This window comes from Topomyia yanbarensis, chromosome 2 (genome assembly GCF_030247195.1).
Source record: "Topomyia yanbarensis strain Yona2022 chromosome 2, ASM3024719v1, whole genome shotgun sequence".
Classification (NCBI taxonomy): Eukaryota; Metazoa; Arthropoda; class Insecta; order Diptera; family Culicidae; genus Topomyia; species Topomyia yanbarensis.
Window position 1 is genome coordinate 138,378,993 of NC_080671.1, and position 288,358 is coordinate 138,667,350.

The window sequence follows — 288,358 nt, forward strand, 5'->3', positions numbered from 1 at the left end:
TATCTCCATTCCAATACTAAGGTTATATCCTTTAAAAAGAGATATAAATTGTAATTTTCTGATTGCAATTTCTAAAGTTATAGCATTTAATATATTTTTCCTCTTTAACAAAAGCACAAAAATTTCAAACGTAGTGGGCGGGGGTCTAGAATTGTCCAAATTATGTGAAATTTGGCATCTGAGCTTACTTTGACATTTGTCTCAATATGAGAGGGCGGGGCCTTTGAGAATTAAAAAAAATTTGCAATGCCCTAGTGTGTACCCATGTTACCCCAATTCTTACCACAACTCAAGTGGGTAGTTAAACCTGGTTTTGCTTCTCGAAAAGAGGCTGAAGGCGGCTTTTCCAAAGTAGCAATTCTTATGTAAAAAAATCGGGAAAGCAATCGAAGTTAGTTAGAATGACCGCACGAAATGTGTATACCCGTTTTACCCTAATTCTTCACATAATGTATGTGTGAATCTATACCATACTCATCATTTCAGAAAGAGGCTGAAAGTTGCTCACTAAAGTAGTTATTCTTATGTAAAGCAGTTCAAGGAGTCTATTGAACATATTTGGAATGACCGCATAAAACATGTTTACTCGTTTTACCCCAATTCTTTCCTTTATACAAGTTTGAAATTATACTTTCTCCAAAAAAACAACTCAATTTTGGGCCTCGAAAGTAGAGGACTCCCTTAATTTTGCACATGTGGTGCCCGGTGAACTTGTCGTTGTAAAGTGTTCAAAGCCTGTCATTAAAAAAAATAAAATTTAGGAAAACCTATACAATTGAGGCTTTGTAAAAATTCCGATGAAGAAACAATGCAAATCTTTGTACAACATACACCACAAAGCCGAAACGATGTATTTAAATGGACGATGAGACCTATGTAAAACTTCAGTTTGCTTCTTCATCTCGTACAGATCAGAAGTCAAAAATACTCTACGAGTGAAACTGTTTATTGTTCACTTCATCGGTACATTCAAAAATGGTTCGAGGTGAGCATTGAAAATTGATGAAGATTGTAATGTTTGTGTGAGAATGATGCATTTGTGCCATTAGAGAAATTTAGGTACGTGTTACGTTAATAAATACCTGTCACTGTATCACTTATTTCAACGTTCACTGCAGCAGTTATACTACACTAGACTCAACTCCAGCAGCAAAGTACCAAACATTTAAAGTGCTTGATTGCTTCACGTATGCGAAATACATACATTCCCTCACGCTACAAGTCGCGAGCCTGTCTGGACCGGTCAGCGCATCGGCATCGCTAAAAAGACCAATCCCAATTACAGGGCGACCCGTTGATTACTCTCATTATCAAGATGAATTCCGGAGCTTTTCATTATTTATCTCGGCGAGAAAGGCTTCGCGTACGCGAGCGTATTCGATGAACGAACAGAAAAAAAAATCAGCAACCACAAACCGCCCATTTTCCTGCGCTGGCTTATGCGGCTTAGCCACCTTGCGCATCCACATCCTGTAATGATGATCCGTTTAACGTTTATACACCACATTTGCGGATTTTTTTCTCGCAGTCTCTCCTTCAGTTGCGTGCACCAGCAAGCAAAGTCGTGAGGTAGTTTGAGGCAGTTTTTCTACACTACAGTCCGAGTGTTTCCCAAAGATATCTATCATTTCACCGCTTATCGCAAATGTATGTAAAACCTGGCATAAGGTTTTCTAAAGTTATTTTGAATAGCAACAACAAAAAAAACCGGAAGAGTTCAAAGTGACCGTCCGGTCGAGATCGAGCGAAACTTTGTAGATAAATTGTTGCGCGCGCCTCTCAAAAATTCGGGACTAGTTGATCCTGGCGAGAGGAAGAGGGAATTAAATTGGTACTAATCCAGCTGAAGATTAGCGAAAAAGCCTTTCGTGACCGACGGCCGTTTCGTTCCGGACCAGAGCTCCCAAACCATAAACCTGGGTTCAATTTGCCTAATTAGGAGTTGAGCTTCCACTTGAGGGTATGTGAGAAACAGCTCTTCATCTTCTGCGCCGAAGCAGAATAGATCCATAATAACAGTCACACGTGATGGGATCCTAAACGTTTCGTACGTAATTGGATTAAACCGGCGTCTTATTACACAGCGGCGACGGCGGTTACTTCAGACTTGACGGGCTGATTTAGGATTTCGATTACGTTTGATTAACATGTTACCGTTTGCCAGCGCAGCTGCTTTACAGCTTAATAAATGGGATCATCTCGCACGGAAACAAAAACAACCGGCCTGGTATTAAAATGCATCCGAATGTATAATCCCAAACTGAAAATTCATGGCATTTTGGGGTTTATTAGCGCGAATGAAGATGCAATAAAATCCGACGAAATTAATGCCCTTATTTGCATCTTGCTCCTCAATTGAAGGTCTGCAAGAACACATAGTAGGCTGGAATGGTATCATAAATAAAGCAATCGAGAATAAACATTAGAGGGTTTGAAATGGTACCGACCAGGTACCGACTTTGATAAAAATTTGGTGCAACTAGTTGCGGGGTTTATTAACCGTCGAAGGCTAATGTGATGGGAAGAGACAAAAAAGATTACGCCCAAATATGTAATTCTAGTTATATAGTGTCTTTGGGAATGTTTCTTCATTTTTTTGGGCGATCTTTCGATATTTTTGATCTTAGGAAGGTTCTGAAAGTTCCACAGATTGTAGTTAAACATTCTAGTAATTTATGTATGGGATCATCCATAAATGACGTAGCATTTTTTAGTGATTTTTAACACCCCCCTCCCCTATCGTAGCATTTCGTCACAAACCCCTAAATACCCCCTGGCAATTACGTAGCTTAACGGTAAACCTCCCCCCCCCCCCCTTGACCACGTAAAAATAAAAAAAAAACGATGTTAGTTAGATGAAACGGGTAAAGCTACGTTGCATGACATGACCCCCTACCCCCCTGTCGTCACACATCATCACAAAATACAAAACTCCCCCTCCCCCATATAATGCTACGTCATTTATGGATGATCCCTACTGCAAAAATGAAAAAAATGGATATAGTTTAAATAAAGAAACAAATGCTCTGTCTCAACTGATTCACGTATTGTATTTAAAAAATGTGGTAGTGCTTGAAAAATAGAACAGCTAAATGTGTTTATCATAAAAATCAAAAAGTTTTATCTCGATATGGATTGGAAGGAATATCTATTATGCAGAGGTTAAAATATTCGCTCATTCTCACGACAAGCAGTTCATCGAACAGCTTTTTCATCCTTAGTAGGCACGGACCCAACTTTTCACCTTTCAAGAAATTGCGAGAATTTGCTGACAATGCAGTATGGAAGCGTGATAATTTCGCAGCTTCGAACCTCGTGATAAAATAAGTTCAAGAGAATATTATTTATTAATATATTACATTATAGAATTTATGTCCCCACATTATTGCAGTATTTTCATTCTAAGGATCTGTATCTACTCATTTTTGTGATTTTTCGCGAAACCATTAGCTATTCAGCAGTTCTACATTAGGCGCGAAAATATCATCTCATATTATACCGCGAAAAGATGAGATCCAATGCTGTCTTGTCGAGAAAAGTTGGAGAGCAAACAATGTTCCATTGTATGTTTGCTTTTTTATTGCTGGTCAAAGTAGGTGAAATATCGCCTTATTCTGTTCACGATTGGGAAAATTGTAAACTCTGCTATTATGTATAGAGCATTGAGTCAAAGAGTTTTTTGCATTGATTGGTTCGGAACTTTAAGCTATAGCTGGTTTCATTTAGTATTTGTCAAAGAACAAAATACAGTGAACAGTTAAAGTGCAACAGTCTCTAAACATTGGAAGCCTCTGAAAATACAGGGTCTAATTTGTTTTTTATTTTAGCTGACTTTTTCTTCCGTTTAGTGGGAGAAGCCTGAATCATATTTTTTGACAAATTCTTCGCTACAACATTATTAATTTCATTCGTAACCAAAAGCTCTTTCGATACAATCGAGTGTGTTGTTGTAACATTACCTTGAGTTAGGAGATATCGGTGAAGGTGTTTATCCCAGCAGGGGTTGGAGTATAAATATTATAAACATTATAAACGTTAAATTGTGCCAGACAGTGCAGTGTAGTGCGGTTCTAAACAGTTTTCTTACCTGAAAGACGGCTTTGTTTAGACGAGCTATACCAGCTCTCTACTGTGTGAAGGTCACGCGGGTGACGGATAAAAGAAACGAAGGATCAATTCACCTACCAGCTCGTCAGGAACCAACTGGTGAAGTGTTTCGTTTTTTTACTTTTCTTATCGATATTTTTTTATTTTTTTATTCTTTTTATCGTTTTTGATTTTTTTTAAATAAGTTAAATAGTGCGGTCGAGCGTGTTGCTCCCACAACAAAATGGAACAAACAGAAGGATCACCCTCCGAAGACGAATCTTATGGGGATGAGGAACGTGTATCTGATTCGGAGACAGATAATGTTATGGTCGATCCACTTCCCCCCAATGTCTCACAGCCCCCCCCCCCCCCCCAGTCAAGGTTTACCAGGATGGATCCGCTGGTCCTTGGGTGGTATACTTTCGGCCAAAAAATATACCGTTAAACAGTATAACTGTTGCACGGGAGCTGACAACACGTTACTCGGTCGTAACCGAGATTAAAAAGATGGGTGGGTAATGTCTGCGACATAACCGGAGAGATGTAGAATACATAAGGAACACGTTCTTCAAATATGTTGATACTCATTAGGATTTTCGGACAAAAGCTGATTTGGGCGAGGAATATTTCAAATTATTCTTTACAAAAATGATGGTGGTCCTGAAAAGGACCGGTTTTGTTGGCGTTGTTGGCCTTGGTGAGGGAGATGGCTAACGATGAAATTAATTGTTAGCATGAGGAAGTCGCGTAGTACTGGCCAATGGAAGAACAGATAATAATTGATTCCTGAAAATCAATTTTTCTTTATTCATGTAAATTATACATACTTACAAATCTAACAGAAGATTCCTGATCATATTTCTGTATCATTAGTGCGAACATTGTGTAATTTGGTTAAGTACAATGAAAGTTACAAACTTTCCAAACTCGACCTTCTGTTCCTTCAGAAATATTGAAATGGGGTGTCTATATTAAACCGTTAGTCGTGGTCACAATAAAAAAAGATGGGTGGGTAATGTCTGTCACATAACCGGAGCGTCGTGATTTCAATTCGAGACGTTAATTTAAATCTAATAATATTCAACAGAATCACGTTTGAATGGGAAATTTTCAAATAATTCTCTATGGTAATAATGGTGATTCTGAAAAGAACCTTTGGTATCGGCGTTGGTGTTGATGGTGATGCGCTGGATCGTTGGATATTTTTGGCATGATAGTTACGTGCCTGGCGAACTGTTTTGTAGCCTCGAACAAAACGACAAGACTGGCTTCTTCGGGTACCATTACGGCTGAACTTTATAAGCTTAGCTCGACTTTGAAATCCGGCACAATCTCACGAATCAGACACTGGTAGGGCCATTTTGTTTGCTACTAGCACGGAGCTGCACAAAAAAATCATTTAATGCAGTTAGTTCACGGGGGCTGCCAAAAAGCTTGAATAGAAGCATGCGACTTCAACGTTTCTCTTAAACACATGCAACAACACATTCGTTTTGGTAATACTTATAACAGTAGAAAGGAATGGAAAAGCAGTGCACGAAACGAGCGAGAGGATAATTTAAATTTTTGTTCCGTGTGCAAGCTACTTCTTTCCACCCAACGTATTATGTTGCTTGTTGAAAATTTGCTACACACCTTAAAATGAAAGTTTCAGTTTAACTCTCACTAGAACACAATTGATTGGTCCTGAAAAGAACCGTTGCTTTTATTGTAATTTACGCCCACTCCCACAAACCGACCAAGTAGGCACTGGCTTCATTACGGCTGAGTTTTGTAAGCGTAGCTCGACTTTGAAGTAATACACAACCTTACGAACCAGGCGCTGGAATGTTAGCCAGCGGATTAGTTGCTCCGTTGCCCTTTAGTTGGGGCGAAATACTAGCATGGCGACAGTTCCTGATCGGTAGTTGGTTGCGATGGGCCACCAGTAGCTGGGGCACTTTTGCGGACCGTCATCATCGCCAACTGCTTTCCTCCGGTGGACTGGCTGCTTGCTAGTGCTTGAACGAATACGAATGATGAGAAAAACCGACCGACCAATATTCATATATGAAAACACGAGAAAGCACTACTATCGCTCTCCCGCTCGTTTTCGTGCCATTCCTGTGCCTTTCCTTTCCGTTCGGCTACCAATACTAGCATAACCAAAACGAATATTCTGTCTTTCCATCGCCTTCAATCTAGTGGCCAGTGCTAGCAAACTTGCATGTTCAGTTTTTCAATAACAACATTCCAACAATATTTTCAAAGAATGTTGCAGATTTGAAAAGAAGGAAGGAGAAGATTTTCACAAATTTAAATTCTTTCGTGTTATTTGTTAGCGCTGATAAAGGCTATTTAGTTTAATCAACGGAGGCTTCCAAAAAGTTCGAATAAAAGCATGCGACTAGTGTACTTTGAACGTTCTATATTTTATCAATACTAGAGAGGATCAATAAAATAATTCAAATTGTAATAGCGACATGCAATTGTGGCAACACTGGTCATGAGATGGTGGGGGAACACGCACATTCCTTTTAGTTATGATGGTATTAGCAGCAGAAAGGAATGGAAAAGCAGTGCACGAAAACGAGCGAGAGAGGATAATTTAAATTCTCTTTCTTTCCACACATCGTATTTCTTATATTGCTTTCTGAAAATTATTTGTTATACACCATAAAATGTAAATTACAGTTTAACTCTTATTAGAACACAATTAATTGGTCCTGTAAAGAACCGTTTATTGTTTTATTGCGGGAGCATAATTCAGATGCACTCCCCGCGGACACGGTGAGCTAGAACGCACTATTTTGCATTCTCGAACAAACCGACCAAGTAGGCATCGTTGGCTTCTCGGGGCATCATTACGACTGAGCTTTGTAAGCGTAGCTCGACTTTGCAGTCCTGCACAATCTCACGACCCAGACGCTGGAACGATAGCCTACTCTGTTGCCCTTTAGTTGGGGCGAAATTCTTGCAGGGCGACAGTTCCTGATCGGGTTGCGATGAGTCACCAGTAGCTGGGGCACTTTTTCCGCCGTCGTCATCGCCAACTGCTTTTCTTCGGACTGCCTGCTTGCTAGTGCTTGAACGAATATGAATGATGAGAAAAACCGACCGACAGATATTTATATAATCGCGCTAATATGCACTACTATCGCTTTCTCGCTCGTTCTCGTGCCGTGCATGAGCCGTTCCTTTCCGTCCGGCTTCTAATGGCCTAACCAAAGGAATATGCCGTCTTTCCCCCACCAAGTGCTCTCGTCAAGCAACCCAATGCGAATAACCATACGAACAAACATGTAGTGGACCTATATATAAACTTTTCATTATTTTATTGTTCGGTTGGTCTACCATAACGACGGCTCTGTGCGGGATGGGCTGAAAATTTTCACTTTTCCGAGTCGTTTTCGAAAGATTTTTCAAAACACATTTTTTTTGTTATTAGTACATGTTATACATACTTCAAATTTTAATACAGCATAGAGGAACATATTTGCAACAAATTGGCCTAAAAATCAAATCATTCTGTTAAGTATGATAAAAGTTATTAACGTTCAAAATCTGACGCGGCGCCGCAGCCGATATTTTGAAACGGGACCCCTATATTGAAACCTTAAATGTATTCTACATTAAAAGGCTAAGTCAGATAAACTGCGCGTAGTCGTTACTGACTTGAAACAGGCCAATGGTATCGTTAGCAATAGCTTCTTTACGCTGGAGTATCGCGTCTACATTCCTTCTCGTGATGTAGAGATCGACGGTGATGCGGGTCTAACTGTCGATGATCTGATGAATGATGGGGTTGGCCGCTTTAAGGACCCTAACCTTCAATCAGTTAAGATTTTGGAGTGCAAGCAATTGCACTCAAAGTCCATCAAAGATGGGAATTACTACCCATCAGACTCCTTTCGCGTAACCTTCGCCAGATCTGCATTTCCGAGCTACGTTGAAGTGGGAGGAGCTCGTCTGCCGGTGCGTCTGTTTGTACCGCGGGTCATGAATTGTTCCAATTGCAAGCAGCTAGGTCACACGGCCACCTACTGTAGCAACAAGCAACGGTGCGGTAAATGTGGGGAACGCCATGCGGATCATACTTGCAGTACGCTGAGAAGTATGTTTACTGTGGGAAGAATCCGCATGAACTTTTGACATGCCCAACGTACAAACTTCGCGCGGATAAACTGAAGCGATCCGCCAAAGATCGCTCCAGACGCTCTTACGCAGAAATGCTTAAAAGAGCTGATCCACTTATGAGCTGTTCCACTTATGAACCGGGACTTTATTCGTACGATGTCAAGCCTCATGTCCAACCATTACACGTTTGATGCGCATCCCAAGCAACACTTGCAACATGTAATGGCCGCGGTTTGTTGCATAACCATAAACTTTTACTAGTGCGCTTTTTCAGTTGCTAAATCAGTTGAATAATGGTTTATGTACGCTTCTTTTCCACAAGTTTTGTTGTAGAAACTGCTAATCAACAAACGGTGCTGCTCGGGATCTACGTCGTATAGGGCTTGCTGACAGTAACCATTGTGTTTGTGAGAACGGCTATCACGACATCGAGCATGTTGTTTGGCTGTGCACAGAGTACCGTGTTGTCAGGTCACAACTAATAGATTCCCTTCGGGCCCGAGGTAGATCGCCCTATGTGCCAGTCCGGGACGTCCCCTACATTTTTCTTATCTACATCTTTTTGAAAACTATTGATGTCCAAGTTTAATACATTTTCCCCTCTCATTCACAGTAGAACCTCGTCAACCTCTCCCTGTATCTACAATATGGCATTGCTTCACGAGTCTACGATGCATACCTTTCTTGATAACCGTCCATCCAGAACATCATGACACACGTCACAAGAACATCATGACAGCATCGGAGAGCCACTAATCATCCAAAATATCGACCCTCGCCCCTGCGATTACAGGATGGAAACCACTACAATAAAGTGTGCATATCCCCCAAAATCATCAACCAGCCAACGAGAATGTCAATTTTACAATAACACGTGCGATGCACCTTAAAAAAATGAATTATCGGCCTCGTTAAGCTACCGCATTTGGGCCTAAGTAAACTTAGTTATAAAAAACATTATTAATTTGTTTATTTCAAAAATAGTAAAAAAAATGGAAATGGAGAAAATTTACAAAAATAACAAAGTTAGATAATCATATTGAGGAAAAGAAAATAATTAAAATAGGATAAAAAATCATTAAAGTGAAAAAATGGGAGATATTGAATAAATAATAAATCAATGTTAAAAATGGAACACATGATCAAAACGGAAAAAAATCTAAAAGTGAAAAAAGTATACCTATAAAATAATAAAAAACAGAATAGTGTATAAAATGGAAAAAGAGAAGCAATTAAAATGAAGAAATTTGGTAAAAAGAACGAAAATCAGCATATGAAAAAAAAAACTAAAGATATGATAGTGCAGAAGAAATGAAAGAAAATTGTATAAATACATGAAAAAATGAAAAACGTAATATAACTCTGAATGGAAACAATTAGGGATAGGAAAGATGAAGAAAATAGTAAATTCTTAAGGAAATGACAAAAACAGTAAAATATAAAATTGATGATATTGGAAAAGGAATTGATGATATTGGAAAAGGTGAAATTCCAGAGAAAGAAGGGTAAAGCAAAACAAACAGATAAAACAGAAACAAATAAATCAGAAGCAGTAAAAAAAATTAAAATAAGAAAATATGGAAGAAATCACAAGGAATTCTACTATGAGCAACTATGTGACAAAAGGAAGAAAATAAGGTGAATTAACAAAATAAGAAAACTGACAAAAAGCTAGTCAAATAAAAACATGGAGAAAAAAAAACAGAAAGAAAATAGAATGCTGGTTACAATTGAAAAAGGAACAAAAGAAAATTTGAAATAATGCAAAAAGTGAAAAATATAGATAAAAATAAAATCTATAGAATTCCTCCAAAAAATGCTAGAAACGGGAATCAAGTAATGAAAAAGACCAATGACAAATTTAAAAAAGTAAAAAAAAAAACGAAATGGAAGATGTCAACAGATAAATAAAAGATTAATATAGCAACAATGAGACAATCGGAGAAAAATGGAAAAGCGTATCGAAAAAGGATTAAATTGAAAAAGCTAGAAATATAGATGAAAATAAAAAAAAATTGATAAACCATAAAACACCATGGACTAAATTAAAAAAAAAGTTTGCGGTTGGATCGAACGAAATGCAGGCTTTGAAAGCACCATGATTGTTTAGGAATTGAGGATTCGTTTTTCAATTTTTGGGGTTGTTTAAACAATTTTGGTTATATTTCGAGAAACAACTCTCGAATTTGGCAAGCACTTAATTCGATAATTTTTAATTGACACTTTCGACATTCATCTAGTTGTTTAGAACCTAAAAATGTTAATTAGTTTAAAAAATCGGAATTTTGGCCAAAATCAAAGTTAAGCATTTCGAGATCGTTCTCTTAAATTATCGAAAAAATTGTTCTCTAAATGGTATACATAAGGCAAAGTTATATTTTTTTAGTAAAAGACTAATCGAAAACATACATTTTAAATCGTAGGAAATTGTAACGACATGTGATAAATGTTGTATACTAGTACTTTATATATCTATTTTTTTGTCTTTTAAACATATGTATTTTTGAGCACCAATCGACTACAGTTAAAACCAAGTACGAGTACACAAAATTAAGTTGTTAAAGTCTGCTTGACTTAGAATCCGAGCAAATAAAACCATATGTTTCTCGTAATTGACGTGTAGTACCATTCTTTCCAAATAAACATCGTACACATTGTTCGCTCTGGTTCTGTGCTCATATTAAACCCAAATTTGTGTACGAAATCGAACACACTATTTCGTACTAAAACACGTACACATGTTCACCTGCACATCCGAACCCCATGTACGTACACTGTTTGCGTACACACAAGTTCGTGACATCAGTTTTCTCGTTCTCACTCTCATCATCACTAGCGTTGACTCTTTTTGCCTTGTGCGAATGGTTCTCGTGTACGCGCCCGGTGTACGCACACGGATGTTTACACTAGAGTTTGTACATCGTTCGCTTGGGTTTAATGTTCGAGGCGAACCTGCACATCAAGACGAAACATGTTTGAGGTTGAACGCGTGTACGAAAATTTTGTACACAGGTACAAACTTGTCGATGTTCGTGGGAAGTCTGTGTAGTATAACCAATGTAATTTAACCCTCCGGAAGTCGTGCTTATGGCCCACTGAACGAGCAGCCGCTGGTGCCCGTGCCCTAAGACGATTTCGCTAGATTTTCAGAGCAGCGTGCAATCAGTGCACTAGTGCGACTTCCGGAAGGTTAATCAAAATAACTTTCGTAAAACAAATCGCAAAATTACTACGACGGCGTACCGATGAGCTATAAGCTCTCTATGAAATTTCCTTTATCATCTCTCGTTCAATGGAATGGTCTACCTCGGCGGCCATTTATTTCCAACATCGATCCAATTGTGCAGCGTACTGAGTCATCTTTAGAGTTTCCTTAAACCCTCTGCAGCTTAAAGGGTTACACCACTGCAGAATTTAAAAAAAATCGAATTTTCTTTCATTGGTCTAAAATGTTACAAAAAGTTGCGAAAGCTAAACTAAAGCGATCCTAGATAGTGAACCAAAAGGTACACCCTTCTGAGCTAGAGAAAGTCTGTACTTTTATTACAACTTTGTAAGTATATTTCATATTGATCAAATCCTAAATTCAATCAATACTGAACATGTTCCAACATGACTCATTCTCCTCACCCACCACATTTTCCAACTACCCCTTTGGTGAACCGCTAACTCAGTCAGGTAGGTCCGTGCTTTAGAAATATCTACAGAATAATTTGATCACAAAAATCAGAAATATACGATTACGAAACAAAATTAAAAATATCTCGAAAACTTCATTATCGATTTTTTTGTTTTAAGCATTTTGTTTTGAAATGACAATTAGAATCATATTCAGTAAGAAAATTGGATTTTTGACATTGAATAGTATGAATTATACACCCAAAACTCAGCCGCAATACTTTTACGGTAATAAGAAAAAAATGCTCTAATAGCAAGACGTTTATTACTAAAACGGTCGCAACAAAAAATTCCCCAAACGGCAATATCAACACATTCAAATCTTCTCTGCGTCGCACTCATGTTTCATTAATTCATATACAATAAATAATAACGCGTCGGATTGTCTAGAAGTGTGTAGCACTTCGCTTGTCATTGTATTGCGCCTCAAGCGAAGTAAACACAATGTGGATAAAGACGAGTTTCGATTTTCTCTACACGACGCATACCGTATTTGAAGATCGACTCACACTCGGCTAGCTTCAAAGCACAGTCAGAAAAAATCGACTTGCAATAGTGGTGGGGTATCTCAGTCGGTGGTAAATTGAAATTTCTATCACGGACGTCAACAGCAAGGTAGTGACTGCTCAAAATATGCACAGTCCTTCCCGTCATGTACGGGAAGCAAGACCTACGGTTTGGATCCACGCATCCGAACCGAGGGTCCAGATCCAGACACTTGTCTGGATCTAAGCACCAAGTCTGGGCCTGGTTCAGGTCCAGACCTGGTAAGGGGATGGGCTGGATCCAGGGACTGACCCGGATCCGGGAACTGGTCCGGATCCGGGTGCTGGTCCGGATCCGGGAACTGGTCCGGATCCGATAACTGGTCCGGATCCGGGCGATGGTCCGGATCCGAGAACTGGTCCGGATCCGGAAGGACCAGGTTTGGGAACTGGTCCGGATCCAAGAACTGGTCCGGATCGAGAACTGTGTCGGATCCGCAAACTACCTATAATTTTTATTTCACTATCCAACCTACCCAGTAAAAAAATCCGTAATTCCGGCTGGTTTCTGCCAATATTGGGGCAGATTCCAGCCTGAATTTGGGAAGAAATCCTCCTGAATGCTGGTTGGTTTGACCCGATACTAACACTATGTTAGAAATCGAACTAATTATCCTACATACAAACAAAGCCGAGGTTGACACATACTGAAAAAGTGTTTGGTTGTGTGATACACATACAGGAACAGCAACCGAAATTCGTCATTCCACCGTTTACTACCTTTGTGGGAATATGAGTTTAATACCGCAATGCGAAATAGCGTGGTCTGTTACCGAAAAGACAATAGAATCTTACCCAAAAGTAACAGAAACATACCCGTCGGATTTTGGGTGTAAAAATTCTTTAAAAGTTTTTGTCAGGCAAACTTTCTTAGTAATATATCCAAAACTATGCTGTAATACCTTTACGGAAATAAGAAAAAGCTCTAATAGCTTTAATGCTAAAAACGAACAAAAAATTCTTAACCGGAAATATTAACACTTTCAAACCTTCTCTGTGTCTCACTCATGTAGAATATGAGATCCTTCGCGGTTCATCAATTCATATGCAATACACATAAACGCTTCGGAGCTTCCTAAAGTGTGTAGTATTTGGCTTGTCCAGACCTACGGTTTGGATCTGTGTATCCAAACCCGCGGTTCGGACCGAGACGCTTGTCTGGATTTAAACCTATATTAGGGGCTTGCTCAGATGTCGGTCTGGTAAGGGGTTGGCTTATGTCCGGATCCTGAAACTGGTCTTGATCCAGACTAAACTAGTTCGGATCCGTTGAATAGGTTGGATCCGTGATTTATCCCAGTTTTTGGATCTGGTCATTAAGCGGAACCAGGCATCTCGAATCGAAAGCGAACGATCGGTAAAAAGCATCGCATCGATTTTCAAAATTTGTGCAATCCGACCTATCTAGATGAAAATCCGAAATTCCGGCTGGTTCCTGCTTGCATTGCGACGAAAACCAACCATAATTCCGGCCAGTTTGGCTCGGTACCAATACAGTCACAGGAATCGATCGACATGCGAGCAGAGCCAAGGTTGATATATACAGGTACAGCTACTGAAGCTCGCCCTTCCACCGTTTAGTATCGTTCCGGTAATATAGATTTAATACCGCAATGCACAATTTTTTTTTTTTTTTATTCATTTCGTTTATTTGATAGGCACAAATGCGTTAGCTTGGCGGTGTCAAATTCTTTTGTTTTTACATTTTGTATATTTTAAAACTAGGAGGTTACAATGTTGAAATATTTTTTTAAAAAAGAAAAATTTTACAGCTATCTTAAGACTAGAAATAAGATTCTATATACAAGAGAGGGGGCGAAAGATTTTTTTTATGAAAAATTTTTAAAACAAGGAATTCAATAGTAATAATTTTTAGGAAATATTTACAGTTATCTTAAAACTAACAATATAGTTTGGTACACAAAAGGGGGAACAAATATTTATGAGAAAATTCGCAGGTGTTTTAAGACTAGGGATACAATTCTATTTACAAGATGGGGGGCAATAGTTTTAACAAAGAGGTAAAATTACAACTATCTTAAAACTAGGAATACACAATACAAATTTGAACTTTTTTAGCGGAGACTTATGCTTGGTCAAGATATTCAGAGGGGGGCTGTAGAAGCAATTGTATCAAGGACAGGGGAGAGAAAGCGTAGATGGTGACCGGGAGAGAAGAGCAAAACTTGCAACTTTCGCTCAAACGGGAGATCAGCGAAAGATTACCGCCTCAGTCTAGTAGGTCGGATTGGCGGATGGTATTCTTCGGACCCGCGGGGAATCCTTCAAAAGTCATCGGACCTTGAGTCGCTCTCGCTTCAGTTTCCGTAGTGGTAAGTGCGACGGCGGTTACATAGTTGCAGTCTGGAGCTGATCGGTCCCACAAGGCAAGAGAAAGCTTCTAAAACGAGAAATAAAAAGAGAGGGGCTAAATTGGGATATTTGTCGTTTTTATGAAAGTATAAATAAGGGACATATAGGGGAAATCACGATTTGCCAGTATATCTCGGACTGGGACATTGGGTGGTCTACCTCGGGCCCGAAGGGAATCCTTTAACTGAGACCTGGCGTCCAAGTACCCGGCGCATACCCAGACAACGTGCTCGATGTCGTGATAGCCCTCGTCACAAGCGCACAGACTACTCTCCGCAAGCCCAATACGCCGCAGATGCGCATCCAAGGTGTAGTGGTTGGACATAAGTCGGGACATTACACGAATAAAATCCCGACCCACATCCATCCCCCTGAACCAAGGCTTCGTTGATACCTTTGGGATAATGGAATGTAGCCATCGTCCAAGTTCACCATTGCTCCACGAGGTTTGCCAACTGTTGAGTGTCCTCTGACGACAAATACTAAAAAATTCGTTGAAGCAGATTGGTCTTTCGTATATGTCACCATTTAATGCGCCCACCTTTGCTAATGAGTCGGCCTTTTCATTGCCCGGGATAGAGCAATGAGAGGGGACCCAAACAAAGGTAATTTGATAAGATTTTTCAGACAACGTACACAAGGACTCCCGTATCTTCCCCAGGAAATATGGGAATTGCTTTTTGGGCTTCATCGCACGAAGAGCCTCGATGGAGCTGAGGCTGTCCGAAATGATGAAGTAGTGATCTGTGGGCAGAGTGTCGATGATCCCAAGGGTGTACTGAATTGCAGCTAACTCTGCGACGTAAACTGAAGCGGGATCATTGAGCTTGAATGAAGCGGTGATAGTATTGTTGAAGATACCGAAGCCAGTGGACCCATCGAGATTTGATCCGTCAGTGTAGAACATTTTGTCACAGTCGACTTCTCGGAATTTATTATAAAATATATTGGGGATCACTTGCGGGCGTATATGGTCCGGGATTCCACGAATCTCTTCCTTCATGGATGTGTCGAAGAATACAGTAGAATCAGAAGTATCTAGGAAACGAACACGGCTGGGAGTATATGAAGAAGGATTAATGCTCTGTGCCATGTAGTCGAAGTACAAGGCCATAAATCGGGTTTGAGAATTAAGCTCGACGAGCCTCTCAAAGTTTTCAATCACCAACGGGTTCAGAATGTCGCATCGGATGAGCAATCGATATGAGAGTTCCCAAAATCGATTTTTTAGCGGTAGAACGCCCGCCAGCACTTCGAGACTCATCGTATGGGTCGAGTGCATGCAACCCAAGGCAATGCGCAAGCAACGATACTGGATTCTCTCCAGTTTGATGAAGTGTATGTTCGCAGCGGAGCGGAAACAGAAACACCCGTACTCCATCACCGACAATATCGTTGTTTGGTATAACCTGATCAGGTCTCCTGGGTGAGCACCCCACCATGTTCCAGTTATTGTTCGGAGAAAATTGATCCTTTGTTGGCATTTCTGTTTCAGATACCTAATGTGACATCCCCAGGTACCTTTAGAGTCGAACCAGACCCCGAGATATTTAAATGTGAAAACCTGGTTGATCGTTGCACCCATTAATAGAAGCTGGAGTTGCGCCGGCTCACGCTTCCTAGAAAAAACAACCAACTCAGTTTTCTCCGTGGAGAACTCAATACCCAGCTGAAGAGCCCAAGCAGACAAATTGTCCAAGGTATTTTGTAATGGTCCTTGCAAGTCGGCAGCTTTGGGCCCTGTAACAGAGACCACCCCGTCGTCTGCAAGTTGCCTTAGCGTGCATGAAGTGGCAAGACAATCGTCAATGTCATTCACGTAGAAATTGTAGAGCAGGGGACTTAGACATGAGCCCTGGGGAAGACCCATGTAGCTAAATCGCGATGTTGTTAAATCGCCATGCGAAAAGTGCATGTGCTTTTCAGACAACAGGTTTAGCAAAAAGTTATTTAAAATTGGCGAAAGACCATGCTGGTGCAGCTTCTCTGACAGAATGTTGATAGAAACTGAGTCAAAAGCCCCCTTAATATCCAAGAAGACTGATGCCATCTGCTCTTTGTTAGCATAGGCCATTTGGATTTCTGTAGAAAGCAACGCAAGGCAATCGTTCGTCCCTTTGCCTTTGCGGAAGCCAAATTGTGTATCTGACAGTAAGCCATTTGCTTCAACCCAATTGTCGAGGCGAAACAAGATCATTTTCTCGAACAACTTCCGAATACAGGACAGCATTGCAATCGGCCGATATGAGTTGTGGTCGGAGGCTGGTTTTCCTGGTTTTTGGATGGCGATGACCTTCACTTGCCTCCAGTCATGAGGGACAATGTTACCCTCAAGAAACTTGTTAAATAAATTCAACAAGCGCCTTTTTGCAGTGTCAGGTAGATTCTTCAGCAAGTTGAATTTGATTCTGTCTAACCCTGGGGCGTTATTGTTGCATGATAAGAGAGCAAGTGAGAACTCCACCATCGAAAACGGTTTTTCGTTCGCGGTATCGTGAGGAGACGCGGCGCGGTACGTTTTCTGTACCGGGACAGAGTCCGGACAGATCTTCTTGGCGAAAGCAAATATCCAACGGTTTGAATATTCCACGTTCTCGTTGGTACTATAACGGTTACGCATACGTCGAGCCGTACCCCAAAGAGTGCTCATCGCTGTTTCTCTCGTTAACCCGTCGACGAACCGGCGCCAATAACTACGTTTTTTGGCTTTCATTAGACTCTTCATTCGCCTTTCTAACGACGCGTACTGTAGATAGCTAGCGGGTAACCCGTCTTCCCGGAAGGCCTTATATGCAGTGGACTTTTCCGCGTACAGCTCTGAGCACTCTTTATCCCACCACAGGGTGGGAGACCGTCCATGGGTATTCGCGCTGGGTACTGGTTTAGTCTGAGCTTGATTCGCACTGTCGAGAATCAAGCCAGCCAAAAACCTGTACTCTTCCTCCGGAGGAAGTTCTTGAGTGGATTCGATTTTAACGGATATCGCGGTCGCGTAACTCTTCCAATCAATGTTCCGTGTGAGGTCATACGATACATTGATTGTTTCCGATGATCTTGAACCGTTAGCAATTGAAATCACGATAGGCAAATGGTCGCTACCGTGGGGATCAGGGATCACCTTCCACATGCAATCTAACTGTAGCGAAGTCGAGCATAGAGATAAATCCAACGCGCTTGCGCGTGCTGGTGGTGTAGGAATCCGCGTCATTTCTCCCGTGTTTAAGATGGTCATGTTGAAATTGTCGCAAAGATCTTGGATTAATGTTGATCTATTATCATCATGAAGACAGCCCCATACCGTACCGTGCGAGTTAAAGTCTCCCAGAACTAGCCGCGGTGCCGGTAAGGATTCCGTGATATTACAAAGCGTTCGGTGCCCTACCGAGGCTCTAGGAGGAATGTAGATGGAAGCAATGCAAAGGTCTTTACCTTTGATTAAGACTTGACAAGCGACAATTTCAATGCCTGGTGTCGAAGGGAGGTTAATTCGGTTGAAAGAATAGCACTTTTTGATCCCCAAAAGTACTCCTCCATAGGGGTTTTCTCGATCCAGACGGATTATATTAAAGTCGTGGAAGTTGAGATTTATATCGGAAGTTAACCAAGTTTCACATAATGCGAAAGCATCACATTTTAAACTATTTAGTAAAAATTTAAAGGAATCGATTTTCGGGAGGATACTTCTGCTGTTCCACTGTAGAACAGTGATCGAATCGGTGACCTCGTTCGATGACTTAGCCATCGAAGGATACGATCGCTGCAAGGAGGGGCCATTTAGTAGTCAACTGCTTCAAAAATGTTTGCACTATAGGGAGAAAACGTATCAGAAGGCTTTTAAGAGGATCAGTAACATTGAAAGCTGTGAAAATTAAGTCCACTATGTCAGAAAATTTCATTAGTCCGCTACTGGACTGAGTATCTGTTTGAAAAAAGGGGACACTTGGGGTTTTTGGTGTCCCTGGAAGTGGTGGGTACTCCTTGTTAGAATTAATATTTCCAAGTCCTGGAGCAAATTGCTTCGGCTTTTGTGCATCACTTCCGTTGGATTTATTGATTGTAGTTGGCGCACTCTGAGTGGACGACACCTTGGCACCCTTACGAGGCAATCTAGGGGAAGCTTGATTTTTCCTCTTCCTGGACTCCCCTGGGTTAACCAATGATGTTCCCTCTTGTGGGTCGTCAGATTCTTGCTCAACGCCAGCCAAAAGAGCAAAGGAATTTTCGGAAGGGACAGATGGCGAAGCATTCTTTAGCATTTCTGCATAAGAGTGCCTCGAGCGATCCTTAAGGGAGCGCTTAATTTTATCCCCGCGCTGCTTGTACGCCGGGCATGACTTAAGAGCATGCGGAGGGCCCCCGCAGTAAATACACTTCTCAGTTTCTCCACCGCAAGCGTCATCCTCATGCTCTCCCTCGCATTTGCTGCACCGTTTTTTATTGCCACAATAAGTGGCTGTGTGGCCCAGTTGCTTGCAATTGCTGCAGTTCATTACCCGCGGTACAAATAGGCGAACAGGTAGGCGAACCTTATCCAGGAGGACATAGTTGGGAAGAGCAGATCCGGAGAAAGTCACCCGAATCGAGTCTGACGGAGAATAAGTTGTCTTATCATCTTCAGTTTTTGCGGAATACAATTGCTTGCATTCCAGAATTTTCACCTTTTGAAGTGAAGGGTCCTTAAAGCAGCCAACCCCGTACTTCAACAGGTCTTCGCACTTTAGACCCGGTTCGGCGACGACCCCATCGATCTCCACAACTCTACAAGGCACATACACTTTGAATTGCTTCGTAAAACGCTCGCTGCGAGCAATCTGGTTTGCCTGGTCGAGGTCATTTACTATAACGCGTATCTTATTAGCTCGAACACGTGTTATCTGAGCCACGGATGGGTAGTTGGCAGTCAGCTCCCGTGAGATTTCTAGAATATTGGGCGATTTCGTGTTGGGCCGGAAATACACCACCCAGGGTCCAGTCGAACTGGCTGGGTATGTTTTAATACGGGGAGGACTGGGGGAATCAGGGGAGGGAGTAATTTCGGGTTTATCCGGTATATCCATGGGAATATCATTCCCATCCAATGTTACTTCGCCCTCGGCCATTTAGGCACGAGGATAACACGTGGTGTAATCGAGAGATGAAACTTATATTCAGGGGAAAGGGCAGAAGTAGAGATCGATCGGGGAAAGGGAAATGAAAGGAAAAAAAAAATACTTAGCTTATATAGCGGCGATTCCGGCTATTCTGGTATTCACTTCACCAGCCTGGGCACCGGCGAACAAAGACTGCCTCGAACAATGGTTGACCTTCACTGACAATTTATTCTTGTTCACTTTATGCACAGCACCAGAAAACGAACTGCTTCGATCGAGAGCTCGGAGAGTTATGAGCAATGCACAATTGCATGGTCTATTACCAATATGGTAATAGAATCTTATCCAATAGTAATAGAAACTTACCCGTAGGATTTTGGGTGTAGCTTCTCCATTAATAAATTTAAAAAAAAATTTGGTTTTCAAGTGGTAAATCTTTGATTGTTGATTAGTCACCATAGAGAAACGTGAACAACTTATAAAATTGACAGAATTCCACGAATTATTTGTTTTGTTCGAGAAAAATTTCCTCCATCTCGCAAACTATCTCATTTTGGAAGATTTTAGTTAAAAGCGGTTTGATTTAAAACGATGATAATAATAAAATTATAGTGCCAATTTGAATTAAATTTAACATGTTGAAATTATCGTTAGAAAAACATTGTTACAGATAGTTGCTCCGTAATGTAATTATATTCAAAATGTTTCCGTTTTTCTCCAGTTTACTGTGACGCAAGATAAAGAATTAAAACAATGGGAGGATATGAAGAAGAAAATTAAGCCTGTTTATAATAACCCTGCCATTTCTAGTTTTCCGATTGGTTAAATGAGAAAGGCACAATGCACCACTAGGTAGATTGTAAGGGGCGATCCATAAATGACGTAGCATTTTTTGAGTGATTTTTAACACCCCCCTCCCTCATCGTAGCATTTCGTCACAAACCTCTAAATACCCCCCCCCCCCCCCTGGTAAGCTACGTAAGGTTGACGGTAATTCTCCCCCCCCCCCTTGTCAACGTAAAATTTAAAAAAAGATAAAAAACGATGTTAGTTATTCCCCTTTAAAAAAGCTACGTAGAATGACATGACCCCCTGCCCTCCTGTCGTCACACATCATCACAAAATACAATTCTCTCCCCTTCCCCCTTATAATGCTACGTCATTTATGGATGATCCCTAACAGGTTTTTTTTTTAATTTTTGTCATTTACGATTATTAAAATAAAAGAACTTTAACAATAAAAAATATCAGGAATAATAAGATAAAACAAATTTAATGCATATATTTATATTAATACTCACAATCAATAACAATAATAAACAAAATGTATAAAACTTTTTGAAGCATAGATTTTCCGAAAATGAATTGAAACCTTCGCGATGTTAATCTCTCTGACTTTCACTGCATGACGTTAATTGTTGATATACGGCTTTGAACTACCAGGCCCATTCGACTTATACATGTTCAAGTTTCAAGTGGTCATATTTTCCTCAATTTAAATCGAAATCGTTTAAACCTTTGATAAGTGTCATATTACTTCATAAAGAAACAAATAATTGTGAGTTTTTTAAATATTCAAAATCAAAAACAAAATGCGAGCGTTTTTCTTTGCTACTATAAAAAATATACGTTATACGACTTTGAATATGCACCCTTCATTCGTTGATCACATGCCAAACGAGCAACATCATGACTAGAACGTCCGGATGGTATGCTATGGATTTTCGGCAGTTTTTTTGGGTGGCAGTACCACGTGCGGGGGGGGGGGGGGGGGCTTTTAAGAGATTCAGCAAGAAAAAAACACACTTTTCTTGCGGACTAAAAATTTTTGTGCATAATGCACTGTATCATTTCAATAACAATCTGTAATTCTTTCATGCAAAAATTTCGACAAGCGACTCGGTGATTATTTCTTTTTGTACAACGTCTCTGAAAAGCACGATTTGCGGTGTTAATTACCATTCAAAAAATATTTAACCGATTCGTTTCAAATTTTGCAAACACATTCTGTGTAAAAATACCTAACCCCTACGTTGAGGTTTTGAGATAATTTTTCAATAAAGGGTGCTCGGCAAACAGGTTCCCTAACAAAGGCGACAGAATACCACCCTGAAGACAACCGCAAATACTCAACTTCCGTTTCTCAGCCTTTCGCAGTAACGAGCAAACAATGCGGTTACTATGCATTGCGTTTATCAATAAGCCTATCAAAAACTAAGCAGGTCAGAATATATTTCCTATCAATTCTGGAAAATATCATGAAATCCAAGTTATTTTCACAAAACACGAAAATTGATAGATACATATATTCATAATTTATTGGTTCTATTAGAAGTTTAAAGCCTTCTTCCACATTCAATACTCCCGCTTTGTTCCAATAAATCATCATTTCTCAATCGATAAACCATTTCGCGGCCCCCACTTCCGCATTCGTACCCTGAGGAATAGCTCACACGTTCGCTTCGATATCGCGTGAAAAATCTCACCCACCCCCATCCCCGAGAGCATCTCCATCAGCACCATCTCTCACACACATCTCCCATCTTTCTGTGGCACGATACGGATCCCACAACGCACGGCACAGTCCCGATTTCCTCTGTTCCGACAAATTTCACTCCAGACTTTTGCCACTTGGGGTGTCGTCCCGTCCCGTTTCCTAAAATGGAAATTTTGTCCCTTCTTTCCGCCCACGCACATTGGAAAGCAACTTCCGCGAAATGTCGCGCGCATATCGGCACCATCGTTCAAAATTGGAAGCGAGAAAATTTCACCCCTCGTGGCGACAAACGTGACACCGGTTTTCGCGCTCATTGGTCGGCACATCGTCATCCTGCCACCAACAACGATTCGGCGGTGTCGCCGCCACCGCCACTGCTGCTGCCGCATGACAAACAAAGTGCGAAGGGAAAAAAAGAGTATCGTACCGCACACACATGAGATCCGGTTCTGCAGGAGCAGCCGATATTCGAATAAATGCACGAAATTTATGTTTTGATTAATTTGCATACATAAATTAATATATCGTAATAAGTCATTTAGGGTTTTTGGCGACGTTGGACTCGAAGGGGTGCGCTGCATCTCGTTCCGATAAAAACATTTCCACTCAGCTGGCACCTTTGGGAAATTTGGTGTGAGTCGAGAACGAAAATGGGAAAATTTCGTGTCGCTGATGTTAGCCTGAAGCATATATTATGCTTGTTTTTTTATGAATTTTACTGGTGGTGTCACTGGTGAACATTCGTTCCCGAATGATGACAGTCTTGGTTGTTCGATAGCAGTGTTTCCAGTGGTCGACTATGGATCTTCAACTCGTTATGAGAAATTTTTTCAAGGGATTGAAAAATGAAGAATGATTTTCTTTCATATCAGCGTAATAGAATTACTGGATGCTAAAATGGATGAAGGTGAAGAACAAAACCCATGTACCTCACTACATGGAGCGGATAATTTTGTCGAAAGGGTAATTTCACCGAATGGGTCAGTTCACCGGAGGTTTTTCCCTGAACTTTTAATTTGGGCATACGTTCTGAATCTGAAAATCCACAGCCTTCCCCACTCTATATTTGAATCACTAGTAGAAAAGATTCTCAGTATCAAAAGGATCGTAGTACTAGAGTTTCAATAGTCGTGTACGCTTAGAATCAGTTTGTTGAAATAGAAGACATAATTCTGCGAAGAGATCATTTTCTCATTCCAATGTTCGTGCAGTAATGAAAACACAAAAAATGTTCTACAGTGATTAATCAATCACTTTAAAATCAATTGGACGTATTGACAAGAGGACGACATGGTATCATAGTTCAATAAAGATTATGATGATGATGGTTCCATTTCACACCCCTGCAAAGGTGTGAACTGGAAAATTTATCAAACAGATAATTATTATTTTGAAAACATGCCAAACCAGTAAACAAATACCTGTTTTAATCCACCTAGTGGTGAAATTGTGTTTTTCTCATTTCTCCAAACCAGTGGCGGCGCGAAGGGGGGGGGGGGCGAAGGGGCAGCCGCCCCGAGCGGCAAAATTTGGGCGCGGCAAATACTTCTCAACATTGTTTTATTGTTTTATAATTTATAATTATCTATTAGTGATTATCATTGTCTATTAATCGCGATAAACGTTAAGTTCGTGTGAAACGTTTGAATTTGTATTGTTTTGGCGATTGTAAAAGATTAAGAGTGTTAACGATCAGAAGTACGACGGATCTGACGGAACAAAATAATATATATCTGAATCTGAACCTCAAACGTAACGATTGTAGCAAATGCAAGCGAAAATTGTTTTAAAAAAATCCTTTATCAATAACTTAACTATTTTTGAGAAAAAAACTATAATGTCCTGAAGTTAACAAAAGAAAGAATAAAGGTGGAAGTGCAGTTTATGTCTCACAAATAAGGAACCAGAAAAACTGGATTCTTACTGCTGTAATTGAAAGTAATTTTGATGTCTATTTTTTTCTTATGTATCTTATGGCAAATATATCCCACATGCTATACGGCTTTTTATTTAATTTCAATAACGTTTCCAAACTTTTGGGAAATTCCAACATTTACAATTGCAATTGGTTTTTGACAACGGCGAAAACTTTTCACTAACCGCTTTAACACTCTTGTTACCTACCGTACCAATCAGTCCAATACCACCATGCCCTTTGCTGTATCAATATGTCGTCTCTAGCTCACTCCGTTAATTGCCGTTTGTGCCCAGCTTCGCAGAGCACGAGGACTCCTCAGGTTCCCTCCAACGTGGTCGACCTACCTTGCTAGTTGTGGCTACTTGTGTCAGTCGGATTAGTTTCGGGAACCATTTTTACAATCGAAACCATCAATATAGAGTACCAACAGATCACTAAAGTTTGAAGACATGTAAAAAATAACTTCTCTGCAGATTTGTTTTTCGAGGTTAGGTGCTTGATGCCGAGGGCCGGAGCATTTTTTCAGGAGATATTATGATGAACTGACAGCATCTAAATGTCGGTTTACATAGTTGAGATCGACGGTGTTGTTACCGTTTCGATTAGGTGATGCGTGGGGTGAAGCGGTTGGTTGTTTCAAGGACCGCTTTCTCCAGTGAGTGAAGATTTTGAATGGTAATCGCACAGGACGGGACAAAATTCTATGTCCCTTCAAACTCGTATCCTTTAGCAGTATTGCTGTGTTGGATTTGTTCTTCACAAGGTTCGTACTGCATGTCATGTTTTGCACTAAATAAAGGCAAATAGGCAATTGTAGTAATAAAACCGCGAGTGGCAAGTATGCAGAGAATCAAAATCCAATCAAAGCCGTTCTAAGCGCTTTTTACAGAAATACTAAAGAAAGCCACGTCACACCACGACAAATCGTTATGCTCTCTTGGCTCGGGAAGAGTATGACTCTGATGATCCCCATCGTGAGACATCTGTTACTGCTCCTAAAAACTGTAGTCGTACGAGATTTGTTGTAAAGGTAAAACATTTGTCATGAGCGACCGAATATAACAGCTACAGGAAGCGCTGACACAAAGCCGAAGCAAACAGCTCCAGGTCTTGGAAAATTGAGAGCTTCCAGCGTTTCAAGAAACAAAAAAAAAGTGGGTTATCTTCTCGCTGATAAACGATCTAGCTTTCTTCATGGTCCATGAATCAAATATGATCATGATCAAATATTTGTTCCTTTTTTGTTGCTATGCAACTATGAAAACGAGCGTTTAGTTTGCAACAATTTTCGCTATTTTCAATTGGAAGTCATTGCAGTTCGTTTTTTAATCTTCTATCAACTTTAGATTTGATTTCAATGCTATTAATTGTGAATGAATCTAGTCCCATTCAGATAGGGCCGTTGCGTACTCTTTTGACACTGTTTGTGAAATTTCAGTTTAGTGCCCCATTTTCAATTCGACTCACGAACAGTAATTTAGCGTGCATAGCTCATTTATCCTACTTATTTTAATATTTATCCTTACTTATTTTATACAGCAGATTTCAGCTTGGCGCCCTTGGCGGGGGTCCAACCTGACCAACCAAACACTACAGGTCTGCACAGCCCATTGGCCAATCAGATCAATGAACATTTTGTAGCTGGGTTGCTTCGTACCGTCTCGTACTTTGTTCAACCGAAAACCCGAGCCTAAAGTACCTGCCAGAATACATTTCTGAATTTCTATGCTGGTGGGCGGCTCATCGGCGGTCACCATGCTGACCATACAATCCTCCGGTAAAATCTTTTCCCTTTAAGTCTTCCAAATCACCCAGTGGATTGCTCTACCCAATTACCTCCTCTGTCACATGGCACTTAATCTTTATTATTCTTCAACCATATGATTTCCTTCTAATCCTCAATTAGATTCGGTGTTGGGAATCTGTCGTAAACTGTGCGCGTCCACGGGCTGATTAGCGCACTACAATCAGCGTCTACTGATTCGCCATTTAGATGTTTGTCATAATACTGTTTCTACCTGTCGGTCATTTAAAACATATCTCCCGTGACACATAGCCTTCGCGAGAACGATTCGCCGTCTCGTAAATCTTCCTTGTCTTATTACCGTCGTATAGCTCTATCGCCTCGTTATCTGGATCTACCGTCTTTTTCGTCCGAATACTGAGTTTTTTCTGATCCGTGCTTGTTTGTATCGTTTCTCGTTCACCCTCGTATGGTGCTGCATCATTCTCGCCTTTGCCGTATTCTTATCTTCATCTCAGTAGTGCTACCTGTGATGTTTCATAAGTTGCTACAGCCATCAAGAGTAGTCACACCGACCTATTCTTACGTTGGTAGTGCCGTCTCCAGCTTCTACACGTATTTCCGCAGCACCATCGTAGCTGCCAGATGTTGAGCCTCGGTGTCCATGCTCACGAGTGTTGTACTACCATTTCTGTGGTTGTGAAGATCACGCATCGTTGGCCGTTGTCGTTCGTAACGGAGTGCAGACTGTCTGGTTCGTTCACCGGTTTGTACCTGCTGACCTATCTGTGCGTTTATGTCGCCGTAAATCAGCCTAACTTCGCATCGTGAGCAGCTGTCAAAGAAACGCTCCAGATTCGCCTAAAATGCATCTTTGTCATTCGCTGGTCTCGCTTTGTGTGGGCAGTGATAATGGAAAATACGGTAGTTGAAGAAACGGGCTTTTGCTTGTCACTACATACATTCTTTTGCTGTTACTTGAGCAAGCGTGGGCGAATCTTGTCTAGCACTATAAAACCCAGCTTGTTTGTTGTGCCGCCGCTCTGGTAGAATGTGACTGTTCGATACTAGCTTTTTCACATCTTCTGTCCTGCCGAGTAAAGTTTCTGCAATGCTACGACCCCGAAGTTACGAGTTTACAGTTCATCGTGCAAAATTCAGTCGATCCCTTGGAAGCCAAGCGACTTACAGCTCCAAATTTCCAATAGCACTCTTTTTTTTCGTAGCATGACTTAATTGGTCTGATCCGTACGCAAAGCTGTGTTTCCGGACGGCTTGTTACACCTGCACAAAACTCTTATCTGGTCGGAGGCTTCTCATTTCGCTACTGAAGGTGACGATAGCCAACAGATTATCTGTTGTGTGTCCAACAAAAAGAAAACAGGCTGACAGGTTACCCGGGTACCCGTAAGTTTGTAGCTATGTCAATTTTTAATCGATTTAGAACACTTTTGGATGTTTTGAATTCAGGAAATCATCCACTTTTAGAATCAGTGAAATTGAACACGACGTATATATCTGGTTAATCCCGCTAATCCGGAAGGATATTCCAGTACAGAGAAACAATTTGTAACCTTGGAATTAATTCGGAGGGTTCTTATCGTTGTGGGATCATATGACGATTTGACCTCGGAACGGTCACTCACGTTTGCGGGTACCTGCTCCGGAAAGAGCGTTGTGTACCTCCAGAAATCCGAATAACCGTGAACCAGATGCATTTTTACAGATTCTAAAAGTGGTTGAGTTCTGGAATTCAAAACATCCAAATGTGTCTATACTGGAGAAAAATGCCATAGCTACGAGTATTTCGGTTTTGGGGGTACTCAGGTACCCTGCCGGGCTGCTACGGGTTAAATAAATCCAAAAGCCCTTCCTCAAACCCCCGATCACTGTATCATTAGTTTTTTTTTTCCACAAAAGCAATGCTTGGTATTATTCTAAGATGTCACTAAGTTGCAATTTCCTGTTTGGGAAAGAGTACTGGAATTTCATGAATTAAAATCTGCAAAGGAATTCGCTGTCGGACACATAACGGTTAAGTGCGACCTTGTGAACAAAGTTATAACCTCACTTTGCTCACCGTGATTAATACGCAACGCTGCCGCAAAGCTACTTGGTTAAGTTTGAATACGTTTTATTCTGTTGATTCCAAAGGGATAAAAACACGTGTATTCATTTCATTATTGAAAGTTAATTAAAAAAAAAAATTTTTAGGTGCAATATATGCACCACCGCGGAAAACTGTATTGATGAGATAGTTTGGTTAGTCAGAAATATGTAAGAGGGCGGCAAATTTAACTTTTAGCTTTAGTTGGATATAATTGTTGAAATGTCAATTCCATTCTTATTATTCTTTGCACCTATATACAATGGCTCATCAGCCACGAGCTTGATGAGGTATGTGTCGACTTTGAAACACTTGAAACACTAAAATATACCTACTTAATTAGCTTAATCAGCTTTAGCTCTATGTTATCTTCCTGCTTATTATGTCATGAGGGAATGTGAAGGAGGTGAAAAACTAGAACCGAACTGCACCCTAACTTATTTTGGTATGGGCGAAGGCGATGGGAATGAGTGATGAGGGGGGGGGGGTGTGTGTTGGGGAGATATGATTGGGTGATAGTCTGAGGAGTGCGTGATGGGGAGAAATCTGGGAGGGTTTGGCGGAGGGTTGTGGTGTGCGGGTATGCGGTTTATATAAGATTTGAGGGGAAGGAAGTAACTCCTCGCAGCACACCCTAGCTACGCCTCTGGTAAAATTCAGAAAACCAATTATAGTATATGTATGATTATTTGTGACGATAGCCTGTTAATAGTCAAAATACTAGTTTGGCCTGGATTATGATGACGATTTGTAGTGGCAAAAAAGTGTCAAATGAACTAAGTCCAAAAAAGTCAGTTCTCGTAAAAAACTTTTTTTTTGGATTGCATCAAATCTCAACGTTTCATGCATTATAGAGCCTTTTAGAATCAATATTGATTTCAAGTATCAGTTTATATGGAAAACTGCTGTGTGGCCGCACGCTTTAACAAGTATGACAAACGACCCTATAACCCAAACTTCTCGTATTCGGACAAAGGTTCCGTACGATTTCTGTGATTTTTTACATTATAAAAACTGCATAATATGTATGATTTGCAGCACGGCGCAGAAAAAATATAAAAAATGGAGGAATTTGGGGATAAAATGACCCAGTACCCCACTTTCCAGCATTTTTAGAGAAGCAAATATTTATGAATTTTCCGATTTTTTTTATTATTGAGGTTTTAACCGTAGGGTCATTTGCCTCTTTTCGGGTTTGAGAAATCTCTTTTGGAAAAATCTCTAGCCGCATGTGGGGGGTTGGGAATCGAACCCAGGTGAGCTGCGTATAAGGCAAACCTCTATAATCAATATAAAAAAAAATAAAATTCTCACAATCTTCGCGCACTTCTCGAGAGCAATGCCCCTCGTTACGGAGGTGTAACATATCATTTAATTCGAATCGCTTTTCTTCGGCCCACTGGACGTCAAAACTCAAAAAATTCACTGCATGATAGTGTTGATTTCGCTCCTGGGCTGTTATCTCTTCTTTCTGAAAATTAATTAACAATTTTGGTTAAAAACACAGCTCTTTTATAAAATAAATAAATTTACTAATTCTCCATAACTAACCAATCGTTGATCTTTCAAATGGAAATGATAGATTAAAAGTCGAATCACTTGCGAATGTCCAAACAAAACGAATTGAAACATCAGTGCTACGGTAAACATGTGCTCCAATAGAAGCTCCAATAATCTCTAGAACAATGCATTTGCGAGAAATGTGTTAACATAAAAAGATAATATAAGCAACCCGATTTTTCAAGAGCCACCCTACCTCAAAACTTAAACAAATATCATAACAAATTAACCATTATAGATAGCCTTGTTTATTCAGCAAACTTGCTTCAATTTATTTGTGTTATTATACATACTTCACACATCTAAACAGTTGATACTTTGAACACCTTAACCACAAAGACCAAGCTTTCGATATCTACTGAAAATTTAGTGCAAAGTTTTGTAATGACGTTGAAAAATAATCGAAAGAGAATGAGGCTCACAATGTTACTAAGATTCTATTGAAAATTTTCTCCAGAACTAGTCTTATTATGCATACATGCGCATTCCTCTGTACTTGACTTTTAAGGTGCACAGACTCTGGGTCTTACAAAAAAACTTAATTCCGTCAGACACTACTTACACTGTTACCATAGTTATACATAGATAATACATTTCTATACTAATTGTAACCATTAAATAGAACACATATAGTGTAAAATATATTTAACGCTTAAATGCATAACGCTGTTTTAAAACAACATTGCGAAATCCACCTCAATCTCAAATTACCACAGTAATGCATTGAAACTATTAGACATTTTTCACAAAATATGAAATTTGCGCCTTTAAGGGTTAATGTGACAATTTATATCACATTTGAAGTCAAATGTGATATAAATTGATGCAAAAAAGTATCTATTGTACATTTTAAAAAGACATTTATGTACAACAAGAATGTTGCCAAAAACGGAATCCATTTGTTGCCAAAAACGGAACGTGCCAAAAACGGAATCTTAGTAGTTTGATGCGTGATCCACGAAAAAAAGTTTGAGTTTGGCAGGCCGTATGTTTCGGATCATTGGCTTGCTGGAATAAAAAATCACTTTCTAATTTTTGGATAGGATATCAACGTATTTGTCTGCAATTATTATCCCATTGATTTGAATCAATTCTCCAACTCCTGACCAGGAAAAATATCTCTGAACTTTTCTGCTATTTTTCTATACGAGAGACCGTCCTCGAAATCTTTCAAAACGAGATTTCGCACTTGCAAAGAAATTTTCAGATTTTTGTGCTTGTTTGAAAAATTTTAGTCAACATTTTCAATGCTCAATGCAACGACGACTTAAAAAGTATGACGTTTGTATTGGTTACATCCAGCGGATTCGGAAAACCTATGGATTAATCAATTCGATGTTGTCTTTGTTAAACGGGAGTTTGTTTTCCAGTGTGTGCAATTTTTTTTTGCCAGCTTCCGTTATATACTGTTTCAAAAATACAACGATTATAACTAATCAGTGAATGCTAAGCCCTAATATGCTCAGGAATTCAGATATAAATAAAATTTGTATTTTTTCCTCCGAATACACATATATTATAAAAAGCAACGTTTTGAAAATATAACAATTTTCCTACTAATTTATGACCTGTGCACTTTATTTTTGCCAGTGCTGTAGGACCGCATGAAACATGTGTATCCACTTTACCCCAATTCTACTCAGGTGTGAAGTTAAAATTGGCTCATTATTTCAGAAAGAGGCTGAATGCGGCTGATCAATTGTATCAATTCTTATACAAAACTTTTTGGATTTTAGTGTCTAACTAGGACCACTAGGACTTATCTAACTGGCATTAACTTGGTGTTAGGTACCGACGAAGAGAATCCGAAACACTAACAAACTATACTTTATGTTAGGTCTTGTGTCCTTATGCACAAAGAATTAATCTTATCAAAAAAAAATGTGTGAGGAATTTGGGGTAAAATGGGTGCACATGTTTTACCCTGTCATTCTAACTATTTTCAATCGATTCCTTGGACTAATTAACATAGAAAAATTACTTCTGACCAGTTGATTTAGTCTCTTTCTAAAATGTTAAATACGGTGTAAATCCACACTTGAATTATGTGAAGAATCGGGGTAAAACGGATATACATGTTTTGTGTGGTCATTTTTCAATCGAATTTTCGGAATTTTTCTTCACAAGAATTATTACTTTTCATCAGCCATATTTAGCTTCTTTCTGAGAAGCCAGGTTAAACTTCACACTTGAGATATGGGCAGAGTTAGGGTAAATAGGGGGCACACGTTTCAATCGATTCCCCAGGAATTTTTGCATAAGCAACAATACTTTTGATCAGCCGCATTCAGCCTCCTTCTGAAATGTAGAGTCGGGATCAACTGAATGCTTGAGTTATGGGAGGAATTGGGGTAAAACGGGTACAAACGTCCCGGGTGGTCAGTCTAACTATATTCAAAAGATAACCTTGACTTTTATACATAAGAATCATTACTATTTTTGAACAGCCGTATATAATCCTTTACCGAAATTTAAAGCCAGAGTTAACTTCAAACTTTAGTATTGCGAAGAATTGGGGTATAATGGGGGTTTTGTGAGGTTATTCTAATTATCTTTAATCGATTCTCTGGACTTTTATACCAAAGAAATATTAATTTTGGTCAGCTGCATTCAACTTTTTCCGAGTTATACATTCAGTTTTGAATATAAACTAAAACTAAAAGGGAAATTGGGGCTAAACGAGGATGATAGCGTACTGTGCGGTCGCTTTAAATATCAGCAATGTATTTTGCAGACTTTTTAGAATAAAGAACACCTTTCCGTCATCAAGCCTTTTCAAAAAAAAAAATCGCGTTTTGGGTAGATATTTTTCCACTGTGAAATGGTCAGACTTAATTGGTTTTTTGTCCCTGAGGGAGTGAAATCAACAAACATACCTGCCTTGAATTGGTCGGCTCAACACTTGGGTTTGTCAAGAGGATTCAGCAGTGGAACAGAAGGTAAAACGTATTCAACTTGAGCTTGAGCTTGTGTGACTGGCTGCTACTCCGCTAGTTTACAAAATAAAAATAAAAAACTGAACTTCAATATTCAAGCACCATTTCTGATGTAAAATTGCGTGCTGAATCCAAAAATGAGGTTAAAAAAATTACAGTAGAACAGTTTTCGAGTTACAGTAAAAAAATGAATTTTATCTTTAAAATTAAACGTACGTTTAGTAAAATCCAAATATCTTCGGTTATACTGCATCGATATGAAATATTATTATGTTGAATTAAAGATAATTGAATGCACTTTCGATTGTTAGAACATTTTGTTTTAGTGCGACCACTGGTTCAGACGTTATTTACGAATTTACTTTTTCTTAATTTTTTGTCATTTTTTGAAGAAAAATGAGCATGTGGTCAATATTTTCGGCAAGATATAGGAATCCTAAAAATTATATTTTCATGGGAAATTAAAGCCTGCTAATAACCAATGAAAATAAGCACTTGTTAGTTTGAATCCGATGAAAATTGCGAAAATTATTCAATTTTTTGTAAAATGGCAATTTTTGTGTTTCTCTGGGTCAACTTATTGAACCGTCTCGATTCCAATTTTTTCTAGTGCTTGTTTAATAATATATGAGAGACTCTCTGTCAGAATTCTGTTAAACAAGTAAATGGAAGAATTTTGAAAGAATTTTGACAAACTCATTTATCCAAATGATTAAAGACTTCTGAAATCAATAATAAATTCAGGCTCAGTGGAGTAATGTCATCAAAAATTTGGCATTAAAAAATACGCATAATATTTACATGTATCATACAGAATCGTACTAACATCAACTAATGGACCGGGCACCAACGACATTACTTCCCTTCCGAAGGAAGGCGTGACCTCAGATTTTTTCACCTCAGAGAAATCTCAACGACCTCGGTTGGCAGAAGGTAAAACGCATGTGGATTAAGAAACCCTTTCCAAGATTCATTTCCTGTACGAAATGGCCAGCAAATTCACTAGATCTTAACCCGATACCCGATTATGTATGGAGTATGTTGGAAGCCAGAGTCTGTTATAAAGAATATGACAGCTTAGAAGCTTTAAAAATCCAGGCTTACCTATAGTACAGTCCTCTTGCTACAGACTAAATGTGACTGCATCAGCTGTCTATATGCGTACTCACATATTATTTGACATCTTACTTTCAGACCCAACCCGAAGACTATTGGCAACAAAGTAAACTCTTTACCGTTTAATATGGAACTAAAATTTTATGGCCTATAGATGATCCATATTATGTACACTAAGGTTTTTTTTTGCACGGTTTTTTACACGGCTTTTTTACACGGTTTTCGCAATTAGCACGGTTTTTTTTGCACGGTTTTCGCAATTAACACGGTTTTTCGCAAAAATATTCTAAGTCCTTTTAAAGGCAAATGACTTAGACGATTTTTAATCAAGTTTTTTTGCGCGGATTTTGCTTTTATTCAAAGACTAAAGATTTTTGTAAAAGTGGAAAAGGGTTCCTTCTAGCATGTCAATAATTTGGTTGCTTTTGGAACAGTATTAACGAGTAGACGCCGTGTCTGAGGCCATTTTGAAAACCAAGATGGCGACTTCCGCTTCAAAGAAATTCTCTAAACCCCATCAAAATGGGTATTTTTGGAACGGGATTGATGAGTGGACGTCAGATATCGATGTTTAAGGCCATTTTGAAAACCAAGATGGCGACTTCCGGTTCAGCGGAATTCTCTAAAACTATCAATATGGGTATTTTTGAAACGGGATTGATGAGTGGACGTCAGATATAGATATTTAAGGCTATTTTGAAAACCATGATGGCGACTTCCGGTTCAAAAAATTTTTCTAAACCTCATCAACATGGGATGAGTGGACGTCAGATATCGACGTCTGTGGCCATTTTGAAAACCAAGTAAGTAACTTCATTTGATTCATTTGATTCATTTGATTCATTTGATTCATTTTATTCATTTTATTCATTTTATTCATTTTATTCATTTTATTCATTTGATTCATTTGATTCATTGGATTCATTTGATTCATTTGATTCATTTGATTCATTTGATTCATTTGATTCATTTGATTCATTTGATTCATTTGATTCATTTGATTCATTTGATTCATTTGATTCATTTAATTCATTTAATTCATTTAATTCATTTGATTCATTTGATTCATTTGATTCATTTGATTCATTTCATGATAATTTATTTTATTCAATTTGTTAGTTTTATAACTATTTTTTAATATTTCCTAATTTTCCATTTAATGAGCTAATCTAATTTGATTTATGTATTTTATTAATTTTATTTATATTAATCTTTCTATTCATTTTATGAATTTGAAAGCCGTTTTTTCGTTTTTCACTCCTTTTTTTATTTTGTTCGTTTTATTGATTTTTGATAGTTTATTTAGTTTATTCGAGGTTTTATTCGTGCAGACATGAAACTGTTGTGTGCCTACTTCGCGTAAATTCTGCAAACTAATAAATGCTCCACCAGTGATATGTGTAAGAAATGTCTCGTTTCACTGCTAGGTGGATTAAGTTGGTTTTTCATTTCTAAGCGCTGTTGGAACGGTTCCAGTGGTGGTGGTTTTCGTAATAACTTTCGCCATTTTCAAATATTTGTTACGTTTTGCTTGAATTTCTTTAGTGTTTATGCATAAAAGTAAGATTTCAGTCATAATTTAGACCCAAGAATTTGACTTAACCAGACCGGGCTAAATCCAATCCATTAGAATTGATAAAATAATTATTATTTGGCTTAAGAAACAATGGTTTATGGGCCAGACATCGCCCTAATCCCATTTCGAAAACTCTTAGGTTTTTGCCTTTCTCATATAGAAAGGTTATGCAATCACTCTGAAAAACGTCAACCTAATCCCGGCCCGGAGGGCCGAGTGTCATATCCCATTCGACTCAGTTCGTCGAGATCGGAAAAAGTCTGTATGTGTAAGTGTATGTGTGTATGTATGTATGTGTATGTGTGTGTATGTGTGTGTGTATGTGTGTGTATGTATGTGCGTATGTGTCAAATAATGTCACTCATTTTTCTCAGAGATGGCTGGACCGATTTGCCCAAACTTAGTCTCAAATGAAAGGTGCAACCTTCCCATCGGCTGCTATTGAATTTTGGATCGATCGGAATTCTGGTTCCGGAATTACGGGTTTCAGAGTGCGGCCACACAGAAATTTCTCATATAAACTATAGGAAAAATTAAAAATAGAATTTTAATTTTTGATGCTAAATGTGTTCAAGGTGCATGAAACGTCGAGATTTGATGCAAACTGGAAAAAAAATTTGACGACGGTTCACTTTTTTTGGATTTTGGCACATTTTTGCCTTTCTCATATAGAAAGGTTATGCAATCACTCTGAAAAACGTCAACCTAATCCCGGCCAAATTTTTTTTCGACTCGCATAAGGTTTCTGGATTTTAACAGGGGCGTAGTTGATGGTTTACGGAGAGGGGTTACACCCCCCCTCTACTGTTCACCCCCCCCCCCTTTAAAAATCTCTTTAAATCACCCCTCAGACCACCATCCCATCCAGCCCTCATATCCCTCCCTTTCAACCCCATCATCTTTAAACCACCACTATATCACAAAGCATACCAATTTAAGCTGGGGAGTCGTTCGTTCATGGGACTTTCGCCCTCCCCCGCATGACATTGATCTAATGCTGATTAGGCTAATGGAGTATGATATTTGTTTCGGCGTTATTATATAGCTCTTCGAGTTCTTCTGATTTTTTGTTGTACTGTTCAGAGAATATGTAGCAGAAAATTAATTTGTGATATTTTTATCAGTTTGTTCAACTGCCTAGTTATATAACTTTCGGGGAGTTATTATGGTATTTCCATAGTCTAGAGGAAGACTGGCTCTTTTTGCTATTCGCTTGAGAGTGCCACCAACAGCATCACAGGGTCCTTTTCCATGGGATGCTGCAACAAAATGCCATTTTGCGCTTAACTCATAATTTGACTGGAATCTACACAAGCTCGCGAAGTTTTTCTTATTTGTATATTGTGCTGCTGCTCCATCAGACATAAAATAAATTTTAGAAAAGTTTGTCAATTGTTTCATAAAATTCATCATTTTTGAGATGAACAACTGAACTGCAGTCTTCAAGTCTTCCAGTCTTCATTCAAGTTTGTTATGAATATATACCAAATTCGTTACTGATACTTTTTGCATGTATCAGGCAGCAGCTGGGAAAATGGATTCTGAGATGAGTATGACTTTCATTGGTTTGGTTTTCGATAAAAATACACTGAAGAACAAAAATTAAGTTTGGACAAGGAAAAGTTTTTTTCAAATAACTTTTTTTCATTGAAAGTGCCCAACTTGAATTTTTGACACTAGGTAGGGAACATAATTATCAATCTTGGTACTAAATTTCATCCAAATCAAAAATGTTTTTTTTGTAAATTGACTTTGAATTTTTAAAATCGATTTTTTTAGTGTAGGAGTCAATGAAGATTTTTTTCAATATTTTTATTAGAAAATTTTCACTAATTTTGTGAAAATTACTCCTACAACATTTTTTTGTGGGATTTGTCATTTTTAGACTATAGCCATTTGAAAAAAAATTGGTAAAATTTGAAAAAATTGGCCCTTTTAAAAAGACAGTCTAGATCATTTTTGGAAAAACAAAGTATGCAAAGTGGCTGTGACAAAGTTCTCATGTACAGAAAGTTTCATTAAAATCTGAGAGGGTGCTGCCAACATTTGTTCGAGTTGGCGCGAAATTCGTCTAAATCCAACCATTGCTACGCAAAATTATATAATTCGTGGGAACCGACTACCGATACATAACTTACTCAGACATCATTTCATTATAGGTTTAATAACTTCATCTAACTAAACTGTTTTGACTTGCAGTTTCGACAAAGTTGAGGCATTTAAATTATCTTTTTTATTTTGCAGTAATAATTTGATGCATACAGAACCATGTAGTGGTGAAAATGCGAGTTAGTGGATTTTTTCCATATAGATTATCGAAATTTCTCATATAAACTTCAAGTCCGTCAGTCCGACAGGCAGATTTGTTCGATTTGTTTTTAATTTAGAAGACACTCCTGGTGGATCTAGGAATCGACTTAGGGGTGAGACGATTGAGTATTTGGAAATTATATTTTTTTAGAGCTATCTAATGTCCATATATGTTGAACATAGTGTATTGTTTAAGCAATTCCTAAATTAGTATATTTTCGAATGGGAAGCAGCGCAATAGTTCCCTGACAGTCTAGCTCATTTGTCTACCGTAATCAATCTCCAACAATTTAAAAACTCTCCATACATTTAAAAGTTTGCAACAAAAGCTTGTATCACAGCCGCGCTGTATCCCCCGACAGCCAGCTACCGCATTGTCGTCGTCCTTGTCGTCATTGCTTTATGCGGCGGCGGCGATGTCCTGTCCCACAGGAGCCCACTGCTGCTGCTGCTGCTGCCAGTATGCTCACCCCACCGACTCTTTTTCGGGTGACGGCCACCCGTCTCTGACTCGGTCGGTCGGTATTCGAAACAAGACAAACGACAACATTTCAATCAATGTTTGTTTAGGCAAATTAGTGCGAAAGGCGTCAGGGCGTGTGTTGTTGGCTTTCTAATTTGCATACGAGAGCGTCAATCTGGCCACCCTCCCAAAATGGGAGGGAGTTGGAAGCCATCAGAGTTTATGAAATATAAATTTGTTTTTCCGACCTTTGCCTTTGCGGTCTGAGCGCCGCCGCTCTGTGCAGGATACTAGCGGCTTCCTTTGCTGAAAGGATCGGTTCGAGCAAATTGGAATATACATTTTATTAAAATTTTATACCATTTCATTCGGAGCTTAGATTTTTTTATTTCGTTCAGTCTGTCATCCGGGTTGATGCATGGGCAAACAACTCGGTGAATCCGAGTGTCAACTGGAGCACCGCACGCTGGCTGGTTTTGACTGCTGGTGACATATGAAATATTAGTCTGCTGCGAAAATCATTCACAATATGGATAGGCTCTGTGGTTTGTTTTAATATGCAAATTGGAGAGGATTTGAGGATTACCGCACAGCATACTGAAGGTAGCAGTAACCGTATGTTCGGAAATGGCTCGAATGCTAATGAAAATCGAAGTGAAACGTAATTGGGTCTCAATTTTCTCCGGTCCGGAAACTGTGCTTTATGGGATTGTAAATTTTAAAATGTCATGGGTAGTCTTGAGCAGAGCAGTTATTTTACTTCAATAACACAATGTTCATTCGTGAATTAGGGTAATTTGGGGAGAGATGCCGCACATTTCTAAAAATCGATCATGCATCAAAGTAAACTATTCAATATTTGATGAAATCATTTTCAACAATTGTGACAAGTTTCTAAAATACTGTGAAATGGTTTTTGTCATGAAAAAAAAAATTCATCAAATGTCCACGAACATTTACAAAAAAAGGTCATTGCGGGAGAGATGCCGCATGTCCGCACCTTGTTCACAAACTGAAAAATAGTAAACAAAAGTATTTTTAGCTCTCGCTGATGTTTTTGTGATTAGCTGTCTTCAGCTGAGTTTCATGAAGTTTGATTACACCTATTAATCGGCTAGCACCTTTACTTTTCTTAAGGAAGTACTACCATTTTTTGAAACATTTTTTATTGAACATTTTAAAAATATTTTTCATTCGTTACCTTGTGTAACAGTTAGGTCCGAGTAACTTTATCAAGGGTACTAGCTGCTTATTTGTGTTGGTAGGGGTTCCTTAAAAGCAGTTTTTGGCTGTTTCTCCCAACAATGAATTTATATAATTTAGGTTTGTTCTTGAAAGATTCATTGTGAAAAAGCATCAATTCGTTGAAATTTTCGTTTTTATCTCAATATTGACTTCATTACAAATGAATGCGATGCTGAAAATTAGTGCCTGAAATTTTAAAAAATAAACCGAAGTAACTAATACTTAGATACATATCGCCCGTTTAAATATATAGATAAAATAGACTCATAATCCTATATGTCACTGTGTTAGGTCCGTTTATTAACCTTATTAAGAACCTATACATGACGCAAATGATCATCAAATGACATTCCGAGGTGAAAAAATATATTTTAGCTATATATCTTTCGCCATCGAGTGCGGCATCCCACCCGCAATTTTTATGCGGCATCTCTCCTAATTGTCATAGAGAGATACCGCACGACGACATTTTCCTTTGAAATTATAGATGACCGTGTTCATAATCAGAATGCTTTCTAAAAGGTTCCAAATTGATTTACCAAAAAAAAAATCGAACAATTTAAAAAACGAAATTTTTATGCGGTACTGAAAAATTTTCAGCTCCGTGATCCAACTACACGGGTACAAATCCGTTCCTCTAAATGAGAAAACTGACTCATGATTTTCGGAATATAGTGTTTTTTCATGTTATGAAAATACACCATGAATTATGTGCATCATATCATGAACTATTTGTTTGTAACGCAGTATATGCGTTACTCTTGTTTTGTCGACGAGTATAATTTCAGGCGTTTTAATGACGGTTATGATTCCAGGTATCATGAACTAAATTTCTGAAAACAAACTTTTTTATTGAAATTGAAAATAAGTTAAATGATAGTCATTTCAATCATAATTCTACTAAAATTGGTAAAATTAAAAACCTCTCTTTTACTATTTTTAGGACAACTATGGTGAGTGCGAATCTTACTGCCAATATTCCCCCAACGAACAGCTTTTGAGATCAACTTTAACTCCTGCACTACCAGAATAAGTTTGACATAATCCGAATGTTGTTGCTATTTTTGCTCCGGTGACTGGTTCAGAAACTTATGGTTTATATTTTTTACTTCTAAATAATACAAAACACCATGAAGTCTCGCAATTTTTAAACCAAATATGTCATTTTTCTGTAAATTACGGCTCCGAATTCACGATGATTTGCCCATGTTCAAATCATGCTTACTAGTGAGCTTCTTCAAAACAGGATAATAATGATCGTTATATTAGATAGTCAAAAAAATTAAGGTTCATTGTAATATTAAATGAACATGGAATTTCTAATGCCCTGAACAACTTTTTTCAACCAATTTCGCCGTTTTGTTCGACTACCTTACTAAGTTCTCAAAATAAATGTTCGACTACTGTAAATGATGAAATTCATGATCAAAGTATTGCCTTCAGTGCATTTTGAAGTTATTTATGGAGATTTTTTTTCGAGTGTATTGTAATGAACGAAACAAACGATAATCTGATGGCACTGTATCCGCGCTATAGGCAGGATACAACAGTTCTTCTCAACCAAAGTCCTTCAATTTGTTTCAGGTAGTAATTGAAAAAATGATTACCCATAAATAACTGCAAAATGAACTCTTAAATCATTTTTCCCAGAAACACTAAAATTTTTTAGACAGGGCATATTTTTTTTTTGTCTAATAGAAGCAAAAATCTAGTCGAACAAAATGGTGATTGTATGTTGAATGAGGTTTTCCAGAAATTGAAACATCTGTGTTCGTTTAGTATGAGAAAATCCTTGAAACTTTTTTGACTACCTAATAGTATAACTGCGCATCAAAATCAACTTAGTAGTCTGGAATGCACGACCACAACTCGTTTCAATTACATTCTCTTATATTTTTGTTTAGAAACCAATTGTAGTTATTAGACTCCGTCTGCATTTGTTCAATTTGACTCATTCAATATGATGTCGTGAAGGAAAACAGGTAAATGATTGCCCCTAAATAACGGCAACCAGGCTCTCGCGTGGCAAAAATTGACGGTATGTGTTACACATGTAGCAGCCATGATTAGTAATCATGGGAGTGCTTGTTATAGTTCATGATGGGCGTCTTTTTCATCATGGTATGATGAACCATTATCATGATTTCTAAAGATGACAAAATTTTTGGTTTCATGATTTATAATTCATGAAAACGGAAAAGGATTTGTTTCCGTGTAGACACACATAATCATTAATTAAATTTTCGTGAGTGAATAATAAGAACTATTTTACATATTCAGTGTTGTAATTCTTCAAAAGACAAACTCACAATATCATATTACCTTATAAAAGTGACCCTATACACGAGATATAGAAAGTGCGGCATCTCACCCGACGCAGTATCTCTCCCGAAATTACCCTAGCAGGGTCGGCAAATTGAATGTTACAATACAGCTTGCTGTTTTCTCATTAATAGATAATAAGATAATACGAAGTTTTGCTGCCTTGTCAAGGCTGTTTTGGTTGTAAACTTATAAACAAACGCGGAAACTAATTTTCGGTAAATCTTTCTAAAGCGACGCAGAGAACCGAAATTCTCCAGCCTATTTCGGGCAAAGCCATCAATATAAAGTAGTTTTATAAAGTTTTCAATCAAAGTTTTGCTGATTTGTCTGCAATATCATTCGAAATCACGTGACGTGACGGTGCTGCTGTCGCTGCCGCTGACGGTGACGGACGGAGTATTTTTCATGAGACTTTGTGAAACCAGTGGACACTAGGTATTTGAACGCGACTAACGGACGATTGTTCCGGATTACTGTCTGTGTAAATCGATTTACAGAGCTGACGATTTATTATACCTGTTTGATTCTCACTCATTTCGTGTAAATTCCAGCCACAAATCTTGAGCTGTGTACTCATGAAATCAGTTGAAGCTATGCGTTTGAAGGCGACGGAGAGAGCATTTATTCAGGAGACTGTATATTAGGCTGCCAACGCACAGTGGTGCACAATGCAAATTTAGAAGGAATTTCGAGGCTTTTCTAAAACTAAAAGGCAAACACGAAATTATTGCGACACCGAAAATGTCTTTCCAATTTTCTTATGTTGTTTAAAATCAAACCAAAATTTTAGGGTAGTTTTATACATATATTTGCTTCAAAAATCAAAAGAAAAGTTAATCGAAGGAGCCTTGAGTGTAAAATTGAACGCATTTTCGCTTGATGCCCTCCATCAAAGTCTTTACAGTGTCATCCGGTACAAGTTTCTCAGTTTTTGTTTCATTTTCTTAACATGTCCTTCTCATCTTTGACTGTCTTCTTGCGCTTCCGAAGTTCCCGCTTCATCATTGCCCAGTACTGCTCCACCGGGCGCAGCTCCGGACAGTTTGGCGGATTCATGTCCTTTGGAATAAAATGGACAGAATTGGCCTCATACCACTCCAGGACACTATTAGAATAGTGGCATGATGCCAAATCTGGCCGAAGTAGCGGAGCTTCGTCGTGCTGCTGCAAGAATGGCAAAAAGCGCTTCTCGAGGCACTTAGATTTGTAGATCTCGCCATTTACTGTGCCCTTTGTCACGAAAGGCTCACTCCTCAGTCCGCAAGAGCAGATGGCCTGCCAAATGAGATATTTGGAGGCGTACTTCGACATTGTCTTTTTCTTAAATTTGTCGTCCACATAGAACTTGCTCTTGCCGGTGAAAAACTCCAACCCCGGAATTTGCTTAATATCGGCTCTTATATACGTTTCGTCGTCCATCACACAGCAGCCATATTTTGCCAGCATCTTCTCGTAGAGCTTCCGCGCCCGAGTTTTAGCCGTCGATTGTTGCCGCTGATCGCGGTTTGGGAAGTTCTGTACCTTGTATGTATGTAGTCCAGCTCTCTTCTTTGCATTCTGGACGTAGCTCTGCGACATGCCGATCTTTTTAGCCAAATCACGGCTTGAGACGTTGGGATTTGCTTTAATCATCCGCTTCACCTTTCCCTCCGTCTTTTTGTTCTCCGGTCCCGGTTTTCTTCCAGCTCCTTTGCCGTGGTCCAACGTCAACCGCTCCTGGAACCGCTTCAACACTCTGGAGACGGTTGAATGGTGAATGTTCAACATTTTCCCAACTACCGGTGCGACAGGTCAGGAAATTCCAGGTGTTTGGAAAGAATTTGTTCTCTCGACTCGCGTTGGTTCACCTCCATTTTCGTTGAATCGAAAAACACGACTTCGAGTTTGACAGCATGTAAACAATTCACATTAATGGGAAAGTGTGCAAAATTTTGTTGATTTTTACCCAATGGTAAAAAAGTTATGCTCTGTTGAATGTGTCGCAATAATTTCGTGTTCGCCCTTTAAATCACTTCGCTTTACTAAGCCTTTGGAAAAGTTGTTGGAGTTTGTGAGCCTATTATTTTTGTTAAAACAATAGTTAACAGTTGTTCTAATTTTACCAAGAGCAAAAATTTAAGTTTTTAATCATTCTAGATGGAGCCATACGACCTTCAATGAAGTTGTAGAACGATAAATTTTAGAAAAGTTCGTTGGAGACGTGTAAGCTCTATCTATCATACTTTTCATTTTACAACAAGTTTAGAACCAAATGTTGTGCTCCGATAGGGGTCAATTAAATTTATAGTTTATTTCATACTCAAGCAGCCAACTTCCAATTATACCTTCCATTTGAGACTAGGTTGGTGAAAATTGGTTATCATCAGTTTTAGTTGTGGCTTTAGTTCTGGAATATATCTGGAACCCGGGACTTCCGGAATTATCGATAGTGTGTTATTTATTCCAAAAAACATTGATTCACCATCATTGATCTAGGTCTGCGAATCGAAGTTATTTGATCTTCATTTCAATAAATTTTTGACCTTTGAGGTATTACGATTACACTGGTTTATAAATTCGTATGTGACCGCAATAACCAACCTGTAACTCCGGAACCAAAAGTCAGAGCTGAATGAAATTCAATAGCAGTCAACGGAAGTATTATAACTTTCATTTGAAATCAAGTTTGTAAAAATTTGTTAAGAGTTCGTTGGAAAATAGGTGGTAGGATGTATTGGAGGCTGCGGCGGTGATCACGAATCTGTTGGGAATATGTGATGACATCATCACAGTTCCTCGATGGCGGAGTGGTTAACGCACCCAACTAGAGACTGGGAGATCACAGGTTCGATTCCTGCTTGAGGACATATTATTTTTCAGTGTTTCCAATAAAGATGAATTTTCACCGTTTCTTCATTCTCACCGTTCCGGTCATTCTTTCTCTGTCTGTTTTCCAGTTGACACGTTCATAAAAATCCTTGAAAAAGGAAAAAACAAAGACTCACTCCAAATAAGGAATACATCACTTATTGTCAATAAGTCTGAACGGTACTGACAGGGTCGTAGCGTGGTCATCTGGCCGTTGATGTAGACTCAGTGTTTACATTGCATTGATTTTTCAGTTCAACTTTCAAATAATAAAATACTAGGAAATGGCACTTATTTCCAGGCTTATTTTATAAAACGGATCAAAATTGTAGTGCCCCTCTAAGTTTGGCGCCCTGGTCGTGGGTTGTATGAGAATTGCTGGTATTAAAATAACCTACTCGGCCAAATACAGTAGGATTCCGTTTTTGGCAACAATTTTTTTTTCAGATGCCAAAACCGGAACAGTGCCAAAAATGGAACCTTTTTTTTAAACTTTAGATTTTCAATTTACGATTAAATGGAATGAGATGAAAGAAAAAATAAGCAAATTCAATTTTATTCGTGTTTTTATCAAATTCAGACGTCGTACGGTGGGATAGAATGCTACTTTCGACGCTCAAAACCTCTAGCACCTTGTATATATCCTGGAGGATAAGTCTTTAGAAAAGTATCTTAGATGGGAATGATAATTATTTTGATAACTTTGGTTTTGATCTAGATAGGTAGAAACTGATCTAGATCAGTTCTATCAAAAAACCTTCTTCGGCAAAGTTGTTTATTTGATATTTTTAACACGTTTACTGAAGACATTTATACTTTATAGCTTATGTAGATGGCGCTACATGACATTTAAAAAAATACTTGTGAAAATGAATTATAACATTTTTTTATGAAAAATATATCTATAAATAAATGTTTTATTCCTAAATCTTCGCAAAAAATGCAATAATAAAAAAAGCTTCAAAGTGTGATAAATGTTATCATGACATTCGCTCCTGGGATTGTTATCTTTTCTTTCGTGAATAGAGTAAGGTGTGACAAAAGTGCGCACCTAACAGTTTTCGTAAAATAACTATTGGTAGAAAAGCACTAGAAAATCGGCATGATTGCAAATTAAAACGTAATACTAGATATCTCTTGGTTTTGCTTGTAATCCGAGAAACAGTTATTTTCTTATGAATACTCAAATGCGCACTTTTGCCCCATGGTCGGGGCAAGAGTGCGCATAGCACGGGGCAAAAGTGCGCACAGCTTAAATAGCCGATTTATTTCCGCCCATAAATTAAACTAATCAATTTTAGGATATCCATCCCCTCTTACTCTTCCTTCATAACCAAAAAAGTACCCCTCCCTCTGCCTCGGTTGATGTTGTTCAGTTTTTCATTATGTTGAAAAAAATTGGATGTTTCATCTTTTAGACAATGTGGTTCATGATTAAACTGTCACCCCTAGTAACATCATTATTTGTCATAGTTGGGTAGATCACTACAAGAATTCTTGCGAATATGCTATATATATATTGGAAATACATCTTTATTTACATATTCATAGTTTTTTGGTTCTTTTTTAATTACTCTGAGCTTTCGGCACTCTATATTTTTCTTTGGAACCAGTTATGCTGATGCTTTTGTTCCTAAACCGCTCATATCAGTCGTAATTTGACCGGTGAGCTCGCAGTTATTGAAGATGCTGGTCCCTTCTTTAAATCATGGAAGAATTAGTACAATTTTTATATAAAAAGCTTCACTCGCATCTTTGGTATGGGGCGGATATGCTATGCACACTTTTACCCCACTGTCAGTTTTTTACCTTATTCAATTGTTACGAAAATTACTGAATTTTTTTATCAAATCAAATAAATCTCGCAACGAACCATATGTTGAAGATTTTTAGGGTACTGTAGTTTTATAGATCCTGATTTATTCAAACAGCCAATTTATGATTCCCAAAATTGAAAAAATAATATCAAATCAGCGAAAAATGGTCCTTCCCCCTTAATTTCAAGCCACTATATTCAAACCCTTCATGCTTATATGTGAGATTAGTTGACTTAATGATACACTAAATCCATACAGAGTTGCCAGGTTCTAGCGCTTGTGTGCTTCTAAAAGTCCTATGCGTACTTTTGCCCCACGCGCACTTTTACCCCACCTTACTCTATTAATGAACAATTTTGTTAAAAAACATAGCTCTTTTAAAAAAATACATAAATTTTGTTCTCTATAACTAACCAATCGTCGATCTTCCAATTGGAATTGATAGATTGAAAATCAAATTGCAATGTTTGAAGATAGTTAGATTTAAAGAAAACCTGTATAATTCACTTGCAACTATCCAAACAAAAGGAATTGAAACATCAGTGCTACTGTGAAAATGTGCTCCAAAAAATTTCCAAAAATCTCTAGAACAATGCATTTGCGAGAAATTAACACATCAAAAGATAATATAAGCAAGCCTATTTTTCAAGAGCCACCCTAGCTTAAATCTTTAAAAAATCATATCAGATTAACCATTATAGATAGCCTTGTTTATTTAGCAAACTTGCTTCAATTCATTATTGTTATTTTGTTGTAGGGCATTCCGCAGGTAAAATTCACGCATCTAAACAGTCGATACTTTGAACACCTCAACCACAAAGACCACCCTAATTCCATTCATTTGAAACAAATCGCCAAAAGAACTAACAAATGTTCCAAAGCTATACCAAATTATTTGGGGGCCATCAGTTTTGTATTCCCAAATACGTCTTTGGGACGCACCATGGTCAGCTTGCGATATGTACTGAAAATTTAGTGCCAAGTTTTGTATTTACGTCGTAATAATCCAAAGAGAAAGAGGCTCGCAATGTTACTAAGGTTCTATTGAAATTTTTTTCCAGAACTAGTCTTGTTATGCAGTGTAGCGCATTCCTCTTCACTTGACTCTTAAAGTGCTCTGGGTCTTACTATACAAATTGATTCTGTTAGACACTAGTTATACTGTTACCAGTTATATTATACATAAATAATACATTTCTAAACTTATTGTGATCATTAAACACAACACGCACAGTGTACAATATAGTTAACCCTTAAATGCATAACACTTTTTCAAAACAACATTGCGAAAAACATCTCAAAATTATCACAGTAATGAATTGAAACTGTAAGATAATTTTAACAAAATTAAAAAAAATGATTTGAGGGTTAATATGACTTCCATGTTTGGAAATAAAGTCAAATGTGATGTCAATTGAATAAAAAAATATTTATTGCACAGTTTTAAAAGACTTATTATGTACAACAAGAATGTTGCCAAAAACGGAACCCATTTGTCGCCAAAATGGGAGTGTGCCAAAATGGGAGCATGCCAAAAACGGAACGTGCCAAAAACGGAATCTTACTGTATTGTTACTTATAAAATACACTCAGGTTTTTTACGCGGGGATACAGGTCGCGTAAATGAAAACCGCGTAAATTTCAAAATCTGCGTAAATGAAAACCGCATAAATTTCAAAATCCGTGTAAATGAAGACCATGTAAATTTAAGAATTCGCGTTAATGGGAACCTCGTTAATGGATACCGCGTAAATTAAAAAATCAGCGTAAATGAAAAACCGCGTAAATGTCAAAATCCGCGTAAATGAAAACAGTGTAAATTTAAAAATCCGCGTAAAAACGCGCAAAAAAATACCGCGCAAAAAAACCGCGTAAAAAACCTGAGTGTACTTTTGTGACTCCATTCATGTTCATCTCGCACAAATTTCATTTGGACGTCCAAATTTTTGAATGGCCTAGCCTTCTCTGAGAAGAAAAATTTGTCTTTCATTCCCAAGGGGCGAAAATCGCTAGCTTTTTCTAAGTGAACTACGATCTGAAATGATAGTGATATCAACTTGATTGAATAACAGTCAAAGGAAAATATGGTTGTTAATACTCGAAATCATAAAAATAATAATGATTTTCTCATGGAATATATTTATATTTTTTTAGTTATTTTAAACATTACTCATTGACCTCAGACATCGAACTGGTTCGTTGGATCCACGGAGACGTGTCTAAAATGCCCTACACCCATTTAATAATAGAAGTGTTTGAAAAGAGAAGCCAGCACATTATTTTGAGTATCGTAAGAGCACATTGGGTACACTTATTCTACCATGTTATGAGAACATCTGTAAAGCATTCTTACAGCATTTGCATCCGTTTCTCAAACGACAAAGATCCTCCGCTAACGAACCGCATTGTCAAGATCAACCTCAACAAACAATCATATCGCAGTTCACCGTGCGAAACAACCAATTTCACATCTAACCAATCCACCACATATCACTTTCAACAGGCTTCGTCTGCCGTGAGCGCTCACCACTCCAGGACTTTTCACTCCCTCTCCAGGTTTATAGGTATTCAACGACTTTTGCGCAAGCTGTAAATAGTCCTAGAATGAATCACTTCCTTTCCACATCCGAACCGTCATCGTCGTCATCATCGTCGCTCAAAGTGACGAAGTATGCTCTTTCCCTTATGAACACGAAAAAAAAATCCCCCTTCTTATGTTACTGCTCCGGATGCTCCCGGCTGGAAAGAGACGGACGGTCGATTAGTGACCGCAAGTACCACGAAGGCTAGAGCGAGCGAGCGTGCAACCATTACGTGCGAGATACATAACTTTCTGTATTCCTCGGCTGTCACCATCATCCAGTACGCTGGGACCGTCATTGACACTCGTTGTATAGTGTGTTGAAAACATATTATTGAGGTTTGTCAGCTGGGGCGCACTCACCCATACACGGATAAGCCGCTGTTTCTAGTGGGATGGGTTTACCACTTCCAGTGAGTGACCAGGTTGGTGGAAACGCTCAGAACTCGTAACGAATGAGTGACCGAAAGAGAGTTTGAAAACAAAATGGTAGCGACTGCGGATCATCTAGTGCACAGTCGAGGTTCTCGTGAGCTGCCGCACATGTGTGCGCGATACGATCTGTGTTTGCATTTCTGTTTTGTGCCGTCTTTCGCACATATACAAGCGCCGTGAGCAACTGGTTGCCGTCGAGAGGCGTGGCTTACGATTGGAACTGGTTCTTGTTTTGCTGGGGATTGCTTCATTACCGCTGCATTCGCCGTTGGGCTAGTGCTTCGGCGGAGTCACAAAACCGGCTCAGTTCCCTTTTGATTCTCTGTTTCGTTGCGTGTGCTTCGACTGTATTGGTCGTGTATGTTGTTGCTGTGTCAGAAAGGAGGGTAGCCAATGTGTAGCCGGATCAGTTGGAAGGCAGCTCAAACGATAGTTGAGGTTTAGTTTCGTACTGTTCGCCTGAAGGCTCGTACATCGTATTGTCTCGTGTCGTGTCGAAAGAGAGTGAAAGATATTTTTCACCGGGTTGTTTTTTCTTCATCGCTCAAGTTTTTTCCTCTGCTCTGCAAGTGGCAAGTTCCTTTGCCGTCGTGCATTCGTGTTGCGTGTTTGAAGTCAGGACAGCGAAGGCAATCCTAGTGCGCTCGGTGCTGTTTTTCCGTTTGACCGTCGGTACTTTGTGCAGAACTGAACTAAATTTGATCGGAGCTTTTCAAAGTGACATGGTGAACGATTCTCGGTAGAACCAGAACAGATCGGTTGGTTTGAAGAACCTACCGGACATCTGCGGTTGATTTTGAGTTTGCATTTTGCTGTGCCCGGTGGTTTTTGAAAAAGTTGTCAAAATTGAGAGAATAAAACGAAAACGTGAATCCTCTAGTGAGTTAAGTGGAAGTAGTAGCAGCAGTACGGCAGCATCGGTAGCGATAGCGGCAGCGACAGCAGCAGCGGAAGCCCACCGGAAGCAGCTTGCTCAGCACGAAAGGATGCTGCTTGATACACAGAACAATAACACTAGCACCGGTGGCAGTGTCAGTATGGCGGCCAACAGTCGCAGTGTGGCCGCATCGGCAGCGGCCCTACAAGCGGCGGCTGCGGCAGCTCTGAGCGCGGCTAAGGGCGCTACGGATTTCTCGATCGCGGCAATTATGGCACTGCGGGAGGGCTCCGCAAGCCGGAGCCCTCTGGAAGCAGTTTTCGTAAGTGGCAAGTTTGTTTTCGATTTCCTATTACAAAGGGTTTCCTATTACAAAGTTGCGTAAGGAATAGATTTAAGCGGTGACGGTTCGGGCTTGGAAAATCGGTATGGACTTAGTTTCCTGGGTGGATGTCAACTTTGGATACAGCGATACTTGGTGCTGGATCCTGTGCGTTGCATCGTAGGTTGAAGAATGTAATATTTCTTTATTGTTCCTATTTAGAAGTCCATAGTTTCACATAATTTCACCACATACTCATAAGAGCTGTGTAAAAAGTAAATCGAGCTGTATTAAAATACCCCAAACTCAGTAATGTATGTATTTGTACAGATTTTTTATGCTCCTTTTTCTTTGGCTTCAAAATGATAGTGGAAAATACTTTATTGAATTTATTACGAGATAACTGACCTACTTTACTTTTCTTCGATCTAATCACAGTCTGCACAGTTTTTGGTGTATTTGTGTCCTAATTCCATATATTTGAAACCATTCCCTTGACTACCGCTTCTATAAAGTTTTTGCTTGGCAATAGTCTGCTAAATAGTCGGATTTCAGAGCAGTGCGCAAGTTTACACCATTTAGAGTGAAATGTCAACATAATTTCAGCAGCGGCTTAAAGTAGTGGCAGCATGCTTGATCGGACCAAAACAGTCTTGATCTTCTACTGTAGTATGAACTGTATAATCCGTTTTTGCAAGCATTACGTGTTATTGCGGAAAATATGACAAAAAATTTTTTTAGGATCTTGCCATACTATTTTTTTTAGATGTTATGTCGCGTGTTTATTTTTACTAGTTCTTCATTGGTCAGTCTGAAGAACAACATACTTTAAAATGGACAAACATTTTGATGAAACCATCACATTTCCTTAAAACTTGTTCGTAGAGAAGTGTCATCCCCTTTCTTGCTATTAGATTTTGTTTCATGAAGCGATTGTGGTGTTCACTGGCATTGTAAGAATGGAAGCCTGTTCATAAAAGCATCAATCACGCAGTGGAGTAACTTGCACATTATCTCTTGGCCGAATCACTCATAGAAACACTGGGATAGGATTTTGTGAACTTTGCCAACTATATTCTAACCTATTGTTTCTGTTACCACTTTACCCTGAAATATTTTCATCACATTACGATTAATCTTTTTAAAAAGATTTAAAAGGGTTCAGTTCTAAAATCTTTAGAGCAGTTGGTTTTGTTGTGACTAAAACGTTCAGTATAATTAGGTATAGGTCGCTCTCGCACGTATCTTTATTGCTACACGGAAAAATAAAACAACACATTGAATAAGTTATTTTAACTTACTTTTTAGTTGTGCGTGGCTTTCGCACTTATTAGTGTTGTCATAAACAAAACGAGATATTTCGGCGGTTCGATTGAAATATTTCCAATGCAAGTGCAATATTTCAGGAATAATAATATCTTAATCGCATCCAGATTATCTGAATCTTTAGGATAGCTAATCAATAGTATTCTAGCAATGATTGAGATAAAAAATCCATTCGAACGTTAACAAGATACATATGATAAATTTGTAGTTTTTGAGAAAGGTAAACTGTTTTTGATTTCTCAGTTTATTTTAATTACAATTTGGATCAACATTAAGACATTACTGCATAGTTTTTTGTCTGTGGTTTTGGTCACCTTTTCACCCTGAGAATGGTTTATCTAAGTTTCTCTTTTGGAGTCATGCCAAACTTTCAGGATATTTTCTCAAACTGAGTTCTTCGTTCTACGTATCTGACGTGGGACTACGCCTATGTTTTTGATATGCAAGGAAAAGACGTTAGGTATATAACGCTTTTATTCCAATTCACGATAAAATTATACATTTATGCGCGTATTGCTGTGGCATATTTCTTGGGAAAGATTCTAGTAGATGAAGCTATAGATGTTTGATATTATGACGTTGAACCTGAGTAGTTTAACACGAAATCAAGAGACCGTGCATTCCCATAGAGAACTTTGTGTTATTTCCGCGAAGACATTTCTCGATCTCCTGTCTGCTTTATGCTGCAAATCATATATGTTTTATAGTAATTCTAATGTGAAAAATCTCAGCAATCAAACGGAAGTTTTGCCCTCTTTGTCCGAATACGAGAAGTTGGCGCTCTAGGGCATTTTGTTATTCATACCAAATATCACTATCTCTCTTATTCCTCAATAAGTTTCTATAAAATGAACCACGTGAAACATTCTCAGGAACAAAATCATTTTTTTATTAAATTCACTAATGGGTATTTTCCTGAAATGAAACATCTACCATTTGATTATTGAGCGTTTTTTGCACTAGAAGTAGTATATTAAATATAATTTATTGTTAAATGGAGTTGATATGTGCTATTTAATGATAAAATGTGGGTTTGAGACTAAGTGCCAAAAGATCTGGTGTTCCTGAAATTTCCGTTTAACGAAGCTTGTTCTTATTTTGTTTTTGAGAGCACGTTCAACGGGGGACATTTTATAAAAATTGATTGAGTAATAATAGAGATAGATGCACAAGAAAATGATAAAGTTTGATATAAACCATAAAATGCCCTAAAATTCCAACTTCTCGTATTATGACAAAGGTTCTGTTTGATTTTTGACGTTTTTACGAATTTACGAATATTAGAATTACAGTACATTATGTATGATTTCAAACATAAAGTGAAAATGTGATAAAAATAGAGGATTTTACGTTCTTTCAGGCGCCCTTGGCGGAATTTCAGCCTTGCGGTATTTGTCTAACCAATCGAACTGGAAAGTAATGCGCCAAAACACTAAAGTTCTGTTAAATTTTAAACATCAGCTCGATGCAGTTTTGTCTCTAATATCATTCCAAGTCAGGTTTTTAAAGGCTGCGAATGGAATTTTTTTTTCGGAAGACTTTGGGAAATAAGTTGACGCTAGGTACTTGAAGGTGACGGATCTTTCTGCAAGACTGGATGTGTACATCAGTTTATTTTGCTGACGATTTATTAAGGAATTCAACCCGCCTTTATCACATAACAATTCGAAGACTTCATTTGAATATTTGTTCCTTCATCAACCGTTCGGTATATTCAGCCTTATTCTGCATTACGATGGAATTTTTCGGACGAATGTGGTTCAATAAACTCTGACTTCCGTTTACTTCTGCTGTCGTTATTTAGAATACAAATTACATTCGCACGAAAACGCGATTCGTCATAATGCAGAATAAGGCTGATATACTTCCGATGCTTGGAAAAAATGAAAATACAGAAAAACCCGATTTTCAAAAAAAATTATCCCACGTTCGTTTGTGTTTGACTGTCGCCCATTTCATGTAAATTCCAGCCACAAATCTGTATATTCATGAAATCACTTGACGCTAGGTATTTGGAGGCGATGGAGGGAGTATCCATTCAAGAGACTATATTACTATGCCAATAGTTTGTATGGAAGGAAAATAACTATCGAATTTTATTACTAGACACTTGCACTTTGAAATTATTAGCACCTTGGAAAAAGTCTCTATGCAAAATTTTAGCTCAATCAGATATTATTATAAACATAATGCAGTTTTTTAAAACGTTTCGATGCACGTTTTATGTACATTTTTAGAGTGATCTGCTCCTAGTATCCGACACTGACTTCTCGTTTGAATCATACACATTGAACTCTGATCCTTCTGGATTATAGACAATTCGCTAAATACTCTAAAAATTTCGAAAGGACTGCACCCAGATAAGCTCAAAATTTTTGTTATTCTAACTAAAGCAAACAAATTACGTCGCTGGCGACAAGCCTTTTGTGAAGGACTACCATGTCTACATGCCCGCTTACAACGTTGAGATCGACGGTGCAGTCAACGATTCGAGTTTATCATGCGCATATGCTATGCTGACTTCGGTAGATACCAGTACCGTGTACAACTTCCCTGAAGAGTGTAATAGGCTGCGACTTCTGGCTCAAAAGTTATTCTTTATACAATGCTTAAGTGGCTGATACTTCAATCAAGTTAACCGTGATATGCTAGCAATAAACCGAATTGGCCAGCTACAGTGTAGACGGCTTAAAATATTGAGCTATATTAGTGATCTAAAAGAACTACAAAGTTTTTTAAATTATAATATTTTCAAAGTTTTTCGACCTATTTCTTCTGATCAATTTTCAGTGCCAGTTTTACCCCCTCTTACCCTCGGAGTAGGAATCTAACATTTGACCGAAGTTAATCACACATGTGTACAAACAAATGTTGGATTTTTCATCAAAATCGGAGAATATCAGTACGAAGTGACAAAAGCTACAACAGCCATACAGGTTCATGCGGGTTCACGGTAATGTAATCCGTTGTTCGAAATACGTTCACGGCGACGTTTGGCAATTTTTTTGATTTTGTAATGGCAAATGCTATTACAGTAAAGACCCGATTTTAGCAGCTCTCGATTTTGTCAAACTCCAGTAAATGCATTCATGAGAATATTTTTCTTATCTTAAAGATACAAAAAATACAAAAATAAGAATATCAATATATACCAAATAATCAGCAATTTTTACATGAAGTTTATGCTAAATAATCAGAATCTTTTTTTTATTGAAAACAAAGAAAAAAGTCCCGATTTTGTTAATATCTTCGTTTTGTCAGCCTAATATTCGCTAAGGGGTTAATAAAAATGAGTCCTTACTGTATTAGTGCGGATAATTGTTTATTGTTTTGTGAACTTCAGTCACGGTTTCCGTAATGCCATTACCAAATCGATTTTCTGTACATGAATTAGTTCACAACATTATGAACGTCATTCATAAACCAAAGGTCGATTCGCGGTTTTGCATAGATTTAGAAACATTTCGGAGTCCGACTATACGACGTTATTCATGATTTATTACATCTTGATCATGGTTTTCGTGGTTGTGAATAACTTCAGAAAATCAAAACAGTCTGAATATTTTGCCGTGAACTATTTCACGAAGCTCGGAATATAATTCTTAAATCCTTTCAATTCTCGTAAATTAACTAGTCGTGGTTTAAAACACGAGCTCGTGAAACAGTTCACATAATCATCAAAAAATATTTGTGTATTTGTGAACTGGACCAGGATTCTTAGTGCATTAATCATAACTCATCATTTATACTCGTGATATAATTCACAAAATTATGAAATATTATTCATTGATATGTAAACTTGAAATATTATTCATTGATATGTAAACTTGTCCTTCCAATGCTCAATACAATTGTCGTTATTGTCTAGAATATTTACAATAGTCCAATTGCGTGGAAAACGTAGCCAAAAACAGTCTAAATTGATAAATTTTTTCAGTTTTCAATAATATTGCAACGTAACGAAGATATATGCAAAATTCATTTCCGTCGTTAACGTAAACTGTGCCTGGCAGCACTGCTCCATCGGAATCCGATCAGAGCACTTGCAATATCGTCAGTTTTAGAGCTGATCCTTGTAACTGTATATACTCAAATGAAAAGCAATAGTCACTTATATTAGCATTACTTGTTTTTATGAGCAAATCCTGCCTCGAACAAAAGTTATAGCTGTTTAAAAACGTTGTTGTTCACAAACAACATGAGCATGAACGGGTTAAGGGGAGCTACCCCAGGATTCCGCGGAAAATCAAGCAATATTTGAGAATTTTTTGTCGGAAAATGAAAAGGCATACGAATTTCTGCTTTTCATCTCTTATTCGTTATTTATCGATAATTGGAAAATGATTTTTTTTCGAAAATTTAAAAAGCCATTTTTAAAATGGCGGATCTCATCGGCCTCTCCGCGTGAAACATCGTCCTACTTTGTCAAGTGCAGGTCCTCTCGTAGTTAACTGAAATGAGAAATGTATATAATTTATTAAAATATATAAAATTTCCTATGCCTTGCAACTAATTTCAATAAATGTTGATGAAAAAATAAAGATTTCATAGACGTTAAATTAATTAAATTGAATGAAGGAAATAGAACAAGACTTATTGTTGACGTTAGAAGAAAAAACATGGTTTCGAGAAAAACGCCATTTTGACGCCGCCATTTTGGATTTTCGATAAAATAAAATCATTTTTTAGCTATCGATAAATAAGGAATAAATCGGAATGGAATGAACCACTTGCTGTTGCGGTAGCAGGAGCGAATCAAGAAAAAAATTTCGGAGGAGGTCCAAAATTTCAACTTTGAAATGTTCATTGCACAATACGTAATATGTAATACCCTCATTTAATTTAAATCAGTTTTGGTAATCGAATCTGGTTTGGAATGATTTTTAACTAAGAATGAATTTAAAATAGAATTTTTTTTGAAAGTTCTCAAGAAGTTAAAAATTTTCGGGGGTCCGGACACCCAAGACCCTTCTCCTGGATCCGCTACTGTGCGGAAGCAAAAAATCAATCTCCGAAAAAATATTATTAACAACGTTGAGTTTGTCCTGAAAAGAACCGATTAGGTTAAATTATTACGTATTTTCAGCCCTTTATGTTTCGTGAGATATTTTTGGTGTTTGGAGGCTCGCCATCCTGTACAAATGGCTGTGATACACACTACACTGATGGATCATACGAAATCGGTACCGACTGTTGAACAATTCGTCTAAAAAACACGTAACGAAGGACAAACCGTTCTCAGTGGGAAGTCACCTTAAATGGCATTGAAGGCACATACAAAGCAAACGTAACATTACAGCACGAAGCTTCCAAGCGTTCAACTGGAACAGATCTCGCTGTAAACTTGAGTGCTTTTTGATGTTACTTCTACCTAACTCCATGGTCTCACCTGATTGCAGGCCCCTTCGATTCAAAAGACAGTTCTGCTACACGAACGGACCATTGCCCGCTGCCACTGATTCCGTGTAATGGGCATCCTTGAGAAGTGTTTTTTCCAAGCTTGCTTGGACGCCATTGCCATTTGCTGAATTCGCAAACTGGTTTGTTTGTTTATTGTAATCTAGCTAAAGTGGTTTTATTAGTACTTTACCTGGAAATGATGTTTATTATGTTATCAGTGTTATTTAATGTAAGCTTCATGGTTATCATGAGCCAACCACATTAATCATGCCAGTATTGCGTTAACCTCAGATGCGGATTTCTTCGCCGAACAATTTCGCTTCACTACCCTCGTGGAGTACATTGTAATAGGCTTCCTTCAAATTGGCATTGGTTTTATTGTTTAGCACTTTTTTATTATATTAGAAAATTAAACCATTCATGTACAGTGTCTGAATAAAATTGTAAATCACTCACTCATCCAAATCTGATTTATTATTAAAATATGCAACCACCTTCTGTTCGCAGCAACGCACCCTTCCTATCTGATTCAAACTACATACATACTTGCAATCAGTTTCCGCCTGTCAGCCCTTTTCCAGCAAGGTGTAGGGGGTTGTATCGGTTGTAACCGGACACACAGAAGATGATCCGCTGAGTACGGGTTCACAGAATAACAAATAATAAATTAACCGCAACAAAGTTGCTGTTTCCAAGTTCCAAGTTCCAGTGTAAATTTTCTTTAGCGAATAGTTTTCACCTGTTTCTGTGAACACGCGCACCGATGTAAGCGGCTTCTTTGTACCGGTGGCTACCAACCGTCCTAAACTCCACCCACACCCACAACACTGTAGGGTGGGTGCCTCAACGTTGATGTATTGCCGAAGGCAGAGTTTTCCCCGTTTACGCCTGCGCCTACTGCCTGCCAGCAGAGATAAGAGCTTCTCGGTGTAAGCAAGACTGACTGACTGACTGACTCACTGGCTGCATGAGTGCGTGCTCGTGCGTGTCACCTTGATAATGCACGCAAAGAATGGCGAACGTAAGTGCCCTTTGTAACGATGAATGGAATCTCTCAACGGGTAACACGTTGTTTCGTTGAGGATGTGATTCTGATATTTATGGAGTTGGATGGGATGAAAACATTACGGAAGTAAGGTTGATTTAGTAATAAAAGGCTTTTAACCTTCCGGCAGTCGCGCTAGTGCACTGAGTGCACGCTGCTCTGAAAATTTAGCGAAATCGTTTAAGGCCACTAGCGTCTGCTCGTACAGTGGGCCGTAAGCGCGACTTCCGCTGCAGAGAATTTTAGTTTATCCATTTAATTTCCATACAAGTTTCCATATCATATTGAAACATTTTGCCAATATTTCTCTAAATTTTCAAGTCTTCGATACAACATCGCTTTCTTCGCTGAGTAAAGCAGCTCATAGTTCTGTTGGCGCCTTAACTCAGTAGCCTTCATTCGGATTGTCGAAAACCGCAGGGAAGCTGGCCGCAATTTTGACACTGTATATTCAAACAGTGTATCGCTGTTGCCATCGCACAATTTGCCAATCTCGATCGAGGCAGGCCAGAGCGATAGTTGACTCCGGCATGGCGTACTTCGTCTACCATAACACACAGCTTCAGCGTCGGCGTTTACTACGCAGCCTGCCGCATGTTAACGCAATCAGAAGAAAAACTGAAACGAATTCTAAGTCACCATCATTAGGGAGTCTTTATTGGGGCACTGTCGTGACGCCATCGGACTACTGTCAGACCAACTGAAAAAAACTGGCAGCGCCATCGAAGAAGTTGATTGAGATATAAATTGGTCAGCTTGGTGGTGCACAGGACATTTCAGAGCACACTAGCGATTGCATAAGCCAATGCTGCATAACGGCTACTGATTCTTCGCGGTCGATGGTGTGAGGTAGCGGACAAGCTCTTGCTGACTAGGTGGGTAATTGAATTGTGTGTTCAGCGCTCAAAACGGACGCGATGACGACGACGACGAAGGCGAAGGCGACTACGCTCGGGACATTACAGTTACTCGTGCCATTAATGGTGGCGATAATCTATATTAAATTAATTTATACAGTTTGATATACACAATTCCCGGCGAGCGGCGGCGAACCGAAGCGGGTGACAAACGCGTGAACTTACCAGTCGGATTAGCACTCTCGAGCCGGGTGACCGATGGGGTCCAACAGATCGGACTAGATTCACCACCACCGTCCGTTTGGCTCATAAATGTTAATCAGGTGTGGTTTATATCGCTTCTCTTTTTTGACGGGAAAAACAGTAAATTTTTACTAAATCAACTCAACACCGGCCAATGAAACCGGTTGGAATCAAGACGGGTGCAGAGACCAAAAAAAAAACCGGCTTGCTAATCAAGAAACAATGAGACATTGCCAGCTTTGAGAGGGCAGTTTGTTTTGTCTGTCCAGTCTTTTTTTTTTTCGCTTCTTCGGAACGCCTTCCGAGCGTGAAGATGAAAATGATAACTAATTAAGACCAATCGTAGACGGGTCTGAATCTCTGCTGATGGATGAAGGCGGAATGGCGGATTCCTTGAAAAATGAGCATGGCTAGTGGCAGTTGGTAACTGTGCCTTGAGCCATACGGTGTTGTACGCTCGTAGGTTGCATGGGAATTGTACGCTCGGAAGATATTGTTCTGTCTGTGTGAAGAATATTATTAGAAAAAATTAAATTTCGCCGCATCATTCACTAAACAAGAGCATAGATACTTCTCTAATATAAAGTTAGCTTTGAAATATTCTATCTGGTCTGACATATTTTTTGTGACATTTTGATATTCATTTTATAATGGGGTAGGCATAGCGTAGTTGGTAAATCGATTGCCTTCTACTCAGCTAACCTGGTTTCCAACCCCGATTCCTAACCCCGCTCATAGGATTAAAGATTTTTCCAAAGACCCTAAGCATAAAATCTCTATAATCAAAATTAAAAGAAATTTTCATTTTTAAGGACACTACAACTGTTCTAAAAAGATTAGTGGAAACACTACTTTACTCTTCTAAATTGCAGAACTTTCGTCGACAAATCTCGCAGTAATTTGTTCCAACTTTTGAGAAATAAATGGGCTTGTAAATCTCCGCTATTTACAAATAATGCTCAATTATAACAATAAGTGGTAACAAGTTTTGAATTTTGAGTGTCTGCTCTCAATTTGAACCAAAAAAGACTAACTTGTTTACAGTTTTAATGGGATTTTTGGAAAACTTACAGGGAGAAAAAAGAAAAGATAATTTCTTTCTCTAAAATTTTGTCGAATACTGTAAACCAATCTAACTTTGTCGAAAAGAGTTGTTAAACGTCTAACGAAGTGATGTCCGAGCTATTTTTGCATTGGACTTGCCCGAATGTGGTGGTTAATCAGTTGACGATTCTTCCGAACTTTTTTGCGAAAAATGGTTGGGTTTGGCAAAATAGTATCTTTGGAAGAATTTTAGTACTTAATATGAATTATGTTATAGATGTAAACATTTGGTATATAAAAGAGGGCACTATCAGTAGCTTTTCAAAGAAAAGAGATTTAATATGGCCATCTTCAGAAGAAATAATGCAAATTGCCTGTGCTACAACTCTGCCGAAAACTTATAATTTTTATCTCTCTCAGATGAAAAGAGTTCTCTCTAATCGTGGAAATGCAGATTTACAACTTTCTAACCAAAACGTTAACTCATGTTAGACAGTAGAATTCCTCCAACCATGCATTCAAAACGAATCATCGGGAGCGTAAATGCATCTGTTTTTTTCGCTCTCGAACTGTAAGCGAAAACTTCGAAATGATTCGAGTGAAGTGTATATCGTCATAGCATATATACATAGGTGATTTTAGTGAATAGATGTTTATCGGCTCTAATCTAGGAATCTGAAGGCTAGATTTTTTTTTCTAGAAGTTTCAGGTCATAAGTTATTTATAGCAGCGGAAAAGAGAATGAAACAAAACAAAACGCAGCGCAGCAATGATAAGATTGCGCGCGAAGGCTGGGGCAATGTGGGTTGTATTTCGATTATGGAGGTTTTAACCTTAGGGCCATTCGCCGCTTTTTGGGTTAGAATCCCAAATAACGAACTACTTCTTATAAACCACTTCTTAAAAAACGAACAGTACAGTATAAAGTAGACTGTAACTAGCAAAAGTTGGTTATTTTCGGAAGGGGTTGACCAACAAATGATGAAAATAGATGTTTACAGCCATTTTAAAAACAAGGCGATTCAATAATATGAAAATTTTCGGAATGGGGTTGACGAGTAGATGACAGAAATCGCTATCTGAAGCCATTTTGCAATCCAAGATAGTGATTTCCGGTTAAAATAAATTCTCTAAGATCTCAACAATATGGGTATTTTTTTTTATTCATTTCGTTTATTTGATAGGCACAAATGCGTTAGGTTGGCGGTGCCAAATTCTTTTGTTTTTACATTTTGGATATCTTAAAACTAGGTGGTTACAATGTTGGAATATTTTTTTTCACAAAAGAAAAGAAAATTTACAGCTATCTGAAGACTAGAAATAAGATTCAATATACATGAGAGGGCCAAAAAAATTTTTTATGAAAAATTTAAAACAAGGGATTCAGTTTGATATACAAGAGGGGGAGTAATAGTATTTTACGAAATATTTTACACTTATCTTAAAACTAACAATATAGTTTAGTACACAAAAGGGGGAACAAATATTTATGAGAAATTTCACAGATATCTTAAAACTAGGGATACAATTCTATTTACAAGATGGAGGACAAGATTTTCAATAAAGAGTAAAAATTATAGCTATCTTAAAACTAAGAATACAGAACACTAATTTGATTTTTTTAACGAAAACTTATGCTTGGTCAAGATATTCAGAGGGTGGTTTATTTCCACATCAGTGTAGCAGCAGTTGTATCAAGGACAGGGGAGAGAAGGCGTATGGTGACAGGGAAAGAAGACCAAAACTTGCAACTTTCGCTCAAACGGGGGGGGGGGGGGGGGGGGGGGGGGGTCAGCGAAACAAATTTTCGCCTCAGTCTAGTAAGTCGTCGAGTATCGGATTGGCGGATGGTATTTTTCGGACCCGCGGGGAATCCTTCAAAAGTCATCGGACCTCGAGTCGCTCTCGCTTCAGTTTCCTTCTATGCAGGCGTAGTGGTAAGGGCGACGGCGGTTACATAGTGGCACTCTGGAGCTGATCGGTTCCACAAGGCAGGAGGAAACTCTAAAAACGAGAAATAAAAAGAGAGGGGCTAAATTGGGATATTTATCGTTTTTATGAAAGTATAAATAAGGGACATATAGGGGAAATCACGAGTTGCCTGCATATCTCAGACTGGTACATTGGGTGGTCTACCTCGGGCCCGAAGGGAATCCTTTAACTGAGACCTAATATGGGTATTTGCGGAATGGGGATGTCCAGTAGATAACGAAAATCGATGTCTGAAACCACCATTGGTATTTTCGGAATGGGATAATTATAAAGCAGGGGGAACCGGGGCTATTAAGACAGTGTGGGTAATTCGGACCCCCTCGATTTCTCAGAAAATAGAAAGACTTTCTGACTACCGTACATATTCTACCGCTAATCTGAAACAGAGCTGAATTTGATTCTATGTTCTTTGTAGAAAGGAGACACAACGTGTTTCCTTTTTTTTGCCATTCTCAAAACAAAAATCATTATCATGGAAAAAAACGTGATTAAAGCAACAGATAAAGATGAAAAAATAAATGGTAAGTGTCTTGGAAGTTTGAGGCTTCTACTTTATGGAATGATTTTTGTTTGGGTGGAAACACATAAATTTTCGAGACGCTCAACACTTTTGTGCGAAATGAGCGTACGGGGCTATTCGGACCCCCTACTGCATCAACCACCGTTCAGCGGCTTGCGGCTACGCACACGCCATAGCAAAGATAATACATGGACCACCAATCGACAGCTGTGACTTACCAGATTAAGTTATTGTAAAGCAATTTTTTTTTCTTCTTAAGGAGTGTCTCATATAAATATTCCATAGGTAAACTTAATTCAATTGTAAAAAATTAAAGAACAATGACGGTCTGAATTGCCCCGTAGGGAGGCCAGAATTACCTTCTTAAATCGTCGTCTAGCGCTGCCATGGAGTGGTGCAAATGAACCTTTTATGGCACCAAATGTAACTCAGGTTTCAAACTAACAAAACCTTTAATCGGGTAATTTTTTTTCACATCTATCCACCTAAAAGGGCGATTTGCCCAAGTAGGTCCGAATAGCCCTAGGTTCCCCTATATATTGATATAGTGATTAGCGAAGATATGGTTATAGAAAAGGAATCCGTCGTCTACTCGTCAAGCCCATTTCAAAAATACTCTTATGGTTAGGGCTATACAGAATTTCGCTCAACTGGAAGTCGAAATCTGCCATTCCGTAATGGCGCCAAACTACCATTTCTAACAACTACTCGTACCCCTTGTTAGGGTTACCAAGAATATTGCTCAACCGGAACTCGCCATCTTGGTTTTCAGAATGGTTTCAAATATCCATTTTCATAATCTACTCGTGAAGCCCGTCCCAAAATACCCATATTGTTAGAACTACCGAGAATATTGCTCAACCAGAAGTTTTTTTATTCAGTTCGTTTATTTGATAGGCACAAATGCGTTAGCTTGGCGGTGCCATTTTTTTGTTTTTTTTACATTTTAAATACTTAAAACTAGGAGGTTACAATGTTCAGACATTTTTTTTATATTGAAAGGAAGAATTCTACAACTATCTTAAGACTGGAAATACAGTTGTATATACAAGAGTGGGGGCAAACGATTTTTTCATGAAAAATTTTAAAACAAGGAATCCAGTTTGATATTCAAAATTATTTTACAGTTTAAACTAAATTTACAGTTTGGTATATAAAAGGGGGAACAAATATTCATGAGAAATTTCACAGATATCTTAAAACTAGAGATTCAATTCTATTTACAGCCAGAAGTTGTTATTTTGGAATCCGAAATAGCACCAAAAAGTCATTTTCTTCATCTACTTGTTATGCCCATTCCAAAAATACCTATATTGGGATTATCGAGAATATTACTCAAGCGGATGCCGTTATCTTGGATTTTAAAATGGCGAACCCTTTTGCATCATCTACTTGTCAAGCATGTTCCAAAAAAACCTCTATTGTAAGGGTTTAAGAGAATATTTCTTGTCCGAAAATCGCCATCTTGGATTTCAAAAACACCTGAAACACCCATTTTAATCATTTACTTGTCTAGCTCATTCCAAAATATCCATATTGTCCATATTGTAGGGTTATCGAGAAGTAGTCATCTTGGATTTTTAAAAGGATACAAATATCGATTTTCATCATCTACTACCCTTCAAAAATACCCATATTGTTTGGGATCATAGAGGCTATTGTGCAACCGGTAATCGCCCATTTGGATTTTGAAATGGCGCCAAACATTCATTTTCATCATCTACTCGTGAAGAGGGATTCCGTCAGAAACCGGCCGACCTCAAAATATGACCATCGTCGATTCGAACGAAACTTTGAATTTGTGTTCGGTTTATGAATCTCCATGATTTTCTCTGACAATTGCAATATTTTAATACAAGAGCAATTTTTCAAAAGGGCGTAGACATTTCTACATGCTTTAATTATTTTTTTGATCAATTACTGTATTTTATACAACAAAACTTTCGGAGAACGACTTAGAGGGGATGAATATTTCTGTACGAAAAAAACATACACTGAAAAAAAAATGTGTCATTTTTCACAAAAACAAAATTTTTTGTTAAAAATTTAAATTGCCGAAAAACCCATTTTTTCTAATGGGACATATTTTGTCAACAAAAACCTAAAGAGATAATTTTTTTCAAACGATAACTTTATATATGTTTTTAAATTTCATACTAATTGAAATACAAAACTGTAATTTTATTACAGAATGTAATTCTAAGTAGAGGTGTGCGCCGCACCGACGATTGCATGCATCGGCGCGCCGCCGATTTTTACCTGAAATTGGCGGCGCGGCGCACGCCTATAATTCTAAGTATCATTTTAAATCAAAACGCATTTAACAAAAATCTTCCAAAATGTGATAGTTTTCGAGATATTTGGAATTTTGTTCCCAAAAAAACAATTAATTCTACTGATTATGCCCTTTTTAAAAGTTATTCGCGTTACCCCATCATGAAATGTCAAAAATCTAAAGTCTATCGTATTAAAGACGCAAAAGAAACTTTTTCAGTGTATTTACATTATGGAGAAGGTTTCAATAAAAAAGTATTCCTAACAACAACTTTTGACATATTTTAATAATTCATACTATTTGCAGTTAAAAATACAATTTTCTTTTTGAATATGATTCTAAACACCATTTTAAATCAAAATGCTCATAACGTAAATTTTCTGAAATGTAGTAGTTCTCGAGATATTTTAAATTTTGTTTTAACATCACGCTTATTTTATTTTTTACGACCTTTTCATAAGTTAATCGCGTTTCTCCATCAACAAGAATAAGTTTTTTCAAAAGATCCAAAACATTTCCTGTAACTTCTTCTTTGACATCAAGGCGATATTGTAAACCATTTGAAAGCTACACGAAAACAAGAAAATTCGTAAAAATAGGCGCAACCCTCGCAGTGCTAGAAACTGCTTCATTTTTACCTTCTAATGCTCAATAAAATAACAGTAGCGTAAACTCTAGTCGAAGAGTGTTGTGTTTCTGCGTGTAAACTCTAGTCGAAGACAGCCTAAATTGATAAATTTTATTCAGTTTTCAGTAATCGTACAAAATTAGAAAGATATATCAACGCTCCATTCTTGTCGTCAACGTAAACTGTCTCTGGCAGCACTACGCCAGCTGAACCCAATCAGACCAATTGCAATAGCTTCAGTTCTATGGGTAATGCTTATAACTCGCACTCAATCAGAGCCAAGAAGATCAAATTGGAAAATTCAGATTCTTCGAGACCTTTTATTCCACGAAGAAAAGTTTTTCTGTCGTAAAAAAATGAAATGCAACATCTTGGACTTGTTCATCTGACGATAGTTTCTCTCTGTTCCAAAAAGAAATATTCATAGTAATTACAAGCCAGGGCAGGTGAATATTGGTCGATGATTTCATTAGTTCGTTTCTTATTTCGTTACATTCAGCCTTTGATGCTGCACGGGTGTGAACGAAGGCATTGTCGTGATGGAACAGTATTTTCTACTTCATAAAACCACGATGTTTCTCCTTAAATGCGGAATCTAATGGTCAATTAGCTTCGTGTAGTACTCCCCGTTCATGGTCTTTCTGTCTTCCAGATTATCAACCATGGTAATACCTTTGCTATCACAGAAAATGAGAACCATAAAATTCCCCATCGTTGGGACTGTTTTGGCTATTTATCGGACCACTTTTCTCTTCTTAAAGGAAATTACAATAAAAAATTGTTGCAATGTGTGTAAATCGGTTATTCTTTTTAATTAACCCATTAGGGGAAGATGGGGTAAAACGCACCCCCTAAGGAAATATGATCATAACTAAACTATAGAACATCAATTGGGAGAATTTAATTAATGATATCGTGTAGCCAACATTTTCCTCTGTAATCAAAACCATAACGCTTTGCAAAATATTCAAAAACATGAAAATAATTCAATTTTTCAAAATCATTAAAAATAACCTTTCGAAAAATAAGCGGGGCAAAAAGCACCTGTGCGGGGGCAAGATGCACCACAACAACGGGGCATAATGCACTACAACAACGGGGCAGAATGCACCGCAACAACGGGGCAGAATGCTCGGTGAACAAGCAAGTAGTTTTGTTTTCTAACGAGATTTCACAAAAGTGTGCCATTAAATAGCCTTAGGTTATGCAATTGGTATGTTTTCAGAACGATTTTTCTGTTTTCGATTCAAAACCAGCAAAATCAGAGAAGAGGGCATTTTGCCCCCGATGGAGCAGAGATATAAATTTAGCAAAAAGTGAATTATTTAGTAGATTTTTCATATGTAGTGCGATAGAATAATGAACAACGGTATAAATAGATCTGGAATGCTCTAATATAATAGTAAAACAGTATTTCTAAGAGCGAAAAATCCTTGTTGCACGAGCAACAATAATTACATGAGAAAAGCACGTTTTTGTTTTTTGTTTATTTCTCGAGCTGCTATTGATGTACGGTTATCAAACTTTGACAGTGTATGTTTACTATGGCGGACTTCCGACTGGTGTTACCGTTTTCTAGAAATTTTCAGCTGTTTTCGATATAATCAAGGGGTGCATTTTGCCTCGGGGGTGCGTTTTACCCCATCTTCCCCTATTGCCCAACTTATTTTTCACACGCAGCACAAATTGAGTTTTCCGATTGGAAAAAATGATGTGGTCATTCCAGTGAAATTAATTTCCTACTAAGAATAGCTGATATAATAAGGAACAACCAGTGAAAATTTCAGATTGATCGATTAATTAATTCCTGAGATCTCGTGGTCGCCGCGAATGAACTTTTCAACAAAATACAATTCCGAGATAATCGAGTTTTATTGTCGGTGCAGCGAGTCAACGGTCTAGCGTATCAAACACTACGCATCGCCTACGAGTGGTCAATGGGTAGCGGTCTATGAATCACTGTAACTCAAGTTTTAGTATTCCGATCTTAATGAAATTTTGAGAAAATTGTCCTCAGCGTATGTAGTTTGTGAATATCTAATTTACAAAAATTCGATTTTTTTCATCATGACAAAAATGTGTAACCCCTTAAGGAAAAATTGAATGAAAACAAAACATAAACACCGGTTTAACCACTCTAACTTCTCTAAACGTATTCTGTAAGAGTATATGAACAATATTAACTCATTGATAATGTCTGTTCTGCGTTATTCCTTAAGTAATAGGAGTTATTCTATATATAGTAGGTTGGGCAATAATGGGTTAAAAATCAAATCATATTTCTTTTGCCAGTTCAACTCATACAGAATGAAGAAAAATATTCACTCAAGCTTCCTTCTTAGCGAATGGGAAAGGCAGGGCCTTTTATTTGACTCCTTTTATCAAGTTTTCTTTCACAGCCTCCTTGGTCACTTTCCTCGCCGCTGAACGCCAGTTTACTTTCAATTGTATTTCGCTGACAATTGTTTTTCACATCTACTTAAGGTGAAGATGTGTGGAAGCCAGGAACGCACGCTTGTTGCTAGGCACCGACTCGCTTGTTTACATTGAGAAAAAATGGACTTTAAAGTGAAAATTCAAACGCACAAATTAGAGTTCCCGGACATTTTCCTTCGATCATCTGCACAGTGGCAGAAAATTTGAAGGTTTGTTTGTAAACGATTAAAGTTTTGCGGGTGTTTTGTGCAGTGGTGTGTGATTAAAGTGCATTTGAAAAAGTGCAATAAAAATGGGAAGAAGAAAAATAAGAGTGCTTCGAAAAGAAACCCCAAGTGAAGAGGGGTGATATTTTCGCAAAAAATAAGAACTGCAGAGAGCATTTGAAATCTACCTTGATGTAGGTTTCGTCATTCTGTACCACACAATAAAACTTCATCAGCATCTTCATGTACAGCTACTGTGATCGTTCTCTGTCCAACTTGTTTTGCTTACCATCACGATTTGGAGTCACCACCTTCTTGCAAATCGACAGTCTGGCTCGCTTTTTAGCTCGATACACGGCTGTAGGCGGCATTTCCAGCTTGCGTGCGACATCTCGGAAGGAGAGATTGGGGGTCCGTCCGTTTCCGCCGGTCACATTTTCCGTCGTTTTTACGGCCAACGGCTTTCGATTCCCTCCGATTCAGTTTTCCTGGTTGTCGACAAACGTTGCCATTTAGACAACTGAGTAGCAAATGACAAAATGAAAGAATACGCATGATGCTAAACACATACATCTTTAAAATGAGGAGTGTGCAGGTTCTTTTTAATGCACGATGAAAAGAAATGCGTCAAGTTGAAGCTGATCAATTTTTGATCGTAACAGCCTTTAAATAATAAAAACCTTATAATCGCGCGTTACTGGAAATGATCCATACTTGACTAGGTGCTAAACATATCAACTTAAAAATACTAGTGCTTGTAGTTACTTACACAGGTGAACTATGAGATGCGATCGTCTTAAACAGTAAATATAAAGAACATTTAGAGGGACTTTGGATATAAGGTCTTCTGACATATGAACAAAAGCTGAAAGTTTCATCGACGGTGAATATTAAGATATCTTCTTGAACAAAGAGGTGCCCATTCCTGGAAAACTGCCGCTTATACTGATGAACCAAACGCATGCGTTTTAAAATGACCCGTGGCGATAGTTCACATCGTTTATTCACAGTAATTACTGGGATCGATGGATAAATAATTGCTGGTTCTTATTTTAAAATCGAGTACTGAAATGGTCGACACTCTCACCACGAGTCCCCGCATCAAGCTTCCGAGCGGATAAACCGCGTTAACTTCAACGCCAAAACCGGAATCCGTCGCTGCTGTTCCGGATTTTCCCACTTCCCGGGCGAATCCACTGCTGCTGTTCGATTTTTGCTACTCCCGAACGAGCGTGCCGGTTGGTAGCTGGATCCTCAATTATTTCGCCATTAGGCTCTTTCCACTTCCTGATGAGGTGTAATCCATCAGGAGGAAGCAACCGGCGACCGGTCGCAGTCTGTTACACACGTTTTATCCTGGGTTCGCATCAGCTGGTGGATCCTACGCCGCGCGCTGGATCCGGTGGCCTGTAGATACTCCAGGAAGGTTACAGGCTACAATTACGCAGGGACATTAGAGAACTTCTCGGCGGCTAATGGCTGACGGTCCGACGATGACGGAGGATCTTGGATGTGAACTGTTTTTATTCAAATTAGCCCGCGCATTCGGTCAGGATCTTCAGGAAAGTGGCGAGCCACACGCCAGATGGCGGATTTGATTAACCTCAATTTGGTAGGAAACCGCAAAAGCACTTTAATTTTTGTTTGTTAAGGGATCATCATCAGTTGCCGGCAGGCAGGATCGAATGTTGTTGGTGATGCCTCCTGACCGCAGTGTGCCGTGCTGTGCCACGCCGATGCCGGCTGGGCAGGGTTTCGAGCGGCGCGATGTTAACGATGTTTACATAACCTTAATTTTGTTTGACGTTTGGAGGTTTGCTTTCGCGTTAGCATGTGTGGAAGAATTGAGTTGGGTTTTTTTTTGCTGTTTAGTTCACTGCGTTCTCTGCATTCGCTTCACGCGCGCAATTCATTTTAATTGTTTCACGCCTAATTTACATGCTAATTTAATTAATTCCTCCAGTCAGAGCGAAGCGCTCGGCAGTCGAGAACGATGGCCGACCCAGCCGCAACCCGTTCACTTGGAGTCCATCCGAAGTGGAAATTGGAATAAATTTATAAACGCAGTTGTTTGATTTATTAAATATACGGTAATGGCGGCGCTTCGCCTGGAGTAATTAATGGCTGGTGTTATTTTGTGAAACCCCAGAATCCGGGTGAAAAACGGCGGTTTGTGCGTACCGAGTGTAGATAAGCAAATCATTTGCCACTGATAAGCCCTGTAATCTAATTGGTCGCGCCATTATCCTCATTTTGTTTTCTCTTTTTCTCTCTCTCTCCGTTCTCACCCGTAGGACCCCCAAGTTCGGTCGATCGACTCTCCGAAGTGGACGATGAGGTGGATGTCGATGTGGAGGAGTGCTCGGACTCGGAGGAAGCTTCCCGGTCCGGCCAGGAGCGGAACTCTCACTCGAGGGCAACGGCGACGCCGAACAGTGTGTCGGACGAGGAAAGGCTGACCCCGGAACCGGCATCGGTAAGTTTCGAATTTAGTTCGCATATCTAGGGTCCAGAAGGTGAAGTCACTTCTCTAACGGCTCTTAGTGCTGACAGAGACCGGCGGATAATAATATAGAAAAAATAAGTAAAATATCTGTTTTGGTATCAAAACCTCGACCAAAAATCTAATTAATAATGAAAGCTTGCTAAAACTGAAGGTATTTGAGCTGTTATCCCTCCCTAAGGGAAAAAACTGCATGCACCTATTAGTATTCGTAAATTGCATCAAATTGTTCTGGTATTGATGGAACTTTACAAACGGAGCACTTTATAGTCATTCCGTCGATTGACGTAATCGACGAAATAGGGTGACACCTTCCCAGTTAAAAAAGGTTCTTTCAGATTTGTTCAAAAGTACCTCAAAGTTTGCGATTTTCTTGTTGGATAATGAAATGACAGGAACATCCAGTTTTGATTGTCAAATGTTTCTATAATTTCTGAATACGTTGATATTCTTATCATACCGAAGTTCAAAATGGCGTCTGCAAAATGGCGGCTAGCGTCGACCTTTGCACGCGAAATATCGTATCCGAACTTCCAATCCGCAGTTTCTTGTGGTGAACTGGTATGAAAAAATGATTACCAATTTTTAAATTAATTTTTGCTAAACATTGAAAAAGGTAATAGTATTTCGTTCGGTGCAGTGACTTCAAAATTAACGAACAATCGAATTTGAGCCATTGGTACTATTTTATTTGCATTACTTGTTGAGTTTTATTCATTTAAAATCAACTGATTTTGACAGCTCACTTATACACACATAATTTTTTCTGCTGAATCTCAGCTTTAATGCAACTTTTGCCAAAATCTCAACAGCTGAGATCGCAGCAAACATCTTTTTTTGCTGATATCTCAGTAAAAGTGACATTTGATAGCTGAGACTCGGAAAATATTGCACTGAAAATTAGTAAACAAATAACACTTTGCTGAGATATCAGTTTCCAGATTTGCTGAAATAGTCGAGCTGAATTGAGTGCGTACACACCTTTCTCCAAGAGAAACCGGTAACCAAATTCGTAAATAAAACCAAACTTTTCCTCCTCTCTTACAGAAACGGCCCACCATAGTCGGAACATGCAATTCCGACGATCTGCGGCCGGTTCAGTGCCACCTGGAAACCAAGGAGCTGTGGGACAAGTTTAACGAGCTCGGCACCGAAATGATCATCACCAAAACGGGACGGTAAGTGTTCGGATTAGATACAGCAAAAAAAAACTAGTCACAAAACTCGCCGATGCGTAAAGCCGCTCGTGTCAGAAATCGATCCTTATCGGGACGCGCACAGTTTCGAGTGTCTAGAATCGGGACATTAGAAAGGGATTAGATGAAATTTATCTTGTTTCTTCGCACTCACTTTCTTTCGGGGCTGGATCTGGCCCATAAATTACCGGCCGGATCCGAGGGGTGACCGGGGCGACCGAACCTAAGAAGGAGCGGATAATGAGAACGCAGATAAATATCTAGACAAAATACAACCATTACCGAGGGATTATAAATTAGAAGACATTAGTCAGTGTATAATTTTCGTTAAATTACGAAGGCAGTTCCCTTCACAGCTTTCGCTAATGCTATGACTGTTTTTCACTCGCCAACATTCTCTTTCTCTCTCTCGATCAGCGAAAATCTCCTCGGAGGTCTTGCGACACTGAACCGGGGTAGCTTCCCACGTGATTCAGCGGAAAATTGAGCCATCACGAGTCGATCGATGTCGATCATATTGGCCTGGTCGAGGGAGATACCGAAATAAAAAAAAGGTTCGAAGAAGTTGGCAGCTATTATTGAATATAGCTGTCATCGATTCAGCCAGGCTGAGGCGGTAGCCATCACTTGCCGGCGTAGATTATTTTTTTTGCTGCAACGTGCCCCCCTTTACTGAACAATTAACGACCGATTGCACACGATCCATTGATCGTTGGGTTTTAATAGAAACTTACACGCGGCCGAGGCTTCTTTTCCCCCTACTCGGGTCGGGTATTATGTTTTCAATCAAACGTTGCTGCTGTTGCGTTGCCTCGAACCTGCTAATAAACCGAGAAAGGATGACGAGAAGGAGGTGATTCGATTGGCTTGGTTTTTGTCTTCCTTATAGCCACTCTCGGTCGGCGTCATCGTCTTGCCGGGTTTAATCTTGAGGGTAATAGCGATTAATTTCCTGCACCAATGTTGGATAGTTTTTTTTTATCTTCTCAGTTCCAGTGGTCTGGTCGAAGGTGTGTATGCTAAAATTGGGCAATTAGGTGTGGATGTTTTGCGGTTTGTAAGGTGATGGAAAAAATAAGTTCGTTGCTTATTACGGTACAATTTTTGCCACTTTTAGTTTCATCCGATCTTATTAGTTTGAAAATGTTTTTGATATAAACAACATGAACTAGAGCATAAGTTTTGCTTCGCGTTATACGCATGCAGAGCTAATTGATTATATTTTGTATCGCAGTAGGCTTTCCTTTTTAGTTGTGTGCTACAAGGAAGCAAACTAAGATCGTTACTATTCTCAATTTAAATCAACAAGTCTGTTCGATGTTAATTATCTGAACATCATTTATATTCGCTAATACTCTAATCCAGTAGTATCGTCTCGTATTACGGACCCTACCGAAACTCCCTGGGATGTTGTGGGCCCCCACGATTTAACATCGAGTTTGTATTCGATCAATTTATTATTTTCAGCCTGTTACTACTTCCGAAAAACACATTTGACACATTCTTTCGTGACGTTACAACGATTTGACGATTCTTCATTCCATAAATATGTTATAACTTTATCAAATGAACGCCTACATCAGAACTTATTACAGATTCGGAAAGTACACAAAATTTAACTAAAGATTCAATAAACATAAACTGAATATACTGGAAGAGGATTGTTTTATAACTGATAATGTAACGTGACGTTACAACGCGTCACAGATGAGAACTTTCAACGTATTTCCATAAAAGTCAAAATATCTGCTCTATAAGATTTTTAACAAGAACGAATCTTCTATGATATATTTCTAAATAGCGGACGAATAACTAGGTGTCATTAAATATATTTTTTATTGTTTTGTTTCTTATTAAGCATCTTTTAACTTTCGTGACGTTACAACGCTCCTTTCTCAGAAAAGCGATATCTCGTTGCGTTGTAACGTCACGAAAATCTTCAACTTTTCTATAACTCTGTAAGTTACGCTGGTGCTATTGTTTTGAGTAAAATTTTAAACATTTATCACATTTAGCCATTTTAATAAAAATTTACTCGAATAACAATATGGGGTTGTCGAAAAATCACGCTACAGTTTATTTTTTTATTTGTAGCAGAAATAATTGATCAAGCCAAGAATTTTTCTCTCATATCTGTTGTGGATGAATTTGAGTGATTTGACATATTTATTTATTTGACACGGCTCAATATGGTAGTTTAACGGAGCCAGAATAGCAGCTTTTATCACATATTTCACAAACAAAAATAAACTGGCAGTATTGCTTTGTTTAATTTGGTAAGGAATCAAGTTCCCGATCCGAGTTTATAGTATGATATTTGTATTGTTGGGCTTAAGCAAGTGGATTTATATGACAAAGCGAGCACAATTTAAGCGCCAGACAATCGACAGTGCTTAGTATACTGAAATATTGTATAAATTATAGTTGCAAATATTCAGAGAAAAAGAGCACGCCACATCGCCGTGATGTTGCGAAAGAATATGTTACATCCAATCGTCAATTCGACGGATTTTTAAAAGTCTGCAAACACCAATAAACACTCCCTCATCTATCTTTTTAAGGCTCATTTGAGATGAGCCAAAGCCTTTTTATCCGACTCTAAGCAATGGAGACGATTTAGTGTGGTCACCCAGATAGGTCCCTGTAGACCCAATTATGTTTTTACAACCTCCCGTAAATTCGAATAGATACCCGTCAATATTGGATTTAATACCTCAGGCATTTCGATAATGTAGCTGCTTCGATGATGTATTTGGGCGTGTAACGGAAGAATTGGTTAGTTACTAACTGACGGCATGTGCGACTACAACGGAGGTTGCGGAGAACCTTAAAACGGGCGTCTCATCGATGATGGCGAAGTGTGGAATGGTTGATTACTGGGGGAAAAGAAATATTCAGGGAACGCATCATTATTCATGGCTAAATACTAACCCGACAACAAAGTTCGGAAATTCCCTCACAACCTTCCATCGCGTGCCCTGGACTACGTTGCTGTTAGCGTGATTGCATCGGAACGTATCATGTAACCAGCGTCTATGAGAGTACAGCGTAGGTGGACTTTTAAAGAAATATAATGTGACGTTGTTCAATCGTTTATTAAAAATAACTCCTCCAGTGCATTCAAGTGTTGTATATCAAATCTTATATAAAATTTTGTTTATTTTCTAAATCTATAATTAGGTTTGATGAAGGAGTTCATTTGAAAAAGTTATAACAGATTTATAGAATGAAGGTTGGTCAAATCGTTGTATATAACTGTGTCGAATGTGTCGATGGTATATAACCCCTTAAGCACTTAAGGATATATATTCTGAATTTATGAATATCACGCTAGTATAATTTCCTGTTTACGAAACAACTTGAATGCGTTTAAATAAACCATACGTAGGAAAATTTAATACTATATCTGATAAATCATTCAAGCGTCTGATAAAAGTTGAATTGCGTGACGTTACAACGCAAAGTGTATCTTGTTCTAACTTTAGTTCCACATATCCAATAAAAGAAATTGTAGGATTTTTAGAAAAGTATTTTTGAATACAAAGAGAATCCGGAATATAAATTTGGACAAAATTTTAGTTTTTTAATAAAATTAAAAAATGGGCATTTTTCGTGACGTTACAACGCAGAAACAATCAAAACTTCTATTAGTTCAAAAAGTATTAGTGGTCAAATCAAGAAAAAAATCTTTCTAGTTTTACTGTTGTACACTCAATAACGAACAAATCCCTTTAAACAGATAAAAATTTCAATAATAGTTTCATGAAATAGAACTTTTCTTAGAAGTCAATAATTCAGGAGCCATTTTCCGTGAAATTCAACTTACTTTTCTATATATTTTTCAACTATTTGTCGAAAAGTCAATGGTTGGATTACATAACATTTCAATGATTTAAACACTACCGAATCTAGGAAAAAATATTGTAATACCAAAACAAGACAAAACAAAAACGTCATTCTGGTGTACAAGCCCGCGGAATGTGTCATTTTCTTCGTGGATCCCCAACAGCTGCTTCACGGTCCTCTAAAGGTCCGAGGACCCTAGGCTGAGACCCGCTACTCCAATCTGTCGTTCTTTATCCCAAAGCATTAAGTATGTAGTTCTTTCTATTCTAAACTATCTATTGACCCTGTTTCTAAACCTAACTCAAAGTACAACATGACCAAAACCTAAAAATCGATAGGATAGCGTATAGTAGAAAGTTCTGTCAAACTATGTCGGACATCTTTTTTTTCCCCGTACATCGATCGGAGCAACAACGAATGACAACCCATTTAGTGTGTGTTTTATTGTTTTTTTTTTCTCTCGAATGCCGTACTCGGCGGTGCGGTACCGAAAATTTATGACCACCGGCAAACCGGACGGAAATATTCGACCATCCTCGCACATCCGTTCTTCGAGTTCAGAAATTTATTTTCAATTTTAAAATTTAATACCTTGTTCCCGGGGCTTGAGTTTCAATTATTTGTTTTGGAGTCTCACCCGAGTGCCACTGCAAAATCGAAGGTTTTTTTTTCGTCGTCCTCCGGTGGGAATTTGGGCACATGTGCAATGTCCGCAGCGACAGAATCGATCCCCTTCGGTTCGTCTGCATCGGAACGATGCGGAAAAATGGCGACCGCCAAAGCTGTCAAAGCGTACAGTCAGTTCCCTTCGTCTCGATGCACCACAATTCACGACCTGTTCATAAATCCAGCATGTCGTTTGTCAGTTTAAATTACGTCGTCCATCGTTTTGATGCATTTTATTGCCCCGAACCCCGCCGACGTCGCTGGTATACCGTATACGAAACACAAATCGGTTTCCCGGTTCCGCATGGTGGGAACGTTGGATGGTGTCGCATTCAACAAGGATACAATTATGAGTTGCTTCTGACTTCGGGCATCGATTGTGAGAAAGCGAAAGGGTTTAGGCCCTCCTACCCCTATTGATCAACGATGGCCGTGCGTGACCTGCTTTGATCGGAAACTGTCACCGCAGCAAACGTTCTGAAAAATGTAAATGCCGCCATAATTGCTGCCACTTACCGAAAATTAAACCCTTCCCGTCAAGGAACACAACTTAGACTGGGAAACGTTTTACCGCAACCGAAAGGGGATTCGAAACGGCGCAGATGATGGTATTCTCAAGCGCTAAGAAACGCCCTATTTTACACAACAAACTGTCAAAAATTGAATGGAAAATTAAAAACAGCCCTGTCTCTGTTGTCTAGCCCTGTCGGAGGGCAAACTGAAACGACTGCGGTTGGTTGACTGCTGCTTCTTCCGAGAATTGATTGCGAGACTTCTGCGCTCGTCTTTCTCAATTTTGCCCCCTTCTTTCACGCGATAGCTACCTGGTCCGAACCGGCCTAGTGTAACAGGGAAGGAAGTTTGTACGTACAAGAGCATAAATAAATCATGTTTTCCCTTCGGTTTGGCCTATGCGTAGATTTGAGACCATTCTTGCGGTTTTGTGACTTTTCTTCTGAAGACACTTTGAGAAAGAGCTTTTAATTAACGACTTTTGAAAGAAGTCACACCCGGAGATCAGGGATGAGAACAAAAAAAAAGACACACATACAATGGTGCTACAATTTGGCTATGTAAACAAACAGCTGTCAGAATCGATACTCGACGCGGATGAAAGGGACCTTTCCTAATTAAACGGCTGTAATAAAGTGGAAAATTGGGAACACGTTGATGCGCGGCAGCTGCGCGGTACGATCGATGGTCTGCCGTCGTAAATGTGTTCGTGTCGTGCAGGAATAGGGTCCCAGTAATAAGTGTCATTTTTCGAAGGATGAGTGTTTTGGCGCTTCGATACTAATGGAGATTTATGGGCTTTATCGCTGGAAGTAGTGTAAATATATTAACGACCCCTCGCAACTCATTTATTCCCAGTCAGTAATTTCCGATAGCCACTGGATTATTATTCAAATATAGATTAAATATTTCGAATACGGTTTCGAAGTCTATAAGCCGGTTTATTCCAACTGAAAAAGACATGAGATCAAGTTGCTCACTAGCGTTACCTATTGACGTGTAGCTAAAGCTCAATTTAATTTCGTTGCCACGGCTGGATTCTGTTCGGGTTGGGCCAAGTTGATTGAAGGTAACCGGAATTCTAATTCTATCAAAAATCTTCTCGTCCATTGGGAAGCTTGTTCTGGGTTAAATTGTTTTAATTGCATAGTAACTCTTCTAGTTCGGAAACAGAGAAACGCGGAACGGAAGCTTGCCTGTAACACAACATCTGAGAATTCTTCAGAAATTCCAATCGATGTTTGCGGAAGGGAACTCATCACATGATTCGTTAGATGACAGAATTAGGAACCAAAATCTTTTACGAGAGTCGAGAAAATTGATTTCTTTATATTGAAACCACTGAGAACTGCCATACAGGTAGAGTTTTCAATGTACGTAAGAAATAAAACTGTCGTTTTGAAATGCCACCAGCAAGTAGCAACTTGCCACTAGGCAGCGCTACGGTCGGCCAGCAAACGCTATACGGGCGTTGCATGCAAACTTGGATACAATGGTAATTCATGCATGCGAGCCTGTATGCGGTGGTGATTTTCAACGTATTTTCATTTCAATATTTACACATCTTTTTCTGGAAAGTTTGTTCTAGCTCATATGTCTGTTCTATGTGTTGAAACTTCTGTTTTCAGAGACCGTAATATCAGAATACAAAGTCTCATAGAAATGGGTCAGTATGGAAAATTCAACTATTCATATTATCCATAATATTATTTCTGGCATAAAACTCGTTGTGAAACTTCTACCATACATTGTATCTTTGAATATAGGGGTGATGTTTCATTATTTCGGTTAGAAATAGGACGTTTATAATTCTAGTTCTGCCAAATGCAATGATATATTTTTTCACGATTTGATCCAAAAATTACAGAAATATTATACGATTTGGTACTACCTCAAAGATGATTTAGGATATTTTGGAAGATTACATTGTTGATTGGATACCAGCAGCTTGGAATCATTTGTAGAACAGTGCATGCGGAGAATTTCTGTAGAGGATTTGGGATGATTTCAGAAGAGTTCAGATTATTTGAGAAGATATCAGAAGTTTCCAGAAGAATTCAAATTCTTCTAGAAGATCTTTGAAGATTTTAGGGGACTGTCGAACATTTCGAAGATTGAGACGATTGACGGAAACTTCAGAACGCTTCAGAATATTTCAGACGACTTTAGCAGATTTCAAATGGGTTTACATGATTTTAGAAAATTTCAGATATCATAGTTTCTGGAGATACCTAAAAATTGGGAAATTTTTTTTTCATCAGCTTTCATAAGCTATCAGAAAAATCGCATGATTTCAAATGATTTTAGATGATCTGCGAAGATGTCAACTGACTTCAGGAAAATTTAAAGGAATTCTGAAAACTTCAGAGAATATGAGAAGACATCTAAAGATTTAAGAAGACTTATGATGATTTCGAAAGATACCTGAAAGTCAAAGAAGACACCAGCAGAATTCAGAAAAAAACTAGAACAACTTCGGAGACTGAAATTTCAGAAGATTTAAGGAGCATTCCGATGATTTCAGAAGATTTTAGATGGTTTCTGAAGGTTTCTGATGATATGAGAAGATATCAGAAGATTTAAACAGATTTTGTAAGATTTCAATGGATATCGAAGGATTCTTTGAAGGAAGGAAGCTTTGAGAAGGTAGATTTCAATACAATTCGCAAGAATTCAACCGAATTTTGAAGAAGATTTCTGAAGATTTTGTCGATTTCGAAGATTTTGTGGAGGTCTGAGAATGTTTCAGAGGATTCACAAATATTTCAAATGATATCTGAAGAGTGTCAATTTTTCTAGAGTTCAAAAGGTATCCGAGAACTTTAGAATACTCCAGATCACATCAGAAGATGCCACATGATTTTAGAAGATTTTAGAGTATTTTGCAAGATAATTTTAATAGATTTCAAAACATTTCGGAAGATTTCAAGCAATTTCAGTATATTTGAGAAATTTTCAATAATTTTTTATGTTTTCAGAGACATCAGAAAATGCTATAACATTCCAAAAGATTTCAAAGAAGTACTGATAATCTGAGAAAATTTCATTAAATTTTATTTTTTTTTCCAATTATTTCAGAGTATTTAAGAAGATTTCAAAAGATTTTAGAAGATATTAAATGGTTTCAGCAGATTTCAGAATACAAATATTTTAAAACAATTCACAAGATTTCACAAATTTTCAGAAAATTACAGATAATTTCAGAAGATTTTAGAATATTTTGGAGATTTAAACTATATTCCAAAGAAAATTGCAGTAGATCTCTGAAAATTGAAGCAGATCTCAGTAATGTTCAGAAAATTCCAGAAGTTTTCACAGATTTCTGAAAATTTCTAGGATATTTCAAAAGAATTCAAAAGATTTCGGAAGGTTTCAGAAGATTTCAGGAAAATTCAGGAAAATTCAGAAGATTTCAAAAAATTTCAGAAGGTTTCAGAAGGTTTCAGAAGATCCCAGGAGATTTCAGAAAATTTCAGTATATTTTACAAGATTTCAGAAGATTTCGGAAGGTTTTAGAAGATTTTAGAAGATTTCAGAAGATTTCAGAAGATTTCAGAAGATTTCAGAAGATTTCAGAAGATTTCAGAAGATTTCAGAAGATTTCAGAAGATTTCAGAAGATTTCAGAAGATTTCAGAAGATTTCAGAAGATTTCAGAAGATTTCAGAAGATTTCAGAAGATTTCAGAAGATTTCAGAGAATTTCAGAAGATTTCAGAAGATTTCAGAAGATTTCAGAAGATTTCAGAAGATTTCAGAAGATTTCAGAAGATTTCAGAAGATTGCAGAAGATTTCAGAAGATTTCAGAAGATTTCAGAAGATTTCAGAAGATTTCAGAAGATTTCAGAAGATTTCAGAAGATTTCAGAAGATTTCAGAAGATTTCAGAAGATTTCAGAAGATTTCAGAAGATTTCAGAATATTTTGGAGATTTAAAAAAAATTCCAAAGAAAATTGCAGTAGATCTCTGAAAATTGAAGCAGATCTCAGTAATGTTCAAAAAATTCCAGAAGCTTTCACAGATTTCTGAAAATTTCCTGGATATTTCAAAAGAATTCAAAAGATTTCGGAAGGTTTTAGAAGATTTCAGGAAAATTCAGAAGATTTTAGTGAATTTCAGAAGGTTTCAGAAGGTATCAGAAGATTTCAGAAAATTTCAGTATATTTTACAAGATTTCAGAAGATTTCGGAAGATTTTAGAAAATTTTAGAAGATTTCAGAAGATTGCAGAAGATTTCAGAAGATTTCCGAAGATTTCAGAAGATTTCAGAAGATTTCAGAAGATTTCAGAAGATTTCAGAAGATTTCAGAAGATTTCAGAAGATTTCAGAAGATTTCAGAAGATTTCAGAAGATTTCAGAAGATTTCAGAAGATTTCAGAAGATTTCAGAAGATTTCAGAAGATTTCAGAAGATTTCAGAAGATTTCAGAAGATTTCAGAAGATTTCAGAAGATTTCAGAAGATTTCAGAAGATTTCAGAAGATTTCAGAAGATTTCAGAAGATTTCAGAAGATTTCAGAAGATTTCAGAAGATTTCAGAAGATTTCAGAAGATTTCAGAAGATTTCAGAAGATTTCAGAAGATTTCAGAAAATTTCAGAAGATTTCAGAAGATTTCAGAAGATTTTAGAAGATTTCAAAAGATTTCAAAAGATTTCAGAAGATTTCAGAAGATTTCAAAAGATTTTAGAAGATATTAAATGGTTTCAGCAGATTTCAGAATACAAATATTTTAAAACAATTCACAAGATTTCACAAATTTTCAGAAAATTACAGATAATTTCAGAAGATTTTAGAATATTTTGGAGATTTAAACTATATTCCAAAGAAAATTGCAGTAGATCTCTGAAAATTGAAGCAGATCTCAGTAATGTTCAGAAAATTCCAGAAGCTTTCACAGATTTCTGAAAATTTCTAGGATATTTCAAAAGAATTCAAAAGATTTCGGAAGGTTTCAGAAGATTTCAGGAAAATTCAGGAAAATTCAGAAGATTTCAAAAAATTTCAGAAGATTTCAGAAGGTTTCAGAAGATCCCAGGAGATTTCAGAAAATTTCAGTATATTTTACCAGATTTCAGAAGATTTCGGAAGGTTTTAGAAGATTTTAGAAGATTTCAGAAAATTTCAGAAGATTTCAGAAGATTTCAGAAGATTTCAGAAGATTTCAGAAGATTTCAGAAGATTTCAGAACATTTCAGAGGATTCCAGAAGATTTCAGAAGATTTCAGAAGATTTCAGAAGATTTCAGAAGATTGCAGAAGATTTCAGAAGATTTCCGAAGATTTCAGAAGATTTCAGAAGATTTCAGAAGATTTCAGAAGATTTCAGAAGATTTCAGAAGATTTCAGAAGATTTCAGAAGATTTCAGAAGATTTCAGAAGATTTCAGAAGATTTCAGAAGATTTCAGAAGATTTCAGAAGATTTCAGAAGATTTCAGAAGATTTCAGAAGATTTCAGAAGATTTCAGAAGATTTCAGAAGATTTCAGAAGATTTCAGAAGATTTCAGAAGATTTCAGAAGATTTCAGAAGATTTCAGAAGATTTCAGAAGATTTCAGAAGATTTCAGAAGATTTCAGAAAATTTCAGAAGATTTCAGAAGATTTCAGAAGATTTTAGAAGATTTCAAAAGATTTCAAAAGATTTCAGAAGATTTCAGAAGATTTCAAAAGATTTTAGAAGATATTAAATGGTTTCAGCAGATTTCAGAATACAAATATTTTAAAACAATTCACAAGATTTCACAAATTTTCAGAAAATTACAGATAATTTCAGAAGATTTTAGAATATTTTGGAGATTTGAACTATATTCCAAAGAAAATTGCAGTAGATCTCTGAAAATTGAAGCAGATCTCAGTAATGTTCAGAAAATTCCAGAAGTTTTCACAGATTTCTGAAAATTTCTAGGATATTTCAAAAGAATTCAAAAGATTTCGGAAGGTTTCAGAAGATTTCAGGAAAATTCAGGAAAATTCAGAAGATTTCAAAAAATTTCAGAAGGTTTCAGAAGGTTTCAGAAGATCCCAGGAGATTTCAGAAAATTTCAGTATATTTTACCAGATTTCAGAAGATTTCGGAAGGTTTTAGAAGATTTTAGAAGATTTCAGAAAATTTCAGAAGATTTCAGAAGATTTCAGAAGATTTCAGAAGATTTCAGAAGATTTCAGAAGATTTCAGAAGATTTCAGAAGATTTCAGAAGATTTCAGAAGATTTCAGAAGATTTCAGAAGATTTCAGAAGATTTCAGAAGATTTCAGAAGATTTCAGAAGATTTCAGAAGATTTCAGAAGATTTCAGAAGATTTCAGAAGATTTCAGAAGATTTCAGAAGATTTCAGAAGATTTCAGAAGATTTCAGAAGATTTCAGAAGATTTCAGAAGATTTCAGAAGATTTCAGAAGATTTCAGAAGATTTCAGAAGATTTCAGAAGATTTCAGAAGATTTCAGAAGATTTCAGAAGATTTCAGAAGATTTCAGAAGATTTCAGAAGATTTCAGAAGATTTCAGAAGATTTCAGAAGATTTCAGAAGATTTCAGAAGATTTCAGAAGATTTCAGAAGATTTCAGAAGATTTCAGAAGATTTCAGAAGATTTCAGAAGATTTCAGAAGATTTCAGAAGATTTTAGAAGATTTCAAAAGTTTTCAGAAGATTTCAGAAGATTTCAGAAGATTTCAGAAGATTTCAGAAGATTTCAGAAGATTTCAGAAAATTTCAGAAAATTGCAAAAGATTTCAGAAGATTTCAGAAGATTTCAGAAGATTTCAGAAAATTACAGAAGATTTCAGAAGATTCCATGAAATTTTAGAAGATGTCCGAAGGTTTCAGAAAATCTCAGAAAATTTCAGAAGATTTAAGAAGTCTTTGGAAGATTTCAGAAGATTTCAGAAGATTTCAGAAGATTTCAGAAGATTTCAGAAGATTTCAGAAGATTTCAGAAGATTTCAGAAGATTTCAGAAGTTTTCAGAAAATTTCAGAAGATTTCAGAAGATTTCAGAATATTCCAGAAGCTTTCAGAAGATTTCAGAGGATTTTATTAGATTTAAAATATTTCGGAAAGTTTCAAAAGATTTCAGGTGTCAATATATTTCAGATCGTTTCAGAAGATTAAAGAAGATTAAAATGAACTTCAAGGGCAATGGTAATAGTTCAATGAAAATCCAGAGATGAACAGCAGCATTTCATTGATGCTCGACAGGTTTTCAGTGGTGATCTTACGTGACTTCTTGTGGTAAAGAGGGACATGTCTGTCTTTGCCGGGAGACATGTTGGTAGACTTGAGCAATTCGTAGTAATGTTGCCTAAGATCGACTCCTGCCAGCACTTTCTTCTTCAAATAACAGAAAGTATTTCTAAAGCCATCTCAGTGAAAAATCAAATCTGCAAAAGTTGTATAAACAAACCCATTTTTTAAGAATCACCCAAATTTTTTGGGTAAATTTCTTTTGAATTGAAAAATACATGTCATAGAACTCCAGTGTCTTCGTCAAAGTTTTTTAAAATATGATTTTCGTCAAATTTCTGGAAGACGGAGTAGCCGGAAAGTTAGATTTTACTCTCGCTTCATTTTTATTCAATACGATTTTGATTAGCACCTCAGCATTTCATTTTCATACGAGGAATGTGTTCGGTACTAGAAACCCTAACTATAAAATCGTATGAAAGAACTGATAAACTGGGTAACATTATATATTAAGCAGGGTAAAACTGATAAAAAATTGGGTTTACTGAGCTGCGGGATCATTAATCGCAAATTTAATAAACACTGTTATGTTATTAGTCTTGCTGTTAGCAAGAGCAACTAAAATGTGGCGACTGGTTGCATCTTTATGTTGGGATCAATGTTTTGATTTCATCTCTTTTTTTGTTGTAGCAAACTTGTCCGCATACGTCTTTAGATTACTCGTGAGAACGTTGTCTTATAGAGTAGTGATTGAACTCTCATTTTGTTGGAGTTTGTTATAAATTATTAAGAGAGAGAAAGTTAACAAAAATCAGGGAAGAATAAGCAATTAACTGCCATCGATTGAAGAGCGCCTATTACATCTTTTCCATAAAATCAATAATATAAGTGCTTTAAGAATTGCGCTTCATGCTTCTCATTTCGAGTTGAATAAAGGACCTTTTCGAAAGTACCATAAATTTTTGCTATTCGCATGGCTTTGATGCGTCAAATGCAACAACTTTCATTGAAACTATTTCCCAAAGTATAATAAAATGATCCTCATTCTGAAATCTAATTGTTTGAAGCCAAATATCTCTTTAAAAAGTTGAATATATGTTTCGTGTTCTACTCGTCAGTAATTGACACAAAATTGGGGCTGCTTAGCCGATAAATACAAAGTGAAACCCAATCAGTGCTAGTTAGACGCTAAAACCATACAGTTCACACAACATATGTGAGCGCCTAAAGTAATAAGCTTGCCCCGAGTTATGTCGCGGGTAGCCAATCTCAGAAGTTCTATTTAGAATCAATAAAACTTAAAATTACTTACATATTCTACCATTGGGAGCACAACTTTCTAATAAATTTCATTTTTATTCATCGGTAAATCTAAAATACGTAACATTGACATTCAAAGAGTCTATTCAATGAACCGACTTAAACTGAAACTAAGACATACCAAGTGACGAACCCCAAAACAATTCAAAACATCAATATCACTAGCACTGTATAACTACTACCGAACGCTTCAAACCTATCTCAATGTTAATATTTACGATCTCCGCACACGATCGACCGGTTAGCTCGAGTGTGAAAACAGCATCCGAGTTAGATCGAACCTCAATTCTGGAATAAACATCAAGCGAGTAAAGTGGACAACAGCTACCCCCTGTGGATCGGAGTTGGACCAGAATCACCCACGGGAACAGAGAGAAAGAGAGAGAGAGATACAAATACGAAGAAGGCAACATGCCAGCTCTGAATGGCTTTCGTGCTGTTATGGCCACCAACCTCACCAGGCAAGCGCAAATGGTTTTACGGAATGTAGCTGGTGCGCTGGCCAGGCCGAACTTGTTTGTATGTTTAAGGGCAATAAAGCCTGTCCCTTTATGTTGCATTCGAGGTGATCCGACCGGCAGGGGTTCCTCGTCGTTCTTTGGTGGTGTGACAACACCAGCTCCGGTTGGTCTCCGAAGTTGCGTGACGTTTGCTGTTCCTCTGGCGGCGGGCACCTAGCAGCACTGGCATAGTTGCTGCCCAGCCAGCCAGCCAGCCCAAAAGAAGGTATTGACAGTTTCATAGGCCGTCGCTGGTGATAAAGATAATTTATGATTTCTTCGCCCTCGATAGCTGGTGTTCCCGCAGTTATTGTCAGCACTCTTATTTGCGAGAAAAGACCGAACAAGCATCCAGCAAAGGATCGATTCAAACCAGTTCATGTCTATTGATTGACGTTTGGTCATCGACAGCCCAAAAAAAAAACAAATCGTTTCCTACTTCAGTTCGCCTAACTCTCGGGGATTATGGGATGTACAAATTAATCAACCACAACGGCGACCCGGTTTTGCGCTGCGTGGCCGTTCACCGAAAGTGGAAGCTGATCCCCAATCGTATTGCCATTTGCATAATTTACTACTTGTGAATCGATAATGTGAAATTTTATTCCGACGTCTGTCATAATCCTCTAATATCGAACTCGACAGACGTTGTTGTTAGAGCGGCAACGGAAAGGTGGAGCTGAAACAGAAGATTTTACTCCTAACTTACCGGTCAGCAACACCGATGAATCATAACTCAATCAACTGGTCAGTTCGCGAGTATCTTTCTCTCTCTCTATCTTTCGGTTTGGCTGTCGCAAGGTTGTAGGTTAAAATTTCAACATTTGTTAGCATTGATTTCGGTTGTGAAATTTAAGAATTCGGTACTCAGCACGCTCGCGTTAATTCGTAGGCTGATTGATTGGGCATTAGGTTACAAGCCACACGGAATGTCCGAATGGCGAACGATTTGGGTGGCTTTCAGCTGTCACGGGGCGGTATCAAATCGCCAAGCAAGCATGATTTAGCTGATTGAGGTATGATTTAACATCTGTAATCTGTTGTTTGATTGAGTTTGCATTCAATCATGGATTAATTTTATTTGTCTGTGAATTCTGATAGATTAGATGGTCACGGGGCGAAAATTATGAGATTCTCAATCAAAATTAATACACAACATAGTGCAGAACTCCATATCTCAATAACACGAGCTTCAAAATCAACCCTCAAATAAAAAGTGTGCCTTTCCAACTGAATCATATAAGACAAAAAAAATCTTTGGGCCAGAAATGAGAATTGCAAGACAAATTCTTCGCACTTTTTATCTGCAGCACCGCTCTGAACTCGACGCAGCCCACCCAAGGCGAGATTTTTCAATTAAACCAACTGTCAGAACGCGGCTCACCGCAGCTCAAAACGACACTGACAGCAATGAGACGGGCTCAGTCTGTGCGATGGTGCAAACATTCACTCAATCCAATGCAACGGCATCGCTCCCACGGTCGCGTCCCGGTAGACATTCGGCGAAAAGACCACATCTGAACAATTGTTTACCATCACAAAACAATCATTTTCACCGGTCGGGAAAATTGAATTAAATTGAATAAGTCAAAGTGTCAAATCGATAAGTGCTTAATTTGAGGTTAGGTTGTGAGAATCGGGCCCATTGTTTCTTTGCTTCGGTTTTCTTGGCGAAACATTAGAAAGGTGAGAAAAATGGGTGCCCTCGTCAGCTGGTGCAGGTCACATTCAGTCCTCCTAAATGTGCGGCTTACGAACGGTAACCTGACAGTTGTTGCCATTATGTTTCTATTCTTTCCGACGACGGAGCCTTTCTGGTGAATACTAATCTGTCAATCATTCTCACCCAACGTCGCGCGCATACCGGAGGCGCCTTTCCGCTGAATAAAGCAGCAAATTATATTAGCTTCTTTGCAATTAAATACCAATCATCGGAAATCCGACGACGGCTGTTATAGTGGGACCTCAAACAAACAAAAAAAAACCGAGCCATCATAAATTAGATCTATTCAGGGTGATTGTCTCGCGTTTAGGATTAGTCTGGCTTTTGTCCTTCAACGCAACCGAAAACCGTACGGATCGATATCAAATTTTACGATCTAATCCAACTGATTTTACTGGCACTGAGCCAAGCGATATCAGTTTACCGAGCCGGTCAGAATTTACGGTTCGCGCGCGGTTCGTAGCAAGAGACGTGGACGCGATCGCTGGCTCAGGACCAGGCGCGCGCTTTATCTCGATTTAATTAATTGTGATTATTTTGTCCGTTTTTCACAAACGCCACCCGCCTTCGCCACCGCGGAGTGTGTTCCGCCTCCGGTCGCGGAGTTTAGGGTTTCCAATTTCAGCAGCATGTTGAAGAAGCGTTGACATTATGCTAATTGAAATGTTGGACAAGACAATCGCTGCTGCTGCTGCTGCCTCGATTTGAGCTGTCCCGCCGTAATAGGTTCTAACGAGTTGGTTAGGTTGGAAAGTGTCTATTTTTATGCAGTAAGTCAGCGAATTGAACGCTATGAATGGTGAGCTGGGATTTTTTGTCGTTAGATGGATTTTAGAAAGCGATCTCCTGTACACTTATCGCACGCGCATTTTCCTCGATTGTACGCAGCTAGCGAGTGGTGGTGCGTGCCCCGATGTCGATGATCTCTTCTAGTTTCTAAGCTGATCATAATTTTAACTAATCCCTCTTGGTTCCCGCTTCTCTCCAATACATCAATCATTCCATACTATGCATCCTTCAACATCTAAGAATTATGACCGTCCATAGCAAGTTTTATGGACGTCTGTAAGTTAAGGGCAAACATATTGTTTTGTCAATAACATTATCCAGTCCCATATTTAGTCCGTTTCGATTTTTGCCTGAAAAAACTTAAAAAAATGCAAAATTACCTCTTCCACTACCCTGTGATCGACGTTAATGATTTCGATGCTGTCCGCAAAGCCAAGAAGCATGTGAGATCTTGTTCCGTTGGACCTCCCTATCGCTCTTTAGAGTACTATGTTGGACAACTTAATTTTCATTCATCCAGCAACATACATACGAATCATGGTTGGAACAACATTCTAGCATTATATACCCAACTCCTTTATGTTTCACTGAATCGTACGATGCCTTCAAATTCACAAACAGGTTATTTTTCTGAAATAGAATTTGTCGTAGGACATCTGAACCGTTATTGATTCGATACGGGCGCAGTTTGCTAAACAGAACATGGGAGAGTACCGTTCAAGTTGTATTGAGGCTCATTACACCTTGATTGTTATTAAGCTCGTGATTATGTCCCATGTTGTCCGAAGATGTTCCTTCTTAGTCCTAGAGTACGCCGTCGATTGATACTTACAGCCGTTCGCTGGTTTGGCCGGGATTCCGCCCTAGCAAACAGTCTTAACCGTTTTCAGTTTTCTACTAGTTTGATATCCTGATGTTTAATTTAATTTTAATCTATTTGTGTCTTCATTATTCGATTATCAGCCACTTCTATGGATCTGTATACCATTTTGTAAAGCTTTTACGAGTCAGTCGAGCAGTGTATCTCTACTTCTGCTCGTACCATCGTGTTTCTTCAGTCGGCTCCAACAGGTTTCTGGCGATCGCAATAGTAAGTTTCCGTGTTTTTTCCGCTTGTCATATCCTGTAGCTTTGTTCTTTGATGTTATTGGTAATGATAATATATATTTCACGATATACACTGTTTATAGCCGATCCTAACATAAATAACAGAATTGGTTATTCTTTGCTCCTTTGGATGGAGTAGAATCCTGTTCAAATACCCATTTTAGTTTGCCAATTTTTGCTGAAGCTTACTCGGTTGTGTAGACCCTCACGGATTCAACAATAAAATTCTTACACGAAGATTTTCTCTTTCAAACAAACAATAAAACGTTCAGACTAATTCCTACCATCAATTCCGTCTTTACGCGTGGCCGCACTGAGTTAGAACCAGGGAACCCTGAATCTTAGGGGCTCCACACTCAGGATTTATTTGAAAATATACTAGAACTAGCTACCAACGCTAGTGGTTCAAAGTGAACCACAAAGAAGGTTCGTTCCTTATTTTTGGTCACGTAAAAAGATGGGTAGATAATGTTATATACACAATTGTATCGGTGACTAGAATATTTGAATGTATCCATTTGGGCAGTCCTATTGAGTGAATATCCCATTAATAAAATTGACACCTATCATCGCTTCAAATCACTTGCTATTTCAATGATCCTATGTTTGAGTAGTCCGGGCAAACGAGAGCACCATAGGTTTGCTTGCAAGGGGCCGCCGCTTCCGACGGCTTACCCGCATGATCCTCAGCGGCTATACACCGCTTCGGATCCTTGATCACGGTTATGCGGCAAGGCCGCATCACTCTTGCTTCCCCGCATGCACTTGAGCACCCAGACACCAATGGTTCAGTATGTGTAAATACATTCAACAAATAATGTTTACGGTACTCTTTCCTCGGCGCTTTGGCCAAACCTTTACCGCATAATGTTACAGTAGCGGTGCAAATGGGATCAAAGAAGCCGTACAAAAATCGTAACTTTTGTATGGTACAACGCCAGCGGTCGTGATCGAATGGGAAAGCAAAAAGTTACCTAGTTTTTGCGTCAAATTCAGTTTGGCGCAGCTGTAGAGAAAGGCAAATGAATACCATGTTTTGCTACGAAAATACAACGTGCATTATAAATTGAAACAAACATTTGTGTTCTCCATTTTTAAAATACAAAACTTTTCGAGCGACTTAGTGGAATGGCACAATTAACCCTTTTAAGACACGTGTCTTCTATTATTAGTAAAGCAAAGCCTTGGTATTCCGTTGCAGAACTTGACTTTCTATATCGACAGACTTCGCAGTCGACTCTAAGTGTACAGGACAATTGCAGGGCTAGCGGTACGGTCCCACTGATCAATAAGAATCCTTCCTGACTGGGGCTGGGGCATACGACAAGAAGACCTATAGGACCAGTGTCATGTTTATAGTAGAATGAAACAAAATACGGTCAATTCTCCAAGCAATAAAACAGTACGAGGTTCGTCAAATCGAGCTGTACAAAAATATTCTAAGACGAGGAGTCTTGGAAGCTTGCCATGAGCATGATGACCGTACACTTCGTAGTTGAGTGAGACGAGGAGCTCTGGAAGCTTCGATGGATAAACTTTAGTGTCTTTTTGAAACATTTGGGTGCATTGTCTTCGGCATACCGTCCTAGTCATCTTCTGCTGGACACCTTTCTGATATCGCTACCTCTTCTTTGGATTGTTAACTGTGAATAAATCGGGCAAATGCAGCAATCACAGTTTTGTTAAAATAAAAAAAATAGCTCATGATTTAAAAAAGGAAAAATACACAATTTATTATCCAGGCTCATCAATCGTGTGGTAAGAATTACAAAACATCATGGCATAAAAATGGCTGTTAGCTGCTACAAACCGCTATACCACTGCTAACTAATACCGGCCGCAATATCAGAGGCCTCAAGTTAGATTAAAATGAAGGCAAACTCTCGGGGCCAAACTAACACAGATGTTTTAAATCTAATGACATTCGGCCAAATGCCCATTCGGGCTAATGACCCATTCGACCTAATGACCTATTCGGCCTAATAACTCCGTCGGTCCAATGACCCACTCGGTCTAATGGCAGTCGGCTTCATGACCCATTTTATAATCCTGTGTTAAACTCTGTATACGAATTATCTTTTTTGTGCGCATTGTTTGAAGAACAACGAACATTACGGACAAACCTGCTCAGAAACCGCTGAGGAAGTCTACGGAAATAAATTCTAAATATTTTGGCTGTTGTTGAAATAATAATGAATGACAACTGCAAAAGCTTCGTCGAATACCTCAAAATCAGCAGCCAGCACAATCACGCTAGCTATTACGAAGGACGGAAAGCAGGAAGGCATCAACCACGATAGCACGGACGTGTATAGTAGCAAAAGAGCCATGAACGATCCCCAAGACGCAATTGGCTCTACGCGCAATGGCAAGTCTTGCGTGTGGGATCTGACAGACTGTCAGAGATCATCGTTTTTATTAGTTTCATTTTTTGAATTTGTAAATTTATAAAAGACCCACGATTCCGTTGAACTTACGCATTGAACCGAGTCAAATAAACGAACTATATGGAAACGGGTAATTGTATGAGAAATACGTAATAAACCGTTTGGTCGACAGATCCGAAATAATCTTGGCGAACAAAATATCCATGCAAAAGTAGACTGTTTGGAGTCTGATACAAATACAACTTCACTAGATATTTCAAAAACGTCACGAATCTATCAATCTCGTTTTTCATAATTAAAATTGGTATATCCTTCGTTCTGATATAAAAAAGGAGGTTTCTAGCCAAGAAGACTTTAGTTTATTTCAGAGTAACGCTCGGTGAAATGTAGAAGTAAATCCGAGTCATCTTGTAGCCAGATAGGTCTGCTACGCAAATATCGCCATATTTGTCCAACAGGTCGCTTTGCTTTGCTGTGAATTTGGTATCCAACAAACTTGAGTGCAGTCGATACAGGCAAACCTTCCCTTTTCCAGGAGCGACAATTCCAAAAGCACCTCAAATCGGTCATGAATCGACCAAAGGGCCGAAGTCGCAATGATTTCGAATCGAGAAAAATAGCTTTGAAAATTCTCTTCAGGAAATTAAATCGTATTTTAACAGTGTTTGCATACTGCGCTTTCAAATGTATTGAAACACTTTAAAACAACACTAGTTTTCGGAAGCATAACTAAAATGGTTTATATAATAACGTTTTCGTTGATAAAATTGAAAAAAAATATTTCGCCGAGTGTTGTTATGAAATGTTGATTAGGCCATTTTTGAATCGCCCTCTTGTTTTGACGACTCTTACCCAGTCAAAAAGGGCAAGTTGCTGGCTAACGGGGGGCTATTTGCCAACTCGGATGCGCTAATTGCCCTTTCAATTTGCCAACAATTTGCTGGCAATTAGGGGGCTATTTCAAATGCAACATTTGGGCGATTCGCCGCCGTCATTTTTTTGCGCCCAACCCGCCCTTAAATCGACCCCAAATCGCCCAGGGAATGCGCCATTTAATCGCCCTTAATTGCCTAATATGTAAAATTACTAATAATACTTATTTTCGGATTCACTATCTACTCACACAAACTTAACAGTATACTAGGTAATCGCCAACAAACTATAGGAAGAAGCAAAGGTGAAATTGGTATTGCACGCCAAAACTTATCACAATCTGACGTTCATGAAGACTTTAGGTCAGAGATCTTGTTCTACTATATATACACACGATTCCCACACAATTTCCCACATTCGTTGGCTAAATGAAGTGCACTAGACAAACAAAGTACAAGTGAAAACACACCAACTGTTCAAAAAACAATTTTAAGCTTAAACCAAACATGAACCGCCATGTTTGAAAAACGCGAAAAACAACCAAGTCCATTTCAGCCGTCAGAAAATTTGTCTAAGTGTTGAAACTGCCTTTAAATCGCATTCGCAAATTGCATTTGTTCCGAGGGGCAATTAGCACAGGCGAGTTGAGTCAAACGTCAAACTTTTTAAATCGCCTGACCATGTTCGTCCGCATTTTTTGACAGGGTAATTTCGCGCTGCAGTGTCGCCATAAAACAAAAATCAAATGTGGTTTTCGCCGTGCTCGCCGGAGGGGGAAATTTGTTATTCCCCCGGGGCGTAACAAGCATTTGGTTTTTGTTTAAGGAGATTCTACTTACGGACCTTGTAAACAATGATGCTGTCAATTTCGCCCGTATACACTACCTTAGAAATGCAGAGGCGTAACCCGCCTGGCGGTTTGTTTACAGTTGAAAGTCGGATCCGTCGTTTTGTTTTTTATTGATTTTCATGAAGTGTGAAACATTTATAAATCAGTTTTTATATTTATTATGAAGTATTTTTACTCCTCTTTAAGATATTATTCAAATCTCCGTTTGTGTACATTTGTTATTTAGGCCCATTTGTCAGTTCACGATCGAAATATCTACGCTGGTAACATAGACAAAAGGAAGCTTTCGCTTGAGTGTCAATTTTGCGTAGCTGGATCGTAGTAGGCAGCGATTGGTAGTATTCAGTCGTTTGCTGTTTCGCAGATCCTCTGCGTAGCTAGTCTCCTTCTCGCAGCCAGGTTCACTAAGCACAGTTCTCCTGCATGTACTGCTAAAAAAATTGAAATTGAATAACCACTGATCCGGTAGTGGGTCGTTTATACAGGTTATGATTTGACCCATTATGCCCTATATTATATGAAATTTCATACGCAGAACTATCTATCGTTTAACGCGTATTTATTGTAGAATTTCGACATATAGCTGCTTTATTACTGCACTAATGGGAACATTACACCTCGTATTTCTTTGTGAAACAACACAACTGCCATTTTTTTTGTCATTTTTATTTATATTTTTTATTCGTGCATAGTTGGCGCAAATAGCGGCTGAAAAGTAAGCAATATATTTAATTTCATTTTATTATTAGGATTAGGATTCCAATATGTGATAAAACGTTTCCACAGGTGTAAAAAAATATTGTCTGTCAGAAAGTCAGTAGAAATATGCGAAACAACTTAAAATTTAGGCGAAAATTTTTGCTTGAGATATTTTAATTTTCAAAACCATTTTAAGCGGTGATTTTGTTTTTCTTTGCTAAATTTTTTGATGGAATTGAAGATATCACTGCAATTAGCGCATTTTAGAAAACCTTGGGTTATAAGGAACCATTCAAAATTACGTAACGCGTTTAGGGAGGGAGGGGGTACGACAAGTTGTTTCATGTTGTGACATATGGGGGAGGGGGAGTAAGCTAGATTGTTACGTAACATGTTTTGACTGAGCTAAAAAAATATTTTGAAGAATATGTTACGTGAAAGGGTAGGAGGGGATAGAGAAATTTGTGACAATTTGTTACATGGGGGAGGAGGGAGTCAATTTTGGACAATTTTTGCGTTACGTAATTTGTGAACGGTCCCTTAATGTGTTAACATCAAAACTCGGAACAATGTCATCTGTAGAAACGTTTCAACAATGAAAGGGAAACAAAACGAGCATTATAAGCGAGTGGAAGTGCACTTATCTTTTGGTTTCATTATTTTTGTTGAATTGACGAAGGGCATTTTCATATCAAAAACAAAGATGTAATTCTACGTCAAAAAGCGATAAGTAAACGCAGCATATTATGGCGCTCTCTTGCCATTTTCCAGTAATAATGTTTGTGATGTAAATTATATGTGGCCTACTGTGTAGCGTACAATTTATAAATTTCTACTCCCAAATATTTTAACTTTATTTCAGTGTGGTAAAATCAACAGTAACAATCTCACCATATCAAGAAAATCTTTGACTTTTCTAGCGCCAAACCTTTCTGCCTTTCTCATATAAAGAAAGGCTATGCAATCACTGTAAAAATCGACATTTTAACCGAGGTCCATTTAAACTCACACAATTTTCTCAGAGATGGCTGAACCGATTTTCGCAAACTTAGTTTCATCTGAAAGGTATAACGCTCCCATAAGCTGCTATTGAATTTTTAGTTGATCCGACTTCCGGTTCCGGAGTTATGGGTTGAAGAGTGCGGTCACACAACAAATTCCCATATAAACTGGTACCACCATGTTGTTCAAATGATGTAAAATATATTAAAATTGATGTAACATTACTCTAGTTTGCGGGTCTGGATCACTAATGATCAATCAAAGCAGCTTTGACCACATTGGCCACCTATGACGGTTCATGAGGCCCTCGGGGAACCCGCCAAGTTCCTAAGCTAATATCACACCCATTCCACAACGAATTCTCTACCGATTTTTACGAACTTAATTTCAAATGAAAGATACAGTAATGCCATTGACTGCTGCTGAATTTCATTCGGTTCTGACTCTTGCTTCCGGAGTTACAGGGGTGTTAGTAAGGATACACTGGAATTTCCCATATTAATCGGTACAATCGTAATACCTCAGAGGCTAAAAACTATTGAAAAGGTCACCAAATTACTTCTAATCGTAGATCTAGATCACACAATCAAACATTCTTTGAATATATTGTCCACTATCGACGATTCCGGAAGTCCGGAATTCCGGGCATATTCCACAATTAAAGTCACATCGGTTCTTCGGTGATGACTGAACCGATTTTCTCAAACCCAGTCTCAAATGGAAGGCAAAATATGCAGTTGAGTATTGCGTCGCCGCACCAAGATTCAAATGAAAGCTATAATATTCCCATAGGTTGCTATTGAATTTAATTTTCAACCGACATCTTGTTCCGGATGACGAGTTGAAGGTTACAAAACAAAATTTGTTGATTTGTCCACATCGGTTTCTCGGAATTTTCTGAACCGATTTTGACAAACTTGATTTTAAATAAAAGGTCCATCAGCTGCTGTTGAATTTTGTGTGGATCCGAGTTCTGGTTCCTGAATTACAGGGTGATACGTACGATCACGCAGCAAATCCCGATTCTAGCGAATTCTGCGATGAATGTAAAAAGGTGAATTTTTTTCCAAAATGTAAACACAACTATTGAATCTGTGGATCTAGGTCGCCAACAGTTATTCAAAGTCTCTTTGGCCACACTGGCCACCAACGACGGATCCGGAAGCATCCAAATTCAGAATAACGGTTGTATTGGTTTCTCGAAAATGGCTAGACCGATTTGATCAACTTAGTCTCAAATGAAAGGTGTTGCGTCCCCGGAAACTGATATTTAATTCCATCTCCATCCAACTTCCGGCTCCGGAGTTACGGGTTGTGGAGTGCGATCACATAGAAAACTCCGATTCAAACCGATACCTCGATGAATGCAAAAAGGTGCTCTTATATATACTTACCAAGTGTAATAAGAATGAAATGACATTTCCATAACGTTATATTGTGCGAACCAGCTATTAAATCATAGTTTCAAGAAATGGGAAAGGCACAATTGCACCTCTAGGTGGATTAAAACAGGTTTTTTTTATCTGGAATCATTAGTTGAACTAACTAAGCGAAACACATAATATCGTAAATGAATTATAATAATCGCAGTAGATATTAGGCTCACATGTGGCAACGAAACTCCACCGATTATTTCGAACTACGCCTAAAGAAACAAACAAGAACCGCTAAAAGTTTCACCTATCAATACCGCCTCGTGTGCCATCAATCCATTAGTAGGTACTATTAGTCGCAAATTTCTGATAAAAGTTTTCCCCCCTGAGCCACCAACAATACATGATTCAGCACTAATCAGCAGCGCCATAAGTTCTAAGCTTTCGCGCCCGTCAAAAAATCACCCAAATCATTAGCAACATTTTCCCGACATTATTTACGACCGGTTTCACTCATTTCCATACCATGCATAAAACAAACTTTTTTTTCCATCACTTCCCGATCGTTTTCAACGAGTCTTTGACTAAACCCCCGTCTCAACCACCCACCCACCCGTATCCATTCACCACCTCAAACAAGTTCACAATTAGAACATTATCGTTATTTATCGCACATAATCACCTCGGCGATAAAATTGTCAGCGCGCTCAAAAGAAGTTCACAAATGTGCAAAAAAGGCATTATTTTACTCAACGAGTAAATACACGAATGACTAAATTCAACAGCAATCAAATGCGACTGCTGCCAATCGGAGCTGGTACGGGGAGCTACGGGTAAGGTAACCAACATACAACCAGCGACAAACATGCAATTCGATCATTAGCAGTGTCGAGGGGATCTTTTCTTGGTGCACTGGCCGCTACAGTTCGAATGTTCGTGTATGTCCCTCGGAGGGCATCAATCTAGCAGGTGTCACACTGTTACAAAAACGTTTCCATGGAAACTTCGCACATTTCAAGCGCATTCTAACAGGTCAAATCCAGAAATTTAGGTTAGATTACTTCTTCACGCCCCGTTTGCTTTGTGCACCGATCTCAGCATATCTGAAAATTCCCGGGCGTCGACCGTTCGTCAGTTGGCGAGAACTAATTACGTGGGAACGACCCGGCAGCGATCCTTCATCGCCGGAAACCATTCGGGGCCCATTTCAACACGTCATAAACCGAAAAATACCAATCAGTCGAACCGCTTTACCTACATCACACTTTTCGTGTTTTGCCCCTTCATGGGTGGTGTTGCTGAAGGTGGCCAATCAACGGTTTTCCGAGGCATCTAATTTTGTCTAATTTCGTTCCGATGATACGGGAAACGATTTGCTTCGAATGCTTCGAAGTGAGAGATATGGCCGAGAGTTGCGTGTGGCCAAAAGCAAATTGCTGACGACACTTGCCGGTCCCGGTGTTGGAACCTGCCCGAAGCAACCCAAAGAAATGATAAATTCGTACCGATTTCCCGCTGTCTGTTCCGTGCTAAGATTTTCGAGCTAAAGCCAAAGCTTCGAATGTAACAACGGCAAAGAAAAAAAAAACCAAACTTATAATTCCAACATTTTTACGGCTGTCCGTTCATTCTTCCACATCCAACTCGAACTCGGCAGGTTCTCGCTCTTTTGTCTGCAGCCTGACTGCGGGCGGCAGGTTTTCGGTTCCCATCGGGAGACCGAGAGGAGTCGTCTTCCGTGTGCTTAAAGAACAGAGCAAAGAGGTGACAATATTTATCCGCTGCTGGCCAAAAAAAAAACAGCCTGGCCCACACCGCAGGCTGGTATGTGCTTGAATTCCCGCTGGGTGTCCAAGGTGTTTGTTGTAGCAATAAAAATCGTTCCACAAATGGTTTTGGCTTTTGTGCCCCAGGGGGAAATCGAACCGAAGCCCGAAGGAAAACAGATAAATAATAATTAATTGAAAAATTCCAAATCCTTCCGATAATAAGATTACACCCGGATACTGTTTTCTCGACTGTGCTTAGACTCTCGCGTAAGCCACCATCGGCGATCCGGCGCGTAGAATGTGCGCGGGTTGGACCGGAGGGGAAGGGCGGCAAACAAATGACTGCAGTTACTCTTGTATTTGTATGTTTATATTGAAACGTCAAAATAATCATTTTTCTTACGGCATTGCTTCGACGCAGGCTTTTCGAGCTGTAGAAGGATCTCAGCAGCACAGTGTCGTCTTGTGCGATTGTTTGTGACGAGGGGGAAGCTCAGAACTCCACAAATCGAGGGAGGGCTTCAAGAGAGCAGGGTCGGTATGTTGTGCCTTTTTGTAACCCGGTGTTGAGATGCGGGATGGAACCAGACTTAAGTACGTGTTTATTTATGGTGAGAATACACCTCTTCACTTGATTGTGTAATTAATCTAATCCGGTTCGGTTGTCGCGTTGAAGTTGCTGAGCTCTTGCTGTGGTGGCGACGGGGAAAGTTGTTGGTGACACACGGTCGTCACTTGCTTTGGGAGCACAAGGGAGGAAGGGCGTGTCATTTGGAATTGGAATAGTTAGTGAAAGTGTGTTAAATTTGTGTAGGTTGGTGATATTGAAGTTATTGAATTTGTTATGATTTACAAATAAGCAAATAATTATTGTCATGATCTTTTCCTGGTGGCTCGGGTCATTAGTACCATTGTGAATAGCTGAACTGTATGATTATCGAGTTTTTCGTGTAAGTTTGGTAACCGCAGCTACGAACCACTTGCTTGATCAATGATAAATTTGTACACAATTTTAGTGATCTAATGTAGATCGTATATTTTACCGATAATTAGAACAGTCGAAATTTTTAATGTATCTCCCGATATGGTTGAACTGTATTTTCAATTAGCTGGGATGGGATTCTGTTTATTACCTATTAGTAATGGGATTCCATCGATTAATAGAGTGCTGTAATGCGGTTGCTCTTTGTCGTTTAAGCTCCTGGAAACGTCGGTTGAACCTGGAAGGTTTCGGCCGAGGACGCGGGCAGGGAGATATACTTTAAGTAGTTCATTCAGGACAAGGGAAAACTTTCCCACTGCACCATTAACCCCAACTCTTCGAACATTCCATTGAAATTATTATGCTGTGAGAAATATACAACACCTACACAGATAATTGTGGCAATTTTGAATTTTTCTAGACCGTTGCAACTTATTTTTGTTTTGGTGTTATTCGATTGGAAACCGCTATTAGCACACCACCACCTGTTTTTCCTGATGTAAAATTGCTAAAATCGTTGCAATATACCGTTTATTTCAAACCGAATAATTGCACCAAGTTTATTTTGTTGCTCAGCTATGTTTTAATTAGAACAATAACGTCATGATCTGCATCAGATACAGCCACGAACAACTCGTCAATTTTTGTAATCCTCTTACATTCTGGTGGTATATTCCTAGTTCCGGGAGAAAACATCGTGGTGTCATCAGGGTCGGTAGCGGAATTAAACTGTGTTGTTCATCTGCTGGCTGGAAACGGAAATTTCTTTGAGAGGGCGCAGTATCGAGTTTAACATGGGGGCATTATCTGTAGAAACAATCGTGGTGTCATTAGGATCTGGATAGCTGCTCGCTATAGGAGTGACGATGCGGCAGCGAATCTATATTGCTTATCCGTTGACTGGAAACAGAAATTTCTTTGAGGGGTGCAGTGTCCAATGGAGCTTCCAGAGGACATATACCTGGAAAATTTGCCACGTCTTAAAAAGACTGGGTATTTATCAGATATTTTTTTCGACCATGAGATGGCTAGTTATAAGAAATGATTTAATGACAATCATGAAATTTTATTTATTCTAAATTGAAGTCTGTATCGGAAATAAGTCATCTACTTATATAACAACTAACGTTTGATCTTTTATTGTATGAGATTGAAGTTGAGCATTATGAAATTTCGAAATTTCGAATTTTTGATGGAACATTTTTCATTAACTTCCGGAAAGTGTTTCATCAAATTTCCTATTCCCAGTTGCTTTACCAGTCTTTTTGTATACCCACTTGACAAACTAACAGCAACGTTAGATGGGGACAAGCTGGGGGCAAATTGTTGATTGGTGATCTCTCATCGAAATCAATACCCTTTGCTGCAAGACAGTTGAGCATTGTTTTTATGTAGTTACTCGATGCTAAATCCGGACGAAATAGTTGAGGGGTACTACACAGAAAAAAGTAATTTTAAATTTATTTTCATGCACATATTTGGAGCATGAAAATAAATGTAAAATTAAGTTCCACCATAAATACACATGACTTGTCGTGCTTTCTTCAACGAATTTTATTATAATTTTACACGTTGATTGAAAATTACAGTGTCATTAAACGTAAAACTTAACTTTTATGTATTTTTAATTCAATATTCCTGTAAAATAAATGACATGTAATTTCACACGAATGAAAGTGTAAAATTATATGCTTTTCGACGCTCCAATTGAATGCATTGTTTTTGACTTAATTTTCAATCAAATTTTCGATTCAAGCTTTGTATGTTTACATTCATTTTTATTAACAGATCTTGGAAATTTCACTATTTTTTGTGTGTATGCTTCTCATATAAAAGCAGACACCCAGATCGATTGATCTCCTCATTTACACTTCCGGTAGTGAAAACAGTTCTCTAGAGTTCAATCCGTAGGAGCATATCGCTTGCCATACCTGCACTTGTCGACCAAATTTCTCCAGTTGCATCGACTTTGCATGGCGTACATTCTGCCCTATGAAGCTAGTACAGTATTATGGGTCTGAAAAGGTCTTTGAGTCATCATTCACATATCTGTGCGCTGGTTTTGGCGATTTTCTGCTTTCACAGATCTTCATTTTATATATAAAGGGCGAACACGAAATTATTGCGACACCGAAAATGTCATGCCAATTTTCTTATCATGTTTAAAATCAAACCAAAATTTTAGGGTAGTTTTATACATATATTTAATTCAAAAATCAAAAGAAAAGTTAATTGATGGAGCCTTGAGTGTAAAATTGAACGCATTTTCGCTTGATGCCCTCCATCAAAGTCTTTACAGTGTCATCCGGTACCAGTTTCTCAGTTTTTTTTCCATTTTCTTAACATGTCCTTCTCGTCTTTGACTGTCTTCTTGCTCTTCCGAAGTACCCGCTTCATCATTGCCCAGTACTGCTCCACCGGGCGCAGCTCCGGACAGTTTGGCGGATTCATGTCCTTTGGAACAAAATGGACAGAATTGGTCTCATACCACTCCAGGACACTTTTAGAATAGTGGCATTATGTCAAATCGGGCCAATACAACGGAGCTTCGTCGTGCTGCTGCAAGAACGGCAAAAGGCGCTTCTCGAGGCACTCAGTCCGCAAGAGCAGATGGCCTGCCAAAGGATATATTTGGAGGCGAACTTCGACATTTTCTTCTTCTTAAATTTGTCGTCCACATAGAACTTGATCTTGCCGGTGAAAAACTCCAACCCCGGAATTTGATTAAATTCGGCTTTTATATACGTTTCGTCGTCCATCACACAGCAGCCATATTTTGTCAGCATCTTCTCGTAGTGCCCGAGTTTTAGCCGTCGATTGTTGCCGCTCATCGCGGTTTGGGAAGTTCTGTAACTTGTATGTATGTAGTCCAGCTCTCTTCTTTGCATTCTGGACGTAGATCTGCGACATGCCGATCTTTTTAGCCAAATCACGGCTTGAGACGTTGGGATTTGCTTTAATCATCCGCTTCACCTTTCCCTCCGTCTTTTTGTTCTCCGGTCCCGGTTTTCTTCCAGCTCCTTTGCCGTGGTCCAACGTCAACCGCTCCTGGAACCGCTTCAACACTCTGGAGACGGTTGAATGGTGAATGTTCAACATTTTTCCCAACTTCCGGTGCGACAGGTCAGGAAATTCCAGGTGTTTGGAAAGAATTTGTTCTCTCGACTCGCGTTGGTTCACCTCCATTTTCGTTGAATCGAAAAACACGACTTCGAGTTTGGCAGCATGTAAACAATACACATCAATGAGAAAGTGTGCAAAATTTGGTTGATTTTTACGCAATGGTAAACAAGTTATGCCCTGTTGAATGTGTCGCAATAATTTCTTCGTCTTCGCCCTTTAATTCGTTTGAAATATTTACAATATGTACTTGCACCTAGGAATCTGCCTTTCGTGGGTGCTTTGTATGGTTTACTCAATGTTAGTTCCGCTATATTTGAACTATTCAGTCAAGTGGAAGGAAATAGATCTTTCGAACTAAATCCTCTTTATTAGAATACTGTTAGGAATACCCGGGAAAAAGTTTCTCCAAATGTCAGATATGACGGATTCTACTTTTCTATATTGTTACATACATTTTGTAATTGGTGTACGGAGTATGCTGTGGCAACTTATGTAGCCTTATCTCTATATAACAATTTTCCATATACACGGGAATCTTAACTGTCACTTTAAATCGCGTGTTTCAGGTTGCTTTGTAAAACGTATCTTCCTGCTTGGCCTAACCTGTTTAGTAATATCAGTACTGCACTGCGCAGGTGATGATACTGAAGATAGGCGACTTCCGCAAGTTTAAGCTCTATCGTCATATTTAGAAAATATTCCACCGCACGATGATTTGGTCGTATGGAACGAAATCTTATATCCAAAACCGCGGTGTTGAGTCAAAGCAGTGCTTTTTCGTAGCTTCACTCATAACGGCAAGACTAAGTACAATGTCGTTCTATTTTCTAATTTTTTTAGTCTATACATGACTCATACTACATATTAAAATTCTACCACACATACTATTCAGCTAAGCTCAACAACACTGATACACCATCATGCGCCGTTAGGACCCATGCACAACTGATTCAAACTGGGTAGTTTTTTTTTATTTCTTCTTCCTGCGGTTTGACTGATGATTTTCAAAAATCTCCATACAAACTTCACGCATGTTGGTTCGGCAGCTAGACTTGGATACGAACTTGCAACAGACACTCCAGGTGAGGCTACGAATCGACTCCGGAGTGAACCGATGGGGCTAATTTTTTGTATTGTCACTCTAATCAACATGCTTCTTATTTTAATAAGCAAAAGTCGGATGAAAATACGAAAATACATGCACAACTTTATACCGGCGACAGTTTGTCTTCTTACCGCACTGTATCAACATGCTTCTCATTTGACTAGCGAGCGGTGAATGAATCACAAAAATACACGCGAGCTACCAATAACTTCACAATATTCCATTAGGTCTCTTAGATGCTCCATGTTGACGGCTCTACCTAAAATGGACTAGAAAATTTCGGTTTGTTTTCGAAATTTTGTCTGAAATTCAGTATTTGCGTTGTTTATAGAATATACATACTTCGAAATTTTATACAGCATTAGTGCATATTTTTCCGACTGATTTGTGCAAACATTGTATAATTCCGTTCAATGAAATTTACTAATAATAAATACAGCCAGGGGTGCGATTCGACTTCGTCTCATCAGAAACCGACACTAACTTATTGCCCGAATAGATGAGCGCCGGCTTGATGCTCAAGCCGGCGAACTCTATTCCGGCAATAAATTAGTGTCAGTTTCTGACGAGACGAACTCGAAACTCACCCATGACTTTATTAAATTTGAATTTGTGCCTTTCACCAAAAATGTTCGCCTTTTGGAGAAAGATTGGCACTTTTAATCCGAGTGGATAGTAAGATAGGATGGGTTCTATTACTAGAGATTTGTCGTCTTTTCATAAGCTTACAAAACAGTAGCTTAAAATCACTGCGTTTGTTCGAATGAAATCCTCGTACACAGATAATTTCGGATGCGCGGATTAAAGGGTGTACGGAATAAAATGGCATAAAAAGAAAACGTTCGTCAAAATGCGCCATCGTTTTCAAACTTTCAAAGCATAATATAAAGCATTCATTCAATTTCATAGCAATATCGAAATGCACGTACCTTCCTCTGCTTACTGTCTTGTATAACGTATGGGTTAACTTGTTTTTGTGCAGAGATAATTTTTTCCTCATTTCTGCTTTCGATTTCACTTCTTTAGGATCCTTCTGGAGATCCTGTTTCATGATGGGCCGCTATGGTTCAGTTGGCAGTAACTACGATGTGTTGGAAGGATTAAGATCTTTTGGTACGAAATTGAACCAATGTGTGATCTCAGAAGTGAAATAAAATGCTTTTAGTGGCATTTTTTCCAGTACACCTGCCCATTGACTGTTATCACGAATGGAGTGCTGCGCTCTCCACACGAGCAAATTACCTGTTTAATCATGTATTTTTAGTACACTTAGATTACACGGATTACGCAGCCAATTATTGGTGTACTGGGCGAAGTGTTATGATTCTTCCGACTATTAAAAATCCTTCTGGATGAGTGACTTATGAGACCAGCACTCCTGACCGTCTGACCCATCAAACCACGATCAAGCGATAATTCACGCGCAATAAAATTAAACACTCATCATTATTCTGAATATACTCACAACAGTAGGTCTAACCGGCTTCTTATCCAATCCAGCTTACTCGCTTTGAACGCCACCTCCTTTCATTCCTATATCCGATTCCTTCATTTTGTCGAAATAAATTCGATTGCTCGGGCTTGAATTTATATCTCATTCGGGCACTTTGTGATTTTCTTCCGCGTCAAGGAAAAAAAATCTCTGATACAACGACTGTGATCAAAATATCAAAGATCCGCCCTTACTAACCCTTCTTGATAACCAGTCTAAAACAAAGAAATGACATTGGTAGCGACGACCCTTTTTCAAAGACATACCGCGTATAAGTACCTACAAATGAAGTTGCGATCGACGGCGTGGTCATCGAGACGAGTGTGGTTCGCGCGAATTTGCTGAAGCTCGTGGTTGACTGTTTTAAGAACTCCATACTTCAGTCAGTGAAGATTGTAAACAATTGTATACGGGTAACCTTTTTTGGGTCGGCTTTACCTAACTTGTCAAGGTTCTCGGATCGGAAATCGAATTAATGACAATTAAGTGGGCCATACAACCACATCCAATACTTGTTGGGGTATGCGGTAAAAATTGGAGTGATAATCTTAGAAAATCAAGTAAAAATGTTAAAAAATTAAACTTTTGAATGTCCTTAATCTATTATAGTACACAAGAAACGTTCTCTATTTTTAAGACAACCAAACTTACAACAGCGTTATACTGAGCATGAACTTCAGCATCTTCAAAATCTTCAAATGATAGCGACTAAGAAAGCAGCAGTGGATGACTCGACGCACTCAGGGTTTGACATTGAGCTAATTTCACCCAAAATTAAAAAAAAATACAGTTGTAGCACTTTAATTCCGTACACCCTTTACATGCGCAAAACTTCGAGTGGGCAATTACCCACTAGAGTGGTTCGCGGATGTATGGGAAAACTTCAAAATGATTTAAACTAGCTAGTACAGCACTTTTTCAGTTCCTTTTGTGATCCCAAATGCAAAATTTTGTAGCGATTGGTTGCTTCCCGGGTTTGCGTATTGCGTTCAAAGTTTGTATGGGATTTTATGTGGGGAAATCAATTATTTTGCATTTACGTTAATAAAGATCACTACTTCACTGAATATAAAAAACCAGCTTAGTTCAAATAGTTCAAACCTTGGTTAACAACTTTGCCGAAGACCGTAACTAGCTACGAGTTTTCAAAAAATAGTTATAACGATTTTAAAACTTATGGTAAAATCCAAATGCAGAAATTGATTACTTTTTCCAACACTGCTGGTGTACCACCGATATCGACATTAAAAACTTAAATAAATGAGAATATATTCATCGCAGAGACTTGGTACCCTTTGAATGAAATGTTCAGAATGAATTGCTGAATAACATAGACGTAGTCAGAAAATGAAAAGAAGAGGGGTTGTGGCTTGTATACTCCCCAGTCCCTTTTTTAGATTGTTTTGAATAAGACAAAGAATCATTACGTCCTTGTAAATGTCAACGACTGAACTTTCTTAATATTTTGATAGACCCAAATATGAATCATACTACAATCTTTGTTGTGGGAAATAACATTTATAATGTTTAGAACTTACACCTACAAATTTATGTGTTGTTTTTGCTTGGGGCAAAAACTAACTCAGGTCTGGAAATCGCGTTGGGTTCTGAAGTATATTTCTGGTTCGTTAACATCACCTCTGTTTTGCGTGAACCTAACTCAATTTCATCAAAAAACACTTGTTTGAAGTAACTATCCAGGTTTTGTTCCTAGATTCTCAAACGAAAACTTCAGTAGAAACAATTCCGAGACTTCAAAGAATCTAAGGGTACGCATTTTTTTTAAATTCTGACTCTGAACGGCTAAGAAATAGGGTTTTAAAATATGTAAAACTTATAAACCGCTGTCCCATTTTAAATGAGATAACAGTAGAGCCCTTCAATAGTAGCACTCAAACAGGTAAGATTAATTTTTAATTCGGCGGTATAAACCTGCGTTGAAGATGTGCTCCTTATGTTATACTAAACTATCTAAAAAGGGAACTGGGGAGTACACAAGCCCCCCTCCTCTTCTTTTCATTTTCTGACTACGTCTATATTATTCAGCAATTCATTCTGAACATTTCATTCAAAGGTACCAAGTCTCTGCGATGAGTATATCCTCATTTATTCAAGTTTGAAGTATCGGTGTCGGTGTACTGACAGTGTTGGAAGAAATAATTAATTACTGCATTTGGATTGAACCATAAGTTTTAAAATCGTTATAACTATTTTTTGAAAACTCGTAGCTAGTTACGGTCTTCGACAAAGTTGTTAACCAAGGTTTGAATTATAGTTTTATAAAGCTGTTTTTTTCATATTGAGTGAAATAGAGATCTTTATTAACGTAAATGCAAAATAATTGATTTCCCCATATAAAATCCCACACAAACTTTGAGCGCAATGCGCAAACCCGGGAAGCAACCGACCGCTTCCAAACTTTGCACAGGTATTTGGGACCACAAAAGGAACTCAAAAAGTGCTGTGCTGAAAATGTCATTTGCGAGCCACTCTATTACCCACTCGGATATTTTCAAGTGGGTAGTACTACCCATACTACCCACCTCATCCACTGGCCTTGAAGATTGGTTTTTACCAATTTTTCCTCCTTAAAGAGGAATATAGCATAAAGTTATTAATGTTAAAAACTGCTTGAAATTTGGGTAAGTGACTCTAATGAGCTCTAAGTTAAGTGTTATTCTGATAGATTCGGTATATCTTCAAAACCTAAAAAATTCAAAAAAAGAAAACACGGTATTCCAAATTGTTCCGCTACTTGGTTCTTAGAAGAAAGCATTCTTGATGCCTATAAACTCAAATAGGGCTACTGAAAATTATATAATTATCCTCCATTTAGTAGACGGAATTGTTATAAACCATCTTTCCATGTAACACCATGGAAGCACCTGGATTTTAGCCATAACCAGTTTGAGGTTTGCTATATCATCTCTAGTCATTTCTGTAAATTACTTACATAAGTGTTTATCCTGTTTTCAACACACCTTTTGCGTCCTTGGAATGTCTATAAACAACTATAATTACAACAGCTGTGAACTATTATTACACTACGGTCCTGAAAATTCGTCCCAAAGATTTCGTCCTTATACCTGCCCGCTTGCTTGCTTACCTTTCTACCGATCAAACGGCTGGGATGAGGGTGCTAATTTTCCCGGCCACACTCAATCAATCATACAACCTCGCGGAACTCATGTTTTCAGTCATACCCAATATAGCTAACATGTAATGTGCGAAAAGTGAATTTCCAAACACCCATACATGACCCTCCGCCGCCCGGGGCGAGAAAAGTACTAGCAGAAGCAACCACCTGACCGGGCTCTCTTTTAGGCCCACATACACACCTTGTAAAAATGCATGTAAAATTGCAATGCAGCAGCAAAACTGTGTACTGTGACTGCGGCTGCATTTACATTTATTGCCCGATGGCCATCGTAGCAGGCCAGGAGGCCGATAACGATCTTCACCACCATCATCATAATCGTCGTCGTAGTCTTCGTCGTTGGACGCTTGGCTTTTATCGCTTCGCAGGTAGCCCCGAAAGGGGTCCCGTTTTGCCCGATGGAAAACGGAATTAAGTCAAGGGAGAAGAAACATTTTAATATGAATCTATTTTTTATAGGATATCGAGTGTAAGAGGCAAGGGGGAAGAGGCTTGATCCGTAACCGGCTGGTTGCTTGCAGTAGTGGCAACTGGTTGCTAGGTATAGCTCTATACACACACACACACACACACACACACACACGTAGCAAAGTGTGCATCATAACTCCTTGAGGTGTGTTTTACGACCCATCAATGGATAGCGTTGTGCGATAAGAGAACGGATCTCGAACGTGCCAGATAACGTAATGATACGATTTAGAGCCGATCGTTGAGTTGGGCTGTTGTGCTGCGTCTATTCCATGAATGAACTCGAGTCGAAATGCTCTGGAGGTGGGCTCTGTTGTGGCAACCTCCATTCAGCAGCCACTTAATGATAGTGATTTGCATATTTATCGCCCTCGATTGTGCCACGGACAGTATTCAGCTACTTTTGCCGCGCGCGCAAACTCTGCTAGACGAAAGGCCGGAGCCGTATCCGAACAACAGCCAGTGGCGTGCGTGGGTGGTCCTTTCACATGTGAAATTCCCGGTGTATTGTATCGGGACATGTCCCTAGGATTCGACCCTCGTTAGCTGAGAAGAAAAATCGCTTCCGAGCCACATAGAAATGTAACAGTGCCGTCGCTCACATCTGCTGTGTGTGTGGTTCGAAAAGAAAAACCAAAGAAACGGGGCCTTCATTTCGACAACAGCAACATGTTTGTTAATTCTGTCCGCGGAAAAAAAAGAAAAGGCAAAACCCAACATGTGAAATGGGAAACGAACAAGGCATGAAAAGAGACGCCCTCGACTCTGGCGAAAAGGTCACACGTCATTTAGAAAATTTATGATGGTAAATAGATTCCCGACTTGGTGGGCCTCCGGTGGATTCCACCCATTCCAGCATCAGACGATCACGGACGGGTCCGCAAGTAAGCCCGGAAGACGATGAATAGCGCATCTAATGACCGCTAACTTGAGGAAGATAAGTCGTCTGGCCTCCGCGGAGATGGCGAGCGAACTGGTTGACACGGGAGCGAATTGTTGCGGTTTTCTTTGTGAACGTTCATTGCTTTTATTGCTTTCCCCGTTAAGCAAAATCGCTCGATTTGAACGCCGCTGCATCTAAACAAGACATTTCCACAATAATGGCGTCAGCATTTTTATCGACCTATTTCCGAGCAGACCGTTGGTGGACCTACAACCGGCACTAGTTGAAAAAATGTTAATCGAATACAGAACCGATCCGGGGGTACGCACTTACCCAGAAGACAATGAGAACCACATTCAGAGTGAGATTTTTTTTCCCAAAAACTGTCTGTTTTCATTGCCTGTCCTTTGTCCGGTTTTATGTTGGATCAAAATTCACTCAGTTCCGGTTGATGTTATCGGGCGGGAATTGAATCAAATTAGCAGGACCGAATGAATGGTGAACTTTGTTTCGCGTCTGTCTAGTAAGGGTAAAAGTGGAAATTGAAATAATCAAGTAGCCTCTTGGGAAAACAAGCAGCACTGTAAAAGCCTACTTGATTATGGCGTCAGTTAGGTCGTTTGTCTGCAAGGGAAAAAAATTTCGGATACCGGTCATCGTTAGGAAGAAAATGAAGGCGATGACATTTAAAATTTTCAATTGGCTCCATGTGGTAAGTGACCAGCACCGGAGAGCACTGATTATCGGAGTGCAATAATCTAAATCAGCCTACCATCATCCAGCTCGATGAAATCCACCTGATTAAAGAGATGTGATCGAGCTGTAAATTAAAACATCTTGATCGTTAGTTGCTTGAAACCTAGCAAATTAGTTCATTTTCAGAGTTTTTCTTTTTTACGCAAGTCCGTTTATCTGTGACACCAATCCAACCCAACCAAACCGTTCAAAATGAAATCTTAAAAACCAAACATTCACCCCGCCAATCCGTGCGTCTTCGGATTCGTTTCAATATCAACAAGCGGAATCTGGATCTCCGGTTCACACGTCGGAAGGTGCGAACCAGTGGTTAATTCTTTTATCGCTTTATTGAACGGATCGAAAAGCCAAGCGATGACGACAACAACGAGGACGTCGACGCGGCGGTCGTCCGAAAATCCCATCCCATAAAGCGATAAAGTGATGATTTCGCTTCAAGTTCGATCAAAAGCTGCTGCTGTTGCTGCTGTCGATGATGAGGATCCGATCCGGTTCTCGGGATCTAAAGAAGGAAGAACTTAAACGATTGCCCCGCAACCGTCGCCGTCGTCGTCATCGTCGTCGTCATGCGTTGACCAGCAAAGCTTTGCTGGAAGGTTCGAAATAAGTCGAAATTCGTTCGCTGAATCGCTTATGATCGATCGTAAAAAATCAATTCAAGTTCAGATCTCGTTTTTTTTTCCAATCCGGAATGACGGCGATCAGAAAGTTCAGGTTCACACCGTTTAGTTTGATGGTGGTGGTGTTAGTGTTGGTGCAAAGTGCGATCGTAGATGGTCTTTCCACACGCGTCTTTGAAAAAAAAAGGAAAGGGTCTCCTCGGGTGAGGTCGCATAAATTGTGGAGAATTTTTATTACGCACAATTGAATAGATTACGCTGACATGCAGCGATCCGGTAATAAATGCAATTTTTTATCGGGAGACAAACATGTTTCTTGTCCGGAAGTGTCTGATGCTGATTAATGAGGCAGATATGAATTATGTGTGAATATAAAATTAACTACAAATTGATGCTACATACTTTGGTATTACTCGTTGGGGAACTCAAATATTATTGGAATTTAATGAAACTGAATATTTGTAGCCAGTTATTGGCCCTCGCATTGAAAGGAGCTGGAGAACGGTTTTTCTAAGGGTTTAGCCGGTTGTACTGGTTGAAGAGTAGTTCGTGCCCAATTTTCTGTATTTGTTTTTGTTTGGATCGTCGTCTTTGTCTTGTGTCATACCGCGCCGGGTTTGTCGTGGTGTGCTGATTGTTCACAGTACTGACGCGTTGCAGACTGATTGTCATAAGTACACAGTGTGGTTTGACAATAGGTAGATCCAGACTTCAGGTTAACAAAGTAAGGAATGAAGTATTTTAACCATATTCTCATCACTCGAACACCAAGGAGATCGCATGTTAAAAAACCCGTTTTAATCCACCTAGTGGTGCAATTGTGCCTTTCTCATTTATCCAAACTACGATTCCATGGCTAGTTATGTTTAATATAATGGTGGAAATGTCTATTAAATATTCAGTGCGATTTACACATACGTTCAATAAATCGACAGCTACGAACTTGAGTCTCTGTATGTCGACGCTGAAACCCTTGAAACCAGCGGTGAATCCAGGAGGAGGGTTCGGGGATTTGGACCCCGCCAAACATTTTCAACTTGTTAAGAAATTTTAAATTAGTTTCTCAACTCAAAATCATTTCAAACCAAATTTTGCACTGGTTTTTCAGACCCACTAGGAAAATTTATTCAAGGGGAATTAGAAAACTTGATTCGCGTAGAGGGGTACTTGATGAGGGAAGGGTGGTTTAGGGAAGGGTGGTGAGCAAGGTTGTATAATTTTCATACGCCTGAATGCGAATTGAACTCTTCAGCCGAATGGCTTTCGGTGCTAGATTTATCGGAAGGCAATACTTGAAAGAACCGTCGTACAGAAAACGAGAGCCGAAATCAAGCTCGAGAGAGTGAGAGCGTCGGGAGTGAGAGAATAAACTAACTCACAGCACAGGTTCATTCATATGTCATTCTCCTCAGAACATTTTCGTGTAGGCTGTGAGTCCACACTCGCACGAATTTTCGGAGTCCAGAATTATGAGAATGAAATTGGCAATAATTGAATGAATCGCATTCGCGTGAATGCCCTTCGTGAACGCCATTTCGATGCCGGTGCTGTTGCTGTTCTTGTGCGCGTTGGTTATAAGTATCTACCTAATTGATTCTATTGGAAAACGAACATCGGAATACTGCTAGTGGCTGGTGGCTATAAAGTGTTCTGACTCGCTTCCCTGAGTAGGAAGGAACTGATTTTAATGGACTGCTGCCGTCTCCGGGAATCAAAATACTGCGTGAAAAATTACCCGATATATTAAATGAAAGCGCGCACGTCTGTCGTGAAATGGAGCGCAGTGCTCAAGGCATTCCAATAACATAAATCATTAATTAATTTGGCGGAAAAACATCGCATGTGAATCAATGGTTTGTAAATTAAGGGGTTATACCACTGTAGAGGGCGAAAAAAGAGGTATATTTCGGGAATTTTTCTTGGTGAAATAAATAGATGAATTGAAATCTTGTTAAATGGTATTTATAACATAACAAATTTAATCGAGTAATTTGGAGAAATCTATTTCGAAAATACAGTATGATTCCGTTTGTTTTTGGCATGCTCCCTTTTTGGCACACTCCGATTTTGGTAACAATTGGGTTTCATTTTTGGTAACATTCTTGTTGTACTTAATAAATCTTTTAAAAATTTACAATAGATATTTTTGTATCAATTGATATCACATTTGACTTTATTTCCAAACATTGGAGTCATCATAACTCTTAACTCTCTTTTTCAAATTTTGTGAAAATTGTCTCATTGCTTCAATACATTATTGTGATAATTTTGAGATGGTTTTCGTAATGTAGTTTTAAAACAGCGTTATGTATTTAAGGGTTAACTAAATTTTACACTATACGTGTTGTATTTAATGATTACAATAAATATATAAATGTAATATTTATGTATAACATAACTGGTAGCAGTGTAACTAGTGTCTGACGGAATCAAATTTTATAATAGGATCCATAGTCTTTGCAATTTAAGAGTCAAATACAGAGGAATGCGCATGCATGCATAATAAGACTAGCTCTGGAGAAAATTTTCAATAGTACCTTAGTAACATTACGAGCCTCTTTCTCTTTCGATTATTACGACTTCACTACAAAACTTGGCACTAATTTTTCAGTACATATCGAAAGCTGACCATAGTGCGTCCCGAAGCCCTATTTAGGAATACAAAACTGATGGACCCCAAATAGTTTGTTTTAGCTTTATGATGTCTTTGGCAAATTTGTTAGTTTTTTTTGGCGAATGTTTCAAATGAATGGAATTAGGGTGGTCCTTGTGGTTAGGGTGTCCAAAGTATCGACTGTTTAGATGTGTGAATTTTACCTGCGCAATGCCTCCTGAGCGAAATCAACACTACCATGCAGAGTTAAAAATAATCGAAACTCTTTTTTGACGGTTGAAAATGAATAGAAAAAAATATTCATTGAACTATCCATCTTATTCATTCAGTTGAATATCGTACAATGTATTCATTTCACTAATTATCTAGGACAATGTTTTCAAATGCCGGTAAAGCATATGAAACAACAATCATCATTGCTTACATTGTGCCAGGGCCTACTTTGATGCGTTTGATTCGTTGCTGCACGGTCGCTTCGTGTAATAATCGGAGACGAATGAAAATCTGCATGGATGGATGGGCGGTTTGTTCGATTGACGTTTTCAGCTGCGTCATTCAGTGGCGGATTCAGCGGGAAGGGTCCTGGGGGTCCGGACCCCTCCCGAAATTTTTTAACTTGTTGAGAAGTTTTAAAATAATTTTTATTTTACTTCGTTCTTTCGAAATTTCGGACCCCCTCCGAATTTTTTTTCTGGATCCGCCCCTGGCGTCACTGAATATTGAAAATGAATGCGGCTGAATATGATTAATTTTCATTCAATGAATTTGAATATTTTTAACTCTGCTACCATTCATTGCATCGTTTAAGTTTTGACGTCCAGTGAGCCGAATAAAAGCGATTCGGATTAAATGATATGTTACACCTCCATAACAAGGGGCATTGCACCCGAGAAGTGCACAAAGATTGTGAGTATTCTACTTTTTTATTTTGACTTTAGAGGTTTTAACCTTAGGGCCATTCGCCTCTTTTCGGGTTAGACAAATGTTTTTGGGAAAATCTCTAACCTTCTGTGCGGGGTTGGGAATCGAACTCAGGTAAGCTGCACACAAGGCAATTGATTTACTGATTGCTCTATGCCCGTTATCTCGAGAATTCTACTGGGTGACCACTGAATTTGAGAAAAACATGAATATAATTGAATTTGCTTATTTTTTAGTTCATCTCATTCCATTTTACATAATATTAAACATCCTTGAAACATTTTAGAAGTCTTAAATTGAAAATCCAAACTCTAAAAATAAGGCTCCATTTTTGGCACGGTTTCGGTTTTGGTAACTGAAAAAAATAAAATTGTTGCCAAAAACAAAATCCCACTGTACTGTGTGAAAGTTTCAAAACGATAAAAAATCATTTGCTCTAGTTACATTTCGAACAGCTCAAAAAGTGGTTTCAAGAAAAACGCGGTTTAAGTTTTCAGTACACTCGAAGAGACGTTACGGCAGAATTGAATATTTGAACATTTATATACTGCATTCGTCTTCTATTTATTGGGATATCATTAGATATAAAACATGCAAAAGCACATTTTAGGCGATTATTTTTTTTTAATCTACAGTGGTGTAATAAATAACAAAAAACCTATTTTAATCCACCTAGCGGTGCAATTGTGCCTTTCTCAATCATGAATCACGAGAATGTGTGCGTTGTTTATATTCATTAAAAGCTTTTGAATGCATATATTACATTTAATTATTGTACATCACATGACAACTATATACAGGAAAATAAATCATTATTCGAGTTCTAAAATTTTGAAGAAGAAAAAACAGCCACGATAATATTGAACTGAAAAAAGGTGCGAAATCGGCAAAGTCCCAAACAGTCGATTTTTCCAAAAAAAAAAAAAAAATCGGGATAACATAAAATCTCGACGTTTCATGCATTTTAAAGATGTTTGGCATCAAAAATACGCATTTGATTTCTGAAATTTCATGGGGTCCCCCCTTTGAAAAAAAAAATTGAGCTCTGGTTTATATAGGAATTTTTTGTGACCGGACGATTTAGTCTATATTTCCGGCCCCATATAAGCGATCCGCACGAAATTTTATAAACATCTGTGGGTATATTATAGCTATCATTTGGGACTAAGTTTGTGAAAATCGGCCCAACCATTTCCGGGAAACTGATGTGAGTTCGTAAATTTTGAAAGATGGCCGCTTTTCCTGGGCACTTCCGGAACCGTATATGGTGGTCAATGTAGTGAACGAAAGTTTGGTTGGCCGTCAGTGACCTAGAACAGCAAATTTAAATTGTTTGAGAGACATTTTAGCGAAATTTTTACCTTTTTTGCTTTCATCGGAGTATCGGTTTGAATCACAATTTGCAATGTGATCGCACGCCACAACCTATAACTCCGGAACCGGAAGTCGGATCGGGATGACCAATGTGGCCAAATAGACTTTGAATGGATGTTAGTGACCTAATACTACAAATCGAAGCAGTTGTGGTCATATTTTCGAAAAAATTTCACCTTTATGCATTCATTGCAGAATTTATTAAAATCGACATTTTCTACGTGTTCGTACTCATCACCCTGTAATTCCGGAACCGGAAGTCGGATCCATTAGAAATTCAATAGCAGCCTATGGGAACGTTGCACCTTTCATTTGAGACTAAGTTTGTCAAAATCGGTTCAGCCATCTCTGAGAAAAATGAGTGACATTTTTGGTAACATACACACACACATACGCACATACACACATACATACATACATACACACAGACATTTGCCGAACTCGACGAACTGAATCGAATGGTATATGTCACTCGGCCCTCCGGGCCTCCGTTAAAAAGTCGGTTTTCAGAGCAATTGCAATACCTTTCTATTGAGAAAGGCAAAAATTTCACCTTTTTACATTCATCGCAGAATTCGTTAGAATCGAGATTTGCTGCGTGATTGTACGTATCACCCTGTAATTCAGGAACCAGAACTCGGATCCACACAAAATTCAACAGCAGCTGATGGACCTTCCATTTAAAATCAAGTTTGTCAAAATCGGTTCAGAAAATTCCGAGAAACCGATGTGGACAAATCAACAAATTTTGTTTTATAACCATACTCTTCAACTCGTAATTCGGGATAAGATGTCGGTTGAAAATCAAATTCAATAGCAACCTATGGGAATAGTATACCTTTCATTTGAATCTTAGTTTGTAAAAATCGGTTCAGCCATCTCCAAAAAACCGATGTGGACATTTTGTTAACAAATCAACACATACACACATACATACATACATACATACATACATACATACATACATACATACATACACACATACATACACACAGATATTTTGCGATCTCGGCGAACTGAGTCGAATGTTATATGAGACTCGGCCCTCCGGGCCTCGGTTAGAAAGTCGGTTTTTGGAGCAATTGCCTAACCTGTCTATAAGAGAAAGGCAAAAGAATAGTATTTAATTAGCTTAATCGGCTTAAGCTCAATGTTATCTTCATGTGATTATATTTTGAAATGTTGGTGGAATGGGTTTAAAAATGGAGGGAATGGGGGGTTAGTAGAGTGGGAGTGGAGGATGCGTCAGAAATCCTTCATCTTATTTCGGTATACGGGGTGGATGAAGGAGGGTGAGGGTGGTCCAAGGGGAGGGGAGTGATGAAGGAGGGAGATGTAAGGGCAAGGCGGGGGGGGGACGGAGTGGCTCTGATGCAATACCCAGCTGCATATTTTGCCTTCCATTTGAGACTTGGTTTGAGAAAATCGGTTCAGTCATCACCGAAGAACCAATGTGACTTTAATTGTGGAATATGCCCGGAATTCCGGACTTCCGGAATCGTCGATAGTGGACAATATATTCAAAGAATGTTTGATTGGCAATCAGTGATCTAGATCTGCGATTAGAAGTAATTTGGTGACCATTTCAATAGTTTTCAGCCTCTGAGGTATTACGATTGTACCGATTTATATGGGAAATTCCAGTGTATCCTTACTAACACCCCTGTAACTCCGGAAGCAAGAGTCAGAACCGAGTGAAATTCAGCAGCAGTCAATGGCATTACTGTATCTTTCATTTGAAATCAAGTTTGTAAAAATCGGTAGAGAATTCGTTGGGGAATGGGTGTGATATTAGCTTAGGAACTTGGCGGGTTCCCCGGGGGCGTCATGAACTGTCATAGGTGGCCAATGTGGTCAAAGCTGCTTTGATTGATCATTAGTGATCCAGACCCGCAAACTAGAGTAATGTTACATCAATTTTAATATATTTTACATCATTTGAACATCGTGGTGGTTCCAGTTTATATGGGAATTTGCTGTGTGACCGCACTCTTCAACCCGTAACTCCGGAATCGGAAGTCGGATCAACTAAAAATTCAATAGCAGCTTATGGGAGCGTTATACCTTTCATATGAAACTAAGTTTGCGAAAATCGGTTCAGCCATCTCTGAGAAAATTGTGTGAGTTTAAATGACACACACACACACATACACACACACATACATACACACACACACACACAGACATTTGCCGATCTCGACGAACTGAATCGAATAGTGTATGACACTCGGCCCTCCGGGCCTCCGTTAAAAAGTCGATTTTTACAGTGATAGCATAGCCTTTCTTTATATGAGAAAGGCAAAACCTGTTTTAATCCGCCTAGAGGTGCAATTGTGCCTTTCTCATTTCCCCAAACTATGATTTAATAGCTGGTTCGTACAATATAACATTATGGTAATGTCTTTCATTCTTATTACACTTGGTAAGTATATATAAGAGCACCTTTTTGCATTCATCGCGGTATCGGTTTGAATCGGAGTTTTCTATGTGATCGCACTCCACAACCCGTAACTCCGGAGCCGGAAGTCGGATGGAGATGGAATTTAATATCAGTTTCCGGGGACGCAACACCTTTCATTTGAGTTGATCAAATCGGTCTAGCCATTTTCGAGAAACCAATATAACCGTTATTCTGAATTTGGATGCTTCCGGATCCGTCGATGGTGGCCAGTGTGGCCAAAGAGACTTAAAATGACTGTTGGTGACCTAGATCTACAAATTCAACAGTTGTGTTTACATTTTGGAAAAAATTTCACCTTTTTACATTCATCGCAGAATTCGTAAAAATCTGGATTTGCTGCGTGATCGTACGTATCACCCTGTAATTCAGGAACCAGAACTCGGATCCACACAAAATTCAACAGCAGCTGATGGACCTTTCATTTAAAATCAAGTTTGTCAAATCGGTTCAGAAAATTCCGAGAAACCGATGTGGACAAATCAACAAATTTTGTTTTGTAACCATACTCTTCAACTCGTAATCCGGATCAAGATGTCGGTTGAAAATGAAAATATTAATATTGACAAGAAAAACACTACAGAATAACTGCAGTGTTTTCCAGGATGCTTTTGAATACTGGCTGTGTAAGGGTTAGAATAGAATTTATAATATTTCAAATTATTCGGTTCATCAAAGTCAATACATTCTAAAATACGGTTCTTCTACCTTGTAGAACCCGTATTGCAACGTAGAATTTATAAGTTAGTGTTGAACAGAGCTGCATACAATAATTACCTAAAATTTGCGTGAGAAAATTGAAAATAACACCATCTACAAAAATTCTTACTGACGATGGCGGTAATGTGTATATTTTCACATTCAATTTCTGTTTCCGACTCTGCACTTGCGAGGATAGTTTGCATTGGACCTGTAGACTCACTTTCCGAATAACCCTGTCTTTAGCAATACACTATGTCAAATATTTGAAAAATAAAAAGTTTTGATGAACATTGTCAGTTTAAAAACACTATAGTATCGTACAGTCACAAGCTTGCAGAGAATAAAAAATATTTCCTTATCATATTGTTATGGATCGCAAAATGGCGATAATTTCATTCCTATCACTTATATCCATTTTGACTCTTCATGCAATGGCTCGTGATTATGGTTAGTGGGTAATGCTTGATCAAATTATAATGAGAGGACTGCCCAGAGCTGTGGGCGGTGGACCTGCTGCAATGGTTGGTAGTAATACACACACACACACCATTGGATGCACGATAATTTCTTTCCAAATCACTGTGCATCTGCACACGTTGGAACGCTATGCATCTGGTAGCCTTTTTATCTACTGACTCTTTATCCGGCAGCCAAACACAACACACATTCTTACAAAAAAAAAATTCTCGCGAGTGGCGAAAATCGCATTCGCATGAAAATGCTGCCTCCAGATTCAGTAAGCGTGGCATTCGGAAGCATTTGCTTCATCCATCAAACGAAATGCTGTGTGAATACTTCTAAGCTAGATTGTGCCAGCCTTTACTCAACAACGCCACTCATCAGCAGTACCGTCTTTACGCATGGGCACACTGGGCCCAGGCCAGGGGCCCTGGGATTTTAGGGGCCCCGCGATGAGAATAGTCGCATATAATCATACTAGCTGTCTGCACTGCTGGCGCCATGAAAACTTTATACGAAAAGAGCGACTCAATCTTTTTTTTTTCGAAAAAAAATTCGATAAGCATTCTTGGATCAATACACCGATTGCAAGTAAAACATTCTTGAGTCGTTGATTTCAGTTTTGGCTAAACCGGATCAATGTCAAACGCAAAGATAAATTAGAAGCCACTACAACATACACTCAACCAACCAAAGAATCGTTATTTCTTATTCTGCAGTAGGAAACGCGAGATTCGAAATTGATTCTATGTAATCTGAAGTGGATTAGCCAACACAATATTGATTGGTTTCAAAGCCTTCTAACTAGCGAAGTAGAATGTTTATTGAAAAACAAGATGTGACTTTTCTGCAGCCGCATTATGTCCAGTTTCATCACATCAGAAGCGTGGTACTGATCACGTTAAATATGTTAAGGATATTACTTTCGTAAGCCCCGTAGTTTAAAAAAATATAAATTTTTATGAAATACATTTGTTTAAAAGTTGAATTTTATTGGCATATTTTTACTTGGTTTTCGTAGATTGTCATAGTATTATATCAGCCCTATTATAATGCATGAACAAACGGAACAGACCAGCACCGTCTTTACGCATGGGCACACTGGGCCAGGGCCAGGATGAATATGAAAACATTCTGTACACTAGATTTCAAAGAATAGTCGCACTAAATCGTTCATAAATTCTTAGTGTATGGGTACTATTAGATCGGTAGCAGCTGGAAGTCGCACATTGCACCGTATTTCATGTTTAAAGAGCATCACAGCGGCAGGAAATGAGGCACTGCATAACTATTGAATCAATTCAAACGTCAATCCAACAATTCGATTCATGTTTCAATTTATTTTTAACAATAACAATGGAATTTTTGGTACAACACGTATACAAAGTTTGAAAGGCAACGGATCTTGGCCAACTAATTAGAAAACCTTGTTTGGCAAGCAATCTGCGGATGTGACAAAATATTAATTATTTTTGTCACATCTGAATCTGTCAACGGACAAATCCACTTGGAAGCTTTCAAACGTGGCTTCATGAGATCTAATGAAGATTCGATACTTTTTGGCCGGATTTGGTATGTTTCACTGTACTCGGTAAGTCTTAGACGAACATAGGACGAACATTTTTTTTTGCTCTACACTCTGCCCTATCAAAACAATTTAAAGCCGTCATGAAGATAAACGCTCGGAAATGCCAAAAAGAAGGTAAAATGCCCTTGTGAAAGTGATTAGACGTATCAACCATAGCCTTACCCTATATTTGATTTATTCTAATCCCGGGCGAGAATTTGAGGATATGCGCTGCAGTCATGCAGGAAAGACTGTTTAACATTGCTGATATTGAAATGAATTGTGCCGGTCTTATTGATCCGAGTAACTTTTTATCTTTCGATTTGAAAACAACTTCAAACAAACATTACTTGCCAACTAAGGTATAAAACACTTCTAATATCGCATAGTGAACATGTTAATAGCTGTCTTCGAAACACCTATTTGTTGAATTGGAATACTGTTATTATTACTTAAATCGCACCAGTTCACTTTTTGCGTATCTCCGAAGCGGTCGCTATAACGAATCGCCAAAACGTCCGTTGTAATATATAACCAAAAGTCTGCCTCACCAACACATTGTGCAAAATGAGATAATATTTCAAAAAACCGTTATTTCTATTCCGGCAGAAACGAACAGGAATTCCTGCGAACAAAATAAATGGATCTCAAGATCGCGCATAGACTCAAAATATCATCAATCATTTTTCAAGGTCACTAAGCTTGGCCAATATTTATTAAAAGAAAAATGTGTCGGTAGTCAACTCTGTTTAGTTTCGTCATATCAGGAACATCAACGTATAGGGTATAGCGTAGTTGGTAAATCGATTGCCTTGTACGCAGCTCACCTGGGTTCGATTCCTAACCCCACACATAGGGTTAGAGATTTTTCCAAAAGAGATTTCTCTAATCCGAAAAGAGGCGAATGACCCTAAGGCTAAAACCTCTAAATCAAAATAAAAAAAACATCACATCAGAAATAACACCAAATGAAACTCTGTAAATGAACCAGGCACGTAGTCAGAGGGGTGGCTAGAGACGAAATTTTTCAGAAATAAATTTATGGAAAAAAACATATTTTCGGTGACTCTGCACAAAGTTGTATCTTGTTTGATTTGAACAAATTAATGGAGGAAAATGGCTATTTCGAACCACCAAAAATACCAATCACGATACCTACTCAGCATGCTGAGAGTGAGAAAAAAAGTTCCTTTCATATTGTGTGACTCGTCGGAAGGACAAAAGAAACTGTGGTGATCAGTCGAGATGAGTGAGTCGCAGAAGCAAGAAGTGGTGCTTCAGCCAAATACGAAGGCTATTGGTTTCCGGCCTTTTCGCATAAGATGCATAAGGTGATGTGAAACATTTTCTGAAGGTGAAAATGGAGATTCTGCTCACGGAAGTCGCCTTTAACGAGATCTATCATGGCATTCAGTACTGATACCGTTCAACAAATTAGCCCCTGGCTACGGGCCTGGAATGAACATGTGTAAACTATAGCAAGTATTACAGGAATTATAAAACGGAGTTCACTTCGTTTATGGTTCCACATTATGGAGTATGTACGATGAAATTTCTGCTTCAATGGACAATGTTTCAATAATGGGCGTTTAACCTACCCTACTCCAACATTCCTTCTTCTGGATGTTGGCTCTTAATTCCTAAATGACATCTTCCAACTATGAAAGTCCGATAATCCATCATCTGGAAAGACTAGTGCGAAGTTGGTAAGTCCGTTAGACTATACGGGAGTTCGAATTCCCACCATCGAATATTGTGTGTTAGGCCATTTACCCCACTCGGTCAGATCGGTCACAAAAACAAAAAACTTTTTAAGATGTACTCAGATTAGGTGGCATGGAGTAGAAATAGTTCCGAGATACTGGGAAGCATTTTTGAGACTGGCCATACTGGACAGCTGCTTATGCCGATTCGATTAAAGGGGCCCCTCAGCTCAATAGTGCCCAGGGGCCCCGCGTAGTCTTAAGACGGCCCTGCTCATCAGGCATTGTATTCATCGCATGAACAGATAGCTGGGGATGAATAAACTATTATGAGATTCGACGTGTGCATCATCACAGCACAAAGCGAAACGGGAAAAAATCGACGTTCACTCAGCAATCAACAAGCTTGAGTTGATCAGAATTCAGCCTCATTCCGAGATGTTGAGTCAGGTTCAATTATAAGCTTGAGTTCTGGGATGAACGGGGGCAAACGTATTGAAACGTGTCGTGCAGTCAATCCTTCTATGCTCTATAGATTCCTTGATTTTTTTGTACATGAGACAAACTATCTTTGGATGACAATCCACTTTTTCTTATTTAGGCATACGGCCATTGTTGAAAACATACACATGGGGTAATTGGGGCAAAATGAGCAAGATATCGCTTCATCAGCCATTTCCTACATAAGAAGCACACAAAGTTGCGATTTTGATATTTTTCCCACTGTGCAATGGATTAAGAGGAACATAACACGAACAGACGCGGTGCCCAATAGAGTCAAGAACATAAAAAGAAAACCAGCCAATGTCATCTGCCACTATCAGCTGAATGCAAAGTACAAACATGTTCGGGGCACTGCATGCTTACCCCGAAAAAAGAAACAGACCATCAAAAAGCATAATTTATTGGAAACGATAAAGTTTCTATTAATGAACTTCCCCTTTCCGTATGAGCGGCCGCGGACACCGGTTCGCGGCCGCGCCCGCCGTCCGATAAATTACAACCGGGACCTTAAAATTATCACGATAATTTAATCGTCTTCGAGCATTTGGTGTCTTCTCCTGGCTCAAGGTGTAATAAATTCCTGCTTCACTCGTGTTCACGTTCACACATACACGCACACATAGTCGCCGGCAGCTTGCTGGTGGCAGTGTTATTTATATCGAAAATTCGTGTTTTGCTCCCACTTTTCAGGGGAAGGTTTTCTTGGGCACCGCGTACCGGTGAAGGTGAAGGAAAACATGCCTCGTAATCGTTTGTTTCAATGTTAATTAAGAGCTTAACGCGAACGGAGAGCATCGCGCCGATAGAGCGATGGGACACACTGCACTGTCTCGTCCAGTTTTCAACTAACGAAAAACCGAAATTAATTTAATCGAAAAGTGAACGAGCGCAATCGGAAATTAATTTGCATAATTAGAACCGTTGGGCGCTAATGAAATTGTCTGTAGGGCGGCGGAGAGCAGATGGCGTTTCAATTGTGTTTTGAAACGATTTTATGAATAGATCATCAATCAACTTGTTGAGGCATCATGATCGGGGTAAATCGATTTTTGAGACAATGCACGCAAAGTTCTGTTGGATAATAAAAGCTCGATGCCGAATGGTCTAAGAGATGAGACTGGTTCGCGCTTTTAGTTCCGTCCCGGTTTGGTGACACTGTACTTCATCCATCTTAAAATGAGGCATGCTGTTAAAAAATTGTTTGAATGGTCGTAATTTACAGTGAAAAGATTAGTCATCTAACCATCAAATATGTGCGGCCCCAGGATGCTTCCTTGTGACACGCTTGGCATCGTGAAACTTAGCTAATCTGTCAGCTTCTAATTTGTGATCTTCGGAAAAACTTTTCGTACTACAGTAAATCCTACCCAATTAAGGACATTATACATGCGAGCCACAACATAGCTCCTACGCCGCACACACCCCTTTTCCCTGCCTAACCATGTATATCACATGAGCAAATATAAAAATACGTTTTTCAATACACTAACCTTGCCGGTTTACCACGAAACTGCTACTTTCATTTTCCTATACAGTCAACTCGAGTATTTGACGGAATTCCATCTGTAGCTCTTATTTTGTGCGAAAATATCATCCCTCTTCACTTGGGGTTTCTTTTCGAAACACTTTTATTTTTATTCTTCTCACTTTCAGAACACTTTTTCAAATGCAATTTAATCACACACCACTGAAAAAACACCCGCGAAACTTTAATCGTTTACTAACTAAACTTCAAATTATCTGCCAATGTGCAGATGACCGAAGGAAAACGTCCGAAAACTCTCATTTGTGCGTTTGAATTTTCACATCCAACTCTATTTTTTCTCAATGTAAACAAGCGCGTCGGTGCCTAGCAACAAGCGTGCGTTCCTGGCTTCCACATATCTTCACCTTAAGCATTCCCCTAGAAAGAATCATATTCATATTCGCTGAGGTCCAACCCGAGCCCGATCAAAACGATTTGCCCATTTATAGATTGCTTTCATTCGGCGAACGGGCCGACGTTGTCCTGACAACTTCGAAACATTTCAAATAAACCCTAACACTCCGTCCTCACCTACTGCGTTGCGCACCGGACGATAATGCTCACGATGATGACGAACTGGCATTCGTTGGAACCCTCTTCGCCACCCCCGAGCAAATGCTCAAATATTTGTTATTCTTCAACGGGCACAATTTGCCACCCAGTACCGTCTCCTAAAGAGGCAAAATGTTGATGGAATTTAATTAATTTATTATTTATTATCGCTAGTTTATGATTCTTGCTGGCAACGCCATCGACGCGCAACTCGTCGCTGTTTTGCATACATACATATCTGAACAAAAAAGATCTTCTACCTCGTGTGGAACTGCATCAGCGTTAGAGGCAGCAGCAGCAACAGCAACGTCGGGATGCAAAAGTGTTAAATTTATGATTATTTAAGGTGCAATTTTTCCGTTCCTCTTGCGTCCATGGTTCGTGTGCTGGCTGTCTGGCGCAGTGCAGAAGCGATACGGCAGTGATTATTTATGTTTTCTCCCGTTTGTAGCGTGATTGGCTCGGTAATATGTTGCGGTTCTGACGTTTCTCCTCCACCAGCTGGCGCCACATTCGCGTAAATAGTCTCGTGAAATGTTTCATCGAAAAAAAAAATGGTCGCGAAACGTTTCACAATTTGACAACCGGCTCAACGCAGTAGACCGCGGCAAATGTTTCCTCTTCACAAGCTACAAATCGTTATGCTTCTTCTACTGGTTTTTAAAGATTATGGCACCATAAAACGAAGCACCCTAACAAGCTCCGCTTGGAACGAAACGATCAATGACCCACGAAAAACATTGTTGCTACACTTTTATGGACCCCGGTTTCGGTTGGTTGCCCCAAGTTAGAACCACTCGCTTTTGGGAGCGGGAAGAGGATTTCAACTAATAGGAAGAAATTTTAATTTTGCACCTCATTCACCACAACTTGGTATCGACATTTTACCCTTGATCCATCCGCTAAGGTGGCAGCACCGTAGCGGAAATCATAATGACTCCAACACCAGTACCGGTCAGTTGTGACAGATGGTTTTAATTTCCCGCCGATCTGTTAGTATTACAAAACGGCGCTCAATTTCCTTCTCGTTTATAAATTGTTATTGCAGCACTCAGCCCGGAGCTGAATTACATCCTGATTGAAATGTTTCACATTGTGGCTTCGAGGTCCAGTGCTTTTTTTGCGCTACCATTGCACAACATTTATTTTTTAATATTACCGTGTGGGTCTATAAATGGCCAGCAACTAAACGAGATCAATAATTTGCTTTAATAATAATCATTAAACCATTCATTTCAATATGAATTTTCGAGCTGCTGGGAGGTTGTAGTAGACAAGGATGAGCACCTCCATGGGGCAAGCGTTGACAACGTGCTTGCTTTGGACGATGTTTTTGTTTTTTTTTGTAGGTACCTACATATTTATCCAAGCATGCTGACGATGTCTTTAATTGTTTCCATTCGTCGTAATTGCCCGTTGTGAAATAGGAAATGTGCAACGGAGAGAAAACTGGCCAGCAGACCCAACAAATGTATGCAGAAATGAAATTGAAAATTACCGTCGGCCAATTTTCTTCGATGTTTTCCGACACTTGCTATTGTTTGGTCATGTTCGTGTGTGGTGCCACCGGGCAAACTTTGCTTGTTGAGTTTATCTGACGATCGGCTGTCACACGTGTCGAAAAACGAAACTCGTTTTTTTTTTTTTTTTATTCACATCGTTTATTTGATAAGGCACGTTGCGTTAGCTTAAAGGTGCCAATTTTGTTTTGTTTTACATTTTAAATTGCTTAAAACTAGGGGATTACATATTGATTTTTTAAAAATGAAACTAATGCGATTTTATAGCTATCTTATATATCTACACAAGGGGATAATATTGTTTTCGTAAGATTAGGGGGGTCATTTAGTTTTTGTGGCAATATGGTTTGACATTTTTATCAGTGAGATTATTGGAGCAAATAATGTTTAATTAAGGGGAACAATTTTTTACGACTAACTTAAAACTAGGAATAACTAGAGGGCATGATTAAATTTTGTAAAGATTCGTAATTATAGTTATTTTTGTGGGTAGTAGAGTTGGGCAATTTCAATGAGATTATATAATATAATAGTTAAAACTAGAAGAGACAAGAAGAGCTAAATGCTTCGTGATGATATTGGGGGGGGGGGGGGGGGGGGTAGGGGTGTTACTTCTGGGTATAAGAGTCAGGGGAGGGAGGGTAGACAAAGATGGCAGGGAGAGAAAATTATTTCAGTTTCAGGCATCGTGAGATCAACGGATGGATTACAAACTCGGGTGGCCTTCATCAGGGGAATCATGTACTGGGACGCCGGGTGGTCCTCCTCAAGATGGCAGGGGTTTTTCCAGACGATTTCGTAGTACGGCTCAGATGTGGATCGGCTACATTTCGAGTTAAGCGTGTTATGTTCGTGCCGTAGGTCCCGTGTTTGTTGGCTCATTCGATACAGATGGTTTGATACAGGTGGAAGAGCGTTCTGAGAATGATAAGGAGATAACAAGGGGCAGTTAGACTTGTATATTGATGGTTTTCACAAAGGTGTATATAAGGGACATATAGAGAACATCGCGGCTTGCCAGCACATCTCGAACCGGGACGTTGGTTGGTCTTCCTCGGGCCCGCAGGGTATCCATTAGCCGAGACCTAGCGGAACTGTACTCGGTGCACGCCCAGACAATGTGCTCGATGTCGTGATAGCCGTCGCCACAAGCGCAGACACCACTATCCACGAGCCCAATACGCTGGAGATGTGCATCCAGCGTGTAATGGTTTGCCATGAGTCGGGACATCACACGAATGAAGTCACGACCCACATCCATCCCCTTGAACCAAGGTTTCGTCGATACCTTAGGGATTATCGAATGTAGCCACCTTCCCAGCTCCCCACTGCTCCACGAAGTTTGCCAACTTTCGAGGGTTCTCTGATGAGTAATACTGAAAAATTCGCTGAAGCAAATTGGTCTTTCGTAAACGTCTCCTTCTAAGGCACCCACCTTAGCTAAGGAGTCTGCCTTCTCATTGCCCGGAATGGAGCAATGAGAAGGGACCCATACCAAGGTAATCTGGAAAGAGTTGTCAGATAAAGCACTCAGTAGCTCCCGTATTTTCCCCAAAAAATACGAGGAGTGCTTGCCTTGTTTCATCGAGCGAATAGCGTCAATGGAACTGAGGCTATCCGAAACGATGAAGTAATGGTCTGCGGGTAATGTTTCAATGACTCCAAGGGTATACTGAATGGCAGCTAGTTCTGCGGCGTAAACTGAAGCAGGGTCACTGAGTTTGTAGGAGGCGGTGAACTTTTGATTGAAAATACCGAAGCCAGTGGATCCTTCGAGGTTTGATCCGTCAGTATAGAACATCTTAGAACAGTCGACTTCTCGGAATTTATTATAAAAAATGTTTGGAACCACTTGTGGGCGTATGTGGTCCGGAATTCCACTAATCTCGTCTTTCATGGATGTGTCGAAGAAAACAGTAGATTCAGAAGTATTTATGAAATGCACACGGTTGGGATTGTAAGAAGAAGGGTTAATATTCTGCGCCATGTAGTCAAAGTACAAGGACATGAAACGGGTCTGAGAATTGAGCTCAACAAGCCTTTCGAAATTTTCAATCACGACCGGGTTCAAGATATCGCATCGAATGAGCAATCGATATGAGAGTTCCCAAAATCGATTTTTCAACGGGAGAACGCCCGACAGCACTTCGAGACTCATCGTATGGGTCGACTGCATGCACCCTAAGGCGATACGCAAACAACGATACTGAATTCTTTCGAGTTTGATGAAATGTATGTTCGCGGCGGAGCGAAAGCAGAAGCATCCGTATTCCATTACCGACAGTATCGTTGTTTGATACAACCTAATTAGGTCTCCTGGGTGGGCACCCCACCATGTTCCGGTTATTGTACGAAGAAAGTTGATCCTTTGCTGGCATTTCTGTTTCAGATACCGAATATGGCATCCCCAAGTACCTTTCGAGTCGAACCAGACCCCTAGATATTTTACTGTGAAGACCTGAGCGATAGTTTGACCCATTAATAGAAGCTGTAGTTGTGCTGGTTCACGCTTCCTTGAAAATACAACTAGCTCAGTTTTCTCCGTGGAGAATTCGATACCCAGCTTAATAGCCCAAGCAGACAAATTGTCCAGGGTATTCTGTAATGGTCCTTGTAGATCGACAGCTTTGGGTCCCGTAACAGACACCACGCCATCGTCTGCAAGTTGCCTTAACGTGCAGGAATTGTCAAGACATTCATCAATGTCGTTGACATAGAAATTGTATAAAAGGGGGCTTAGACATGAGCCCTGGGGAAGGCCCATGTAGCTAAATCGTGATGTCGATAAGTCACCACGCGAAAAATGCATGTGCTTTTCCGACAACAAGTTTAGTAAAAAGTTGTTTAAAGTCGCTGAAAGACCATGCTGGTGCAGCTTCTCTGAAAGAATGTTGATCGAAACTGAATCAAAAGCCCCCTTAATATCTAGGAACACTGATGCCATCTGCTCTTTGCTAGCATAGGCCATTTGAATTTCAGTTGAGAGCAACGCAAGACAATCGTTCGTCCCTTTGCCTTTGCGAAAGCCAAATTGTGTATCTGACAGTAAGCCATTTGCTTCGACCCAATTGTCGAGGCGGGATAGGATCATTTTCTCGAACAACTTCCGGATACAGGATAGCATTGCGATCGGACGGTACGAATTGTGGTCGGAGGCTGGTTTTCCTGGTTTTTGGATGGCTATGACCTTCACTTGTCTCCAATCGAGTGGGACAATGTTAGCCTCGAGAAACTTATTAAATAAGTTCAACAAGCGTCTCTTGGCAGAGTCAGGCAGATTCTTCAACAAGTTGAATTTGATTCTGTCTGGCCCCGGAGCTTTATTGTTACACGACAAGAGAGCAAGTGAGAACTCCACCATCGAAAAAGGTGTTTCGTTCGCGCTATCGTGAGGAGACGCGGCCCGGTAAATCTTCTGTGCCGGGGCGGAATCCGGACAAACCTTCTTGGCGAAATTGAATATCCAACGGTTTGAATATTCCACGCTCTCATTAGTACTGTTTCGATTTCGCATACGTCGGGCTGTTCCCCAAAGAGTGCTCATCGATGTTTCTCTCGTTAATCCGTTGACGAACCGGCGCCAATAACCGCGTTTTTTGGCTTTCATCAAACTCTTCATTCGCTTGTCTAACGTCGCGTACTGTCGAAAACTAGCGGGTAACCCGTCGTTCCGGAAGGTCTTAAACGCGGCGGCCTTCTCTGCGTACACGTCTGAGCACTCTTTATCCCACCAGGGATTGGGAGAACGTTTTTGTATGTTCGCGCCGGGTACTGGCCTAGTCTGAGCTTGATTCGCGCTGTCGAGAATCAAGCCAGCCAAAAAGCTGTACTCTTCCTCCGGAGGAAGTTCTTGGGTAGATTCGATGTTGTCGGATATCGCGGCAGCATAGCTCTTCCAATCGATATTTCGTGTGAGGTCATACGAAATATTGATTGATTTCAATGGCCTTGAACCGTTATTGATTGAGACTACAATCGGCAGATGGTCGCTGCCGTGGGGATCAGGAATTACCTTCCACGTGCAATTTAACCGCAGCGATGTTGAGCAAAGGGACAAGTCTAAGGCGCTCGGGCGCGCTGGAGGAGCAGGAATCCGTGTCATTTCACCCGTGTTTAAAATTGTCAAATTGAAGTTATCGCAAAGATCCTGAATTAAGGAAGACCGGTTATCATCATAGAGGCAACCCCATGCTGTACCGTGAGAGTTAAAGTCTCCTAAAACTAGTCGCGGTGCTGGCAGAGATTCTAAGATGTCTTGTAGCCGTCGGTGCCCAACCGCGGTATTGGGAGGAATATATATGGAAGCTATGCAAAGGCTTTTGCCTTTGGTTGTTACTTGACAAGCGACAACTTCAATACCTGTTATCGAGGGAAGGTTAATTCTGTAGAAGGAATAGCACTTTTTGATCCCCAAAAGCACTCCTCCATAGGGGGTGTCTCGATCCAGGCGAATAATATTAAAGTCGTGGAAGTTGAGATCTATGTCGGAAGTTAACCAAGTTTCACATAATGCAAATGCATCACAACTCAAATTATTTATTAAAATTTTGAAGGAATCGATTTTCGGGATGATACTTCTGCAATTCCACTGTAGAACAGTGATCAAATCCGTGACCTCGTTCGATGAGTTAGCCATCGAAGGATACAATCGCTGAGAGGAGGGGCCATTTAGCAGTCAACTGCTTCAAAAATGTTCTCACTGTAGGGAGAAAAGCTAACATAAGACTTTTAATAGGATCAGTAATATTGAAAGTTTTTATTATCCAGTCCACTATGTCCGAGAGTTTTATAATTCCAGTGCTGTGATTACTCTCGAACTGAAACAAAGGAACACTTGGGATTTTTGATGTTCCTGGAAGTGCTGGGAACTCCTTCTCTGAGCTTAATCCTCCGAGACCAGGAGCTAATTGCTTCGGTTTGGTTGCAACACTTCCAATAGATGTGACTTTCGGAGCCCCCTCAAGGGACACCTTCTGGCCTTTACAAGGAACTTTACGAGAGGAAGTGTTCCTCCTCTTCCTATAAATTCTAGGCACCCTAGTAGATGTTCCCTCTTGTGGGTTACCAGCCTCGCCCTCGTCAGGAGGCAAGTGAGTATAGATGTTTGCTGAGGATGGTGGCGTAGCATTCTTTAACATTTCTGCGAAAGAATGTTTGGATCGTCCCGCAAGGGAACGTTTCAGTTTATCCCCGCGTAGTTTGTACGCGGGACATGCCGAGATATCATGCAGACTCTCCGCACAGTAAGGACACTTTTCGGCTTGCTTACTGCACGAATCATCCAGATGATTCTCCCCGCATTTTCCACAGCGGGCCTTATTACTACAATGGGTGGCTGTGTGGCCCAATTGTTTACACTTTGTGCAATTCATGACCCGCGGCACAAACAGACGCACAGGCAGACGAACCTTGTGCAAGAGGACGAAATTTGGCAAAGCGGTACCAGCGAAGGTCACCCGATAAGAGTTTGATTGGGGGTACGTTTTTGAACCATCCCCCGCAACTACTACTGAGTGCAAACGTTTGCACTCAAGTATTTTAACTGGCTGAAGTAAGCGGTCTCTGAATCGGCCAACCCCGTACTTCAGCAGATCCTCGCACGTCAAACTCTCATCGGTTACGACGCCTTCGGATTGTACTCTTACAGCCGGAATATACACGTTATAATCCCGCGTAAAGTGCTCACAGCAAGCAATATCGTTTGCCTGCTTTGAGTTGGCTAGCAACACCCTTATCTTGTCCGAGCGGACCTTTGAAATTTCGGTCACAGCCGAGAACCGTTCCGTCAGGTCTCTAGAAATCTGAAGAAGATTCAGTGATTTAGTCTTGGGCCGAAAGAAGACCACAAATGGACCAGTTGAGAGTTCTGGATAGCATTTGGGCCGGGGAGGAGCCTTAGAAGTTGAACCCGATTCAACTTCCATTTGACCATCCGGAGAGGGAACCATAGAAAACGTCAACGCACGGGGTCAGCGCCCGCGCAGACGGAAGAAAGCAATAAATGTGTTACAAAAGACAAAAACCACTTAGCTTTAAACTGGTGTCCAACGACGAACCGATCCAGCTTATACAGCTGGCTATTGTTTAATCCTCACACGCGAACAAAAGACTGAGGACCGAACCGAACTGGCAAAATAACCTTGAATGCGGATTAAAACTATTCTTTATCGCCTCACACAGCACTACGGACTAGAAAAAACAACCTCTGACTCGATGGAGAGCTCGAAAACGAATGAACGAAACTCGTTTGTTCATTTTGGCGGTACCTTTTTACTACACTTTGGGAGGTCTTTGCGAGAGTGAGAGTCATAACCAATAACCTACTAAATTCATCACGCAACCTGTTGCGAACATGAATAATTCAGAATTACTCTGCTAATTTATCGAAGGTTTTTTTTGTACGACAAATTCCGTAACTTTCACCACGTAATAAACCACATTGCAACGGTGTGGTGCGCAATTACATAATACCATGCCAAAGCAAGCTACGAACCGGCAATTCTTCAGAGGAGCTAATAAAAAAGTGCATCTTTGTGTACAATTGTAACATTTTTTTCCTTTCGGCAGAAATCTAGCAACGGTAGAACGTTCTACACATAATCATTACCACCATTACAATCATATTACGGTTTCTCATGGGAGAAGTGCACTCGGTGTTCCTTGCTTTATTACACCTGATATTGAGAAATTGCAACACGATTTCACGGCGGATTTCTTACCCCACTCTCACCTGGTCTTAAGCCCGACAGAAAACAACCCCTCCCTCTCAATCCCCACGGTAATTGAACCTCAAATGAGTAGCTAAAGTGATAATGAATCTAAACCTGATTTGCAATTCAAATCGGGCGCTCTGTACACTGTACTAGTGTAGATTAAGCAAAAACGCAACCCATTGCGTCGAACATTCGCCAACGACGTAGGGAGTGTCCGCTTTACCCGGCATTCTTCCCCTTTGCGCAACCAATTTGCACATGATTTTTCTCTCTTCGCCAGAATGACCGCACGTACACATACACACACAAACACATAAATACACGCTGCAAGCGTCATTAGATCAGTAAACCAACCGACACAATTCAGTTTTTTTTGGTGCAGTCCGCACAATTTCTCCCCGAATATATGTTTGCTGAAAATTAACACTGCAACTCATTATCGTGATCGGAAAGCTGTGAACAAGCAAACGATGTGCGCGGTACCATTATGATGCACACATCGGAGACGCATTCCTCGGACAGGTATGTATGTAGCTTCAAGCGTGGATCCCGCTACCTGTCCGCGTCCGGATATCAGCCAGCAGCAGTCAGGGGGGCACGCTCGCTCGTGTTGAACTTGAAACCTTTCGCTGTTTTTGTTCTTTGCTATTCTAGCGCCATCTACTCTGCGTGTTTCGCTGCTTATCGGTAACGGTGGCTGGTCACTTTTAACGAAAGATAGTATATGACTTATAGGGTGATGAGCCTATTTGCGCCATGTTTCTATTATCACCACCCAACCCATTTGAAGCCGTTGGTTAGAGCAGCGTCTGGCATCTTTGTTCAAAGCATTGAGTCAAATGTTAGCCCAACAATAGGGGCATTCGATTCGGGTTTTCGTTGCGCTCAAACACGAGAATTTTACCATTTTTAGGACATTTGCGTAATTATATTGGTTCTTAATAACGAAGAAAAGCTTTTGATACCAATAGGTACGCATTTGATTGATTGTAGGCCGCGTAATTAATGAATTAATGAGGTACCCTTCTTAGTATGGTGAAAATAGGCACTTTACCCTACACAGTTTATAATGAAGAGTTACGCTATAGCTATGTTGATGTTTTCGGGATAAATGCGGGACGTGCCCCTTTTAATTTTATACATCTTGCAGGTATTTGTGTACATTTTATTTTATTGAGATAATTTTCGCAAATATTTGTGATCTCAAGTAACAAATTGTTTTATGGTGCACTTGAAGATATCTCCAAGACCAGTGTCATAAAACCGAGCATAAAACCAATGACTCTACAAAACTGCGTCAAGACAGCCATAAATCCCTCTTGAGATTCCCACGAACTGTGCATTTTTGTGACATAATGGACAGTTTTAGCTGAAAAGTTTGTTTAACCTTCCGGCAGCTGCGGCTGATCGTTCAGTGAGACATTTGCGAGACTTCCGGGGGGGGGGGGGGGTAAAAGAATTTTACTATATAATTCGAATTATGTTTTGGTTGGAAAATTTTAGTAACACATGTGAATATGGGCATGTTCATTACTGCAAGATGCCTGGTCTACAACTTTGTAGAAGACACCCAATTTCTATTTCGCTCCGTTGAACAGTACTAATCTGTGAAATTAAATTAAATTTTTAAACCAAAGCATGATTCTTATTATATACTATCACTGTTCTAAACATATTATTGAGCTAATCCTAACCATTAAAGCAGAAATATTAACAATAAACCACAGGGTCGGCGGAATACTTTTTTCCCGAGTGGGTAGTAAGATACGAAGTAATTTATACTCGTATTGATGAAAGTTTAGACATGGCGTGTGTAATTGAAAATGAAAACAAGCTATTGCTTGTATTCATTTGGAAACACCCTTCATTAACGGGCTGTATGACCTACGGCTTAGCGAAAATGTGTTTATTGATTACTGATACTACATAGAACATTTATATAGTTACAGTTGTACACTCCATTCTTTTCGATTTCCTTGCCTTCCCTGTGGGAGAACCTTCTTTGCTGGATATTGAAGCCCGCATGATAATATAGACTAATGTGGAGGTATCTCCGACGACCGACAGAGAACGATTTGATTATTTCTCTGATTACAAAAATAATGCCGATAAGTCTTCTTTTCAATACAAACCATATACTTCTAATACAACCGCCCCTTAGACGGTCTACTTCCGGACTATATTGCGTGATCTAACTAAACAACAGTCGGGCGTGTACAAATAAGTATTTGTATACGTACCCGCCCGGGAAGTAGAGGTTGATGGTGTAGTCTATTGAGGGAACAACTTGTAATGTGCCTATAAATTTTAGAAACAGGAGAATCATTTCCTCTCCTGAGATTCCTCGTAAACACCTGGAAGTGTCCTATGATGTGTGCTGTTACAAAACCGAAGTGAGTGCGTCATCCCTATTATTTTCCTAAGTTTTACACAATGTAATCACATTATTGAAACTTTCTATGTAGTAGATCTTTCACAATTTTAACATTATTCGTCAGAGCCGCCAAAACACTATGTAGGAAGTTGTCGCTTGTCAAATCTGAATCAAAAGCAAAGACTTATTTATATTGTTTCCGTACTCATCGCACCTCAGCTGGTTCTAGGTGAGTTCAACTTCCACGGTGTGCCATGGGCTTGCCTTCACGATGATAATCGATCTATTGCAATCTTGACTACGATCGAAATGACACGAAGGTGGAGTTGGCACCAGCTCGGCCTAGGGCGTTAGATTTATCATTGTACTCGACCTCGCTACATTTAGTGTGCCCATTGATTCAAAGAGTTACGCGTTCACGATATCCGAAACAATCGAATCAAAACAAGAAATTCCTCCGGTGGAAGCGCACAACGTTTGACTGGCTTGATTCAGACGAAATGAAAAATCGTACCAGATTACAAGGTACAAATATTAGTTTGGGTTCTTTCACATTGCTTCATTGCGGATAATGAGAAGGCGGACAGTTAGGCATTAGAAGGAGATATTTATGAAAGATCGCGTAGCTTCAACGAATTTGTCAGTATATCTTGCCAGAGGACGCTTGGAATTTTATCAAATTTCGTGGGACAGTAAAAGTTTTGGAATCCGAAAGGTATCAGCAAACATATGGTTAAAGGGGATGGATGAAGGTCGGATCATGGCCAATCAAGGTACGTTGAATGCGCATCTTTGGAGTATTGATTCTGTAGAATTCAAGTGGGATTGACGGATTGCAGCAGTCTTGTTAATATTTTTATTGACAATATTCCTGTCTCGTGTAGGGTCCGCTTTGTTTCACAAAAATGTGTAGTTCATGGGAATCGAATACTGATATACCTACCCTGTGCTATTAGACCCCGTGCAAAACGGACTCAGACATCACTTCGTTAAAAGCTCAATAACTTCTTCTGACAAAATCAGATTGATTTGTAGTCAGGCATGGGAAAAATCATTTCACGAAACGATCAAATTGAAATCATCCACCAACTTGCTCCTACTGTGAAACCCGATCTCGGCAACCCTTCTTGTAATGAGTTACGCATTCATGCGAAAGCGAGAAGCAAAACACAAAACTGAAAAAAGTGACAGCGCACGGCAATGTTAGTGTTCACCCAATGATTCATTCTCCATCACATATATAGTGTTTTGAATGAAAGCAGAAAGGATCGCAAATGAATGCATTCTTTCATTCACAGATTCATTTCACCTGATCGTACTAATGAAAAAAAAACTTGTCGTTCTTGTTTATAGACCTGTGAAATTTTCACTTGGTGATCATTATTGTCAAGTAAGTAGTTTGCAATAGGCTGGTAAAAAAAACAATTTTTAGAATGAAACGACGCTGTACCCAAAAAAAGATCCTGTTGCAAGTTATCCAGGAGGAGGGCAAAAAATTCTACTGCAAAGCAGATGAGAATTGCGAATATAAGCAAGCACCAGCTGATGCTCGAAATTTCAAAAGGATAATTTTTAAAATGCACCCTACTGTCTACGCAGTAATAAATTTACCTGCACTGCCAAACAAGAAAACCGAACCGCGGAGTTGTAACATGGATTGTTTGAAAAATATGAAATCGTTAATTGAACAATTTTCATGTATGTCATGTACAAACATGCATTTGCCAGAAATAATTTCATAAAACGATTCCGTGAATATAACAATATCAATTTCAAGTGGTTTCTCGTGCAATATAATTTCAAATATTGATTATAATTTACATTTGCAGTATAAAGTTGACCTAACCCAACTGGAGAATACAATCTCACATTCATTTTTGAACTAAAAGTTGATTCACTTGTGAATGTTTACAATACAATCTTCCGATTCAATCCGCGAATAAAGAACCACAATCTTCTTCATTCAACATAGTACGTGTCATTCTTTTACCTGGCTCACTTATTCGGAAGTTCGTCTCTACCTACGTTCAGTTGTGTTCATTTGGAAAGCTGTCGAATCGTCAATGAACGACTGGCTGCTGTCGAAGCAATGAACGGATTTGCCAAGAATCATGCGAATGAATGACAATTCCCGTCCCTGTTTGTAGTCTTCGACAATTCGATGATGACCCCGATTGCACAGCTGAGTCTTTGAAAATAGACTACAAAAACCTTGGGCAGGGTGATTTTTTAAAACGACCTCATTGTTTTGATCTGTCAAAATTCAATTGCAAATAACAAATCAAATTCAAGTGTTTGAATACTTTTTCCTCTGTAATAACTGTTTAGTGATATTGTGAAATTTCAGAACTATGAGGTCCGAATCCAAGCGCTGTACAGTTTTTCAACTATTAACCCTACAACGGTTTCGTGACTTTTTCTATACGTAAACGGTTTTGTATGGTACATTCATTCCTTAGAACTGAAATCGCTACAATTTACCCAATTTTTATTGAATTTATAATTAAATTGGATAGTTTTATTCTAAATCCATTTGTAAAGTAACCTGTTCAAAAATATTCGCATTTTGTCTATTATATCATGTAATATTTAATTTTCATCAAAATTCCCTTTTTCCTTAATATTAATAACTCCGGTAGTTTATATCCGATTTTGACCATCTATACGGCGTTGTGAAGATTATTAAATTGTATTTTGAACAAATCGTAAATTCGAAAACCGGTCAAAAAGTGTATTTATTTCGATGCTTTTTTGAACACCAAACGCCAATATAAACGGTAAAAATGCAGCAATATGAGAAATTATTCGATGTTAGCCGCCAATTTAATCATCAAATTTATTGGATACTTCGTAAAAATCCACTATTCCCAGCGAAAAATGTGTATATAGGACACAAAACGGAATCCAATTATGATTTGGGCTGCAATAGCTTAAAAAGCCAAAAAATCCCCTGTTTTTCAGATTCTGGATGACATGAAAATCAATCAGTGCGTCATCTGAAGTGTTTACAGCAGACAGTTTTGCCATGGATCGAAAATGAGTTTTCAGGCGTTACGTCTGTTTGGCTAGGTATGAAATCGTTTCGAAAATCAATCATTTTTGTATATGTTTTTAATTGTTATATTTTGAATAAATCGAATACAGCGACAATTTTCTAGTCTAGAAATGTATTAAAAATAGGAAGAATTAGTTCTGTCTATAAATTGAATTTTTATTGTAATTTTTGTATGCTAATGGCTACCATCAAAGTCAAACATATCCATGACTTGTCATTGGTTTTGATTGAACTCATCATAAGACCCCAATTAAACTAATGATTCTGGCTAAAGAGTAGGGTGGGTGCTCCCATAGTTGAGGTGTACCAATAGTTGCAGTAGTGGGTTATACGCCTAACTAAGGTACCAACCATCAACAAATATTTTTTTATCGATTCATCGCACTAAAATTATGCGACAATAAAACTGTTATCCTTGTAATTTACTCAAATAACTATTGAAACAAATGATTTTCTTAGAATTTTGAGCTCCCTTGCACCTATAGTTGATGTAGTGTACCTATATTTGCAAGTCCCATAAGAAATCAATGGGATTTACAACAATAGGAACCGAAGTTAGCGATTGCAGCACTATTGGTACACGTGTTCCTATAGTGGTACAGGCGGTTTTGAATACATAAATTGGTTATTAAACCATCTTTATATTTTTCTTATGAAGTAGGGATTGAAAGCTTTCGTTTAATGTATTAATATTGCCCATAGGTCTATTCATCGATTTTTTATCAAAAGTTTTCCTTAAGCATGCGACTATTGGTACATCCACCCTAATATTAATCATAATAAATTCATCGTTATGGTATTTTGGAAGAAAACCTGCTGGACTTCAATAAAACTATTTGGAATTATTAGTTACAGATAGATTTTTTTTTCAAGATGAAAAAATCGTAATAAAGCCAGTCCTTTTGACAACATAAGCGTTGAAAATGTCAATGTTGAAATGTAAACAACGCTATACATGTATTGCACATTCAGATTTGCAAAGTTAAATTATTTAATTACAGTCAAAGAGTTTGCTGTTTATTCATGATTCAACTGCATCTCTTGTTTTCTCCGTTGATACAGTTTCTTTGTTTATTATAGAACACTCTTATGTAAAAGTGTTCCCACTTCGTGAAAACTATAAAGTTTTGAGGTGGCAGTATACGAGAATGTCACGAAACTATCCTTTAGTTTTATGGACGTTGTTGCAAAATGTCTTAGGAAGAGACCGAGAAGTTTTTTTTAAAACTGCTCATAAGACTCTTATGAAAATATAGCTTTATTCAAGGTGTCTTGAAGCTCTCCTAAAACCTATCAATCGTATAAAAGTACATGATCTTATCAGATGGAATGATAAAACCAGATTGACGCATCCAAGCTTTGATAAATCTGCCATAAAACTTATAGAAAAGCAGTTAGAATTTGGACTGTTACTTTGGAAAAGCTGAAACATACTGCAAGAAAATATGGGTACCATGAGAATAAAAATAAATATGTATCCATTGCACGTTTCTCATGGTGCACAGTGGCGTAACTAGACCAAATTCATGACCAAATTTATTTTTTTCGTTTTTAAGCTTATAATAATATATCACAGAAGGGTAAAAAACTTTATTATGTTTTTAAACAATATTCAAGCAAATAATGATCCAAAACAAGTAAATAATAATAACAAGAAACAAGTAAATATTAATCCTCCCAGCAGTGTAATGCAGCGCCGAAATTAAAATATTTATTCCATTTCAGCTTTGATTTTATTCAAAACTAACGATGCTATTATGGGTCACAGGTGTTAGTTAAAGCCTTTCTTAATGTTTAAACCAGGTCTAGCAGTATGTTTAAACCTGGCTTAAACGTTAAACGAGGGTGAAGAAATCGGCCCTTTGAGGTTTAGACTTTTTGAACGTTACACCACATACGAAAATATTTTTTTTTGCTTTTAAAAATTGGACAATTTCCGATAAGATGTACCTAGTTTTTCTTTAGGGAAATTAAATTCTTCTGCTAACTACTCCTCTAACTACTAACTACTTGTCAATTGGCATATTAATTTGGATTTTTATATATTCGCCCTAGACGAATAATTCCTCCAAAATTGGTTCAAATCCTAAACGGTCGATTTCAAGTTTGCTACTTTTTTTTGATCACTTCGCGCGGAATGACCCATGTACTGTATATGTATATAGAATATTCTTACCCATGAAAAAGATTCTTAACCATGAACCAAACACCCTGTATATAGAATATTTGGGTCGTTAATAGAGCATAACTGAATGGCTGGCGTCCATTTCCTTTTTTACTGGAAACGCGAAAGTCTTCTGCATTTCCAAGACAAGAATTTTCTTATTGTAAAAATAATGTTTTATTAGTAGCCCATTGCTTCAAGTTGTCTAGAATAAATAAGATCATTATAATATAATGATCTTATTTATTCTAGGCAACTTGAGGCAATGAACTACCAATAAAACATTATTTTTACAATAAGAAAATTCTTGTCTTGTCATATTATGTACTACTTTTTAATTCACTAGGATTTTCGTAATTCGGTGGGATAAACCACAACTCGTACGTCCTATAATTATCTATCGTTTTAGGGTTACGGTGTATTTGGCAAAGTTGTAGCATAGCATAAAATACTTTATTTGATCGTACCATATTAGTTCGAAATTTAGTCGCTAGGGCGGCGCTCTTATAAACTTTTCAATGAAACTAGACAGAAAGATGGTGTCTACTACCAAGTTGTGGGTCGGATACTTAAGTATATCTTCTGAAGATACAAACTTTGTAGGTCCTGCGGATTTTAAAATATGAAGAATTTTTTGAAAGTAAGAAGTATTTTCACCCATAAAAAGAATATTTTTAATCAAATCTTTTTTAATTGTTCAGCGTATTTCTTCACCATGTAATTTTAATCTACCATCGTCAAAAATATAGTTTGGCCTCTGATGAATTGACAGTATAAGCACTAGACTGTCCCGAACAATACTGAATTTTTGAAAACTCAATCGGGCAATCCCTGAGTCGATTCCTAGTCCCACCAGGAGTATTTCTTGACTATGTAAGTAGTACTTGCACAAAATTTGAAGCAATTTGGAGAAGTCTGGCTACCGGAACAACCAACATGCCTGAAGTTTGTATGGGATTTTTCGACAATTTACATGGCGAAAAACCACTAGCTCGCATTTTCGCCGCTAGGTGGCACGGCATGCATCGTATTAATACTGTCAGAGAAAATAAGAAAAATGCCAGTCAATCCAGCTTTGTTGAAAGAAGTTATTAAACTTTTAACGAAGTGATGTCTGAGTCTGTTTTGCATGGGGCTTAGCAGTGCATGGTTGTGTGTTAGGACTTGATTCGCATGAACTAGATATTTTTGTGAAATAATGGTTAGCTTTAGCTTAATTGCATGTTCAAAAGAATTGTAGTTCATACCTACAAAATGCGAGTTATGTTTTGGTTAGAAAATTTTAGTTCAACCTGTGGGCGCATAGCGGACTCATTTATGCTGATTAAGTTAATTTAAGAGGCGAATGATCGTGAAATAGGTTGAATGCTTATGACATTGCTACATTTGCTGAGAATGTTGTTTTATAAATGCGTAGAGTTGAGACGAAAATTTAATATACTTAATAAATGAAAATAACGTTTTTCGTTAGTAGAAAGAAAATTATGAAAAACGACGTTTTCCCTTATTCTCTAGTAGGTCAGAATCGACTTTATTTCATTTTAGAAGTAGTTATGGAGAATTTACTTTTCAAGCAAATTCAGTTCGAGACTTATTATCTTCAGCCAAGTTGTCGAAAGTGCTATTACAAATAACTTTCTTGAAGACATGAATGCTCTATACGGTTAGGGTGCCGTAATATATTAGGCTGTTTGTGTAAGAAAAATCTATATTGATTCTTCTTGTTTGCAGACTAGCGGTTCTCAACCTTTTTCGTACCTAGGACCCCTTAGAAATCACTCAGGTTTGCTGCGGACCCCCACGGGTAAACACCGATTTTGTATGCAATCAATATGTTATTTTAAGTTTATTAGGAAACAAGACTTGAAATTTCAATATGCACTTGGAAAATATATTTTTCTTCGCGGACCCCCAGCAACGACTTCACGGCCCCCCAGGGGTCCGCGGATCCCAGGTTGAGATTCACTGTTGTAGACTATTTAATCAAAGTAACACAAATTCTACCATTTTCGAAAAATTATCTATTTCGCTAGCGTCAATCCGATGTTAGCTTAGTCCTGTCACTAAGTTAGTGGTCTGGTTCAAATTGGACGAAGTCGAGACTCAAATACCATAAATAACTTAGTTACCTATAGGTTTTATGCCCTCAAAGCGCAAATGTAATTTTAAACGATTTTATTCTTAGTGGAGCAAAATTATTTTTTGCTCCACTAAGAATAAAATTTTAAATCCAGCATAGTGAATAGAGTCTCGTTATAAATAATACCGGAAAATAAGGAATCACATGTGTGCAAATGCAATGGATGACGCAGTTTCTTTTCAACGATGTGTAGATATTCATATAGAGATGAGAAGTATTCTTGCAACTAGTGGTAAGTCGCAAAACTGCTCTTGGTTCAGAACATTATTAACAATCGAATATTCTACCGTTTATGAACCCAAAAATTAAACTTATCAAACTTACTTGATTCCCATGTCGCGGAGACCACCCGACGCTGGAACAGGTCACAAGTCAATCCAAGCAACCAATTTCCATCCAATTCACACCTCCCGTTCCATTTCCTTCGTCACCGACACCGCCACCGCCTTCGGTAGACCCAAGATTCATGTCCATCATCGTGACAGTTGCACAAAAGGGATCGCAATTACGGTCGGGCATTGTTTCCCACTTGTCAGCGGCACACGCAAACGCGTGCAACGATGATGCTCATGATGTTCGTCACTGCCACCATCATCATCACCACCACCGCCGGGTAACCGGCTTCGACGAAAGTTAACAAACGACAATAATAATAATTGGGCCGACAGTGGTTGTTCTAGTTTTTTTTACCGGTTTGCTCTTCGAGCCCATCACTAACGACATGTGTGAGCGGGGCAAAAAATGTCACATTCGCACGTTGGTTACCAGTAGTCATGGAAGTCATCGCTTAGACGACGTTACGTACCATTCGAACTGTCAAACAAAAGTGCGGACAGATTTCGTTTTCGCTTAACGTTTTTTTTTCTGTTTTTTTGCACGCACGGTTCATGATTTGCAGCTGTCCGTGGAGAGCGCCCTGTAATTTACCGGAGTGACCTCTTGAAACTGACCCCACTCCACGGAGCCACAGCCGGCCAGATCCTTTGATCCTGCAAGGGGAGCCATATGTTTGTGTAGATTTCACCGATCCGTCTTTCTCTTGTTAACCATTGAAAATTTGAAGGCACCCATTCGGTACGCTTTCCACACGCAGTAGTTGCCACAGCACTTGGTTTTGTGCTGATTAAAATGTAAGTTTCGAGAATGGTTTCGGTGTGCAAATTATGCTAATTTGACGTTCGTTTTGAACGGGGATAGTCTTAAATTAGTCTCGGGAGCGAGACCCAGTGAATTGCACCTTGTGGTATGATCGATGAGATCAACTTACCTGGCTGTTTGTACTTTTAATAGCGCAGTGGCTTTCGACGGGCAGAATGACAAATCGAACTGGGTCGATATGACAAACTGGACGTTAAAGTCTGCTGAGCATATTGGAGTTGATCGAGGAGGGGCAGGTGCAGCCATTATCGGTAATCCTTTTAAATCCGTTAAGCAGCAGTTTCGCACGGTTTTGTTTGCGTTTGGTTGAAAGCAGCTGCATTGAGAATTAAAGTATAAGCTTCCCACGATAATTTCATGAAAAATGAGCGAGAAAGTTTATTTTATCGGTGTTATTAGCGGTAACTAATAACAGGTTATAGCCAAACTATGATAAGCATACAGTCTCAAGAATGATGTTTGAATGTGAGAAACCTTAAATTATCTGGTCGTTGTCCTGTAACATGAAATACAATTACGTGGTCGTAATCTTCCTACCAAATACCATCGGAAATTATGTCAATAAACATGATGTACAACCCAAGCCCAGATGTAGTAGCAATGCGAGGATAAAAATTGATGACTGTTTAAAAGCTTGTCGGCCATTAAAATTGAGTAGACAGGACAAGAGAGCATGACCTAAACTTTCCTTTGTTATCGTTCCGGGAAAACATACATTAAACTGATAAGTTGTAAATGAGTGAACTACGCATTGCTACGATGGCACTTGAGGGTGCATTATAATTAAACAAATTGCGTTTCGTTCTTTGTTTGGGTAGACTATTTCGGAACACGATATTCTTTAGTCGATCGATAAGAAGCTTGTTCAACTGTCAACAACTAATTGATTGCCTGCACATGTTCGCCACCTTCCAAATCGCGCAATTATGAATTATAATAATGCAGAGAAGGAAAAAAAAATGGCCCACACCACCTGCGTTACGTTGACTGTTTTGTTCCATAGCACAGAAATGTCGCTAAAATAGTCGGTCTTTCGCACCCAGGTGCGATAATTTGCGATAGGCTCGAACGGGGCGATTCGTAAGAAAAATGTTAATGCACTCAGCACGCATCGGCCGTTATCCATTCCGCCTCAGTACAGGTTGCCCTCGAGCGGCAATTCATTATGAGCCAGTCATATTTTTTCCTCTTCCCCGTGCAAGCGCACCAAACTGCGGCAGATAGCATCGGATCGACCCAAACCACAGACTAACAGATGTAGCGCATTCAAAAAAAAAATTGTCCACACTCGGAATTCTAATCGTAAGTGGAACCATCCATCTGACCAGAGATCCCTTTCACTCGGTGCACTCGAGGTCGAATGGTAGCGTTTGACATTTCGAGTACCTTCTGCTCCGACTTAGCAGCTCATTTGCACCTTTCAGCTCCTCGACCACGAGTCACTTCCCGTCGTCGGATTAGCATAAGCTCAAACTGGTCAGCTGTGCAGCTGCTGCTGTAGCAGAAAAAATCCTACTCTATCACAAATCAAGTAATAATAGACTGCTACTTAACCGCGCAAATCTCCGACACTTTGAAGCGCTTAATATTGCGTTGTTGAAAATCGAAAATCTGCACCTCATTTCTGCCGCCACGCCTTTCGCTTATTCAGCGCGCAGCCATCCTCGTCCGACCAGTGCTGCCCGCTTTACGTGACTTAATTTAATAACTCATTCCGAAGGGGGTTCGGTCTGTCGAGAATCAAGAATTGTCACCCCTCGGGCGGGCGCGGGCAATAGAGATATTAAGTCCTTGCATGAAACGCACGCGGCGAGCGGGTGGACATTTTATTAAATTAGATTTACGATCCCTGGTACTCCGATTTCCAACCGTACATTGCTATAGGTGAGAGGATATTTTTGGCAGCTTGTATGGTGACGAAAATCTTAGATTTTTATGACCCCGATAAGAGCGCTCGCCGCGCGGTTTATGATTATTGGTCAACCCCGAAAGCCGTCCCCGGCGAGGGTCGTAAATTTGAGCCTCGGCACACGGAGCTCAACGTTTCAGCTGACAGTTGACTTCCGGACGACACTGTTGGGGCTCTCGTTTGGCTCCGGCGGCCATGTTGGTTTGCGCTCGTTGCGTGTCAGGGGAGCATTTCTGCTAGCTGGCGGTGGCCAAATTTCAGCGGGTGACGATGATGACCGATACGGAATGGTCTTCATTTTCCAGCTGGTTGGTGGTTAGGAGAGATTTCTTGTCAGTGGTTAGATTTCAGCGGGTGACGACGTCGGTCGACACGGAATGGCTCTATTTTCATCACGATGTGTTATTTTTCAACGAACTTTAGGATGTTTGTTTTTTTTGTCGTTATTCGAGAAATTTAATACCACTAACCCTTTTAACCTTTTCACCCCCTACCAGGGCCCATAGATGACGTGGGTAGTATGTAGGGTGGGGCAAAACGATAGTTTTCTCAGAACAATGTTTTTGGGATTCTTTTTGGGTCGCAAATAACTGAAAAATTTGGGCTGAAATCTACTTTTAAACAAAAGTATAGTTTCGCATTTGCCCAACAAGTTTGCCGATGGAAGCATAATGCTAAAATGTCTCAACGTTTTAGATATTTAAAGTTCGATAGTTCGAATGAAATGTAAAAAACCATTTATTTTAACAACACTGTCGGTGTACCATTGGTAGTCTGACTTCAATCTGAAATAATTTCGTAGTTTTTTGCTTTATTGAATTAGTATGTTCGGATATATGAATCAAAAGCATTAACCCAATTTCAAAGACGTAGTTAGATGTATACACGGAAAAAAATCCGTTCATAAATTCATGAACATAAGGTCAGGATTTTGTGAACTGAAAGCAGTCTTCCCATGAACATCGACAAGTTTGAACCCGTGTGCAAAGTTTCGTGGACACGTTCAACCTCACTACTACTGCTTTGCCTTTGTGTACAGGTTCGCATCGAACACCGAACCCAAGCGAACGATGTGCAAACTTAGGTTTAAACACCGTGTACGTACACCGTGTGCGTACATAAGAAAGGCACACACAAAACAGAATGAGTCAATGCTAGTGATGATGGGTGAGAGAAAGAGAAAACTAGTATCAAGAACCTGTGCGTACGAACACCGCGTACGTACATGAGGTGTGGTTGTGCAGACGAACATGTGCTCGTGTTTTGGTACGCATTAGCGCGTTCGAGTTTGCACACGAAATGATGGTGTAGGATGAGCACAGAACTAGAGCGAACATGGTTTTTTTTTTTTTTTTTTATTCATTTTGTTTATTTGATAGGCACAAATGCGTTAGCTTGGCGGTGCCAAATGCTTTTGTTTTTACATTTTGGATATCTTAAAACTAGGAGGTTACAATGTTGAAATATTTTTTTTACAAAGGAAAAAAAAGTTTACAGCTATCTTAAGACTAGAAATAAGATTCAATATACAAGAGAGGGCAAAAGATTTTTTTATGAAAAAATTTAAAACAAGGGATTCACTTTGATATACAAGAGGGGGAGTAATAGTATTTTACGAAATATTTTACGGTTATCTTAAAACTAACAATATAGTTTAGTACACAAAAGGGGGAACAAATATTTATGAGAAACTTCACAGAAATCTTAAAACTAGGGATTCAATTCTATTTACAAGATGGAGGACAAGAGTTTCAATAAAGAGTAAAAATTATAGCTATCTTAAAACTAGGAATACAGAATACTAATTTGAATTTTTTAACTGAAACTTATGCTTGGTCAAGATATTCAGAGGGTGGCTTATTTCCGCATCAGTGTAGCAGCAGTTGTATCAAGGGCAGGGGAGAGACAGGGAAAGAAGAGCAAAACTTGCAACTTTCGCTCGAACGGGGGGGGGGGAAGGTGGATCAGCGAAACAAATTTGCGCCTCAGTCTAGTAAGTCGTCGAGTACCGGATTGGCGGATGGTATTCTTCGGACCCGCGAGGAATCCTTCAAAAGTCATCGGACCTCGAGTCGCTCTCGCTTCAGTTTCCTTCTATGCAGGCGTAGTGGTAAGGGCGACGGCGGTTACATAGTGGCACTCTGGAGCTGATCGGTTCCACAAGGCAGGAGAAAACTTCTAAAACGAGAAATAAAAAGAGAGGGGCTAAATTGGGATATTTATCGTTTTTATGAAGGTATAAATAAGGGACATATAGGGGAAATCACGAGTTGCCAGCATATCTCGGACTGGTACATTGGGTGGTCTACCTCGGGCCCGAAGGGATTCCTTTAACTGAGACCTGGCGTCACAATACCCGGCGCATACCCAGACAACGTGTTCGATGTCGTGATAGCCCTCGTCACAAGCGCACAGACTACTCTCCGCAAGCCCAATACGCCGCAAATGTGCATCTAAGGTGTAGTGGTTGGACATAAGTCGGGACATTACACGAATAAAATCCCGACCCACATCCATCCCCCCGAACCAAGGCTTCGTTGATACCTTTGGGATAATCGAATGTAGCCATCGTCCAAGTTCCCCGTTGCTCCACGAGGTTTGCCAACTGTTGAGCGTCCTCTGACGACAAATACTAAAAAATTCGTTGAAGCAGATTGGTCTTTCGTATATGTCACCATTTAATGCGCCCGCCTTTGCTAATGAGTCGGCCTTTTCATTGCCCGGGATAGAACAATGAGAGGGGACCCAAACAAAGGTAATCTGATAAGATTTTTCAGATAACGTACACAAGGACTCCTGTATCTTCCCCAGAAAATACGGGAGTTGCTTTTTTGGCTTCACCGCACGAAGAGCCTCGATAGAGCTGAGGCTGTCCGAAACGATGAAGTAGTGATCTGTGGGCAGAGTGTCGATGATCCCAAGGGTGTACTGAATTGCAGCTAACTCTGCGACGTAAACTGAAGCGGGATCATTGAGCTTGAATGAAGCGGTGATAATATTGTTGAAAATACCGAAGCCAGTGGACCCATCGAGATTTGATCCGTCAGTGTAAAACATTTTGTCGCAGTCGACTTCTCGGAATTTATTATAAATTATATTGGGGATCACCTGCGGGCGTATATGGTCCGGGATTCCACGAATCTCTTCCTTCATGGATGTGTCGAAGAATACAGTAGAATCAGAAGTATCTAGGAAACGGACACGGTTGGGATTGTACGAAGAAGGATTGATGCTCTGTGCCATGTAGTCGAAGTACAAGGACATAAAACGGGTTTGAGAATTAAGCTCGACGAGCCTATCGAAATTTTGAATCACCAACGGGTTCAGAATGTCGCATCGGATGAGCAATCGATATGAGAGTTCCCAAAATCGATTTTTTAGCGGAAGAACGCCCGCCAGCACTTCGAGACTCATCGTATGGGTCGAGTGCATGCAACCCAAGGCAATGCGCAAGCAACGATACTGGATTCTCTCCAGTTTGATGAAGTGTATGTTCGCAGCGGAGCGGAAACAGAAACACCCGTACTCCATCACCGACAATATCGTTGTTTGGTATAACCTGATCAGGTCTCCTGGGTGAGCACCCCACCATGTTCCAGTTATTGTTCGGAGAAAATTGATCCTTTGTTGGCATTTCTGTTTCAGATACCTAATGTGACATCCCCAGGTACCTTTAGAGTCGAACCAGACCCCGAGATATTTAAATGTGAAAACCTGGTTGATCGTTGCACCCATTAATAAAAGCTGGAGTTGCGCCGGCTCTCGCTTCCTAGAAAAAACAACCAACTCAGTTTTCTCCGTGGAGAACTCAATACCCAGCTGAAGAGCCCAAGCAGACAAATTGTCCAAGGTATTTTGTAATGGTCCTTGCAAGTCGGCAGCTTTGGGCCCTGTAACAGAGACCACCCCGTCGTCTGCAAGTTGCCTTAGCGTGCATGAATTGGCAAGACAATCGTCAATGTCATTCACGTAAAAATTGTAGAGCAGAGGACTTAGACATGAGCCCTGGGGAAGACCCATGTAGCTAAATCGCGATGTTGTTAAATCGCCATGCGAAAAGTGCATGTGCTTTTCAGACAACAGGTTTAGCAAAAAGTTATTTAAAATTGGTGAAAGACCATGCTGGTGCAGCTTCTCTGACAGAATGTTGATAGAAACTGAGTCAAAAGCCCCCTTAATATCCAAGAAGACTGATGCCATCTGCTCTTTGTTAGCATAGGCCATTTGGATTTCTGTAGAAAGCAACGCAAGGCAATCGTTCGTCCCTTTGCCTTTGCGGAAGCCAAATTGTGTATCTGACAGTAAGCCATTTGCTTCAACCCAATTGTCGAGGCGAAACAAGATCATTTTCTCAAACAACTTCCGAATACAGGACAGCATTGCAATCGGCCGATACGAGTTGTGGTCGGAGGCTGGTTTTCCTGGTTTTTGGATGGCGATGACCTTCACTTGCCTCCATTCATAAGGGACAATGTTACCCTCAAGAAACTTGTTAAATAAATTCAACAAGCGCCTTTTTGCAGTGTCAGGCAGATTCTTCAGCAAGTTGAATTTGATTCTGTCTAACCCTGGGGCGTTATTGTTGCACGATAAGAGAGCAAGTGAGAACTCCACCATCGAAAACGGTGTTTCGTTCGCGGTATCGTGAGGAGACGCGGCGCGGCACGTTTTCTGTACCGGGACAGAGTCCGGACAGATCTTCTTGGCGAAAGCGAATATCCAACGGTTTGAATATTCCACGTTCTCGTTGGTACTATTACGGTTACGCATACGTCGAGCCGTACCCCAAAGAGTGCTCATCGCTGTTTCTCTCGTTAACCCGTCGACGAACCGGCGCCAATAACTGCGTTTTTTGGCTTTCATTAGACTCTTCATTCGCCTTTCTAACGACGCGTACTGTTGATAGCTAGCGGGTAACCCGTCTTCCCGGAAGGCCTTATATGCAGTGGACTTTTCCGCGTACAGCTCTGAGCACTCTTTATCCCACCACAGGGTGGGAGACCGTCCATGGGTATTCGCGCTGGGTACTGGTTTAGTCTGAGCTTGATTCGCACTGTCGAGAATCAAGCCAGCCAAAAACCTGTACTCTTCCTCCGGAGGAAGTTCTTGAGTGGATTCGATTTTAACGGATATCGCGGTCGCGTAACTCTTCCAATCAATGTTCCGTGTGAGGTCATACGAGACATTGATTGTTTCCGATGGTCTTGAACCGTTAGCAATTGAAATCACGATAGGCAAATGATCGCTACCGTGGGGATCAGGGATCACCTTCCACATGCAATCTAACTGTAGCGATGTCGAGCAAAGCGATAAATCCAACGCGCTTGCGCGTGCTGGTGGTGTAGGAATCCGCGTCATTTCTCCCGTGTTTAAGATGGTCATGTTGAAATTGTCGCAAAGATCTTGGATTAATGTTGATCTATTATCATCATGAAGACAACCCCATACCGTACCGTGCGAGTTAAAGTCTCCCAGAACTAGCCGCGGTGCCGGTAAGGATTCCGTGATATTACAAAGCGTTCGGTGCCCTACCGAGGCTCTAGGAGGAATGTAGATGGAAGCAATGCAAAGGTCTTTACCTTTGATTAAAACTTGACAGGCGACAATTTCAATGCCTGGTGTCGAAGGGAGGTTAATTCGGTTGAAAGAATAGCACTTTTTGATCCCCAAAAGTACTCCTCCATAGGGGTTTTCTCGATCCAGACGAATTATATTAAAGTCGTGGAAGTTGAGATTTATATCGGAAGTTAACCAAGTTTCACATAATGCGAAAGCATCACATTTTAAACTATTTAGTAAAAATTTAAAGGAATCGATTTTCGGGAGGATACTTCTGCTGTTCCACTGTAGAACAGTGATCGAATCGGTGACCTCGTTCGATGACTTAGCCATCGAAGGATACGATCGCTGCAAGGAGGGGCCATTTAGTAGTCAACTGCTTCAAAAATGTTTGCACTATAGTTTCTCCCGTATCAGAAGGCTTTTAAGAGGATCAGTAACATTGAAAGCTGTGAAAATTAAGTCCACTATGTCAGAAAATTTCATTAGTCCGCTACTGGACTGAGTATCTGTTTGAAAAAAGGGGACACTTGGGGTTTTTGATGTCCCTGGAAGTGGTGGGTACTCCTTGTTAGAATTAATATTTCCAAGTCCTGGAGCAAATTGCTTCGGCTTTTGTGCATCACTTCCGTTGGATTTATTGATTGTAGTTGGCGCACTCTGAGTGGACGACACCTTGGCACCCTTACGAGGAGAGCGAACATGGTGTTCGATGTTCATTTGTGAAGACTGACTGAAAGATTTACGAAAACTGTGACCAAATTCCTGAAATTATGAATGATAAATCTCGTATTCATGAAAATATTTGTGTTTTCTTAAAATCAGTTCGCCCCGAATATATACATGGCGGTACATTAGCTTGTTTGGGTGGGTTACTGTTGTTCCCTGGAAATGTTTAGTTTTTTGTTGTGATTCTTGTTCATGATTTGGGAATACACAGTCGGTAGTCAAACGTTGTTCTTGATTTCAAGAGCTTTTTCGCAATTCTTGTGAATTCTCATGACGTTAGCGTGATTAAACTTCATGAATTCACGATCTTAGTCGCGATGTTCGTAATTTCTATTCACGTTATCGTAATATTTTAGTCATAAGTAGAGTGATTCACGTTCATGATTTTAGGATCTTTGCCTCGATTTTAAATATTTTTGTCACGAGTTGTCTGATTTATGTTCATGATTTCAAGATCTTAGTCGCGATTTTTGTAACTCCTGTTCATGTTATCATTTTTTTTATTTTAGAGTTTACTTTCAAGGAGTTATGTAACTAATGTTCATGATATCAGCAGTTTTATCATGGTATTCGTAAATTCTCTTCGCCTTATCGTGATCTATTTTTTTGCTACTAACGGTTTTTTTACTCGGAATAACGTGGCAATATGAACTGGATCATTAAAATAAGATTCATTCGTGATATGTTGTTCTGTGAACTATATCACGCACGCTATTTGAGGTTCTCAGTACAGCTTTCGTTTTCTGTCCGGACATCACAATGAAACATATCAAATGAATAACGATGTTCGAGGTCCTAATAGTTTTTTATATCTACTGCTCGTACCTATTACTGGTCGCTAGCAGCTGGGTATTTCATGAAAAAGTGCATGGATCAAAAATCATTCCACGAATAATACTCCAAATTTTGTGAAAGAGTTCACGGACAAATTTCATTACCATGTTGCATGAAATTGTAAATGATTTGGGATGTCTTCTAAATATCACAACCATACTAATAGATACTAGATAGATCGTAAATCATGTACTAGGAATCATGAACCAATTCACGAATACATGAATAATATTTCATGATTTCATGAATTATTTCATGAGCACGGATATTGGATCGTAGCTGATATGTTAGGAATCGTGAACTAGTTCACGAATACATGAATAATATTTGATAATTTTGTGAACCATTTACCGAGCACGGACATTGGATCGTGACTAATACATTAGCGATCATGAATTAGTTCACGAGGATTGAATGGATTCATGAATAAAATTCTGAATTTCGTGAAATAGATCACGAAAAAATAGCCAAAATATTTTGATTTTGTGAACTAAAAATCCTATATCTATGAAAAAATCACGAGTCAACCTTTGCTTTTATGAATAATGTTCATAAAGTTGTGAACTAGTTCGCGTACTAAGAATCGAATTAGAAATAACTTGGCGGAAACCGTGACAGAAGTTAACAAAACAAACACAGATTTTTCCACTAATGAAAGCGTTATGCGGGCGTTGCTGAAGGGAAATTGAACATAATTATAAAAGCCATGATTTTTTTTCATGGTTCTGTTTTCGTAACGTAAAAACGTGATGGTTCCAGAGTTCATGGCACTTTACTCACGATTTTGGGAACATTTTTTTCCGTGTACATAAACACAAGTAGAATGTCGGATTGAAATAATTGAAATATTGCCTAGTTAGTTTGTCAAGGAGGGAGAAGGGGTGGGGATAAGGTATTTTTGATGAAAAAAATATTGCTAACGAAAAATTTTTTTTTTGACGATGCAGTGAGTGTTAGTATATTCACTCCATTTCCCTACAATGAAGCAACATTTGAACAACATTTCCTAAATTTTTATTGCGATATCTTGAAAATTGGGTGAGTGACGGTGCGGTGAATATTCAGGAGGCACCTCGAAAAGCTGCGCTATATACTATAATTCAAAATCTTGTGGACCAATGGTTCTAAGATTTTGCACGGTTCTTTTTTATATCATTGCCCAGGTAACTATGGGAGCCACACCACAATTTGCCTTTAAAGGATCGCAGTGGAAATCAAAGCTGTACAACCACAAAAATAAGGGAGCCTCTTGCAAAATTATTTTTATTTTTATTTTTACAATAACATGCCAACCAAGTTCTTAGAGAAAAAACGGGTTTTTGGAATCAAAGTACGAAAAATTCAAAAATCTAGGAAAAAAATTAACAAGCTCTCGTCGTTAAGGGGAGATTTTGATCCAAAATTTTAATTTTTTTCTTTTCATTTTTTTAAGGTAAAGGGCGAAGACGAAATTATTGCGACACCGAAAATGTCATGGCAATTTTCTTATAATGTTTAAAATCAAACCAAAATTTTAGGGTAGTTTTATAGATATATTTACTTCAAAAATCAAAAGAAAAGTTATTCGATGGAGCCTTGAGTGTAAAATTGAACGCATTTTCGCTTGATGCCCTCCATCAAAGTCTTTACAGTGTCATCCGGTACCAGTTTCTCAGTTTTTTTCCATTTTCTTAACATGTCCTTCTCGTCTTTGACTGTCTTCTTGCTCTTCCGAAGTTCCCGCTTCATCATTGCCCAGTACTGCTCCACCGGGCGCAGCTCCGGACAGTTTGGCGGATTCATGTCCTTTGGAACAAAATGGACAGAATTGGCCTCATACCACTCCACGACACTTTTAGAATAGTGGCATGATGCCAAATCTGGCCAAAATAGCGGAGCTTCGTCGTGCTGCTGCAAGAACGGCAAAAGGCGCTTCTCGAGGCACTCAGATTTGTAGATCTCGCCATTTACTGTGCCCTTTGTCACGAAAGGCTCACTCCTCAGTCCGCAAGAGCAGATGGCCTGCCAAATGAGATATTTGGAGGCGTACTTCGACATTTTCTTCTTCTTAAATTTGTCGTCCGCATAGAACTTGCTCTTGCCGGTGAAAAACTCCAACACCGGAATTTGCTTAAAATCGGATTTGATATTCGTTTCGTCGTCCATCACACAGCAGCCATATTTTGTCAGCATCTTCTCGTAGAGCTTCCGTGCTCGAGTTTTAGCCGTCGATTGTTGCCGCTCATCGCGGTTTGGGAAGTTCTGTACCTTGTATGTATGTAGTCCAGCTCTCTTCTTTGCATTCTGGACGTAGCTCTGCGACATGCCGATCTTTTTAGCCAAATCACGGCTTGAGACGTTGGGATTTGCTTTAATCATCCGCTTCATCTTTCCCTCCGTCTTTTTGTTCTCCGGTCCCGGTTTTCTTCCAGCTCCTTTGCCGTGGTCCAACGTCAACCGCTCCTGGAACCGCTTCAACACTCTGGAGACGGTTGAATGGTGAATGTTCAACATTTTTCTCAACTGTCGGTGCGACAGGTCAGGAAATTCCAGGTGTTTGGAAAGAATTTATTCTCTCGAATCGCGTTGGTTCACCTCCATTTTCGTTGAATCGAAAAACACGACTTCGAGTTTGACAGCATGTAAACAATACACATCAATGAGAAAGTGTGCAAAATTTGGTTGATTTTTACCCAATGGTAAAAAAAGTTTTGCCCTGTTGAATGTGTCGCAATACTTTCGTGTTCGCCCTTTATTTGTTTTTACTATATTGTGTTAAACGGATTTTTCGATCCGCACACCAAAAAAGGTTCTACAGTCTATTGTTCGAAGCAGCAACCCTGCCGCAATGGGACGATCTCGACTCGAAACGCGTGCTGCAGGTAGAAACCTTTTTATGACATAATGCACGTTCCCAGAATGGTTCGCGTTGCATTTGTACAGGTGTCGAGAACGTTTTTCACAGCTGTGGAGTCATCGCAGATTAATCGTGACCACAGAAAACGCGAAAAACGAATAAAAAAATGGTCAAAATTGTTAGTCACATTTTTGTCCACCATATTGGAATCGCCATTTTTATTTTGTTGATTTTGATACATATTAACTCAAATTTCACGCTCACAAATTTTAGATTTTGGCTGATATGCCACTTATTTTTAGTGGGGGTCCGCCATATTGGAGCGGCCATTGTGAATTTCGGATAACTAACTTCAGATTTGTAATCAGCGATGTCCAAATCCCGAAATTCTATGTAATTATTACAAAATATTGACATTCTAGCACGAATAATTCATCGAAAGTGTTCTCAAAATTTTAAACGCGTTTGTATCAAAATCTGATTTTTCAAAACTGCGTGCAATCTCATTTGAAAACGGTTCAATTTGAAGACTTCATTTTTTGATCTCTCGAAAGAAAACATTTTTTCGTTGGAGGATTAACCTATAAAATCTACAAATTCTTTGCATTCACGGATCCATATATTTATAATTTCGGCTGGGGGTCTAAAATTTCGATTTTGAAATGAACATTGTAAAATACAAAACATGTAATAATCTTATTTAATGAAATTAGTTAAACAAATTTAAAATTGAAATTAATTTCAAAAATTTCACCAGGTTAAAAATTTTCGGATGGTGTACGAACCCCCAGGACTCTCCCCCTGAATCCGCCTCTGTAAGCCCCCCCCCCCCCCCTGTATGGAATGAGAATCAATTTCAATTACTCCCCCTGTATGGAATGAATCTATTTCTTCGCCGTTTTGTCGAAAATATGTTTGGTAATGTTATATTAAATTTTGGAGTATATATGACATGCATTAATAACGAAAAAACAGTGTTTTGAACAATCTTTCGTGAACTACTCGAAAAAGGTGAACACCTCCAGCCATACTCGATCAGAGCCGTCAATATGGTGCATCAGTAGAACACTTAAGTGATTTTAAATTTAGATCCGCTACAGATTTGTTTCTGTTATCATTCGTACTGAGCTGTATAGAACGAACGGAGCATCTCCTCAAAGGGCTGTACAATACAAGAAGAAATTATTTTTGAGCTGTACGCAGTCGGTGGATGAATCTGTTTGTGTCGTTACGTGCTACTAACAGAGGCACTTATTTTCATTACTGATGGTTGGAAAGCAGCATACACAACAAAAAATTCGATTTTAAAATTCCCAACCGAACTCGTTCGTGATTTGGTCTCGCTAATTTCACGCACAAATCTTGAACAGAAAGAATTGTGAATTTAGCCTGTTTCTAGTCAGATGTGTCCAGAGACTACATATCAACATCGGGAGAAAAGGTGATTAGAAGGATTCAGCCGGTTCGGTGGACTGACAAACAGAAGAAAAATCTATTCGGTGTCTGTTGATACGTTACCGTTGGATACTGTTAGTACATTATTCCGTATAGGTAGGAACTGGATTGTAGAAACATTCTTTTCGTCAATATACATTTTATCCTTCTAGAAGAAGTCTATTTCACGAATATGGGATCTAATTTTGATACCTCTGAGGTTCGCATCGGCCGTACAAAGACGCTACAGAGAAAAACTCATCACAATCACTGAAGCTCATCTCGATCTCCACCAGAGTTTTGATGTCGTTCAATAAATTGGCCCAGGCAAAACGATTCATTCTACATAACAACCTAAAATACATGATAGAGTATGTCAACGTGTATGTGGATGATGCTAGGATTGAGATATGATTACGCGATCTTGCAACGCGTACTTGCAACATAGTTGCAATTAGAAGAAGTCGAATCAGTTATGGATAATACATAGAGAAATTATTTTCCAGACTTTCCTAATGGTGATTTCGTGGTGAGAATGTAGTTCTCATATTCCGTCCTACCTGACTCTACAATACAAAGCACAAGCAGCTATAATGGCATACAATACGCTTGCAACATATTAAGGGAAAACTAATACGTGGCAGTTCTGTGATCAAACTACACATTACGGAAAACCATGCACAGGAATCATAAAATTTATCTTTGACAATCCAATACGACACAAATGATTACCGGCTTTGTGACGGCGATTCGGGCAATAATGTCAAATGCAAAAAACGGTGACCTCCAAATATACAGCCACCACTGTCAACATGCTAGCTAAATTCATGAATGATTAAATTTAAATTTTTAAAATGAGGCACTCTACCGAAAATTTGAGTGTATTCTACGGTGAAAGTGGTAAGGTAGAAAATTTAATTATTGATAAATCCCGAGGATACTAAATCAATAGTTCAATGAATTCAAGAAAAATACGCATTAGGTTGCATATGTTCTGGAATTTATTTTTATATTTAAAAATTATAAGCTGCCCTTGTAAGTTGTATGAAACACTGAAAATCAGGATCCGGTATCAATACACTATTTTCTACACTATTATAAGCTTCCTGAAAGTGACAAAAACCACATTTTTAATCCAAACGATACGATGTATAGTTATTATATTCATAGTTAGGCGGAGACACTGTGCGGAGCCAATTGAACATGTCAACTGCCGGAGCTAATCGAGCATGACGTCACATAACAAGTTCTTTTCGGATGTTTATGGATAAGGTATTGTGATTATGGTTATCAATTATTTTACCTTTTTCTTGTGTTATCGAGCGTAAAGAAAAGAAAATGAACAAAAAAAATCTGTAGCACCAAGACATATTCGTACAAGTATGAAACCACATCATATCATCGGATTCGTGCATGTAAAGTTCTTGCTGACGACATGAACAATGAAATTATTAAGCTAGAGTTTGAACATTTGCATGGGATGCCAGTGTTTTCTTCCTGTAATAAGGACTGCCAGTTTTCCGGCTTTTGTGTCCGCCTAACTATGAATATAGTAACTATAATACGATGACGTTGATGATGGTTTTGAATAATCATTTCCAGCTTTTCCACAACAGATACCACAGTTCCACGATGGCGACATCTCGCGGAACTTACCGCGCTTAGTTACCAGAACTTAATTTGACGTATATTCATAACTAACCTTTTTCTCTTTCTCTTCTTACCATTCCAGTCGCATGTTCCCGACGGTGCGTGTATCCTTCTCCGGACCCCTCCGCCAGATGACCCCGGCCGATCGGTACGTGGTGCTACTGGATGTGGTACCGGTGGACAATCGGCGTTACCGCTACGCGTACCACCGATCCGCCTGGTTGGTCGCCGGGAAGGCCGATCCGCCACCACCACCGCGGCTGTATGCCCACCCGGACACGCCGATCGGTGCGGACGCCCTGCGCAAACAGGTTATCTCCTTCGAGAAAGTCAAGCTCACCAACAACGAAATGGACAAGAATGGTCAGGTACGTGTCAGGTGTAATTTGATCCAGGCAGGCCTTATGAATCTTGTTTCGTGTCGCGATCACGGTCGTCGTCGTCGTCGTCGTCGTCGACGTCTCCGTCGTCGTGATCATGATAAATTTTGGATCATTAGTCCCGGCGCACACGGGGCAGATCGCCGTGCTGTGGAACATAAACATTTTTGTTCGAAGTCACCTCCACCCCGAAGGGGGGAGTCCACCGGATGATTTACACGGGTTTTTGTTGTCTGTCAAATTAATTCAACCTGGTCTGATTCCAGCTCGTGCGATGATGTCCCCCTTGCCGAAAAACGGCTGCCGATCAGTATCTCTAAACTTGTCAAAGAAGTTTAAATCACCGGGCGAAACTCTAGACTCTACGCATGATTCGTTTTTTTTTTTCGGTTGTGATTCCCGGTTCCCGGAATCATAGATGGGCTGCGGGATCAGAAGTTTCTCTCATCGTGTATCACATTCTTCATCGTCAATTTGCCGACTAAATATGGGGCGCCACGGTTCGACCCGTTCGACGCCGCCAAGTTTCATCTGTCTTTTGTTTTGACAGATGACAAGTGCATCGTGACGCGTTTCATTAATCTTCACTCTTTCGCGTACTTTTTTTTTCTGTATTATTCCTCCTTCTGGGACTGATTCTCAAGCAGCCACAGCGCACAGGAATGGAAGTTATGAAGTGCGATGATCGTTTCTTGTTATGAAGGTCATAAAAACAAACAATATTTTAATGTTGGTTCCTCCGGACGATTGCTGGGCTCGAAAGTAAAGTAAATTTGCATAATTTCCCAATAGTCGTATATTTTCGGCTTGGAAAAGAACCGAAAACGGTGGGCGGATAGCCCTTGTAGATCTAAACCTGACTGCCGGTGGAAGCCACGTGCGGTCCTCGGAAAAATCGATAGCAAAGCCATCCGAGCACAACACTCGACTAGAGTGTAATTAGGATTCATAAAGACAATAATTTATACTTCATTTATAGAACCCCTGTATTTCGACCAAATTCGTAAAAGAACGAGCGCCATTTTTGTTCGCACCTACCGATGAGGTGACCATAATTTGTCGGCTTTATCGAGCTTTTCACCCATTTTCGACAGCTCTCGGCATGTTTTGCCGAGGGGATCGATTTGCATAAGGAAATAATCCTTCTTTTATTTTACTTTCGGCGCCTTCCTTTCGAGTTGGATTCCGGCGTAACCGCTAGAAGCAGGGCTAGTTAGTTATCTTAATGCTATTCAATTCATATTAATGAATGGTCTAGTTTCGGCCACTTGGTTCCTTCCGGCGAGGCTACTATTTTCACGAGTTAACACATTCGTTTATTTGGTCATAGTAGGTAATAAACAACCGTTCGATCGTAGGTGGCTGCTCCGCAACTGTCAACATGGCGGCTAATTATTCCAACGACTTGACGTATCGATCCAGGCGACCTCTACGCAGTTGAAGAGAAAAAAATCAAACCGGTCCAGCAGCCTCACAGATTGCGTCGCTTGCTATCAATCTTAATACGTGAAGGCCGTCTCACGTCAACACATCACTTCACTGCGCACCTTCTGATCTACATGCGTCCGAAGAGCGTCTGTCATTATAGGGACAGAACTGTCACACACCGCTGCCGATCGGTTGTCATGGTTGCATGCGTCGCGTTGCAATACAGCGAAGAAAAAAAACTTGAACCTAATTTTTTCGAGGTCACCGCTGAACCGGACGAACGGATGCGACGGTGCGGCGTAATCCTGCCGCGCGGTGCATGTTGCTTAGTTGGAAAAGGGAATGTAGCAGCTGGTTCACGGTAATTTGTAGTTGAGAATTGCGCAAGTTTTTGCGTATTTTGCTACGCATACTTGTGTTTTGTTTCAGTATGCCTTGCATTTTTTCTTGCGCGTTTATGGAAGGGGAATTATGATAATTAAATTACGGAATGCACTCGATTGTGTGAGAACAAGCAGTTCTGTTACCTGTAGTAAGCGGATTATGGGCCTAAAGGTATGCGGCGAATGCGATGCGTGTAAAATTATTTTGAAGGTATCGAGTATGTACTTGAGATGATAGCAAACGATGGATAGTTGCATCATCGCGTACGATCCGGAATGGTCGCATTTCTCCTAATGAAAGGATGTTACAAAATCGTCCATCAATAGGGTTTTTTATAGGTGCAACGTTGGACGACGCCCATGCAGGGTCTTGAATGGTCTCCGCTTTGGTCGATTTTGAGACATTTCTAATCTGTTCAGAAAACCGAAGACTACATACTAAGAAGACTGATATCTCTTTCCTTCACCCATACAAACCAGAAGCGACAACGGTTACATCGCCTCTATTGGAGAAAGGTAGGAAGCTTAATGTAAAAGTATATATGTGTGTGTATCACTATCGGAAGTTTTACTTTTTCCCACAAGTGGCGTTGCTGTTACTGTCTCCAGATTCTGGACAGAGTTGCCAGTCTTCTTGATATTCGATAAAACTCTAAATAGCTGTACTTGGTAGAGAACGATATCAAAGAAAAATAGCACTCAGGAGAGTCCATGGTCGATTTACCCATACAAATCTGCAAAGGTTTGAAACTTTTGTTGAAGAAATCTGCCATCTTCAATTGGACGAACCTGATGAATTATGTTGAGATATTCCACAAACGACAATCAAGAAGCCTTCGGAACCAGTTGAATATCGTTGAGGTACAACAAAACCATCATGGATCCCAAGTGGCTTCCTAGCGGGAATACCTGATGTAGAAGTAAATGTGGGTGCCTAAAAATATTTATAGACAGCAACAATCTTTTGTCCTGTGAGATATGATCAGAATAATTGCAAAACAATATCGTTTTGGAATAATTCATTTTTGCGATTATGATCTTATTGAAAGCGGTAGGTATGTCGGGGTGAATAACCGGTTTGCGCATGGTGCACTCTTTGCTATTAAGGCTCTTGGACAGAGCAGGTTACACGCTGTCGAACATCCCGATGTGAAGTCATGTTGACCGTCACTTTACTAGTGCTTGCTGTGAGCCTGAAGATAATCACTTGCGCTAACATCGTCAATATAGCACTCAATGAAGTAGATAAAAGCAGACACTTTGATGGAATAAATATATTCGAATACTCAATGCTAATGTGTATGTTTAGTATGTTTCTTTAGTATGTTATATACTCGCATTTCGATTTTCTCTTACCAGTATCTGGTATCTCACAAATCAACAACTAATAGCGGATGCGGTTGAAATCATGGTGAAGTCGAATTATAGTCCGGGTAGAAAGCTAATGATTTGCGCTTCGTTACACATGTTAGAAGATCACAATAAAGGGCGAACACGAAATTATTGCGACACCGAAAATGTCATGCCAATTTTCTTATAATGTTTAAAATCAAACCAAATTTTAGGGTAGTTTTATAAATATATTTACTTCAAAAATCAAAAGGAAAGTTAATCGATGGAGCCTTGAGTGTAAAATTGAACGCATTTTCGCTTGATGCCCTCCATCAAAGTCTTTACAGTGTCATCCGGTACCAGTTTCTCAGTTTTTTTTCATTTTCTTAACATGTCCTTCTCGTCTTTGACTGTCTTCTCTCTCTTCCGAAGTTCCCGCTTCATCATTGCCCAGTACCGCTCCACCGGGCGCAGCTCCGGACAGTTTGGCGGATTCATGTCCTTTGGAACAAAATGGACAGAATTGGCCTCATACCACTCCAGGACACTTTTAGAATAGTGGCATGATGCCAAATATGGCCGAAATAGCAGAGCTTCGTCGTGCTGCTGCAAGACCGGCAAAAGGCGCTTCTCGAAGCACTCAGATTTGTAGATCTCGCCATTTACTGTGCCCTTTGTCGCGAAAGGCTCACTCCTCAGTCCGCAAGAGCAGATGGCCTGTCAAATGAGATATTTGAAGGCGAACTTCGACATTTTCTTCTTCTTAAATTTGTCGTCCACATAGAACTTGCTCTTGTCAATGAAAAACTCCAACCCCGGAATTTGCTTAAAATCGGCTTTTATATACGTTTCGTCGTCCATCACACAGCAGCCATATTTTGTCAGCATCTTGTCGTAGAGCTTCCGTGCCCGAGTTTTAACCGTCGATTGTTGCCGCTCATCGCGGTTTGGGAAGTTCTGTACCTTGTATGTATGTAGTCCAGCTCTCTTCTTTGCATTCTGGACGTAGCTCTGCGACATGCCGATCTTTTTAGCCAAATCACGGCTTGAGACGTTGGGATTTGCTTTAATCATCCGCTTCACCTTTCCCTCCGTCTTTTTGTTCTCCGGTCCCGGTTTTCTTCCAGCTCCTTTGCCGTGGTCCAACGTCAACCGCTCCTAGAACCACTTCAACACTCTGGAGACGGTTGAATGGTGAATGTTCAACTGCCGGTGCGACAGGTCAGGAAATTCCAGGTGTTTGGAAAGAATTTGTTCTCTCGACTCGCGTTGGTTCCCCTCCATTTTCGTTGAATCGAAAAACACGACTTAGAGTTTGACAGCATGTAAGCAATACACGTCAATGAGAAAGTGTGCAAAATTTGGTTGATTTTTACCCAATAGTAAAAAAGTTATTCCCTGTTGAATGTGTCGCAATAATTTTGTGTTCGCCCTTTAATGGGAGGAAACCGAAATGAAAGTCCATACATTTAGCAAGTCATTGATTTGCATTTCGACTTCATCTCATCAGTATCATGTAGATTGACTACGTCTCCAGATTATGTTTCTTGATTTACACTTTCTGTGCTCAAGATGTAGATAGGATCCCCTAGCTAGGTAGTAATAATTTGAATGTGATATTCCGAGTCTTTCAGAAGTTAAAAATAGTAATATACATTTTGTAATTTGTAATTTATTTATAAGCAGAACGAAAACTTGTCAGTTACAGAAACTGTGTATCGAGTCAAGGAGAATATTTTGTATACTTCTAAATGCCTCAAAATATAGAAGGAGATTTACCATTGCATTTACATGAACTATATGTCAACTTTACATATGTTTTAATTCAGTGTAATATGCTGATTGGAGCCATTGTTGTTTCGCAATATATTTGTTTTGTTGCATTTTTTAACCCTTAAAGGCGCAAACCAATTTTTTTTTCAAAGTTTCTGAAAATTGTCTCACAGCTTTAATACGCCACTATGATAATTTTGAGATGATTTTCGCAATGTTGTTTTAAAACAACATTGCGCATTTAAGGGTTAAAGTAATCTTTCATGTATCATTTTTCAATTTGCACATTCTCACATCTGAATTTTTCCATCGCATACATCTAGCTTTGGAACTTCCTCCGTGTATATTTAACTACTCCTAACTTACTTCTCACTTCTATAATATCTCACCTCTCAATACTCATCTTTAAACAGTAATCTCATGTGTTATTTCTCCACGCTTTTTTCAAAAGTTGCTACTCAACACTTTCATTTCAACCCTTCCCTTCCCCTTCTCAGATCACTGTGTGATTACCATGCATTGGTTCATATCTAGTCTATTAGTGCAAACCTTAATTCGTATATCTCTTTTCCTATTTTCGCATCTTGCTATTTTAATTAATCAGCTCTTATCTCATTCCTATCACCTCTAATATCAAATGCCTCATATCTCCCTTCTCGCCTTACATATTACAACTCTTGCATCGTATTTCTCGTTACTCATAATTTCATAGTTCTCACAGGTCAGTGCATGGCGAGAGCCTAGAGATGAGTAGTGAGTGATGAGAACCTCGCTATTCATCATTCATCTCTAACATTTGCCTTACATCTTTTATGGCGCTTCTGGCCCCCAAACTTGATCAAGATAAGTGCGTTTCTTGCAGTGCTAGTAGCTGTTAGATTTTTACCTTCAGATGCTCCATACAATTTTCCTAGAATTTTCACAATGGTTCAATTGCTCGGCAACGGTAGTCGAAAACAGTTCAAATTTATAAGTTTTACTATTTTTAAATAACATTTCAATACAACTTAGATATATCAACATTTCACTCACAGTTATTAGTCTTATTTGTTTTGGTGAGAAAGTCTTGTTGTTTATAAATAACATGAGCATGAAGGGGTTAACAACTCATCTATCAACATTCGCCATTAATCTCACCTCGTTTATTATACATTTTGCATTTTTGTGCCTTTAGCAAATCACTTCTTAGCACTCATTATTAATTTCTCACTGTTAAATGATACTACTCTACTCTTATTTCTAATTTTCCATTGCACACCACGTATCGCTAACTTCTCACCTCTCGTCTCTATCGACTTTCACTCATTGATAACCACTCACCCCTCAAGGGTCACCTTTCACCTTACTTCTCATATATGACTCATCTCTCGCTTCGTACATTTCACCTGTCGTATCCCATATTACTCTTTCCAAGTGTTTTCCCTCCCGTTCAAAAGTATGCTCAAATAGAATCGATTCTTCGTCTTGAAATTATATCTATGGTCCTCGTTCGGGTCCTTTGTGATATTCTTCCACGTCAATGAAAAAAACCGTTTTCGACGGTATAGCGCGTGTAAGCACCTACAAAAGAAGTTGAGATCGACGGCGTGGCCACCGAGACGAGTTTGGCTTGTGCGAATCTGCTGAAGCACGGAGTTGGCTGTTTTAACGACCCAATACATCGGCCAGTGAAGACAATAAACGATCGTATTCAAATTGAACATCAGTCACAGCTAACGGAATAAAGACCTATACCAGCTCAAATTCACATCGGGTGACGCTTCCTGGGACTAGTTTTCCTAACTATCTCCACGTTGACATGGTTCATCTACCTGTTCACCGTTGTGTACCACGGGTCCTAACCGGATTAATGTCAAATAAGTGGGCCACACAGCCATAGACAATTAGCGTTGGTGCCCTGTATACGGTGAAATTTGTAGTGAGAATCTTAGAAAATCAAGTAAAAATTTATTTATGAAATTAAACTTTTGAACGTCCTGAATCGATTATATATCACAAGAATCGTTCTCTATTTTTAGTACAACTGAACATACCACAGTGTTTTGCTGAACATGAACGTGACCAGTACAATGTTTCTGGTGTGAAGAAGCTGGAAAAATTGACTTCTAATCACGTTTTGTTTCTCATTAAACATTTTACTTCGCTAATATAAGACCGAAACTGCAAAGTAAACCATTTTAGATGTTTTTTGTCTATCCTGAGCGTGGGGCCAGCTACGTTCTGCGGCCTCTAGCCTTTGCCCAATGTGTTCATTTGTAAAGATGGCACTTTCTTGGATGGAGGCATCCTAGCCACAAAGCAAGCAGCAGTGGACGATACAGTGCGCTCAAAGTTCGATATTGAACTAATTTTACCCAAATTTTCACAGAAAATACAGTTATAACAATTTGAAAGTGATGCAATTTGCTTCCGCACACCCTTTATGTGCGTGAGATACATGCGTGACAGTTTTTAAATTATGGGTTTGTTCAAAATTTCGAGTGGGTCAGTCGAATTATTTCAAGTGGGTAGTATTACCTATACTACCCACGTCATCCACCGATCCTGCTGACACTCATTTTCAGGAAAGAAATTTCTCCAAGTAGACCTACTGTATGGTGTTCAACAGGTACTTCTATTGCACTATCTTCAGTATCGCATATTTAACGTTTTTATGTTCGCTGTTGTGTCCACGATTCTTTGTAACAACGAGCTATGGTGTCTTTCCCCATTAGACAACGTTTTGAGCACACCAATGGTCACACTGTACCAATCAGCATCGGCAGATGCTCAACCTCGCTAAAGGTTGAAACCCAAAAACCGGAGTTTTCGAGTCAAATATGGAAAGTCGCCAACTCTAATTTGAAAATTATCAGTGAAAATATCAGAGTAGGTGAGCAATTGAATCGTGTCTCTTTGTCCCTTAAAGGCGTAAATATTTTTATTCGAATTGTCTCAGCTTCAATACGTTACTGCGATAATTTTGAGATAGTTTTCGCAGTGTGCTTTTGAACATTTAAGGTTTATATTCGTGTTGCGAACGACCAGCTAATTTGACTCCCAATTAGCTACTATCTTCTTTGAACTGATATTTTACATCTTTTAAGGTTGTTGATATTTATGTGCTTCGACATTTCACACACAATTGTTCCGTAACATTATTTCATTTCCTTCGAAACAACAGATGTGATTCGTGTTAAACATTTCTTCCATTTCAACGCCCAAAATTTGGAAACCATTCTTCCCCTTGAAGGGCCCACTTCGAAAGTTTCTTATCGCTGAGTGTTTGATTTTTGTTTACAATCCTTTCGAAGTTGCGTCAGGACGGCGCCGGTGGTTGAGTGGGAAGCGTGACCGCCACTCATTCCAGTACTAACAAAAATATCCTCCTCCTGTGATACTTGTGGAGTGCGCAGTAGTATATACGGCCTCTAGCAAAAGCAAGTATCGGACTAACCATTCCTTCCCTTACCTTTCGCGATCTACTTTCGGGCCTGTCCAGCGCTGGTATTGATCAATACTTTAGGATTACCAGGAGTTGCACATTGAATGTTTCGCTACTCCCAAGCATAATTATCTACTTATTCTCTGTGCACCTTCAGCTAGTCCAGATCGATAACGGAGTAGCAGCCAGGGGTTGTCGCACAAGCTCAAGCTCAAGCTCAATCCTTTCGCGGTTGCGTCAGTTATGTTGAATATTGTGATTTTTTTTTTCTAAAATCCACTTCTTGACCATGCGATGAATGACCGATTAGGTTAAAGTTCAAATAAATAAACATAAACCTTTTCTACCATGCACCGAGGTATGTGCACTCGAAGTGCATCAAAGTAAATGAAAAGAGCTTTTGACGTTTATTTTTGTTTCGCTCGAATTTGAGAGTTTTCCCTAGAGCAACCAGAGTTAAAAATATTCAAATTCATTGAATGAAAATTGATCATATTCAGCCACATTCATTTTCAATATTCAGTGACGCAGCTGAAAACGTCAAACGAACAAACCGCCCATTCATTCATGCAGATTTTCATTCGTCTCCGATTACTACACGAAGCGACCGTGCAGCAACGAATCAAACGCATCAAAGTTGGCCCTGGCACAATGTAAGCGATGATGATTTGAAAACATTTTCTTAGATAATTAGTGAAATGAATTTATTGTTCGACATTGAATACTTTACGCTGATGTCACAAATGAACTGAGTGTTCATTTTTGACAGTTCACTTGTACTGTTTACATGGAAAAATTCTTTACGATTTTCGTCGAGCGAATCTAGTCGTCCACAAATTTTTCTAAGTCCATGTAAACAATACAAGCGAACTGTCAAGAAAAGTGAGGTTAACTGTGCCAGTAAAGAACCTAATGTCGTTTTCGATAGAGAACCTAGAAACTAACCCAGGTTAGTTGCTTCAAACGAACGTTTTTATTGGAACTGAGTTGGGTTCTCGCCAAACAGCAGTGGTGTGAGCGAACCCGAAATATATTTCAGGTTAGAACCCAACTCGGTTTTCAGTTCAGTGGCGCATAACCTAGGTTCGAAACTGGCTTCAAACAAACGGTTTGACAGCAGTTAGGTCCGAAACTGAGTTAGTTTCCGCCTCAAGCGAAAACGACATAATTCAACTGAATGAATAAGGATTATAGTTACTATATTCATAGTTAGGCGGAGACACTGAGCGGAGCCAATTGAACATGTCAAATGCCGTCAATCGAGCATGACGTCACATAACATGTTCTCTTTGAATGTATATGGAAAAGGTATTGTGATTATGGTCATAATTATTTTAGTCTTATCTTGTGTTATCGAGTGTAGTAAAACGAAAAGAACCATTTTTTTTCTGTAACAAGAAAAGATATGCGCACAAGTATGAAATCATATGATCAGATCTTCGAATTGGTTTTTCTATTCGTGCATGTAAAGTTCTTACTCACGGTGACAATGATATTATTAAGCTAGAGCTTCAACATTTACATGGGATGCCAGTGTTTTCTTCTTGAAATAAGTGCTGCCAGTTTTCCGGCTTTCGTGTCCGCCTAACTCTTAATATAGTAACTCTAATAAGGATGGATATTTGAATGAATATTTTTTCTATTCACCGCGAGTCGCGTCAGGTTCATTTTCAGCCGTCAAAAAAGAGCTTCGATTATTTTTAACTCTGAGAGCAACAAATCGCAAAATTTGCACGGATTTTACCTAGTTTGACAAAAAAGCTCGCTCGATGTTGTATGACAAACTAACGGACATAACACTCAAAAACAATATGTCGCCTACTCTAAGGGTCATTTTAAATATATTTCCGTCGGCTTTCGATATGTACTGGAAAGTTAGTGCAAAGTGTTACAGTGACATCGTAATAATCGAAAGAGAAAGTAAACAAAGAGAGGCTCTGAATGTTACTTACGTCGTAATCTTAATTTTTCCCATATTTCTAGAACTTTTATTCAAAACGACATATCTACAATGAGCGACTTTCTTGGTTTACTTTCTCTTACGATTATTACGGCATCACTATAGTACATTTCACTTATTTTACAGTACAGATCAAGAGACGGTGACTAGTAGGCTAACCCACCTAATTTGGACCCCTACATATTTTGGACCCTGTTAATGTATTTGCCTCCTACACTGCCAAGTTTCTCTGCATTTGTTTGGTTTGATGCAGCAATTACATTCCTTGGGTTGTCTATTAAGTTTCAATATCATTAGTTCATCTCTAATTGTTTAAAATTAAACAGAATCCACAGTTTTCAAAAATATCACCGAAAACGTTTCATGTTTCAACGATAGCCATGAGGAACCGGTGGAAATAATACATTTTCAAATTGGATTTAAATGCACAGTTATAATATTTTTTATCGATTTAATTAGTTTGTCTGATTTGGTATTATGTAATATTTTATCTAAAAAAAATCTTAAATAAATGGTGTCCACAATATGTCTTAAAAAATTGATATCAACTTATTTTGGACACCCCTCGATTTTCTTTCTTGACAGCTATTTGTTTATCGAGTTAGAATAATCAAAAAGTGAAAAATTTCGTAACGGTAGGTCGCCTGCTCTTTTTGGTCAAATTATTTAAAAATGTTCAAACCAATGGATGTCGAAAATCAAGCGATTGAGGAACATTTCATTGAAGACCATAATATGACCAAAGAGGAGACTTCTGAAATCCGTGTTGAAGAACATTTGCAGTTCGAATTTGTTGAATTCGACGAGCTATATGTTGACAAATCTAAGAGACATATCTCAGCTAAATAATGATAATATGAGTGTGCTTGCTGAATTCCTAGAATCGCCTGAAACACTCACACGAACAGGAACATCACGATTCAAGTGACGTAGTCGTGCTGTTTTAACATTGCGCCGAACAGTTGAATATCACAAGACGAAAACTGAAGAAAAAGGAAAGTAAAGGAAGAGAAACAAAGAAAAACTGAGCTTAGAAAGAATAACAAGAAACCACCTCGTAAACAAAAGAATTAAAAATTAATATTTAGTACAAGAAGATTCCTGACGAACTTTGAACCTTAATTTATCATCCACTTGAGGATGTTACTCCATAATACTGCTACAGATGAATTGTTGCACGAAATATATTATTGTTAACTCTATTGCATAACATTTAATGCTGCTTTGTTAAGTCTGTAGTAACCTAATTGTACCGAAAGTTTTTCTATTTCTCAAAATGATAGAACTAAAAAAATACTTCATGCAGGCAGTCTTCCATATAAAGATTAATGTTCCATTTTTGATTGACAGTCACTGATTTTCTTATGTTCTTCTTTCATGCATTAAAAATACTGCAAAGAGAACGAGTCAGTAGGTCAGTTTAGTAGAACAAACTTCCCTGTTTCCAAAATATATTCAGTCACATTCAGTGTGTCCAAAATATACTTGGAACACTGTCCAAATTAGTGTGGAAGGGTCCGAAATGTGAAAAATTCATGCGGTGAAGAAATCGACACAGATCTTTCATTAGGGCCTAAGTCGCAATGTACTCAAATGGAGAAAAATTAGTTTTAATATTCGACGATGCTTATCTAAATGTAGCTTTTATTATAGGTATAAATTACTTTATGACCAAGTTTTTTTCTAAAGCAGCTTTGGTTAAACCTTATAACAATATAACAAAGAATTTGATTCCTATGTGTTTTTAGTGGATAGAAACTAAAAGAATGTTAACGCCCAATTTACATTCCAGTCGTGAATTGGCCCTTCAGCAATCGCCATTTGCGAGAGGGTTAAACCGTGAACATGATTTTCAGAAGGGCGCGGTAAATGGGCTAAACTGACTCTGTCTTGCTAGGTAGGGCTGGGTAAATAGGCGAGCTTGACAGGATATTTTTTAATAGGGCTCAGCAAATGGGCGCATAGAAACCCAATGCAAATGAAAGGGCGCGTGCATCTTTTCTTCAAATTTCATGAAAATATCGAAATATTCGAATGTTTATGTGCAACAATCACCGAGTAGACATGATCATAGTAGATATTATTTATCATTTATATAATAGAACCTCAGTTTACAGAATAATTTTGTGAATAATAACCATTCGCCCCGTTTCTTTTAAAAAAAAATGTAAGTTTAGCCTTTATATTCCATATGAGAAGAAGCGCCTAAGTCTAAATCTCGATAAAAATGCATATTTCGTCGTTTTGTTTTCTGTAATTATAAATCAAACTAAAAACCATTTGAACTAATGTTCACCTCAATCTTGTAGTATTTTAGTTGCATAATGGCATAAAAGCAAAAACGCGGCTTGTTTACATTTGCGACTTAAGCCCTAATGAAAGATCTATCTCGAAATGTCATTTTCGAGTTTATGTCAATGTATAAAACATCCATTGACAGTTTTCTTTCAAGAACAGTAATTTTGGAGTAGACTCGTGCATTAAAAAACATAGGCAAGCAAATATTTTTTGACGTTCACGTAATTTCACTTCTTCTAGGGGTCCAAAATTGGTTGGTTACCCTATTTTATGCATAAAGTTGAGGGATAAATGTTAAAGCGACCGAATTAATAACAGAAGAGAGAGTAAACAATGAGAGTTACTCATTGTAGATATGTCTTCTTGAAAAAACGCTCAAGATTTGTAGTTGGGACTACGCAGGGGGGTGTTACTCTTGTCATCCGCCATGGAGATATACAGACTTTGACAGTAAAGACGCTGAATCCCTCTGGATAAAGACTCGACACTGTCAGTGTCATTCCAATCGAGCACGAGACCTGTCAATGGCCCTCGTTCCAGAAGGATTCGAAGCGATTTTCTTCGGAATGAGGGCTTTTGACAGGTCTCGTGCTCGATTGGAATGACACTTGCTGATAAATAATAAGAATAAGATAGAGATGGCGAGTCTTTATCCAGAGGGATTCAGCGTCTTTATTTGACAGTAGTCAACATATTAGGATTTCTGACAGCTAATTTACAACCACAGATGCAAAGTCAAACCAAAGGAGTTTGGTTTGTTTGCCTCACGAAATACCCAACCTCAACCGGTTTTTGCAGTGCAATTTTTTAGTTTTCCTCACGAAATAATTCGGCACCGTTTCTTTTTTAACGGGAGTAGAAATGTCAATGGTGGGCCTAGCCGCTTCTAGGCCCATGTCGCCCGTGCCTGTAGCATTGGGTTGTTTTGATTTTAACAAAGGCAGTTGTTGGCTAGGACAAAATGGCTGCCTAGCTGGAGGCTGGGACTACGCTACATTGATAAAATCAAGTACCCATTAATGCGTGGAAAACTACCCATTTTCAATAAAAGTGGAAAAACCCATAAATGAGTACAGACCTTGTACGTCAACCAGGATATGTTGCAGCCATTATTTTTCGCAGAACTGTTACAACAAAATGCGTAAAAAATACCCGTTCATGAAATTCGCGCCAGAATGAAAAATATTGTCAATAGAATTTTTTCTGAATTAAAAAAAAACATAAAATAACATTCATTTCACATTATTGTTTCCTTATAAAAGTATAGGAATCTAGATAGAAATCCTATTCTAATAATACTTAACAAAATAAAACCGCAACTGGTTATATTTTTGATGGCTGGATCTTTTGGCTGCTCTAAAAATGCCGACCTGGCGCATATTTTCAACATCCTCAGTAGTCTAAACAGACGTTGTTTTCGGAGCATTGCCAAAATGTTCCGTTTCCGTCGCGGACTCCGATGCAGGGCGATAATTTGCAGGTTCCACTATGATCCTTAGTTTGCAGGTTAACTCGCTTGAAATAATGCTTAAGGATTTTTCACCCATTATTAAGATCAATATACCCATTGACATTACCTCATCGAGTAGTTGTGAAATGGATAAAAAGTACTCTTTGTTAGAAACAAAAAATTACCCATTTTTGACAGCTCGAATAACTTCCGAAAATGGGCAATTTGAATACATAAAATGGGTAAAGTTTTTTTACCGTGTACTGAGATCAGGGTTGCCACTATTTTCCATAGAAAATCTGGCCGTTCAAATAAAAATGTCTGGCAAAATCTGTCACTTGACAGCTACCTCAAAGTCATCGAAATTTGGCATACGTTTTGGTTTTCATTCAACATTAATCGATTTTTGTTTGGGAAAATATGACCCAGATTTCATAAATTTGTGTGTAACAACCTCTACAATTTAAAAATCTGGTAAAATGAGAGGTTTGTCTTTTTGCTAGAAGCTTAACAAACTCTATCAGTGGCAAAATGTCTGGCTTGAACGAATGTCTGTTCAGTTGAGAAAAATCTGGAAGATTCCAGATAAATCTAAAACATTGGCAACGCTGACTGAGATTTGAATAAGCATGCGAGGGATATAGTACCGTAAACCGGGGTGACATTGATCACTTTTTGAAGTAATCATTACATATTTTTAGACTCAACGCATTTTTTTCGAGTTTAATATTTTTAAACCATGTACTGATGTATGGAGAACAAGATTGGATGGTTTTTGCCTAAAATTGTCCGTTTACAGTTATTTATTCAAAAATGATTTCAAGTTGAAATCCGTTTTCGTGTTCCGGGGTGACTTTGATAACCTGCATGTTCACCCACATTAAGTTATTGATGTCAATGCTTTTCATTCAAATGTTTGTTTAAACTAATTCTGGAAAGATACTCATTGTTAAATAGATGTTAATTAGTATTATACAAAGCATTTCAATGTACTGTAAAATTCGAGTAACCAAAATTCGTACAATTTGTGTCCAACTAGAATAAAAGATTCTGAAAACTTTTAAAACTGCTAAAATTGTTTTGTTTCAGTGTTTTATCAATGTACAAAAAGTTTCATCCATTTTAACACGTAGGAATATTGAACAATAAAAAAAATGTTGCGAATTTTAGCTTAAAATAATTTGAAATTATTGCCAACTAGTTTCAAAATAGACACTTTACTAAGCTTCGTAAAAATGAGGTCAAGTCAAATTTCGGTTTTTTTTGTAGTTTTTGTACCCAAAAACCGAACAATATACTCAAAAAGTATAACAAATCAGTATTTTATAAGTTTAGAGTAAAAATCAATTCAAATTAAAATGATTCGGTAGACTATTCTGGTTTATTAAGCGATCTAGGAAAAAAGTTTCGAGTGATCAAAGTCACCCCGGTTTACGGTATTAGTGAAAAATTGTTCCCAAGCATGAGGGCTAACCCACTAGCAAATGAGTGTTTAGTACCCTGCAGCTAGTTGCGCTAGTGGAGCTGGTGTTTTGTGAAAATTGGCGTATTTTTTTTTGATGAATTTCCTCACAGTGTTGTGTTTGTTAGTCTATGGTTGTATCTTTGGTTAATGCCTCTCAACATTCACTGTCAATCACACAATTTGGTACATTTCAACTTTTAATCGATTATGTCTTTTTCTAGCAAAATACGCCTAAGGGAAAATACACCATACCTTTCCGATTCCTATACTGGTTCTAGACACACATACGACATTGGAACCGCGGGTGCGATGATGATTTATTAATGACCACTACCAAAGCGGATAGAATTTCCTGCGCGTCTTTATTTATGTTCACTGACATTCCATATATATTTTTTTCTCTCGGTATCCCTAACAAGCGCCTTGCCAATGCCGAGAGGGGTGTGAAGCCGACCGGCGGAAGAGTCATCCGAACAAATAACGATTTGATGAAACTGATATCGATTCATAAGTGGCTAGGAGAAACAAATATCAATAATAGAGATATGAACAGCGCAGGGGTGGCCGCCACCAGCAAGCTCTGACAGACAGCCGGACAAACATGCACGATGGTCAGATTAAAAACGAATCATAACCTCAAACGCTAACAAATGGGAGGATTTAGCTCGCTAATCTAAAACAATCTTTCTCCCTCGGGGAGATGTCATTCGTTTGTTTGTGTAAATTTATTTCCACCTCCTTGTGCAACTTCGGTTTTCTGTGTGTTTTCCGTGTCCCTTCTCCCTGGGACGCAGATATTATTAGCATTGTTTGTACTTTTTGCTTGTCGAGCAACAGAAACACCGATCTACACCCTCACTTTGGAGGGTGCTACAACATACACAAAACTTTGTACATAACCTCAATTGGTCCACGACCCTTGAAAGCAAACAATGGATACAACAGTAGGAAAAAAACAAGCGTCATGTTGTTGGTTGGTTGGATGTACATATTTATATCGCCCGGAGGAATCCTCATCCCCTGCACCAAATACGCAAAGCGCAGGGAAAAAAACCTGGGAAGTGAAGAGGGTTCTCGAAAACCGTCGGGATGATCTCTTGTCGTAACCGCTCCCGTCGCTATAATTTATGGACGGCGTTTTTATTGAGACATTCTGGATAATTAGTATGAGGGCGGTACCCTCTTCTGTGTTAAAGTGTCACCCTCGCCCTTGTCAAGCAAAGCGATTCCACGGCACTGGAGGTGTGGGACAGGAGGAACATATAAATTAATGTAATTTATACCGGTACTACGCTTTCGGTTCGCTCCCCCCCGGTGCCAGCTTTCCGAGTTGCCTAATGGAACGCAGGTTCTAATTGAAACGGTTGGTTGAATTTGGGACAGCCTCGATTCGGGCCCTGGTGACCAGAAAATCAATCAAACCAATACAAACCAGTCTGGCGCTGGTGTCCGGAGCGACACTCTCGATAACAGATAGTTTTCAGTCACATTTTAACACGTCTGCAGCATCATCCTGGAGCAGTGTGCGAGTGCTAGTGGTGTTCCGTTGGTTTACCGGTCACGGTTCAGCAAGCTTCAGCATCCTTTCGGTTGTAAACCGCAAAGATCCGCGCCGCTCTAGGCCACCACTCGTATGACCCCCCTTTAGGATGCTGGAAAAATTACACCGGAAAAAGATCAATTTATCAAGCCCTTACTCTTCGCCGATGCCCCCGCCGGCTGTAAAATTCCACCACTTTCCAACGCTCGGCACGGTAGTTAAGTTTTGCGAGAAAATTTTCACAGTGTGACCATCTCCGCCATCAACAGCGTATTTTATGCTTCGTACCTAATTTATCAAACTAACACCTCGCGCTGTTTCGCCAACACATCCTCACCGGGAGCAGAAGCAAAAGCCATTTTTATGCTAAACACGCTATGTCTACGCTACACAAACACCCCCGCAATTTACCCCAACCGAGTGGGTGCAAGCGGCACCATTTACTTCTGTGTTGGTGGTGAACGAGAAAATGTTTGAAGACATGCGCTCCAACGATGTTCTAATCTTTCACACCAACACCATCTCGCTAGTGCTCCTATGGGGTTCCTATGGTAACGAGCCCGACACCAACACTGACGCACCAGCAGATCCCCACCGAAGGACGACGCTAACGAAAGGCTTATCTCTTCTTCCCTGGTTCCGCTTTGCTGACGACAAATCGATTCTCCGTCGCCTTTCGTTGAAGCTTTTCACAGCTCATCTCCACCGGCAACCAGCCACGAACGAGTGGGCGCTCGTTTTACCCCCAACCAACTTTCCATCCTAACACTCCACCAGCACCTAATCCGGTGGAAGACATTGTCAGCATATAGAACGGTTCATTTTCAACATCTTTAATTACCACAGCTTTTGTCGTCGGCGTCGTTGTCGTTTCGTGTCTTGGGCGTCGAATCAACTATTTGCCAAGAGCTAATTTGTGACTATTTACGATCCAGATAGATGACTGGGGCGCCCGGTGATATAATCAAATCTGCTCGGAAAACGGGGGAACATATTATTTCCGAATCAAATTATCCGCAAACTCGCCGGCTCGAATGCCGGTTTGAATTTTAATTGCCGTATTATCGTTTCGATTTGCATAAATTAGCGACACATATGTGTCGAAATTAGCGATTACCCGGCAGCCAGCTGCCGCTAATGGTTTTCCGTTCTGATGATTGTTTTCTCCTCTTTTTCAGATTGTCCTCAACTCGATGCACCGCTATCAGCCTCGAATACACCTGGTACGATTGGGCCCGGGTCAAAATATCCCCACGACACCAAAGGAGCTGCAGGAAGTGGACCACAAGACGTACGTCTTTCCGGAAACCATCTTCACCGCCGTCACGGCTTACCAGAATCAGCTCATCACCAAGCTCAAAATCGATTCGAACCCATTTGCCAAGGGCTTCCGAGATTCATCCCGGCTGACGGATTTCGATAGGTGAGTTAGAAATCGGTCCCGCTCCTGTTCCAAGTAGATCCCGAAAAGAAATCCATAACTCCCACCGGCTAAGCGAATACCGCCGCAAACAAATTTCTTTCAAACAATTGTTCAACTGACGGCCCCTTTTCTGTATGTTTCAGTTTCCCTGGCATGTAAGTATCCGGACACTACCGGAGGACACTGATCCGTAAATATGAACCGATATCATACTAATTTTACATAAGAAAAAAAACTCACACGCTCGCGAATCCGACCGCTTGCGCTAACACTGACTTTCGCTTTGCTTTGTTTGCTCATTTTTTTTCTCCAACCTATGGCACACCGGTAATGTGATTGTGATTTGACAGTTGCGCTTGATTGGGTGCCGCCCGAGGGGCGAGCCAATCGCGCACACAACGCAACAATGTGGCCAACTGTATTGTTTAATTCGCCGATTGCAATCAATAACGCTAATTTCGCTCGTAAATTCCGTTTCTTGACGGCACTGGGTCGGCCGAGCTCGGTTCGGCCGGTGCGAAATTGTAGCGAGGAATGGTTTATAGCGAAATAATTGTTTTCGGCGTTAGTTTTTCGCCATTAATCAAAATGCATGCTTCTCTCTCTCTCTCTGCATCTCCGGATCAGTGTGATCGGAAAGACGATGAAGATGACGTCTGTTAATATCGCGTTATATTTATGATTATTACTGCTGGGGAATTGCTGGGACTGGTTTGGGTCGGTGGCGGTGCCAGCAGCCGCGGTATTCCGACCATAATTACAGGGGAACTCGCAGGTTCTACTCTTCGTTCTCGGCCATTGGTGTTGGGAATATTGATGTGTGCCCCCGAGGGAAATCCGGACAGCGATATGAAAGCTGAACGGCGAGCTGGCGAGATGAACAAAGAACCGCCGAGATGCTGAGGGCTGTCAGCGCCTGACTCGGGCGGTATGGGGCGTTGCTGCAGGGAAAACGGATCGATCGCTACGCGACGCTTTTTACGACATCCTTTTTTATCGCATCATCATCATCATCATCATCATCGGAAGACATGAATCGGGTCGAGTATTTGCCAGGATTCTGAGTGGTGCTTCGCTACTAAAATCTCTTTTTACGGCCGACCGTGCTAATTCCTATGAAAATTCGACAAGGGCGTGACAGTTCAAGCTTTGACAGCTTCTCTCTCTCTATCTCTCTTGAAAGAGCCGAGAAATTGACAATACGGCTACTACACTTTTTAACAGCTTTCTCAGCCCTTGCCCGCCGGTCCTCGCAAAGCGACGCAAGGTCTAGTAGGGGGAAAAGAGTGAGAGAGACAGAGATGGCGCGTATCAGCCAGGGATAATTTACACGTGTTTTTAGTACTCACGTAAAGTGGCACTTTTATCACCGCACCGCCGTTGCAAACCGTAACGAATGATCGGAGATAGAAGAGATGCAGTAATTACGACGAGGAAGGCAGTTTCTCCTCATATCTTCATTGTTTTTTGCTGCCTTTGTTTTGCCCGGTTTTTGGCTCGATTCGAAGGAATGCCGCCGCAGAAGGTTTGCTGCGTGGTTTATCGTGGTGGACCTGGCTTCTTTATTGATTGTGTTGAAATGATCGCCCGTTGAGTTGTTTTCATTTCAAGTTTGAAGAAACGATTTTTTTATGTGCGCGCAACAGCCGTCGGTGCCGCGCGCTACCACACTCCCCTTCTTTTCGTGGGTTGCGTTGCGCGTTGTATCTCGGCTAAAAAGTAGGCGGTGCAGAAATCATCGCATTCCCATTCATCAGCGGTTGGTCGGTGCGGGGTACTACGATTGTGGCTAATATCGTGTTGCATGTTTTTTTGTGGCCATAAAATCTCGTGTAGCTCGTGACAAGCGCGTAAAAGTCAACTGTCAGCAGTACGCGAAATATATTTCTTTTATGTTAACTGTTAACTACTGTTCTAGGAAAGAAACGATTTGTTCGGAGCTTGCCCTCAAAGTAAACTTACTTACTCAACGCATCAAAATTTGCAGAACAACCTTTACCTACCGGCGGACCCCTTGTTCGCCTTTGTCGGCAGCGGTACACTCCCTGACGGGGTAAATGCTTTATTCTCAATAATCAACACCTTGGAGACCGGCAGAACAATCTGCATTACCCAGAAATTGTGAAACCGAAAATAATCCAATTTGATGAAGGCTACTCAAAACACTTCACGTCACTTTCCGTGGATCCCTCACCGCATCTGGCAAAAGTATCGACGAAAAGTATGATTAATGACATGGGCAGTCGGTGTGCCCCGTTTTTGTTTTTGTTTTTGGAAAGTCTCCAGGTCCTGCAACGGGCTCAACACTTTCCGCTCTACACCCGGGTAGTAATTATTTCAATTGCACTCCCCTCGGCATGGCCGATAACCACCGCTCCGCCGTTGGAACCCGACCACAACGCGTAAATTTGGCAACATAGCTACGACAGTGTAATTACCTCGGATGATACTAAAGCGTAGCACCGATACAGTCCAGTCCGCGTCTCACTGTCTGCCTGAGCCAAATATTTCGAATAACCGAAGGGCCCTGAAATCATAAATTATCGCGCAGAACTGTACGCCGAACGTAATACGTCTTCATACGTGTGTACTACTGAGCCGGAACGTTTTTGAGTTTTCAAAGTGCATTAAAATTCATCAATTTCGTATAAATTATCCTTTCCTGGGCAGCCAGTCTTCGGGATGGAAAGGATTGCCACTTGCAACGTACGGAAACTTTTTTGTTTTGTTTTATCAATCATTACCCTTGGTGGTGGCAGGTTCCGTCGGTCTCGGTGTAGATGGTGAAAATGGTCAGTCCCAACTTACGACATGATGATGGGTGCACCGGGAAAACATAATAATTTGCCACGATTTCCTTACCCGAACCCGGACCATCGCCGGTTGCAACCGGGGAGAATGTCCGCGCGCAAACACTCACTCACTCATTCGTAGCATACAAAAGCCCCGAACAATTACGGCCACTTTTAGCAGTCATTTAGTTTGGGCTCACGTTAATAAACAGTTTACGTGAAAGATGCCGCTCTGTAATCAACACTTATTCGGAGTTTCTGCCGAACGCAAGATAATAGAAGTCGATGATTCGAAAGCCTGCAGGAGGCGGAGTAGGGGTCATAATGAAATTAGCACACACATGAGCGAGGGCTCGGAACAGGGTTGTAGTTGGAATTCTCCGCAACCGACGGTGTCTGCATCTAGTAGCGAACGTAAGTGCGAGAGTTACTTGCCACCGGTAGCTAGATGGCAGCATCTAGAATCAAATCAAAGCAGTCTATTCCGAGCCGTTCCGACTTCATTCCTTCTCAGAACAGTCTGTCAATCCATCAAACTCTAACACCGATGTTCGACCTTTGCTTATTTTTGTGCCAACTGTTTTCAAGGCACGATGTTTTACATAATTTGTTCGTAATAATTTCAAATTTAAAATTATGCTACATACGGCTGATGAGAGTCATTTCGGAAGGCAGACGAAAACGCGGGGGTAAAAAACATGCTTCCCGGTGCATTGTACATGACCATTTCCCGCACCCCTCATCGAACTCGTTGGACGTTAAGCTCTCTTCTAATGGCCGCACCGTAGTAACCCAGTCCGAACAGCGAAAAGGAGTGTTTTATGCTCGGTTGCGAAAGCATAACTTCCTTTCTTGGGTGCGGGTGCGCATGGCCAAGCGGTGAGCGGCGGGTACGGTCATAACGGAGCTCGGCGGCTGCTTCTTTGGGATGGAAGCTCCTCGTGTGTGCTTTTTATGTTCACAATTTATTCAAATTATGCGTTAATTATGCTTCAGCGGTCTGCTGGAAAAGTGCCGCTTTTCACACCTTTCGCTGCTGTCGCTGCTACCAAGCTGTGCTACGGTTGGTTGGTAGATTTTTGCATGCGGAAATCTCGATCCCGAACCGGTCAAAAATGTGTTGACGCGTTCCGTCAACTTGGGCGCGTTCGCTTGGACTGGTTAGTAAGGCAGTGCGGTGGAGACATCTATAATTGCCCGACCACCGTGGATGTTGAAAGAGTGGTGATGTGGGACGTTTCCGTCGTGGTGGCACATGACATCAAAAAGTTTCTGAAATAGTGTTTGATTGCTGGTTTACAACAGTTAGACATAAAATGTTATTATATAGAGTAAAGCATAGAGTGACAGAAAAAAATGACCCTCATCGGCCCACCCCTGAGTCGATTTCTAGTCCCACCAGGAGTGTCTGCTCCAAATTTGAGTCAAATCGAACAAGTCTAGCTACCGGACCAACGTGCTTGAAGTTTGTATGGGATTTTTCGACAATTTACATGGAGAAAACCCACTTGCGAACATTTTCACCGCTAGGGGTCACTGTATACATCAGATTTTCACCAAAAGTGAAACTTAAGAAGATAATTCTATTATCTACAACTTTGTTGAAGACTGCAAAGCGATCCGACTCGAACAAGAAAAGTTATTAAACTTATAACGAAGTGATGTCTGAGTCAGTTTTGCATGGGGCCTAGCAGTGCATGGCAGTGTATCAGTACTAGGTTCTAACAAACTAAACATTTTTATGGAATAATGGTTAGATTTAGCTCACTAGTGTGTTCGGAAGAATTGTAGTACATAATACGAGTTATGTTTTCGTTAGAAAACTTTAGTTCCAGCTGTGACCGCAAAGATGGCGCCAACACTAACTTTTCAACGGAGAGAGATAGAAATTAGGTGTCTTCTACAAAGTTGTAGAACAAGATTTTTTCAGTAATTTTGCCAAACATCTCGATATTCTATCTCTCTCCGTTGAAAAGTTAGTGTTGGCGTCATCTATGCGGTCACAGGTGGAACTAAAATTTTCTAACCAAAACATAACTCGTGTTATGTACTGCAATTCTTCCGAACATGCTATTCAGCTAAATCTAACCATTATTCCACAAAAATGTTTAGTTTGTTAGAACCTAGTACTGATATACTACCACGTACTGCTAGGCCCCATGCAAATCTGACTCAGACATCACTTCACTAAAAGTTTAATAACTTCTTTCAACAAAGCCGGATTGACTAGCAGTCTTCGCCAAAGTTGTAGACAATTAAAATATCTTTCTTATTTTCACTTACAGTGATAATACGATGCATACAGTGCCACCTAGCGGTGAAAATGCGAGCTAGTGGGTTTTCTCCATGTAAATCGTCGAACAATCCCATACAAACTTCAGGCACCTTGGTCCGGTAGCTAGACTTGTCCGATTTGCTTCAAATTTGGAGCAAGTACTCCTGGTGGGACTAGGAATCGACTCAGGGGTGGGCCGAGTGAGTTTTCAAAAATTCATTATTTTTCTGGGCACTCTAGTAAAGCATCTTAAATGCTAATAAAATATTACTTAACCTCAAATAGCAATGATTGGTTGTTATCTGGGACCTAGATCGCGCAAAACGGTAAATTTCCCTAAGTGAGCAAACGTTTCTCGAATGGTGCACCTAAGCGAAATATCCGTAGCATCGATTTAGCTGGGTAGGAATAAAAAACCTGAACGCGAATCATACTGATCCTTTATTTACGTTTCGTGCCGTGTCAATCTCGGTCAACAAGTTGAAATAGTTCGTACGAAGCAAACCGAAGAAAAGTCCTATCGCCAGCACTATTTCACGTAAATTCTCCTGTTGATGACCCCGGTCGCAGCGAAAAAGTCGATTTTCAAGCCGCAGGTACAGATAGCCCGCCAAACTTGATATTTCTTTCGTTAACAGTTCAACACATATATTATTTGATGTCTGCTTTTGCATACTTTAAGTCGACAGTCTGCCTCGTTTTTCATCCCGATGCACGGTTATAGGCGATGCTTCCAGCTTTTTTTTGCGACATCTCGGCCGGAGAGGTTTAGGTTTTTTTTAAACCTCTCGCTACATTTTTGTCATTCCTGCGGCTTCATGCTGTCAATTGTCCCCCGATTCAGGCTTCACAGTGATCTTCTGATTCGAGCATTAGTAGAATCAGGAATGTTAATACGTAGTATACTCTAGAGTCTGTGGTATTATAGAATCCCGTACAGCGGAATGCGCAATACTGCTAAAATGATGCCCTCTGCTTTGTTTCTAGCACCCACAGTTTTTGCTGTATCTTTGAGTGACATCAACCGAGTTACACAATAAATTAATATGGAGTGAATTGAAAACCTACTGTTTAGCACTTTATTCATGTTACTATTCCATGTAATTGAATGTTTGTTTACTTTGCACGATAGGTAGCCATCTGACTGTTGGATAGGTAGATTTGGCTTCACTCTGTGCGAACCTTTATAACATAAACAACGCCCTTGGTATACTCTTGTTTCCAGGTAAACGATATTATAGAACACGATAAGACCAAATACAAATTTGTATTTGGTTAGACGATCCATTTTTTAGTCGAAGCTCGTCTTAAAAATTATCGGAGCTCTCGAATTACTCAAAGAAGCCTTCGGGGAGTTTGCTTTATCATATGCAGACATTACATCGTTGCGGATTAATGAAGTACTCCAAGTTGCTCGCAAAACGATTGACGGTGTGCCTGGCCGTCGCACAGTGGGACGAGCCCGGGCTTAATTCTCACTAGTATTTCTCTCGTATCAGCTGAGCTATCAGAGACATTTTCGCGAGATTTTAGGTGATTTGAATGCAAAATGAATTTTTGACAGCTTTTTGAAGGGCATAACTCAAGTGTTTTTTGCATTATTTGACTATAGGAACTACATACGGTTATTCTCGTTTTTCAAAGAAACGGTTGATTTTATGAATTGCATTACTTCACCAAAATTATCCGTGTGATAAAATTACATCGTAAAATCGCCAAAAATAAGTCACTAGTTTGTTTAGTTAGTGTTTAGTTAACTTTTTGTCATGAATTTTTATTGAATTCGAACTTCTAAAGCGATAACAACAACGACGCCCGTGAATGCCCGCGATCACACTATGCTCATTCGAAAGCTTTGCATTTTCTCTTTAAAATGAGCCTATGCTAGTTTTGTGAAAACTTGCGATAAGCAGTCAAAATTTGAAAAAACTGTGAATGGAGACGCATGGTTATTACTGATATTTAATTTGAATATTCACTTTATGACTAGAATAATGACAATAATTTATGTACAACCTTCAAATAGCATTTAGAGCATGATCTACAAGAGTTTTACTAGTGATCAAGAGTAAGGAGCAGAGTGGAAAGTATGGGGAATTAAAAATGTTTAAAATTCAGTAAATATTTTCAACCATCTGAAATGTGTCATAAAATGTTTCATTAACTATTTTTGCTAACTTACGCAATAACTGTCAAATTGAGTGAACACAGTTGAGTTCTAGTCATTTGGTGAGACTATTTTTTCCGAGTTTGCATAGCACTGATATAGCTTAAGGGTATGCGATATTATCCAAATAAAATAAGACCATTTTTAAATGAACTATATACGCGACAAAAGGATTTTGGATTTATTTTAATTTAAGGTATGAAATAAGCAATCTAAGCAACTTAAAACACACCTGCGAAAACAAAATCGTTAACCATCTTGATTAGTGAATGTAAATCAATATTCCACTAACACGCTCAAAATGTTTGTTTTGAAAATGAAAAAATGTAGTTTTCATACCAAGTAACCCACTAATGAAATAAACGTTCCAAAATTAGTCGATCACATCTTATTTGATCCTTAAAAATAATATAGTCATTTCTTATGCCCCATAATGAGCCACCCTAATGTACAATGAATTTTTTTGCAAATTTTAATATCAAAAACGATTTAGCACACGAAAATTAATATACACAAATTTTTAGAACGATTTAGAAAAAAAAAATTGAGACGCCCTAATGAATAGTAAATGTTCATTTTTGAAATGTTTTAATGTCGAAAACGAATTCAGCGTACCAAAATTACATAAAAACGTCCTATATGAACCGATACGGAAAAGTTTGGACTTTAGTCCACCTTTTGTTCTAAGTCGTGCCACTGTTCGTCGGTATAGTCTTATTCGCAGCCACCATAACGTTTCCATCTAGCCACGCCCTAATATGTTTCATTCCCGAGGGTAAAGATGACTTCCTTAAAACGTTGTTTTGACTTCATTGACGATGTTCTCGATTCAAAGGAAGTTTCCGACGAGACTGGACGTAACACACAGATTTTTTCCGATCCGGAAAATATATATTTGTATATTTTTTTAAGTAATTGTTTGTAACAAAATGAAATGAAAAGGTGTTTTTGACCTCTTTTAGGTCGAAAAAAACGCATATACTACTTTTGATAACTAACAACATGCCGCCGAGAAAATAAAAGGTCCGCCATTTGTAACTAAGTTATTCCACCTCGAATGTCACCGCGCGCCGATATCGAACAACGAATTGAAGACGTAAATAGCTTGCCGTACCGCGACCCTGCACGAACCAACATGGCTGTTGCAGCTTTTGTCTCATTTTCAAACGATAGTGAATGGAAGCGCGGTAAGCAAGGGTGGAACACATTTGTTCAGCCTATAACTTTGAATTCAAAGCGATAATATATACATATACATTATTCATCAATCGATTGCAGTTAATGAAAGCAACACACTTAGAAAAAAATGAAAGTTACATTTAACGTAAACAAAATTGCAACGTATTTTGCTGTCTAATAATGGGATTTTACATGTTTTGACATGTGAATAAAATATTGTGTATCTTTTGATGTAGAACTCGGTTGAATGGAGATGGAGAATTCTGAACAAAGTGCATTTTTACATGTTCTTGAATATAAATTCAAGTGAATTGCGACGTTCCTTTTATGTGCGTCTTGCGAGATGTAAATATTTTTAAGTGTGTAGATAGTTTTTTTTAAATTCATTGACAATTTTCGATAAAATCATAGAAATACGAAGAGTTCAGAATAATAATTATTTAGGCAATATCATTGAATTGAGTGCAATGACATATTCCCAATGAACGAATAACTTACTTCCGTAAATTGTAGCCTTCAATTACAATAGTTTGATATATAAATCTTGAGCGTTTTTTCAAAAAGACATATCTACAATGAGTGACTCTCTTTGTTTACTTTCTCTTTCGATTTTTACGGCGTCACTATAGCACTTTTCACTTATTTTACAGTATAGATCGAAAGACGGTGGTTTTAACTACCATATTATGCAAAGAGTTGAGGGATAAATGTTAAAGCGACCGAATTATTAACAGAAGAGAAAGTAAACAAAGAGAGTCACTAATTGTAGATGTGTCGTTTTGAATAAAAAGTCTAGAAATATTTATATGTCATCGCATTGAATTCAAAGTTATAGGCTGAATAAATGTCTGTCAGACTTGCTGGTCGCGCTCCTATTCATTGTTTAACAATGTGACACAAGCTGCAACAGCCATCTTGGTTCTTACGGGGTGGCGTCAACGCAAACTGTTTACGCCTTTCATCCGTTGTTCGAAAATCGTGCGTGGCGATGTTCGGCGTGGAACAGTTTACAGTTACAAATGGTGGGTTATTTTTTTTGTGGCATGTTTTTAGGTACTATAAGTAGTATTATGTACATTTTTGGGATCAAAATGGAGTTCAAAGTTCCTTTTTATTTCGTTTTGTTGTAAACAATTGTTTAAAAAATACACAAACTACCGTAGTAACAATTAATGTTTTATGGCTGTTTTATAACTACTCATAAACCTTAGATGGCACTTGTGGCGTGCTATGAAGCTTCAATTATTACTTGGGTCACGAACAATCTGCGTCTTCTGACAATTCCATTGCAGGTTAGTTCGTAGAAAATCGGTCAATTAGATCGCTAGTAGTATTTTTTTTAAATCAGACGGTGTAAAAACAATGTTATAGTAAAAAAAAAAATGTATCGCTCAAACCGCCTGAATTTGAGTTTGCTATCCCGTATACTATTAAAAATTGGGTCTTCATTGAAATTGTAATTATACCTAATTTGGTGACCCGTTTGAGAAATTTTGACTCTATTTTAATAAGTTTATATTTTAAATGGTTCTGTCTTTAAAGCGTGTATTTGAGACGAGTTAAGAGTTGGGTTGTGTTTCTTTTTCTGGAATATATTTTAATTTTCATCCAAAAATCTGCGATCATTTGTTGTAAACTACTTTTCTATTTGGTAATTTGAAGCTGTGTTTGTGAATTGATATTTCCTCTTCATTATTAATAAGTTTCAATCTATGTAAATTCTTTTTTTTAATTAATATTATAGAGGTTTTATCCTTAAGGCCTCTTCGAGTTAGAAAAATCTCTTATGAAAAATTTCTAGCCCTATGTGCGGGGTCGGAACTCGAACCCAGGTGCAATACGCACAAGTCAATCGATTTACCAAGTATGCTACGCCCACTATGCCGTTATGTAAATTCTGTGATTATTTAATGCCGATTGTTCTCTATTTGATTATTTTGATTATAATATTTGGCTTCAATTTTTTTTATAAAATCAATAGATTGACAAAAAAGCGACCATTTAATACTATTTATTTCGTTATTTTATATCATCCTTCTTGATTGCATGAGCTGTACAAGTAACATCGGTTGATAAAAAACGTGCTTACATACATATATTTTTCATAAATTGATTTGTGTCATACAATTCCCTACATTTATTTTGGTTTGTAGATTAATGATTATAATTTCTTTATACATATTCGATTTCCTATTTCGTAGTCGCTTTGTCGGTTAAAAAGGCATTTTTTATAAAATTGATGTGAAGGTTCAGAAAGTGTTAGTATTTGCATTCAATTTCATATAAAAGCTCCACAATTTAACAATATTTTTTTAAATGTCCATGGCAAAATTTGACAATTTGAGCGAGTGACAAGGAGAGTGCATCTCGTCGAGAACTTGTTTTGCGCTGTGCATCATATTTCAAAATCTACTCGACCAATCGTTTTAAAAGTTTGCACAGTTTATATTCACATCATTCCTCTGCTAATGAGGAGAGCTTAGCTTTTTTTTCTCTATTTTTGAATTTTTCGTAGCGTCTTGAAGCCAAAAATCCGATTATGGTTAAAAAATGGTTAGCATGATATTGTAAAAATAAAAATGGCAATAATTTTGTAAAACCCCCTCGTACTGCTGCCAAAACCTAGTATTATTTTTAGACTGCCTCAACAATTGCCTTCAAAAAGCTTCTTGGGGATTGATTTTAGTGCCAATACCATGGAAGATATAATCAAAAGAAAATGAGAGTTTGTTAAAATTTGTCGAAACGTTTGGGAGCTTTCATGGACCGAGGGGCCATTCAATCTATGCACAAATTTGGATTTGCATAGATAAATCCTGAATGAACAATTCTACATACATGTTTAAATTCTTGAGGTCATAGCTAACCTCTTCCGTATTCAGATGTCTATTGGGATAGCTCTTGGGGATAATCTCTATTCGGATAGCCGTGTATAATGATTCCTTAAAACGAAACAAAGATCTTGATTTCAATTTGTAGGTATTCCATCGATTGAAGGCCGAGTGATTAACGAAAAACGTTAACGGCACCCGCCACAATTGATTTAACATTGGCTCTGTTCCCTTTGTTCGCCTAATAAAACCTGGTAAGGTATATTCAACGAACAACCTCTGTTAAATTCTGTGAATGGAGAACTACTTGAACCTGAGTATAGTTGAACTTTAGATTTCCTAATAGAGACCCGTTTTTTGGAGAACGGGTACCTCGAGAAACACTTGTCTTGAAATGCTCAAAGTTATATACTTTACATTTAATGAAACTTGTTGAAGGGACTATAAACTTTCTTTTCAAAAATCGAGCAAGAATTACAGCGTTTCAAAACGCACCTTGTCTACCAAGCGGAGTGGTTATTTAAAAATTTGAATTATCTATTTTAATGCAATCCATAGAGCTCAAAATCCTAACGGGTGTTACGATCAAAAATTGGTCAAATAAGAATATGTGTAAATCGGTCAAACTTATTGTTAAAAAATCAAATTTTAATTCATACAAAATAAAACAAAAATTCTCTCGCCAAAGAACGATAGTTTGCCCTCAACGGTATCTCGCAGACAACCATCTTTTGTGTCTTCTTGAGGTTCCGCTTGACTATTACTCAATATTTTTCTATTGGGCGGAGCTCCGGCGTGTTGGAAGTGTCCATGTCCTTGAGTGTTGCTCGTGGTATTCCACTCCATGGCAGTTTCTCTGTGGTAGGTTGTCAAATTTGGATAAATAAGTATGGAACAATTGTGTTGCTTGAGAAAAGGGAAATTAGCACTCTTCCAGACACCTCTTTACAAATATTTCCAGTTGCGATGTAAATGTCACTCTTTGACCTACAGAAACATATGGCCTGCCACACGAGATATATCTTTGCGAACTTCGACAGCTTAATGAGTTTGAATATCGCTGCCAGTTTTTTTCTTCCAATATTCCTGTAAAGGAAGCTGTTTAAAGCCTGCTTTGATGTAGGTCTCGCTATTCTGTACCACCCAATCAAACTTCGTCAGCATCTTCATGCACAGCTTCCGCGTTCGTTCTGTGGACGACTAGTTTTGCTTATCGTAACGATTTAGAGTCACCAACTACTGATAAGTTGAGAATTCTGCTCGGTTTTTAGCTCGATGCTCTGTTGTACACGACACTCCCAGTTTACTTTCTACATCTCGGATGGTGAGATTGGTGTTCCGCTTGTAACAGCTTGTCACTGTTTTCGTCGTTTTTGCGGACTCCAGCTTTCGATCCAGTTCCTCCGATCCAGTCTTCCTGGCTGACGACGAACGTTGGTGACAGTTGATTTTATTCCGTTGCTCCCTATGTTTCGATGTCATTTTCACAACTAAAGAGCAAATGTCACAATCAAGCAGTAGGCATGATGCTTCACTAGACTGCCCAAAAAGTAAAGAATTTTCGAAAACTCAATCGGCACATCGCTGAGGCGATTCCTAGTCCCACAAGAATTCTTGTCTCCAAATTTGTATCAAATCAGACAAATCATACCAATATGTTCGAAGCCTGTATTTTTGTATTTTCAATTTTAAATTGCTCGGTTTCTGGTCGGATTCGGGAACGACAAAAATGAAACCCTATCATCTGTAAGCTAAACCTAACCATTTATTCACAAAAAAGTAATTGGAAATCCGTTACTGATTCACCAACATATGCTTTCAAATCTCATGCAAAACCAACCCAGATATCACTTTATTAAAAGCTTAATAACTTCTCCCGAGGAAGTTGGATTGATTTGCAGTCTTCGAAAAAGTTGTAGACAATGAAATTTTATTTTTAATTTTCATTTGCAGTGATAAGTTTGTGCATTCGGTGTCACCTCGTGTTAAAATGCAAGTTAAGGAGCTTCCTGAGCTTGTCGAATAATTCCGTACAAACTTCGAAAACGTTGGTCCGATTTGACTCAAATTTGGACCGACGCTCCTGGCGGAACTAGGAATCGACTCAGGCGTGCCCCTTTGCGGGTATTTTTATTTTTACTCTGATTCATCTTTGAAATGAGGTATGAGCAGATTTCCCAAAGGCACAAGTTCAAGTTGTAGGTTTGATTCTTGATCTTAACACACTTTAGTATTTTCCACACTACTGAAGCGTTTAATTCTTTCATGCACCACTTTTTCTAGCATATATAGAGTTTCAAAACAGTTTTTCTTTAACACTGTTGGGGTCGAGGAACACAAAATTCTGTTTTGATCAGGACAGGACAAGCTATTGCAGTGTTAGAAGTTGCTCATTTCTTCGCTTCCTGCTTCCTACATTTTCTCTACAATTCTCCTAGAAAATTTACAAATGTATTTTTTTTTATTTCGATTATAGAGGTTTTAACCTTAAGGTCATTCGCCTCTTCGGGTTAGAAAAATTTCTAACCCTATGTGCGGGGTCGGGACTCGAACCCAGGTGCGCTGCGTACAAGGCAATCGATTTACCAATACGCTACGCCCACCCCTACAAATGTATTGAAAAGATAGTAAAAACACTCTAAATTGATGGTTTTTATCAGTTTTTAATAATAATAACAAAGATATATCTATAATTTGATTTTCACTTCCAACTAAAAATGTTTCTCGCAGCACTGCTCCTGAGGCATTCTTTTAGTCTACTACTAATAACCTCAGTTCGTTCGATATTACTTATAACTGTTAGTGCTCATTACTTGGCCCACTGATTTTTGTGAAAAAATCTTACATAAAACATAAGGAAATAACTTGAACATAATACGGATATACATTTTATTGCGTATTTTACACCTAATTGAACTATCATAGAAGTTTTCACATCCTTTAAAAGTATTATAAATGTGGTCGTTTATTCAAATTGTGCTGGTATTTTCATACATTTTTTCCTAAAGTACACCCAAAACTAGATCGTAATACCTTTAAGGCAATAAGAAAAAATGCTCTTATATCAAGACGGTTAATACTAAAATGGTACCAAGAGAAAATGCCCTAAACGGCAGTATTAACACATTAAAATCATCTCTGTGTCGAGCTCACGCGGAATATGAGATCCTTCATGTTTAATCAATTCTTATACACCACATGTTAACGCTTCGAATCTTTGAAAAATTCCCAAAAGGGAAATTTTTTGGTTAAGACCAAAATTTTGCGCCTTAGGACACAAAACCTAACATGGTTTTTTAGTGCTTCGGACTCTCCTCGTCAATAACTAACACCAACTTAATACTAGTCCAAACCAGCACCAGAACCAGTGCTTACTATCGAGACATCACTTGGTGCCAGTTAGTTGTTAATCGTTCATTCAAGACGTGTGATTTTTTGGATTGTAGTGTCTAACTGGCATCAATTTAGTGCTAGCTTTGACTTATCTAACTAGCATTAAGTTGGTGTTAGTTACTGACGAGGAGAATCCGAAACACTAAAAAAAATATACTTTTGCTTCGGATCTTCTAAAAGTGTGTAACATTTAGCTTATCATTGCATTGCGCATCATGCGAAGCAAACATAGCGGTGAAAGGTGAATTTCTTTGTTCACTACACGACACATTTTGTATTTGTAGATCGGCTCACGCTAGGCCAGCCTTAAAAATACTGTCAGACGAAAAACCGACTCGAAATAGTGGTGGAGTGTTTCGTACCGTGTTGAATTGAAATCTTCTCTTCTATCCGGACATCAACAGCTATGTAAGGGCTACACAAAATATGAAAAGTCCTTCTTTCCCGCCATGTACGGGAAGCAATTCCTTTGGCTTGGATCCACGCATCAGAATGTATGGTTCGTATCCAGACTAAACTAATTTGGACTAAACCGTGCGCTGGTGAGCTACCGTAACCAGTCATCTGCAACCCAAGGCGAAAGTCAGGTACAAGCTTACACGGAGAACCAAAATTCAGCTCAGATGCGAAAACTTTAGTTGATTTTCTGAATTTAATTAGTTATTATTTAGGACAACTAAGAAAATTCTCAATTTGCTAATTTTGATTAGTTGTTCTCCATCCTCCTGAATAGAGCTAAAATGCTAGTTGGAATTTCTGTTTTCTCTCTTGATTTGGCGAGAAAATTATGCTGTCAATTTTAGCGGAGACACATTCTTCATCTTCTCAACTATAATTTCTGTTGAATTTAGTATTATTTTCTGTTGGTTTCAACCAATACATTTTCTAAATTCAAAACTTTTTTGCTTTAAAATCAACTATTTTTTCAGTTGAATTTCAAATGCAAATATGCTAATGTTAGGGCGTTATTTTGTTCAATCTAGCTTTTTCTTCAGTTAATTTCAACAAATCTTGAGCGTTTTTTCAAAACGTCATCTGCAATGAGTTACTCTCTTTGTTTACTTTCTCTTCTGTTAATAATTCGGTCACCTTAACATGTATCCCTCAACTCTTTGCATAATATGCTAGTTAAAACCACCGTCTTTCGATCTGTACTGTAAAATAAGTGAAAAGTGTTATAGTGACACCGTAAAAATCGAAAGACAAAGTAAACAAAGAGAGTAACTCATTGCAGATATGACGTTTTGAAAAAACGCTCAAGAAATGTCAGTTTTGAATTTAAGCAATTCTGTTTTCAAATTTAAAATCTTTTGGAGTTAAATTTAGAATGTCAATATTTTAAATTTAAGACAGCTTTTGCTAAATGTAACATTTTTTCTAGTGATTTAAAAAATATTATTCTTGCCTTTTAGACTTAGACCTCCGCATTGATTTTAAAACCAGGAGTAATCAATAGAAAAAAAAAAATTCGACTAAAACAAAGCTGTTTATACCTATATATGAATATCTTTACTCGGTTTTAAAGAAATATCTAAATAAAAATGTAAAACAATAAAATAGTAAGATTAGAGTCAGCAGTAGCAAATTTTCTTATCGAGACACTATTTTGTCCTTTGTCATTAACTTGATATATTCCAACTCGATTATTTGAATTTAAACTGCTCGACAAACATATGATTACGGCTTAAAAGCCAACTGTCAACATTCTCTTTGAATGTAAATTCCGGACAAATCGTTACTTACCAATCACAGGTGTTGGTAGCAAACTCTTTTATTACCTGCTGTGAACTGTATTTGGCCAATAACGGTTTGTCCGGAATTTCCTTTCAAAGAGAATTTTGATAGTTGGCTTTTAAGCCGTAATCATATGTTTGTCGAGACTTTATGCAAATTTTTCGCCCAAAGAAACTAGTTCCTACACAATTTAATTTCCCAATTATGCAATTGGGATGTCACAAAATAAATTAGATGATACTCATATAAGACAAATTTCAGCGTTGCTAGGCTTAGGAAATGTTGGTAAAATCAAATTAAAAAGATATAATTGTTACATTTAGGGTATTTCAATGAGTTATAAATATAACCTAAATTATAATCAATGCCCACATTAGAAGTCAATAATTTAGTTTTTTTGCATTAATGATCGATTATGCCTAATCATACACACGTACAGACTCGTCATATGGATAACCTCAACTTAACTCGTTATTGTAGATGTGTCAATCCATTTTCAAAATATCGCGTTAGGTAGTATCGTAGTTTTGAAAATATCAAAACAAGAAAAGCAATCTGTGGGGTAGTATTATCGTTTGCTGTTTGCCTTTGCATGCGTGGCTCACAACCTTACACATTCATTTGTCACACAGTAACATAATGTTTGCTAAGCTATACATCGGATCAAGAAATTTTTCTAATGCCGTTTTCAATGGCAGTGAACCGGTGTAGTGGAGTACACGTTCGACCAGAAGTGTCAATGGGACGTATTCAGTTTTCTGCACTTCTGCTCGAAAGTCCAAAAATAGTACAAAACCAGTGCACTCTACTGAACCGGTGCACATCAATCGAAAAGCTCATAAGTGAGCAGGCATTTTGCTTGTATCATTTTTTACAATCTTTAGGGCGTTATATTAACGAAATCCATACCTTCTTTAAAGCAAATATTCTCTGGCCATGAGTGGGATATTTTCTAGAAATCTAATTTAACATAGTTATGCTTACAATTTAAAATGCTTGAGTTGTAGATTGTACCTATATTCATCAAGTTGGTTTGTGATGCATAATATCGTACTGCATGAATCATGTGTCCTTATCGAAAATTGCTGCTTGAAAACACAAAACATCAGTTCTTTATTTTAATAAATGTTGAATTTATATATTAAATACTTATCTGATGAAAAATTTCCTTGGCCTGATATAAAGCAAATACGCTAACAGGCTATCGTCACAAATAAACATACAAATACAAAAATTTGCGTTGCATGATTTCTTGCAAAAAATTTTCCTGTAACAAGAATATGTTAGGCGGAACATAACAAGCATTAGAAAACCAAATTAAAAACTTACCTATTCAATAATCTTATTAACTCGGCACTAACTTTAACTGACCTTAACTATACGAAAGAAAACAGAATAAAAAAATAAACAAAACAGCATAAAATGTTGCAGTTTTATGCTGCACAAGATATCTATACTACTATAATTAGGATGGGAAAGAAAGCTGAGCTCACAATATGCAATCATGCCCACACAATCTTTTCAATAAACGGCAAGTTACGGCGGGTAGCCTAGAACAAAGTTTCAAATTCCTACCGCTCGTCGGCAAATATTTAAACTCGTCTAGTAGCCGTTTCGTATACCGGGTTTAAACGAGTTTCCTTCCAAGTTTGCATACAACGAATGCGATTGTATACAATCATCTTTTAGAAGTTCATAACGTCACCCCTCCCAGTAAACGAAAAGATGACTAGGTGGTTTTGAACAAAGACTATGTTTTAAATATAAAGACGCGCGGAGAGAAAAACAGTGAATTTGGCTGCACCAAGTTGTTTTGTCTGCTAGTTTTGGCAACCAGGAGTTTTGTGTAAGCAGCGATCGACGTGTTGTTTTAACGAATGCTTATTCTATGAAATATTTCGCAAAATACTCAATCATGCAACTCGAAAACACATTGATTCACGTAACTGAGCCTATGTAAATATTTTTCGTTGCACTAGAGAGGATATAACGAAAAAACAGTTGATGAGTAATAGCAATATTGTCACACAATTGGCACAATTGCTACTGCCTTTCCAAAATTTATGGCGAATATCACGATAATAGGAGAAAACTAGTCGATAAGCTTATAATGTTCAGACTTTGCATCTACCAGTTATATAAAATGAGGGACTAGACGATCAATCAATGCATGGCTTTGTAATGTTTAACATGTGTTTAAATTTACTCGTACTTTATTTGTATCATAAAAGTTATTTAGTATGTATGTATAAAAAGTTTAGTAAACATAATTACATGCATTTCTTTTTATTTAAATCTCAATACTCTCCACGAGTTACTTCCTAAATCCGCCATATTTGTTTACATTGATCTCAAAGAGAATAGGGAAAGACGAATAGTGTGAAGCCAAAAATACCATTCGTGCAAAGTAAATAAACATTACTCCTGCCTAAGCTGACCAACTATGACGAAAAAATCCATACACCATACCGCATCGAAGCGAAATTGTTTACCACGCTCAGGCAAACAGTCCGCACAGTGTACGGATTTTTTCGTCAGAGTTAGTAAGCTTACTCATGCCTGAATTGGAGGAGATAAATATTGTACATCCATTAAAAAGAAACTTAAATTTTCGTCAGAATTTAATCAAATCAAATGGACATAATTTGCAAAACAAATCCAACGATCACCATACGGATTATTTTAATATATAATAGAAGTCATTTAAAGTGCTGCCTGCGGAAGCTATTGCCAAAATGCTAGTGTTTAAATCGTCATAAATAGAGTGTTGCCGCTTTGACTGATTTTCACTATTCGTCTCTCTCTCTCTCTCTCTCTCTCTCTCTCTCTCTCTCTCTCTCTCTCCCTATTCTCTCTGATTAGCCTGTGCACGCAGAAATGATGTTACAAATTTTATTGTTAGAAATATTTTTTTCAGTTTCGGTGATGCTTCTCCTATTTCTCTTTAAGCTTAGCACGCTACATTAAAAATATCTTCACTTGTGAGCTCACGTTAAAATGTAAAGTTTACAGACACTTTATTCACAGCCTAGCGAAGTGTCAAAAATTGCAGCCAAACGGACTGTCAAAAAGTGCAACCAAACGAGCATGATGATTTTGAGAGGAGAAGTATAAGGGGAAGCCCATGCAAAGCTTATGGGATCTTCCGTGATGTCAGTTTACATTCGTTTCTAGTTTTACTGTTTTTGTCTCCGCAAGTCTGTGTATAAAGTGTCTGTTGTAAAGGTTTGCAATACACTCAGGTTAGCCCCCAGCAAATGCTTAGCTGAATTCTACTCCCAGAAACGTTAATTGTAATGTTCTGTAATTTTTGTTAATTCTCAATATTTTGTATGAATATTCGACAGTTACATTGGTCGGCTTAATGTATATATTATATTATCAAAAGTCATTAAAGCAAGAATATAATTATTCTTCATTGTACTACACATCGATGAAGTGCAACTTTATGAATGTAAAATATCTGATTTATTTGTATTGGTTTTTTACGTAAATGTGAACAGGTCCTTGTTTGAATTTTTTAAAGCATGGGAGTATTAGCACTTCTGCTAGAAAGTGCAAAAACGGTGCAGTTTCAGTGCACTTTCCTACACCGGTGTCAATCAATCGAAAACCCCAACAGTAAACGGCCAGTTACGGCGGGTATTCTAGAACATAGTTTCAACAACCTACCGCTCGTCAGCATGTATTTCAACCCGCCCAGCCGCCTTTTTGTTCACTGGGTACAGTAGAGGTTTTCCTACCCACCATATCTTAATTATAGCAGTAAATAAATCTTGTGCAGCATAAAACTACAATAATTTATGCTGCTTTGTTTAATTTCCCTTTTCCTTTTTTCTGGATTTATAAGTATGTTTGAAGTGAGTTTTCAAGTGAAATAGTGTATTTAAAGAACAAAGCAGCAGTTTTTTTTTCTTAAAAAGAACTTCGCTTGCAAAGGTAATTGAGTTTTTAGACCTAATGTAGGGTTGCCAAATAGGCTGAGAGCGAAATAAGGACATTTTGCATCTAGAAGATGAACAAATTTTACTCATCTTGAAGTAAACTGAGGTTGGTTGAGTAATTTTTATAAATAATTCGCAATTCTTTTTTTCAAGCCAACGCTTTTGGTTCGATTGGTTATAGCGTGACATCCTGCATTACATTTGAAATTTATCTGGATATTCGTAAGACTAAAGTACGATTCACACGATACATCAGGCTTCCGTCACTGGTAGAGAACGTCAAGATTAGTTACATGCAGATAAATGGAAGCTTTCACAATCTGATTGATTTCAAATATAGAATGGATTGAAACCAATACTACATTTGATGTAGAATTAAGGACGCTTTCCAAAATCATCGAAATTAAGGACATATTATTTAAAATAAGGATGGTTGGTAACCCTACCTAATGTAGCTGCAAATTAAGGATTTAGGCGCCATTCATACGACACGGCCGCGTACGAGATGGCGCACAGTTCGTCAGTTCAAGGGAATGTTCTCAGACCTTGTTCTTGACATTTTTTCATAAAAAATCATTAACCCTTTGGAGATCAGGTGCGTGGGTATCTCACCTAGTGCTTTTAAAAATCAACACCAAATAACTGCCTTTTTCTAAATTTCTTGATAGAGTTTAACTAAAATGTAAGCGATCAATGTTTTTTTTTGTTTTTCATGTTCATATTCCATGTAAAAAATCGAAGACGAAAATTTTGGTGGAAATTTCGAAATATTCTCAAGCTATTACAGCTGTTAACAGTTGCTAATGTCAAACACTAGTTTTTATTAGCCACTAAAATATATATTTTTTCATAAAAAAGGCAACAAATGAACAACAAAAGGACAATTCTATGATGTCAATGAATACTATTGTTAGTTTGTACAGGGAAGAGAAAATTTCATAATTGCGAATGCCACTGTTCGATGCTTTTAGTTATTTATGTAGTATAATTCAAGGGAAATGTACATCGAAAATAACCAGGCGATTTGATGTGAATGTATACTTGTGTGATTGTGTAATGATGTGTAAGATGTACAATGAGCTCGTATGCAGACCAAGGTTCAATGTTCGACACTCACTTAATATGTATGCAACTCTAATCAAATTCATTAGCATTTTTTCTTTTAGAACAGTAGAAACATACTAAAATAATGCAAACATTACAATTATCTTACTGTCACCAGCTCCTTTTTGCTTTAAGCATCTGTTCCGCAATTAAACACCAACGAACCAACGCTTTGTGCACTAAAAGCTCATATCTTGTGGCAATGGGAATCTCGATTTATTTGTATTCCAGATTAGGACATAGAGTGCATGTACAATGTATACTATATCCCACCATCAAGTAATCAAATCTTACCATTATTTCCATTAATTCGAGCACACCACATGGAATCGACAGATCAGTAGCGGGACTACTATCCGGCTAGATGGAGGAAGCAGCGGAATTACTTCCAGATTGATTCGGCTCTTTTTGGCAGACTAAACAAAATGACGGCACGCACTCAATTTTTCCCTTCTACTTCTGCACTTTCATTTTTCATCAATACGATCAGTTATCTTAAACAATTTTATTGCCCAGGAACTATAAAAGAACTACACTATTTATATTCTGGAAACACTTCGTGGATAAATCTTCCAGAATACAACCAACAAGTTATTTTATGCGTTCAACCTTATTTGACATATGTGAAAATTTTGCTGCCTATTTTAACAAATTTCCCAGTTATTAAATCTACGAAAGGTTCTTGTTCTTCATCGTGCTGAATTCTTACAGCAGATTGTACAGCTCAGAAATAACAGAATAACTTTTTGCGTCAATTCTTTTGAAAATACTGTTTTAATTTTTGAATTCAACCGTAAATATAGTTGAAACTGCAAATTTTATTGTTATTTTTTGTTTTGCTGGATTGTGTCTAGGATTTCATTCAACTAAAACTTTCTCTTAAAAACAAGAAACATTTTCAGAAAAATATGAGTTGTATTTTAACTAAGCAGTTAGCTGATTTTTTGCTTTTCTTCTTAAATTCAACTAATTCGAAAACAGAAATCGGATTTAGCACTAGAGCTGATTTCTGGTTTTCCGTGTAGGAGTGATTCTTGATGTTGAAGGAGCTTTTGATAAGGTGTCTTTCGAATCCATTTTGGAACCCGCACGGGGTCATATATCATGAACTGAATACACGCAATCCTTAGTAACCGACATCTGTGCTCATCGTTAAGGTTGCACAGAGAATGCGCAAAATTCGTAAACGAAAAAAGCAGTTTTTTTCCACACCGTATGTCAGATCTTCATAAAAATCAATCAACAGTACTGTAACAGCACTCTACATACGCTGATTGATTTTTATGAAGATCTGACATACGGTGTGGAAAAAACTGCTTTTTTCGTTTACGAATTTTGCGCATTCCTGTGCAACCTTAAGACAAGTAGAGATAAGAAAAATGAGTGTCTGCAGTTGTTTTTAAAGTGGTGTGCTGTCACCACTTTTATGGAATCTTGTCGCTGATGGCTTGTTGAGGAAACTCAATGAGCTTGTGTTTCCTACATATGGTTTGTCGATGATTATCATGTATTATCATTCATATTATAGATTTTGCGTATATCTTTTCGATCGACTGGGGGTGTTTTATGTTTTGGTATTGGCTTTCGCAATCTTGTATTTGATTGTCTGACGTTTCGGCCGCTTTTGGTGGTGGTGACAAGGAATAATTTTCCTTGAAAAAGGCCACCAAATCGGCCGGAACGTCGGACAATCAATTTCTTGTGCATCTTATGGTTACTGGGCTCTGGAACAGTAACCCAATAGCTCGTGCAACTAGCCACACAAGACTGTAGCCCCAAATGGTTACTTGGGATGAGTATACACTTACTCGCAGTGACCTTACACTCACATGTAGTTTTCCTTTTAGGAACTTCATTGTGAGAATTCCTCCTCGCGAGAAATGGCTGTCTGGCTGGATGGAGCGACAACTTGAAGAATACGTAGTTTGTTATACTGACGGTTCATTGTTGGAGGGCCGAACCGGTGCTGGTTTCTATTGTCGTCAAATGAGATTTAACCAATCGCACTCGCTTGGTAGATACTGTGCCCTATTCCAAGCAGAAATCTTCGTGATTCTGTGTGACGTACCATCAGCACTTCAACAGGAAATTTGCAGTAATAGATGGTATTTCTGTTCAGGCAGTCAGGCTGCCCTGAAAGCACTTAGTTCGGCAGATTCGAGATCGTAATTAGTCATCGAATGCCGAACTCATATCGAAGAAGTTAGCGTTTCACATGCTATCTACCTTCTAAGGGTACACGGTTATTCCAGTATTACTGGAAATGAATGGGCGGACGAATTGGCTGGAGCGGCCGCTGCGACTGGATTCGATGGTCCAGAACCAGTTCGACCACTGTAGCTAGGTTGGATAAATTACAAGATTCGCTCTTGGGCCGCAACAGAACATGCTTACCATTGGCGTAGCTTGCAAACTTGCGTTCAAACACAGACTTTTCTGCCGGATGTGAGTCTGAAAATGTCAAAGAATGTATTACATTTTTCCAACCACAATTGCAGTATTCTAGTCAGGGACCATCCTTAAATGACGTAGCATTATATGGGGGAGGGGGGAGTTTTGTATTTTGTGATGATGTGTGACGACAGGGAGGTAGGGGGTCATGTCATGCTACGTAGCTTTATTAAATGAGAATAGGGGTTGACCTGATGTCACAAGAATCTTACCCGTTTCCTCTAACTAACATCGTTTTTGATTTTTTTTAATTTTTTACTGGGACAACGAGGGGGGTGAGGGTTACGGTCAAGCTACGTAATTACCAGGGGGGTATATAGAAGTTTGTGACGAAATGCTACGATGGGGGAGGGGGTGTAAAAATCACTCAAAAAATGCTACGTCATTTATGGATCATCCCTCAGGGCACTGACCAGACATTGTAAACTCAATTATCACATGGCTACTATTCAGCGCGCTGAGTATTATTCATGTGATCTTTGTGAATCCGATTACGTAGCTTCATATCATTTGATATGTAACTGCAGGGTGCATGTAATTACTACGCATAAAAGATTTTTCAGTACCCTAAGACATTTTATATATAACTGGTTAATCCAATCCACACATACCTTTTCCTGTTCAAGTCCGAATATAAAAACATTTCAACGAATTGTAAAAGCTCGACCTGATTTGCATACATCGTCGTACTAGATAGCGAACGACTGATTCAAAGTTATGAATGCTATCATGAGATTTTCCCTCAAACATAGCAAATATTATCAGTCCAACGATCGCCCCACAGTACACGCTCGTGAATGCAGATCTTGCAATCTGCTTTAGTATCACTTCATTCGGAAGCCCACCCAGCCGTCCTTCGCACCGTGTCGTGTCAAGCCAGCGAGTTGCAGCACCATGCAACCGGCCGGCAATGCAATCACGCGATCGAAAACAGCCCGTTGATAGCCTCCTCATCACCGGCATCACCGACAGACCCGGCAGTTCCTGTGCAGAAAGGCACTAATTTGTTGTACACGAGGTGTGAAGAAATCTTTCCTGATGATGCGTTTTCCTCGCACTCATCGCCGTCACCGTCATCATCATCATCATCATCGTCCTCATCATCATCATCATCATCGCCATCATTGCCTCGGTCGTAGCCGCGCGGTTTGCGAGTGCATCCAAGGGGAAAAAGCCTTTAATCAGCGAATCGCCATCGGAAAGTTCCACTTCTGCCGAGGTTCTTTTGTCTTTAGCCAGCGCGCCGTGGTCCGGATCGGTCAGACAGGCAGGCAGCGCGGCTGAAGTGCAAGTGCTGCTGGCCTGGCCCCATTTCGTCCTTTCGTTCGCTGCCCTACACACACAATCACCAGCCGCCGTCCTTCAACACTTCCTCACGGGTTCACAATTTTCGAAACTCGAACGCAGAAGCTTTATGCTCCGATCCCGTGTAAAGAGAGCGAGAAAGAAGGAAAAATCGATATTTCCACCCTTTGTCCACAAGTGTTGCCGTTCTTGGTCCGGAATTCATTCACCAGAAGATTCGACCTCGACGACGACGACGACGACAGAAAAGAGAGGCCGGACCCTTTGGCTAATATCATCACGCGCGGCACCGGCGCAAATTACAGGGCGGCATATTGCCTTTTGATGAAAACGCGCTTCAACAACGTGCGCACACATACACACACACAGGGTAGGTAGGGTTGAGGTCGGTGGAAACGAAACTCCCGAAACGAGACCATGCCACGGATGAGTCTCTCCAGGCCACGTTTGGTTGGTTTGCCGTGGTCCAGCAGCAGCAGCAGCAGCCGTTTCGCGAACGTGATACAAAGACCGCAGGACGACGACGACGATGATGATGATGATATGCTATATGGACCTCTCGGTGAGGGGTTGATGGTAGGCGGGGTTGGCGGTGTTTTCGAATGTACAGGTTCCTCTTAATTTATTTATGATCGTGTGAAATTGAAAACAGCTCCGATCTTTTCGAAATCTAGGAAGATTCAGGATTAGGCAACGTCATTGGAAAGCAAAGAAAAAGAAAATGTGAGTGAAATCGCCACAGGGTCCATTCGCTCGAAGGGATACGATGACGCGAATACGTCTATTAAAAAGATATTAAGCAATATTAATAGAAGCTGCAATTAGTGCAAGAAATCGGTTCGTCCCCGAAAGGACGAACAAGCTATAACAATAAAAAAACTGACTTAGAAGATCGATTTTTCCGCCGTGAGGCGGTTCCCGGCCTTTTTTTTTACCATTCTTTCTCATCGGTTCAGGAACCCCTCGGGGGATACTTATCACGTCTCACCGGAGAATGCTTCTCTCTTCGGCGGGGTTGCGTGATTTCTTTTGTACCGTAGCCCGGACCAATCAACTTCACACCTAACCATATCATCATCTCGCCCTTCGAAGAAGTTCTTCAATCTCGGCTGCCCCGAAACGATCGGCAGAGACAAGTGAAAGATCTGCGACCGGGTGGTGGATGTTACGTTTCGGAACCTTTCAGCAGCTATTAGGGATGCGGGCCGAACCGACGAGAGCTCAAACGCTGTTATTTACAGCCAGTGTGAATGCAAAATTGGTTGATAATATGATAATTTAGTGTAAGTGTCCGGTAAAAAGACACCGGCAAATGGTGGTTTTCCTTTGGTCATCAGGCGAACCGAAGGGCCGAACAATTTGCAGGTCATACACGTGATTGCGTAAGCGAAGAGAACTGTCATTTGGCAGACGCAGCAAACGGTAGCGGTATGATCAAAGCAAGCGGTGAGCAATTTTTCCCCCTGGTATGAAATGTGCGGTTGGTTAAAATGAGACATCCGAAATGATTTTCTCGAACAATTTGTGGTATTCAACAAGTTTTCGAATATTAGATCAAGATACGGTTAACGTCCTTTAACCCGTTATATGAACATAGTATAACCATAGCATTACACTCTAATTGCATACAAAAAGTTTAGCGAAACAGGATATGTCATTTCGATTTCTTGACGAATTTCGCGCTAAATCGTATTCAGCGTTGGCAGCACCCTCTCAGATTTTAATGAAACTTTCTGTACATGAGAACTTTGTCACAAAAAGCCACTTTGCATACTTTGTTTGTTTTTAGATGGTCTTTTGAAAAGGGTCAATTTAATTTAATTAAAACGACTATAGTCTAAAAATGACAAATCCTACAAAAAAGTGTTGTAGGAGTGATTTGCACAAAATTAGTTCAATTTTTGAATAAAAATATTGAAAAAAATTCTTCTACACTGAAAAAGATCGATTTTAAAAACTTAAAATCGATTTACAAAAAAAAAAACCATCTTTAATTTGGATGAAATTTTGTTCCAAGATAGTTAATTATGTTCCCTATCTACCGTCAAAAATTCAGGTTGGGCACTTTTAAGGAAAAAAGTTTATATGAATAAAATGTCCAAACTGAATTTATTTTTCCAGTGTATTTTTATCGAAAACTAAACCAATGAAAGTCATAATGATCTCAGAATATAATTTCTGAACTGCTAGTTGCCTGATACATGCAAAAGTATCACGAAGTAACGAAATTGGTATATATTCATAACAAACTTGAATGAGGGCAAAGATATTTAACGTTTATCATCATCGATATATGCGAGATTTAACTAAATACCACTTGGCCGTGTACCAAGAAGTATATTGTCTATGCACCTGCCTGGGAAGTAGAGATTGATGGTGTAGGGGCCTTAATTGAAAAGTATGGGGTTCGCTTCTTCAAGAACCCTTTGCTTCGGCCAGTGAAAATTCTGGTTCGCCATCCTATAAATTTCCGAAAGAGAAAAAAATCAGTTTTCTCTGCTTAGCTTCCTCGTAAAAGCCTACGAGTGTCCTTTGAAGGGTGCTGTTATAAAACCGAAGTAAGTGGTTTCTTGTCTCGGCAATCTTAGAAACTCGCAGGAATTTCTACATGGTACATCAAAAACCCCAAGTGTTCCTATGTTTCAGTCCCTACATTTTCTCCTAGGTTTTACACAATGCATTTGCTCTACGATTAAAGGTCAGACGAAACGAGTATCCGACACGAAAAACCGTGAACAGTCTGCTACTTTGTGGTGGGCAGAAATTGCTTAGAATTATACGCGAAAGGGACTTTTGAACGTCGGATCGCCCGATTTTTTCTCAATATACGCGACGCTACAAATGTAAATGAAAAACTCGATGAAAGCTGAAAAACGCGATATTGGCACCGGTCCGTCAACGGATTAATGGACAGATCATCAGAGAAACAATGTTTCGTCTGGTGGCTAGGTTGTGTATTCGATTCATCCTGTGATTGGAATACACGGAACGTTCGTCATATGATGACAGCTATGCATCGCTTTTATGCTAATTATTATGACAGTACTATTGAGTGCAATCATAAAATAGACTGTGCTGCCAACATTCTCCCCACAAAATTGATGGTTTTGTATTTACCTATCAACAATCATGCCCACATTGTTACAATTACGTGAGGCTCTCCATTTGATGGAGCATGAAAAGCACTCTGTATTTCTTGGGGAAACATGGAAGTTTTCGAGTATTTTATCTGAAAAATCATAGCAGATTACCTTAGTTTGAATTCTTTAACAGTGCTCCATTACGAGTAATGAGAAGGCGAACACTTGGAATAGAATGATAATGACAACGTTGACATTTAAGCATTAGAAGGTGATATTTATGAAAGATCGCGTAGCTTCAACGAGTTCTTAAATATTTCTCCTCACAGGACACTCGAAATTTGGCAAATTTTGTGGAGCGATGGAAGTTTAGGAATCTCAGAAGTATCAAAAAACCTTGGTCCAAGAGAATGGATGACTACATTCGGGTGATATCTCGGATCATGTACAATCATTATACGTAGAAGGCCCCTCTCCGGCGTACTTGTAGTGGCGGTTATCGCGATATTAAACATGTTGTCTGGTCGTGCGCTAGGTATTCTAGTAGCAGATCTCCGTTAATCGAATCTCTTCGGCCTCGTTCCAGTCCAGTCTATACCAAATTTGTTACTGATACTTTTTGCATGTATCAGGTAACTAGCAGTTGGGAAATTGGATTCTGAGATAATTATGACTTTCATTGGTTCAGTTTTCGATACACTGAAAAAAAATCAGTTTGGACAAGGAAAAGTTTTTTTCAAATAACTTTTTTTCCTTAAATGTGCCGTATTTGAATTTTTGACGGAAGGTAGGGAACATAATTACCTATCTTGGAACAAAATTTCATTCAAATCAAAGATGGGGTGTTTTTGTAAATCGACTTTAAATTTTTTAAAGCGATTTTTTTCAGTGTAGGAGTCTATTGAGAATTTTTTCAATACTTTCATTCTAAAATTTGACTAATTTTGTGAAAATCACTCCTACAAAATTTGTTGTAGGATTTGTCATTTTTAGGCTATAGCCATTTGAAAAAAATGGTAAAAAAATTTGACCCTTTTCAAAAGACAGTCTAGATCATTATTGGAAAAACAAAGTATGCAAAGTGGCTTTTTGTGACAAAATTCTCATGTACAGAAAGTTTCGATAAAATCTGAGAGGGTGCTGCCAACAATTGTTCGAGTTGGCGCGAAATTGGTCCATTGCATCCTTTAAATGTTAATGACCAGTTTCATTGTAGTTCATTCGTACAAGAAACATTCACGTTTATTAACAAATATTGTTTAAGAGGAGTTTCTCATTAAAATGACCAAACAGGAAACAATTTTTTTTGTGGGACGATGGAAAAAACATAGTAGGACACATTTATAGGATTCAAAAAGCTTATATTTTCGTCTTCATTTGCAATTTTTTTCAAAACGAAAAAAACAAAGTGGTGCCCGTGGTGACGTTCTGTCTAAGGTTAGGTGCGCGTGGAATTCTAAAACAGAGTACAACCTGCTGCCCCTGGATCAATTAGAAACACAAAACTAATAATTAGAATCTAAACTAAATTAAATTTATTGTATCTTACTAACGGGTAAAAAACTTCAAATTTGACGTAATAGTGCGATTTCAAACTTTGTGAAATTTTACTTCACTATGGTTGCTTGACGCAGACGCAGTTCAGCCGCGGCAGTAGTGGCGCCTTGTACAGATCAAGCTGTAAAATACGTTCTCGAGGCCTGTACACATGTACAGTACAACGCGAAGTATTATGGGAACGTGCATAATGGTATGAAAAGGTTTCTACCTGAGGTGCACGACTCGAGCCAACAATAATGGTATGTAGAAAGTTTTTTGACGGGGAAAAAATCAAATTCTTGTACATTTTCAATAAGAACCTACCCTCAAAAAGTGAAACTAGAGTGATTGAAAAAACATGTTTCGTACAATAATGCTCATAACTGTTCATTTTGGAAGTCAGACTTCCTCAATGGTAGGGTCTTAATACATTCAAAAACTAATCATTTGCTGTTATTTTTTTTTACACTATAGGTAATTTATAAACATATTATAGCAAAAAATAAGAAATTCATCAATTCAAAACCAAACAAAAAGGGAATTCCTCCGTTGAAAATACATAGGTTCAATATGGCGACCCTAATATGAAACCAAAACATACATAGGTGCATTTCTTGTGAAGAATTTGTCCAATTCATTGAATTTTGCTTTGAAATGAGTAATTTTAAGATATTCATTGAATTTTTAATTAAATATGTTTACCAACAGTGAAAATTTAAAAAAAAAGTTTTAAAAAATTGTTGAAAGTTGCTATTTTTTGGGTGTATTAAGGGGTCACACCCCTTTCGGGAATTGTTCTTGAAGTGATGAATCGAGTTTCTGGAAAATGGAATTTATAATAATAATTCAATATCAATTCTTCAAAAGGGCTAATGAGATTTTTGTAAACAAACTTATTTCGCTCATTATTCCGCTGTCGAGTTGAATTTCATGAAAGATACATATGAATCAACATCTTTACCCTTGGTAGAATCAATTTCAAATTTCTTCTGTGTTGAAGTTATAACAAATTAAGAGAAATCAGCAAAACAAAATTTTGTTTACAAATCTTATTAGCCCTATTCAAATGTTGATATGGAATTGTGAAATACAAAAAATATTTTTTTAAAATCATTTCATCACAATATGGCGACCGTGTGGCATTTTCATTGCGAAAATATTGAAGATGTTTTATCCCTCCCCAAGGTTGAGGGGTTTGATAGTAATGCAAACATCATCAGGTATATTGCGTACATCAGCGCTAAAGAACAACTGCTTTAAGATGGCTGTTGCATTACGCCTCGATAGTGGTACATCGAGCAGACCGAAAGGGGTTATGCGGCTTTTTTATGTTCTATGATTCTTCATACTCTGCACCTGCGTATACAAACGCTCAACCACTGGTCTGTGCGCGGTGATGTGGCCGACTGGCGGGGCAATTAGGGTACAATGAATTTACCGACGCACGTGAGTCATCCATTCCCGGTCAGCATAGCATGATGAATTTCTAACAGCATGCAATTGTCGTTAATGGTAAATATAAAACATTTGCTGCATTTAGACGAGTTTGATTGCATGTTACATGTGTTTGTCTATGCTACTTCGCTAGTCTGTTTCTTTTGTACATCTATTAGTTTACTTTTCTATTATTGATGTATACCAAAATAGTATCGGTCAATTTATATACTTCTAATCAAGCTATTTACATCTTTTTTTTCTTTATTCGGCATGTTATGATTCCATTTGTTAGTATATCTCTACTATACGTGGTCTATACTCATATAGGTACAAACGCTCGGGGCCTTCGTGATAACACAAACCTGGCCACAAATGCGACCATGTAATTGCAATAATCCACACATACTTTCGCCCGCGATTTCGCCTACATGAAAAAACCCCGGTAGTTAAGTAAACGTAGCATCTTCAAACTTTCAAACGCGGTCTCAAACATAAACCCACCACTCGCGCGATCATGACACGGTTACGTCCGGAAGTCTTACCTCGGTCCTAGCAGTCTAGACTAATGTCTTCAGTTGAACCAATCAAAAAAGTGACGCTCATATTCACTGAACAACACGTTCCATAGTGACATGACCTGGAACTCTAGTAATATGGGGAAACAGACTCTCTTCTACCATCTGTATCATACACTAAAAGTTAAGCATCAGACTCACGGTTCGCGCGCGATCAAACAAGAATACACACTACATAATTGTAAAATCGAAATTATACACGCGAAGTCCCATACACGTGACAAACACGTTAATATACAAATGCATGAGCCCCTCGCGACCATCCACGGCACCTACACCCGCGATCTCGTAATCATGATAACATCCCGGTGATAAAGTGAATGTCTCAGCTTCTATAAATTCAAACGCAGTCTCAAGCGTGAACCTAAAAACTCCCGTTGTCGCACGATCATGAATTGGTCACCTCCGGATGTTTCTATCCTTGATATCAGCAGACTAGGTCCATACCTTCAATTAGATCAATTAAAAAAGAAAGCTCTCATATCAACTGGACACCACGTTACATGGCGACATGACCGAGGACTCTAGTGATATGGGGTAACTTACTCCCTGTCAGAATGTGAATTGTACACCGAAAACTAAGTATCAGAATGAAGGTCCGCGTGACCATCCAAGAACGCAAGCGTATATAGGAATGGCCACAGGGTTACAAAATCCAGTCTTGTACACGCGAAGTCGCATGAACGCGAGCACACGCGACAATCACGTTAACATACGAACGCTTAAGTCCTTCGCGATGAACAACTCACACCTACGTTTGCGATCGCGCAAACTTAATAACACCTCGGCAATAAGGAAAACGTTTTAGCACTTACGAAGTTTCAAACGCTGTCTCAAACGTGAACCTACAAACGTCCGTTTTCGCGTGCTCATGAATCGGTCACGTCCGGAAACCATTGATCTCTGTCCTAATAACCTGAACCGTACAATGAATATCACATTCAGAATCACGGCCCGCTACAATTGGCCCAAAGCAGTGTTTTAGTGGGCGACATTGCCTGTGTCGTCTGCAAATTGTAGTATGTGATTCTGACGGGGAACACTTCCGAGAACCTAGCTCTACAGCTCCAGTAGGACAACTCTCGAAAAAAAAAACTATTGAAGGTTTTTTATACTAGACTGAATACTAAAACTCTTCAAAGAACAGTGTTGGTCACGTTCAACAAAATATTGGTGTAATGCTTAATCAGGTGCTCAGTGTTACTGTTACGGTAACGAAGGACGGTTCAGACTTCTCCTTTTAGCAAACTCGGGTTTATTGTTGGAGTAAGCTTTAAGCTGAAATTTTAATTCGTTGTGAGTTCTTCTCTAGGTTTTAATTTTTAGGTTACTTACAGTAAAAGTCTTCTTGTGTAATTCGTCCTACCGAAACAGTGCTATTGTGTGTTCTGATCGTATCTGTATGTAACATTTTAATTTGTACCTAGGTGTGTTTAAATATAATTCAAATGACTTACAATAATTTTAATTTTATTCCGAAACTGATGAAAAATTAAGGTTTTTAATCAACTGAACTACTACTGCTTCTAATCACGTTTGCCTCGAACTTCTGACTCTGTCTGATGTAGGTGTCATATATGACGTTTTACTGGTTTGAAGTTTTGCATGTACTGATCATCCAAGGGGCTAATCGTGTTTCTGCTGTACCGTAATGTCATCGCTGGACTGGGTTGCCAACATGCCCCCGCCTGTATTGCTCGAAGTTTCTTCAGCTGTACATTCATTGACTCCTCGAACATCCAGGGCAACGAGCATTGTTGCCGGTCGTTGAAGAATCCCCGTTGAAGTGTGTACGTCCGCCTTCCGTACTCGACCATCTCGCCCAGGATACACGCGTAGAATCCTTCCTCTGATCCAGCTGTGTCTGACGTTCTCGTTCACAATTAGCACCAAGTCACCAACGTTTATTTGCCTTGCTTCCCCGAACCACTTTGTCTGTCTTGTAATGACCGGAAGGTATTCTTGAATCCAACGTGTCCAAAATCGATCCAACATTGCCTGAGCAAGCTTCCAATTTGACCGCAACGCCAGACGCGAGTCCACTGGGATCGTTGTTGGTTGACTCACCCCGCTTGAACTGAGTAACAGGAAGTGATTTGGGGTAAGTGCCTCCTCTGTCACATTTTCAAGTGGAATGTAGGTTAACGGGCGTGTGTTTACTATCGATTCTGCTTCGATTATCACCGTCTTCAAAACTTCCTCGTCTGGGTTTCTGGCTATGGGAAGCGAGGCTAGCGCAGCCTTAACAGAGCGTACGAGTCGCTCCCATGCTCCTCCCATGTGGGGAGCGTACGGGGGATTAAACTTCCATTGAGTGGAAGCATTCGTGAACGTTCCTGCTAATGAGCTATTGATTGCATGAATCTCCCGCGTGAGCTCGCGGTTCGCTCCTTGAAAATTTGTTCCTTGATCAGAGTATATCTCTAATGGGGCACCTCGGCGCGCAACAAATCTACGAATTGCCATCTTGCAGGATTCGGTTGATAGACTATGGGCCACCTCTAAATGGACAGCCCGAATTGTCAGGCATGTGAAGAGTGCTACCCACCGTTTAACTTTGCTGCGTCCGACTCGGACAGAGTGGTCCGAAATAATCCAACCCTACAAACGAAAATGGACGGATATATGGTGTTACCCGTACTGCTGGAAGTGGACCCATTCGTGGCATTTGTGGTCTCGCCTTGTAAACTTTGCACCAGTTACAACGGCCAACAGCTTTTCGAACCGCAACTCGCAAGGCAGGGATGTAATACTTCTGGGTGATCTCATTCACGACGGTCTCTCCATTTGCGTGTTGGAACTTACGATGATACCAATCAATCAATAGGTAAGTGACGATGCTTTCCTTTGGCAGTATTATCGGACATTTCATATCTTCGGAAGCCCAACTTGCTTCGCGCATGCGTCTTTCCATGCGCACGATACCACCTTCTCCGAGAAGTGGAGATAGTTTATAAATCCTGCTGCCTTTCTTAATCTTCTGAACTGTCTGACCGTTCTTGTTTTGTTGAAGTAACGAAAATTCATCCGGATAAGCCTCTGCTTGCACTAGTCTCCAGATTGTGTATTCAGCCACTCTCAGCTCATCGCGCGTCAATACATCTGTGGTATATGTTGGTTCTTGTCGTCTTTTTCTTTGGCAGTTGTCATAGAAACGACGCACGAAGGCGATCACACGTGTCAATCGTTCCCATTTTGAGAAGCGCTGAAACTGTACCACTTGATTCACGGCGATATGAGAGTTAACGTAGGCTGGTCGTAACTCTTCTTGATTTTCAGTTACCGGAACTACGTATAGTGGCCAGTGCTCCTCACTTTCATAGAGAAAGGTTGGTCCTATAAACCATCTGCTCGAGTCGAGCACGTTTGGTCCTTTACCCCATTTAGTGGCATCGTCCGCTACATTCCACTTCGACGGTACCCATCGCCACTCGTTGACGTCAGTCTCTTCCAATATTTCACCGACTCTGAAAGCGACAAACTGGGTTCGTCGCCTAGGATCTGATCTTAACCAGGACAGCACCGTACTTGAGTCGGTCCACAGAACCCTTCGCGTAATCGGCAGTGTGTGATTAGCGACAACGGTTTTCATAAGACGCGTCCCCAAGACTGCTGCTTGAAGCTCTAAGCGAGGTATGGAAAGCGGCTTCAGAGGCGCCACTTTGGTTTTCGCAGCGACGAGAGTACACCGCACCACTCCACGGTCTATCACTCTAAAGTAAGAAGCCGCAGCATATGCGGATTCGCTGGCATCAACGAAAATATGCAATTCTAGACTATCATATGTGTGCGAATTGTATCCTTTGAAATAACATCGTGGAATTTTCACCTCTTCGAGTTGACGTAACAACTGGATCCACAAATGCCAACGGGAAAACATCTCAGCTGGGATTTTATCGTCCCATTCGATACCAGCTCTCCACACATCTTGTAGAAATACCTTCCCATGAATTAGAAGAACAGCTACAAATCCCAACGGATCGAAAACGCTCATGACCAGGCTCAAAGCTTCACGCTTAGTTGGAACCACGTCTTCAGTCAACAGTTTCTGCAAACCATCACGTAGAATGATTGAATAGGAAAATACATCCTCCTTCGGTAGCCAAGTCATTCCCAACACGCGCTCCACGCTGCTACTTTTGTCCATCACGAAGCTTTTTGCCATTGTTGAATCACGCTCGCCTATTTGCTTCAGGACATCCGATGAATTCGACAACCAATTCCTTATTTCGAATCCTCCTTTAGCATGGACTGTTCTGACATCTCTTACCAATTGCACCGCTTCGTCGACCGTATCTACGCTGTCCAAATAATCATCAACGTAGTGATTTTTTACTACTGCCTCGGCAGCCACTGGAAACTCGTTTGCATTCTCCTCAGCGTTACGATTTTTCACGAATTGTAGTGAACATGGGGAACAAGTGGAGCCGAAGGTAGCTACATCCATAATAAACACCTGTATTGGCAGTGATGGATGATCCCGCCACAAGAAGCGCTGTGCTTGACGGTCCTCTGGTCGAATTAGCACTTGGTGGAACATCTCGCGTATGTCACCGCTAATGGCCACCTCTTTCTGCCGATACCGGCTGAGCACAGCGGACAGTGGTGTCATCAGATCCGGCCCTTTCAGTAGAACTGCATTCAACGAAACGCCTTGCACTACAGCTGCCGCATCCCACACTACACGCACCTTTTCAGGTTTCTTTGCGTTGACTACTACCCCTAATGGCAGATACCATGCCCGTTTGGGGTCTGTCCCTAGAAGCTCTCTCTCCGTGGCTAGGTGAGTGTATCCCTTTGCTTGGTAGTCCGTAATCTGCTGTTTCACTTTAGCATACAGTTCTGGGCTTTTGGACAGTCGCTTTTCCAGACAGAACAAACGGCGTTCTGCCATAGGTCTGCTGTTGGGGAATTCTACCTGATCGTATCTCCACAAGAGTCCCGTTTGGAATCTGCCATCCGGTGTACGGGTTGTAGTGGTCTCCAGAATATTTCTGGCACGCCTGTCTTCTGTCGAGTCTAACGCATTCGGTGATGACACCCCCGCACTTTCTACGCTAAAGAATCCTTTCACCAACTCGTGAAGTTCGTGGTCGGCTGACTGTGTGCAAACATGGATCACACGATTAGAACAAACGTCGTCGGGCGTACCAGAGTTCCCAAACAATACCCATCCAAGCCTGGTTTTAGCTGCTACTGGTTCATCCATTCTACCTTCTCTTTCCTTAAGTGACGTCATCATATTGGTGTGATCTAGTCCAATAAGTATTCCGGGTGCTGCCTCATCATAGCTCCTTATAGGTAATCCTCGAAGGTACGGAAATTTGTGCACTAACTCCTGAAATCGCATCGACTGTCGTGGTAAGTCAAGGCTTTTCACGGTATGCACTCCTTTCAAGACAAATCGTTTCTCCGAATCCGTTCCCGAAATGGCTAGTTGTAGTCTCTGGGATTCCTCTTCAACACGTTTTACCCCATTAGTCCATTGCATGCAAAGCGGTAACACCGGACCTGTTACACCTAACTGGTCTGCGATGTTCTTCTCTACCAACGTAGAATCTGAACCACTGTCAAGGAAAGCAAAGGTTTGAACAGACTTTCCGTTCGCGTGCAGTAACACTGGAATTATCCGAAAAAGTGTTCGTTGATGCAAATATTGATGAACGCCTATTGTTCCCGAGGTGGGATTTGGACGGTTATGACCGGATGCAGCAGGGTTTCCCGGATGGAGAAATTTATGGTGTCGTTGTTGACATCCGTTTAATCCGCATACTGTAGCTTTGCACGGCCATCTTCCATGTGGATACAGACATCGTTTACATAAATTAACTTCAATTGCTTTCTCCCACCGATCTACTAGATCCATTCTTTTGAATCTGTCACAGTCCTTCGGCTTATGACCCACCGAATTACAAACTGCACAAGGCCGTTCAATTCTATGCTCTGATGTTCTTAACTCGCCAGCGTTTCGTGACTCAAAGCGTGTTGCGCATTCCGACACGTGAGGATTCATGATAGCTTTACCTTTCTGACGATCGCTTCTCTGTATACTGGATTCAACAATTGTCGTTACGCTACTGGCCGCAGTGATTATCACGTTCATGTAATCTGCGAAAGCGCGAAGGTCCGCTAATAACGTTTTCTGCCTGTGCATCGCCCAATCCAATTTTATGTTGGCTGGAAGTTTTTCCACGAGCTCCTGCAACAAAATTGGGTTTGCCAAATGCATTTCCTGCCCGGTAGTCACAAGATGGGCACACAGATTTCTCACTACTAAACCGAAATTAATAAGCGTTTCTAGCTTGTCTGGTTTTGGAGCTGGTGTGCTTCTAACTTCGTTCAACAGTGTACTAATAATGGCATCAGGACGACCATACAAGGTCCGCAAAGTATTCATCACCTCCGAGACAGTCGATGGGTGTAGTAAAAAACAACTTACTGCCTTTTTCGCATCGCCTTTGATACTCCTCTGTAACCGCATCAGGTTTTCTGCGTCCGTATATCCGCACATCTGCGTGGACGTTGTATAACTGCTCCAAAACAGCGGCCATTCTGCTGGATTTCCCGAAAATATTGGAAGTTCTTTAGATACAACGTGACGGGCTGCTAACTGCTGCGCATTTGGCCCTTGTGGGAACAGTGAAGTCTCATTTGCAGGTGGCTGAACTGAAAATATGGGAGTCTGATAGCTAGATACGCTCACCACTGGTGGACGATACTGTGGTATATCGAGTGCCACGCGATTTATACCCGGTGTGTATGTGGATAATGAAAAGGGTACATTTTGCGCCGTGCTCTCAAATGTATGGGCTGCATAATGTCCATTACCAATATAAGGGCGCGGATCATAATTAACCGTGTTCGACAACGTATGCCCACTGGGCGGTATAAGATTAGAATCTGGAGTGATGAAACTCTGCTTGAAACCTATACGCTGTCTTTCCCCGAACCCGACATTATCTGAGAGTCGGTTACTAGTTGAGTATACAGCTGTCGCATTTAGATTGCAACCGACGCTTCTTGGATAAACGTTTCCGCTAAATAAGTTGAAATCGGTGGACCGTATTGGAACTGGAACGAAATTGTTCTCATTAGACAGAAGAGAACGTGGTGTTGATTGATGTGTCGGTTGCATCATCGCTGGAGACGTTGTTAATGTATTCGGAGGTAAGTTGCAACGGGATGTCGTAACGGGTGAGATCAAATCGACGTAATGTGTTCCGGAATAGTTCATGCGAAAATTCTCGACGGTTTGCGTTACGGATGGGAAGGACACGCGAGCGTCACCACCGATCTTGTTAGTCGTGGCCAATAACTGCGAATGTGGGGTCTTCATAGCCGTGCGTGACGTGAGTCCAGTGGGGTTAATTGTCCCAGGATTGGAATTCAGGGTCACTACTGGCTGCATGTTCATCCACTCTCGTACCTTGTTAACACTCTGGCCGGCGCTTTGATGGCTGCGCACACTTCTGTCGTCATCTTCTTCATCCAACCGTGCCTGCAGTAGCTCGTATTTCTTAGCAATAAATTCCTTCTCTAAATTCAACATTTCCGCGATTGTCTTATCTCTCCTCTCCTTTTCCAAACGCATAGCTTTTTCCTGCATTTCTTTTTCCTGAGTTTCCTTCTCTAGTAGCATCTTTTCACGTAGCTCTTTTTCTTCCGACAAGCGCTGCATCTCTAGCCGCAGTTTTGCACTAGCGGTCGATGATGGGGCTGTGGATCGAGGGTGCGGTGGTGGACAGAAACTGCAGAAATATGCTCTGCTCTCGTTAGCTATGCTGTCGTCGACTCCGGCACACGTGAAATGACACCATCCCTGGCATCCATCGCACTGCACCATTTGACTGTCGACCTCATCCGGCTGGTTGCACAATCTGCAATTCCGAGCGACGGTCGATGATTCCGCCATTTTGTAGATCTGGCGAGCGTTTCTTCGACACGGCACGTGGGTTTTTTTTACTCTTAAAGATCTGTTACGGTAACGAAGGACGGTTCGGACTTCTCCTTTTAGCAAACTCGGGTTTATAGTTGGAGTAAGCTTTAAGCTGAAATTTTAATTCGTTGTGAGTTCTTCTCTAGGTTTTAATTTTTAGGTTACTTACAGTAAAAGTCTTCTTGTGTAATTCGTCCTACCGAAACAGTGCTATTGTGTGTTCTGATCGTATCTGTATGTAACATTTTAATTTGTACCTAGGTGTGTTTAAATATAATTCAAATGACTTACAATAATTTTAATTTTATTCCGAAACTGATGAAAAATTAAGGTTTTTAATCAACTGAACTACTACTGCTTCTAATCACGTTTGCCTCGAACTTCTGACTCTGTCTGATGTAGGTGTCATATATGACGTTTTACTGGTTTGAAGTTTTGCATGTACTGATCATCCAAGGGGCTAATCGTGTTTCTGCTGTACCGTAATGTCATCGCTGGACTGGGTTGCCAACAGTTACTGATAACGACATGTCACTATTCTAACAACAAAGAAGATAGTTTTTAGAAATGACATATTTTAAACAGTGCTTTAATGTTTTATTTGCCACTTCTATTTTGTATTGTATCATTTAAATAAGAATAACACAGTTACTGCGGACAGGGTGGTTCCGTGGATGCAGTTTGCTGCTGTGTGTTAAGAACCTTCTGCTAGGCAGTGATACATTAGCTGTGTTGTCCACCACAAATTGGGAGTAAGCCCATTAGCCTTCTATTGCGTTATCGTTCACGTCTATGTCGTGTTTGGTACAACATTCATGACGTTTGAAGTTGGAAGTTCTCATTAATTTCTTGCTCTTACGGGTCGCTGTTGTAAATCCATCTTTATCGGCATTTATTGTGCTGGCTGTTGGTTTGGAGACACTAGACCAATCCTTGTTAGTACATGAAGCTAGTTTCATGTACTAACAACATGTACTACAATTAGCTGTGCTTGATCAACATCTGTTGAAAACTGGTTTTTGGAATTGGTTGTAGTCGGTTGATTTTTCTTAGCGACTTCGGAGCATTGTTTTTCGTAATTTGACGCCTGGTTACAAAACTGGAACGTAGTAGTCTGAACAGGATAGGCGCATAGAGTTATTTGCCGACTGCATTATAACAAAACGAACGCCGTTTTGAATGCCACTGAATTTTTTCTCAAATTTTGTTGGTATCGGATTCCACTTCTCAGTATTTCAACATAAATCTAATGTTTTCCGGTCTAATGCACGGCGCTAGCTCGTGTAGACGCATTTCAATTTTATCTTCATCCATATATTCAGGATCTTGGTTTTAACGTTGTCATATTCGACGCCATGTTGCACGTTGTTCTTCACAATGAAGTTTTCTTTCTGTGCTTGTGCTAACTTTTAAACATTATCTATACACAGTTTCCCACTTGGTGTAACTATATGTATGTCACTTTCGTAAGATTAAAGTCTGTTTTTAACAACAGTTCAATATCATGCACTGTAGGTCAAAGAGGATTTTGTTGAAAGTCAATCGAAATAATATTTCCCCGCTTTAAAGACACTTATTTTCAGTGGCTTATTTATTTCACTGTACATCCGGAGGCGACGACATAATACATTTTTTGAAGATTGCTTTTGTTTGCTATCAATATATTGTTTTCTGTTGTTTACCACAAAGCTTCTAATATTTTCGAAAAAAAAAAAGATTAGTGGGAACTTGTGCCTTGTGCCCTATATTTTTGTTATAATAATAGTATTCAAGTAGGTAAGTCCTTGTAAATTTCGCCCTCGACAAAATATTTATAGTTGTAAAATGCTTGCATATTCCAAAACACCAAACACGATTATCTTTTTTTATATACATGAAGAAAAATCATCTCAAAAGACTTACTTTGACATTCCGTTGACAATTTACGGTACAAGTTAGAAGAGGAAAACTTAAGTGTATTCTAATTCAGCGCAGTTATGTCTCTGATATAACCCACCCATCTTTTTGTCTTTCGAAAGATCGCTAGCAAATTAATCAATTAAAACTGCTTAAAGTGAATATGATGCTAAGTTATAACACAATTTTCCTCCTAAATTAATAGACAAGTAATTTTTATCACAAGCGTTCGCTCAATTTTGGGATTCACTATATTTAGGATACCAACTTTGTCAAAAACTGTTGAATTACAATGAATCGAAATTATGAACTTCAAACTCACATTTCAAGAAAATTGTAGTACCGTTGTAAATAAAGTATATAGAATGCTGAGTTTTATTGAACGCTCCAGGCATATTTTAAAGGATAATTGGTACCTACAATTCATTGACCTAATTTCTGAATATTACTACGATAAAATGATTCAATGGCATTTTATGGTTGAAAGATGGATTGAAGCAGTAATTGGTGCTAAAATCATAATAATCTTAATCACCATCAACTCTACGTTTCAAGTGCGTGAATTTATCCTCTACTAATAGCGTTTCAAACTCACGCTTAAAAATATTATTTGCATTTTAATATGCTCTCTGTTTTTATGTTTCTACATATTAGTACATAATTTATTTTTCTACGCTCACGCGGAATCTAAACATAAACAAGATATTAAACCGAGCATTCAAGTTGCCATGTCAGAATCACGCCCATGTTCCACCAATCAATCATACCGTCATCGTCGTAGTTTGCCATGCTGCTCCGCCCACGCATTCATCCAAGCAGCATTACTGCCATAGTCGGCAGGGTATTGTTTATGAGTGTGCGCACAGAGTGCGTTTGCGTGCATTACCTACATTTTTCCCAATCGACTGCCCTTTCGCACCTTTTGAGCCGCTTCGCTGCCGTTCCTCGGCAGTCTCATTATCATTTTATAATTGCCTCTTACTCGCAGAACAATTTGCGTTTAACATGGAACTGTTTTCTGATTTTCTTCTTTTTTATTCTGTTGCTTACAGGGATCCCATGGACGCGTTGTTACTTGAGCAGCACCTTCGCTCACCGCTTCGGCTCTTTCCGGACCCGCTGATGGCTCAGTTCGGTGGTGTCGGCCAGGACCCGGACGGTGCCCAAGCAGCGCTGCTGGAAAAAGCACGTCAACACCTGCAAATGTGGGGTCGGGCCACACCCTACGGGGATCTGCTGATACCCCAGATGTACCAACGGCCCAATTTGGGTGCACTGAATCTGGGTCATCTCTGGCAAAGCCAATGGCCGTCACAGTTCCCACCGGGATTCCTTCCAAATGCTGCAGCAGCGGCAGCGGCAGCCGCAGCAGCTGCTCCTCCTCCACCACCTCCCAGGACAACTCCTCCTCCAGCTACTCAAACCATGGCTAGCCCTGCTAGTTCCGCTGGGTCGCCATCGCCGGATTTCCGTGCGAAACACTACTCCCGGTTCAGTCCGTACCAAATTCCTCAGGCCCACCATCACCCCTCGCAAGGTTTGGCACCTTCCGGTTCGGCACCCCACCAGTCACCTTTACCGAGAAGTCCATCAAACTAGAACTGACTACACCAGCAATCAGAGGCTTGTCGTTCGTTCCAGCACGTGTAGGCAGTGATTTCCGAAGCAAAATCGACGCAGTATTATCAACTCCTGTACCAGAACCTAATCTCGCAAGTAGACGAACTTTCACTCATCAAGTCTCATCTTCATCTGTAAATAGCCTCGACACCGATCGAATTAGAAACAAAAACCGCCCCCTGCACCGGGGCTATTATTTATTATTTTCCATCAACGCGTTCAGTAGTTTGTAAAGTTCAATGCAATCTCCTTATGTTTTGTTCACAAACAAACAAGAAAATCGTTTTCGTACACCTTACACAAAAACAATGGTAAGATCTCTTTGCTTTAGAATAGGGAAATTTCCGGACGGGAACCAACTGTCCGTACTATATAGCTGTTACCTTTGTGTGCGTGTTTCAGAGTCCCGAGCGCGAAATTATCTATATTTGTTTTGGAATCAAATTGGTTATAGGAAACACAACACTAGCACAGTACGTAGTCGTTAAGTAAGTAATATATTCGTTTTGTACTCTAGGTAAACTGAAATGAACTTGTTTGCTTGAGAAGGATAATAATTTTAACAACCGAAAAAAAATTCGATTCCTAGAACAATGTTATTGGTATGTAAACTAAATGAGAGCTACGAAATGTACACGTTTGCTGCAATTTCTACTAAGCGATGAAAAAAACTACTTCAAAAGTAACTGCTAAATAAATATGCATATAAATTTACCTACGGACACATAATTACCCTCACGAATGGGACAATTCATTGGAAATAAAATAAATTATGAAACATATATGTACTTGGTGAACGAACTCGATGTTGTATAGGCAAATTCATGCAAATAAATACTAGTACTATTGGAAATTAAACATGCTTCATTTTAAATTAATATGATGACACGAGCTCGGAATTGTTTTCTTTATTTTGTTTATTTGACGCAGCTCGTAGCGGAAACTTAACGGAGCCGTGGATATGTTTACAATATGCAAAAAATAAAAAAAAAATTATCTGTTGGATCTTCCTTCGCGTCGGAGAAACATTTGTCTGCTCGCCTACTACGTCATGGGGACCATTTAACTATCCTTTATCTTCCACGCTAAGGTCAACACCGTTGAAGTCGCTTGGTGCTCACGATCAGATATTCTTCCCCCTTAATCGAAAAGTTATCTCTAAAACTCAACTTAGGGGTTAGGTATTTTTTACATGGAGTGGTAGGTAACACCGCAAATCATTTTTTTTCAGGGACGTCTACAAAAAGCTTCGTCACCAAGTCGTTTTTGCATAGAGAAATTACAGCATGTCATTGAAATGATACACTATAACGTACAAAAGTTTTGATCCATTTGCTTCACGTAAAGTTCTAAAATAATCCTCAAAAAAAGTGTTTTGTTTTTCATGCTGGAGCCCTTACCCCCCCCCCCCCCCCCCCTCCTTAAAACCACATAATATTGGTGAAGAATGTATGTAAAAATACTCATTTCGAAGTTATTGAAGAGTTTTAATTTTTTTTACTCCAACTTCAACTACGTATAATAGAGAAAGGTGCAAACCAAAATGGACGAAATAATATTAGGTCACTAACAGCCATAGAAAATCTCTTTGGCGACATTGGCCACCATCATCGGTTCCGGAAGCCCCGGCGGAAATATCTAAATTCAGAATAACAGTCACATCGGTTTCTCGGAGATGGCTAGACGGATTCAACCAAACTTACTCTCAAATGAATGATGCTGCCTCCGTAAATGGCTATCAAATTTCATCCCGAGCCGACTTCCGGTTCCGGAGTTACAGGTTGTAGTGTGCGATCACATAGCAAATTGCGATTCAAACCGATACTCCGATGAAAGCAAAAAAGGTAAAATTTTCGCTAAAATGTTCCTCAAACAACTTAAATTTGCAGTTCTAGGTCACCGAAGGCCAACTTTTGTTGACTACATTGACCGCAAGAGACGGTCCCGGAAGTGCCCGAGAAAAGCGATAGAAACGCTTTCAAAATTAACGAACTCACATCAGCTTCCCGGAAAGGGTTGGGATTTTCACAAACTTAGTCCTAAATGATTACTATAATATCCCCACAGATGACTATAAAATTTCGTACGGATCGCTTATATGGTTCCGGAAATATAAACTAAACCCAAGTAACACTTAAAATGCCTCGGGGATTTATCATTGTTTTATCTTGGTTTTATGAAGGAATCCTTAAAACCGGTGATTTTATTATGGTTTTATACAGCTGTTATCTCATTTGTTCCTAAATTTCACTATAAAACTATGTTATGACTTCTACGATAAAGCTTTAGGTTACAAGTTTATATAGTAGTTCTGAAACGGTCCTACAGTATGTAAAAAAATTGAAGACACTCCTTTTTTGTTCTAGTATTTTTGATGAAAGAAAAGGCTTGTTGTATTATATGTTGAGGATATTTTTAACGATTTAATTTGCCATTTCAGAGCCAATAAATCAAAAAAATAAATGAGTTTGATGATGTGGTAAAGAGTGGTAGTCGAGTAGTGGTAACAAATTGCAAAAGAAAAGAACGGGGGTGTCTTCAATTATTTTACATACTGTATATACTTTGTTAAAACTGGAAAAAAACTAATGTACAACAAGAACTTAAGTTATAATACAGTTTTATCGAAGATTATTGCACGTATTCAGGTTTTAGAATGTCTATATTAAAACCTTTTTAAAATCATTAAAATTACTCTTATGAATGGCATGAACTATACTAAGGGGTTATAAAAATTGTCATCAGAAGCTCGAATCTTTGTTTACTTGCTTGTAATGTAGTAACTGTAGTGCAAATAAGTTACTTCGAAAGTAATAATAATAAGTAATCTTCAGAATTTCTGAACAACCGCTGACAGAAGGAATGGTTTGTTTTTCTCGTTTCTCTACACGGAAACATAAAACAACCCAAAGAATAATTTCTTTTAACTTACTTTTGAGTTGTGCGTCTCTTTTGCACTTATTAGTGTTGTCGAAAGCAACGAGAGATTCGACTCAATCGAGGTCGTGGAATAAGGTACTTTTGAGTTATTTGGGGTATTCTCAAAATTAGGTAAATTCAACTTAAATTTAGGTATATTAAGCTTAAGGGTGAGTATTAAAAACTTTTCAATGAATTGTGATTTTTGCCATGGTTAAAAGGAAACTACCTTCAACACGGTTTACCTAAATTTTGCCTTATTCCACGATACCCCGCGATTGTGTCAAAAGAACTCAATTTTGGGTAGTTTTTCGTATATATGCAGGATGATTATCAAGATGGTAAATAAAGGTAAGAGCTTTTTTGTGCGTGCTGATGCAGTTGTCAATCACGAGAAGCTGTTATTATTAATTGCATCGTTTTTAAAACGTTCTACGATTTGGTGACTTATGTTGATGCTAGATGTTGAGTTAGTTTGTTGCAGGGCTTTGACGTCTTACACGCAATGCAAAATGCATTTCCAATTTCTATTTTGATGGAAAATAAATATTTCATCTCGCTGATTTTTAAAAATGCATCACAAGAAATCTGTCCCGAGATTTCGGTACACAATTTGAAGAGGATCTCTGCGAATATTTATCGAACGAGGACTATTGACAAATCTCGAGCTCGATTGGAATGACACTGACAGTAAATGGTGAACATACTATAGAGATGGCGAGTATTCAGCGTCTTTATTTAATTCTATTGCGCTACTAAAATTTGACAAACGCACCGTTACATAGTAAAAACTCCCACCTTTCATTTACCATCCTGGACAAAGACACTGTCAAAATAATCAAAACCAGCAGGCAGTGATTTAGTCTAGCATAAAACTTGTCACTCTCAACATAGATGCAGAAGTGCACACTTGCTATATGAATTGCTCAGTTATGACCGTTTTAGGAAGAATTGTCTTATGAAAGAATTAGTATACCAAGTTTTATTAAAAAACGCTTTTAATCCAACTAACAGTGTGATGAGACATTTCTTATAACTCTTATCACTCTCTTCGGATATTATATCGTTTGAGAACATTTAGAACTTGATGCTTCGCGATGGCACGGCATAGCAGGGGCGGCGAAACACTTTACCCCCGAGTGGGTAGAAAGCATAGAGTGAGGGGTCCATTAGTAAGGATTTTTTTCCCTTTTCGTAAGGCACACGCTTACATTACATTCACATTAAATCACGTTCGTTTATGCAAATGGAATTGTGGTACATGGTGGTTTTCAAATGCGTGTAGTGCGAGATACATGCGTTGCACATCTAAATTTTTTGAAATGGTTCAAAATTTCGAGTGGGTAATTACCCACTCAGTTATTTTCGAGTGGGTAGTACTACCCATACTACCCACGCTTTCCGCCTGCCCTGCGGCATAGGACAACATCAGTGCTAAAAATCTCTAACCAAATCAATGGGAAAGCAAAAAAATGGCCCATTTTATACATATTAACGAATTATTGCTAATGCTCTGTTAATAAAATATCTAAATTGTGGTGGGAGAACTGAATTTTCCTATAGGGGTTATGTATATTGTACTGAGCCAAAAAAATCGAAATTTTTCTTTTGAATCGATTTGAAGCTTATACTTTACTCAAATTTCCAACGCGACTGAGAACTAAGAAATCAACGCTTTTTCTTGAAAAGGGCGATACTAGCAGTGATACCATGCAAAGAAAATGAACAGTGAATATTTCCAGATTTGGTTTTATTTCCTATTTAAGAACTATTGTGTTTTTTACATCCTAGATTGCATGATTCAGTGATCGAAACCCGAAACTTCATAAAGTAATTATTAAAAATTTTTTTTTGCTATTGAAATTGGCAAAATGATAGTATCGCCCCTTTGGCGATTGTTTACTTTTTCGGTCTCACTTATCAGTATTGAAGTATCGCCCTACGTTTTCATACAATAACTACCGTTTTACACCACCGATTTTTCAATAGCGATCATTGTTACTATTTACAGCTGGTATCAGCTTGATAATTTAAAAAAATACGATAAATAACAGTTTCGCCTCTAAACTGCTTGCAAAAAAAGTATCACCCTGTTTGTTTGCATGGAGCGTGGAGGGCGAAACTTTAAATAAACAAACAAAAATACAGTTTCGCCCGTTGTATTTTTTGCTGTAGTTTAAGAAGCAGTATCGTAGAATCCAAATTTTTAGGTTAATTTGTTGCATTTCAAAGCCCTCATTCGCATGTATGAAAAAAGCTATTTGTTTACATTTGTAAGTATCGCCCTTTTAAAAAAAAAGCGTTAAAATGAAATCGCAGCTCCTGATATCACGCTATCTCTGAAGTGCATGCGTGCATAGTTCCAAATTTTACTTCGACATCGACTTTTTCTAAAGGGGACTTCCCAGTAGTATCCTTGATTTGAATTATTATCGCTAATCCTAATACCAAAGAACAAATAAAAACCTCTCGAAAACGAACCGTTTGGGAAAATCATCATCATTACTGGAATTTTCATTTTCACGAAACTTTTCGATAACCTTCCGTCAACGCAAGTGACTGGGTGCACAGTGCTCTGAAAATCTAGCGAAATCGTCTTAGGGCACCAGCGGGTCTAATTCAGAGCTATCTGCGCGACGAGTCAAATCTATAAAGAATACTAAAAATTGATTTCTATTCCATAATTTTCAGTTCAGCAATTCGAGAGATCGTGCTCACCGCAAGACATGAAAAATAGACTACGTTGTGAAGCGATAGTCACTATTTATTAAAAAATCACGGTTAAACAAAAAATAAAACTATTAAAATATTTCAAATAGTTTATAATTTTCATAAACTTATTAGGAAAAATTGCTTTCGTAATATTGTGTAGGAAAAAAGCTGAAAATTTCAGTATTTTCTCTATCTGCAACATATAAACCCTTAAGTATACCAATTAATTGGTATACGAATTGGAATAGGTTCGCAAAATTTTGAAAGAAGTCTATAAAATAACCCCTTGAAAACTATCTAAAAATTGTTGTAGTTCGATGCAATAAAAAATCCCCAAAAATGAAATATACCTATGAATGTGAAACACAGTGAATAATACATACAATAAAGACCCATTTTTATTTTAGGCTGACAAAATGGGGACATTGACTAAATCGGGCATTTTTTTCTTAAACTGAAGCTGATTATGATGAACTTTTTATTTTTGCATATTTCCATCTTAATGATAAGGAAAACATGCTCAAGAAAGGATTTACTTGAATTCAGTCTTGTTCGTCTGCTAGAACCCATCAAACATATGTTCATATTTGGCTGATAAAATCGGGGTTTCAATGTATTATAAAAGATATTCAGCATTCGAAGAAGTTTCTTGTGAACGAGTGTAGCACGACTTTGTTTATACTTACTTGAAGTCAGCGGCGTAGCCAGAAATTCGGTTTGGTGGGGGTTTGGTGAAAATCGATCATACTGTCCAAACGGCATAATTCCGAAACCGTAATTTTTGAAGTTTTAAAATTATGCAGAATTAATTTTTCAGAAAATAGTAACAGAGTTTGTGTCTTTAGCGAATTTGTTGAGACTTTATTGTAGTAATAAATATTAATCTGAGAAAATTCACCATAAATACTTCTTGGACGATATACCGTCAAAATTATTTTATCAAATGATGCGCTGTTTAACGTTTGTAAAACTCATCGAAGATACTAAACCTCCGAAATTGGCGGTTTCAAAATGATGCTATCTTGACCTTAAATTACTGTTTTTAAATATTTGACCTATACATATAATTATATAATATAATACAACAAAAATCAAATGCTCATCAAAATCGATCTGGACCTGCTAGAGTCGAATGGAAATCGTCATTTTTCATAAATTTCTTTCTACATTCGGAAAGTGTTGTCCTCGTTATTAATCATATTACGTTTTCGTCTCAACTCGACGCATTCCCAAAATAAAAACCTGTTTTAATCCACCTTGTGGTGCAATTGTGCTTGTCTCATTTGTCCAAACTACGATTCCATGGCTGGTTATATTCAATACAATGGTGGAAATGAATATTACATGTTCAGTACGATTTGCACATACTTACAACGGATCGACAGCCACGATCTTGAGATACTATGTGATACTGGAACATCGCTTGAAACCAGCAGCAGATCATGGAGAAAGATCCGGGAGGTCCGGGTCCTGCCGAAAATTTTCAACTTGTTAAGAAATTTTAAACTAGTTTTAATTTTCAAGTAGCAACCCCTCACTGCATATTCTCTCCGGGCCGGTATGATTGACGATTTTTAGAATGATTGCATAACCTTTCTATATGAGAAAGGCAAAAATGTACCAAAGTCCAAAAAAGTCAATTTTTGTCAAACATTATTTTTTACGAGTTTACATCAAATCTGGTGTTAAACCTCAAAACCTTCTCTTGGCTACGCCGTTGCTTGGAGTTATTTATTTCGCTTTTCATTTTCCGATATGTTTCGGATCGATCCAATGGTTATAAGTTAGAAAAATTGCAGTCAGAAGGATCGCACAAATGAACATTTTTACACTGATAAGTTATCAAGTTCCTTCCAGACAACTTGGAAGTGTTCGGTGATTATTTCTAGCGGTTGTAGATAAAAAAATGAAATACAAAATTCGTTTTATCGAAATAATGTTTTGCTTATTTCAATGGATTATTACTATATTGAACAATAAATAGGCGACAAAGAGTAATCAACAAACAGCAAGCCATAACTTTTAAAGTATTCCAAATAGATATTTGAAGTCTTCAGTAAAGTTATTCGCAAAAGTAAGAGCTACAAATTTTCTGAAGACATCATTTCGATATAATCACTTCCAAGAAAATTTGTGAAAATATCTCACTCATAGAGGGATTAATCAGCAAAAGCACAATACCAAAAGAAAGGGCATATCACCTCCATTAAATTCTCCGAAGATACTATTGACCTAAAATAAGCCGTTTTGGCGTTAATAATAGATTACATGTTTTTGGTCATATTTCTGGCAATGGGAATTGATAAAAATCTTTCGTCCGCATTTAATGTTAAATATCTCTTTTGATAATAGTCCGATTTCAACAATCTATAGCTTTGTCGAAAGGTATTCGTTAAAGCTGTCTAAAAATATATAAATTGTCAATCTATACTGTCAATTTCGGCAGATAATTCAAAAAAACTGCAAAAATGCCATTTTTACGCATTCAAACATTCATATCTTGGAAACTGAACATCAGAATCAAAAAAAAAAATTTATATCGTTCTTACTGTTTTTTAGTTCTTTCATTTACAATTGGTTTGGATAAGATCGGTTTAGCCATTGCTGAGAAACACGAATGAGAATTTGTCCGTTACATACACACATAGACACACACATATACATTGTCCCAAATCGTCGAGCTGAGTCGATTGGTATATAAGAATCGGCCCTCCGGGCCTCGGAAAAAATCTTGAAAGTTTAAACGAATTCTATACATTTCTTTTATAATGGTAAATGGTAAACATATTCGAATCAGTTTCTTCTTTACCATCATTTCGTTTTCTGTGTGTATCAGCTAGATGAGCCTCAATAAACCCGACCATTTGCAGCTTCTCCTGCTAAAGCTCTTCAGTTATTTTGGAGACTCTTGGTTTTCGATCTACTGTTATTCTCCTTCGTCGATTGAAAGCTTCAACTTGATTCGATGTGCGAGGAATATGTGCTTCTCGAATTTAGTCCGACGGGAGAAAATTCAGAGCTTGCACCTTCATGAATGTCTTCAAACCATACGTCTCCCAACCTTTGAACGGAACGGATCGTTATATTTCACAGTGGTGTTCGGTGTGTTCAATTTCAGTGATTGAAGGTCATCCTTTGTTCGTTCGTTAGCTACCATTCTGCTGGTGCCGGCAGTAAATCCAGTACATTGTTTTCGCTGGTGCGGAACAATCGACGTTGTTTGCAGATAAGTTTTGCTTTATTTTTTTTCCTCGTTTGCTTTCTTTCCTTTTCCCTACTTTTACTCTACCTTGTAATCAAATAATAAGACACATTCCCGTTTATATAACGCTCTGCCCTCGTGCTTAAATGGCCGAGGGCGAAATACCATCTGATGTAATCATGGAAGTCCCTGATCCCCCTAATACTCGCATTGCTCCCCGTATAAAGCAGTACCCAGAAGGTTCCTCTGGGCCATGGGTGGTATATTTTCGGACCGGAGAGAAACCGGTTAATATATTAAAACTTTCTCGAGATCTGACTGCTAATTACCCGGCCGTAACTCAGATAACACGTGTTCGGGCAAACGAGATACGTGTTCTAGTGAATGATCTCGGCCAGGCAAACGCGATTGCTTGCTGTGAGCGCTTTACGCGGGAATTTAAAGCGTACGTGCCTTGTGTGGCCTGTGAAATCGATGGGGTAGTGTCCGAACAGAGCCTGAAATGCGAAGAACTGTTGGAGCACGGGGTTGGCTGCTTTAAGGACCCCTCTCTTGAACAGATTAAGATCTTAGAATGCAAACAATTGTATACCGCAAACACCGAGGGAGGTAAGACTACCTACTCTCTATCAGGCTAGATTCGGGTGACATTCGCCGGGTCCTCTCTTCCCAACTACATCCTCCTTGACAAGGTTCGCCTACCAGTTCGCCTGTTCGTACCGCGGGTCATGAACTGCAGCAATTGCAAGCAGTTGGGCCACACAGCCACATATTGTGGAAATAAGAAACGATGCGGCAAATGCGAAGGAGAGCATGAGGATGACTCTTGCGACAAAGAAACTGAAAAGTGTATTTGCTGCGGGGGCCCTTCACATGCTCTTAAATCATGTCCTGCGTACAAGCAGCGCGGGGATAAAATTAAGCGCTCCCTTAAGGAACGCTCAAGGCGTTCTTATGCAGAAATGCTAAAGAATGCTTCGCCATCTGTCCTGTCCGAAAATCCCTATGCTGGTTTGGCTAACGTTGAGCAAGAATCTGACGACCCACGAGAGGGAACATCTTTGGTTAACCCAGGGGAATCCAGGAAGAGGAGAAATCCAGCCTCCCCTACATTGCCTCGTAAGGGTGCCAAGGTGTCGTCCACTCAGAGTGCGCCATCTACAACCAATAAATCCAACGGAAGTGATGCACAAAAGCCGAAGCAATTTGCTCCAGGACATGGAAATATTATTTCTAACAAGGAGTACCCACCACTTCCAGGGACATCCAAAACCCCAAGTGTCCCCTTTTTTCAAACAGATACTCAGTCCAGTAGCGGACTAATGAAATTTTCTGACATAGTGGACTTAATTTTCACAGCTTTCAATGTTACTGATCCTCTTAAAAGCCTTCTGATACGTTTTCTCCCTATAGTGCAAACATTTTTGAAGCAGTTGACTACTAAATGGCCCCTCCTTGCAGCGATCGTATCCTTCGATGGCTAAGTCATCGAACGAGGTCACCGATTCGATCACTGTTCTACAGTGGAACAGCAGAAGTATCCTCCCGAAAATCGATTCCTTTAAATTTTTACTAAATAGTTTAAAATGTGATGCTTTCGCATTATGTGAAACTTGGTTAACTTCCGATATAAATCTCAACTTCCACGACTTTAATATAATTCGTCTGGATCGAGAAAACCCCTATGGAGGAGTACTTTTGGGGATCAAAAAGTGCTATTCTTTCAACCGAATTAACCTCCCTTCGACACCAGGCATTGAAATTGTCGCTTGTCAAGTTTTAATCAAAGGTAAAGACCTTTGCATTGCTTCCATCTACATTCCTCCTAGAGCCTCGGTAGGGCACCGAACGCTTTGTAATATCACGGAATCCTTACCGGCACCGCGGCTAGTTCTGGGAGACTTTAACTCGCACGGTACGGTATGGGGCTGTCTTCATGATGATAATAGATCAACATTAATCCAAGATCTTTGCGATAATTTCAACATGACCATCTTAAACACGGGAGAAATGACGCGGATTCCTACACCACCAGCACGCGCAAGCGCGTTGGATTTATCTCTATGCTCGACTTCGCTACAGTTAGATTGCATGTGGAAGGTGATCCCTGATCCCCACGGTAGCGACCATTTGCCTATCGTGATTTCAATTGCTAACGGTTCAAGACCATCGGAAACAATCAATATATCGTATGACCTCACACGGAACATTGATTGGAAGAGTTACGCGACCGCGATATCCGTTAAAATCGAATCCACTCAAGAACTTCCTCCGGAGGAAGAGTACAGGTTTTTGGCTGGCTTGATTCTCGACAGTGCGAATCAAGCTCAGACTAAACCAGTACCCAGCGCGAATACCCATAGACGGTCTCCCACCCTGTGGTTGGATAAAGAGTGCTCAGAGCTGTACGCGGAAAAGTCCACTGCATATAAGGCCTTCCGGGAAGACGGGTTACCCGCTAGCTATCAACAGTACGCGTCGTTAGAAAGGCGAATGAAGAGTCTAATGAAAGCCAAAAAACGCAGTTATTGGCGCCGGTTCGTCGACGGGTTAACGAGAGAAACAGCGATGAGCACTCTTTGGGGTACGGCTCGACGTATGCGTAACCGTAATAGTACCAACGAGAACGTGGAATATTCAAACCGTTGGATATTCGCTTTCGCCAAGAAGATCTGTCCGGACTCTGTCCCGGTACAGAAAACGTGCCGCGCCGCGTCTCCTCACTATACCGCGAACGAAACACCGTTTTCGATGGTGGAGTTCTCACTTGCTCTCTTATCGTGCAACAATAACGCCCCAGGGTTAGACAGAATCAAATTCAACTTGCTGAAGAATCTGCCTGACACTGCAAAAAGGCGCTTGTTGAATTTATTTAACAAGTTTCTTGAGGGTAACATTGTCCCTTATGAATGGAGGCAAGGGAAGGTCATCGCCATCCAAAAACCAGGAAAACCAGCCTCCGACCACAACTCGTATCGGCCGATTGCAATGCTGTCCTGTATTCGGAAGTTATTCGAGAAAATGATCTTGTTTCGCCTCGACAATTGGGTTGAAGCAAATGGCTTACTGTCAGATACACAATTTGGCTTCCGCAAAGGCAAAGGGACGAACGATTGCCTTGCGTTGCTTTCTACAGAAATCCAAATGGCCTATGCTAACAAAGAGCAGATGGCATCAGTCTTCTTGGACATTAAGGGGGCTTTTGACTCAGTTTCTATCAACATTCTGTCAGAGAAGCTGCACCAGCATGGTCTTTCGCCAATTTTAAATAACTTTTTGCTAAACCTGTTGTCTGAAAAGCACATGCACTTTTCGCATGGCAATTTAACAACATCGCGATTTAGCTACATGGGTCTTCCCCAGGGCTCATGTCTAAGTCCCCTGCTCTACAATTTCTACGTGAATGACATTGACGATTGTCTTGCCAATTCATGCACGCTAAGGCAACTTGCAGACGACGGGGTGGTCTCTGTTACAGGGCCCAAAGCTGCCGACTTGCAAGGACCATTACAAAATACCATGGACAATTTGTCTGCTTGGGCTCTTCAGCTGGGTATTGAGTTCTCCGCGGAGAAAACTGAGTTGGTTGTTTTTTCTAAGAAGCGTGAGCCGGCGCAACTCCAGCTTTTATTAATGGGTGCAACGATCAACCAGGTTTTCACATTTAAATATCTCGGGGTCTGGTTCGACTCTAAAGGTACCTGGGGATGTCATATTAGGTATCTGAAACAGAAATGCCAACAAAGGATCAATTTTCTCCGAACAATAACTGGAACATGGTGGGGTGCTCACCCAGGAGACCTGATCAGGTTATACCAAACAACGATATTGTCGGTGATGGAGTACGGGTGTTTCTGTTTCCGCTCCGCTGCGAACATACACTTCATCAAACTGGAGAGAATCCAGTATCGTTGCTTGCGCATTGCCTTGGGTTGCATGCACTCGACCCATACGATGAGTCTCGAAGTGCTGGCGGGTGTTCCGCTAAAAAATCGATTTTGGGAACTCTCATATCGATTGCTCATCCGATGCGACATTCTGAACCCGTTGGTAATTCAAAATTTCGAGAGGCTCGTCGAGCTTAATTCTCAAACCCGTTTTATGTCCTTGTACTTCGACTACATGGCACAGAGCATCAATCCTTCTTCGTTCAATCCCAACCGTGTCCGTTTCCTAGATACTTCTGATTCTACTGTATTCTTCGACACATCCATGAAGGAAGAGATTCGTGGAATCCCGGACCATATACGCCCGCAGGTGATCCCCAATATATTTTATAATAAATTCCGAGAAGTCGACTGCGACAAAATGTTTTACACTGACGGATCAAATCTCGATGGGTCCACTGGCTTCGGTATCTTCAACAATACTATCACCGATTCATTCAAGCTCAATGATCCTGCTTCAGTTTACGTCGCAGAGTTAGCTGCAATTCAGTACACCCTTGGGATCATCGACACTCTGCCCACAGATCACTACTTCATCGTTTCGGACAGCCTCAGCTCTATCGAGGCTCTTCGAGCGGTGAAGCCTAAAAAGCAACTCCCGTATTTTCTGGGGATGATACAGGAGTCCTTGTGTACGTTATCTGAAAAATCTTATCAGATTACCTTTGTTTGGGTCCCCTCTCATTGCTCTATCCCGGGCAATGAAAAGGCCGACTCATTAGCAAAGGTGGGCGCATTAAATGGTTACATATACGAAAGACCAATCTGCTTCAACGAATTTTTTAGTATTTGTCGTCAGAGGACGCTCAACAGTTGGCAAACCTCGTGGAGCAACGGGGAACTTGGACGATGGCTACATTCGATTATCCCAAAGGTATCAACGAAGCCTTGGTTCGGGGGGATGGATATGGGTCGGGATTTTATTCGCGTAATGTCCCGACTTATATCCAATCACTACACCATGGATGCGCATTTGCGGCGTATTGGGCTTGCGGAGAGTAGTCTGTGCGCTTGTGACGAGGACTATCACGACATCGAACACGTTGTCTGGGTATGCGTCGGGTATTGTGACGCCAGGTCTCAGTTAAAGGAATCCCTTCGGGCCCGAGGTAGACCACCCAATGTACCAGTCCGATATATGTTGGCAACTCGTGATTTCCCCTATGTGTCCCTTATTTATACCTTCATAAAAACGATAAATATCCCAATTTAGCCCCTCTCTTTTATTTCTCGTTTTTAGAGTTTCCTCCTGCCTTGTGGAACCGATCAGCTCCAGAGTGCCACTATGTAACCGCCGTCGCCCTTACCACTACGCCTGTATAGAAGGAAACTGAAGCGAGAGCGACTCGAGGTGTGATGACTTTTGAAGGATTCCCCGCGGGTCCGAAGAATACCATCCGCCAATCCGGTACTCGACGACTTACTAGACTGAGGCGCAAATTTGTTTCGCTGATCCCCCTTCCCCCCCCCCCCCCCCCCGCGTTCGAGCGAAAGTTGCAAGTTTTGCTCTTCTTTCCCTGTCTCTCCCCTGTCCTTGATACAACTTCTGCTACACTGATGCGGAAATAAGCCACCCTCTGAATATCTTGACCAAGCATAAGTTTTAGTTAAAAAATTCAAATTAGTATTCTGTATTTCTAGTTTTAAGATAGCTATAATTTTTACTCTTTATTGAAACTCTTGTCCTCCATCTTGTAAATAGAATTGAATCCCTAGTTTTAAGATTTCTGTGAAGTTTATCATAAATATTTGTTCCCCCTTTTGTGTACTAAACTATATTGTTAGTTTTAAGATAACCGTAAAATATTTCGTAAAATACTATTACTCCCCCTCTTGTATATCAAAGTGAATCCCTTGTTTTAAATTTTTTCATAAAAAAATCTTTTGGCCCTCTCTTGTATATTGAATCTTATTTCTAGTCTTAAGATAGCTGTAAACTTTTTTTTTTCCTTTGTAAAAAAATATTTCAACATTGTAACCTCCTAGTTTTAAGATATCCAAAATGTAAAAACATAAGCATTTGGCACCGCCAAGCTAACGCATTTGTGCCTATCCAATAATGGAAATGAATAAAAAAAAAAATGTCTTCAAATGTATTAAAATTCGCAGGGTTATTGCTAAATAAGACTGTCATTTTTGTACATTTAATATCGTCCCTGCACTTCCAGAAACTCGGGCTTACACGCGTTTATGATTGCTTTCTCGAAATCGTTGAGTATGACCGATAGATTCAATTCAACATCTTCTGTCTCAGCTGCTTCGATCAATTTCGCGAAAACAGTCCTGCAAAGATTTTCGCACTTCGAAGACATAAGGATGAACCCATTGTTATTAGCTGGCGAAAAAAGACCGGTGAAGTGTGGAATGTTCCATCCACAACCCAATACTTCACAATTTCCAATCTTTCCATTTTTTGACTCTTCTTTGGTTCCAAATAATAACGCTCGATTTGGCCTATCGTTCATGTCTCCAATTAATAATCTTTCCCCTTCCAAGCTTTGCTAGAGATTCTCATGAATTTCTAAATTTTCGAGGCTGCTGAGTTCAATATTACGTTGAGCGGCACCGGACAAATTTCGCGTTGCTGGCTTTAAACTACCCTTCGAATCTTTCGTTGCCAGCCGAAGGATAATAGTAGGTTTGCTGGTACTTTCGGTTGCATGGCGTTTAATAGCAGCCCAGTAGGCTGTGATCACTATTTGAAATGATTTGATGGGTACCATCAATATTTTTGGTAGTGAAATAGAAAAATGTTCGAGTTTCGGAAAAATGGCTTCATAAAAATCGAAAAATCTCATATTTTACTGTAAAATTCGATCACTTTTCTTCGAAATAATAGGGAGATAATTTTTTCATTCAGTTTTCTGTGGGTTATCGACAGGCTACACTTAATGTGCATTCTCATAAAAAAATCTAGTCAATTCGTTGATTTTGAGTTATCGTGTTCGCCAATTTGAAAAACGCGGTTTCGAGAAAAAAAGCTATTAAAGGGTGTCCACATCAAATTGCATCAGGAAAAAATCGCTGTAGAAAATTACCCCTTGTGTATTTTCTCTTGAAAATTTAGGTAGAAGTAGTTTAGAGTGTATTGTTTACACTGTATTTTCATCGCTGTCAGTTTTTCGAAAATTCTTACTAATAGATTGAAATCTGCGTGTGGTATAGCAAATATGCACAAGGAATGCATGGCTGTTATTGAAACAAAAGAAGTTCAGTGTGTCTACCGACTGCGGGAGACTATTCTAGAGGTGGGTGATTCCACACGAAGTGATAAAAAAAATGCAAACTTGAAATCGACCTTCACGGATTTTAACCAACCACCCCTCGGGTCATGGGAACGCCCCCCGTTTTGATAAATAGTCAAAACCCTTGATTTTCTTTTGACAATATCTCCGGTTCTACTGACACTAGAATCAAACCGCTAGATGGCTTTTGAAGAAAATTATTCAAGGCGTCTAGAAAAAAATATAAAGTTTTGGCGGCAGTGCTGCCAACTATGCGATTTTTTCAGTTAAATATTATAAATTAATTTTTCTCTCAGTACATATATCCTAATTTTGAAAATTCTAATGCCATCGTATTCCTCAGACATTTTTACATAATAAACAATTATAATCTCAATATAATTTGAGTGCATCCTGAGATACACCGTTTTGAAGGGAAAAACTCGCATTTTCTCATATAAAAATCCATTTTTATTGGCTGAAATTGAGAAAATCTTCAAACGGTCATAAAAATTGACCCTGATCTGCTAGAAGCAAACCAAAAACGTAGTTTTTCATTATTTCTCGTCTACTTCACGAAAAATCATTTTTGAACTCAGAATACTCAAGTTGTTATTTTAGTGTTGCGCGCTTGCGATTTTATATGGGAAATTGCGACTTTTTCCCTTCAAAATGATGTATCTCAGGATCCGCTCAAATTATATTGTTTCTTATGTAAAAATGTCTGAGGAACACGACAGCATTAGAATTTTCAAAATTAAAATATATGTATTGGGAGAAAAATTAATTTTTAATATTTAGCTGAAAAAATCGCATAGTTGGCAGCACTACCGCCAAAAATTAATATTTTTTCTAGACTCCTTGAACAATTTTCTTCAGAAGCCATCGTACGGTTTCATTATAGAGTAAATAGAACCAGAGATATGATCAAAAGAAAATCAAGAGTTTTGGCAATTTGTCAAAACTTGGGGTGCTCCCATGACCCGAGGGGTGGTTTAATTGACACAAAAATTTGGATTTTTATATATTGCCCCTAGATGAACAATTCCTCCAAATTTGATTCAAATCCGTGAAGGTCGATTACACGTGCCTTGATCACTTCGCGTGGAATGACCCAGGTTCAATATTAACAATCAAGTGGATAATAAAGACGTCGATTTTTTACACCAGACGGCGCCCTGAAAATATAAGCAATGTTCTTCGGAGTCAGCGCTTTTGAATCTCAATTAGTTTCGTTCAATAACGGAGTAGGAGCCAAGTGCGATCTCTTATACTTATTTAATATTGTTTCTCTTATTTGTTTTATTACTTGTATTCAATCCATTTTTTTTTTGATTTTTTTAACGACACTTTACACCGGCGGGTGCATTCGTGTCGAATAAGAAAAAAACATTACATTTCAACATAACATTCAATCAAAACGTATACTCATCTGTTTCCATCTATTTGGTGTTGCTGCTTCGTCGTTCTTTCATTTGAATCTTGCGCTTTATTCGTACGCATGCCATCTCTATCCTTAATCACTTATTGTTACATATTTCGTAATCACTTATTTGTTTTCTGTATTCTTCTTTGTTGCTCTTTCTGTTTCATCCACTTCATATGGTTCTAGCGATTTTTCTTCGTTTTCTTCAGAACTTATAGATCCGTTACTTGTATAAATCTTCATATCTTCTTCGCTTTGTTTTCAGCTGCTGCACTCACTCTTTCATCTTCATGATTTTTCGACACTTTTGTTTATACTTCTTCACTTCTCAGCCTTCCCGCAATCCTCACCGTCTGCGTCTACTTCTCCTTTAGTTTTCTTCCGGAACCTTCATGCTTTTTATCTGCCTTTTCTTCTACTCCGTGTCCATCATCTCCTTCTTCACAATCTTCGATGTAGATCTGCTTCTCTCAGGAACTCAAGCAGTCGTTTTTCGCTGTCTGAATCGTTGCATAATGCCGCACGTATGCTAGTCTGATCGATGTTGAATTTTCTTCTAGAGGCTTCAAATTTTCTGCACTGCATGATCACGTGGCGAACGTTCACGACCGTTCCGCAACATTCACAAACCGGTGGCGATGCTTTTTTTAGTAGGAACTCGTGTATTAGTCTGGTGTGGCTAATTCGAAGCCGAGTCAGTACTCGCTGATCGGTGGAGTTCTTCTGGTCAAGCCACGTTTTTGTATCAAATTTTATTTCTCTAAGTTTGACGTCTGTTAATTGCGCCCATCTAGCTTCCCAAAGTTGACGAAGCGTATGGGTTGTCGCTTTTATGGCATCTTTCCTTGGAATGGCGATATTTAGGGCCGTGATGCTTCGAGCTTCCCCGGCGAGACGATCTGCTTCTTCGTTGCCATGGACGCCGGCGTGACCGGGGATCCAACATAAGTGAATTGGGCGGTGTCGTAGCTGGTTTTCGATTTCCTGAATCCATGGATGTTGCGATTTCCCGGTCTCTATGGCCGAGAGGCAGCTTGCTTAGTCAGACAATATGAGCAATTCGTTTGACAAATCAAGGTTGAGCGCCGATTTAATCGGCGCGGAACAAACACTACAATGCGAAGGAAGTCCTATCAATTCTGGCCGGTTTTCGCTGAATACCCCTGCTCCAACGGTATTGTCGCACTTAGATCCGTCGGTATAGATAACCGTGGCACGGGGGAACTGATTGGCCAACAATTCCTGTACGACGGGTTGTACTACTGCGGTGGGATCTCCTGCTTTCAGTTGTCTTTTCACATCCCAGACAACACTTGACTTGGGAACGTGCCACATACGGTTGCCGAGACGTGTCCGCACAGCAATTCTTGGAAGTTGCATACCAGCCACCTCAATAAGACGATCGGAAGCTCGTTGCACAACTGGAAGATCAATATTTTTGTGGTCTTTCTCCATGATGCGGGTTGCAGCACAAACTAGCGCTTGAAGGGTCATGAGGTCGAAAGGAAGTGTACCGGCTTCTGCCATTATTGCTGAAATCGGACTGGTGACATACGCACCTGACGCAAATCGGATCATCCGGTTATATATTGGTGCGAGTGTTTGTAGGACCGTATCGTTTGCTCTACTAACGAGCACGATGCCGTAAAGAAGACGTGATGTAATGATTGCTGAACCAATACGCAGTAGCGAAGTCCGTTGCCCCCGAGGGGTACTACCACCGATCAATCTCATAATTCGCAGCCTTGAATCACAGGTAGATTTAACCAGCTTGCAGTGTTGTTTGAAGTCAGTCTCCGATCGAGGGTGACACCGACTATTTTCAACTGTCTCGTTTTCGGTATTGCTACCCGGTCAATGCAAATATTCTTACTGGATTCCCGGCGGGCATTAGGGCTACCGTAGAAGAGGCTAGATTTTGCTGCTGAAATTCGGAATCCAACACGTTTCGCCCACCTGTCCACTGCTTTCACCGCGACTTGCAGAGTACGGTATAAGGATTGCATTTTGTTTCTTCGTACTACGAGTACGATATCGTCAGCGTATACGAGCACAGCGACGGTTTTCGGAACTACTTTAAATATTGGCTGCATTGCTATAAGGAAGAGCGTTACTGAGAGCACTGACCCTTGGGGGACGCCGTTCTCCAGTAGCATTTCCCGAGACAGATGTCCTCCCACGTTAACTCGGAATTTTCTGTCGGCAAGAAAGCTGTTTAGTATATTGTACATCCGCCCACCGATCTTCCATTTCAGGAGGCTACGCAATATACCAAATCTCTAGGTGGTGTCGTAGGCTTTCGAAAGATCGAGCGATGCTATCATGCAGTGTTCGTCGTTGTTGGGTAACGACCTATCCAACTCTGCCAAGTACGTGTCGATGCCGCGGCCAGCTCTGAAAGCATGTTGTCTTTTGTCAAGGCGTCCTTTTGCTTCTATCTCAGTGGCTAGTCTCCTGTTCACGATACGCTCGAACACTTTCGCTATGCAGTTGACTAGCGTGATGGGGCGGAATGCAGCACATTCGGACTCCGATGTATTTGGTTTCGGGATTGGCACTACTATCCCGGTTCGCCAACTAGCTGGGAAGCAACCATTGCGCCATACTCTATTAAGCAGTCCCAGTAGCGCAGTCTTAACGGATAGGGGTAGTTGTCGTAGCATAGGATACCCTACGGAATCTGGACCCGTAGAAACGCTGCGTCCTTTATCGAGAGCCCAAAGGAGCTCGTTCAAAGTGATATCCGGGTTATAAACCTCGTCAGTATCTGGTAGAACATCCACGCGAGCTCGTTCGGCTTTCTCCTTCATCTTTTAAAACGATGAAGTGTAGCTAGACGTCGCCGATCTCTCACTATAGTGCTTAGCTAGTTCTTCTGCTACTTCTTCTGCTTTGTCTGTATAACCATCAGATCGTTTGATTACAGCCGTGTGGTGCTGTCGATTTCCCCTCAGAGCATTTACTGTGCGCCACATTTCTGTCGTCGTGCTGTTTGTAGATATTTGCCCGACGAATTCCTCCCACGATCGACATTTGGCATCTTTCACAGTTTTCTTTGCTGCTGCTCTGGCTTCTTGGATTTTTTCTAGTGCGTCAGTTGTATCTAATCCCGCTGCTCTGCTTCGTTTCAGTGATCTGAGTAATTTTCGACGCTGCTTGACCGCCGTTTCCACTTCCGGACACCACCATGGTACCGATTTAGGACCGACTCGGCCGGATGTTCGAGATATGCTAATTGTTGCTGCTGACAATAGCCGCTCCACGAACTCATCTACTTCGATTTCGTCGTCTGGTTTGATGCTGGCAGACGTTAATTGTTCATATGTTGTCCAGTCTGCTTGGTCATAGAGCCATCTTCTCTGTTTGGTTGTAGCCTGAGAGGATCCAGGTGGGGAGACGGTGATCGGAAAGTGATCGCTATTGTGGGTATCCGGGAGTATTCTCCAAATAAGTCTGGGTGCTAGCGTCTCGGAACATATCGAGAGGTCTATCGCTGAGGTGGGTCCAGTTGCTGGGTCAATCCGAGTGTGCGATCCATTGTTCAAAATAATCATTTGTTTGGCCAACGTTTCCTCGGCGATGAAGCGACCGAGCATGTTCGTTTTTGTGGAACCCCAGGCAAGATGATGCGCGTTAAAGTCACCAAGTAATAACAAAGGTGTTGGTAGTAGCTCAAGTAAGTCGTTCTGTATTCTGTAGTAGTTCTGATTGGCACTGCTGAGCGCTTGGGGGGATGTATATCGATACAACAGTCATTGGAGTCGGGAGATGAACTCGGACTGCGATCGCTTGGATGTTACTATTTATATCGATGCGCTCGAATGGCACCCCGTCTCGGATTGCAAGACCTAATCCTTGTTGCCAATGCCGGCGGCTACCGGATTCTAGCAGCAAGGTGTAGTTTTTGCCAACGAAGTTTGCTGGAATTGCTCGGTGGTCCGCTTTTGTTTCTTGCAGAGCTATCACACACGGTTCGTACTGGCTGATTAAGAGTTTGAGCTTGTTGATGTTGGCACGTAAACCACGCACATTCCACTGTAATGCAAAGCACTTAGTGGTTTCATGGTGAAGTGTCGCAGATGACGATGCTGTTGATGATTTGTGCGTTCTTGATGAAAAGTCGACCGGGTTCCAGGAGGAAACAGAGGGTAATTGTAAAAGCGGATCGTTTTCGGGTGGTGGCTGTTGGGTGTACGTGTCTGGTCCCGTATATGCGTTCGTAGTGTATGAGCGAGGTGTCTTAGGAAGTGCTTTAGCAGTATGTAGGTGGTTGGTAGGCAGGGGGCTGTTTTTGTTATAATCGACCGCAGAGAGAGAGAGAGATTCACTATCAGCGGGTTGGGGTAAGACTTCCCGGATAGATCCTCTCACTTGATGCGCTCCCACTTCTGAGAGTGGAGGGGGTGCTACACTTTCCCTCCCTCCAAATCGATCGTCGTAGTAATCCATATCGCTGGTTCGGTTGGTGTTGTTCATCGCTAGTCGTTCACATGAATCAAGGTCGTCGAACAGGTTGGCTAGGTGGCGCTTCTTCAATCTCAACATCTTCGTCGGTATCCACAACCTCTTTTTCAGAGTATTTTGAATCCTCGGTGGTGGTTTTCTTCAGTGGCGGACTTCGTCGTTCAGGTGAAGTTTCAGGCTTCAGATTCCCTAATATAATTTGCCGTTTCGTTTTTTTGGTACTATCTCCTCGTTTTGAATCCGGTATAGCTGGTGATCTGGTGCGGAGTTGCATAGTCGATGGTGCTATTTGCAGCGTCGTTCGTGGTTCTCTCGTTGTTTGAGGTTTGGTTTGAGATTGCTCGTTTTGTGCTCTGACTTTTTGAATGTACGCTGTCATTTTGTCAATTTGTTCATCTTTTTTTTGGTCGCTTCCAAAAGATGGTTGATCTGCGCTTCTTTTTCTTTTAGCTTTTTCTCTAGCTCGATAAATTTCAGCCGATCGGTATTTGGTTGTGCTGTGACTGTCGCGTAGCTTCATCTGCCTTCTCCGACTCGTTTACGTGCTTCCGGGTATGTAATGTTATGATCCACCTTGACTCTTATTACTTGCATTTCCTGTTTGTAGATAGGACATTGACGGCTATTTGGACGATGAGGTCCCTCACAGTTTAGGCAGTATGCTGCTTCCTTGCACTCCTCGATCTGGTGTTCGGCGGAGCAGTTAAAACAGTGCTGCGGACCAGGACAACGAGCACGAGCGTGACCGTAGCTGAAACAACCAAAACATAGTAGCGGGTTTGGGTAATACGGACGGGTCGCAGTACGCAGAAGGCCAATTTTGACGTGAGTCGGATACGTGCACTTGTTGAAGGTTATAATAAGGGCGGGCGTGTTGACACGGTTACCATTATCATTGCGAGTAATCCGTTGGACACGAATCTCTACTAAGCGCACACACAAAACTAATAGCCTCGCCGTATTCAATGGGTCACTAGGGCATTGCAAAAAAAATTTTTTTTTGAATTCTCGAAGGCCCCCCCTCTCATATTGTGACAAATGTCAAAGTAAGCTCAGATGCCAAATTTCACATCATTTGGACAATTTTAGACCCCCGCCCACTTCGCTTGAAATTTTTTGAAATTGGTGCTATGGGAAAATATGGAGGAAAAACACATTAAATGCAATAACTTTGGAAGTAGCAATCAGAAAATTACAATTTATACCTCTTTTGAAAAAAAAAAAAATTAATATTTGAATAAAGATATATTTGCTTCTTGAAAAATACGGGAAAGTGGGGTACTGGGTCATTTTGGCCCCAAAATCCCCTATTTTTAATGATTTTTCTGCTCCGTGATGCAAATCATACATATTTTGTAGTTTTTCTAATGTGAAAAAATCTCAGAAATCGAACGGAACCCTTTTGACCTTAGTCCGAATACGAGAAGTTTAGGTTAAATGGCCTTTTGTCATTCATATTAAACTTCATCATTTTCTCGTGAATATATCTCTATTACTCTTCACTCAATTTTCATAAACTATACCTTGTTGAACGTGGAAAATCCTTAGGATTATAACAAAAATAGATTGGTAAAATTCAGGAACATCAAATTATCTGACATATAGTGTCGATTTCACATTTTTATCATAAAATCGCACATATTAACTCCATTTAACAACAAAATTCTTATTTAATTTACTACTTTTAGTGTAAAATATGCTTAGGGATCACATGAGAAAAGTTTCATTCCTGGAAAAATAGGGGAAGTTGAGGTATTAGGACAAATAATGAAAAAAATGAGATTTGTAGAGTAAATATCAAAAAGTTTCATGTTTCTGAATTTTACCTTTAACGTTTTTATTTTTGTTTTATTCCTCAGAATTTTACACGTTCAATAAGTTACATTTTATGAAAATTGATTGAAGAATAATAGAGATATATGTATGAGAAAATGATAAAATTTAATATGACTGACAAAAAGCCCTATAACCCCAACTTCTCGTATTCGGACTAAGGTCAAAAGGGTTCCGTTCGATTTCTCAGATTTTTTCACATTAGAAAAACTACAAAATATGTATGATTTGCATCAAGGAGAAGAAAAATCATTAAAAATAGGGGATTTTGAGGCCAAAATGACCCAGTACCCCACTTTCCTGAATTTTTCTAGAAACAAATATATCTTTACTCAAATATTAAAATTATTTCCTTTCAAAAAAGGTATAAATTGTAATTTTCTGATTTCCAAAGTTATTGCATTTAATGTGTTTTTCCTCCATATTTTCCCATAGTACTAATTTCAAAAAATTTCAAGCGAAGTGGGCGGGGGTCTAAAATTGTTCAAATGATGTGAAATTTGGCATCTGAGCTTACTTTGACATTTGTCACAATATGAGAGGGGGGGCCTTTGAGAATTCAAAAAAAAAAATTTTTTTTTTGCGATGCCCTAATGGGTCACACACAGCAAAATAGAGCAGCGGCAAAATAGGTCCGCGTAATTGCGATGAAAATACGTTTTTCGGCCCTAATTTACCGAATTGGATCAAACTTTCACTGTCTCCACGTCCTTATAGTAGCCAACTAGCGAACGATTGGCTTTGATAAGCGAAGCGACCGCGAAAATCACCTATATCACTAATGTTATTTTTCGACGCGCGCGCGACTGTTGCTGCTGCTACAGTATCCCGAACTCGAATGATTCAATCCATTGATAGTTCTATTCATTTCAATCATTTTATTATTTGACTTTAATTATTTTTGGTTATTTTATCTATTTTGTTTGTATTATTAATTTTATTCATTTTCTTCATTTTCGTCGAGGTTTTTCCTTCGAGCGGGTTTAAAACCTGCATGCTTCCTATCTCTAATGAGGTCTGTACTTTACATAAAGTCCATAAAATTGTGAATGACACAGAAATGATATAAGAAATGTTTCATCTCGATGCTAGATGGATTAAAGCAGGTTTTACTCAAGAGGAACATATTCAAGTGTCATTTTTATCAATGCAACCTTTCCTATAATTATTATGTCGTCACAAAGCGTCGGAAAAAATATTAAAAAGCATTGTCGCTGACTTAACCGTGTCGCCAGAAGCAGCTGCAATCTATAGCAACTAAAATACCGTGTCATCGCTCAATGTTAACCTTTCCAACGCTACACCCATTGACCTGGATCTGCCAATGACCAAACTGTCCTCCTGCTTTTAGATTCTGCGGCTACTGCCGACCAACGGCAGTAACCAACGATCCACCCGTTATCTAGCAGCGATGATGGATGACCCCGCGCATGCAGAAGCCTACTTCAACAGGACCATTATCAGTGCGCAAAGAAAAGTCACAAGTCACCACCGAACGGCTCGGAAGGTAACCGGGCGAAGAACCAGTAGCCGTGTAACACCGTTGTCGATGCATTTGTTAAGCAAATGTTTCCGAGATAAGGAAACTACCTCCTTTTCCCGGTCGGTCTACCTACCTACGAATATCAGCACGAAAATAAAATTCAAACGGCCAAACTGCTTAGTCGATCTCTGGTGGGTCCCGGTAAGAAGCAGGTTCAACTTGTCGCGGTTGATAAATGGTGGAGTGCTTGTCCATTGAGTGAACCGAGCGCAGGACCACATCGTAAAATGTGATAAAGTGAGGCTGTAATTTGATAGTTTGGAAGCATCGATAGGCAAAAATCTCTTCATCTCGACGTTTTCGAGTTCCGAGAATCCGGCGCACTGGAATGGTAAAGCCGGAAAGCCAAACAGACGGAGGATCTGTGCGGTTCAATTGTTTGGATCCATCGCACCCAGAACAACAACGCCAACATCGCGATGATTGATGAGGAACAATTAATCAACGGAGGAGCCACAAGAATCCAGCATCAGCCAGTCTCGCACAATGACTGCTGCTTGTCGAGAGACCATCGTCGAATGGGGCAGCGAGAAAAAAAACGCTCACTTCTGAAGTAAATAAATGGAAATCGGGTGGAAGTGATAAAAGATCGCTTAAAAGGTTGAAACCTGACCTCTTGGCCGGAGAACGATTCGACAAGAATGGCAGAATAAATGATATTTGAAAAGGAATACTACTTCGGAGAGCCAAGAGTCACGCTTGGTCTCTCGGAAGGGATCTGCGTTGAAATGCTATCGGGTTTGAAAAATTAAGACATTTTTATCGTCACCTCGTTCGAGGAGGACCGGTACCGGATTGGGAAGGGTCACGAAGCGGGAGGAAATGTGTGAACAAATTGAACAATGATAGTAATGAATAGTTTCCTTTTCTTAGAAGTGAGAACTTCAACTACAAGAACTTTGATATCATCGGTACCGATAGTGTTATGGCTTTCAAATTGAAGTAATAAATAACTCAGTCAGGTCAGTTGAATGGTCTATAAAATCTTTGTGTATTTGCTTTACATCAATGATTGAAGAGTGTACACTAGACTGCCCAGAAAAATAATGAATTTTTGAAAGCTCAATCGGCCTACCCCTGAATCGATTCCTAGTCCCACCAGGGGTACTTGCACCAAATTTGAAGCAAATCGGACAAGTCTAGCTACCGGATCTACGTGCCTGAAGTTTGTATGGTATTTTTCGACTATTTACATAGAGAAAACCCGCTAGCTCGCATTTTCGCTGCTAAATGGCACTGATTCATGAACCGGGGACCAACGGCTTCACTGCCATTCCGAAGGAAAACTCCTTGTATCTGCTGTTATGTAGACATCTAAACTGATTCTGAAGAATCAGGTGGCGGCCTACAAACCAATAATCGACTCTGCCATCTAGTATGCAATACTCGTTTGGAGGGGTTGTGTACGGACACACAAACTGAGGCTCCTGCGTTTTATAAAATAAGATCTTAAAGATGATCTTTCTCCAATGTGATGATTTGACGAAACATGGGTTGTATTCGATTTTAACATTTCCAAAGATAGAAAAAATAACCAAATTATGGAGTTTTAACAGGCGTCTGTATAGTGTATAATACCAAAGATACGAAATATGATTAATTCAATGAGTCCGTAATATATTTCACGTTTTATCAGAAAATGAAATTAATCGAGCGGAGTTGGATCGTGGAACATATTCCTTATTTAATGCGCAATAATTATGAAATGCTTTGCGGTTCAGCTGAGAAAACTTGGAAAAGCGGCCATATTGGAAAATGAGAAGAAGCAGTTTTTTCTCACCCTGCACACTCAATTCAGCTCGGCAATTTCCCAACAGCCATGCAGTCAGCAAATTTAGAAGCAGAAATTTGTTTTCTAATTTTCGGTGAAATATTTTCCGAGTATCAGCTATAAAACTTCACTTTTACTGATTTTGACAAAAGATGGGTGGGTAATGTCAGAGACATAACCGGAGTGAAGTAGAATACACTTTAGACCGGTAAATTCTGCTCTGGAATAAGAAATTTCTATGCGATTTTGTCGACTTTAGCACATTCATAGTTTATTTGGAGTATTTTTGGAATTATCAAGTTGACAATTTGCAACATTCTTTGAAAATATTGTTGAACTTTTATGAATGAAGGCACGCAAACGAGCGTTTGACCGTCGTCCTACTACCAGCATCAGAGAAGTAGCAGATCAGCATTTTTCGCCCCATGACCTGTACCAAACAAACCGTAAGTCCACCGGAGGAAAGGCTCCCCGCAAGCAGTTGGCAACAACTCCCTGGCAACCCTATACCATCATATGGAGTTTGACAGCGACCGACATATATGGGGCGTTATAGCTATAAAGCCCCAAAGAATTATGTTCGGCACTATGCTCGATATTCAAGCATTTCACACGACGTTTTGCTTCTTGTGGGATGATTTAATAATTTAATTTAATCGACATTTTGTAACTAAATACAGCTTCTAATCATTCGGCTCAAAATCAATGTTTTGCCTTTCATGGCAGTGATGCTGGCTGTACAGAGACGTCGTCCTTGACAGGGGCTGGTTGGCAACGAAGGCCGTGTAAAAGTGCCCCAGTCACGGTTAGCGTTAAGAAGCCCCATCGCTACCGAACAGAAACAGTCACCCTGCGAAAAATTCACAGCTATCAGAAATCGAGCGGGCCTAAATTGTGACCCAAAATAAACCACAAACCAACAAGTTCTTTTCAGGACCAGCCAATTATATTCCAGTAAGATATAAATGAAATTTTCGTTTTTCATTGCCTTACAACCTCTTTCCTCCCGGCTTGAATTACTATCAATCTTGATGATGCTGTGCGGCTGGGCACAGGCAGTTTCCATTATAGTGAAAAATTTAGGTTTGCGCGTTTTTCCCAAAAGTTTTTTAGCTGTGCTGTTTTCAAGGAAGTTGTAGTTGAATTCATAGTAAAATAGTTTACTTCTATTGTCAGAGGTGGACCTTCCAACGAAAACTAGTCTGGCTTGGAATCGAATTGTATGGACCAACCACTGCTTTCACAAAATCCGTTATTTTCAGTAATTGTACATTCTACAGAATTAGTCACAACTATTTCCAATCAGCGCAAAAATCGAAGGTTTTCATGCAATACAACAGCAGATTTTCACGTTTGAAAAAACAGGCAGCATTCTGGCCGAAAATTTCGAAACGGAGCCCCTATATCGAAACGTTCGATTTTTGTAAATTGAATCATTACACTAAACTGTCTATAAATCACAAATAACTTTTCATTTTGTGCCATTCTCGTGAAAGCGACGGTATTGTTCACAAGTGGCTCACTTACCATCCAACGCTCTTGACAAGCTGATGCTTGTAATAACAAAACTTCAATTTAATTCTTTGTCGATAAATTGATGGCCCTGAAAAGGGCCTTTTCTTTGGGCAGTTTTCGAAATTTACTTGGTGCTGGTGTATATGGTAACAGTTTTGGTGCCATCGAAGACGGCGTGCTTGGCCAACTCTTCTGTGACAGCAGCAAATGGACGGCGGTTTGAATTTCGCGGAACATGCTGCAAACGAACTGCTGCATGCTGATGCTGGAAACGAACTGAGCGTAAGCAACAGCATGCTGAGTTTTTATACCTGACTACAGCACAACGTAAGCTCGTCCTTTTTTGTGTTGTCCTCAATGTGTTCGTCGTAGCTCCACCCCTTGGTTGGTCGACCACATATTTTTGATAAAGAACAAAATTGAAATTGTGTTTCCACTACGGAGATTATCGAACACTAAGGGTAAAGAGAGTAATGTAATACGGCACCTTTGTAAAATGTTTGAGAATTGAATCCTTTTTTGAATGCGCCTAGTAAAAATTCACTTCACTCCAGTTTGTTTCTGACCATATTTGCAATTTGCGTACTGAAATAAATCATAATTTAGGGTTTAACCCAAATAGCTCTCCAGGGAGAAACAGTCCATGAAACAGAAAATGCAAACTCATTCTTTGAAATGATTTTGGTGGCTCTGAAAAGGGCCTTTTTTATAATGATACAAGTGAGTTCTACCTTTTCAACTTCCAAATCCATACAAAGTGCGTCCCTGCCGCTTCAGAGTATAGACGACATTCATTGCGGTTTTGCGCTTGGCGTGTTCAGTGTAGGTCACGGCATCTCGGATGACATTTTTCTGCACACCATCAGCATTCGTAGATTAAATTGGAGATGCATTTTACATCACCACGACGAGCCAGACGCCGACTGGCAGATTTGGTGATTCCCTGGATTTTATCACGAAGAACCTGGCGATGACGCTTGGTACGGGAACGCAAACATGATACCGCTCATTGTACCGTCCGGACGAGCATGTTGCTCGTGTGGTAAGCGAGCACCCACTGATACAAAACAAGCTCGCGTGACCTGTATATATAACATTCCCGTATGTAATGAAACGCTTACATGCTCCTTTTTGACGGCTCTGCGTGGGATATGCTGACAAATTGCGCATTTTCCTCGCTGTTTCCGAAGGATTTTCTGAAAATCCTTGTTTTGGTTTATTTATAGTAGTCGCAGTAATTCCGAAATTTAATACGATATACGTGCACAAATTTCCGATCAGATAGTGCAAAAATATTGCGATTTCGTCCAGTAGAACGGAAGATACTCGCATTTCAAACCTGGGAAAATTTCTCAACTGAAATTTTTGAAACGGGACCCCATATTGAAACGTTAGAAGTATTCTACTTCAAAAGATGCGAAAAAAGCTGATATTCGGTAGAAAATATGAAGTGCGTGTTTGAAAATGAAAATAAATCAATAGTACTCTATCAATGCCCCGAATACATTGATTCATTTTCATAAGGATTTTCCAACGGTGCACAGTGTTTTAAAACGTCGTTTTCGTGCTCACAATTAATAGCGTCTAAACCGTTAACTTTAGAAGTACAGTTTATTCGGAGAAGTTGTTGATCTTATGATTGCGCAATGCGCATCCACAGGAATATACCGTTCAGTGATTAATTCACTTATAAGTGGTATACGAAATTAATTTTCCAAACTAATTAAGATAGAGACTTTGTGTCTACCCCAAAAATATCGCAAAAATTTGGAATGTCTTTTTAAATTCAACAGATAGGAAGTAACTATGTTCGGTAAAAATGTTTTTTTGATACCGCAAACAACTTTGTGGAAAATTCCAAGAAGATAGGAGAATGCCTAAAAAAATTATCATGAAAAAACTAATTTTAAGGGGTCTTCCATATAATATGTTTCATAACTTGTAAACTATTAAAGCTAGATAGATATATGGTGTCTTCAGCAATTTCTTTTGTAGTAACATTTGCTACAACTTTACCGAAGACACAAAATCTCTATCTTAATTAGTTCGGAAAATAAATTTCGTATATCACTTATAGGTGAATAATTAATCACTGAACGGTATATTCCTGTGGATGCGCAATCATAAGAACAATAACTTCTCCGAACAAACTATACTTCTAAAGTTAACAGTTCATACGCTATTAATTTTGAGCACTGTGCGGTGTGAGAAAAAACTGCTCTTTCGTTTTCCGAGAAGGCCGCTTTTCCAAGCTTTCTCATTTGAACTTTATACCAGTGTTTCCAATAAACCACACATTCTACTACACGGAGCCTGTTTCCAAAGGAGCGCGCTCGAGCGGTGGAAACCAATCATTGTTCGGTACGTTTCTGGGAGTGAGTAAAAAAAATCAAACTAATCCAAGCAGGTTTTATCTCCTCCTGTTCACTCCGGTTTGTGATCCTTGCTCTGTTGCCGCTTATACAGTGACACAATCTCATATTCGTAGCATAAGGCGTACAAAAAACGTTTAGAGTAAATTTATAATTGTTTGAACGGCATGGATTCTCCACTGCGAACCCCGTTTATTAATTGATCAGAAAAATAAATGGGAGTATTTGGATAAAAAGTGCGAAACTATCTGGATCATAATGAGAATGATCTTAGAAACCACTATTTCGAAGAAGGGGATAAAATTTAAGTTGAATACACACCAAAACTAGTGGTTAGTATTCCAATACGATTGAAAACTGCAATTATAAACAAAAGCTACCACATTGAATATTTCTTATCGAAATTTCAATTGATTTTTGAAAAAATATGTGTACTGTACAAATATGAGATTGCGTGTATATCTGACTATCTTTGGAATTATGATTATTTTTGAGAAAATGAGCATTTGTAGTACAAAGATTCTTTATTCTTCTCTGTCTAGTAAACTATTTCTACATAAATAAAATGTCTCGTTAACTTATTTTTTACTTATAAAATGTTTATAAGCATTCCGTATAGCGGTGTACGAAAATGAGATTGTGTCACTGTAGACGAATTTCGCGCCAACTCGAACAAATGTCGGCAGCACCCTCTCAGATTTTATTGAAACTTGAAATTCTTCATTGACTCCTACACTGAAAAAAATCGATTTAAAAAAATTCAAAGTCGATTTACAAAAAAAAAAACAATTTTGATTTGTATGAAATTTTGTTCCAAGATAGGTAATTATGTTTCCTACCTACCGTCAAAAATTCAAGTTGGGCACTTTCAAACTGATTTTTTTTTTCATTGTATTTTTACCGGAAACTAAACCGATGAAAGTTATAATCATCTCAGAATCCATTTTCCCAACTGCTAGTTGCGTGATACATGCAAAAAGTATCAGTAACGAATTTGGTATATATTCATAACAAACATGAATGAAGACTGGAAGACTTGAAGACTGCAGTTCATTTGTTCATCTCTAAAATGATAAATTTTATGTATAATTGACAAACTTTTCTACAATTTATTTTATGTCTGATGGAGCAGCAGCAAAATACATAAATAAGAAAAACTTCGCAAGCTTGTATAGATTCCAGTCAAAGCATGAACTAAGCGCAGAATGGCATTTTCTGCAACATCCCAAGGAAAAGGACCATGGCTATTAGTGGCACTCTCAAGTGAATGGCAAAAAGAGCCAGTCTTGCTCGCGACTATGAAAATACCATAACAACTCCCCGGGAGTTATATAGCGGGCAGTTGAACAAACTGATAAAAATATCACGTAATTAATTTTCTGCTACATATTCACTAGCCTGGCCCAAAATACCTTAAATCTCAAAATCAAAACCTAGCACCTGAATATGATAGTTTGGGTTGCTAATAAGATTCCCTGAAAATTTCAGCTCATTTGGTACACTGGAAGTGGTTCCGCAAATGGCTCAAAGTTTGTATGGGAAAAATTGACCAAATGTATGGAGAAACGCAATAGTTTCACACTTTCAGACCTAGGTGGTGCTGTAATTGATTAATATTTTTCGTGAGAAAAATTAAGAATCTTCTTGTAACAACAAATCGACTCGTGAGGATTGCACGTCAACTCAACAAAAACTGACAAAGTTATAAGCGCGCTAAGTTGAGGGTGTCATGTGCTGTAGTTGGGGTGGCTGCGTGAAAAAAGCGTGCGGTGAACGCACGATTTGCATGAGGTGGCTAACTACATGAATTTCAACTTTTAATAACACGAAATGCTGACCATTTGGAAGGGCAATATCTTCGGCAAACTAGATCAGAATGTTAAGTGCTTTCCGACGAAGAACAGGCTAATGCAGAATTATCCCACCAGGTGGCGCTAGGGAGTAGGCAAATGACCTATAGTTAACTTATATATTGGGTCATATCTCATGATCGGAAATACTTAGCGGGGTGGACGTTTCGACAAAGTAAATCATAAGATCCAGGGCTCTTCGACGGAGCATATTTTAATTTAGAATTCTTCCACTGCAAAGTAGACTATATAATCAAGGGCTTGCCAACGGAGAACAATTTTATTCAAAATTCTTCCCCTGTGGCGCTAACTCATTTAAAAATGTTCTATTCTGTTTTCATTAGGTTATGCTAAGTGATCTTAAACACTTGACGGCAGTCTTCCGTAAAACAGATTATAACTGCAAGAAGATAGTTTTAAGACAAATGTTATATATAAAAATAAATAAATAATTATGTTAAATTCAATACATAATGTTGTGGTGGTTATTTCTTTTTCTGATTCTTCCTCAGCACTAAACAAGAAAATAAAGAAGTAATAATGGAATATTTGTTTACTGACATAAACTCTTTTCAATGGGATTCTTGATTAAGAGGTTACATACCTTATTGTGATAAAAATGTCAAGAAAAATTGAATTTACGTAAAGGTATAAAGCAATAATTTCATTACATCAAACTTAGAGTATTTTGGTAGTACATTTTTCAGTGAAATAAACAAGCATAAGTTTATAAAAATATATTGATAATTGGCTTTTTCCCCGAAATCTTTTTTGCCTTTCTCATATAAAGAAAGGCTTTGCAATCACTGTAAAAATCGACTTATCAACCGATGCCCGGAGGGCCGAGTGCCATATACCATTCGATTCAGTTCGTCGAGATCGGCAAATGTCTGTGTTTGTATGTATGTGTCAGATAATGTCACTCATTTATCTCAGAGATGGCTGAACCGATTTACACAAACACGGTATAAAGCTCCCATAAGACGCTATTGATTTTTTAGTTGATCGGACTTTCGGTTCTGGAGTTACAGGTTGGTTATTGCGGTCACATAGTAATTTCTCATATGAACCGGTACAATCGTAATACCTCATAGGTTTAAAATCTTTTGAAATGAACATCAAATTACTTCGATTCGCAGGCCTGGATGACTGATGGCGAACCAAAGGTTATTGGAATATATTGTCCACTATCGATAATTCCGGAAGTTCCGGGTTCCGGGCATATTTCAGATCTGAAGTGACTTCGGTGATGACTGAACCAATTTTCTCTAAACTAAACACACTAATATGAAGTTCGTTATTGAACCCTCCATCTACTCCTCCACCTCCTACCTCTCAACCCCCCCCCCCCCCTTTCTCTCACCCCCGCTCAGACCAGCATCCCTCCTGCATTCCCTTTATCCACTCCGTATATTAAAATAAGTTAGATGATTCCCGACGCTTCCTCCATCTCCCACTAATTATACCCATTCCCTTCTCCACCATGAAGTTAACTTGAAGACTACATTGAACTCACGCTGATTAAGCTAAATAAATATGATATTTTTGTTTGTTTCAAGCTACATAATTATTATATTTTTGTTTTTTCGTTCGTGCAATTATCCAGTGGAATCTGCTTTCAATCCAAATAAAATCTCTCAATTCAGCGGCAAGATTCCGTCGTGAATGTATGACCTGGCTAAATGAAGGGAACTAATTTGAGTGAGATGAGCGACAAATATTAGAATAGGCTTCACAAGTCTGTTTAAGTTTATAGTTTACAAATATTTTTTTTCTCATGGAAAAGATTGTGGTGTGAGCAACGTGGAATCCGATTGTTGAAATTTTATATAGGTTATCCCTTACTCTGCAAGTATGATGAAATACAAATACAAATACAAATGCAAGTATGTCAGTGTCGACATGTTGCTTATCAGGTTCGTGAGAGTCGTGCACTTATATATGATCAAGGCTTCTGTCTGTCACGCTACATTTTTACGCTTATTTCATAAGATAAGTCAGCAAAAACGATAAAATCAGATTTTATCCCAACTGCACATTATTAAGGTCACTGAACCGCACATTTTTTCTACAGAAAGTTATTTTCTATCATGAACGGTTTTCGTATTATTGTCATTTTAATACGTCTGTCACGTTACACAATTTTCGCAGTAAGTTTGGAGGTTGCCCGACTAAATTGAAAAAGTCTGTTCCGTTGGCCCCCAAATTTGCATGAACACAGTTTTAAGTTAAAGCTTGGAAAACAAGGAAGATCTAGAAATATAGTTTTCCTGGAGAAAAACTTTGTTTTTGATTTTATGGAGTATTCTCAAAGATCTGTCACGTTACAACCAGAATCTGTCACGTTACAGTTCTATATTTTTATTGAAGCAAGCATATCGAGACAGTCGTGCACAAATCATCCTTGGTCTGGGAACTGAGTATTAACGGGAAATTTCATGATTATTTTGAAAAACATATTGGTTTTGATGAACAAACGTGAATAACTTATGAAAAGGTCATAATTTCACGAAGTAATATATTATGTCGAAAAAAATCTAAAATAACTTCAAAACATCTGCATTTTGAAGCACAATTTTTCATAAGAATTTTGAATTGAAAAACCATTTTGAAATACATTCTATAACTAAATTATTTAAAGAAAAAAAATTAAACTAAAATAAAAAAAATAAATTTTAAAAATTAAAAGATTTTTTGAAATATGTTGTTTTCTCTACAATGCAATTATATTTTAAACATTTTTTATTTGCATTTAAATTTTAAGCGTGTTATGTTTTTGCGTTTGGTATCTGTGAGTTCTTTGTTAAAAGGGCGTATTTTCACTACTAGATATTTTTGTTGAAAAAATCAAAATATTTCGGAAATTTTTTCTTAAGAGCATTTTGCTTCGAAATTATATCTAGTATTAGTATTGTATAAGAAAATTATATTTATGACTGGCAAATACTAAGAAATTTAGAAGCATACTTGAAGTTAAAAATGCTTCCTTACTAATAACTTCCTAATAATTTAATTACAGTTTCTTTAATTTTAGGTTTTCCCTAACAAAAAAATCATTGTTTTTTGTAATTGTATTTTTTAACATTTTTTTGTTTTCTTATTGAAAAATTTCACCAAAAAATATTCACACAGAAGAATTGATTCCCTATCATATAGTTTTGCTACACCAATGGCGATTTTCGAACAATATATTTTGAAAGTAGTGCATTCCACGTCTGATACGCCCTTTTAAATTTTACTCTTGAATAAAAATTGATTGTTTAATAATACCAAATATTTAGTCTCCCATAAAGATGAAACGTAAAAGGTTTCATTAGAATCGAAGATACCCACCATTTTTGACGTAATTGAATCAAACTTCATGGAATTGCTTCACAGCAGAAAACATCTGTTACGTTACATAAGATCAACTGTGTTTTCACAAAAATGAATAAAACTTTAAGGTTTTCACAATACAATTTCGAAAAGTAGACTCAAAGTAGTAAGAGAAAATATAGGTTAGACACTGTATGCATGCTTTTAGTGTGGTCCACAAAACTTTTTCGAATTTTTGATCTGTCACGTTACAAGTTGTATGGTTTCCATTACTTCGCAATTGAAAATACGCATTTATCCGTATTCATCTCAATTTTTCAAGAAATATCATGAAATTTAAATTTGACTACGATGGAAAAATGTGATTCCAGGAAAAAAGTTGAAAATATGCATTTTGTGTACATTTTTAACTCCTTACGGTTTTTTTAGTCATTTTCAGGTCATGCAAGTAGCATCAAAAAACTTTTATAAATAACAGACATGGAATTTTTTTCTGGGCTCACTATTCATATTTTTTAATATTAGAGGTTATATACATACGAAAAACAGTTTGACGCAAAATTCGATAAAAAAATTCGCCTGTGGTTGCTATTTTGTTTAAAAAGTTCTTATAACACATTCTTTCGTGACGTTATAACGATTTGACGAATCTTCATTCGACAAATAGGTTATAACTTTATCAAATGAACGCCTACATCAAAAGTTATTACAGATTCACGAAGTAAATAAAATTTCACGAACGATTCAATCAACATAAACTTAATATACTGGAAGAAGATTGTTTTATGACCGATAATGTAACGTGACGTTACACCGCGTCACAAATTAGAACTTTCAACATATCATAAAATTTTACTATATTCTGTTTTTGTTGGTTAAATCGTTCGTTAAATTTTGTCTACTTTCCGAATCTGTAATAAGTTTTGATGTAGGCGTTCATTTGATAAAGTTATAACATATTTGTCGAATGAAGATTCGTCAAATCATTGAAAGCGTCACGAACATGAAACAAAAATTTATGCATAAAAAGAATCGTTAAAGTACGAGATAAATTATTTACGATCAATTGAAAAAAAAAAAATTAAAAAAATTTAAATATTGAGTAGTTTTTCGACAATCTTGATCACGGAAAAATATTTTTAGTAAATGGACATTTCGAGATAATCGAGTTTAAAATTTCAAATTATTGGTAGACGAAGCGCGCTTGGAGGCGCCTTAACTTTCAATCTATTTCTCGGATCTCTATAAAAAATTGGGAAAACATTCTCAAGGAGTTGTACTTTCAAATAAAATAATAAAAAATCGATTTTATGAAAAATGAAAAGGTATGTAACTCCTTAATAAAAGTATACTTAGTTGCTAAATTAGACAACATCTTCTCACAAAATGAGTTTTATTGGATTCTGAGATGATTATGACTTTCATTGGTTTAGCTTTCGATAAAAATACACTAAAGAAAAAAATCAGTTTGGACAAGGAAAAGTTTTTTCAAAAAAATCAAAAATGTTTGTTTTTATAAATGGACTTTAAATTTTTAAAATAATTTTTTTTTGCAGTGTAGGTGTCAATGAAGAATTTTTTCAATATTTTTATTTTAAAATTTTACTAATTTTTTGCAAGATTTGTCTTTTTTAGATTATAGCCATTTGAAAAAACCTGCTAAAAAAGTTTGACCCTTTTCAAAAGACAGTCTGGATCTGGATCATTTTAGGAAAAACAAAGTATGCAAAGTGGCTTTTTGTGACAAAGTTCTCATGTACAGAAAATTTCATTAAAATCTGAGAGGTTACTGCCAACTCTGAATGCGATTTGGCGCGATATTCGCCTAACAGCTCTTGCGTTGCGTTGCGTTGCGTTGTGACGATGATTTTGGCGGATTGCACACTGACTTCATCATGTTTGACTGCTGATTATCTAATAAGAGTTGCTTAGGAAGTGGTAAGTAAGAATTCATACCAATCCGACCCATATTAAAACCTCAACAGCATGATAGCCATCATTGCCGGCCGCCCCCATCTCGATCGTTCACGGGGAAGGATAAAGGATAAGGTAGACGGGAAGTGTTGATGCTCCACCTACTTAACGGAAGGACGACGATTCATCAGACTCTTCCATAGGTGTCGCGGAGTTGGTGGTTTGGAAGGGTATCAGGTCTAGGATTCGCTCCAAGCAAACGATGCGACCTGTAAAGCATGTTTTATTAGGTAGTTGTTTAGTTAGTCTTCGAGTGCACGATCACTCGAAAAAGAGATGATCTTGTTTAGTTTTTGGTTATTTTTAAACTCTGGGCAGCCGGCTACCGAGAGTATACTATGTTCCCTAAACAAAAGCAATTTGAACTCCACACGGCCGACCGTGGGAGTATTGCCTAGAAAAGCTAATCTTATCCGCGTAATGGGCCGGATCACTATTTTTTGCAACAGTATTTGGACAGAATTCGCTACTTCTTCTCTACGATATATTTATTGGCTTGAAAACTACCGAGTGATAACACATTATACAGGCAAAAATAGCGAGAGATGTTATAAATCAAGGAAAGTATTTCTTATTTTCCATATCGGATTGTTTGTGGAATACAAGTATACGAGCGATAATACCGAACACTGAAGGGAAATATAAAGGATTGTTAACCTGATGCACGGGCTTGTTAGCAATAACGGAGCTTTAAATTAGGTTCATAAAAACAGACGCGGCGAATTTTCAATACGTATTGACCCGTGTTCATAGATACTAGTCAGATTAGTCGTATTGGGGCTAATTTCCGATCAACTATTCATTTTACGGCAATGTTTTCTCGACTAGATCTGTTCGCACCCTCTCATTCTGTTCGTACCCTCTCATTCTGCGGTCTAAGGACCAAATGTCATCAATAGACTTAGACTCGCGTGGAGGCATGAGATAGGAAACTTGTAAAAATTTTGCTATCCCACCGTTTGACTACCAGCATGGATGGGAGAACAGTAATACTAGCAAATACCGACTACCATAAGAGCGGTGCAAATTTGAACGAGTGACGTAGAGTACTGCACTGAAAAAAGGACCAGGAGTGCGATTTTACGAAGTTTTAGCTTCCGATGGCCCTACATTTTCTGACAAAGTGAAGTTCTTGAATGTTGAGATTTTTATTACTGTTTAGAAAAGCAAAAGTATCATAAAGCTAGTGTCAGGCCTTCATGAGACCTCAAGGAGTCACTTTTGGAGGTATTCGTAAATGTAGATTTGTCGGTAGACGGTTCCAAATATAATAGAAAAATACCTAATTTAACACAACTACAGATGACTTGCAACATAAAAAGCTTTTTGTGAAATTCGACAGCTCCATCTTAGGCCAATTCAATAAATTTCCTACATGAAAGTTTCCATTTTTTAAAAACGGTTTTTAAACCAAAGCTTTGGAAGTTAAACCTTGGCGTGGAAGTGCCGGTATATTAATATATTCTGTTACTTAGTGTAGAATTAGATTTCGTCATTTACGGCTAATATACAACCGCCAGAAGAAACTTAAAACGTTGGTACACAATCAAGAAAGGCGAATCAGAAAAGGTGAGTATATGTCAGTGATTCACTAAATACAGACTGGAAAGAGGGTAATATGGAAAACCTTAAGGTCCGTCCAGATTAAGTCTTCGGTACGGAGCAAAACGTCGGCCTAGGAACTCCTAGCATGTTGTTAGTCGCCTCTTACGACATGGGAGCAGTTCCCAGAGGTTCTATTCTTGGTTGAAATAGTGCAAAAAGATTTCAGCCCGCCGGACACCACACGGCTTCGCGATATTCGCCTAACAGCTCTTCAAGATTTATACGTTCAATTTCTCAATTATCACAGCAGCACGTATACATATCACAAATCCGGTGAAAAATATTTCTGCTGTGGTGGTGAAATTCAAAAGTTCAAATGCATAGTGGAAGAAAGCAAAACAAGTGTACTATTTTTACAATAATAGCCGTGTACGCTAACCATTGAATGCTACCCGCGAGGTCTATCGAAAAAGAATGTATCGCCACGAACTGTACCAAGGTGCTGTTTTGATTTTGTGATTGATAAAATGAAAATTAAAAATCTAAATTGAGCTCAACATCGGGCTTTTAAACTGTTGTATGCTGCAATTATAATATAGTACCCTGTTTTCACTCCTTGGCGGTTTACACTCCTCTGGAGCCAAAAAAGCCATGAGTGATGAAATCATGGATTTTAATGATTTGTCAAACTATGGTTTTTTCAACGCATGCTGATTGGAGTGCTTTTTGAAACACTGCTCTATACTAACTGCACAATTGCATCCAAATAACCCAGACAATTAAATCGAGAAACTCCTCAATTGAATGTCGCAAATAACCAACACCATTGCAAACGTGCAAACGAAGTGATAGTAATAAATCTCTCAATTGCCACTACCGACGGCAGGGTTTACTAGAGATAATCTACCGTTGTGACCCCCATAAAATGTGGACCTGCAATAACTGCAGTAAAAGGCCTCTCACTACTATCTCTATATCTGTATATAATGTTCTTTTTTTCTCTCTCTCTGCAGAGCTCCGGCATAGCCCATACCAATCAACAGATTATAAGCCAGCCCCAAATGATTCCTGCCAGATCTCGCCATTATCCCCACGGACCCGCCGGCTGGAACGATCCCCGAAGCAGCAAACAACAAATATCGAAAATCATCATCAATAATTTTTATTAATATGTTTTTTAACTAATGAGCATGATATATGTTTGTTTTCATTAATTACAAAATGATTAATGGTCTCGGTTCAACCGAGTCTGAGCGCAGTCTGGTGATGTTTTTTGAATGTTTCGTTCACCCGTAGTGTCTATATTGCCTCGTACACTCTGTTCGCCGCTTCGGTGACGCTGATGACGGGCGGTCGGTGTTTCGGCAATGCATCCAACTTTGGACCGTTTCTTGCTGTGAAACTATATTTCTGTTGTTGCATTATTGAAGTGTTTTGTGCTGTTTTGTGTTAAGCCTTAACAGGTACCACCTAAGTAACATGACTCTTTAGTAGGATTAAATTATTTCAGCTGTTCATGACCTGTATAAGAATATGATGGTGAAAAGCTGTAAATTTCACTTAGTTACTTTCCAACACAGGAAAAGAAAAAAATACTATTTCATGCAGTCTAGCTAGTCAGACATGACTGTGGAGATAATGGGATAATTTAAGTTAACGCGCAGTTGCTCATAAATGTGATAAACTGTTTTCATCGTTATTTTTAACTTTTGGAAATATCCAAACGGACCTCATCACGAAGGAAACCTTCATCAGAAATAAAAAAAAATAATCACCATTCCGATCCTGCTCTACCAGTCGCCTTTTGCCAGATTCACATTTCCGTTATATTCACACATTATCACCGCACAAATATTGCGGCTCCGGAATGGATACATACTTGGCCACGATTACGATCTGCCTCGTCCATAATCATCAACATTTGCAGTTAATGAAGCCGCCTCACGCCTAGCCGATCTATTGGCGAGTGATGATGTTGATGCTGCTGCCGGTTGACGCGAACGTTTGGTGATGAACACTCGTGAACATTGATGCCACTTTCCCGAGTGAATCCAGCTATGATCAGCAACACCACAATCAGCGCAATAATGTCGAAAAATATATAATTTTTTTCTCTCTATCCTGTCAACGATCTCTCCACTTGTTGATGAGTATGTGAGCTGAAAATTACCTTTCCGCACAGCTTGCTAGCGACGCGCCGGACGTTGTAGATGCGGACGGATGCCGTGATGCCACCCCCCTTCGGGTCAGTGCAGCAAATAGAACAACACAGTTCATACAGCCCGACCGGTGCCAGTGCGTGGAGGGGCGGCTGGATAAATTAACAACTCGCGAAGGTTCGCTGTTGGCTGACGTCCTACCTGCTCGGAATTAGCAACATAAATTATTGGATTTTATGATTTTCCGTTACGCTTTGATAATTATGCATTTTTTCGATGTGTAGCTCTATCTACACATTACTACATATAGTTTGGTGCGGCCGGATGGTGCGTGTGGGAGACGTAAGACATCTATGGATTCTTTTTAATATTTTTTTTATTACCCTCGGGTACAAATGAGTGAAGGATGTGAGCGAGCGCCATTCGTTTCGTTATTTTATACAATAGGGATTTTTATTTCCACGGTGTGCTCCTGATTATCCGGCTTGTTCGCTGATAGTTAACGAACTAACAGAGGACCATTAACACTTTCCTCATTATGATAGTAGTAATTAATGGACGTTGCTGGGTGACCGCCTCGACAAGCTGTGCGAGTGTGGACTTCATTCGGCAAGTTAGCGAGTTGGCTAAATCAAGTTGTAAAATCAGCGAGAGGTTCACAGCAACATTTTTCAACATGGACGTCTGAAATTTAACAGGCATATCAATTCATGTTTCATGTGTTTCCTCATTTTTCATTCACGGCAAAAGAGAAGGTGCCTGGGCACTGTTCAGTTCAATGCTTGTTTTCTCTATTCTATATGAACAAGTCGTCTTCAGTTTACTCGGCCATGATGTGTTGCGTATAATTACTTTATTATAAAAAAATCAGTAGGTGCATAACTTAAGAATATGAAAGTGTAGACTATCTTCTTATTACGTTCAAGTCAATACCGCCACTTGGTACCATCCTTGATTTTAGAGCTGACTTTAACGCGGAGATTAATGTTGCTATTGCATGAATGACTGCATCCTGCTACCAAAAAAAAAAAAAACAGTGCAAAAGGCGGCTGTTCCTCTTGAAAGAATATCAATATTTTGAATCAGTTTACATTTCCTATTAAAGTTGCGTTCAGAGTTCGCTCAAACTTTAAGATGTTTATCGAAGCCCGGAGGACCGAATCTTATATACTAATCGACTATTAGTGACTACTTAGTAGTTACTTCCTTCAGTATGATTACAGCTCCCATCCTCGACACACCATCACACGGAAAAAAATTGTTCCCAAAATCGTGAATAAAGTGCCATGAATTCTGGAACCAGCACGTTTTTACGTTACGAAAACAGGACCATGACCAAAAATCATGGCTTTAATAATTATGTTCAATTTTCCTTCAGTAACGCCTGCATAACGCTTTCATTTGTGGAAATATTTGATTTAGTTTTGTGAACTTCAGTCGCGGTTTCCGCCAAGAACTAGTTCACAACTTTATGAACATTATTCATAAAACCAAAGGTTGACTCATGATTTTTTTCATAGTTATAGGAACAATAGTTCACAACATCGAAATATTAACAAAATTCGGAATTTTATTCATGAGCCCATTCAATTCTCGTGAGCTAATTCATGATACCTAATATATTAGTCCCAATCCAATATCTGTGCTCGGGAAATGGTTAACAAAATCATCAAATATTATTCATGCATTCGTGAACTGGTTCATGATTCCTAATATATTAGTTACGATGTAATGCTCGTAGTTCATGACATCATGAAATATTATTCATGTATTCGTGAACTGGTTCATGATTCCTAACATACTAGTCACGATACAATATCCGTACTCGTGAAGTAGTTCACGAAATCATGAAATATTACTCACGTATTCGTGAACTGGCTCATGATGCCTAGTTTAATAGTCACAACTTATCATTCGTTTTCGTGAAAAAGTTCACGAAATCATAAAATATTCATGTATTCGTGAACTGGTTCATGATTCCTAGTACATATTTTACGAACTATCTGGTATCTATTTGCGTGCTTCCAATTTTCGCGGCATCGTGGCGTGACAAGCCGTCACAACCCTTTTGGTTGAGTCAGCCGCGTACGCGTTTCGCAAACTCTCCAATCCATGTTTGTCGTCAGTGCAGAATTCGACGTTGATGTTAGACTCCCTACCGTCTCTCCGAAATGTGTCTAACTTCATTAGGGCTTCCTGCAGGATAAAACCTCTTGTGTTGGTTACTTTTCTGCTCCATTTCACAGCCCAGGCATTGAAGTCACTACCAATGAATACCGGCTTTCAATTGCTTGGTGAGCTGCTCCAGCATTAGGCGGATCTACTTCACTCTCCTCCATGGACGACCGTAACAGCTTCACACAAAGACGCCGTTGATTTTGGCGACCACGAAGCCTTCGTATGAGCGTTCTACCACTTATTGTATGGGGAATCTGCTTACAACTTGTATCACAGCCATTCTCGATCTATCAAAAGGGGACTTAGTACGGCTCTGCAATCAAAGCGACGTCACACGTAGTTTCTGTCGTAGACCACCACAGCAGTTGCTGTGCAGTGTTACAGTGATTCAGATTTATCTGGGTTATTTCCATTACCGGTGGTCTGCAGTCGCCCTCTGACCGTTTTGAGCAGCGCTGCATACGTCATCGCGTCATTAGCTTTGACGAGCACGGCTTCTCCCTTTGACGTCTTCTGACGAGTCAGTACTCCAGCTTTCTCCTTGTTGGGTGACGTCCTTTCTTTCGGTAACGACAGCGCACAGTGGTCGGAAACGCCAAAAACGTGAACTCAATTCAGTAGAGACCAAACCATCGAATATATTCACAAGGTGTCCTTGGAGGAATTGTACGTATCGATATTCCCTACAATCTGATAACAATTGAAATCCAACTAAAAAAATTAACTTTTTATGCTTACGAGGTAGAAAGTTGGTGTCTTCGAATAAGTTTTAGAAATGCTCATAGTAAAGAATTCTGTTGAAGAACTTGAGCTTGTAGGACTAAAGGTTATCGATTTATAAGGCATTTTCTATGGCAACCCCCTTAAATCTAGTTTTTTTAATATAACTTTTTTCATTGTGAATTTTCGTGCAAACTATGTTCAAGACAAATATGTAGGTATCAAAACTACATAACATTGTCGAAGACTGTATGTAAAAATACTCATTCGTTTCAAAGTTATTGAAGATTTTTACATTTTTTACATTCCTATAAAAGAAATGTACAGAATTCGCTCAAACTTTCAAGATTTTTTCCGAGGCCCGGAGGGCCGAGTCTTATATACCACTCGACTCAGCTCGACGATTTGGGACAATGCCTGTGTGTGTGTCTCTCTGTGTGTGTGTATGTAACGGACAAATTCTCATTCGTGTTTCTCAGTAATGGCTGAACCGATCTTATCCAAACCAATTTTAAATGAAAGAACTAAAAAACAGTAATAACGTTAATAATTTGTTTTTGATTCTGATGTTTATTTTCCAAGATATGAATGTTTGAATGCGTAAAAATGGCGTTTTTTGCAGTTTTTTTGAATTATCTGCCGAAATTGACAATATAGATTAACAATATGTTTTTAGACAGCTTTAACGAATACCTTTCGAACAAGCTATAGACTGTTGAAATCGGACTATTAGCAAAAGAGATATTTAACATTTAATGCGGACGAAAGATTTTTATCATTTCCCATTGCCAGAAATATGACCAAAAACGTGTTATCTATTATTAACGCCAAAACGGCTTATTTTAGGTCAATAGTATCTTCGGAGAATTTTATGGAGGCAATATACCCTATCTTTTGGTATTGTGCTTTTGCTGATTAATCCCCCTATGAGTGAGATATTTTCACAAATTTTCTTGGAAGTGATTATATCGAAATGATGTCTTCAGCAAATTTGTAGCTCTTACTTTTGCAAATAACTTTACTGAAGACTTCAAATATCTATTTTGAATACTTTAAAAGTTATGGCTTGTTGTTTGTGGATTACTGTTTGTCGCCTATTTATTGTTCAATATAGTAATAATCCATTGAAATAAGCCAAACATCATTTCGATAAATCGAATTTTGTATTTAATTTTTCTATCTACAACCGCTAGAAATAATCACCGAACACTTCCAAGTTGTCTGGAAGGAACTTGATAACTTATCAGCGCAAAAATGTTCATTTGTGCGAACATTTTGACTGCAATTTTTCTAACTTATGACCATCGGATCGATCTGAAACATATCGGAAAATGAAAAGCGAAATAAATAACTCCAAGCAACGGCGTAGCCAAGAGAAGGTTTTGGGGTTTAACACCATACAACCCCCATACAAGTTTTTCTAACAATAACCTCGTACATGTTTTTAAATTTCATACTACTTGACATACAAAATTGTAATTTTTTTACAGAATATAATTCTAAGCACCATTTAAAATCAAAATGCATTTAACAAAAATCTTCCAAAATGCGATAGTTTTCGAGATATTTAAAATTTTGCTACATCAAAAACAATTAATTCGTGTAATTATGCTCTTTTTAAAAGTTATTCGCATTACCCCATCAAAAAATGTCAAAAATTTAATGTTTATCGTTTTAAAGACGTAAAAGCAACCTTTTTAATGTATTTGGATCATGGAAAGCTTTCAATAAAAAAGTTTTCCTAACAACAACTTTTGACATTTTTTTATAATTCTTACTATTTGCAGTCAAAAATACAATTTTCTTTTTGAATATGATTCTAAACGCCATTTTAAATCGAAATGCTCTTAACAAAAATTTTCTAAAATGTAGTAGTTCTCGAGATATTTTAACTTTTGTTTTAACAACACAATTATTTTGTTTTATTACGACTTTTTCATAAGTTAGTCGCGTTTCTCCATCAACAATAATAGGTTTTTCAAAAGGCCCGTAAACTTTCGTGCAACTTTTTCTTTGACATCAAGGCGATATTGTAAACCATTTGATAGTTACATGAAAGCAACCAAAATATATTTCAACCATAGGGTCTGTTGATTAAACTATATAGCTGAATCATATGTTGGTTGTTTTCACGTAACTTGTTTCTTTTTTCAGTATCACATAGTATCTCAAGATCGTGGCTGTCGATCCATTGTATGTATGTGCAAATCGTACTGAACATGTAATATTCATTTCCACCATTGTATTGAACATAACCAGCCATGGAATCGTGGTCTGGACAAATGAGAAAAGCACAATTGCACCACTAGGTGGATTAAAACAGGTTTTTATTTTGGGAATGCGTCGAGTTGAGACGAAAATGTAATATGATTAATAACGAGGATAACACTTTCCGAATGTAGAAAGAAATTTATGAAAAATGACGATTTCCATTCGACTCTAGCAGCTCTTGATCGATTTTGATAAGCATTTAATTTTTGTTATATGATCAATTATGTGTATGGGTCAAATGTTTAAAAACAGTAATTTAAGGTCAATATAGCATCATTTTGAAACCGCCAATTTCGGAGGTTTAGTATCTTCGATGAGTTTTACAAACGTTAAACAGCGCATCATTTGATAAAATAATTTTGACGGTATACCGTCCAAGATAGACATGTGCGCCGCCGCGCCACGCCGCCGCGCCACGCCGCCGCGCCACGCCGCCGCCGCCGGTAAATTTCAACAAACGCCGACGCCGAAAGGTAGACCGGCGGCGCGCCACCGACGCTTTTTTCTCACGTCTACAATTCGCGAACTCGAAAATCATTAGCTCATAATTTTATCCACAAATCTATGAACATTGTCTATGGTCCGAATATACGACGTTAACTGATTCATGATTTATCACATATTGATCTTTATTTGGTATTAGTGGTTGTGAATTAGATCACTAAGTTAACAAAGTCTTGATATTTTCTAGAAAATCATTACACGACACTCGGAATATAATTCATGGATCCATTCTTGCTTTGTCAACTGGTTATGATTACGAGCATATAAGTTACAATTCACCATTCGTGATATGGTCCACAAATTCAAAAAAAAAACACATTCACTTTCAAGATATAGTTGATTCCTTATAGGTTAGACACGATTCACCAGTCGAGCTCGTGAAACTGTTCATGATATAGTTCATAAAGTAATAAATCTTTCACATAATCTTAATATACTTACGTAAACAATTACAAAGAATTCAGACTATTATTCATGGATTATTCGCTCTACTCTTTGGTTTTGAAATTTCTATGTGAGCTATTGTGTACAACTGGTAGCAACCAGTCTCATAGGCGCGAGTATTACAAGGAAACTACTAGGACCTGTAACCAGGGTTGCCACTATTTTTCAAAGAAAATCTGGCAGTTCAATTAAAAATATCTGACAAAATCTGGCACTTGACAGCGACCTCATAGTCATCGAAATTTGGCATATATTTTAGTTTTCGTAGAATGTGCATCAATCGATTTTTGTAAAATTTGGGACATGTTTACCCAAATTTCCAAAATGTGTATGTAGCCGCTTCCAAAACTTAAAAATCTGACAGAATGAGAGATTTGTCTTTTTGTCTGGAAGCTGCCAAAACCTGGCAGCTTCCAGACAAATAAAATAAATCTGGCATAATGGCATCCCTGCCTGTAACCCTGTTATTCTTTTGTTAAGATTCAGTGTAATTTTCGAAATTAAATGAAACTGCGCTAAGCACCAAAAATACAATACACAATTCATGTCCGCGAAATAATTAAGAAAACTATAAGACACGTGACTCTGTGTAAAAAATCCGACGGTAAGCTCAAGACTAAAATATCACGATAACACGACGAGAATTTACGAAAATCGTTGCACAATCGTTCAATTCTTTACTTTTTCAGTCAATAAAGCTAATATAAATCAATGTATCATCAAGTTATGAACTAGAATCATAAAAATATTAAACATATTCAGGTACAACCACCTACAAAACATTTGAGTATAATGGAATCTTTTTTTTGCGTGAACTAGTTTTGTAAAAACACAAAAATTATTTTCAATACGAGGTTTATTTATCATTGATTGAATCGTGACCTATTTTGAATTTTTTTTCTTGAAGAATAGTTGGGCAGAGTGATTTTGACTTTTAGCGACGTTCGTGCACTGATGTGGTGATGCAGAGGGTAAGATTTCTGGTCGCATAAATTATTAATCGTGTCATCTAGCCCCACTCAAGAAAGATATTCAGTGGCAGTTGCATCAGCCCGGTATCACAGACAAAGAGGATGTAACACGAGATGAATTTTCATCACTCGTAGGTAAAACGGTCGATTTAAATTACAAAAATGCGCAATATCAGCGAGCGTGGCGTTAGTGAAAAGATTTTGACACAGAGCTAAATGCGTTACTTAGCTTCTGCACCCATGCGTTACTTAGTTTCTGCACCCATACAACACGATGCCGATCTGTGAGTAAGCACATAATAGGATGTTAGTAAATTAATTGATTCGGTGTATCGAATCTGAATAGATGTATGCAATGGATTAGAATTTGAAGATCCCCGGAACTGCTGGAGAAATGTGCGGTGTGCAGGTGCAACGAAAACTAGAGATACGCTCTGACCATTTTCAATCAGACTTGTTTAATGATCAGCTTCAACCCAACAGGAGCTGAAACATCAAGTCGTGGAATTATTATGAATGGTAATAGCTGTATATTTAGGTTTTGTCAGGGTGCAGATCTGTATGATTCCAGTACATCGAGCATACTTTGCATTCAAGATATAAGAAAATCTTACGTTGAAAGAAAATGTAGTGCCATGGAATCGAATATGCCTTATCATCGCGGACATTTGGTACTTACAAGAAGTAAAAGTAAACGCCAGCCTGTAAAATGAAGTAATCCCATCAAAGTTCAGCCGAAATTGAGCTGGAAATCTGGCTTGTTCCAGTTCGTACACGGGATCCAGTGGCACAACCGATTCTAACTAGAATCGGATGTGTCACTGTAGCAGGAATACGAACTGGAACCAGCCAGGATTCCGGTTCATTTCCGGCTGAGCTTAACTGGGATGTGTCTACTTTGAAAGGTGTCCTTACACGATAATTAAAAGTGATATTTTTGCGCAGTAATGCCATTAATAACGCCTCATGTTAGGGTACCTGGTATCTACGGGAGCGACGGTAAAGAAGACTAAATTGAAACAAAAAACAATGAAACGACAACAAGAATTAATTTCCTCAAACAAAACAAAAACTGTTTTACCGTTGCTTAATTTCCCAAATATAGAACAATAAATATTTATTATGGGTCATTGAAATACAGTCGTTACTCTGCATTCTTCAATTTTGTCAATTGCAATCATTTATTTCATGCGAAGTCGTAGTATGCGACATCGACAATTTTTCTATTTCGTTCTTCAAATTTTACTACTGTAAAAATAGTTCCACCTTTCATTAATTATCTTGCATTTCGCAAGCAGGGTGGGCACTATTAGAGCATCAGTTAAAAAAATTTGATGTGGTTGCGAGAATTACATTTTGTGCAATGTGTTCAACAGATGTCGCTAGTACATTGTGGGCGATGATTTTTTTTAGAATTTTCTTCAAGCTGTAACGTCTGTTTGTATGTGCCTCATACAATAGAACCCGAAAATTTGGGAAAGGAATTGTACTGCCAAGATTTTTTTTTAGTTACATAGGTGTCAATATTTGTTACGCCGACACACGCCGGCGCGCCGCCGCCGATAGGGTCCAACGGCGTGACGCCGCCAACGCCGCCGCCGCCGGCCAAATATGTCGCTTACGCCGCCGCCGATTAAAAATGCATCGGCGCACACCTCTAGTCCAAGAAGTATTTATGGTGAATTTTCTCAGGTTAATATTCATGACTACAATAAAGTCTCAACAAATTCGCTAAAGACACGAACTCTGTTGCTATTTTCTGAAAAAAATATTTTGCATAATTTTAAAACTTCAAAAATTACGGTTTCGGAATTATGCCGTTTGGACAGTATGATCGATTTTCACCAAACCCCCACCAAGCCGAATTTTTGGCTACGCCGCTGATTTCAAGTAAGTAGAAACAAAGTCGTTCTACACTCGTTCACAAGAAACTTCTTCGAATGCTGAATATCTATTATAATACATTGAAATCCCGATTTTATCAGCCAAATATGAACATATGTTTGATGGGCTCTAGCAGACGAACAAGACTGAATTCGAGTAAATCCTTTCTTGAACATGTTTTCCTTATCATGGAGATGGAAATACGCAAAAATAAAAAGTTCACCATAATCAGAAATAGTTATCAGACTACATCAAGGGACGGGAAGAATATTTTAACAGCTTCAGTTTATTATAAAGAAAAAAAATGCCCGATTTAGTCAATGTCCCCATTTTGTCAGCCTAAAATACACCATGAGACTGATAAAAATGGGTCTTTATTGCATGTATTATTCACTGTGTTTCAAATTAATAGGTACATTTCATTTTTGGGGATTTTTTTATTGCATCGAACTACAACAATTTTTAGGTAGCTTTCAAGAGGTTATTTTATAGACTTCTTCCAAAATTTGGCGACCCTATTCCAATTCTTATACCAATTAATTGGTATACTTAAGGGTTTTGTATGTTGCAGATAGAGAAAATAGTGAAATTTTCAGCTTTTTTTCCTATACAATATTACGAAAGCTTATTAAACAATTTTTCCGAAAAAGTTTGTGAAAATTATAAACTATTTGAAATTTTTTAATAGTTTAATTCTTTATTTAACCGTGATTTTTTAATAAATAGTGACCATCGCTTCACACTGTAGTCTATTTTTCATGGCTTGCGGTGAGCACGATTTCTCGAATTGCTGAACTGAAAATTATGGAATAGAAATTAATTTTTTATATTCTTTACAGATTTAACTCGTCGCGCAGATAGCTCTGAATTGGACCCGCTGGTGCCCTAAGACGATTTCGCTAGATTTTCAGAGCACTGTGCACCCAGTGCATTAACGAAAGTGACAGAAGGTTATCGAACAGTTTCGTGAAAATGAAAATTTCAGTAATGATGATGATTTTCCCAAACGGTTTGTTTTCGAGAGGTTTTTATTTGTTCTTTGCAGGGCCGCCGAGAGGGGAGGGGGGACCGGGGTGTTTCCCCCCGGGCTTAGAGTTTTGAAGGGGGCCCGGATTTTTAACAGAAACTAAAATTTTGACAAATACTTTTTCGACAAAAATTTATTTGAGAATGCAATTAAAAATTCAATATCTTGTGTATGAGGTAACTAGAATGGCGAAAATTCTAAACTACTGCATATTTGATATCAACTATGTTTATATTAACGTAAATCTCGCATCGAAACAAGATCAGACTCGAGCGGGCATAGCGGAATTTGTACATTGAATGTCATGTACGCAGCTCACCTGGGTTCGGATCCCAACCCCGCACACAGGAATAGAGATTTGTTATAGGAAAATTCCTAACCTGAATGAAGAAGCAAATTGGTTGAAATGTCTATAATCGAAACAAACATATGATTAGACGTGTAAGGGTTAAACAATTAAATGGTTTGATTAGAAGTCATGAGGTTTTCTTCAAATTTCGCCAATTTGAAATCGATTTTTTTGATTTATTGAATTTCCAATTTTCGAAAGCGCTGGATTAGTATCGAAAGTAATTATTGAAAGAAAAAAAAAACCTGCTTAGGGTTGCCACACCGGTTTTTGAGGCGAATTCCGTGTCTTTGTTCAGATAAATTTGAATTCGCCCGGAAGAATCCATTGGATTATTTTGCAATTTTGCGTTGCCCTTTTCTTTACCAGGAATCACCCAGCCCTCATAAACATCATCCTCGGGTTGCAGGCCCTATGTTCCTCATAAAAATTCTCGAAAGAAACTGAAGTGTGATTTCACACCCCGTGTTTGTTTACTGAAGAGCAGAGCAAAGCTCGCTCGGGTTATCCTTCACAGCGAGAGTGGTTGGTGCTTTTGGATTCTTTGTGAATATCCGAGAAAGCGAATCACTACATCCAACTAAATCAACAAAACTGTTAACAAATGAAAAAACATACAACTTAATGTGAACGTCACAGAATGGTGGAGTGCTTTACCAAAACATTACACTCTACGGTGAATGTGAAGAAAATAAGATATTTTTCCTCGTAGTGCTACGAGCTACATAAGAAATAAAACAGTGATTATTTATTTGTTTTTAAGCGTTTTATACAATAAAAAGAAATGGAAGCGCTCCAAAATTCTGTCGAGTGATTACTTTAATTCGAAATTCGAATTGATTTCAACGCATACCCATGTGTCTCTTGAAGTCTATCCCCTGCTCAATAAAATTCTGCTGGTCAAAGTACCACTAGAGGCGGTAACCCTACCTCTATTTGAGAGCTCAATTGGACAAATGAGTCATCAAAAACTCTTGATATACCAAAATAATTCGAAATTAATCCAAAAATTTAAATTTGGAATTTAATATATTTGGTTTGCCGTTCATAGATACAAAATCTATAAAAAAAATCATATTCAGATACGAGATGATACCGAAACATTTTTGTAAAGGGGTCATACTCGAATGACGCAGCTTTTTCGGCGATTTTCGACTACCAATTCCCCCTAGCAAAGAGGCCAGGGATGAAAAAAAAATAAATACGTTTTACAATTCTTTAAAATACGGCCTTTTGTCAACATTTTTATTATAACAGCAAATTGCGTACACAACAAGCCCCTTTCGTGAGAAGTATAGTGTTAATAGTTTTGTTTTAAATTTTACATGCCATGGAGAATGAAGAGAAGATCTCTCAGTTCACAATCCTGCTGCTGTCAATGATTCTAAGAAGCAACTAAATTGCTAAATTGTGTTTGATTGATTTCGAAGAGAAAATTTAACTCTGCTTCCAAACTAAACCAACTAATTGGCAAGATTAGTTAACTAATGTAGCAAGTTAAATCCGCCTACAAAATCTTTTCGTTTTGGAGGAGTGAGCGTGAGATTTTGAACGTCGCTTCCTGAACGTAACGATTTTATTTTTATTTTTGAACTATTTTCTAGAAATCAGTTACAACATTCTTGTAAAATATTTTAAGGAGTGCTAACACGCCAACACAAATAAAAAAATAATTCATGTTTTTATAGGATTATGAATGTTTTCGAAACCAGCATAGCGTAAAATCCAACCAAAACCCTTATTTGAAATTTGATCCATGTTTCTCATGTTTTTTCCATTTTTTTATTCCTACGTGGATTTTTTTTTTATTTTGTTAAAATTTCATTGATCTATTTTTTCATGTTGTGGATTCTACAATTGTAAGATTCTGCCTTTTTTATCTGTTTGCATACTTTTATTTTATCCATCTTTTTACGTTCCTTACTTTTTTCTATTGCTATCACTATCACTTACTTTAATTTATAGATTTTTCTTTGTTATTTCATTTTATTCGCAATTTGTCGAGAAAATTCTGCTTTCTTTATTTTTTTTCTTATTGTTTCATATTTTAATACCCTGCTTTTTTATTTGTTCCTTTTGTCATTCCATCTAATTTTTAGAATTTGTTTATTTACTACATTTATACTTGTCGTAGGCTTTTTCTATTTCCTTTTTTCATATTTTTTTGCATTTCTAAAAGCAATTTTACTTATTCAAATTCATTCCAATTTGTCTTATTGTTTAATTTTTTACCTTTCTCCTATTTTCTTGCTCATTTTCTAGTTTTAGTTTTCCGTTTATCGTAGTTTTATTTTTTCCAATTGTTCATTTAATATAATTTTTTTATACCTTTTTCTTAAGATTTAATTTGTTATTGTTATTTCTTCATGTTTTCCATTTAACCTGTTTTGAAAATACTTTTCCTATACGTTAACATTATTTTCTTTTATTTTCCTAAAAAAACATTTGATTTATCTTTTCTTGACACTATGCGCATTTTTTCTTAATTTTACATTTAGTTCGTTGTTTGAATTTATTTCAAATTTCATTTCTAGTGTTTTTTCTATTCTTTAAATAATATCCATTTTATTATTTTTTTCGTGTTAATATCTTCATTTTTGTGTTTCTATAGTATGGCTTTTTTCTACTATTTTTTCTATTTTGTCTGTTTGCTCTGTTTTTGTTCAATACTTCCAATTTTCTTTACTTTTTCGTCTTTTCATCATTTAAACTTTTCCAGTTTTTCAAAATTCTGTGGTTCATCCGTTTTTTTTTAATTTCTATGGTTATTTTATTCTTGTCTTTTATATATACTCCTCTAGTTTTATGCATTCTTAACGTTTTTCTTTTTCTTTTTTCTATTGCTTGAAATATTTCTTGTTTTTAATTTTAAATAAATTTTATTATTCTTGATTTATCGAGTTTTTCCATTTTTTTGCGTCTTTTATATTAATGTTTATATTCTGTTTAGTAGTTTTTTTTTCATTTTCATTGATTTAATTTTTTTCCTAATTTCCTATCGATTTTTCATTATTTTCACCATCTATTCAATAATGTTCGACTTTTTTAATCTTCGAATATGTTTTTCTAATTTCCTGTTTTCCTTTACCAATTTTTATAGGTTTTGTTTTAGGTTTTTCTCGATTGAACATTTTTTGACAATTGACATATGTTTATGTGGTTGATTTTGTTGTTTTCAGCTTTTTTGTACATTCTTTTAATATTTAGTTTTCGTATTGTTTTTTTATATTTTTTTAATCTTGTCATTTCCCTACTTTTATAAATACTATTACAAAAATGGTGCTTTTCAAAGTCACCAAAACTGTCGAAGAGGTAATAAAAAGTCGATGTCGAAGTAAAATTTGGAACTATGCACGCATGCACTTCAGAGATAGCGTGATATCAGGAGCTGCGATTTCATTTCAACGCTTTTTTTGTGAAAAGGGCGATACTTACAAATGTAAACATAAGGCTTTTTTCATACATGCGAATGAGGGCTTTGAAACGCAACAAATTAACCTAAAAATTTTGATTCTACGATATTGCTTTCTTAAACTACAGCAAAAAAAACAAAGTGCGAAACTGTATTTTTGTTTGTTTATTTAAAGTTTCGGCCTCCACGCTCCATGCAAACAAACAGTTTAGAGGCGAAACTGTTATTTTCGTATTTTTTAGGATTATCAAGCTGATACCAGCTGTAAATAGTAACAATGATCGCTATTGAAAAAACACGGACGAAATCGGTGGTGTAGAACGGTAGTTATTGTAAAAAACGTAAGGGCGATAATTCAATGCTGATAGGTGGGACCGAAAAAGTAAACAATCGCTAAAGGGGCGATACATACTATCATTTTGTCAATTTCAATAGCAAAAACAACACAGTCTACTTTCTACTTCTGCCGCAGTCAGACGTACAATCGAGACAAGCGAACAACAAGATTCTCGATCTAGTGTGCATTGTCTCGATAACAAAGGAAATATCGGATTATTCTTGTCATCATGAGTAAAGTTGACGAAAAAGCTCTACTCCGACCCAACTCTGCGGTCGTTGACTTTAAATTTTGTTCAAAACGACCGAGTTTTAGTGAAGTGGAATACCTTCTGAAGGTAAAAATGCAACTTAGGCTTGCGGAAGTCTTGTACCTTCAGTATCATCATCTTCGCAATGTAGTGTTAATATCATTCAACTCGTTAGAACAAGCCAGCTTCGACCGGGACGTGAAAAACAAGAGAGAATTAAATGACCCCCCTGACGCTGTTTGCCAACAGACCTCGCGAAAGAAGGAAGACCTTCGCAATAAAAAGTTGCGCGCACGAGATCCAATTAATTAATTCTGTATTTGTATTTTTATTTTTACATGTATTGTAAACGTATAAAAGATCCACGGCTCAGTCAAGCTACCGCTATAAGCCGTGTCAAATAAACGAATTGAAAAAAAAAATAGCAAAAACAAATTTTAATTTAATAATTTCAAATACTTTATGAAGTTTTGGGTTTCTATCACTGAATCGTGCAACCTAGGATGTAAAAAACACAATAGTTCTTAAATAGGAAATAAAACCAAGTCTGGAAATATACAATGTTGATTTTTTTTAATGGTATCACTGCTAGTATCGCCCTTTCCAAGAAAAAGCGTTGATTTCTTAGTTCTCAGTCGCGTTGGAAATTTGAGTAAAGTGTAAACTTCAAAACGATTAAAAAAAAAATCGATTTTTTTGGCTCAGTACAATATATAACCCCTTTAGGAAAATTCAGTTTTCCCACCACAATGCATTGATTGAGGAATTTAGATATTTTATTAACATAATTAGCAATAATTCGTTTGTATATCTATTTTATGGGCCATTTTTTCGCTTTCCCATTGATTTGGTTTGAGATTTCTAGCATTGATGTTGTCCTATGCTGATTTGAGCGATTTTCTGAGTCCTGCCGCTATCCCATGTAGTATGTGTTATCAAAAACATCGCGAAGCATCAAGTTCTAAATGTTCTCAAACGATATAATATCCGAAGAGAGTGATAAGAGTTATAAGAAATGTCTCATCACACTGTTAGGTGGATTAAAAGCGTTTTTACACCAAATTCAACTACGAATAAGAAACAAAGGTGCAAACCAAAATGCACCCTTACTTTATCATGTTTTTTTACTTTTTCCATACAGAAATCAGCAAAAGATTTTTTTTCGGTTTTTTCCGTAAAATTTAGTAATTTAGTTTGGGATCTCCAATGATATTAAAAACTTCACATATTTGCTCCAATGTTTATAAAATTTGAAATATTCAGTTATAAGTGAAAATAATACTTGTAATTGAATAGCAAACCAAATACAAATTTTGTATGGGACATTGGCGTATTTAATTTGTATTTGACCAAACCAAGAATTTTAAAAATTGGGATAAAAAAAACTAAAAAAAATTTTGATTGCTGGACTATCATCACATCGGTCGCTTCTGCCTGAGAAGAAGCGCGCTCTATGGAGTCTAGATGGAACTGCGTAATAGAGCAATCAAGTCGTTTTTTTCTGGAGGAATGAAAACAGCTCTAATAAAGTAGTTCTACATTTGCGTAGTAATCTTCGTCCAAACTGCTTCAATGCTTGATGAACTATCCACACCTAATTCACAAATCACAGGAGGCAAGTGCGGAAGAAATAGTTATCAAAACTCCCTCGTCGCCACCATGGATAGTGTTACGAGTATCTCGATCCTCACGATAAAAAGTCGCTAAGCTCCTGTCCTTCCTGTCCCTGCTGCTCACCACATCTGTATATGTGGTCGGTGTTAAGTCAGACCGGACTAAGTGACAAAATATTGATTTCGCGAAAAACGAGTTTAAAGTTTGAATCGCAGCATCCTTTACATTATGATTGGAATTTAATTTTTGCCGTAATTCTTGTTTATTGTTACATATTTCAAATCTGGCAAGAGTCGAATGTAGCTGACGAAATTCTGTATCCATTGCTATAATTATCTCATTTTTTGATGTTTTGCGACTTAGTCCGGTCTGACTTAACACCGACCATGTGTGGGTGGCAAAAAATGGCACCTCTGTTTCTCCGAGATGGCTGGACCGATATGCACAAATTTAGTTTCAAATGTAACGTGCAACATTTTTTTTTTTATTCATTTCGTTTATTTGATAGGCACAAATGCGTTAGCTTGGCGGTGCCGAATGCTTTTGTTTTTACATTTTGGATATCTTAAAACTAGGAGGTTACAATGTTGAAATATTTTTTTTACAAAGGAAAAAAAAAGTTTACAGCTATCTTAAGACTAGAAATAAGATTCAATATACAAGAGAGGGCCAAAAGATTTTTTTATGAAAAAATTTAAAACAAGGGATTCACTTTGATATACAAGGGGGAGGGAGGGGGAGTAATAGTATTTTACGAAATATTTTACGGTTATCTTAAAACTAACAATATAGTTTAGTACACAAAAGGGGGAACAAATATTTATGAGAAACTTCACAGAAATCTTAAAACTAGGGATTCAATTCTATTTACAAGATGGAGGACAAGAGTTTCAATAAAGAGTAAAAATTATAGCTATCTTAAAACTAGGAATACAGAATACTAATTTGAATTTTTTAACTAAAACTTATGCTTGGTCAAGATATTCAGAGGGTGGCTTATTTCCGCATCAGTGTAGCAGCAGTTGTATCAAGGACAGGGGAGAGACAGGGAAAGAAGAGCAAAACTTGCAACTTTCGCTCGAACGTTGGGGGGGAAGGGGGATCAGCGAAACAAATTTGCGCCTCAGTCTAGTAAGTCGTCGAGTACCGGATTGGCGGATGGTATTCTTCGGACCCGCGGGGAATCCTTCAAAAGTCATCGGACCTCGAGTCGCTCTCGCTTCAGTTTCCTTCTATGCAGGCGTAGTGGTAAGGGCGACGGCGGTTACATAGTGGCACTCTGGAGCTGATCGGTTCCACAAGGCAGGAGGAAACTCTAAAAACGAGAAATAAAAGAGAGGGGCTAAATTGGGATATTTATCGTTTTTATGAAGGTATAAATAAGGGACATATAGGGGAAATCACGAGTTGCCAGCATATCTCGGACTGGTACATTGGGTGGTCTACCTCGGGCCCGAAGGGATTCCTTTAACTGAGACCTGGCGTCACAATACCCGGCGCATACCCAGACAACGTGTTCGATGTCGTGATAGCCCTCGTCACAAGCGCACAGACTACTCTCCGCAAGCCCAATACGCCGCAAATGCGCATCCATGGTGTAGTGATTGGACATAAGTCGGGACATTACGCGAATAAAATCCCGACCCACATCCATCCCCCCGAACCAAGGCTTCGTTGATACCTTTGGGATAATCGAATGTAGCCATCGTCCAAGTTCCCCGCTGCTCCACGAGGTTTGCCAACTGTTGAGCGTCCTCTGACGACAAATACTAAAAAATTCGTTGAAGCAGATTGGTCTTTCGTATATGTCACCATTTATTGCGCCCGCCTTTGCTAATGAGTCGGCCTTTTCATTGCCCGGGATAGAACAATGAGAGGGGACCCAAACAAAGGTAATCTGATAAGATTTTTCAGATAACGTACACAAGGACTCCTGTATCATCCCCAGAAAATACGGGAGTTGCTTTTTAGGCTTCACCGCACGAAGAGCCTCGATAGAGCTGAGGCTGTCCGAAACGATGAAGTAGTGATCTGTGGGCAGAGTGTCGATGATCCCAAGGGTGTACTGAATTGCAGCTAACTCTGCGACGTAAACTGAAGCGGGATCATTGAGCTTGAATGAAGCGGTGATAGTATTGTTGAAGATACCGAAGCCAGTGGACCCATCGAGATTTGATCCGTCAGTGTAAAACATTTTGTCGCAGTCGACTTCTCGGAATTTATTATAAAATATGTTGGGGATCACCTGCGGGCGTATATGGTCCGGGATTCCACGAATCTCTTCCTTCATGGATGTGTCGAAGAATACAGTAGAATCAGAAGTATCTAGGAAACGGACACGGTTGGGATTGTACGAAGAAGGATTGATGCTCTGTGCCATGTAGTCGAAGTACAAGGACATAAAACGGGTTTGAGAATTAAGCTCGACGAGCCTCTCGAAGTTTTCAATCACCAACAGGTTCAGAATGTCGCATCGGATGAGCAATCGATATGAGAGTTCCCAAAATCGATTTTTTAGCGGAAGAACGCCCGCCAGCACTTCGAGACTCATCGTATGGGTCGAGTGCATGCAACCCAAGGCAATGCGCAAGCAACGATACTGGATTCTCTCCAGTTTGATGAAGTGTATGTTCGCAGCGGAGCGGAAACAGAAACACCCGTACTCCATCACCGACAATATCGTTGTTTGGTACAACCTGATCAGGTCTCCTGGGTGAGCACCCCACCATGTTCCAGTTATTGTTCGGAGAAAATTGATCCTTTGTTGGCATTTCTGTTTCAGATACCTAATGTGACATCCCCAGGTACCTTTAGAGTCGAACCAGACCCCGAGATATTTAAATGTGAAAACCTGGTTGATCGTTGCACCCATTAATAAAAGCTGGAGTTGCGCCGGCTCACGCTTCCTAGAAAAAACAACCAACTCAGTTTTCTCCGTGGAGAACTCAATACCCAGCTGAAGAGCCCAAGCAGACAAATTGTCCAAGGTATTTTGTAATGGTCCTTGCAAGTCGGCAGCTTTGGGCCCTGTAACAGAGACCACCCCGTCGTCTGCAAGTTGCCTTAGCGTGCATGAATTGGCAAGACAATCGTCAATGTCATTCACGTAGAAATTGTAGAGCAGGGGACTTAGACATGAGCCCTGGGGAAGACCCATGTAGCTAAATCGCGATGTTGTTAAATCGCCATGCGAAAAGTGCATGTGCTTTTCAGACAACAGGTTTAGCAAAAAGTTATTTAAAATTGGCGAAAGACCATGCTGGTGCAGCTTCTCTGACAGAATGTTGATAGAAACTGAGTCAAAAGCTCCCTTAATATCCAAGAAGACTGATGCCATCTGCTCTTTGTTAGCATAGGCCATTTGGATTTCTGTAGAAAGCAACGCAAGGCAATCGTTCGTCCCTTTGCCTTTGCGGAAGCCAAATTGTGTATCTGACAGTAAGCCATTTGCTTCAACCCAATTGTCGAGGCGAAACAAGATCATTTTCTCGAACAACTTCCGAATACAGGACAGCATTGCAATCGGCCGATACGAGTTGTGGTCGGAGGCTGGTTTTCCTGGTTTTTGGATGGCGATGACCTTCACTTGCCTCCATTCATAAGGGACAATGTTACCCTCAAGAAACTTGTTAAATAAATTCAACAAGCGCCTTTTTGCAGTGTCAGGCAGATTCTTCAGCAAGTTGAATTTGATTCTGTCTAACCCTGGGGCGTTATTGTTGCACGATAAAAGAGCAAGTGAGAACTCCACCATCGAAAACGGTGTTTCGTTCGCGGTATCGTGAGGAGACGCGGCGCGGCACGTTTTCTGTACCGGGGCAGAGTCCGGACAGATCTTCTTGGCGAAAGCGAATATCCAACGGTTTGAATATTCCACGTTCTCGTTGGTACTATTACGGTTACGCATACGTCGAGCCGTACCCCAAAGAGTGCTCATCGCTGTTTCTCTCGTTAACCCGTCGACGAACCGGCGCCAATAACTGCGTTTTTTTGGCTTTCATTAGACTCTTCATTCGCCTTTCTAACGACGCGTACTGTTGATAGCTAGCGGGTAACCCGTCTTCCCGGAAGGTCTTATATGCAGTGGACTTTTCCTCGTACAGCTCTGAGCACTCTTTATCCCACCACAGGGTGGGAGACCGTCCATGGGTATTCGCGCTGGGTACTGGTTTAGTCTGAGCTTGATTCGCACTGTCGAGAATCAAGCCAGCCAAAAACCTGTACTCTTCCTCCGGAGGAAGTTCTTGAGTGGATTCGATTTTAACGGATATCGCGGTCGCGTAACTCTTCCAATCAATGTTCCGTGTGAGGTCATATGAGACATTGATTGTTTCCGATGGTCTTGAACCGTTAGCAATTGAAATCACGATAGGCAAATGATCGCTACCGTGGGGATCAGGGATCACCTTCCACATGCAATCTAACTGTAGCGATGTCGAGCAAAGCGATAAATCCAACGCGCTTGCGCGTGCTGGTGGTGTAGGAATCCGTGTCATTTCTCCCGTGTTTAAGATGGTCATGTTGAAATTATCGCAAAGATCTTGGATTAATGTTGATCTATTATCATCATGAAGCCAGCCCCATACCGTACCGTGCGAGTTAAAGTCTCCCAGAACTAGCCGCGGTGCCGGTAAGGATTCCGTGATATTACAAAGCGTTCGGTGCCCTACCGAGGCTCTAGGAGGAATGTAGATGGAAGCAATGCAAAGGTCTTTACCTTTGATTAAAACTTGACAAGCGACAATTTCAATGCCTGGTGTCGAAGGGAGGTTAATTCGGTTGAAAGAATAGCACTTTTTGATCCCCAAAAGTACTCCTCCATAGGGGTTTTCACGATCCAGACGAATTACATTAAAGTCGTGGAAGTTGAGATTTATATCGGAAGTTAACCAAGTTTCACATAATGCGAAAGCATCACATTTTAAACTATTTAGTAAAAATTTAAAGGAATCGATTTTCGGGAGGATACTTCTGCTGTTCCACTGTAGAACAGTGATCGAATCGGTGACCTCGTTCGATGACTTAGCCATCGAAGGATACGATCGCTGCAAGGAGGGGCCATTTAGTAGTCAACTGCTTCAAAAATGTTTGCACTATAGGGAGAAAACGTATCAGAAGGCTTTTAAGAGGATCAGTAACATTGAAAGCTGTGAAAATTAAGTCCACTATGTCAGAAAATTTCATTAGTCCGCTACTGGACTGAGTATCTGTTTGAAAAAAGGGGACACTTGGGGTTTTGGATGTCCCTGGAAGTGGTGGGTACTCCTTGTTAGAATTAATATTTCCAAGTCCTGGAGCAAATTGCTTCGGCTTTTGTGCATCACTTCCGTTGGATTTATTGGTTGTAGATGGCGCACTCTGAGTGGATGACACCTTGGCACCCTTACGAGGCAATGTAGGGGAGGCTGGATTTCTCCTCTTCCTGGATTCCCCTGGGTTAACCAAAGATGTTCCCTCTCGTGGGTCGTCAGATTCTTGCTCAACGTTAGCCAAACCAGCATAGGGATTTTCGGACAGGACAGATGGCGAAGCATTCTTTAGCATTTCTGCATAAGAACGCCTTGAGCGTTCCTTAAGGGAGCGCTTAATTTTATCCCCGCGCTGCTTGTACGCAGGACATGATTTAAGAGCATGTGAAGGGCCCCCGCAGCAAATACACTTTTCAGTTTCTTTGTCGCAAGAGTCATCCTCATGCTCTCCTTCGCATTTGCCGCATCGTTTCTTATTTCCACAATATGTGGCTGTGTGGCCCAACTGCTTGCAATTGCTGCAGTTCATGACCCGCGGTACGAACAGGCGAACTGGTAGGCGAACCTTGTCAAGGAGGATGTAGTTGGGAAGAGAGGACCCGGCGAATGTCACCCGAATCGAGCCTGATAGAGAGTAGGTAGTCTTACCTCCCTCGGTGTTTGCGGTATACAATTGTTTGCATTCCAAGATCTTAATCTGTTCAAGAGAGGGGTCCTTAAAGCAGCCAACCCCGTGCTCCAACAGTTCTTCGCATTTCAGGCCCGGTTCGGACACTACCCCATCGATTTCACAGGCCACACAAGGCACGTACGCTTTAAATTCCCGCGTAAAGCGCTCACAGCAAGCAATCGCGTTTGCCTGGCCGAGATCACTCACTAGAACACGTATCTTGTTTGCCCGAACACGTGTTATCTGAGTTACGGCGGGGTAATTAGCAGTCAGATCTCGAGAAAGTTTTAATATATTAACCGGTTTCTCTCCGGTCCGAAAATATACCACCCATGGCCCAGAGGAACCTTCAGGGTACTGCTTTATACGGGGAGCAATGCGAGTATTAGGGGGATCAGGGACTTCCATGATTACATCAGATGGTATTTCGCCCTCGGCCATTTAAGCACGAGGGCAGAGCGTTATATAAACGGGAATGTGTCTTATTATTTGATTACAAGGTAGAGTAAAAGTAGGGAAAAGGAAAGAAAGCAAACGAGGAAAAAAAATAAAGCAAAACTTATCTGCAAACAACGTCGATTGTTCCGCACCAGCGAAAACAATGTACTGGATTTACTGCCGGCACCAGCAGAATGGCAGCTAATGAACGAACAAAGGATGACCTTGAATCACTGAAATTTACACACCGAACACCACTGTGAAATATAACGATCCGTTCCGTTCAAAGGTTGGGAGACGTATGAACGTGCAACATTTGATATTTGTTGGTTGTCTAATTTCAGAATTTTTGGGTTTCTTACCCCTTCATGCCCACGTTGTTTGTGGACAACAACGTTTGTAAACAGCTACAACTTTCCATTAATGAAAGATATACTCGGGAAACAAGTAAGGCTAATAACTGTGACTATTGCCTCTCATTTGAGTATAAACAGTTACAAGGATCAGCTCTAAAACTGAAGTTATTGCAATTAGTCTGATTGGATTCCGATGCAGCAGTTCTTCCAGGGATAGTTTACGTTGACGATGGAAAATGATTTTTTCATATATCTTCGTTTCGTTGCAATATTATTGAAAACTAATAAAACTTATCAATTTACACTGTCTTTGGCTGCGTTTACCACGCAATTGGACTATTGTAAATATTCTAGGAAAATAGTATTGGGCATTGGAAGGCAAAAATTAAGCAGCTTCTACCTCTGCGAGGGAAGCCCCGATCTTTATAAAAAAAAAGCTTTTCGTGTTTCTTGACTCCACCGTTTTCAAGGAAAAATAGTTTTGGAACTCTACATGCAGTAGAAAAAAGTTGGGCTTGAAATAGTTCATGCTATCCACGAAAATATTGCACCACGCGTCTTTCTCAGATGGACACAGAATAACCATATTTAGTTGAAATTCAGCTTAACGTTGACTACCTCTTTTAGAAATCGAAAGATACTTGGCGATTGCGATGCAGTAGCTAAAAATTCCATGAAATGAAAATGCAATGAAATAGAAGAAGTTGGAAGAGTTACTACTGTGTAAAAGTTTGTGAGTACCATTCAAAAATGTTTGTAAATATTGCATATCACGGACTGAATCATTTTCTAATTTGGATAACGAATTAATTTTTAGCCACTGTTTCTACGTAGTGCAATAATTTCGGGGACAATCTTCGCTTGTAAAATTTAAAAATATCCAATATTTTTACTAGAAGTACACATGATATAAACTACCTCAATACTACTCAGTTTGATGCGTTTTTCTTCGAACTGAGCTAACTGAAATCAGAAGTGCATAGGGTGACCATATCAGGCAAGTAAAAAACTAGGACAGTCGAAAGGGTACTGCTTCCCCCCGCTACCTCTCAATCGACATTGCCTTTTCCGCATGTTTTCGGCAGTTAAAATGTTCTGGGGTTTGGTAGGCAGAGCTTCGACAGTAAAAAAGTGCTGGGAGTGTGGGAGGAAGAGCTCTGCCAGAAAGTCTTTCGTCGGAATTCGATCACCAAGAACTTTTACACAAAGGCAGTTCTTGATACACCACAATCAGCAAACGTTTCATGCTGAGACGGTCTGTGTAGAACCGACGAGGAGTTTTCAGTACTAAAAACATGACATTGACGTAAATCAGAAACATCAGCGATCCCATGTAGCTTCCCTGCGCTATGCCTGGCAATCTCCAATGACAACCATTATCTCTCGATTTGAGAGCTGCAAAACCTACCGTTGTCACCAATAATTTCTCTGTTTAATCGATTGTTATATGCAAACTAGCGGATAGCTTGGTGTAAATAATATCAGTTTGAGCCAGAGCTTAAAAAAATTGACATCCCTGGGTGAAATTGAAAGAAATCAAAATTCAATTCATGGCCGTTGCGATGAATGAAATGTTTGGTTCGTTTCCCTCGTCATTCGTTCTCCCGACACAGCGTCTTCAGGCTCGGACATGTTCGGTTTCAGAAGCGAACTGAATTTTGTTTCCGTTCTACCTATGAGAGGGATTATTGAGCAAAAGTTCACCAGATATAGATTATGCAGTTCACTTATGCTCGAAAATGTAGAAGATGTCAGCTTCTGCCTTCAAGCTGTCCATATAAAAACAAATAAATGCTTTGGTTGGTGAAGGAATTTATATTTCATCTGCACTCAAGCATTCCATTTTGAATTAAGTTTCAGTCAGTTGGAAAGTTAATGAATGAGGGAGGCGGTGAATCTGAATTTGGGTTTCGGCAAATACAAG

The 288,358-nt window shown here is 39.1% G+C and overlaps 1 protein-coding gene across 2 annotated transcripts; it reads left to right on the forward strand.

Annotated features, from left to right (window-relative positions):
• Positions 1-49,750: 49,750 nt before the first annotated feature.
• LOC131681523 (T-box protein H15) lies at positions 49,751-222,824 on the forward strand. 2 transcript variants are annotated; one of them, XM_058962339.1, is made up of 7 exons: positions 49,751-50,574; positions 70,834-71,015; positions 72,090-72,220; positions 159,958-160,243; positions 178,487-178,731; positions 178,875-178,886; positions 221,422-222,824. In XM_058962339.1, the coding sequence occupies exons 1-7, from the start codon at positions 50,355-50,357 to the stop codon at positions 221,966-221,968; spliced, it is 1,623 nt and encodes a 540-aa protein (XP_058818322.1). In that variant the 5' UTR covers positions 49,751-50,354; the 3' UTR covers positions 221,969-222,824. The 2 variants fall into 2 exon arrangements, with proteins under 2 accessions (XP_058818322.1, XP_058818323.1); XM_058962340.1 differs by lacking the exon at positions 178,875-178,886.
• The last annotated feature ends 65,534 nt before the right edge of the window (positions 222,825-288,358 follow it).

What these genes read in the sequence shown, in the direction of transcription:
- LOC131681523 (XM_058962339.1), top strand. Translation starts at nt 50,355, where the DNA reads ATGCTGCTTGATACACAGAACAATAACACTAGCACCGGTGGCAGTGTC. An exon ending in TGACCCCGGAACCGGCATCG is followed by an intron (nt 71,016 to 72,089) that starts GTAAGTTTCGAA and finishes CCTCTCTTACAG; the next exon opens with AAACGGCCCACCATAGTCGG. An exon ending in AAATGGACAAGAATGGTCAG is followed by an intron (nt 160,244 to 178,486) that starts GTACGTGTCAGG and finishes CCTCTTTTTCAG; the next exon opens with ATTGTCCTCAACTCGATGCA.